This window comes from Pogona vitticeps, chromosome 9 (assembly GCF_051106095.1).
Source record: "Pogona vitticeps strain Pit_001003342236 chromosome 9, PviZW2.1, whole genome shotgun sequence".
Classification (NCBI taxonomy): Eukaryota; Metazoa; Chordata; class Lepidosauria; order Squamata; family Agamidae; genus Pogona; species Pogona vitticeps.
In genome coordinates, this window is record NC_135791.1 from 8,670,302 (window position 1) to 8,958,659 (window position 288,358).

The 288,358-nt window shown below is 42.7% G+C and overlaps 9 protein-coding genes and 8 non-coding genes across 37 annotated transcripts in view; 3 read left to right on the plus strand and 14 right to left on the minus strand.

Annotated features, from left to right (window-relative positions):
• The first annotated feature begins 12,785 nt into the window (after nt 1-12,785).
• On the plus strand, nt 12,786-28,926 carry OPRD1 (opioid receptor delta 1). The gene is made up of 3 exons (XM_072979890.2): nt 12,786-13,307; nt 25,752-26,101; nt 27,746-28,926. The coding sequence occupies exons 1-3, from the start codon at nt 13,081-13,083 to the stop codon at nt 28,276-28,278; spliced, it is 1,110 nt and encodes a 369-aa protein (XP_072835991.1). The 5' UTR covers nt 12,786-13,080; the 3' UTR covers nt 28,279-28,926.
• A 13,105-nt stretch (nt 28,927-42,031) lies between these two features.
• On the minus strand, nt 42,032-69,298 carry RCC1 (regulator of chromosome condensation 1). Of its 6 annotated transcripts, none has more exons than XM_078380056.1 (12): nt 69,238-69,298; nt 67,025-67,088; nt 54,805-54,874; nt 54,008-54,127; nt 52,766-52,953; nt 50,628-50,807; nt 49,814-49,937; nt 48,391-48,513; nt 46,678-46,833; nt 45,417-45,536; nt 43,916-44,068; nt 42,032-42,672 (listed from the first exon to the last, which is right to left on the minus strand). In XM_078380056.1, exons 3-12 carry the CDS (start codon nt 54,860-54,862, stop codon nt 42,500-42,502), a joined length of 1,395 nt encoding a protein of 464 aa, XP_078236182.1. In that variant the 5' UTR covers nt 54,863-54,874; nt 67,025-67,088; nt 69,238-69,298; the 3' UTR covers nt 42,032-42,499. The 6 variants fall into 6 exon arrangements, with proteins under 6 accessions (XP_078236182.1, XP_078236181.1, XP_078236184.1 ...); XM_078380055.1 differs by having other exon boundaries at nt 67,025-67,095; nt 69,238-69,292; XM_078380058.1 differs by lacking the exon at nt 54,008-54,127 and having other exon boundaries at nt 67,025-67,095; nt 69,238-69,292.
• PHACTR4 (phosphatase and actin regulator 4) lies at nt 63,237-194,433 on the minus strand. Of its 9 annotated transcripts, none has more exons than XM_078380054.1 (18): nt 194,395-194,433; nt 151,187-151,226; nt 114,577-114,753; nt 112,978-113,058; nt 110,863-111,030; nt 107,918-108,289; nt 106,325-106,886; nt 103,691-103,905; nt 102,471-102,627; nt 100,593-100,648; nt 98,481-98,542; nt 96,874-97,011; nt 96,327-96,403; nt 90,398-94,324; nt 84,795-88,420; nt 80,656-80,735; nt 79,549-79,612; nt 75,913-77,870 (listed from the first exon to the last, which is right to left on the minus strand). In XM_078380054.1, exons 2-14 carry the CDS (start codon nt 151,212-151,214, stop codon nt 94,309-94,311), a joined length of 2,109 nt encoding a protein of 702 aa, XP_078236180.1. In that variant the 5' UTR covers nt 151,215-151,226; nt 194,395-194,433; the 3' UTR covers nt 75,913-77,870; nt 79,549-79,612; nt 80,656-80,735; nt 84,795-88,420; nt 90,398-94,308. The 9 variants fall into 9 exon arrangements, with proteins under 9 accessions (XP_078236174.1, XP_078236175.1, XP_078236180.1 ...); XM_072979796.2 differs by lacking the exon at nt 194,395-194,433 and adding an exon at nt 168,985-169,201; XM_078380048.1 differs by lacking the exons at nt 75,913-77,870; nt 79,549-79,612; nt 151,187-151,226; nt 194,395-194,433 and adding exons at nt 63,237-65,878; nt 67,025-67,095; nt 132,256-132,623.
• Nucleotides 66,634-66,840, minus strand: LOC140702117 (small nucleolar RNA SNORA73 family). The gene has a single exon (XR_012081169.2). It is a non-coding gene; the product is annotated as a small nucleolar RNA SNORA73 family (small nucleolar RNA).
• LOC140702121 (small nucleolar RNA SNORA73 family) lies at nt 67,550-67,756 on the minus strand. The gene has a single exon (XR_012081173.2). It is a non-coding gene; the product is annotated as a small nucleolar RNA SNORA73 family (small nucleolar RNA).
• LOC140702119 (small nucleolar RNA SNORA73 family) lies at nt 69,767-69,973 on the minus strand. Its single transcript, XR_012081171.2, has one exon. It is a non-coding gene; the product is annotated as a small nucleolar RNA SNORA73 family (small nucleolar RNA).
• On the minus strand, nt 70,693-70,899 carry LOC144584343 (small nucleolar RNA SNORA73 family). The gene has a single exon (XR_013538535.1). It is a non-coding gene; the product is annotated as a small nucleolar RNA SNORA73 family (small nucleolar RNA).
• Nucleotides 79,146-79,352, minus strand: LOC140702122 (small nucleolar RNA SNORA73 family). Its single transcript, XR_012081174.2, has one exon. It is a non-coding gene; the product is annotated as a small nucleolar RNA SNORA73 family (small nucleolar RNA).
• LOC140702120 (small nucleolar RNA SNORA73 family) lies at nt 80,071-80,277 on the minus strand. The gene has a single exon (XR_012081172.2). It is a non-coding gene; the product is annotated as a small nucleolar RNA SNORA73 family (small nucleolar RNA).
• On the minus strand, nt 81,903-82,104 carry LOC140702123 (small nucleolar RNA SNORA73 family). The gene has a single exon (XR_012081175.1). It is a non-coding gene; the product is annotated as a small nucleolar RNA SNORA73 family (small nucleolar RNA).
• LOC140702125 (small nucleolar RNA SNORA73 family) lies at nt 89,496-89,701 on the minus strand. Its single transcript, XR_012081177.2, has one exon. It is a non-coding gene; the product is annotated as a small nucleolar RNA SNORA73 family (small nucleolar RNA).
• Nucleotides 180,255-184,036, plus strand: LOC144584247 (uncharacterized). The gene is made up of 7 exons (XM_078379959.1): nt 180,255-180,292; nt 180,469-180,535; nt 180,919-181,001; nt 181,257-181,305; nt 181,508-181,548; nt 182,113-182,335; nt 183,375-184,036. Exons 1-7 carry the CDS (start codon nt 180,255-180,257, stop codon nt 183,447-183,449), a joined length of 576 nt encoding a protein of 191 aa, XP_078236085.1. The 3' UTR covers nt 183,450-184,036.
• MED18 (mediator complex subunit 18) lies at nt 191,730-195,966 on the minus strand. Of its 2 annotated transcripts, none has more exons than XM_020813270.3 (3): nt 195,822-195,966; nt 194,395-194,481; nt 191,730-193,130 (listed from the first exon to the last, which is right to left on the minus strand). In XM_020813270.3, the coding sequence occupies exons 2-3, from the start codon at nt 194,465-194,467 to the stop codon at nt 192,577-192,579; spliced, it is 627 nt and encodes a 208-aa protein (XP_020668929.1). In that variant the 5' UTR covers nt 194,468-194,481; nt 195,822-195,966; the 3' UTR covers nt 191,730-192,576. The 2 variants fall into 2 exon arrangements, with proteins under 2 accessions (XP_020668929.1, XP_020668930.1); XM_020813271.3 differs by lacking the exon at nt 195,822-195,966 and adding an exon at nt 195,250-195,607.
• A 9,615-nt stretch (nt 195,967-205,581) lies between these two features.
• On the minus strand, nt 205,582-243,134 carry SESN2 (sestrin 2). 6 transcript variants are annotated; one of them, XM_020813259.3, is made up of 10 exons: nt 242,666-243,134; nt 222,279-222,332; nt 217,724-217,921; nt 215,807-215,989; nt 214,762-214,974; nt 214,211-214,361; nt 212,767-212,882; nt 212,033-212,223; nt 210,330-210,474; nt 205,582-209,590 (listed from the first exon to the last, which is right to left on the minus strand). In XM_020813259.3, exons 1-10 carry the CDS (start codon nt 242,753-242,755, stop codon nt 209,504-209,506), a joined length of 1,428 nt encoding a protein of 475 aa, XP_020668918.3. In that variant the 5' UTR covers nt 242,756-243,134; the 3' UTR covers nt 205,582-209,503. The 6 variants fall into 6 exon arrangements, with proteins under 6 accessions (XP_020668918.3, XP_072836157.1, XP_072836156.2 ...); XM_072980056.2 differs by lacking the exon at nt 242,666-243,134 and adding an exon at nt 232,012-232,433; XM_072980055.2 differs by lacking the exon at nt 242,666-243,134 and adding an exon at nt 228,452-228,481.
• Nucleotides 243,135-248,941: 5,807 nt separating this feature from the next.
• On the minus strand, nt 248,942-266,841 carry FAM76A (family with sequence similarity 76 member A). Of its 2 annotated transcripts, XM_020813263.3 has the most exons (10): nt 266,683-266,841; nt 265,304-265,368; nt 264,585-264,639; nt 263,228-263,380; nt 262,618-262,775; nt 262,205-262,291; nt 261,508-261,639; nt 254,587-254,722; nt 251,732-251,833; nt 248,942-250,785 (listed from the first exon to the last, which is right to left on the minus strand). In XM_020813263.3, exons 1-10 carry the CDS (start codon nt 266,761-266,763, stop codon nt 250,699-250,701), a joined length of 1,056 nt encoding a protein of 351 aa, XP_020668922.2. In that variant the 5' UTR covers nt 266,764-266,841; the 3' UTR covers nt 248,942-250,698. The 2 variants fall into 2 exon arrangements, with proteins under 2 accessions (XP_020668922.2, XP_072836158.1); XM_072980057.2 differs by lacking the exon at nt 261,508-261,639.
• A 1,070-nt stretch (nt 266,842-267,911) lies between these two features.
• Nucleotides 267,912-278,923, minus strand: LOC110089886 (digestive cysteine proteinase 2). Its single transcript, XM_072979888.2, has 11 exons — nt 278,787-278,923; nt 277,128-277,199; nt 275,990-276,082; nt 273,811-273,983; nt 272,411-272,639; nt 270,989-271,190; nt 270,632-270,825; nt 270,013-270,104; nt 269,718-269,879; nt 269,185-269,374; nt 267,912-268,486 (listed from the first exon to the last, which is right to left on the minus strand). The coding sequence occupies exons 1-11, from the start codon at nt 278,824-278,826 to the stop codon at nt 268,299-268,301; spliced, it is 1,635 nt and encodes a 544-aa protein (XP_072835989.2). The 5' UTR covers nt 278,827-278,923; the 3' UTR covers nt 267,912-268,298.
• Nucleotides 278,924-284,113: 5,190 nt separating this feature from the next.
• The window catches only part of LOC110089891 (cathepsin L-like peptidase), a 20,730-nt gene continuing 16,485 nt past the window's right edge, over nt 284,114-288,358 (plus strand). The window contains exons 1-2 of the mRNA XM_020813266.3: nt 284,114-284,245; nt 286,524-286,583. Of these exons, the coding sequence (XP_020668925.3) occupies nt 284,188-284,245; nt 286,524-286,583 (118 nt within the window). The 5' untranslated portion in view covers nt 284,114-284,187. The remainder of the gene's footprint in view (nt 284,246-286,523; nt 286,584-288,358) is intronic.

Genomic DNA, 288,358 nt, shown 5'->3' on the forward strand with positions numbered 1-288,358 from the left:
TAAACCAATGAATTACCATATGGCATTACCACACTTGCACACTTGGGTATGTGGCTCATGGATCACAGGTCGCTCACCTTGTCTTCAAGCAAAACCAAACTGCTCAGAATTATCTCGATCTGGTGTATGAGCCCCTCTTGTCTTCCTCTCATTCTTCCCACATGTAAAATCACTGGTGGAGAAAAGGGTCTTATTTCCACTATGATACATTTATCCTAATATTCTGTCGGAAGGGAATTGTAACATAAACAGTTCTGTTTAATATAATGTAAAGAGTTATATGGTGCTGGAGGAGACTCTTGAGAGTCTCCTGAACTGCAAAGAGAACAAACCTATCCATTCTGAAGGAAATCAACCCTGAGTGCTCACTGGAAGGACAGATCCTGAAGCTGAGGCTCCACTCCTTTGGCCATCTCATGAGAACAGAAGACTCCCTGGAAAAGACTCTGATGTTGGGAAAGTGTGAAGGCAAGAGGAGAAGGGGATGACAGAGGATGAGATGGTTGGACAGTGTCATCGAAGCTGCCAACATGAATTTAACCCAACTCCAGGAGGCAGTGGAAGACAGGAGGGACTGGCATGCTCTGATCCATGGGGTCACGAAGAGTCGGACATGACTTAACTACAACAACAAAGAGTTATGTTAAATGACTAGCAGTGGTCTCTGTCTCTCTTCTGTGAGGTGCTCCCCTCCCCCCTTTGCCCTATCACTGTGTACATGGAGATGAAGTATTACTTTCAGCATTTTCAGGATCATTATAATGCCTTGCAGTTCAGTTCCTTTCACAGCCCCTCTATTGCTTTTGTTTACCGCATTTCTACTGTCTAATGAGTGAGTCCACTGGCTACATGTCCCCATTGGTTTTATGATTTCTGTATAAATGTTCACCAGTAATATAAAATTATCGATAGTAAGTACACTTCCACATTGCACAAAACTGATTTTGATTTAAATTGGATGTTTTTCCTTCAAAGAACTAAAAGTGGAAAAGTATAACTAGGGGGCTGCCCAAAAATTGTGTATGCACAGTGAGTACAAAAAATTTGGAGGGGGGGACAGCCTCTTGTCTCCGGGCTGATGGTGAGGTTGTGTCCTTTAAACAGGTGACAGCTTCTGACAAAGAATCTACAAGCTATTGCATTTATTTGACTGTGCCTGAAATACAGGCAATTCATTCAAACCACAAATGTTACTGCATAAACACATTTCAGCTGTGCATTAACTTCCACAGAGTCAAACCCTAGCAAAAAGCAATAAAACAGAAATACACAAACTGTTCTGCAGGTTAACTGGACTACACAGCTTCTGAGGAACCTATTCATGCTCACCTTTATCATTGTTAACAATGGCGACGAAGAAATTGCAAGGGAAATACTATTGTTACTTCATACTGCATACTATTAGGCCCAGCTGTCCCCCTGCAAAACAACAACAACAACAAAAAAAACTAGCCTCTGTCCTTCTCTGGGTATGAAACCCTTACAAAATCCAATGGAATTTAATGGTATTTGGTTGTTTAGATTAAGCAGACACAGAATGTACTCCAACATTCATCTGTTAGGTAGCAAAAACTCTGATAGAAGCATTCATGACAAACAAAGGCTAAAATCGCCTCCCTCTTCAAGAATATTTGAAGGTTGAAGCTGCATACTAAAGAACTATATATGGAGATAAAAGGTTGGAAAACTCTTTGAAGAGGAACCCTATAATGAACCTGAAAATTAAAAGTTGCTCTTAAAGCCCTAGGAAGAAATAAATCACCAGGGGTCCATCAAAATCCTAACAAGAATATGCCATGAAATGTGGAGAACAAGACCATGATTGACAACACTCAGTAATTCACAGGAAAGGAGATGCAGTAATGATAGGATTCTAATTTCCCATGCAAGCAAAGTGATGCTCAAGGAGATGCAACAAACGTGTTTTCTTTATATGGAGCAAGAACTGCCTGATGCACAAGCTAAGTTTCAAAAAGAAAGAAGGCACACAAGATCATCTTACAAAGCTATTAAATCATAAGGGGGATTTAGTTTTTCACACATGACTTCTCCATTTTGGCTTTATTTTTGTAAAATAAATAATGACACGGTGTAATAAGCCATGTGTTATTGTTCATCTGAGGTTGTATTTACCTAATTTTCAGAGCTGCTAAGGACTAGATGATTTTTATTATGTCCTGATACATAAAACTACAGAATTCAAAGAGGGTGTGCTTTGTATTCTCAAAGGCCATAACAAAAAACGCCCTGATCATCATATTCACCCAATCTCCTGAAAAGGACAAAAAGCTGGTCCCATAGCTACAAATACTCAACTATCCCACATACTACACCAGAACACAAGCAGAGTTCTAACTCCTGTCCTCTGAAGATGTCAGCCATGGAGACTGGCAAAACGTTAGGGAGAAGACCACTCAGAACACAGCCAAACAGCCCGAAAAACCTGCTACAACAAGGGTGTGTTTTCTTTTTCACATGTCTCCCCAAAGGTTCGATTTGAACTGATAAGCTGATGTCTACTGCTACTTCATTCCAGTGTATGAATTCATGGTCCTTGTGTCCTAGACAACCCAGACGTTATGTTATTTTCTTTGCTTTGCTTCCAAAGTTACTTTATCTTCATCTGGCTTTTTTTCCTGTACCCTCAATAAAACAGAAAAGCTTCAGCATACTTTCTGTGTTTTTTTGGCTATTTGATCTTAGAGTCAAAGTTGTGACCAGTAACGGTTTAGTTGCTTTAGCGATTCTACCATTTTATTTCTGCAGTTTTTGTTCCTGAAGGTTCCTGAATCCCTTTGTACTAACCAGTTAAACAAGGTGAGACAGAAAAGCTGAGACAAAAAGCAGCAGGAACTTATTTTCAGCATACATGTAAAACATTCTGTACACCAGTCTTCATTATGAGCTCAGCAATTTCCCATCCACAGGAGGATTATATGAATAAAACAAATTAGAATCTGTCCTATCTCTTGCCCCCGCCCCCACCAGCAGCCCAAAAGTACCATTCACTCTGTGTTCACTGGAAACACACTGTCATGTAGGCACAATTTTATTATATCCCATCATAGCCATCAGCAGCATTACATTGAAGCATGTAATGGGCACAAGAGAGAACACAACAGGCCTGTCTCACAAATTAATGAGGACTAGGGGACATGGTGGTCCTGTGGGTTAAACTGCAGAAGCCTCTGTGCTGCAAGGTCAGAAGACCTGCAGTCATAAGATTGAATCCACGCAATGGATTGAGCTCCCGTTGCTCGTTCCAGCTCCCGCCAACCTAGCAGTTCGAAAGCATGCAAAATGCAAAAAATGTGAGTAGATAAATAGGTACCATCATGGTGGGAAGGTAACGGTATTCCGTGTCTAGTCACACTGGCCATGTGACCATGGAAGGTTGTCTTCAGACAAACGCTAGCTCTATGGGTTGGAAATGGGGATGAGCACCGCCCCCTAGAGTCAAGCACAACTGGACAAAAATTGTCAAGGGGAACCTTTACCTTTACCTTAGGGGAGTTTGGTCGGTAAGCACAATCCCCTGTCAGTCTCTGGATCTGGCTGCCTCACTGCAAACAGAAAGTCCCATTGTTATCATGACAGGCTGTTCCTCTTCTTCACGGCCCAGATAAGAAACACTACCCACCACAAAATGAAAAATACACATCCAATACCTTGGTATGCTTGAGATTCATTGGGCTTACCTAGGCTCATAGAGTTCACGTGAGGTTCTTTTCTTATTTCATCAATTCAGCCATCCTGAAATAATGTGCATGATCTGCAGGTGAGCACAGACCAGAAGTCTCCACTTCCTGCTAGTTTCCTGTGGCAACAAAATAAGCAGTTTCCTCAAAGACAGTGGAAAAGGCAGAAATATATTTTTTCCCTAGCAAAATGAGATAACTTATTTACCTTCTAAATGGTAGTGCCCAATGTGGTTCAGACTTAATCTTAGAACAACTTGGTAAAGAGGGGAAAAAATTCTTTGACATGGTTACAACCACCTTGAATTTATGCCCCAGTGCCTTCAGTGGGTTGCCTTAATTTCAAAAGTTGTTGAATCAACAATGTTAGGGCTTGGAAAGGTATCTAAATAGGTAATGATTCCAGGCTTTGAATACTGCCATTGTAGCAAAAGACACTCACAGGGCCATTAATTATTCAAAAGACACCATTCTTGAACTTTTGAATGACAGGAAAGGCCATCAGGAGCCGTGTAGGGTGTATGATTTCCCCAAAGTGCCTCCAGAGGAAGTGGCCCCTATCTTGACCTTTGCAAACATTCAGTGGATGAAAACACACACCATCATAAGGCCACTCAGGAGCTGTTCCCTAGTTGTATCAGTTGACTTTTAACTATATCTTTATGACTTGGTGGCGCTGTGGGCTAAACCGCAGAAGCCTCTGTGCTGCAGGGTCAGAAGACCAGCAGTCGTAAGATCGAGTCAATGCAATGGAGTGAGCTCCCGTCGCTTTGTCCCAGCTCCTTGCCAACCTAGCAGTTCGACAGCATGCAAATGCGAGTAGATAAATAGGTACCACCTCGGTGGGAAGGTAAAATGGCGTTCCCTAGTCATGCTGGCCACGTAGCACTGGAAACTGTCTTCGGACAAGCGCTGGCTCTATGGCTTGAAAACGGGATGAGCACCGCCCCCTAGAGTCGGACATGGCTGGACTGAAAATGTCAAGGGGAACCTTTACCTCTAGGACTCTAGAGAACAGGGTTCAAATCCTCTCTCAGTCTTCAAAACGGATGGAGGGAGTGGACCTAGTAAAAGGTAAAGTTTCCCCTTGACAGTTTTTGTCCAGTCGTGTCCGACTCTAGGGGGCGGCACTCATCCCGCTCTTCAAGCCATAGAGCCAGCGTCTGTCCGAAGACAATCTTTCCGTGGTCACATGGCCAGTGTGATTTAGACACGGAACGCTGTTTACCTTCCCACCGAGGTGGTCCCTATTTATCTACTCGCATTTGCATGCTTTCGAACCGCTAGGTTGGCGGGAGCTGGGACAGGCGACGGGTGCTCATTCCGTCACGTGGATATCTTACGACTGCTTGGTCTTCTGACCCTGCAGCACAGGCTTCTGTGGTTTAGCCCACAGCGCCACCACGTCCCTCTAAGGACCTAGTAAAACCATGCCTTAAATATCTCATCTTGAAAGCCCTGTTCGGGTTGATACGAATCAGTTCCAACTTGGCATCCCAAAAAAAGTCTCTAAACACTAGGATTCATGAAGATGAATCGCCTTTTGATTGTCTCATTCCTCTCCCCTTCAATTAAAAAAAAAAAAGCATCATAGCAAATATTGCTACTTTTTGTAGTAAAGATTCTTTTGGTCAACATTGGGTTGCAAGTTTTCTTTCCAAACTGAAGTGTTTTTAGCTTTTTGCCACAGCAAACACATTCAAACACATTTCTTATACATATTTTCATTTATGTACACTTAAGCACATTTGCATACTTGAATACATTAATATCCTTAAGTACATTTCACAAATGTATACTTCTGAATTTTTGTCCCAGTGCAAGGTTCCTTTTCTCCTGTATCCTCTTGCAAGTATTAGAAGACATTGATATTATTATTTATTATTATTTTTCCATCCGGAGAGTGATAGTGCCTTGTGACTCACCAGATTCTTCATTTGTTTGCCCCTGTTACCTAGCTTTGGAGAGTCAATGCATCTTGATATTCCCCGGTGCGGATTTTGTGAGAGCATATCAACATGACAAGCTATACAGTATTTTTAGCATGTCACATTTTATATATCATTTGCTGGATTCATGCTGTCATATTCAGTTTTTACCCTGAAGAACAATGACTCACACTGCTACACTATGAAGATGACAGCCTGATTTCGGATGGCTGCTAATTATTTTTGTTTCCGCAGTCTTTGGATATGGTAGGGAAACAGGCAGTGAAACGGATGCAAACATGCCTTTTTCTTAATGTGTGCATAGAAATGTATGGGCAATTAAGAGTTAAAGAGACAACATATGTTTCTTGGTTTTGCGATTGGTCTTAAGGAAGCTTTGTTTTCTGCTTGGACTCCAGCAGCAAAGCATTTATAATCTGATTTTTAAAATGAAAACGGCTTGGGTTCTCAAATCTGAACATGCCTTCAGCACTAATATCTTTTTATAGAACTTTATATAACTGCAAAATATTTCTTCAATAGGCGCTACATTCATTTTCTTTTTCAGTCGCTAGGTCATCAAAAGGGGGGGGCGGGGGGGAATCTCTACTTTGGAAAGACTAGCTAAAGCTGAGATCAGTGACACTCCTCAGCTTCCCACTAATGAAACTGAAGTTAAAAGAAAATGCCAGAGTCGTAACAATGAGACTAAATGACAGGAGGAAATCAACATCCATTATTATAACAGCAAAAAATGAACTCAATGTAGTAGGCATCCTTCAGTCTCGAGAGATTATGGTATCGTGCTCTGTATGGAGGTCATGGAACAGTGTCTTGTGTGGCTGAGAAGGCCAATTCGAGAGTGACAATTCCTTCCACACTGAAGACAAATCCAATCTGTCCCCTGTCCAGCTCCCTGGTTTTGCTTGTTTCGGGACTGCCTCTTTGCCTGGGTCTGCTGTACAAGTGTCTCTTCAAATTGGGAGAGGCCATGATGCACCGCCTGCCTCCAGGCTGAACGCTCAGACGTCAAGGTTTCCCATCTGTTGAGGTCCATTCCTAAGGCCTTCAGATCCCGCTTGAAGATGTCCTTGGATCGCAGCTGTGGTCTCCCTCGGGGGCGACTTCCCTGCACTAATTCTCCATACAGGAGATCTTTTGGAATCCGACCATCAGCCATTCTCACGACATGCCCAAGCCAACGTAGATGGCGCTGTTTCAATATTGTATACATGTTGAAAATTCCAGCTCGTTCTAGGACTGCTCTGTTTGGAACTTTGTCCTGCCAGGTGATACCAAAGATGCGTCGGAGACAATGCATATGGAAGGTGTTCAGCTTCCTCTCCTGCCATGAACTCAATTATGTGAAAAAATATTTCATAAAAAAATATGGGAAACGTATGACATTGCAGTCACTTTTTGAAATGATAATGGCTATAGATGGCAAAAGGAATAAATGTGATAAAGGATAAGCAACATAGTAAAATGGTTGTAGGAGGAAAGGAGTAAATGAATGTGCAGTAGATATTGCAGTTTTAGAGGGAACTGATTTTGCTGAACAGGATTCCCATATAGGCCACATTCGTGACATACTGTGAGGTATGCAGTGCATCACAGCATGTAATGCTGTGTTTCAAGATAGCTAATATTGGAATTTCTTTAGGTAATCTGACTCTGATCTTGATCCAAAATTGGAACACATTTAGATTTAGGAGAAGGAAGAATACAAGGTGTGTCTGACTGTATGAATAACGGTTCTAACAGGATGCCTATTGTTAGGAATTCAGTGGCAAGATGCTTATCCAAAAAAAGCAGTCTTGGATGTGGCACTAAATGGCAGAATGTACACATGCTGAGAGGCTAGATGACTCAGAAAGTAGTTCTACTGCATTTATTTCTTGCAATATTGCAGGGTGATTCAATAATATGATGTATAACCACTTTACAGAACAATAAACAATTCCGCACTATTTCTGAAGGTTTTCTCCCTTGATTTTGACTTAATTTGTTTAATGTCTACATTCTGCCTAAAGGCTTAGTGGATGGTGACAGAAATAGCTGGGCTTTTTTACATTCCAAGTGAGAGAAAATGACAGAGAAATACACTCAAATATCAGGCAAAAGCTGTGATTCCCCCCTGAGCATTGGAATTATTTGACTCTCCAGTCCAAGACAATGGAATGAACAGAGGCTGAACTGAAGACTCAACCAAGAACAGCAGACCAGGCCCCATGGACCCTCAATGTGTTAAGATGTGGGCATTTGTTGTTCACTGAGGGGGACAGTAAATTCTGTTTTATTTCCATTGTTTAAATTGTGCATCTATCTTGAATGTTAAAATTAGGATGTTCAAAAAAAAGGGGCATACTTGTGATATATGGGTGGAGCAATAATAACTGTGTGCCATCAAATCAATTCTGGCATATGGCGACCCTTTCAGAATGTTCTAGGTAGAGAGTATTCAGAAGTGGTTTATCATCCCCTTTTTCTAGGAACATCCTGGGACTGTGCAGCTTGCCCAAAACCACAGGCTGGGATACGCAGTAGGGAAATCTCAGTCTCTAAAATGTTACCATATTAACTTCTAAAATGGTGTTCTAACCCTGTTTCTTGGCAATTTAGGTATGTATTGACAACACATATATCCCTAGCTTCCTGTATTTGATTAAATTTGTGGGTCTTATTCAGTTAAAACATATTTGACATTCTGAGATATCTGATGGGCTATAATATTTTATTCAATGCAGTATAGACAATCCAGCTTGTGGCTAGTCCATATTGTACACAATTTCTAAATCTTAACGTTCTCCCATTCCCTTCTAAAAAACCTTCCCAAAATGTTTTACCACAATTTTATTAGGGTTACATTTGTTTGTAAAAGCATATTGTAAATACATAAAAATAGTTTTTGGTAATATATGTGTTTTACTATCACAAGCCTACCTAATAATTATAAATTTAAACTAGTTCATTTCTCCATGTTCTCCTTTATGGTCAGATTCCTCAGGATCTAAAACTAGATTAACAAATGTCTAGGCTGGACATTGTCTCAATTTCTTTTTGTTCTGCTAAAGCAATATTTATACACAGCAGTTCGAATCAATCTATAGCCCATTGTGTGATCACATATTGGAAATAACATAGATTCAAATGGCAGCCTTGATCGTGTTAACTTCACCTGCAGATGCAACAAAGTATGACTTGCTGTTGGAAGTAAGTTCTTAGAATAATATTCTAGTTATAGATGCTTTGTTTTGAAGCTTTGCCCCCTTGAAGAACATTCTTCTTTAGATGAAACAGAAAATGTATTGCTATTCTTTTTTATGAAATCTAAGACACTCTAAAATATAAGACAAATCTTTATAATCCTTATTCTTTTGTTCTGATTAAGCTTTTATCATTAGAGAAAATAAGTGTGTGTAGATTAAATACTGTACAGTGGTAGAGTAAGCCCATTTTTAAATAGCTACATAGAGTTTTTGAAGGAGAAAGGACTCTCCTCAGAGTCTTTAAATGAGTAGATTCACAACCAGACTGTGCAGTTCTGAATTTACAGTTCAAACTTCTCATCCATTTCAAACTGGATCCAGAGTACTTTGAATTCAAGGTGCCAAACTGTTTCATTCTTACCCAACCTTTCTCGTATACTTCTATGCAGATTCCACGTCTCATTGCCTTCCCATGCTTGTCCATGGGAACAAAAGCCTTCTCTATTCTCAGGGTGTGAAATGCCCTCTTCAGGAGGCCAAACCGGGCTACCTTCTTCAACTTCTTAAAAAAGTCACTTAATAATTAATTTCTTATGTGAGCTGGGTATTAATATTTTATGCATCTTTTAAATGTGTTTTAAAGGTGTTTTGAACAGTTAAATGTTTTAATACCCGGTATAATTTTTTAATTTCACATATTGCATTTTTAGAAAGTTTGTTGGGTGATTGCCTCGTTCACTCCAGAGTCAATTTTCCAATACTGTAAAGTGGCTTAATTAGGAAACCACTTCCAGATATTGGTCGATTATTGTAAAAATTATTAACAATATTTTCTTTTCCCCAACCTTCAGGTGTGTCAACCTTCCTCAATACTAACAGATCAGTACTGATTCCCGAGAAGTCACAGGTTGTACAGAGACAGGCTGAGTTTTTTCAAAATACAATGAATAGACCCAAATGAAACTAAGAAAGCTGTCAAAGGTAACAATCCACAGTTCCATGGACCTAACACATTTCCAGTGTGGTATGGTGTGAGACAGACCAGGATTTCGGAGTGACAGACCAGGATTCTGGAGAACAGGGTTTGAATCCCCACTTGGCCATGGAAATTCACTGGGAGAGTCAAAGTGGCTAAACCACTTCTTCACAGGGATGGGGACTTGAGTTGGAGGACTTGCTGTCAAGTCAGACTGAAGTCCCACTGGTGAATCTACTCAGTTTTTTCTTTCTTTCAATGACTCAGATTCAATTCACAACTCAGAAGCCATTCACCCCTCCTTTTCTGGGGAAAAATGCTTGTTTTTCATAGGGACATGGTGGTGCTGCGGGTTAAACCGCAGAAGCCTTTGTGCTGCAAGGTCGGAAGACCAGCCGTCATAAGATCGAATCCACGTGACGGAGGGAGCCAACCTAGCAGTTCAAAAGCATGTAAATGCGAGTAGATAAATAGGTACCACCTCAGTGGGAAGGTAACAGCGTTCCCTGTCTAGTCGCATTGGCCACGTGACCCTGGAAACTGTCTACGGACAAATGCTGGCTCTACAGCTTGGAGATGTGGATGAGCACTGCCCCCTAGAGTCAGACACGAGTGGATTAAATTAAAGGGGATTAAAGGGGAACCTTTACCTAGACTTTGGGTTTAGACTCAGGACTTGCTACCAGAGATTGGGGCTTGGGATTTGGACCAGCATCCCTGTTCCTTAAATATCTTGTTTACCTTGAAAGCCCAATTAGCTCTGCTATAAATCGGTTCAGACTTGATGGCACATAATACACACATACACATACCACGTCTGTGGGAGAAGCAGCTATATACCATTCCAAAGAAAATATCCAGGGACAGATACAATTCAAGCGGATAGTTATTTTAAAATATGACAATAATCTTCTCCAGCATTTGACACACCAATTTCAAGTAATGTAGACACAAGGCAAAATCTTGGACTTTACAAAAATGCAATAATTGTCTGCTTTTACAAGAGGAAAGGCAACCGCAAACTGCTGCAAAATCCTAAACTCAGCCATGAATTCCTCGTCTCCTGTAGTTTAAGTTGCAGCTTGCAATGTTTTCTTCAAATAAGCCTTTATTGGTAAGTGATTTGGTGAATGTATATACTTTGTTTAGATTATGTAGATTCCCAGTGTGGTGTAGTAGATTGAAGGACTTTGATTCTGGACAACAGGGTTCGAATGAATTCCTGCTCAGCCATTGAAACTCACTGGGGGAGTGAAACTGGTAAAACCACTCCATAAATATCTCACTTACCTTGAAAACCCTATTAGGGTCACTACTAGTTGATTCCAAATTCATGGCACTTTAACTCACAAACATAGAGTACTGTATGTGTGCTTTTTCAAGAAATTTCCTCATCATTTGCATTAAACCAATCCTGATTAACATTTTTGTTAATCCAAAAATTTTAAAAGCAGTGGTGTGTCTATTCCCATGCAGAGTTTTTCATTGATCATCATTTCTTCTGCCTACCCCTGGAATTTGATCACATCCCCTATAGCTGATCTAAAGACTCTTTCCTAGTCAAAACAGTCTCCTTTTACCAATCAGGTCAGTCTGGGTATTCACAAGACATAACATTTTGAGAGCTAGGGTGCCTGTTCAGGGCTGGCACAGATGTGTTCAAATAAGAAGCTATTTATTATCTTCCAGTCCAGTGTCCAGATTGAGTCATTCCACATGATTCTTTGGCTGAGAAGATGGCTATTTGCAGATCCGTGGGTCACCATACGGGATAGCCATGTATAGATTCTTCTTTGGACAAGAATCACCTTCTTGACAAGGAGCATCTTAATTGCCAAACTTACTCTCATGAAAGCTAGCAGACTGCACAAATTTTAAGTGGTTGTGTTATGTTGAAGCATGGTATTGAGGGGGTCACCTATCCTGCTAATTCTCTTCAATTTCAACTGAACAATGAAGACACAAGGAATAACTACTGTTCCCCAGCTCCACCACACCAACAAGGCATCAGCTGACCAGGATGGCAAACTGAAGGAAATGCCTGCTTCTATTTCATTTATTTTACTTTAATTTGACTCCAGTTGACTCTATCCAGTGGGTTTAATACATTTTCACTCCAATTTACAGATGAAGGGTGTTTTTTTGCTGTTGTTGTTCCCTTGTTCCTCAGCTGCATAGAAACCTGTTGTTTCAAAGGAAGGCCATGTGGAAAGGTAGATGCCAAAGAAGAAGAAAAAGCAGCTGCTACACTGCTTATACAGTGGTGCCTCGCTAGACAGTTAACCTGCATGACAGTTTTTTCGCTAGACATTGACTTTTTGCGATTGCTATAGCGCTTCGCAAAACAGTGATTCCTAGGGGGGAATTTCGCTGGACAATGTTTGGTCCCTGCTTCGCAAACCGATTTTTGCTAGACGACAATTTTGACAGCTCCCTCCGCGCTTGCAAAACGGGTGTTTTTGGGACCTAAGCTTCGCAGGACAGCTATTTAAACAGCTGATCGGCGGTTCGCAAAGCAGCTTTCCCATGGCTGATCTTCGCTAGACAATGACAATTCTTCCACATTGGAATGCATTAAACAGGTTTCAATGCATTCCAATAGGGAAATACTTTTCGCTAAGCAATGGTTTCGCTAAACAGCGATTTCAGTGGAATGGATTATCATCGTCTAGCGATGCACCACTGTATTTTCTGCAGTTAATCGAATGGATACCTTTCCTCTGCGCTCCCTCTACCACTGCTCATATATATTGTCTCCATTGCTCGTGGAGTGAGAGAGTTTCGTGTGGTAGAATCAACAGCTCCTTAAGAACCTATTAACTAAAGCAGCTGGAAGGAAAATGTAGAATAAATTTTCTTAAGGGGTTTGACTCATCCCCTACCTTTAATCTGCAGCCTCTACTCCGTTTCTGACGTTCTGTGAGAAAGCCTCCCCCACCCCATTTAAAAACAAGACATCGCAACCAGTAGGGGAGCCTGCAAATCCAGTTTCCTGTGCTCAGATGCTCAGCACCAAGTAGCCAAGGGACTGCAGTGTTGTCTCTGTAGCACTGGATGCAGAAGGTTTGGCATCAATGCCAGATGCAGCTCTGGAAATACAGCTGCTACTGAAAATTCCTGCTAGACAATTCCCTGTCTCCTTTCAGTTTTATTTGGGCTTATTTGGTGACAGAAAGAGAAAGACTTAATTTTGCTCAGCACCATCTTCGAAGCCTAATCGGGTGGGGGTTGTCAGACCTCGGGGTGGAATCAAGAAGCTCCTTATCACGATGGAGCTGTCCACCCACCCAGGTGCTGAAACCTTCCCCAATTTTTTCTCTAACAGCACCTTGCAAGACTTCAGTTTGAGTTTTTTCACGCTGTCCAACACCACGAATCAATCTCCAATGAAGAACACCACTTCAATCATCATAGCCATTGCAATCACTGCCCTGTATTCTGTAGTCTGCGTAGTGGGACTGTTGGGGAATATCCTGGTAATGTATGGGATTGTCAGGTAAGGACACTGATTCCTTCTTATCTAGATGTAGGAGAATTCTATGCATGCCTCCCTTGCTGAATGCCACAAGGACTGTGAGCATCAATTTGTGCTTACAATGCACTCTTACAAACTCTGTGTGTGTGTGTGTGTGTGTGTGTGTGTGTGTGTGTGTGTGTGTACACACACACAAGATCACACACATGTCAGCTTTATTATTATAGCAACACAATAATCAGAGTGTTTGGATACAAAATTCCAAAAAAAATCTTTTTTGTTAAAGACAGAATATACACTGAGCAGGCAAGTGTCTGATGTGAAGCATTGTGTTTTTTAAAAGACTGGTAATTTTGGAGAGTAAGGTAATTTTTTTTTACTTTGTATGTGAATTGAGCAGTGCATTGGTATTTGAAAGGGAACATAGCATAAGTCTATTAAAATGTTCAAATATGTTTCTGCCTCCTGAAAATGTGTGCAGTTGGAATTGCAAAATAATGGTGGTGTTGAAGATGGTTGCTACTACTGCTACTATCATTATTATAGTATTATTGTTACAGTATTGCATGTATGGGTTCCTGGTTCTGCAGTTCTATCTGTTATGTAGATACTACATGTAGCTGTATATGAGTTTTTTAAAAAATTATCTTCTTAGTGATGTGGTTTCTATGAGAGAGGCCAGCTGGATAATGAGAATTAGATATATTCATTTCTGTGTTCACAAAGAATGAAAAGAATTCTGTTTAAATCCATCTTCTATAACAGTCGTAAAGGGAAGAGTGACTCATAGAAGACACATATTTTTATACAGGCAAGTGAGAGTCAGTGTGCAAAATAGACAAGAATTCAGTATGAAAGCATACGCATGAGTATGATCTGTTCCTTTATTAACTGTTGGACTTCTTTTGTTCAATATAATTATTGGTGCCTCGGTGGGCACCAATATATTGTGCTGACAACACCCATGGCAGCAGTCAAGATGGTCTACAGGGTAACCTCTTCTGTTCACTGCCGTTCACACTTGTTGAAAAACAGCCCTGACCATTGCTTTGTATTTGGGTGGGAAGTGGTGAACTGATGAAAAAAAGCATCCGCTTCTGGGATTTTCCCTTGCGTAGTGTCACAATCCTGTAGATCATCTTGACAGCTGCCATTGGTGTTGTCAACATCCAGGCTGCCCTTTGCTATATAATGTTTAACATCCTTTTTCCTGTTGCCAACATGAGCCCAATATCATTGCAGCAATATTGGGCCATTTCCTGGGTTTTTGAATCATGAAGCTTAATATCTCACATTCCTAAACCAGAGGGTTTTTTTTTAAAGAACTGAATATAATTTAATGCTTCCTGTGTTCCCCTTTGTAGGTTCTGAAGTTCCTAAGGACCCCCCCCCCCTTTTGCCCTGGGGAAGCCTTTGGGAACCTCAGTATATACCATAACATATAACTTTTAAATACCATAACATATAGCTGCCCAGAGACCTTTGGGTAGTGTGGGCGGCATATAAATTAAATAAATAAATATCTATATGGCTGGAGAGCTACTGCTGGGATCAGGACCACCTGCAGCGATCGTATGGTAGCTGTTGGCTATCAAAAGCTCCTCCTAAAACTTCGAATGTCTTCCTCAGGTCTTTCCTCAGCCAAAAGCTGCCCACATTTGCTTTTGGTTTCTATCAGATATTTTGAAAACACAACTTGTACAGAACCCTGTGTTATGCACATCACTTGGAGGCTTTGAATCGCCGATCACACATTTATATGAAAAAGAAAACATATAAAGAATACTGTTGAGATCAGAACTTTTGTTGTCACAGTGTAAAACATCTAAGTTTGTGGGCAAAAAACTGCGAAGTACACTCAGAAAGTCACAATCAAATTCAAATCTTATTTGTGTTTGCTCTGGTGAGATCAGAATTTTGCATAACCATGTAAATTCTGTGTTTGGAAATGCCAAATTCTTCTTTTGGAATAAAATATACAGTGCATGTAATTAACCATTTTCTCTGCATAATATATGAGGACTGCTTCCAAAAACTGATCGGTGGATGGATGGATGGATGGATAGATAGAGAGAGAGAGAGAGAGAGAGAGAGAGAGAGAGAGAGATCACTTCAGGGAATGGTGTTGTAGCCCAAACCAGTTAAGGTGCTACACAAACCCATTTTCTTAATGTCAATACAGTGCCAGAAGTTGATTGGTTTGAAATGTAGCCATAGGATGCTTGTAGGAACAAAATAATCACAACATTTCTCACCTATCTCATCCTAATTAAGTGAAGAACGAATGTATGAATTAAGTTCAAATTGCTAGTTTGAACAAAGGACATGGAAAACTTCTGTGTTGTGCTTGTGAGTAAATGAGTAGCTTCCCTGGAAAAGAACCTGATGTTGGGAAAGAGTGAAGGCAAGAGGAGAAGGGGGGCGGCAGAGCATGAGATGGATGGACAGTGTCAGCGAAGCGACCAACATGACTTTGATCCAACTCTCCAGGAAGCAGTGGAAGACAGGAGGGCCTGGCATGCTCTGGTCCATGGGACCACGAGGAGTCGGACACGACTAGACGACTAAACAACAACAACAAAAATGAGTAGCTAGAAAATTAAAAAATGAATAGGAGTCAAGCAGCCACTAGCCAACTTCCCCCACAACTGAGGGAAGTAGTAGCAGGATTCCAAATAAGTAGCAGGGTTGAAGAGTGAATAAATGGGATAGGAGTGAGAACTGAATGTACAGCTGTCTGCCTCTGCGTGTTCTGCTTTTACACGTAGCTCTGCTCATCACTCCTGGCTAAGCTGCTGTGCCTTTTGTGCTGTGAACCAATATTTTTCAGGGGAGGGTAAGTCTCATTCAATCTTTCCCTGCACTGATTACAGAATTTTTCAGGAGAATGCTAGCATACTATAGAGCATTATCTGGGCACATAGCATGCGCTACTACAACATGGTAAGTATACATTGGAATAATAAGTATATTAAGAGCTCCATATCCATGGGGGATTGGTTTCAAGTCCCACCACCACCATGGATTCTGAAAAAAGTGGATAATAGCAAACACTATTGTGCTAGCAAAGGCTTTACATAGCTTGGTCTCTTTCTCACTCTAGTGGCCAGTTCTGGTAGTTATATCATGGAAATATATATATACTGGTTTTTTTTCTTTTAATATTTTTAATATTTTCATCCCATGGATAAGTGAATCAGTGGATAGCGATCCCGTGGATACTGGGGTCCTAGTGTATTGTGATCCTATATTTCTTCTCTACCAGGGAAGGCTAGGACATGCATTCTAGAGGCCTATAACTGGAAAACTGAGGGTCTATAGACGCAGACTCCCAGAATCTGTGCCACATCTACCTGATACAGAATCTTCATACTGACTGCCAGTCAATGGGACCAACACACGACATCTCAAGAAACCAAGGCCCAGGGTTGGTTTTGTGCTGTTTCCCCTGTAAGTGTCTAAATTCAGTGTCTAAATTCCTCCAAGGGGTCTTATTATCAGGCCAGCTTGGCCAAAGTTACATCTGTTCTAGAGACTTTGGCTCATTATTACAATACAGCATAATGGGTTCCCTTGCACGCAGCTCAGATGCTGCAGCTGACTTTAAATACAGCTGCTGATCCCTTATCTCTTTAGCTACAACAAATCAGAAATGGCTGCAGATTAACCCAGATGCTGTGAGATCAACGATTCCAAAAAAATATTCAGTTTTGCTTTCTTGTATTTTTTTAAAATATCGTTTCCATTTGGTTACAAAGAAAATGAAAGAAAAAGATTGCAAAATTCAAGTAAATAGAAAGAACTACAGTTAGTCTCCTCGTGAGGACTCAGTGAATGTATCACCTAGTAGGGAGGAGAGAGATAATTCATATTTGAGTGTTTTGGTTTTGTGGGGGAGGCTTTGATTTTTTACTTTTATGTCTATTTGCTTGCTTGCTTTTCTGGATTTTGTGGAAGAATGAGCTGTGTTTCTTTCCTCGTTTTGCTTCAGTTCCTTGTATGGGTGTTTGGCTACTTCTTCGATGGGTTTTTTTAAAGATTTATTCTGAATTTATTCTGTTAAAGGTGTATATTTTGCTGCCTTTTGTCCAAACTATTTTGTTTGTTTCTGTGAGAAGGGGTCTGGACCAGGAAATAGACTTTGTTACTGTGTGCCAATGGTGATGGTGGTTTTTTTGCCCTGTCAAAATGGCATGACGATTACATTCTGCTGATCCTTACAACTCTTCAGCACCTGTTGGAAAAGTAGAATGTGTTTCTTCAACTGGATGAGACAGATCCATTTCATAAGTAGAGAAACCGGCATGTAAGGTAGATTTACCATTCTGGATTAAAGGAGATACACATATTGTGTTTATATCAGGTTGGAAGCATTTTATCTAACATGTCTTTTAGAAGAAAGATTCATAATCAAGAGAGAAGCACAAAAAGGTTAATATATTCTCAATTTTCTCCAACCTACCGTTTATCTCATTCTGTTAAGTTCTTAACAAAGTTCTGTACGATTTGTTTTAGGCAGATCTACCAGCTGTTTGTCAACTCTTGTTGTGGGAAAATGAATCTGCATTTTGTTCTACATTTGATTTGGGTTTCTGACTGCACCCATGGTTTATTAAGTTCTTGTTGAACTTAACATGTATCATCAAGTTGGAACTGGCTTATAGCAACCCTAACAGGACTTTCAAAGTAAATACAGTATTTATGGTTTTATCAGTTTTCATAACCCCAATGAGTTTTAATGGTTGCATGGTGATTTTGTCCCTAGTCTGTCACCACTCCACCACACTGGATGGTTTATTAAGAGGAGCATTCAGTACCAAGAGATTTTTTGTTAATTTGTTGTTCAGTTCCAGAAGATTTGTTGTTAATCATGGGATTTATAACATGCAAAAGAAGTCCTGAATTGATTAATGTTAGGTCAAAACATGTACATCCTGTTAACTAAGCAGGGCTGCTCTGTCTGGAATTAGTTATTGGACCCTTGCCTATTAAAACTATTGAATTAAAACACTAAAAAAACAATTTTAAAGGATATTGAAGAAAGACAAGAGTAAAAAAAAAAAACCTTCCTTAGCAGACAAATATTTAATAAAATTCTGCCTGAAAGACAAAGGCCACTGCCTTCGAGTGGAATGGCAGTAGGCAGAGGACCAGCCTGACCACCGATGGAAGGTAGTTCCAAAATTTGAAAGAAGCTACCAAGAAGGAACTTCTCATCCATAGGAGTGCCTATTAGAGTTTCTACTACCAAAGATTTTAAAAGAGAGGCTCAAACAGGGAGATACCGTGGTGCCTCGCAAGACGAATGTAATTCGTTCCATGAGAAGTGCTGTCTTGCGAAAAAAATCGTCTTGCGAAAAGCAGTTTCCCATAGGAATGCATTGCAATGTATTTCTATGGGAAACTCGCAAGATGAATGAAATTTTTTTCGTCTTGCGAGGCATCAATCTCGGGGGGGGAGGGGAACGTCTTGCGAAGCACAGCCATAGAAGAAGCCGTCTTGCAAAGCACCGTAGTAGCTTGGAGCCAGCAATGAACCAGTAGCTGGTGTTACCAGGTTCAGTCAGTAATCTAACTCCAGCATCTCAAACCTGCTAATGTTTCAAGGATGCATCTACTACCCCAAGCAGAGATTTGTACCAAGGTCTGAGTCCTAATACACAACACTGCCTCTGCCATGGTTCATAGTAAATTGGTACAGCTCCACTCCATGTACGAGGATGTTCAGGACCTCCCAAGTTCACTGCCTGACTCCATTTCCCCGTTCCAGAAGTTGACTGGGACTTCTGCCAATGTGACAAAAACCTCCTCAAAAGCCATCAGGAAGTCATTTAGATCCATCAGACTCCTAGGGTGGATCATCTTAATCATCCTCCCACCCTGCATAAGCTTCTAATGAGTTATGATTATTCGATGACAATGAAACTGTAACAAGTTCTTCTGCATCCAGATGACACTCACCTTGCTTAACATACAAGGGGAAGGGAGAGAGAGTTTTGGAATGTGCCCTGCAGCATAAATAGAGCCATATGTCATTTTGTCACACCCATTGTTGTCATGGAGAACGTGGTCTCATCAATGTTGAAGTTCCTCAGTACAGCAAATGGTGGGAACTTTATTGCTACCCTCAAAGCCATGTTGGTTAGCTTTGCAAGGGAAGCTGTTGAGTAGTGCACCAACAGAATCTTTATTTTGTCCTAGGCCACACTATCAGATAGAGAAACTCAGGGAAATTATCGGATGTGGTATCTGGTGAGGGGGCTGGAATCATAATAGGCAACTACAGCTTTCCTCATCTTCCATTCTCAAAGTCTCTCATACCTTTTTTTTTTTCTTCTGACCACACCAGGAACACTACTAAACATTTTAACAGATTGTAAGGATGATTCATAATCACAGTCTTCCTGGTTATTGTGCCACTTCTTTCCCAGCAAAAAATAAATAATAAAATAAAGGACAGAGTTGTCATTGGTGTGGGCTTTGTTATGTAAAGCTTGTAATTTCTTTCCAGAGAACTGCACAACTTCAAACAATTATTGCTAATCATGAAATTTCGGAAGATCAGCTCGCCATGGTAACCAGAGAGATTTCTGAAAGCAAACCTGACAGAAAATAACCAAAAGATAATCATTATGTTACAATGGGAAATTAGATTTAAAAGAGAAGAAAAAGAAAGGAAAAAGAAAGGGGAAAAAAAGAAAGAAAAGAACCGTGTATTTTAAATAGATAATCGACTGGTTCTGTAACGTCAGACGGAATTTTTGCCAAGAGACAATGAGGCAAGGATAGCAGATAGGGAGCAGGTCGGAAGTCCTCTGAACAAATAATTGCCTTTTGTCTCAATTTATCTGGAGAGGATGGTGTTAATGCCACAATATGGTAACAGGGAGTTATTTGCCTGGGTGCTCAACTATAATCATGCTACCTGTCTTTGGATAAAACTGAGGAAAAAATTGATTTCACAGTTATTTAAAATGTAGCTTCCAGTTATGAGTTTAAAGGAAAGCGTAGTTTTGAGGTAGGCTCGTTTTGGGATTCAGCTCTCATCGTTTCTCAACAATATCGATGAATCCTGGGATTCTGCTGTCTGACAGTTTTAGAAAGAAAGGACACATTTTATTTATTTTATTATAACATTATTGCTAGCCCCAGGTTAAAGGAATTCATAACCTCACTGTATGACAGAGCACTTAAAAGAGACCCAACACCCTCATATGGAGCCCAAGAAGACATTTTGATTCTGGCTACCATTTTTCCCCTCTCTGGATTTGTTGTACAGTATATTGTTGTATGAGTAGACATTGTCTAGAGGGGCGGGGTAAAAATTGGATAAATAAATAAAATAAAGTATATGGTACTGGAGTGATTGTTGTTATGTACGATCGGATCTGACTTATATCAACCTAATAGGGTTTTCAGGATAAGTGAGGTATTTAAGGAGTGATTTTGCCAATTCCATTCCCTCAACCTCTCCCAGGAGTTTCCACAGCAGAGCAGAGGAACTGAATCCAGATCTCCTAGCACTCTATCAACTACACCACACTGGTGTGTACAGTTGCATTTGGGTTTTAGCAAGTACCTCAAGCTTGAAGTTTTATTTAGAAATGGAAAAAAAAAATCAGGCAGTTTCACTTGTGTCATGAAGAAATTCGTGAATATTGATAAAATCGTTCAAAAACAGAATATTTATTCACCCGAACATGTATCCATATTACTATATTTAGATTCTAAACCATATCCTAAAGAAGAGTCTTTTCTAAAAATATTTTTAATTGCTCTGTGTTGCACCTTCTCTTGGTTGTTCACTATAACCTTAGCCTTAGGCATCCTTCAGTCTTGAGAGACTATGGTAACATGCTCTGTATGGAGGATTTGGAGATGTCCTCTCCAGAGCACGAAGCCTGGGTAAAATAATATGGAGGATAGGCTGTTACCCAAGCAACAAATCCCCCCTCTCCACGTCGCGGAAATAGTCCAATGGAAAGGCAAGAGCCAATACAAGTGGTTCCAGCGGACGTTGCAGGAGTTGGTATGTTGAAGAGATTAAGTCTCCATGCTTAAGTCTGAACCCCTGAAAGCCTCAGCTAGGACTGAATAGTCAAATCTGAGAGTCCAGTCTAAGGTCATTACCCTTATTCTGTACGGTACGTAGAAAGAAATGTTCTGGTAGATATCAGAACATTTCATTGTAAATGTACTCCCAGCTATGCATCTTGCTTTTTTCACAGCTTTGTTTTAGCCATGTGATTGTGTCATCTTGCACTTCAGTGTCTCGTTGTAGAGTGAAACAACAGTGTCAGATAACACTAGCATATCTGTAGAAGCTTCCGCACTCATGGCTGTGTTTTAAGCCATGTGCTGTGATTGCCTTGGTCAGTCCTTTGGCGCCATTGAAGGGACGTTTAGTCGACTTCAATGATGATACAAGGATGGTTCAGTGTGGGTCTGATGGCTTTCTGCTCACACGAGTAAGGAACTACAATGCATTTCGGAACTATGTTTCTGATGTGTGCTAATTTTGGAATTGCTTAAGGCTATTAGTTATATTACTTTGAAATAATGACTTTTGGCATTGTAACAAGATTTTTTTTGTTTGTGTGTAGATTTTTCTACTGTTTTGATTCTTTATTGATTGATTGATTGATTGATTGATTGATTGATTCATTTATTCTTTTATTCATTTATTCATTTATTCATTCATTCATTCATTTAAATTTTTTTTACCCTGCCTTTCTCCTTGAAAGGACCCAAGTAAACTTACCTCACTAAAAGGACAATATTTAAAAGCTAAAAACAGTAACTATACAAACATTTTAAAAGAATTGAACAAGTATTATATTAAAAAGGGTAAACAAAACAATACTAAAAGCCCATTTAAAAGAGCACAACAATCCATTCTAAAAAATTGCTGCCAATCACTCAGGAAAAGCCTTCCTGAAGAGAAAGGTCTTTGGCTGCTTGCAGAAGGAAAGCAAAGATGGGGCCAGCCTAGCTTCTTGTGGGAGGGAGTTCCAGAGTCTGGGAGCGGCCACAGAGAAGGCTCTCTCCTGTGTCCCCATCAAGTGCCAATGTGAGGGTGGTGAGATTGAGTCAAAGTCCTCCCCTGATGATCTGAATGCCTGGTCAGGCTCACAGGGGGAGATGCGTCTACTTGATTCATTTTTTTCCCTCCTCAGAAATGGGAATAAAAGTACATGAGTAAGAGAGAATGATTCCATCAGGAGCTTTAAGTAACCCAATTTTCTGCCCAGAGATGGGCTAGAACACGTATTCAAAGACATCTAGACGTTTCACTATTTTTAGGTGCTGTACAAAGGCTGAATTCCATGCAGATCAAGCGCTTCCATGTGCACTAAGACTTTTCCAAACAAGGTCTGCTCTGTTACACGAGGGGGCAGGATTTGAGGAAGTATGAAGTGTTAGAAGTTACCTCTGAACACAACTGAAAAGAAAGGATTTGAAAACTGATGAAAGAGGCAACTGATAATGGTGTATTTCAAGTGTCCTTGTAGGGACACTTGAAATGCATCTTCTGAGGATAATTAAAATTGTATGGTAACAGCAATTTAAATGCCAGGATGCATTAGAGAGAGGTTGAGAGCAACCAAGGACATTCTTCTGTGTGGTCATGCCTAAACTCCCAGAATCCACAGGTACAGTGTTGGCTATACTGGCTGTGGATTCTGGCTGTTGTAGCCCCAAAATTAACTTTTTCAGCACGTTCTCTTCCAGCTTCCATTCCCCTGTTTGATTAATATATAGATTGACTTCCATCATATGGCAGAGGGGCAAATGTCACATCCCATACATCTTACTTAGTTTACCCATCACTGCAACTGAAGTGATTAATCTAAGTTGGCAAGCAGAAAAATCTATAGCTTTATGTTGCAGGTCCTTTGTTTTAAAATATGGTTCTGAGTCAAAGAGGCAAAGATAAGAGAGGGCCGTAATCAGCCTCGAATAGCAATGATCATAGTTTAGCAGCCATAAATGTTATTTCCACTCTTCTTACATTCTTAGCTTGAAGGCCTGTCAATGAACTTTGAAATGTGACGATCCTGGATGGTAGTTTGGCAGTTACAGTACAAAAAAAGTAACATTTCCAAGATGTAGCCAAGTTAGTCTCTGCTGTCATATCAGGCAAAAAGAAAAGAAAAAATTAAAAAATAAAGGAGTCCAAAATGTTGTGGTACCTTAAAGACTAACTGCTATATTTTAATGTGAGCTTTCATGGACAGTTTGTCTGAGGAAGTGGGGTTTTTAAAGGGTTTTTAAAAAGATTTTTGATGTGGTGTAGTGAATACAATTATGGACTAAAGTGCAAGCGTTCTGGGTTGGAATCCCCACTGGAGAGTGGAACTGTCAAAACTGCTCTTTAAATTTCTAATTTACCTGTTAGTTCCAATGTGATGGCACCTAACATACCAACAGAACAAGGGTGGCGTATTAAAGCTCAGAAAATTGTTAGAATCTGGATTTTTGATCTCTCAAGCCAGAATATCCTTTCTGGATACTGAGGAAGCATAGAGTAGTCCTAGAATGAGCTGGAAATTTTAGCATGTGTACATTAATGAAACAGCAATGACTGTGTTGGCTCGGGCATGTCGTGAGAATGGCTGACGGTCGGATTCCAAAAGATTTTCTGTATGGAGAATTAAGACATAAGACATAAGAAATTTATTTGTCATTGCACTCACAAGTGGGTGCAACGAAATGAGGTGCTCTTCCCCAAGGTAAAACTGGACAACACCACTACAACAAAAAAAGTTAAAAATATACACAACACTCACCATACAAATATAGATACCCCGTTTCTCCCAGCAATTAAAATTCCACCAAAAACTTATGACCCCGCATTTAAACTCAATACTGCACTTGGGTAAAAGCTGTTCTTGAATCTGCTTGTCCTTGCTTTCAATACCCTGAATCTCCTTCCTGATGGTAATAATTTAAAGAGCTGATGTCCCGGATGAGAGGAGTCTTTCAGTATGTTAGATATCTTCCTCTTACATCTGTTCTTATACAATTCTTCCAAAGAGAGGAGTGAACAGCCAATGATGTTTTGGGCCGTCTTAATCACCCTTTGAATTGCCTTTTTCTCTGCCACTGTGCAGCTTGTGAACCATACACAGAGACAGTAGGATAATATGCTCTCAATCGCACTCCGATAGAAGGTGGTTAACAAACTCTCAGTCAATTGTTGCTTTCTAAGAGTCCTTAGGAAATACAACCGTTGTTGTGCCTTCCTGATTAACGCAGCGGTGTTTGCACTCCAAGTCAGGTCATTTGTTATGATAGTCCCAAGAAACTTACATTCAACCATCTGTTCCACACAAACTCCATCTATATACAGTGGCTGAATGTCTGCTCTTTTTTTCCTATAGTCCACTATAAATTCCTTGGTTTTTTGGATGTTAAATAGAAGATTGTTTTTTTTTTTTTGCACCAGCGGGATAGCTGTAATACCTCATCCCGATACGCAGACTCATCATCCCCAGAAATAAGTCCTACTAGTGTAGTGTCGTCTGCAAATTTGATAATTCTATTACTTGGATGGTTATTGGTGCAATCCGATGAATAAATGGAGAACAGTAGTGGACTGAGGACACAACCTTGTGGAGTGCCAGTGCTGAGTATCTTGTCAGTAGAGATGTAATCATTCAGTTTAACCCTTTGTGGACAATTTGTTAAAAAAATCCAAAATCCACAGACAGATAGAATCTGGAAAATCTAGATCTTTCAGTTTGACTATTAATCTGTGGGCTATAATGGTATTAAAAGCAGAGCTAAAGTCCGCAAACAGCATTCTTACATAATTCCCTTGTGTTTCCAAGTGGGATAAAGCCATATAAAGCACAGTATTAATCGCATCCTCAGTTGATCTATTTTCTTTATAAGCAAACTGAAGCCCATCAAAAGAATCAGGAAGGCAGGAGATGATATATTTCCGAACTAACTGCTCAAAGCACTTCATTAAGATTGAGCACTTCATTAAGCACTTCATTAAGATTAGTGCAGGGAAACTGCCCCAGAGGGAGACCACAGCTGCAATACAAGGAGATCTGCAAGCGGGATCTGAAGGCCTTAGGAATGAACCTCAACAGATGGGAAATGTTGACCTCTGAGCATTCAGCCTGGAGGCAGGCGGTGCATCATGGCCTCTCCCAATTTGAAGAGACTCTTGTCCAGCAGGCCGAGGCAGAGAGGCAGTCCCGGAAGCAGCAAAATCAGGGAGCTGGACAGGGGACAGATTGTATTTGTCTTCAGTGTGGAAGGGATTGTCACTCTCAAATTGGCCTTCTCGGCCACACTAGAGGCTGTTCCACATCCTCCATTCAGAGCACGTGACCCTAGTCTCTCGAGACTGAAGGATGCCATTGCATTACATCTCTTTCCATCTGTGTCTTTTTCCTGTACAGTTCAAGCTGCCTTTCACATTCCTCTCTCTTTTTCTCATCCTTCCAGATACACCAAAATGAAAACAGCTACCAATATCTACATCTTTAACCTGGCCCTGGCTGATGCTTTGGCCACCAGTACATTGCCTTTCCAGAGTGCAAAGTATCTGATGGAGACCTGGCCTTTTGGGGAGCTCCTCTGCAAGGCTGTTCTCTCCATCGACTACTACAACATGTTCACAAGCATCTTTACGCTCACCATGATGAGTGTGGATCGGTACATAGCTGTCTGCCATCCAGTTAAAGCCCTAGATTTCCGAACTCCAGCAAAAGCAAAACTAATCAACATTTGCATCTGGCTTCTTTCCTCTGCCATTGGAGTGCCAATCATGATCATGGCAGTCACCAGATCTCATGGTAAGTACGTATGGTTTGGAAATGTTTATTTATTATATTTATTTTTTAAAAAAAATTATTCTGCCTTTCTTCTTAAAAAGGACCCAAAGTGGCTCACATCATTAAAAAGCAGTCTTTAAAGCTAACAATAGCAAGTATACAAATACTAAAAAGGATCAGATACAACACTAAAAAAATGGTAAACCAAAGCAACACCAAAATACATCCAAAGCAGTGAAGTACAACAATCTATTTAAAAAACCCACTCAGGTAAAGGTAAAGGTTCCCCTTGACAATTTTTGTCCAGTCGTGTTCGACTCTAGAGGGCGGTGCTCATCCCCGTTTCCAAGCCACAGAGCCAGCGTTTTTGTCCGAAGACAATCTTCCGTGGTCACATGGCCAGTGTGACTTAGACACGGAACACTGTTACCTTCCCACCGAGGTGGTCCCTATTTATCTACTTGCATTTGCATGCTTTCGAACCGCTAGGTTGGCGGGAGCTGGGACAAGCGATGGGAGCTCACTCCATTGCGTGGATTCGATCTTACGACTGCTTGGTCTTCTGACCCTGCAGCACAGGCTTCTGCGGTTTAGCCCGCAGCGCCACCACGTCCCTTAAAAAACCCACTCAGGCTGCCAGTAACTCAGGGAAAACTTGCCTGATTCCAACACTTCCCAGCTGCATTGACCCATCAGATTCTGGATGCTGCCCCTTCCATTTTATTATTAAACAATTACATCCAAAAATTAGAGGAGTGAAGAATATATTTTGATTTGATTTTTAAATAAGAATGTTAACTCACATACTTTTATATAAGAATGTTAATTAATGTATTTCTTAAAGCATGCTGTTTGGTTTGTTTGTTAAAATGGAAGCAGGATGCCATACATTGAAAGAATTGATCAATAGACAGATAGATTCTTTCAATGTATTACATTCTGCTTCTATTTTTATATACTCTACAGTATATACATGGAGGCAGGAATCAGAAGTGACAGATCTGTCACTTATACTCAGAGTTTCTAGTGTCTCACTTTCAGATCTCTGACCAATGGACTTTCAGCTGTGTAAAGATGTTTGTGTTTATCTAGGATCACAATCTCTGTTTTCTTCAGCTTTCAAAATCCAGACAGGGTTGATACCTTTACTGGGTTGAAAAAAGGGGGTTTGAAAGAATGTGCAAACTTTCACGATGACTATCCTTTTTCATCATGGAATCCTGGATGTAATGAAAGAGGCAGGCTACAGACCAAAATATTGTTGCCATGAGGTACTAGATTTCACATGAGCTAACCCTGAGCTATTCCATCTCCTTTTGTTGTCTGCAGCCTTGCTCCTCAAATACATCCTCAAAACCTCAATGCATTTAACAACCTATGGGCTATGAATGTCATCACAATGTAAAGAGGATTCAAGCTTCTACCGATTGCATGTTTGGGACAGAAAGAACGTGACATGGAAAGATGTCGAAACAAAATAAAACTAATTAGATTTTCCCAAAGATTCCACTGCTTTACCATGGGCATTTTATATGTGAAGCACATGCTCTGCTATTGATTTATAACCCCTCCTCAAGAGAATTGCTATCTTCTTGACAATTTGGCTCTCTCTCTCTCTCTCTCCATTTATTCTCTCCTGACACTCTTCCTCTGTTTTCCATTCAGATGACATGGTGATGTGTCTCCTCCAGTTTCCAGAACCTCAGATTTACTGGGACACAGTGACCAAGATCTGTGTTTTCATCTTTGCCTTCTTGATACCCATCTTGGTCATCACCATCTGCTATGGGCTGATGATTCTCCGCCTGAAGAGTGTCCGCCTCCTCTCGGGCTCCAAGGAGAAAGACCGCAACCTGCGCCGTATCACACACATGGTGCTGGTGGTGGTGGCTGCTTTCATCATCTGTTGGACACCCATCCATATTTTTGTCATTGTTTGGACCCTGGTGGGCATTGACAAGAAGAATCCCTATGTGGTGGCCAGCCTTCATTTCTGCATTGCCTTGGGGTACACCAACAGCAGCCTCAATCCAATACTCTATGCTTTCCTGGATGAAAATTTCAAGAGGTGTTTCCGAGAATTCTGCCTCCCGTTTCAGTCCAAGATGGAACATAACAGCTTCAGCAGGGCCCGTAATACCACCCGAGAACGTATCTCTACATGCACGCCTTCAGAAGTCCTCAATAAGTCAGCCTGACTGGACACTGACAGCCCCCAAAAGAGCCTCTTGAGGATGCAATGAAGATTGATCATTTATTTATTTCATGTATATACCACCCCATGAGTACAATGCACTATTCTGGGCGGCTGACTAACATCAGCAACAAATAATAAAAGATGAAGAAGTAAAATAAACATTTTATGACCTACATTCAGAAATAGCCCAGCTCACCATGAAGAATTTTATGAGGGCCCATAGGAAGAGGCATGTGAAAGAAAAGCCTGATCACAAATATTTTGTACTTCTTAAGAGTGTGAATGCCACAATGATAGGAGATTCCTGCAGGCTTTCAAGAGAAAACTGGGCAATCATCTATCAGCTCTACTTTGATTTGGATTCCTGCATTGAGCAGGGGGTTGGACTAGATGACCTTATAGGCCCCTTCCAGTTCCATTGTGATTCTATGATATATTGCAAATCTTAATATTAAGAAGGAAATGCCAGCTGCAAACCCCTTTCAGTGCTTGTGCTTTTTAAAATAACTAGAACTTTTTTATTTTTAATTAAATTATCAAAAATGTCCTTAGTTGATTGTTCTGTTTAAATGATCTTTTTTGCTTTTTGCATATATTGTAATTACCCTTAAATTATATTATAAATTAAATATCTGAGTGTTCACTGGAACCACTTATATAAATTTATAATTTATAAGTTAAATACCTGTGTGCTCACTGGAAGGACAGATCCTGAAGCTGAGGCTCCAATCCTTTGGCCATCTCATGAGAAGAGAAGACTCCCTGGAAAAGATCCTGATGTTGGGAAAGTATGAAGGCAGGAGGAGAAGGGGACGACAGAGGATGAGATGGTTGGACAGTGTCATCGAAGCGACCAACATGAATTTGACCCAACTCCGGGAGGTAGTGGAAGACAGGAGGGTGTGCTCTGGTCCATGGGGTCACAAAGAGTCGGACACGACTAAATGACTAAACAACAACAACCCTTAAAGAAATGTAGGTATATTAAATGGCCAAGATAAGCATACTGATAACTAGATACCATTCGTTGCATAAAAAACATGAAGTTCTTTTAAAATGAACTTTCTAAAGGCTACAAAATTAAATTCACTTCAGCTGGAGAAACAAATATTAGAATTCAGTTTGTAACTATGGAATTTCAGTTCTACGGGACATAAACAAACAGAAGCTGTCGTCCTAAGTGGAGCCCAGGTCAACCACTTTATAACATTTTAATCAAAGTGTATTACAATAGGGGCAGGAATCTTGTGGTTTTCTGTGCCTGCCTCAGTTGTGTTATAACTAGACATGGGGACGAATACCAGAACGAATTGGGATATTCAGTGAATAACCCTGATTCATCAGATGTTTGTTGCTTCGTACCCTTGAGGTCCAGAAACTCAGATGAAGACAAAGCAACGAATATGACCCTTTTATATTAGTCCCTTCGTCTATCCCTATCTGCTTATGCCCTCACAGATCAACTGTTCCTCAGCGGCATAAACAGAGAGGGGTTTTTCCTTTGGGTAACTTTCTAATGCCTGCCCAAAGGGAATCCCACCCCCCTGTTTACAAAGACAGGGGGTATCACTTTGCTCAGTTTTCCCCTGTCTTTTTATGCACCTGCAGCATAGACAGGGTAAACCTGACCAAAGGGTGGGGAATTGCTTGGGTCCCACTTCATTTGTCTTTCTATGCCCGCTGGGGCACAGAAGGATGAGGGAAGCCTGACTGAAGCAAACCCCCACCCCTGCTGTTTGTGGAACTACAGCGGGGGGGGGGAATCGCCTCAGTCAGGCTTGCTGGAAGGGAAGCCCTCCCCGCTCCTCCTTGCGAAAGCTAGGCTGCTGGAACTGAAACCACAGTTCCAGAAGTCTAGCTTCTGTTTCCGTGGAAGTCGCCACGGAGCAGGAGGAGGCACCTGGGAAGGTAAGTGGCAGTGGGAAGAGGGTTGGGGGCAGACTGTGGAGGCCGTGGCTTCTTCTTTTTTAAGATTCGTGCTTCGTCATGCCACCAGGGGGTCATTCATGGATTGTGGGTCATCACGTTTGATGACCCATGAACCAAGACGGTCCCCATCTCTAGTTATAATTTGTGCTTTATAAGAAAACAGGTAAAAGTCAACTGAAGATAACATGTCCTTCCAGCTACTAGATAATAAAGGTAAAGGTTCCCCTTGACAATTTTTGTCCAGTCGTGTTCGACTCTAGGGGGTGGTGCTCATCCCCGTTTCCAAGCCATAGAGCCAGCATTTGTCCAAAGCCAGTTTCCATGGTCACGTGGCCAGTGCGACTTAGACACGGAACGCCGTTACCTTCCCACCAAGGTGGTCCCTATTTATCTACTCACATTTTTCCATGCTTTCGAACCGCTAGGTTGGCGGGAGCTGGGACAAGCGATGGGAGCTCACTCCGTCACGTGAATTCGATCTTACGACTGCTTGGTCTTCTGACCCTGCAGCACAGGCTTCTGCGGTTTAGCCCGCAGCGCCACCATGTCCCTAATAATACATGGCTTCAATTGACATCACCTAGTGATTAGATTCCCAGTGTGGTGTCGTGGATAGAGTGACAGACTAGAACTCTGGAGAGCAGAGTTTGAATCCCTTGTTCAGCCATGAAAACTCACTGAGTGAGCGGAACTGGTAAAACCACTCCTTAAATATCTCATTTACCTTGAAAGCTTATTAGGGTCGCTATAAGTTGGCTCTGATTTGACAGCACAGAACACACAGTGGGTAGATTAAATTTTATTCCCAGTTCTCTGATGGGGGTTTGCCACATTTCTGTATTACCTTCCCCCACACTCCCATCAAATAAAAACTTTTGAGTTTCAAAATAAGGCATTTGGGGAAGTAAATGCAGATCAATTGCAGCCCTTCGTTTTAGGAGTTGGGAAGGAAAATCCTACCAATGTCTATTGGGGTGGCATTTGAAAACTATACCCCCAAGTGGTATCTATAGCTTGCATTTTTAACTCATTTAAGAAACGTATCATCGGAGACATTTTAGGGACTTTCATATATATAGATATATATTCTGCAATATTTGCAATATATTGTTGTACAACAGCCTGATGAATATTGGTTTAGAAGTGAACCCAAACTATTTCTTTAATTTTTTTAGTGCCCTTATCTTTGTACAGTCTTTTTTTTTTACTTCTACAATGAGTTGCCTTTCTAACTCTGAGTAAGCACCCTATGTATTCCAGAGTCAGAAGCAAGGAGCAGGAAATGAACACATATATATTTGTTCGCTGTAACAAAACTACATATATTCTGGAGCCTGGTTATCTGATTACAATTCAAGGCCTTGTAAATGAGAATACTCCTGTGGAGAAATGAATGAATGAACCTTGATGTGATTTTGATTCTTTGTACAAATGTTGTGTCTTTGTTAGCTTAGTTCCCATGGGAAAAGAAATCAGAAAAAAAAATTATCTGCCAAAAGGAGTACAGGCAGGCTGTCTGGGAAATAAGACCCGTGATATGTGAACTGGGACATGCCAAATGGCCAGGAGGACCATTGGAAATGATAAGCAGGTTATAATGGGAAAACATTTGGCACCTGAGTAATTCAAAGAAGGTATCTCAGAATCGTGTCTCTAGAACTGACATCCTGAAGGCCTTTGAAGTACAGAATGAAAAGCTTTAGAAAAAACACTAAGATGAATCTCAGAAGACAAAGAGGACCACCACAGAGAGAGAGACAGCGACTAAAGATATTTATAAGAAAAGGGCAGTCGAACTAACTATGCTCACAATCAGAACGGATTTGGGAGAGAGAACTAAAGAAGCAGCCAAGCCGTCTTGGGACGGAGGAAAGAGAAACAGAGGACCTCCATCTCCATTGCAGAAGAGTGATGTCTTGTTTTCTGGTGTGCTGAAATTTACCTGTGTGTATTGCCTGTTATCCTTCTGCCCAAGACCTAACGTTTGTTTTTCGTTTTACATTAACCTTGCTCGTTTTTATCAGAAGTTTTTATTTTGTGTTTTATCTATCTATCTATCTATCTATCTATCTATCTATCTATCTATCTATCTATCTATCTATCTATCTATCTATCTGTCTGTCTGTCTGTCTGTCTGTCTGTCTGTCTGTCTTTGCTTTTGGTAACTTTTTTTCATAATCCTGCCACCATTCTACTTCTGGCTGATTGCCAGGTTCCATTTTGTTTTTAACTTTCCTTTTTAACTATTTCTTTTTAAAATAACACTTCTAACAGCCCCCCCCCCAAAAAAATCTGGAGATGCTTTTAAGAGAAACTCAGGTTAACTCAGTTTTGTGCCTAGCATAGGAACGACTGTGACCACTGGGAAGGCTTTTTGACCTTCTGATTTCTGGGATTATGGTGGCAGGGTTTTTACCAAAACCAGCAACCTCTCCTCTGGAGCCAAGGTTGGGTTACGTTCAAGTCCAGGTCTCTTTTGAAGGGCTCGCCCCACCTTGAAAGGTAAGCCCTGGGCTCTGAAGATTCCATGGGGAAAAAGGCTCAGAGTAAGAGATCCTGGGGATCCTGCAGAATCTACCATTCCATTTTTTTTCTTTCCCTTGCCATTCCGACACCGGACGTCTGGAGAATTCAAATACAGTCTCAAAAACTCTGGGAATGAAGGCTTCCCAAGGATCACTAAGTCCAATTGCCTTCCAAGGAAGGTACTCCACAGCTAAAACATCCCTGATAGGGGACTATCTAGCTGCCATTTGCAAACCTGAAATGCAGGTGAGCCCAACACCTACCAAGGCAGGCCATTTCAATATCAAACATGTCAAATATGTTCTTCCCAATAAAGATGATATCTCCTTTCTTTGTAGTTTGAATCATTTACTTTCAGTCTTTACATTCTGGATCTATTGAAAACAACCCTGCTTCATCTTCCATGCAAAAGCCCTCCAGATCCTTTAAGTTGTCTCTCAGACTTGTCTTCTGTAGACAAAACATACCCAGATTGGGACTGATGACTACTATACTTTTATTCAATTCTGTTTTAACATTATCGTTCCTTTGTGCTTTTAAAATCTGATATTTTTGGAGTTTTATCTATACTGTACTCTAAGGTCTCAGGCCAATTCACTTAGTATATCATGTTGTGTTTTCCTGGCTATCCATATATTTTTTTAATTCCCAGTGTGGGATAGTGGATAGAATGATGGGCTAGGACTCTGGAAAACAGGGTTCAAATCCCCACACGGCCACAGAAACTCACCAGGGGAGTGAAACTGGTAAAACCACTTACTTCTTAAACAGCTCACTTTGAAGCCCTATTTGGGTTCTTATAAGTCGGTTCCAACTTGACACACACACACATCCACATTTTAAATTCATTTCAGAGACAGTGGGAGAGGATGGGCAATTCATTCGTCCTCATAAAAGCCCTGCCAAAATTCACAGACAACGGTTGGGATCCTGTTGCTTAGTGTAAGTTTCAACTAGAGTAAGACTGGTGAATCACAGGATCTCACCAAATCCCTCCTGATTCAATGGGCCTACTGTAGTTGTGATTCAGCATGCTAAGCAACAGGATTGTAGTCAATATTTAAATATACCTGGCTGCACAACAGTGAATTAATCTGTACAAGAAGATTCTTAATGCTGTACTCCCTACTAGTAAGACTGACTAAATTCCACAGAGTTGAGCAAAGATAGGACTGGCTTTATATGTTTATATCTGTTTGTGGCATGCCACAATTTCCTCATATTAGTACTGTACATAAGAACATAAGAAGAGCCCTGCTGGATCAGGCCAAGGGTCCATCTAGTCCAGCGTCCTGTATCTCACAGTGGCCCCACCAGAGGCCTCTGGTAACACACAAGACAACTAGATAGCTGTCTCCAAATACCCCTCCCCTGCATCTTTTTGGTACTTTTTGAGGTACCTTCCTTCTAAGTCTGGAGATTGTTCATCCCCATCATGGCTTGTAAATTGCGATGGACTTTTCCTCCAGAAATCTGTCCAATCCCCTTTTAAAAGTGTCTAAGTCAGATGAGATCACCACATCCTGTGGCAAGGAGTTCCATAGGCTAACAACCTGCTGGGTAAAGAAATCTTTTCTTTGGTCTGTTCTCACTCTCCCAACATTCAATTGGAGTGGATGTCCCCTGGTTCTAGTATTGCCTGAGACGGGAAAGAGCTTCCCTCTATCCACTTTATCCACCCCCTGCATAATTTTATAGGTCTCAGTCATGTCCCCTCTCAGGCACCTTTTCTCTAGACTAAAGAGCCCCAAACCCTGTAGCCTTTCCTCATAAGGGAGGTGTCCCAGCCCAGTAATCATTTTAGTTGTTTTAGTTTTAATCATTTTATGAATGGGTTGGAAAGCACCGGTCCCAGGACAGATCCCTGGGGCCCACCGCTTTTCACCTCTCTCCATTGTGAAAATTGCCCATTGACACCTGCTCTGTTTCCTGGATCTCAACCAATTTTCAGTCCATAAGAGGACCTGCCGTCTTATCCCCCATCTGTGGAATTTTCTCAGCAGCCTTTGGCGAGCGACCGTGTCAAACACCTTCTGAAAATCCAGATAGACCATAGCCACTGGTTCACCCACTTCCACGAGCCTGTTGACCTTTTCAAAGAATTCTAAAAGGTTTGTGAGGCAAGACTTATCCTTACAGAAGTCATGCTGGTTTTCCCTCAGCAAGGCTTGTTATTATTTTTTTAAATGTGTTTTATGATTTTATCTTGGATGGGGCTTTCCACCACCTTCCCTGGAACAGACATTAGGTTAACCGACCTGCAGTTTCCTGGGTCCCCCTTCTTTCCCTTTTTAAAGATTGGCATGACATGAGCTATCCTCCAATCCTCTGGCACGGAGGCCGTTTTAAGGGATAAATTGTCTATTTTGATTAAGAGATCAGCAACTTCATTCCTCAGTTCCTTAACAATCCTTGGGGGATGCCATCTGGGCCTGGAGACTTATTGATCTTCAATTTATCGATTAGGTCTAAAGCATCCTCTCTTTTAACGTGTAACTGATTTAATTCATTAGCCAGGAGGGGCCATTCGGGCAGCAGAATCTGCCCAAGGTCTTTTGTCGTGAAGACAGATGCGAAGAATTCATTGAATTTCTCTGCATTCTCCAAGCCCTCCTTTACCTCCCTCACCAGTAGAGCAGATGAACACACTCTTCATGACGATGCCTTTAACTAGGGCAGAAAATGGGCAGAAAATATTATGTGACAGGTTGAGGGTAAAATTTAAATAATGCAAAACCTTCTAAAGGTTTGCGCTAATGAAAAATTGAGCACACTTTACAGATAGCTGTTGAAAAAATATTATCACGTAAGTGCGGCAGGCCAGATTGAGTGGCTCTCTTGCAATTCTTCTCTTTAGATGTGGATTTCCCATTCACAAATGTTCATATAGATCAAACGATGAACAATTTGCTGTTAACATAATACTTCTAGCACAATTTCAATTGCTTTGATCAGTGGCAGTTCTTAATGGTCCAGGACATTCTATCTTGACCCCGTGTTTGGGAGTCAGGGAGAAGATGGTTGTGAACTTGTCCAGCGACGTATGTGTACGTTGAATGTCAGAGGTAAATCCACAGAGGAACCTGATGTTCTCATAGGACCTATTCAACTATTTTGTTTCTATCAGAAACTCCGGTTGATGTTAGTTGTGGGTCAGTTCAATCAGACGCACAAAACCAAATTTGCTGTATAACATCTGCTCAACCTCAGAGAATTTTAGTTTCTTCCTCTGGGAAGATTAGAAATAGTCTTATGTTTCTGATACTGGAGCCAGCCATGGGAACCCAGACATGCTCTATTTCCCCAGAATATGGCACATCTCCTTAAGAGACTCCTGTTGGTAGGACAGATTACTTATACATAACTGTTGTTGAGTGGTCATCTGTGAATGGCAAACATTTTAGACTTTTAAAAGGTTATTAAAACACTCCTCCCCTTCCACTGTGTATGTCTGCATATCTAAAGGCCATCCTTCTCAGTTCCCCCAGTGAAAAGAAGATGGTGTGACAGACTGGGGGGAAGATGGTCCCAAAACAGGCATGTATATTTTTTTCAAAAGAGTATGTGAATGATTCGATATCTAACCTGTGGTTTTGAATTACACTGGTGCCTCACTTGACGAGGATAGTCTGTTCCAGCGAAATCCTCGTCAATGGGCGAAATGCCTCAGCGTCCAGCGAAGATCCTCCATAGGGTGGCCATCTTCCGATGCCTGTGCAGCGAAAAATCCGTCCTGAACACAGTGGGGAGCCATTTTGCACAGCTGGTGGCCATTTTGAAAACCTGACGATCAGCTGTTTTGATCGTCGTAATGCGGATTTTGCCCATTAAAACATTGTTTTGTGATAGCAATAGCGATCGCAAAAACATCATCGTGAAGCAGATTCGTCGTGAAGCAGGGTAATCATTAAGTGGGGCACCACTGTATGCTTAGCTCCTGAAGAAGGCTTTGCCGAAATGCATTGAGCCAGAGCTTTTTAACTACCTATTCAAAGAAAACAAACTAAAGATCTTGATTCTATTTTCTACATCCTGAGACTTTGGCTCTCTGTTATTTTCAGAGCCAGAACAGTCTGTGGAGTGGTCTCCGAGACAAAAATTTGACCGTCATGCCTCCTTCCAGAGAGAGAAGTTTCACAAGTCTTTAAGAACGGCTCTTCTGCTGCTATGCACTCTGTAAAACGTCATGGCACTGTAGGCAGACTAAATGGTCTATTGAATTAAAACATGCTATTTTATCACAAATCTTGGAAACCTACCATGTTGAAAGACTTTGGCGATGTGAAAACACACGTTCCTCAAGTCTATTTCTGCCTAACAGTCTCCCTGACAAAGCAGAAGGATGGATGACTGCATGAAAATTCTTCACTCTTGTTGACCCTCCAACGTCAACAAGAAGTCAACCCACTCCTTTTGTCTTTGGCACCATGAAACAACATTGACATTGTCAAGGATGATCACTCATGTGCCCTCGCAACCAGAGACGGCTACCCGAAGATGACAGCAGTGGCATTTGTTCTAGAGAACTCAAAGGATCTGGAGAATTGTGAAAATGAAATACAGTATTCAGAAGCAAAGGAAATACATTTTTCCCCAGAGGCAGAAGAATGAGATTGCATTGCAAGGCTGAATGTCGATTTGTTGGTTTAACTAGAATGTTTTGGAAGTGGCAGTTGAGAGAGGATCAGTCTGAGATATCTAGAGAGGCAGAACACTCACACTTTAAATTTTAATGATGTAAGCCACCCTGGGTCCTTTGTAAGGAGAAAGGTGGGATAAAAATATTTTAAATAAATTTAATTTTATGAGTACATAAGAGCCCTGCTGGATCAAGCCAAGGGTCCATCTAGTCCAGCTTCCTGTATCTCACAGTGGCCCCACCAGAGGCTCTGGGAGCACATGAGACTGACGCCTGATACCCCTCCCCTGCACCTGGCATTTTGAGGTCCCTTCTTTTTAAGGCTGGAGACTGTACATCCCCATCATGGATTGTTACCCGTGATGGACTTTTCCTCCAGGAATCGGTCCAATCCCCTTTTAAAGTCATCTAGGCCAGTTGCCATCACCACACCCTGTGGCAAGGAGTTCCACAGACTAATATGCTGGGTAAAAGAAATATCTTCTTTTGTCTGTTCTCATTCTTCCAACACTCAGTTCGAGTGCAATTTGAGTAACTTGCGACATTAAGCCGTCTACAATAAGAAAGCATCACACCCATGTCACACAAGGCTACCTAATACAGTACCAGAGAGAACAGAAAAGATTTAACGAAATGCGAGAAAACGTATTTGAATATAAATAGACACCAGAACTTGGGGTAAAAAAGGAGACTCTGGCTAGGGCACAGTAAAAAGGGCAAACCGAACACTTGATAGCAATTTGGGGGCAGCGCCGGTCCTTTTAGGCGACCTGTACTAGTGGCACTAAGAAGTGTTGGCACAATTAAAGTGGAGTTGCACGTATTAGGGTAAAGATCAGTAAGAAGGGAAGTGACCCCTGGGATAAATGCCCCATTAACCCTAGCGGCTAAGGGGACGGTAGAATAAAAGCAATGGCCTATGAGGATTTAGCTTCTTTCCGTCTTTGTCAATAGGAATAGAATGGAACTTGGGCTTTCTTTATTTTTCAGTATTTCTAATGGATATGGGTGTTGGAATAAGACCGTCTCCTCCTGGTTTGGATAGAGGTATATCCTTTGCAATCCAGGTAGCACAGCCCAGTCCACAACTGCTGGGCCAAATATGCCGGAAATGAAAACAGTAACAAAAGCTGATGTTGAGATTCTGCCCGATTTAAAAAACATTTCATGGACCTGCTCCAAATAAGTATGAACATATATATTCCCAAATTGGGTTAGCAGTGTCAAGGTTGGTACCAATATAAATGAACACATAAAAACCCAATAAAATACTGTAGGAAATTTATAAAGGAATATAAATCAGTTAAAAGTTTTTGGGTTGCATTTTATCCAGCTTAAAAGGAGACGAGCATTGATGGTTATATCTATGGACTGACATTATGGGCTGTAATCAAGGTTGACTAGTGCACTGAGTTTCAGGTTGTGTCAATTATGATGTTCATTACTCTCTTGATATTGGAGATCTAAAAGCTGGTGACATATGTCTTGAGGAATGACTGCTGCTCTTCCTGGAAGGAAAATAGCAACAACGTAGCTGGACTGTGTTATTTGCCACAGGATGTGCTACTACAGTATCCAGAATCTTTTTACAACAGGGACCTAGAAACACTCCGAATTTCCTGAGTAACTAAATAATGTGTTGGGTCTGAAACCATAGAATAGCAGTATTGACAAGAGGTTCTGCCAATGTTATCCATGTGTTATCAATGTCCCTGCCAATATAAGACTGGGGTTTTGGTGGAATACTGTACTTAGAATCCTACACTGGAATCCTACGCTCTGGGAAGTGTTCTATCTGACAGAATTCGTATTTCACCAAACTACAAATCTCAAGATACCATACATATACCATATGAAGTATCAAACTGTCATGTATACTGTACCAAAGATGAATTCAAATATGAACCAGCTCACATAACATTTTTAGATACACCTAGAAAAATTACCTAGTTTGATATCTCAGTGAGTTAGGTATCTGATGGTGGAGCCAAACATCTAAAATGCATTTGTAAGAATATTCCAAGACACAAGATTAGCTTTAACTCCTACTGGAAGCAAAAATTAATATAAGACCCTGTCTTATTTTCAGGGAAACATGGTATTAGAAAAGTGCATGCAAAATAAAGTGAATTATCAGTTTGTGTGTGATTTAAAAAAAAAACTCTTAATACCTAGGTGTTATTTGTTGCCATCTCCCTAAACTGATCTTGATGGAGAAAGTTATCCCATAATCTGACTCATCATTAAGTATTCCACTTTTGCATCATTTGTAAACTGCAAAAAAGTAACAAGAACACTTTAGAGTGTGAAGTTGTTTAGCTTGCATCATTAAGGAGTGCTTTAAGCTTTAAAGAACAGTATATAAATGAACATGTTGCTTTCTGATTTGCTTTGTGGCTATGGCAAGCTCTGACTCCCATCCATTCTGGTAGTCAGTGAAGGGAGATGTGATCAACATCTGGAAGCCCATAATCCCTGGTTTAGCTAATGAAGGCAATGTACAGTTGTGCCTCGCTTTACGATTGCCCTGTATAACGAATACGCTTAACGATGCCTTTTTTGCAATCACAAAATGATGCTTCCTATGGGCAAAATCTGCTCTGCGATGATCGGTTCCCTGCTTCGGGAACCGATTTTTCGCATTACGACGATCAACAAACAGCTGATCGTCGGGTTTCAAAATGGCCACCGGCTGAAGAAAATGGCCCCCCGCTGTTTTCTAGGACAGAGTCCTCACTAGACAGGCACCGAAAATGGCCGCCGTATGGAGGATCTTCGCTGGACGGTGAGTTTTTAGCCCATTGGAACGCATTAACCGGGTTTTAATGCTTTTCAATGGGTTTTTAATTTTCGCTTTACGATGTTTTTGCTCTACAGTGGACCCTCGACTTACAGACGGCTCGACTTACAGACTTTTCGAGTTACAGACTTCTCTGGCCGCAAAATTTAGATTCGACTTGCAGCCGGAGAATCGACCTACAGACCAGAAAAAAACCAAAATGGAACAAAAATAGAATAAAAACTGCCAGTTATGGGATTAATCGGTTTTCACTGCATTGTAGGTCAATGGAGATTCGACCTACAGACTTTTCGACTTACAGCCACCGTTCCAATACGGATTAATTCCTTAAGTAGAGGGTCCACTGTACAGCAATTTTGCTGGAATGAATCAACATTGTTAAGAGAGGCACCACTGTAAATTGTTATCAAAGAGATAGTCTAATTCAGCACATATAACAAAATAGAATGTTGTATGACTAGCAGTCTTTAGTCTGAGCTTTTGTGGATTCCAATCCTCTTCTTCAGAAGCAGACACTGAGCTAACAAAATTAAATTTATTTCAAAACACCAGACGTTGACAGAGGTATCTATACGGGAAAAAGAGTCCACCACTCCCCAGAAAGCTGACAACCCAGCCTTTTGTTGACCCGTCCAGATTTCCAGAAAATGACTGCAAGAGATGACACAAAGAGTGGGCAGAATTGATGGAACACATAAGAAGGGAAACAAGCCTTTTTTCTCAACCAGGTCACAGTACCCAGTTTTCGGAGGGAATTTGGCTTTCCTGCTTTCAACAGGACAACGTATTTTTCAGTCATGATAAGGCCAAATCTTTAAAAAACAGGAAGAGCAGCAAGTGCAGAACTGAACTAAGTTACCTAATGTATTTCCTCAAATTATATATATTATATACACATACACTGGTTGGTTGGGTTCTCTAGATCTTTATTTGTTGACTCTCATCTACATCTAGTTAAGAAAGCTGAACAGATAAAGATGGAGAAGACCCAACCAACCAGTAATATGGCGTTCTGTAAAATCAGGATGTTATATAAAGTGTTCCTAGTTCCACTCGGATCCAGTAGAGCCTCACTGATATGCGGTCACTCAGATTTTAAAGTCTGCAGATGTCTACCAGAACACAGAAGCTCAAGAGGTCTGCTAGAGGCCAAGAAGCTCATTTTCCCATCCAATATACCTTTCAGAAACTGTAAACAGGTTCAAAGGACAATGCGAGAGCAACAGTAAGTTAAGAGTTGGAGTTTGCATTTACCCTAGCCTATTCTCTCCATAGCTGATAGATTCAAATTATGAATCAGATCCTGGAGATCGTAAAGAGTCTTAGGAATAGGACCCATTTTTAAAAAAATCACTATACTACTCTTTAAAAGAGAAGTCGTCCTGCATACTTCTCTCAAAAATTCTGAAAGTCAACGGAAGTGGTTTTCCCCAACCACCTCTGTAGCATCAGATCAGGAAAGCTGTGCTTGAGGTATTCCAGGTTTTTCAAACGGCAGAAATAGCACCCCTTTTCCAAATATCTGCCCTATCCACTTGAATTTTCCCTCTATATGGACACTGCAAAAATCACTTCCCTGTTCGGCCACAAGCAGAGGTTACATCCCACACCATCATTTTTCCAAGCTCTCAGTCAGACTTTAAGGTGTCTCCATCAGCACGGACCCATGCAAACGTTTGCATCTTACTCAAGAAGCCATCGGGTCCAACTCCCTAATGGTTCTGCGTCAATGTTGCGTTAGCTCCTTACATTATTTGATCAGACCCAAGAGAAGTGAACACAGCCTAAAATATACCTAAATTAGAATGGTGAAGGAGTCCCATGGTTACTCTCTCAGCAAGAAGAAATAGACAACAAATATTAAAACCACAGAAATGGTAACTTTCTGTATTTGGGGGGGGGACACAATTATTTAAAATAAGGAAAGAACGAAGGAAGGAAAAATCTAGTAGGCAAACAAGAAAACCAAAACAGGTTCTGGAGATTTTTAAATACATGGCAAGGAGATGCACGAAAAATGACAGAATGGAAAAGTGTGTATTCCTAGAGGAGAAATTAGTCTCTTAAATTTGTTTACAAAATATATCTATCTATAGAAGGCTATGTTCCAACCGCTAGTACTTCAGGAGTGATGACAAAAGCCATTTTATATTTGAACAAATCGCAGCATCTCAGATGTTTTATATCAGCTAATATTCTCCTCCACAGAAATATCCGTGGCCTTTTTCTGCCCGTAGGAGGCCAGGAAAGCCAGTTTTCTGAGACCCTTATCCCTGAAGACCCGCAGCCGGTATCCCTTGGATGGTGCTCGGTGGGACTGCATGTTCGTCAACTTTGCTGGTCCTTGACAAGCAAGACCGTGTGCTGTCCTCCGCCGGTCACAGAGAGGACGGTACGATTCTCCAGCTGCTGGCCAGACATCTGGACGGGGCTCCAGGCATCCTCTTCATCCCCTGTGGCAAGTTGGAGGTTAGACCCCATGCCCCACGCAAAGGCTCGGCCTTCAGAGGGAGGAAGGACAGAAACAGGATGACAATTAGAAAGGTCTCTTCACTGCTTTGAATTTGGTTTTATTGTTGATTTTTTGTTTTCATATCATGATTCTTAAGGAAGTGATATTTACTACCACCGATAAAGTAATAATTGCTGCTTTTCTTGCAGAGGGTCCCTGGATTAAGCCCTGACATCTCAGAGTGAAGCTGGGGGGAAAAAAAAAAACCTCCTGTCTCAGATTTTGCATATCCAGCGCCTGAATCAGTATTTATTTTTTTAAAAAAAGTAAGACAGGTGTCTACGTTTTTATTCCCACACCCCTCTTTTAATCTGCATAAATACACTGGGGATTGTACTGTAGGACTGTGGTATCCTCGGGGTATCTGTTTTAAGCCCCTCCCTGCAGATGCTGAAAAACACAGAAGTATCTAATTTAAATTTTACATGGTCTCTGGCTCCCTCTGTTGGCCAAGTTCTGGTAACTACACCCTGGAAATGCATATAAACACATATTTCTGGGGGGATTTACTGTGGTGCCTCGCTTAACGAGGAAATCGCTGTACAATTAGGTTTTTGCAATCGCTTTTGCAATCACAAAATGATGGTTTAAATGGGGTTCTTCCACTTTACAACGATCAGCAAACAGCTGATTGTCGGGTTTCAAAATGGCCGACGCTGTACAAAATGCCTCCCCGCTGTTTTTAGGAAGGCTTTTTCGCTTAACAGGCACCAGAAAATGTCCACCATATGGAAGATCTTCGCTGGACGAGCAGGTATTCAGTCCACTGGAACACACTGAACGGTTTTCAATGCGTTTCAATGGATTTTTGGTTTCGTTTGACGTTTTCGCTCTACAGTGATTTCGTTGGAACAAATTAACGTCGTCAAGCGAGGCACCACTGTATTTAGTATTTGCAGGCAGTGGATACTGATCCCATGGATGGGGAGGTTCCTAGTGTATTGACGCTGAGGATTCTAATCAATATCAGATGGAAACCACATTAACATTTCACATATTCACAGTCTTCATTTATCTTCTACCTCCTTTCCAATGAGCTCAAGGTGGTGCACACGGCTTCTTGCCTTCCTACTTTTATTCTTACAACAGCCTAGCGAGGAAGCTCATGTTGAAGGAGGAAGAATGCGACTGGCCAGAGATGACCAGGAATACTAAGAACCTAGATTTCCCAAGTCCCAGTCTAGCACTCTAACCAACATGCCCAAACAACCCAATGCTTGTTTCAGACTCACCGTCTTCGGTGACCGCATAGCCGACTCGTTCTCCGCAGGCTACAGAAGAGGATTTTGGCAGTCCTGGGATGATGGTCGGGGTGCTCTTCTCCGAAACTCCCTCTCCCAGGCCTAACATGCCATAATCTGCCCTGCCCAAACTATATACTGTTCCTGTTCAAAGGCAGAAGAAAAAGAGACAACCCGCAGATCACTCCATTAGGAGAAGGACAGTAAGGTCTGATGGAAAATCAGAAACAGCAGGAATACAGCAGAAGCCAGTGCATGGGATTTTCTGATTCCTCCCCCCCGCTCCCCCAACTCATTATATAACTGCCAGAATTGAGCAGGAATTTCCCCAGTTAGAATTCTAGCAATTTTACTTTTTTAAAAAATGAAAGTTCTCAGAGGAAGTTCAAAATCCTCACTGGTGATTCATTAGGTCCTGTAGAGGGCGCCACTCTAAAAACTACCAGCGCTCTAATCATGTTTAGCTGTCCCCATGGAGTTTCGAAAACTCTAGCCACATCCGTGCTTTAATGGCTGTCTGAAGAAAGACAGCAAGGAACAACCGAGGCCTCTGAAATTGCTTTGAGAACTTTGCTTTTCTGGCTTAAACTTCCAGAATTTTAAACTTTAGGTACTCCTGCTGAATCCTGCTAGTTGTAGTGAACCCCCGCCATGCCTAAAAGCCACTGGAGATTGGGAAAGTCACATTTTTGGACTATAGCTTCCAGAATCCCTCCAGATAGTTATGTTCTGAGAAAGCAACTTTTCTGAACTCTGTTTGAGATCGTAAAGAAATAATCCCGTTCCCCACGATGAGATCATAATCACAACCTTAGAACTGCAAAGCTGGAAAGGACCCCTATGGATCATCAAGTCTAGCACAGTGGGGAGCTGATCTCGCAACCTCTGGCTTCAAGGCCAGATACATAAACCACTGAACTATACAGATGAGAAGCCCATACTTCAAAACCCCAATTCCACCAAGGCAAAACATGGTGTTTTTTTTTAAGTCTCTCATCTCCACTCATTTTTACCAGCTATCTTACAGCCCCGTTTCTCCAGAATGTAGGGATTTTTGTAACCTCCCAGGTTTCCTCTAGTTGGCGTGGCTGGGAGGGACCTTTCTAGGTTGGGGTGACAATCACCAACAGCAGTAATCAATAGTTTCTTCCCTGCCTCTGAATTCAAGGAGAGCCCTATCTCTCTGCTCTGAGTTCTTTCCCGTTCTAGCGTCTGTTGAAAGCAGTGAGTCTGTTGAGATCTTTTTGCTTTAGCTTGCTGTTATCTGTTCAATGTACATAGATGAGACATTTTTACTCTTTCTCCTAATAATGCCCCAGAGGGGGTTATTGGGACTGTAAGTGCCAGTTGATGAAAAGGGTGGACTACTCTGGGGAAAAGCTGCTCTCTGAATCCCTGCACGTCTGCTGTGCAGCTGGAGGAATTTAACCACAAATTCAAAACCCTGCAACAAATATTGCCAAATGCCACCAAAGCCCTTTGAGCACCTTACCTTCAGAATCAAGGCACACCGTGTGATGTTGCCCAGCTGAGAACCCAACCCAGGATTTGGTGGAGTTCTTGAATGCTGTCAGAATCTTCGGGGAATAAAAGGTGTCAATTCCTTGAGAACCTGAGATTAGCAAGGAAATATAGAAAGATTAATGCTGAATGAGAAAGAAACTAGTACAGATGAAGCACTTGGCCACCAAAGGAGAGAGAGAATTCTACACAAGGGAAGAGCGGGCCGGCTAAGAGCGATGTCTGGAGAGATCCATCAATGTACAGTCGTGCCTCGCTTGATGATGTTAATTTGTTCCAGTGAAATTGCTGTAGAGCGAAAACATCAAACAAAATTTTAAAAAACCCATTGAAACGCATTAAAAACTGGTTAATGCGTTCCAATGAGCGAAATACCTGCTCGTCCAGTGAAGATCCTCCATACGGCGGCCATTTTGGGGCGCTTGTCTTGTGAAAAATGGGTCCTAAAAACAGCGGGGAGCCATTTTGAGCAGCTGGCGGCCATTTTGAAAACCCAATGATCAGCTGTTTTGATCATCGTAATGCAAAGAATCGGTTCCCGAAGCAGGGAACCGATCATCACAAAGCAAAAAAATCCCATTAAATCCCGCAAAAACATGGTCGTGAAGCGAATTCATCGTTATATGGGGTAATCGTTAAGCAGGGCACAACTGTATTCAGAACAGGTAAGGGAAGAATAATCTTCCTCTGCCAGCCCCAAACAAGTCAGCAGTGGTGGAGGAATGTGTGTATGTGGGGACGATCTTAGGTAAGTAAATTTTGTGGGTTGATGCACAAGGCTGAAGTCCCATTTTTACAATGCTTTCAAGTGTTCAAAATACTTCACCACAATTTGTACACTTGAACTTTAAGAAACGAAGGATGGTCCCACAATGCCGCAGAGCCTGACAAAAGCTGTCATTCAACCACCTGGCGGGGACCAAGTTAGGAAAGGCTGGGCTGGGTCTTTTTTTTCCCCACTGTTGGAACGGCTGTTGGGGAAAGGCTGTTGCATTTCTATTCTCCGTCACAGTCTAGGGGTAAAAATTGGTTTGGCTGACGGGTGCCCGAATCACACAGCCAGCAGGGCCAAGCTCTGTCTGTGGGGCATCTCCCCAGGGCAAGAGCAACCAAGACCACCCACCAATCTCGCCTTCCTGTTGCACAGATCTGGGATTGTTAAGGGACCAGATCTGATGTTAGATCACTCAGTGCACCCCAAGTCTCACCCGCTGGCTCCAGAAGCAACTCACCCAGCTGGTAGTAATTGGAAAGGCCAAACCCAATGACGTGGCCCTCTTCAGTGATGGCAATTGTTGAATAGGAACCACAGAAGACGTCCCGAATGTGTCCCTTCGTCTTGTAGCCTCTCTGTTTGATGGTGACGGCTTGTGGGAGCAGCAGCCGCTCTGGGACACGTTGGGAAGAGGTTTAGAAGGGGATCAAGTCAATAGGAGGTGGGAATAAAGGTTTTCACACACACATACACATACACATACACACACACACACAGAGAGAGAGAGAGAGAGTCTCTGTCTGTCTCTGTCTCTGTCTCCACGAATAGCTGTGTCTTCCAGAAAGCTTCTTCCACCTGAATTCCTTCCAAGGAAGCAACCCTATGATCTAGGCCTTGTCAAGGCTGAGCAAGCGTGAGGGGGAAATTTATTTATTTATTTGTTTTATACCCCACCCATCCGGCCTATAAGACCACTCTAGGTGGCTTCAAATATACTATAAAAAAGAGTCTTCAACAGAATGTAGACAACCACACCTGTTTGACAGTGCCACAAGAGGAAAGGGGGCCAGGGGGTGGGTTCCTCACAATCTTATCCCCTGCAACTTGCTTTCCTATTTTTTCACCCCACAGCACGACACGAATACTGTACCTGTTCAGTCACTTCTCTTTTGTAGGGTAAGCCCACCCTTTGGGGATTTTAAAAACTTTTGAAAAAATAAATAATAATATTGAAAAATTCAGGGGTCGCTCTTGAAAGCTGCTGACAAGCTAGGAAAAAGAGCCTCCAAATGTATACTTCAGCTACCCTTGGACCCCACCTTTGACAATGCTGGAAATGAACCATGTGACCCCTTGAACTGATATGGCAAAGCTCTTTTTTGTTTTGTTAAGAACAACAGATGCGTGGCCCTGAGAACCAATAAAAGAATGAATGTAGCAAAGCCAATTCCGTCTTTTCTTGGGCCATCATCCTGTCTCATTCAATCCTACCAACTGTTTCAGCCAGGTTGTAAACAACAGATGGGAACCCTAAATGCCCACCCTCTACTTACATGGACTCGGAGACCTCATGTCTTCCCACATTCATTCATACATGCAGATAATATGTATGGTTATTAAACCTGAACTTCTGGGTCAGCTTTCATTGAAGCTTATGCCTGGGTTTTGCCTCTGAGGATTTGTTGTGTGTCTTTCTGTTGGTTGGTTTGTGGACACCTGGATCTTATTTGTTCCTTTCTACGTGCATCGTAAGTACAATAAAAGATAAATAAATCTTTCTCCTCAATGCAAGGAACAAGAGGCAAGTATTTCTTCTGAAAAGAGTCAGAGAAAATCCGTATCTATTGCAAGTGTTACTGTAAAATGTACCCTACTGGAAAATGCATTGATTGTTGCATGAGCTAGTAAAAGCAATAGCACTAGACAGGTTGATGATGTCTTTGTAATCCATTGCTCATCTTGTTGTGCTGGCTCTCTGTGCATGCTTTGTTTTAAAAAAACAAACTAGTTTTGTGCAGAGACAGGAGCATTAGAAAAACTATATTTTATGCAAACTGCAAAAACCAAGTACACATTTGGTCTTTGAGAGTCAAGATCTCTCAGGGGAGTTGAGAATCCTTGAAAACCCGCTGCCAAGAGCCACTGTCTGAGCTACACACTCAGCAAAAGCAAGGTTTCTTCCTATTCCTATCTCAAAGCAACACTGCAAAGCTCAAGGCAAGCAACTTACCCAAACCTCTTCTTCCCCCTCGCAAGGCAAAGATTTGCGGCACTCGGCCAAGCTGGCCATTGTCTCCACAACCGCACGTGTACAAGTTCCCTGTCGTGGACACTAATGCCAAATGATGGCTTCCTGGAAAAGGAAAGAAAAAAGGAGTGGAGGTAGAAAGCCGGGCTCCCCTTTCTGGAGGGTTTATTCTCCAGATCCATCCGCAACATTCTATTAGATTCAATGCTGTGGTAAACGTGACTGCTGGTAATTTTAGTTGGAGCACTTAAGCTCTCTCAAGAGTTATTTGCGCTTCAAAGACAGCCAGAAGCTTACAAGAGAGACATCTATAATTCTATACTTGGCACATGAAATACTGTATTTGGTATATGGAATATACCATTCTGAGTGTTCTTATATAGAAGAACCGCATATAAAATAAGACATAAATAATGTTAATAAGGGCAAAGAAGAACAGATTTCCCCTTATTTCAAGACTTATGTATTTAAGCCATTTGGATGCTTCTTATGAAGGTTGTCCATGTACTACGTGGATACTACGAGTGAGAAAGATCTTGGAATTACTGTGGATCAAAAGCTGAATATGATCCAACAGTGTGATATGGTTGCAAATAAAGACAAATGCTATTTTGGGATGCATTAACAGAAGCATGGCCTCCAAGCTACACGAGGTATTAGTTCCCCTCTGTTCAGCACTGGTTAGGCCTCATCTAGACCAATTCTGGACACCACACTTCAAGACGGATGCTGACAAATTGGAACAAGTTCAGAGGAGGGCAACAAGGATAACCAGAGGACTGGAAACCAAGCTCTGTGAGGAAAGACTGAAAGAACTGGGCAGGTTTAGCCTTGAGAAAAGAAGACTGAGGGGAGATAGGATAGTACTTTTCAAATGCTTGAAAGGCTGTCCTACAGAGAAGGGGCAGGATCTGTTATCCCAGAGTGCAGGACACATGATAATGGGATCAAGCTACAGGAAGCCAGATGTACGCTGAATATCAGGAAAAACTTCTCAACTGTCAGAGCAGTATGACAGTGGAACCAAATACCTTGGGATGTGGTGAGTGCTCCAACGCTGGAGACATTTAAGAGAAAATTAGACAACCATCTGCCAGGTTAGTTTATTGGGTTCCTGCACTGAGCAAGGGATTGGATTCAACAGCCTGATAGCCCCTTTCCAACTCAGTTATTCTCTAAGAAAGATGGCCAGTCAACGTGCCTGCATGATAGTAAAATGCAAGTCCCACCAATTTTCTTACCAATATTATGCTGGGTAAGGCTGAGGGGAGATGCAGTTTGACAACAGCCCTGGCCTAAAGAGAGTGAAAGCAAATGAAGAGCCAAGCTTTCTCTGGCTGCTATTTATGGGAAGCCAAGCACGGTGAATGGCACATGTCGCTATGCATCACTTCCTATCACAAACCTGAGGCTATTCTAACAATAGGGACCTCCAGCTGCAGCTCCACAGGAATAGGGCTACCAGTTGCCGACTCTATATCCTCTTCCCCCTTCAGGGGAGCCAGTAAGCCAATGACTCCATTCTCATCCTGAAAGAGAAGAATGCGGAAAAGAGAAGATTAGTAATCTGCTCCTCAGCAGCATGGGTCACTTCTGAGATAGTTTTGTTGTTGTTTAGTCGTTAAGTCGTGTCCGACTCTTCATGACCCCATGGACCAGAGCACACCAGGCCCTCCGGTCTTCCACTGCCTCCCGGAGTTGGGTCAAATTCATGTTGGTAGCTTTGATGACACAGTCCAGCCATCTCGTCCTCTGCCGTCCCCTTCTCCTCTTGCCTTCACACTTTCCCAACATCAGAGTCTTTTCCAGGGAGTCTTCTCTTCTCATGAGATGGCCAAAGGACTGGAACCTCAGCTTCAGGATCTGTCCTTCCAGTGAGCACTCAGGGTTGATTTCCTTCAAAATTGATAGGTTTGTTCTCCTTGCAGTCCAGGGGACTCTCAAGAGCCTCCTCCAGCGCCACAATTCAAAAGCATCAATTCTTTGGCGGTCAGCCTTCTTTATGGTCCAGCTCTCACTTCCATACCTCACTATCTGAGATACTACCAATCTGGAAATCTTACTCTGGAGGGCGAAAACCTCCACAGTACTCCATTTTAAGGTCTGTTAACTACCATTCCTATTGACAACAGTCAAGGCTGATGACAAAGGGAGTCTAATAATTGGGGGGGGGGGGGCAGATTACCCAACCTAGTTCAAAACTCAAATGGGTAACATACCCGGAAAGCACCCCAGATGAAAACACGGCCATCTTCTGTCAACGCTGCCGTATGGCTGTCCCCCGCAGACACCTGCACCACCTTCTCCTTCAAATCAACCAGCCCCGGGACGGAGTCAGAACCTTCCTCTGAAGTGTCTCTGCCCAAGGCACCCTCATCGTTGCAGCCAAAGGTGTAAATCTGTGAACAAAAATGGCTATGAAGCGAAGGAGAAAGCCAGAGAATATATTGCCACTTTTTCAATAACTGAAAAACTACTCAGAAACCCACAGCCAGCACAGCCCCTGTAAAATAAAAACATAGCTTTGCTAAACTCCACAGAACTGAGACAGGACGGCAACCCGAGAAGAGTTTTGAAAAAGAAGAGGGAACTCTTCCACATCTTCGAACTACAGTATAGGACCTTCTTATCTGCAGGGTATCAATTCCAAGCCCCCCATCACAGATGCTAAAAAACCCAAATTAGAGAACACACTGTTTAATAGCAAATGCAATACGTACAGAGCATGGTCTCTGGCTACCTCTAGTGGCTAGTTCAGGTAACTTCACCTTTAGACATACATATTTCTAGGATTTTTCTTTTAATATTTTTAATATTTCCAAAACTGTGGATAAGTGAATCAGCAGATAGTGATCCTGCAGATAAGGGGGTTCTCCTGTAGCTTAAGCCACTGGCCTTCAGCTGGTGAACTCGGGTCCACCCATGCGTGGCACCTCTATTATCATTGCAAAATGTTCAAAGGGATGGTGAAGACCATGTGCTGATGGATGGCAGCTCCCACCCACCCGCTCATCACAAACAACAAACTGCCTTCTCCACTTCAGAGCTTTTCTTCTCTATTCTTCCTTTTCCATTCCAACAATATCCAAAAAAACATTCCCTACCTTTGTTTAAACCAGTAATGGGTTTAAACAAAGGATACATGAAAAAACGGTGATTCAATTAAATAAGTGTTCTGAGCTACTAGCAGATGCAAAGAAAGATATATATGCACATCACACTCAGTGTGTATGTAAAATGGAGTGCAGTGTGCATACGTAGAAATACAAAAGAAGGAGCAGGTTAGCAGCAGCCACTTTCAGAGGGAAGGACAACGTATGTGGAGGAATCTGACAAGAACTGTGTTGCACCAGTAAAAAGCCGGAAGAAAGCAATCAGGAGAATGAGACGGCAGTGTACTTATTGCTTATTTGTGCTATTAATTACATCTGTATCATCTGTTTTATGAATGAGCTCAAGGTATGGACATTATGCATAACTCATATGGTCTAGTCTAGCTTGGCAACAACGGTATAAGTTAGGTCAACATAGGAGAAAGAGATTAGCTCTAGTGGCAAGTTCTGGTAATGCATCTGAAAATAATTTTTCTGGTGTTTTCTTTCTCTTCTACCACACTATAATTCACTATTATCCATTGTTTCCAGTATCCACAGGTGGCTTGGAACCATTCCCCAGCAAATACAGTCGTGCCCCGCTGGACAATTACCCCGCTCTACGTTGATGTTTTTGCGATCGCTTTTGCAATCGCAAAACAATGTTTTAAATGGTTTTTTTTTCACTGTACGATGATCGGTTCCCTGCTTCGGGAACTGATTTTCGCTTTACGACGATCAGCAAACAGCTGACTGTCGAGTTTCAAAATGGCGTTGGCTGAAGAAAATGGGCCCCTGCTGTTTTCTAGGACGGATTCCTTGCTTTACAGGCACCAAAAATGGCTCCCATATGGAGGATCTTCGCTGGACGAGCAGGTATTCAACCCATTGGAACACACTGAACGGTTTTCAATGCGTTTCAATGGTTTTTTTAATTTCGTTTGATGACGTTTTCTATCTACAGCGATTTCGCTGGAACGAATTAACATCATCAAGCGAGGCACCACTGTCTTACTGTATCCATCTGTCTTATTTTACAGGCTATTTGAGATTCCCATTGCAATTCTTTTCTAAAGCACGGGGTACAGCTTTGTGTGTCTGCTTTATTTAAAAGCAGAGCAAATTGCAAGGGAATGTGGGCCAAATTAGCCCATGCACCCAAGGAAGTTACTGGCTCCCATACTAGAGCAGCTGGCCATCTAAACACACACTACCAAAGCCACGAATGATCTGAAAGTGGATGGAGAAAGTTGTTTCAGATTCACCTTGCCTGTCTCGCTGAGGCACACGGTGTGAACACCTCCTGCTTCGGCCTGGATGATTTTCTCAGGGAGCTTCACCACGGCGGGCCTCTTCCGGGCAAGCACATCTGGTCCAAGGCCGAGCTGTCCAAGGTCCCCTTGTCCCAAGGTCAGTACCAGCCCAGGCTTTGATTGGTGTGATGGGTGACTGACTAGATAAGGGGAATAAGGCACAAGTGAAAGAAAGAAAAGGCAATCTTCAATATATATTGCAGAAAAAAAGCAGAAGAGCAGTTGTTGCAAACCCAAGTCAGAATCGGAGAATAACTGAGTTGAAAGGGGGCTATAAGGCCATCAAGCCCAATCTCCTGCTCAAGGCAGGAATTCAAATCAAAGCTGTCCTGACAGAGAGTGGTCCAATTTTCTACTGACTGCCTCCAGCACTAAAGCTCACCACCTCCTGAGGTAATTGGTTCCATTGTTGTACTGCCTAACGGTCAACTGGCTTCCTCTAGCTTGAGCCCATTATTACATATCCTCCACTCTGGGATGATTGAGAACAGATCCTGCCTCTACTCCATATGACTACCTTTCAAGTCTCTGAAAAGTGCTATCATCTCTCCTCTCAGTATTCTTTTCTTAAAGCTAAACATGGCCAGTTCTTCCAGTCTTTCCTCATGGGGCTGGGTTCCCAGTCCCATGATCCTCCGAGGGCAACAAGAACTTGCTCCAGTTTGTTGGCATCCTTCTTGAAGTGCGGTGTCCAGAAGTAGGCACAGTAGCTCCCTCTTTACCTAAATGACTCAAGTGGCCCTTAAATGCTTCCTGTAGGGAAGTCAATCCTTATGTTATTAAGAAAAGACACTCTTTATTTCCACACACTTTTATCAAGAAACATCAGAATTCCCTGTGTGATGTTTGCCTCTGCTGCTAAAAGTTCACTCTGTGCTGTTGCGCTTGCGCTCACTGCATCAGAGATGAGAGGGCCCTCACTTGCAACAGCTTGCTCTATAACCTACCACATTTCACAACCAATCCAGTGTTATTCAGCGTCCTTCCCCAAAGTCTAAAGCTCAGTTTAATGACATCTGTCTCTCTGGTGCAACACCAGAGGAAGTAGAAGAGGACAGAGTGAATGGAATGGAGAAAAGGAACAAGTCGGCCAGTGATGGAAGGAGGAAGTGCTGGAGTCCCATATTCCACGTATCACCTCTTAGCACCCATCCAGCCCAGAGGACCCCCAAGAGGAATTTGAGAGTAGGCAACCCAGAGACTTGTCTGTCCTTTTGACGCCCAGACTTCTACTTCCTCCTACATCCATTTTCATCATTTCAGACAGCAGATAAGTGAAACTGTGGATGCCGATCCCATGGATACAGGGTCCTACTGTATTACAGGAAAGAAAGATTTGGTGTGGACAGCTTTAAAGGAGGGCACACAAAGGGTGCCATTCCCCTGTCATGAACTGCATGGTCAGAAGTAAAATAATAAAGACTGAACTATTGCACACCCTAGGATGATTAAATACAGTGGACCCTCGACTTACGGAATTAATCCTTATTGGAACGGTGGCTGTAGATCGAAAAGTTTGTAGGTTGAGTCTCCATTGACCTACAATGCATTGAAAACCGATTAATCCCGTAACTGGCCCTTTTTTGTTCCATTCTGGTTCTTTTTCCGGTCTGTAGGTGGATTCTCTGGCTGCAAGTCGAACCTACATTTTGCGGCTAGAGAAGTCTGTAACTCGAAAAGTCTGTAAGCCGAGGGTCCACTATAAGCAACAAATATAAACTTCCCAGCTTTTTCTAAATAAAATTTTATATAACAAGATGTTTGAAAAAATGTTTTTTCCAAACTACACACACCTTTACTAAAACCCTAACATACTTAGGAGACAAACCCCAGTGATTAGTGATTATCTCTTCAAGCCAGTGATAGACAAATGCATGCTGGTTGGGACACTCTGAGAACTGGAATCTGAAAAAGGACTGAATGAACAAAGAAATGGAGAAAGTTCTTGCGTTGGAAGAGATTTACATGAAGGACTGAGAGCAACATCTCACCTTTAGTCCGCTTCACTTTGAGAGCATCTTCTTTTTCCAAAACCCGTTTTCTTGGCATGTTTCTTTTAAGCTGGGGGTGGGGGGAAGGAAGAGGAAGAAAGCAATAGATGAGTATGTCCCCTTTAAAAACACTTGCTCTGGTTAAAACATAGGACAGAGGCCCTCAGATGAAACTATATATACCCATACTAGAGATGCACCCGAACCTCACAACCAATGGTTTGTGGCTATCCATGAACCGTTGCAAATTCCCTAAAAATTGGACTGGTTCAACTGTTCCTTTTTCAGGTTTGTGCCAGGCAGAATCACCCACCAGCCCCCTTCCCGCTGCCCCCCCCCCCGTTGCATCCCTACCTGGTCCTGCCACCTTCTCTACCATCACTGGTCAGAGACAGTGGGGCCAGCTTCCCTTCCATGGCAATGCAGGCAGAAGGAGGTAGGCTGACATCTGTTTTGCCAAAACAAGATGAAGCAATGACATGGGGAAAGTGGGTGGAGAAAGACGTTCACCGCTTCATTTTGCTTCAGCAAAACAGGATCTCCAAACTGGGTTGCAAACCAAACCAGCCTGATTTGATGGTTTCTCTGGTTCGTGGTTTGGTTACCCGTAGCATCTGAGAGTTGATTTCTAACATTTGACTGGAGAAAGATTCCCCATCACTTACTTAGGGAGCAAGGAGCAACTGTTGGGGACAACTTAGCCCCTCATGCTTCAAATATAAATCCAAATTTTGGGCTAGAAGGACTCTGGGCATTGTTAGCCTCTTTGAATACCTCTTTGAATTTTCAATGGAAACACAATAATAATTACATGATGTCAATTCAATTCTGACTTATGGTGGCCCCTCCCAAAGTTTTCTAGGTAAAAAGTGCTCAGAAACTGTTTATTCCGGGGGAGTATTCCGAGACTGTATAGCTTGCCCAAGGCTACACTGACTAGTTCTTCTCCATGAAGACACAAGTGAGAGCACTATTTCAAAGTGTGTACCTCGAGAGATTCTCTACCGAGCCAGAGAATCAAACTCCCAACCTTGGCCTCCACAACCAGGAGCCTATTTAATTAAATGAAATGCAGTTTATTTTTCTTATGTTCTTCTGAGGCCCCCAGGCTCTAAGAAGGTATGTTAAGTGCTTGACCATGGTAGGAACAGATGATAATGATGAACACAAAAGCTGAGCAGAAGCTTCTGCTCACTTCTCCAGGCTTGATACAAGCATTTCGGCTACTTACTGGAACAGCCTAAGTCTCCACTGCTGAAGAATTTGGCCAAAGGACAGTTGACACTAACCAACTGACTGACAGTTGGTTTTACATGAATGCAAATCTTTGTGACCCTGCATTTGTTAAAGTACATTAAATAAAATTCTTACTCCCCAAGTGTTGAGCAAACTTGAGCCTAAGTCAGAAGTGGAATCTCTGGTCTGGTAGGGTGAGTTTGAATTTGTAAATATTAAAAATCATATTTTTTTGCAATTTAAATGTAAATACATCTTTTTAAAAAATTGAAATTGTAATTTAAATCATTTTGAGTTTTAAAAAACATTGCATTTTATCCACTCTGTGCTCCAGTGTTTTCAGACTGAAGTCCCTATAATTTCTCGCTGCTATCTATCCTGGGAGATACCGTGCAACATCTGGAGAACAGTTACCACCTCTGGTTTAACTGAGGACATTTCAAAAAGCAAAGCACTCCCTTTGTTCATGTTTGCCCAGGACCGTTTGACATGGTTCCTGGCCAGAAAGAACATGAACAATAGTGTACACAGTACACTGCTAACCACAGGGCCACCTGTTCAGTAACTCAAACCCTGAGAAGTATCAGACACAATCCAAGAAGACAACTGCAATTTTCTTAAGGAGTATGAGAACAGGATTGGACACATCACACAGAGTTGCTTGAACTAATTTCGGTTTCAAACCTACTGATCAGGAACACCGCACAAATAACTGGATTAGAGGAAGCAAGATCAACACTACTAGACCATTTACAGTGCAGGCACTTTACAGCATTGCCATTTGAACAGCTGTCAACAAAACCAAGGTTTAACCACCTGCTGAATGCTTTTTTTCCCTTTTAACAAACAGAACACTGCAGGGAGAAAAGGTATTTCAACAGATCTTTTTTTGCTAATCTTTTGTCCCAGTCAATGTAAAAAAAGATATACAGTACTCCACACCATTCGGATGCAGAGGGGCAGAAGCACCTTTACAGGGCTGACAGTAGCTAGTTTTCATTCAATAAATAATGTGACTCATTGTGTCACCAAAAAATTCAGTAAATTGCTGTGAAGGTCCAGCAATATCAGGCCTCTGTGACAAAGACACAACTGTGCGATGTTCTGCACCTGTTGAAAGCATAAGAACTCTGTTAGGAAACAAAGAGGGGACTGTACAGAAGTTGATTATGGAAGAGGGCAAGGCTGTCTCTAAGTGGCTAAGCCTCCTGCCCACTTCCTAATTCAAATTTCTTTCTGTTAGAGAATGAACAGAGTGTCAGACTAGGATTTGGGAGATCTGGGTTCAAATCCCCCCTCAGCCACGGAAACTCACTGTGGTGGGGCAATGAAAACCCCCTCCTTGAATATCTCACATAATTACATGAAAACACTCCTAGGGTGATAATAAGTTGTCACATAAAAGCAATAGAATTAAAAGGTCCAGGCATTCTCCACTTTACTCTTACCGTAAGAGCCCTCCTTTTGTAAAATAATCCTTATTCTTAATGATCATGAGGCAGAGATGTAGAGCTAAGCAATATGCCAAGATGATTTAGGCAAAATAGCAGAAAATCAAAATTAATAATGGTATGCTGTCAATCTGAGTAAGACTCACAGTGACCCTGTCCAGACTTTGCTAGGAATTGAATACTGAGAAATGGTTAACCATTCCCTGGGACATTTAATGAGGGACAAACTCAATAACTTAGACCAATCACCCACATACCCTTTATGGCCAAGGTGATCCAATGGGTGGTTACCTGGAGAACTGCCTTGACCCATTCCAGTCTGGATTCAGGCCGTGGTGAGATATTGAAACAGCACTGATTATGCTGTACAATGACCAAAAGGGAGGCCAACAGAGGAAGATCTATGTATCCTCTTAGTGCCCCTGGATCTCTCAGCGGCTTTTAATATCATCAACCATAATATCCTGCTAGGCTGGATCTCGGATATGGGGATTGGTGGTGAGCTGGCTCTGATCCTTCCTTAACGGCCAGGTTGAGACAGTTCAGCTTGGGGATGAATTGCTGGTCCCTTGGACCCTCAATGGTGGGGTGACCTGGGGTCATCTATACCCCCAATGCTCTTTAACATCCATGCAAAGCTGCTGGGAGAGATCATCATGAATAAGGCGTCATCAGTTCCCTGATGATACACAACTCTCTACTCTACCACCTCGGCAGTGAATGCTATCCAGACACTTGAGCGATATCTGGTGTTGGTCTTGCAATGGACAAGCAGGCTCGAACATGAACCTAGACAAGACAGAGATTTTGCTCCTGGAGAGGCCATCAGATAGGTGTGTTTGTGTGGAATTAACCCTAGACTGGATGGTATGGGCCTCCTGTTTAGGGATCAAATCTGTAACCTGGGTGTGCTTCTGGTCTGTGCTGGGACTCCCAAACTGCAGCTGCATCCACAGCAGCCTTTAAGCAGCTAAGGCTCATCACCCAGTTCCACCCCTATCTAAACGAGGAAGCCCTCAGGATGTTGGTGCCCGCACGGGTCATTTCCCAGATCAACGACTCCAGTCCTCTCTAGGTGGGATTTCCATTGAGGCTAATCTGGAGATTACAGTAGATCCAGAATGCAGTGGCCAGACTGATGGCTGGCGCCAGCAAGTTTGATCCTATCTTCCCAGTTCTTGCTCACCCGCACTGGCTATCCACAGTGTTCCGAGTCAGGATTTTAATTCTCACTTATAAAGCCCTCCATGGTTTGGGACTGTGGTACTTGTTGGACCGTTTTCCCATAAGGTCATCTACCCACTCCACCAGTTACTCCCTGGCCATGCTCCTCCGTCTGGCTACTCAAGCCGGAAAATGATGCACAAGTTGGGCCTCCTTCACTATCATTCTTGTTTGGTTTTATTTATCATGTTCTGTAAACAGAATAGCGCCTTACACTAATAGGGTGGCATACTTGTTAAAAACAAAGAAATAAATAGACCAGTGGTTCTCAACCTTTGGTAACCTGGGTGTTCCTGGACTGCAATTCCCATAAGGTTTCGCCACCAGCTGTGCTTGCTGGGGTTTCTGGGAGTTGCAGTTCAAAAAACACCTCGGTGACTTAAAGTTGAGAACCAGTGGTCTCTAGATCCTAAGTGGCAAGCCTTCGGATCTCCATGTTTTAGAAGGCAATCTCTACAATTCCTTAACATTGGCCAAGCCTGCTGATAGCGCTTTTAAAATTTTCCTCCCAGCTTCAGTTTTCAAAGGATTTCTTAGGAGGAAAAATCTCACCCTGTGAGAAACAAACCGGCTCCAGTTCTTCACTGAATCAAATCCAAAATCTCTAGATTCGGGGCTAAAATGACCTCCTTTAAAAACCGGGGCCTCCCACCGGCTACCCTTCAAGCATACCAAGACAACCCCCCCCCCGCAAGAGCTCCCACCCTCTCACAACTGGGGCAGGATTTAAAAACGGAAACACAAACCCAAGGCCGCCAGCTCTCTCTCTCCACAAGATCCCGCTTCCAAACACGGGATCTTCCTGTCCCGACAACGAACCCCCCCTCTCCCCCCCCCCCCAGTTTGCTCCTGGCTTCCCGGCTGGGCAGGAAGGGAGGCCGGGTTTGAATTTCCCGCGCCGCCTTCCTTTGCCTTGCCTTCCCCCCCCTTTCCCTCCTCAGAAGAAGACCTCCCTCGACCCACGGCCGCGGCTGTCGGGGGGGGGGGCCGCCCCGCGCCTTCCAGGCCCCACGTGGAGCCCCGGCCGGGCTCTCCCGCCACTTCCACCTCCCGGGAAGTTGAGGGCTGCCCGCGGCGGGCCGGACACGCCGGGGCGCCCCTTCTTGAGGGGGCACCTTCTCCCTTCCCCCCCCCGGCCGGCTATGCGCGTCGGGCTGGTTCCCCCCCACCCCCCTCGCCGCCTCAGACACTCACCTCCAAACTCGCCTCTTCGCTGACCCGGGAAAGGCTTTCTCGCGCTCTCTCTTTTGCAATACCGGCCCCCCACCCTCGCCGAGCATGCGCCCTGAGGCTCCCTGGCCCTGAGACGAGGGAAGAAGACCCCGGCGTCCTATAGGTGGCGCTGCCGAGCCCTTTCCCCCTCCCTCGCTTGCCGGCGGGACGCTCCGGCTCCCAATGATGGCGTCATCAGCGGGCGCCGCGGGAGGGGGAGCCCTGCTGCGCTCGGCCTGGCGCCTGTTGGCGGTGCCACCGCAGACCAGTTCCCTGGCGGGGGTGGGGCGCGCGCCTCTTTCCGCTCTCTCTCAGCGAACGCGCGGGAATTTATGCCGGAGGGAACGTGAGGAAGAGGAGGACGCCAGCGGTCTGGAAGGCGCCGCGCCAGCCTTTGGGGTTTGCAGTTTGCAACGTTTCTGCCGGGAAGGAAAGCCCGCTGACGCCCTTTGGGGATATTCCGAGGCAACTGAATGTTTATTTTATTAAATTTATCCCTCGCCCATCTAGACCGAAGGCTAATACTACAGGTTTGCTTACCCTCGGGGTGTTGCTTCTTGCTGGACCGCAAGGCGAAGTGCCCCCTTTTGTGTATGGTTGGGTTCTGTGCCGTCACGGCGGAACTGACTTCGAGCCACCCGAAGAGGGCTTTCGAGGTAAAGGAGATATTTAAATTTAAGGAGTGGCTTTACCAGCTCTGTTCCCCCAGGGAGTTTCCCTGGCCAAGTGGGGATTCGAACCCTTGTTCTCCACCCTCTAGCCACTCCCACTACACCACACTAATGCAGTGGTAGGAAAATTGCAGGAACTTCTCTTAGTGAGTTCAAGGCCATGCAAAAGTAACCTGCCAGCATTCCTCATCTTTGGGGGCCTGTCCAGACAGTCTTCGTTCCTCCCATCTTTGTCCCAGTTAGTGATACTTCAGCTGTGACCAGACTGCCCGAAGTGGAAAGGGCTGGATGAGGCCAAACAGTTGCTCAGCTGACACTTCCAGGCTGAAAAGGTTCTTTTCTGTTCCAAAATAATAGAAACACCAAAACTTGTCCTGGGCCACTTTCCACTGGAAATCGCCCACTGCAGAAACTCTGCCTTGCTGCTGTTCCAGAGAAACTGACATGGAAAAGCAGACAAATCTTTTCTATTGTATTATCTTGATAATGGAACTGGTAAAACCACACCTTCAGTATCTTACTTACCACGAAAGTTGTATTAGGGTTGCTGTCAGTCTGTTTGGCACAGAACACACAAAAGGCATCTCCATGCAACTCCACATATTGCCACACCACACATACCAGGGAGTGTCAAGCGTCATGTAACCACAGCAAAGGACATGGATTCTTCTGATTCAAACTGGCTTGGTTTGCAGACAGGAGGGGTGGGGATTGCTTGGGTCCCCCTTCCTATGCCTGGGCCAGATAAAAAGGCAAAGCAGGCTGGATGTGGCCCCAGGGGCAGTAGTTTGGAGATCCCTGATCTAGATCAATTTCAATCTGGCTTCAAGCCTTTCTCAGTTCCACCACCATCACAAGTGCGTTTGGTGGGGACACAGGAGAGGGACTTCTCTGTTGCTCCTCCCAGACTCTGGAACTCCCTCCCACAGGAAGCTAAGCTGTCCTTCTGCAAACAAGCACACCCTTCTTTTCAGGCAGGCTGCCTATCAGTGACTGGCTGGGATTTTAGATTGACTGTTATGCATTACCGCTTTGACTGTTTTTAGTATTGCTTCTTTACCATTTCGGAGTGTTATTTGTTCCTTTTTAATATTTCTATACTTAAGTGTTTTTTCTTAAATAACTCAACCTTTGGTCTACTATGCTCTTCATCTGTTTGAACTATGATGCAATGCGACCAATCATCTCCATGCTGCCAGAAAGAACAGAGGGTAGAAGAAATCCTAAGAGACAAAATCAACCATAATAAAAATGGAACGGAGGAGAAAAAAAAACATTTCCTCCCTTATCCAGCAGTACAAAGGTCCATTGAGCAGGAAGAATGTATCTCCTCTCAGTACATAATATATGCTTATTGCAGCAAATACCAATGGTCTTTTGTAGCAGAAGCAACAGTGAGACATACCAAAATTACTCTCAAGTGGGCCTGTGCTGCTCATTCCTATCAAAACAAAATCAACCATTTGTGAAAAAATGTTGTCACAGTTCTGATACCACCTGCAAAACCCTCCTGTCAAAATGCTTTGATAGAAGCAAAATCATGTACTTGGTAATGCCTGAAGGAGGGGAACTTTGAGGCACCAGCCCTGCAAATCTCAGGGCGTGTTCTCTGATTTCGAAGGCAGCTGAACCTGTTTTCTGGGTATAAAGAACCACACCTTAGGGGCAGTGTTTAAATTGATCTCTCATAACACAAGACAATGCATGGTATCCCATCATTCCTAGTTCTGGCGCATGAAGGAGTTAAGCCCTCTCTTTGGCAATATAGAAAGAAGGCCCTCTAGGAAAGTTGAGTGCTACTACAGTAGTGAACTCCCTACAGGAGTCCAAGATGTTGTCAGTAACTTTGCTGGGAAAACCATGTTGTACACTTAAAAAATTACAATTTCAGTTAGTGACCTGTCAGATGCCAGAATGGTACTGAACTTCAGACTTGACTGCCACATATCTCGAAAAGATCTCCCAGGTTTGTTTGTAAGCCATCAGATGGTGTCAGAAATGAGGTGAAAACCTTGGGCTACTCCACTTCCCACTGAGGAGCAGGAAGGCACTAGCCATCTTACCCTGGCCATCAGGAATGCTAATGACCCCTTCCAGTCCCTTCATCAAGTTCCGCTAGTGCAAACAGTCATGCTAAATACTCATGCCCACTACTACCACAAAGTGTAAAGCTTTGCTGACAAGCGACATACTCTAGCTTCTCCCTCTGATAGCGGTGCTTCTCATGTGTCAGTAAGTCAACAGAGAGGCGTAGAAGAACTATATTAATAGGAAATCATAATGGAGTTTTTCTATTAGGGAAGCAAGAGTACATGCTTCTATGTGCATTGTAGAAACCAAGAGTCCCGCTTCTTCTCCAGTGGGACCACAACACAAGGAGGGCTGTAATGATGTTTCTTCACAAATCCCCTGCCACCAGACTTGTGTGGGTACTGTTTAACCACTGCTCAGGAGTACTATTCACTTTTGGCACCACAGAAATTGCATTATAATCAAAAGAAGTGCATTTAAGGAAGCATGGCATCAACATTTCTAAGCAGCCACTGAAGTGTGAGCAGGGACTGATGTTCCCCAATATTCCATGTATCCGAGGATGTGATTTCTTTTATCTACCACAACTGACAAAGACATCTGCTACTTTTTTAGGGTATCACAACATTTTGCTGTTTATTTCTCCCCCACAATATTAAATTTGGTCAACACAATGGAACAGACTAATGGCACTAGATCTTTGAAGCAATTTCCTGATCAACTTTTAGGCTGGCCACTGCTTGGTTACCAAAGAAATTATTTACTCAAAAAAGTCTGCATTAAGTTTGTATATCCAGTACTAATTTACATTAATATATGAAACTATCATTGTAATTATATTATAATTATCATTTAAATTGAAATACAGTATAATTGCCGGAGAGAACAAGTTAGTTTAGCATCAGTATGATACACTTTAGAACGGAGTCAGTATGCTGCCAGGCCAGTTGGCATCGCGTATCTGAGGTTGTTGATATTTCTTCTGGCAATATTAATTTTTCCTTGGGATTCCTCCAGTCCAGCCTTTTGCATGATGTATTCTGCATATAAATTTAATAAATCAGGAGACAATATACAGCCTTGTTGTACTCCTTTCCCAGTTTTGAACCAATCAGCTGTTCCATATCCAGTTCTAACTGTTGCTTCCTCTCCCACATATAGATTTCTCAGGAGATAGATAAGGTGACCAGGCACTCCCATTTCTTTAAGGACTTGCCATAGTTTGCTATGGTCCACACAGTCAAAGGCTTTTGCATAGTCAATGAAGCAGAAGTAGATATTTTTTCTGAAACTCGCTGGCTTTTTGCATAATCCAGTGCATGTTAGCAATTTGGTCTCTAGTTCCTCTGCCCCTTCGAAATCCAGCTTGTACTTGTGGGAGTTCTCGGCCCACATACTGTTGAAGCCTACCTTGGAGGATTTTGAGCATAACCTTGCTAGTGTGTGAAATGAGTGAAATTGTACGATAGTTGGAGCATTCTTTGGCATTGCCCTTCTTTTGGATTGGTATGTAGACTGCTTTTCCAATCCTTTGGACACTTCTGAGTTTTCCAAAGTTGCTGGCATATTGAGTGTAGAGCCTAAACAGCATAATCTTTTAAGATTTAAATAATTCACCTGGAATGCCATCACCTCCACTGGCCTTGTTAGCCGTGTTTTCTAAGGCCCACTTCATTCTCCAGGATGTCTGGCTCAAGGTCAGCAACCATACTATCTGGGTTGTCTGGGACATCCACATCTTTCTGGTATAATTGTTTATTTCTGCCACCTCTTCTTGATGTCTTCTGCTTCTGTTAGGTTCCTACTATTTTGTCCTTTATCATGTCCATCTCTGCATAAAATATTCCTTTAATATCTCAAATTTTCTTGAATTTTATTTATTTGATTTATATCCCGCCCAACTGGTCTATACAAACACTCTCTGGTTTTTCCCTTTATATTCTTTTCCTCTATTTCTTTGCACTGTTCATTTAAGAAGGCCCTCTTGTCTCTCCTTGCGATTCTTTGGAAGTCTGCATTCAATTTTCTGAAACCTTCCCTATCTCCCTTGCCTTTAGCTTCCCTTCTCTTCTCTGCTATTTTTAAGGCCTCATTGGACAGCCACTCTGCTTTCTTGCATTTCCTTTTCTTTGGGATGGTTTTTGTTGCTGCCTCCTGTACGTTACGAGCCTCCATCCATAGTTCTTCAGGCACTCTGTCGACCAAATTGAGTTCTTTAAATTTGTTCTTCACTTCCATTGTGCATGCATGGGAGATTTGGTTTAGATGGTACCTGACTGGCCCAGTGGCTTTCCCCATTTTCTTCAGTTTAAGCTTGAATTTTGCTATAAGGAGGTTATGATCAGAGCCACAGTCAGCTCCAGGTCTTGTTTTTGCTGTCCGTATAGAACTTCTCCATCTTTGGCTACAGAGAACATAATCAATCTGATTTCGGTGTTGCCCATCTGGTGATTTCCATGTGTAGAGTCGCCTCTTGTGTTGTTCGAAAAGAGTGTTTGCAATAACCAGCTTGTTCTCTTGACAAAACCGTATTAGCCTTTGCCCTGCTTCGTTTTGAATTCCAAGGCCAAACTTGCCTGTTGTTCCTTTTATCTCTTGACTCCCTACTATAGCATTCCAGTCTCCTATAATGAGAGGAACATCTTTCTTTGGTGTCAGTTCTAGAAGGTGTTGCAAGTCTTCATAGAATTGGTCAATTTCACCCTCTTCAGCATCAGAGGTTGGTGCATAAACTTGGATTACTGTGATGTTCAAAGGTCTGCCTTGGATTCGTATTGAAATCATTCTATCATTTTTGAGATTGTGTCCCACTACTGCTTTTCCCACTCTTTTGTTGACTATGAGGGCTACTCCATTTCTTCTATGGGATTCTTGTCCACAATAGTAGATATTATAATCATCTGAATTGATTTTTCCCATTCCCGTCCAGTTTAGTTCACTGATGCCCAGGATGTCAATGTTTATTCTTGCCATCTCCTGTTTGACCACCTCCAGCTTACTAGGGTTCATAGATCTTACATTCCAGGTTCCTATGCAGTATATTTCTTTGCAGCATCGGATTTTTGTTTCACTTCCATGCATGTCCACAGCTGAGATTTCTTTTCTCTTGGGCCCAACCACTTCATTAGCTCTGCAGCTACTTGTCCTCCACTTTTTCTCAGTAGCATGTTGGACGCCTTCCAACCTGAGGGGTTCATCTTCCAGCAAATCCTTTAGCCTTTTGTTTCTGTCCATGGCGTTTTCTTGTATCTAATGTTAGTCAAAAATAAATATGTGATAAGAATTTAGTTTCAAATCTAAGACAACGAGGAGACAAGTAATTAGAATTTCACTGTTGCTGCATGTCCAGAAATTTCTCTGTAATAAAGGCTTGAGTCAGGTGGTGAGCTTTGTTTATGATAAAGAAATGGCAGCAATTAATGAAGGATAAATAAAACTGAAGCAGCTAGTTAGCTTAAACAGCAATTATATTACTTGACAAGCATCATTAGAGGGGAGAAAAGCATGCTGGACAGGGCAAAAATTGTAATATTTTATTAACATGCTTTAGATTAAAGTTAATGCTTTTTGTTAATGTAGATTTTATTAAGGTGTTTTGTACATGTCACTTACTTGTAGCCTAATAGTTATGTTTCTCTGGATCATATTCAAAAGTTAGAACATTTTAAGTTGTGTTATTCATATTCACATTTCTTGCATCCAAATCCAAAACTATACTAACTTAAAGCTCTTAGCAAAGCCTTAAAGAGACATTTCAGAATGGAAAAATGAAAACAAAAGCTTTAAAGTGACCCAGCAGTAGTATCACAAGGAAGGAGACACAGCAGTCTGGGGAAGCCTAGCAGGCTGTATTAAGAGCTCCAGAGAACTGAGACTCTCCACCCCTGGACAACATAAAGTTTAGCTGTGGTCTATATGGGATACTATGACAGCAACAACTACCAACTGAGATCAGTTTGAAAAGTGTACGCAACAACGTGCCAGTAAAAGAGCTCTTAGCTGAATAGTGTCTCCTGCATGGTTTATCTCCTCCATCACAGCCCAAGGACTTGGAGAAGAATTAGGAATATGCAGGCTGCAGACCTCAGGGCCCGGCTTTCTCTCCAATGGTGTGGAAGGGGACTATATGTCACAGAGCACAAAGGCCTACACTCCCAGACGCCACACGGACAGAGCTGAGAGAGCGCAACCTCTCCAGGTATCCCCATTGGATGAATCTACACTGGGCAGCTGTCACACTTTCAAAAAACACTGTCAGTATGTTTTACAGTTTTAATGTATTTCCTTCTAAATGTCAACAGATAAACCCACTCAACAAGCAGTTCTTAAAGGCAAAAACAAATGAACAGCGCACACAACGCAAGCAGAAGAAAAAGGAATTACTTTTGTGAATACCTTTTATTCTCAGAATGTTGCTCTTGCTCGTGTCAGGAATAAATGGTCACTTCAACCAAATGTTCTGGGATCTGGACGATGCGAAAAAGAGAGCAAAAACAGAATTACAAGCTGAATTACTGAAGCACTTTTCAAATGGGAGGTCCGTGTGGGCACGCGTGCATGCACATGTGCATGGTTGGGCTACACAATGAACCCAGGCTTTTCTTTCGTAAGGCCAGGAACATAAAACTGTTGTGTTACAAAGGAATGTTCATCATCTTCCCTCTTTAAGTCATACTTAAATCCTTTCCAAATATCTACACCCACCCACCGGCGCCTGTAAACATTAAGCAAAATAAAACACACTTATTTACAACCAACTAAATTTATTTCTTCGTTTTTTGTTTAGCAGTAAAGAATGCAAAAAGATAAATTTGAAAAGCCCTAAGATGAATATTAAAATGCTTGATCAACAGTGGAGTCATATATAAACTTTTAGTGTACGACCAGTAATGCACACAATATAGAATATTCTCAATGAAGTAATGTCTCCTGCATGGTTTATCTCCTCCATCACAGCCCAAAGACTTGGAGAAGAATTAGGAATATGCAGGCTGCAGACCTCAGGGCCCGGCTTTCTCTCCAATGGTGTGGAAGGGGACTATATGTCACAGAGCGCAAAGGCCTACACTCCCACATGCCACATGGACAGAGCTGAGAGAGCGCAACCTCTCCAGGTATCCCCATTGGGTGAATCAACACTGGGCAGCTGTCACACTTTCAGAAAAACTATATTGTCAGTATATTTTACAGTTTTAATGTATTTCCTTCTAAAGGTCAACAGATAAACCCACTCAACGGGCAGTTCTTAAGGCCAACAACACATGAAAAGAGCAGACAATACGAGGGGGTGCTGATAAGTATTGAGCCTTTCCTCAGGGAAAAAAATTGAGCTAGGAAGCTGTAACTGCCACACTATTCTACATAGGCCCCCAGGAAGTCAATGCACTTGCGATATCTGTCCTGCAGCTTCTTATGTCCCTGCAAATAAAATTCTTCCGACTGCTGGTGTAGCCACTCATTTGCAGCATTAGTTGCCTCCAGAACACTCCGAAATTGTTGCCCCTTTAGGTGTTTTTTGAGTTTGGGGAACAGATAATAGTCAGATGGAGCCAGTTCAGGAGAATAGGGCATCACGTGAAAGTCTAAGGATGTCAGTTTTGTCATTGTTTCACCTGCAATGTGTGACAAGGTGTTGTCATACAACAGGATGACACCTTTGGAGAGCTTTCCTCGACATTTTTCTTTGATGTTTTTCCTCAACTTTGTCAATAAAGCACAGTAATATTTTGCATTGATGGTTGGACCCTGTTGGAGGTACAGTAGTCCACCAGCAGAACTCCCTTCTTATCCTGAAAAAAGTTGCCATTTGCTTCTGCACCAACCTTTGCACTCGGAACTTCTTTGGCCTGGGGGAACCACTGTGCCTCCATTCCTTAAACTGTTCCTTTGTCTCAGGATCATAACAGTAGATCCATGTCTCATCACCAGTTACCAGTTTGCCCAGGAAATCTAACTCATTTCTTGCAAAATGTTCCAGAACAGCCACTGATTACTGCACACATTTCCTCTTTTGTTCAGTTGTCAAAAGTTTGGGGATCCACTTTGCTGCCAGCTTTCTCATTTCCAAATCATTGTGAATAATGGCAACAACTCTCTCATGTGATATTCTCAGATATATAGCAATACTTTTGGCTGATATTTGGCAGTCCTCCACGATCATGTCATGGATGGCTTTCACATTTGCAGGCATAGAGACAGAAACAGGTCTTCCATTAGGTTTCTCACTGTCAACAATGAAATGGCCAGTTTAAAAATTGACAACCCAGCATTTAACTGTTGCATATGAAGGGCCACTGTCACCCATAGTTTGTGACATTTCATCATGGATCTGCTTTTCACCTTTCCCATGGAGGAACAGGAACTTATTTATGGTCCTATGCTCTTCCACATTGAACTTTTCGGGAGGTGCCGCCATGCTCACTTTGGAGCTGAACATGAAAGATAAGTTAAAATCATAGGTGGTTGATTTTTGCAACACTGAATACAAATTGGCCAATACACCCTGCAATTTATAGCTTCCTAACTCAATTTTTTCTGAGAAAGGCTCAATACTTACCAGCACCCCCTCGTACAAGCACAAGAAGAAGAAAAAATATTTTTGTCAATACCTTTTATTCTTAAAAAGTTACTCTTCTGAGTAGCAAGAATAAATGGTCACTTCAACCAAATGTTTCGGGCTTTCAAGGCTGCAAAGAGAGAGAGCAAAAACAGAATTACACACTGAATTGCTGAAGCACTTCGCAAACGCTGTGTGTGTGTGTGTGTGTGTGTTCTTGGTTTGGATACACAATGAATCCAACCCTTCACAGGCTTTTCTTTCATCAAGTCAGAAATATAAAATAATTGTTACACAGGAATGTTCATCATCTCCCTTCTGTAAGTAATGCTTAAATCCTTTCCAAGTATCTACGCACACATAAACCTGTGTTAACATTAACAATGAGAAATAAAACAGACACTTGTCTAGAGCCAACTACTGTATTAGTATATTCCTTGATTTTCTGTTTTATAGTAGTGAAGTATAATGCAAGAAGATAAAATCTGAAACTCCTTAAAAAGGCTTGATAGACATTGTAGTCACATAACCTTTTAGTGTACGACCAGTAATGCACACAATAAAGAATACTCTCAATGAAGTAATGTCTCCTGCATGGTTTATCTCCTCCATCACAGCCCAAAGACTTGGAGAAGAATTAGGAATATGCAGGCTGCAGACCTCAGGGCCCGGCTTTCTCTCCAATGGTGTGGAAGGGGACTATATGTCACAGAGCGCAAAGGCCTACACTCCCACATGCCACATGGACAGAGCTGAGAGAGCGCAACCTCTCCAGGTATCCCCATTGGGTGAATCTACACTGGGCAGCTGTCATGCTTTCAAAAAACTATATTGTCAGTTTTTACACTTTTAACACTTTTACTGTGGTTCATTCTAAATGTAAACAGATAGACCCACTCAACGGGCAATGCATAAGGCCAACAACACATGAAAAGAGCAGACAATGCAAGCAGGAAAAGAAAAAGGAATTATTTTTGTGAATACCTTTTATTCTCAGAATGTTGCTCTTGCTCGTGTCAGGAATAAATGGTCACTTCAACCAAATGTTCTGGGATTTGGAAGATGCAAAAAGAAAGAGAGCAAAAACAGAATTACAAACTGAATTACTGAAGCACTTCTCAAATGGGAGGTCTGTGTGGGCACGTGTGCATTCACATGCACATGGTTGGGATACACAATGAACCCAGGCTTTTCTTTCATAAGGCCAGGAACATAAAACTGTTGTGTTACAAAGGAATGTTCATCATCTTCCTTCTTTAAGTCATGCTTAAATCCTTTCCAAATATCTATAAACACCCACCCACACCTGTAAACATTAAGCAAAATAAAACACACTTCTTCACAACCAACTAAATTTATTTCTTCATTTTGTTTTATAGTAGTGAGGAAGAATTCAAAAAGTTAATTCAAAACTCCATAAATAAAATGCTTGATCAACAGTGGAGTCATATATAACCTTTTAGTGTACGACCAGCAATGCATACAATAAAGAATACTCTCAATGAAGTAATGTCTCCTGCATGGTTTATCTCCTCCATCACAGCCCAAAGACTTGGAGAAGAATTAGGAATATGCAGGCTGCAGACCTCAGGGCCCGGCTTTCTCTCCAATGGTGTGGAAGGGGACTATATGTCACAGAGCGCAAAGGCCTACACTCCCACATGCCACATGGACAGAGCTGAGAGAGCGCAACCTCTCCAGGTATCCCCATTGGGTGAATTTATGTTGATCAGCCATCACTATATGTAAAGCAAAAAAAGAGGAAAAGGAAGAAGTAATAGTAGAAGAATAAAAACTTTAAACTTTTAAATGTTTTATTCACTCGTGTCAATAACAATCAATCCAACCATGCATCAGACACTTTCAAAACTTTAGGAATGCAGGAACCCAGCTGGCATTGTGACATTCATCAACTATTCACAGAATGAAGATTAATTAGTTAAAAAAACACACACACTCCCATGGCTTATCTGTTCAGCTGCAATCCAAAGTTCTAAAGATCTTTGGAAGGGATCAGTGTGGAAGGGATCTATACAGCATAGACCCCCAAAAAGCCAACACTGCCATAAGCAGAGCTTCAATAATGGATAGATCTATTTTTGTTGTTAAGTCGTGTCGAACTCATGGATAGATAATAATAATAATAATAATAATAATAATTTATTGTCATTGTAAGTATATACACATACAACGAAATTTAGATCTATGCTAAATAACAATACTGATTCTATAATATCCTGTCTAGTTAAACTAATTCTTCCTACTCCTGATGCCCTTTGAATATTTTAGACTACAATTAAATCCGCATTAATGCACAACATTTCAAGAACCTTTCCAGCCACAGAGGAATTGAGAATAGTGGCCCCTATTGACTGTGGTCATAAGAGTACTAATGTATTTTGTTGCCAGGAAAGCATTCACTAAATGTCTGCATATAAAACTAAAGGTAACCGAAGTCCACAATGTACATTAATGTATTGTTCTCGGCAGATACAGTAGTAGATTCCTGAAACCTGACAAATACTAGACTCATGTTCGAAATGGAGGTAAAAAGCACATGGCAACTGCCAACCAGTAAGATAACAGGGAAGGTATCAGAACAGATCACTCCTTTCTATTATTACAGTGGTGCCTCACTTAACGGGCGCCCCGTTTAATGGCGAATCCGCATAGCGATTAAGTTTTTGCGATCGCAAAAGCGAATATCGCTTTGCGATGATTGGTCGCTTACCAATTTTCGCATGTTTTCCCAACAGCTGATCGGCGGTCCCAAAATGGCTGCCGGGTAAAAAATGGCTGCCCGCTGTGTTTTCGCACCCTTTCCTCACTTACAGGGCAGCGAAAATGGCGGCCGCATGGAGGATTTCTGCTTAAAGGTGAGTTTTTTGTCCACAGGAACGCATTAAACGGGTTTTAATGCATTCCTATGGGCTTTTTCTTTTCGCATAACGACAAATCCGCATAGAAACTATTTTTCTGGAACGGATTAACGTCGCTATGCGGGGCACCACTGTAATTAGCTCCAAATTCTCCATAAAGAGAACACTGCCCTTTAATAGCATGAACCAAAGAAATTAATGACAATTCCCTGAGGAGCCAGGAGTTTGATCCCGTACTATGCCTTGTGGAAGAGTTAGGCTGTTTAGCCTTAGGCAAGCAACTACCTCTTGATGCTTTACAGGTTCAGCTTAAAAAGTTCCAATCCTGGGGGTTACCTAACTCTTAATGTCTATTGCTGCCCAGGATTTCTGGGAGTAGCTGAACATCTGGGGACCCAAGGTTGGGGACTGCTGCTATAAATGCTTATAAAGGAAACACTGCCCTAGATGCAAGACCCATTCATGGGCAGGTACCAAAATCCAAATAAATTCTTAGCAAGCGCATTCCTCCCAGGGATCAAGAGTTTGATCCCCTACTTTGCCCCACAGGAGAAGAGCCAGGCAGTGTGGCCTCTGGGGACCAAGCCACGTGGTCCCAGAGGGGCACCAAAAGAATTGTAAAAAAACAATTCAGTACTATACACCTAAAAAAAGCTTGGCATACATCAGAATCCACCCAACTGCTCATCACCATTATCATTATACAGATTTAAAACTATTCCAAGGATCTGCTTTCTATCGAATTTCTACCAATCACAACAGATTTAAAAAAGAAAGAAAAGAAAGACATTTGCAATTCTTCTTTAAGAAAACACTAGCTTTTAATGTAAGAAATTCAACATGCCTTTGCCAAGCCTGCTGATAGCTCTTTTTAAACTTTCCTCCGCTTTACTTTTCAAAGCATTTCTTAGGAGAAAAAAACCTCGCTACTTGAGAAACCAACCAGCTTCAGTTCTACACTGAATCAGATCCAAGCCTTCGAGATTCGGGGCTGTAGTGACTTACCTTAAAACCGGAGCCTCCCACCGGCTGCCCTTCAAACATGCCAAGACACCCCCCCAGAGCTCCCACCCTCTGTCAGCAAAGCAGGGCCAAACTGAGGCAGTATTTTAAAACAGAAACAATACAAACCCAAGCCCACCAGCTCTCGCTCCATAAGATCCCGCTTCCAAACAGGGCATCTTCCTGTCCCGACAATGAACCCCCCCTTTTCCCACCCGCCCAGTTTGCTCCTGGCTTCCCGGCTGGGCAGGAAGGGAGGCCGAGTTTGAATTTCCCTCGCCGCCTTGCTTTGCCTGCCCCCCCCTTCCCTTCTCGGAAGAAATCTCCCTCGACTCACGCCTGCGGCTTCTCCGAGGAGAAAAGCGGACGGCCCCCCCGCCCCCTCGTGGGGCCCCAGCCAGGCTCTCCCGCCACTTCCAGCCCTCGGAAAGTGGGCCGGACACGCCGGGGCGCCCCTTGTTCTACGCATTATAGATCCGACGTCCCGAAGGTGGCGCTGCCAAGCCCATTTCCCCCGACGGCCTTGCCGGCGGGACGCGGGGAGGGAACGCTCCGGCTCCCAATGATGGCGTCATCCCCGAGCGCCGCGGTAGCGGGAGGGGGAGCCCTGCTCCTCTCGGCCTGGCGCCTGCCGGCGATGCAAGCGCAGACGGGTTGCCTGGCCCGGGGGTGGGGTGGGGACTCTCGATCTCTTCCTTTGCGACTCTTTTTTAGGAAAAAAAAAACTCTAGCTATTTAACATAAAACACTCAACGCGCAAAATCGAACATCACTTACGTGCCTCTTTTAATTTCTCACGACTATATTTAAGAGAAAAAAGCCCGCGAAGAGAAAAAGGCCATCATTTGATTTCTTTATGGTTTTAGAGATGGAAAAGAGGGAACAGACGATGCTTTAAAGCTGCCATGAAGAAATGGAATTCCTACCCCGGCCATGGTCGGCCCAGCTTTTTTTATAAAACAAATTATAAAATTACAAGTAAAATAAAGTTTAGCAACAATAACTAAATTCCAACTTTTATGGGTAACGTGAAGCTCTCACCCTATTCTTCGCACAGCTTTAAAAAGGACGGCTGGACGACGACACCGTTTGCAAACGCCAGGAACGCAAGCTCGCCAACCGACGTCCCACGCCGCGAAAAGAAAACACCCGCCGTCGCGCGAAAATTTATAGCACGCAGAGGACGACGGGAAAAAACTCGTTTTGAGGGAAGGCGCATGCGCCAAAACGCCCCGCCCCCTATCCGTATTCAAACTATTGCCATTAAGCTTTTCCTTCGGGCAGGGGTGGCGGTTTTAGACTGACATGAGAACTAATGAATATCCAGAGGAAGGAGACTAGCCTAGCATCTTTTTGACTTGCTCTGAGTCCGTCATGGCCGTTTAAAACAAAGAGTTCACCGCTGTTTAAAACGTGTTATGCGCTTTTCCGCTGACAGGGAAGATACCATTAGAGAATACACCCTCGCTGAAGGAAAGGGAGACTGGTGCGCATGCGTAAAGAGACAGAGGCGCCCCCCCCCCAGGTCTCGAGATTTGAAGAATCGGGCGGGGTCTTGGAATGCCGTTGGCGCATGCGCAGGAGGGAAGTTTGGCAGACGTTGTGTACAGTGCATTTAGCTGACGTTAATGTTCTGTCCTAATCTGGAGCTGTTTTTCCCCATTCTTGGAGAATACATGCCCTTTACATTTATGCACATCCCCATGGTAGTGAGGCTACAAATAACAGACCATAGAGAGGAGCGGTGGAAATTGAGTATATGAATAACTTCCAAGAATGCCCAGGGACGGATTGTTCCTGGGTAGGACCAAATCAAACTACATTACAGGTTCAAGGCTCCGAAAGAAACGGATGGGAGGTTATGGCGTGGGTAAAAGGAGATAGATAAAAGGCTTTGGTTGACACGGGATGTGGGAAAACCCTGGTGAAAAATATAAGGGGTGGTGCTGGAAGAGAAACTGCAAGTAAAGTGCATTCACGGGGATTTGAAGTTGTATGGAATGGCATGGGCAGATACAGAAATTGAAGGGGAACACAGGAGTTTAAAAGTGGGAGTAGTACCTGGGCTAACTAGAGATATGTTACTGGGCAGAGATTGGGTAGGAGCCCACGAATTATTGCGTTTAAAAGGAGGTTTACAAGGGGAATGTAGAGAAGAAGATACAGACAACCTCTTTAATGCTACCTCAAGAGAGCAAACCTATTTATGGCAGCAAGACGATCCCACATTGCAAGAACTACTGAAAGAAGCTCAAAAGAAGGAGACTATTAGATTGGGTGACACAGGGTTTGAAATGCAGGGAGGCTTGTTATACCATATAGACAAAGAAGGCAACAGACAATTAGTGATTCCTCAAAAATGGAGGAAAACAATATTACAACTGGCACAAGACATACCCATAGCAGGCCAGCTTGCAACACAGAAAATGATACCTAGAATAAAACAAGATTTTGATGGTCAAGTATGAATAAGTATGAGATAGAGGAATATAGTCAAAAGTGTTGTTGTTTAGTCATGACAGACTCTTCATGACGCCATTGACCAGCGCACAACAGGCCCTCCTGTCTTCCACTGCCTCCCGGAGCCGAGTCGAATTCAAGTTGGTTGCTTTGATGACACTGTCCAACCATCTCGTCCTCTGTCGTCCACTTCTCCTCTTGCCTTCACACTTTCCTAACACCAGGGTCTTTTCCAGGGATGTGGAACGTGTAGAGAATGTCAAATAACGCAGGTAAAACCCAAATCAGAAGCTCCTCTAATTCCCAGACTGATGTTCCCCAATATTCCATGTATCTAAGGATGTGATTTGTTTTGATCCACTACAACTCACAAAGATATCTGCTGCTTTTTTAGGGTATCACAACATTTTGCTGTTTATTTCTCCCCCACAATATTAAATTTGTTCAACACAATGGAACAGACTAATTGCACTAGATCTTTGCAAACAATTTACTGATCAACTCCTAGACTGGCCACTGCTCGGTTACCAAAGAAATTATTTACACAAAAAAGTCTGCATTAAGTTTGCATATACTAATTTAAATTAATGCATGCAACTATCATTGTAATTAGATATTATTATCATTTAAGTTGAAATACAGTATAATTGAAATACAGTATATTATTATAAATAATAATCTCTCTCCTTGCTATTCTTCGGAAGTTTGCATTCAGTTTTCTGTATCTTTCCCTATCTCCCTTGCATTTTGTTTCCCTTCTCTCTCCAGTGGTACCTCGACTTGCGAACGTCCCTACGAACAATTCAAGTTACAAACGGCTCCGTTTGCAAAAAGTTGCTTCGACCTGCAAACGGAGCCTCAACTTAAGAACCAAAAAAGAGAAAAAAACATTTCCTGCTCTTTTTTAACTTAAGTTCACCTTAGGCCAAAAGAAAAAAAACTTTAAAAAAATTTACCCCTTAGTGGTAGAGTACGGATTAACCAGCTTTGCATTAGTTCCTATGGGAACTAATGCCTCTATCTACGAACGGCGCCTCGACATAGGAACAGAAAACAGCAGATACGGATTAAAAGGTTTTCAATGTATTCCAATGGAAAAGTTTGACTCGATTTACAAACTTTTCAACGTGCGAACTTAATTCCAATACGGATTACGTTCGTAAGTTGAGGTACCACTGTATTTGTAAGGCCTCATTGGATAGCCACTTTGCTTCCTTGCATTTCCTTTTCTTTGGGATGGTTTTTGTTGCTGCCTCCTGTAGTTAGGCTCCATCCATACATCTTGAGGCACTCTGTGCACTAAACTGAGTTCCTTAGATCTGTTCACTTCCATTGTATATTCATAAGGGTTTAGATTGTTCCTGACTGGCCCAGTGGCTTTCCCCATTTTCTTCAGTTTGAGCTTGAATTTTGCTATAAGAAGCTTATGATCAGAGCCACAGTCAGCTCCAGGTCTTGTTTTTGCTGACTGTATAGAACTTCTCCATCTTTGGCTACAGAGGACATAATCAATCTGATGGTGTTGCCCATCTGGTGACTTCCATGTGGAGAGTCGCCTCTTGTGTTGTTCGAAAAGAGTGTTTGCAATAACCAGCTTGTTCGCTTGACAAAACCGTATTAGCCTTTGCCCTGCTTCGTTTTGAACTCCAAGGCCAAACTTGCCTGTTGTTCCTTTTATCTCTTGACTTCCGACTATAGCATTCCAATCCCCTATAATGAGCGGAACGTCTTTCTTTGGTGTCAATTCTAGAAGGTGTTGTAAGTCTTCATAGAATTGATCAATTTCAGTCTCCTCGGCATCCATGGCTGGTGCATAAACCTGGATTACTGTGACGTTAAAAGGTCTGCCTTGGATTCGTATTGAAATCATTCTATCATTTTTAAGATTGTATCCAACTACAGCTTTTCCCACTCTTTCGTTGACTATGACGGCTACTCCATTTCTTCTATGGGATTCTTGCCCACAATAGTAGATATGATAATCATCTGAACTGAATTCGTCCTTTCCCCTCCAGTTTAGTTCACTGATGCCCAGGATGTCAATGTTTATTTTTGCCATCTCCTCTTTGACCACATTCAGCTTAACAGGGTTCATAGATCTTACATTCCAGGTTCCTATGCAGTATATTTCTTTGCAGCATCGGATTTCTGTTTCACTTCCAGGCACGTTCACAGCTGAGTGTCCTTTCGGCTTTGGTCCAACCACATCATTAACTCTGGAGCTACTTGGCCTTGCCCTCCACTCTTGCTCAGCAGAATGTTGGAAGCCTTCCAACCTGAGGGGTTCATCTTCCGGAATCATATATTTTATCCTTTTGTTTCTGTGAATGGAGTATTCTTGCATCTAAGGACAGTCAAATATAAATATGTGATAAGAATTCAGTTTCAAATCCAAGACAATGAGACAATTAATTAGAATTTCACTGGTGCTGCATGTCCAGAAATTTCTCTGTAATAAAGGATTGAGTCAGGTGGTGAGCTTTGTTTATGATAAAGAAGAACTGGAAGCAATTAATGAAGGATAAATACATCTGAAACAGCTTAGGTTTAAGCAGCAAATATGATATTTGGCAAGCATCATTAGAGGGGAGATAAGCCTGCTGGGTTGGGCAACAATTTTAATGATGTGATTTTTTTTAACTTGCTTATGCTTCAGGTTAAAGTTAATACTTTTTGTTAAAGTAGATTTTATTAAGGTGTTTTATAGATGTCACTTATTGAGTTTATAACCTAGATATTTTTCTAACTTAGAAAACACTATTTTATATCATGGAAATATTTAATATTTTTCACCTAATAGTTATGTTTCTCTGTATCATATTCAAATGTGTGAAGGAGAGAAGGGACATAGTGAGCCGTCCCCACAGATAGACATTTGAAAATGAGAAGGGAATAAAACAGGGAGAGATAACTGAGCAAAAAGATATACTGGTGGAGGAAAAGAAAGGGACAGAAAAAGAAAAGGGGAAAGTAGAATTTTGTCTACTAAAAGAAAGAGAAAAGGAGGAAGTGCTAAAAGTATCAGTGTGGGAAGAGGAGATAAAAGATCAAGGGGAAAAGAGATTTGGTAGAGAATAGAGAGAGAGAGTATGGTAATGAAGGAAGAGAGAAACAATGGGAGAGGAATAGAATCTATGAGAAAACGTGTGGCCTTTTGAAAGATTTCCCCAACCTAATGATTGCTGGACTGCTACCTGACCCAGAGTGGAAGAGAGAGGGAGAAACCACATTTGAGACGTTAGAATGGACAGTGGTGGTTTTCCCGCAGAAACAAGGACAAATACACTCACCCCTGCACAGCCCGTTTGTGCCTGTGCAAGCGCCACACTGCTGTTTGTGCATGCGCAAGAGCACCCAGACAAGCGCTGTGCCGCTGTTTGCGCATGAGCCTTTCCGTGATCGTAAGAGAGAACAGGGGGTGCCCCACCTTCTCCAGTCAGTCCACGGATCAAAAAAAAGGTTGGGGACCTCTGCTCTTGAGAACTGAGACTCTCCACTCCTGGACTACATAAAATTTAGCTGTGGTCTATATGGGATACTATGACAGCAACAACTACCAACTGAGATCAGTTTGAAAAGTGTACGCAACAACGTGCCAGTAAAAGAGCTCTTAGCTGAATAGTGTCTCCTGCATGGTTTATCTCCTCCATCATAGCCCAAGGACTTGGAGAAGAATTAGGAATATGCAGGCTGCAGACCTCAGGGCCCGGCTTTCTCTCCAATGGTGTGGAAAGGGTCTATATGTCACAGAGCGCAAAGGCCTACACTCCCACACGCCACATGGACAGAGCTGAGAGAGCGCAACCTCTCCAGGTATCCCCATTGGGTGAATCTACACTGGGCAGCTGTCATGCTTTCAAAAAACTATATTGTCAGTTTTTACACTTTTAACACTTTTACTGTGGTTCATTCTAAATGTAAACAGATAGACCCACTCAACGGGCAATGCATAAGGCCAACAACACATGAAAAGAGCAGACAATGCAAGCAGGAAAAGAAAAAGGAATTATTTTTGTGAATACCTTTTATTCTCAGAATGTTGCTCTTGCTCGTGTCAGGAATAAATGGTCACTTCAACCAAATGTTCTGGGATTTGGAAGATGCAAAAAAGAGAAGCAAAAACAGAATTACAAACTGAATTACTGAAGCACTTTTCAAATGGGAGGTCTGTGTGGGCACGCATGCATTCACATGCACATGGTTGGGCTACACAATGAACCCAGGCTTTTCTTTCGTAAGGCCAGGAACATAAAACTGTTGTGTTACAAAGGAATGTTCATCATCTTCCCTCTTCAAGTCATGCTTAAATCCTTTCCAAATATCTATAAATACCCACCCACACATGTAAACATTAAGCAAAATAAAACACACTTCTTTACAACCAACTAAATTTGTTTCTTCATTTTGTTTTATAGTACTGAGGAAGAATGCAAAAAGATAAATTCTAAACTCTATAAATAAAATGCTTGATCAACAGTGGAGTCATATATAAACTTTTAGTGTACGACCAGCAATGCACACAATAAAGAATACTCTCAATGAAGTAATGTCTCCTGCATGGTTTATCTCCTCCATCATAGCCCAAGGACTTGGAGAAGAATTAGGAATATGCAGGCTGCAGACCTCAGGGCCCGGCTTTCTCTCCAATGGTGTGGAAGGGGACTATATGTCACAGAGCGCAAAGGCCTACACTCCCACATGCCACATGGACAGAGCTGAGAGAGCGCAACCTCTCCAGGTATCCCCATTGGGTGAATCAACACTGGGCAGCTGTCACACTTTCAGAAAAACTATATTGTCAGTATATTTTACAGTTTTAATGTATTTCCTTCTAAAGGTCAACAGATAAACCCACTCAACGGGCAGTTCTTAAGGCCAACAACACATGAAAAGAGCAGACAATACGAGGGGGTGCTGATAAGTATTGAGCCTTTCCTCAGGGAAAAAAAGTGAGCTAGGAAGCTGTAACTGCCACACTATTCTACATAGGCCCCCAGGAAGTCAATGCACTTGCGATATCTGTCCTGCAGCTTCTTATGTCCCTGCAAATAAAATTCTTCCAACTGCTGGTTGCAGCATTTGCAGACAATACAAGCAAGAGAAGAAAAAGGAATTATTTTTGTGAATACCTTTTATTCTTAGAATGTTGCTCTTCCGAGTATCAGGAATAAATGGTCACTTTGACCAAATGTTTCTGGCTTTCAAGGCTCTAAAAAAAGAGAGAGCAAAAACAGAATTACACACTGAATTACTGAAGCACTTTGCAAACGGTGTGAGTGTGTTCTTGGCTGGGCTCCACAATGAATCCAACACTTCACAGGCTTTTCTTTAATCAAGTCAGAAATATAAAATAATTGTTACTCAGGAATGTTCATCATCTCCCTTCTTTAAGTCACGCTTAAATCCTTTCCAAGTACAGTGGAACCTCTACTTACAAACATCCCTACCTACGAACGATCCAACTTACGAATAGATCTGGTCGCAAAATTTTGCTTCGACTTCCGAACGGAGCTTCAAGACACGAACGAAAAAAGCCAGGGGAAAAGGGTAGGAAATGTAAATTTGCTAATCGTTGGTGGCGAAGAGGCTTTCGCCCCAACGGTTAGGAAAAGGGAGGCTCAGCCTCCCAGGGATCCCCTGCCGCCTTCGGAGGCCTCCCAGGGCTTCCGCACCCGATGCAGGCTATCCCTGGTAGCCCAGTCCACCTGGGCTTCCCCTGGCAGGCCAGGTCTACCCCAGGAAAGCCTGCGTTGGGCTGGGGAAGCCCTGGAAGGCCTCCGAAGGCAGCAATCGCAGTGGCGGGGGATCCCCGGGAGGTCTCCGATGGCGGCGTTCGCGGCGGTGGGAGACCCCCAGGAGGCTTCAGACGAGTAAGGTGCTCCTTTTATAAAAAAGTTGTTCTTGGTGGGTAGGTTTGGGCTGGGGGGGGTTATGTTTCTATGTTGTTTTGTTGCGTTGGTCTGTGCGTGCGTTTTGCAGTCCCAGCGTGGAACTTGCTATTTTTATTTTTTTTTCCCCCCTTCGGCCAGAACAAATTAATCGGTTTTAAATGCATTCCTATGGGAAATGGAGCTTCTACTTATGAACGTTTCAACTAACAAACATCATCTCAGATGGATTAAGTTCGTAAGTAGAGATTCCACTGTATCTACACAAACATAAATCTGTGTTAACATTAACAATGAGAAATAAAACAGACACTTGTCTACAGCCAACTATTAATATAGTCCTTCATTTTCTGTTTTATAGTAGTGAAGTATAATGCAAAAAGATAAATGTGAAACTCCATATATAAAAAGCTTGATAGACACTGTAGTCACATAACCTTTTAGTGTTTGACCAGTAATGAATACAATAAAGAATACTCTCAATGAAGTAATGTCTCCTGCATGGTTTATCTGCTCCATCACAGCCCAAGGACTTGGAGAATTAGGAATATGCAGGCTGCAGACCTCAGGGCCCGGCTTTCTCGCCAACGGTGTGGAAGGGGACTATATGTCACAGAGCACAAAGGCCTACACTCCCACACGCCACATGGACAGAGCTGAGAGTGCAACCTCTCCAGGTATCCCCATTGGGTGAATTTATGTTGACCAGCCATCACTATAAAGCAAAAAAGGAGGAAAAGGAAGAAGTAATAGTAGAAGAATAAAAACTTTAAACTTTTAAATGTATTCTTCACTCATGTCAGTAACAACTAATCCAACCATGCACCAGACACTTTCAAAACTTTAGGAATGCAGGAACACAGCTGGCATTGTAATATTAATCAACTATTCACAGAATGAAGACTATCATATTATAATCCTGATAAGGTCCAAGAATGTGAACAAATCTTTCAGAAAAATTAGTCAGTTAAAAAAAACACAAACATCCCCCCCCCCCCGCATGAACTTATCTGTTCAGTTCTAATCGAAAAAATGTAATGATCTTGCAGGCTCACCCCACACACTCCAATCAGTGTGGAAGGGATCTATACAGCATAGACACCAAAAAGCCAACACTGCCATAGGCAGAGCTTCAAGTATGGATAGATCTATGCTAAATACCAATTGTGATTTCATAAGATCCTGTCTAGTTAAACTAATTCTCAGAATAGTGGCCCCTATTGAACATGGTCATAAGTATACTAATGTATTTTGTTGCCAGGAAAGCATTCATTAAACTTCTTAAAAGTAACACAAGTCTACAGTGTACTACATAAATGAATTGTTCTTGTCAGATAGGAGATCCCTGAAACCCGACAAATCTAGTCTCATGTTCAAAATGGAGATAAAAAAATCACATGGCAACTGCCAAACAGTAAGATAACAGGAAAGGTATCATAATAGATCACTCTTTTCTATTATTTTTCAGTTACAAATTCTCTATATAGAGAACACAGCCCTTTAATAGCACACAACAAAGAAATTGGTAATAATTCCCTGAGGAGCCAGGAGTCCTACTATGTCTTGTGGAAGAGTTAGGGTGTTTAACCTTAGGCAAGCGACTTATCTCCTGACGCTTTACAGCAGACGTGGGCAAAGTGCGGCCCGAGGGCCACATACAGCCCGTGAGCTGCTCCTGTCCAGCCTGTGGACAGTTTTGAACAGCAAAACCATTTATAGCTTTTTGTCTAAAGTTAATCAGTTGCTTATCTTTAACATACCACAAAAAAAACTGTTTAGTACTTGTGAAGATTAACAAGTTTAAAATAAAAATAAACCACAACATCACTGTTTCATTTTATTTTTAAGTAAAGTTGGTTCGGCCCCTGAACACAGTTCAGATTTTTCATGTGCCCCCCCTACAGAAATTAATTGCCCACCCCTGCTTTAAAGGTTCAGATGGAGCTTAAAATGTTCAAATCCTGGGGATTACCTAACTCTTAAAGTCTATTTGCTGCAGACCTTGTCAGCTTATTGAGGAGCAGATATACTAAACTCCTTTTAGATATTTTGACTAAAGCTTCCAGAATTCCAGCTGGCCAAGTTCCCAACACAGCACTCTATAGAGGTTTGCATGAAGACTCCCATAGTCCCCCAGACTGCCTCAGGCCTCTCCTAACTGTAGCCTCAAACATGAAAGAGGCATCAGGTTTCTTATCTGTGCTGTAGAGCCTCATGCAATATTACCAGCACTGGACAACATAGGGCACAACATGATTTCCCTACACAAACACAAGCCAAGAGGAACATGCGATGATATAAACGGGAGTCAAGAAATGCCATCAGCCATAGCAAGCCTAACAAATCCCGTGGGCTGTATTTTAACAATATGGGGAGGATCTCACGTCAACCTCAAGGAAGCAACATTTTCTCTGTAAGGCAATGGCTTCCACCCTTGGGTCCCCAGATGTTCTTGGACTGCAACTCCCAGAAACCTTCAACATTAGTTGTGCTGCCCAGGATTTCTGGGAGTAGCTGAACATCTGGGGACCCAAGGTTGGGGACTGCTGCTCTAAAGGAAACACTGATCTAAATGCAAGACTCATTCATGGGGAGGTAGCAAAAACCAAATAAATTCTTAGCAAGCGCATTCCTCCCAGGGGTCAAGGGTCTGATCCCTTACTGTGCCCCACAAGAGAAGAGCCAGGCTGTGTGGCCTCTGGTGGCCAAGCCACGTGGTCCCAGAGGGGCACCCAAAGAAAGGGTGAATTATTTTTCAGTACAATACACCTAAAAAAGCTTGCCGTAATTCAGAATCGACCCAACTGCTCATTATGATCATTATAGATTTAAAATCATCCCAAGGATCTGCTTCCTTTTGAATTTCTACCGATCACAATAAATTATGGGGGGGGGGGGGGGAAAACAAAGACATTTGTAACTCTTTTTCAAAGAAAACACTATGGCTATTTAATCTGGGCCGGACACGCCGGGGCGCCCTTTCTCCAGCCACACCGCCGCTTCCCCCCCCCCCCCCCGCTCCCCAGAGACTCGCCTCTTCGTTGGACTTGAGCAAGGCTTTCTCGCTCTTTCTCTTTTGCAATACCGCCCACGCAACCCCTCCGAGCATGCGCCCTGAGACGAGGGAAGAAGACCCCGGCGTCCCGTAGGTGGCGCTGCCGAGCCATTTCCCCCCTCGCTTGCCCGCGGGGAGGAAAAGCTCCGGCTCCCAATGATGGCGTCATCCCCGGACGCCGGGAAACCTGGAGAGGGCCCCTGCTCTGCTCGGAGGGGCGCCTGTCGGCGACGCAACCGCAGATGGGTTGCTTGCCGAGAAGGGGCCTCGCGCTCTCTCTTGAACACTCTGGCCATTAATTCAACGCGCAAAATAAATCACTTACGTGTCTCTTCCAATTTCTCACTATATTGAAGAGAATACGAACACCATTTGATTTGTTTCTGCTTTTAGAGGTGGAAAAGAGAGAACAGACGATACTTTTAAGCTGCTACGAAGAAAGGGAGCTCCGACCCCGACCAGGTCTGCCCAGCTTTGCACGCAAAGGACGACGGGAAAGTCATTTCGCAAGGCGCATGCGCCAAAACGCCCCGCCCCCAACCGTGGTCAAAAGACTGTATTGCCGTTGAGTTTTCCCTTTGGGCAAGGGTGCCGGTTTTAGACTGACATGAGAACTAATATCCAAATGAAGACTAGCCTTGCACCTTTTTGACTTGCTCGGAGTACGTCATGGCCCTTTAAAATAAAGACTCATCGGCTTCCACAGCCAGGAACCTATTAAATAAATAAAACGCAGTTTTTCTTATGTTCTTCTGAGGCCCCCAGACCCTAAGAAGGTATGTTAAGTGCTTGATCACGGTAAGAACAGATGATGATGAACACAAAAGCTGAGCAGAAGCTTCTGCTCACTTCTCCAGGCTTGATACAAGCATTTCGGCTACTTGCTGGAACAGCCTAAGTCCCCACTGCTGAAGAATGTGGCCAAAGGACAGTTGACACTAACCAACTGATTGACAGCTGGCTTTACATGAATGCAAAGCTTTGTGACACTGCATTTGGCACAGTACGTTAAATAAAGTTCTTGCTTCCCGAGTGTTGAGGAAACTTGAGCCTAAGTCAGAAGTCTACGTCTAGTCGCCTAGAGTGGTCATTTCGACCAGATAGAGGGGGTATAAATAGAATGAATAAATAAATAAGTGCAATCTGTGGTCTAATAGGGTGAGTTTGAATTTGTAAATATTAAAACCATACATGTAGAAAATTACAATTTCAGTTAGTGACCTGTCAGATGCCAGAATGGCAGTGAAACTTCAGACTTGACTGCCACACATCTTAAAACGATCTCCCAGGTTTGTTGGTAAGTCATCGGGTGGTGTCAGAAATGAGGTGAAAACCTTGGGCCATTCCACTTCCCACTGAGGAGTAGCAACGACTAGCCATCCTTTCCCTGGCCATCAGGTATGCTAAGGACCCCTTCCAGTCCCTTCATCAAGTTCCGCTAGTGCAAACAGTCATGCTAAATACTCATGCCCACTATTACCTTTAAGTGTAAAGCTTTGCAACATACTCTAGCTTCTCCCTCTGATAGCAGTGCTTCTCATGTGTCAGTGAGTCAACAGAGAGTCATGGAAAAACTATATGAATAGCAAATCGTAACGGAGTTTTTCTATTAGGGAATCAAGAGTACATGCTTCTCTGTGCATTGTAGAAACCAAGAGTCCCCCTTCTCCAGTGGGACCACAACACAAGGAGGGCTGTAATGTTTTTTCACAAATCCCCTGCCACCAGACTTGTGTGGGTACTGTTTAACCACTGCTCAGGAGTACTATTCACTTTTGGCACTACAGAAATTGCATTATAATAAAAAGAAGTGCATTAAGGAAGCATAGCATCAACATTTCTAAGCAGCCACTGAAGTGTGAGCAGGGACTGATGTTCCCCAATATTCCATGTATCCGAGGATGTGATTTCTTTCATCTACCACAACTCACAAAGACATCTGCTACTTTTTTAGGGTATCACAACATTTTGCTGTTTATTTCTCTTCCACAATGCTGAATTTGGTCAACACAATGGAACAGACCAATTGCACTAGATCTTTGCAAGCAATTCCCTGATCAACTATTAAGCTGGCCACTTCCCGATTACCAAAGAAATTATTTAAACAAAAAAGTGAGCAGTAAGTTTGCATACACTAATTTAAATTAATATATGCAACTATCATTGTAATTAAATGTTATCATTTAAGTTGAAATACAGTATAATTGCCTGGGAGAACAAGTTAGTTTAGCATCAGTATGATACACTTTAGAATGGAGTCAGGATACTGCCACGCCAGTGGGCCCTCGCTCAGTTCACTTTCCTCCCAAGAAGCAGGCATCTTTTAATTTTGTGGCTGTTGTCTACCATCAGCAGTGATCATGGAGCCCAAGAAAGTCAAATCTGTCACTGCCTCCATATTTCCCCCCTATTCGACAGGTGGTGATGGGACTAGTCGCCTTGATCTTAGTTTTTTTGATGTTGAGCTTATATCAGATCTTTCTGGCATATTTGTGTATTCTTGTCACCTCTTCTTGATGTCTTCTGCTTCTCTTAGGTCCCTGCCATTTTTGTCCTTTATCATGTCCATCTTTGCACAAAATGTTCCATTAACAGCTCCAACTTTGTTGAACAGATCTCTGGTTTTTCCCTTTCTGCTCTTTTCCTCTATATCTTTGTTCATTTAAGAAGGCCCTCTTGTCTCTCCTTGCTATTATTTGGAAGTCTGCATTCAATTTTCTGTAACTTTCCCTATCTCCCTTGCATTTTGTTTCCCATCTCTTTTCTGCTATTTGTAAGGCCCTGTTGGACAGTCACTTTGCTTTCTTGCATTTCCTCTTCTTTGAGATGTTTTTCATTCCTGTCTCCTATACAGTTACGAGCTTCCAGCCATAGTCCTTCAGGCACTCTGTCCACCAAATTGAGTTCCTTAAATCTGTTCTTAACTTCCATTGTATATTCATAAGGGATTTGGTTTAGATGGTACCTGACTGGCCCAGTGGCTTCCCCTATTTTCTCCAGTTTAAGGTTGAATTTTGCTATAAGGAGGTTATGATCAGAGCCACAGTCAGCTCCAGGTCTTGTTTTTGCTGTCCGTATAGAACTTCTCCATCTTTGGCTATAGAGAATATAGTCAATCTGATGTCGCTGTTGCCCATCTGGTGATTTCCATGTGTAGAGTCGCCTCTTGTGTTGCTGAAAAAGAGTATTTGCAATGACCAGCTTGTTCTCTTGACAAAACTTTATTAGCCTTTGCCCTGCTTCGTTTTGAACTCCAGTGCCGAACTTCCCTGTTGTTCCTTCTATCTCTTGACTCCCTACTATAGCATTCCAGTCCCCTATAATGAGACGAACATCATTCTTTGGTGTCAGTTCTAGAAGGTGTTGTAAGTCTTCATAGAATTGGTCAAGTTCAGTCTTCTCAGCTTCGGTGGCTGGTGCATAAACCTGGATTACTGTGATGTTGAAAGGTCTGCCTTGGATTTGTATTGAAATCATTCTGTCATTTTTGAGATTGTATCCCAATACAGCTTTTCCCACTCTTTTGTTGACTATGAGGGCTACTCCATTTCTTCTATGGGATTCTTGCCCACAGTAGTAGATATGATAATCATCTGAACTGAATTCGCCCATTCCTGTCCAGTTTAGTTCACTGATGCCCAGGATATCAATGTTTATTTTTGCCATCTCCTGTTTGACCACATCCAGCTTACCAGGGTTCATAGATCTTACATTCCAGGTTCCTATACAGTATACTTGTGTGAAGCATCGGATTTCTGTTTCACTTCCAGGCACGTCCAGAGCTGAGCATCCTTTTGGCTTTGACCCAATCTCTTGATTAGGTCTGGAGCTCCTTGTCCTTGTCCTCCACTTTTTCTCAGTAACATGTGGGACGCCTTCCGACCTGAGAGATTCATCTCCCAGCGCCATATCTTTTAGCCTTTTGTTTCTGTCCATGGCGTTTTCTTGCATCTAATGTTAGTCAAAAATAAATATGTGATGAGAATTTCGTTTCAAATCCAAGACAATGAGGAGACAATTAGAATTTCACTGTTGTAAAAGCTTGAGTCAGGTGGTGAGCTTTGTTTATGATAAAGAAAAAATGGTAGCAATTAATGAAGGAATAATACAACTGAAACACCTGGTTAGTTTAAGCAGCAAATGATACTTGCCAAGCATTAGCAGGGGGGAAGCATTCTGGGTAGGGCAATAATTTTAATGATGTGATTTTATTAACTTATGCTTTCAATTAAACTTACTTTTTGTTAAAGTAGATTTTATTAAGGTGTTTTATAGATGTCACTTATTGAGTTTATAACCTAGGTATTTTTCTAACTTAGAAAACAGTTTTATATCATGAAAATGTTTAATATTTTATAACGTAATAGTTATATTTCTCCGTATCATATTCAAATGTTAGAACATTATAAGTTGTGTTATTCATAATCAGATTTGTTCCATTTATTTTTAAGTTTTACAGTGCAACTTTCTAGATCCCTTTATACTTGATATTCCCTTATGTTTTACTTGCTTTTGTTTATTAAATACAGTAAATAGAATAATACGCTTGTGGACATACAGTATACAGTATTTAATTTGGGACTAGAAAGGATAACCAGTGGATTAAGGGTACAAAGTATCTTTCTGGGTCACGTTGAAATTAGACTTTATACTTGAGGGCAGCCGCAAGATTCTGGTTTTTCCTTTGAGGCCTAATATTCTGGAGAACTTTTAGAGGGAGTCCGAGCCCTTCTGCCTCATATGTTGGAAGCCATATTCCAGAGACACAGGCAAAATGGCCAGCACCAAATCCGAAGCTATACTAACTTAAAACTCTTAACAAAGTATTAAAGAGACATTTCAGAATGGAAAAATGAAAACAAAAGCATTAAAGTGATCCAGCAGTGGTATCACAAGGAAAGGGGCCCAGCAGTCAGGCTGTATTAAGAGCTCCAGAGAACTGTGACTCGCAACGCCTGGACTACATAAATTTTAGCTGTTATCTATAAGGAATACCATGATAGCAACAACTACCAACTTTGCTGAATAGTGCCTCCTGCATGGTTTATCTCCTCCATCACAGCCCAAAGACTTGGAGAAGAATTAGGAATATGCAGGCTGCAAACGTCAGGACCCGGGTTTCTCTCCAATGGTGTGGAAGGGACTATATGTCACAGAGCGCAAAGGCCTACACTCCCACACGCCACATGGACAGAGCTAGGAGAGCACAAACTCTCAAGGTATCCCCATTGAATGAATATAAAGAAGAATAAAGAAATCCCATCAGCCATAGCAAGCCTAACAAATCCTGTGGGCTGTACTTTAATAATATGGGAAGGATCTCACATCAACCTCAACGAAGCAACATTTTTTCCTGTAAGGCAATGGCTTCCACCCTTGGGTCCCCAACTCCCAGAAACCTTCACCATTAGGTGTGCTGCCCAGTATTTTTGGAAGTTGCTGAACATCTGGGGACCCGAGGTTGGGGACTGCTGCTCTAAAGGAAACACTGCTCTAGATACAAGACCCATTCATGGGCAGGTAACCAAGGATCTTCTTTCTTTTGAATTTCTACCAATAACAACAGATTTTGAAAAAAAAAAGAAAAGGAAGACATTTGCAATTTTTGTTTAAAGAAAACACTCTGGCTTTTTAATGTAAGAAATGCAGCATGCGTTGGCCAGGCCTGCTGATAACGATTTTTAAACTCCCCCCCCCTCCAGCTTTACCGCGCCGCCTTCCTTTGCCTTGCCTTCCCCCCCCTTTTTTTTTTCCCTCCTCAGGAGAAGATCTCCCTCAACCGACAGGCAATACTTTAAAGCTGCTACGAAGAAAGGGAGTTCCTGCCCCGGCCAGGTCTGCCCAGCTTTTTTAATAAAACAAAATATTATATAAAGTTTAGCAACACTAACTAAATTCCAACTTTAATGGGTAACGTGAAGCTCTCACCCTGTTCTTCGCACAGCTGGACGACTACACCGTTTGCGAACGGCAACGCCGCAAACTCACCAACCGACGTCTCAGGACGCGAAAACAAAAAAACCGCCGTCGCGCGAAAATTTATAGCACGCAGAGGACGACGGGAAAAAGTCGTTTTGAGGGAAGGCGCATGCGCCAAACCCACCCACCCGCCCATGCCGTTTGAGCTTTTCCTTTGGGCAGGGGTGGCGGTTTTAGAGTGACATCAGAACTAATGAATATCCAAATGAAGGAGACTAGCCTAGTATATTTTTGACTTGCTCTGAGTACGTCATGGCCGTTTAAAACAAAGAGTTCACCGCTATTTAAAACGTGTTACGCGCTTTTCCGCTGACATGGAAGATTCCATTAGAGAATACACCCTCGCTGAAGGAAAGGGAGACTGGTGCGCATGCGTAAAGCGGCAGAGGCCTCCCCGGGCCTTCGCGATGGGATTTGACGTATATCGGGTGGCTTCTTGGAAGGCCGTTGGCGCATGCGCAGGGGTGAAAGTTTGCAGACGAGGTTGTATACAAGGGTCACGTGGGGTCTTTCCCCTTTTTTTTCGTGCAGTTAGCTAACATTTATGTTCGGTCCGAATGTTCAGCTGTTTTTTTTTTTTCTTTCTTGGAGAACAAATACATGCCCTCTACATTTATGCACATCCCCATGGTAGTGAGGATACAAATAACAGACCATAGAGGGAGGCTGTGGAAACTGAGCACATGAACAACTTCTAGGGCGTCTTGAAGTCCTAAGTAGAGATCAAGGCTTCTTAGTCCACAACATGTAAGCCTGGATTTATTCCAGTGGGACTACTCTGTATCAAATGAGGATGGAGTTTGTGGAGACCGTATTCTTCAGCTGCTCCTGTTGCAGTTCACATCCCTGAGTTACTTTCCTTTAGGATAAGGCTGAGTATATAGGCATTTAGCCTGCTGTTTGGTTCATTACAAACAGTGAAGCAAACAAATTTTTAGCTGGTTTGATGCTAAAAATTGGGAGCAGACAATGCCTTTGCTGGAGCAAACGAGCCCATTCCTGGAGTGGACCTACCTGTTCCTTTCTGGCTCCTGTCAGGGGCTTCAATTTTTCTGTGTCGGGTAGAATTGCTCTTTTTTGGTCTGTTTTCAGCATGTGTGATTCTTGGTAACAAACCCAAAGCCTTCCCTTTTTGATTTGGCCACATTGTGCAGTGGCTTAATATCTATATCATAATATTAGATCTGCAAGGAAGGGAACAGTATGGATCATCAAGTCCCACCCCTGTCAGGGAGGCCCAGTGGGGAATCAAACCCCCAGCGTCTAGCTCTGCTGCCAGACACTTAAACCTCTGAGCTATCCAGCACTTAATACGTCAGGTATAAGCAAGGAGCAAAATAGATTCTGGAACTGTCTGCTTTTCCTTTCCTTTTTTCTTTTAAATCACAGGACGCCTGACAAGACATTTGTGAAGCTAGAAAAACTTTTTTTTTCTAAAAAAGAAAATACTGCCTAAGATGTAACTCATGAAAGATGCACTACAGCTAGAAGTAGTAAATAAATAAATTATGAGCAACCTTTTTTCTAAAAAAAATTTATTCCATAAAATTTTGTTGATAGGCAGATATACAATCCAATGATTTCCTCTACAAAGATTTTATACACCACGCATAAATCATATCTAGCAATTCACATCCCGAGTACAGCAGCACCCACCACAGTCAACCATGGCCGCTTCTTTTCTTGCATCCTTATTAAAAATTGCTAGTAGAAGACAATGGTGAAATTCCTCTTCTTCATCCTATGGAAAAATATTATGACTAAATCACAGCTCATGTACATAAAGGGTCAGAGACTGAAATGTTCCTTTTTTGGACTGCAGCTCTCAGAACATCCCTGAAGTACTGGCTGAGGTATTCTGGGAGCTGTAATCCAAAAAAAGTAACTTTTCCCATCTCCGTGAAGGGGGCAGAGGGAGAAAGAAAACAAAAGGCCAACAGTGATGGGAAAGGAATGTAAAGGCAGCCGTTAATATTGTGATGTCTCAGCTCCCTAAGCTCCAAAGTAAGATGGCCAGAAGCAACAACAGTATTCTAGCCGTCAACATGTTTTTGTTCTAGTCTTATGTGGAAACAGCAGGGGATTGGATCAAGATGAAGTGAATCACCTTCTGTCCCAATGAGACAATGGTCAGAAAGTCCCATTGATTGCAGTGGGTACAAATCTATTTCAGCCAAAGGAGGAAGAATCTGGCATTCCACATGTTCTGGCCTGCCAATTCCCGGTTGCATGGCTGAACCTATGGGATTCTGGGAGTCAACATCCAAAACATCTGAAGGGCCAAAGATTTTGCACCCTTGAATTAGTCAGATCCAACCTAATGCTTACTGAAAATCCATCCTCCATTCCAGTGATTTTCAGCATTTGGCCCCTCCAGGGGCTTTGGAATTCAGTTCCTGGAGTTCCTGATCCTTGGCCACACAGGTTATGTTTGTTGGGTGACGAAACCTTTAATATCTGAAGACCAAAGTTTGAGAACCCTTGTATGCAGCAACTAAAAGATATACCCTTCCCTTCCATCTGGTCACTAGACGGTTGGACAGCTGGGTAGGCAGGGAGTGCATAAATATGTAAAGATCTGTTCTCAAAATTAAGAGGCACTGAATTGAATGGGGTATCTTCTTCGTCCTTGCTTGTATCCGCTAGCCACTGATATGGTGTCACATTCTACAAATGTGATTCACTGAAGTGAGATGTGACATATAGGCAAATTGGTGATGAAACAGAGCCACCTATTCAAACACACACAACATTTTTCTCATATTCCATTTACATCTTAGACTAATGACACACACCTTACATCCGACTGGCAGCTCAAAGCACCATCCTGAACCATTCTATAAAATCTAACAGAAGTTGAATAGAATATTTGCTCGTTTTCTTCTCCTTTTTTAAAAGCCAGTTTTAAACCTTTTTCAAGCATACTGAATTTAGAAATGTCTATGAGTTTTGCTACATAATTCAGAAAAGGCAAGTTCCATTCTCATTTCAGAATGTTTTGTTTGTTTTAAAAAGAGGAAGACATGTTTTTTTTTTAAAAAAACAGACAACATATTCCATGCTGCTGCTTCATCTCAGCCTCTTGTTACACAGACCGAACGTTTGAAAAAAAAGAGCATTGGAAGTTTTTTTTTGCTTTTACAGAGGTGGAGAGGTTGTTATCTATTGTAAAATGATAAAAATGTGTGGGGTTTTTTCCGCTTAAAAGACAGGACAGGCTATTTCAGAATTCCTTCACAGAATGACATAAAATTGATCAGTAGTGATTCTGCATATTAAGTACATCAGAAAGACATAAAAGAAAAACAAAAAGCTTCCAGTAATATGTCAGTTTCCTGCTAGTACAGCATGTCGACATATTGTTTGTACAGAATACATACAGGCACAGGAGCACATACTTCCCTCTTGCTGATCAGCTCCCAAAACCTATTCCAAAGTCTTGTCTTCCTTGAGAGCAATGAAAGGATAGGAAACGGATCAGAACATACTATTTACAGCAGAACAGGGCAAAAGGGAGCATTCTCAATTCACGTGCTGGAGCTACGTATGGCCGATACGAGCTGGGGCACTCAGTGACAAGCAAACTGAGGATATTGCTATATGATCGGAGGCATAGCATGCGTGGCTGCTTGTTTTTAGCCCAGCGTAATTTGATGGCACCTGAGACAAACTCCGTTCAACAAAATGCTACTTCCTCACCCTTCTCCATTCCCAGGAGAACAGAGGGAGCATTTCCTGGATATGTTACGAAGGCAAATCTTGGAGAAGCCTCAGAGATCCTCTTCAGCACAGGAGAAGGGCTTGGAAAAGACCTCTCGTCCTCTAGCATGCTGCTTGTGCTTTTTTGAAAAAGGAAAGGCTCATGGTCGGTGATACCTAGAAGAGAAATTATATGGTATTATATGATATTTGAGGGATGACAGAAAGGTAGGAGCTGTAGTATAAAGTAGTACCATTGGTTCATCCAGAATTGTCAACCCTAATTTGTCAGGGCATTTGACAGGATCCCCAGAGATTACTGCTGTTCACCAGTGGATGACCTGCTCTCCAAGTAGTAACTAGGCCTTAGTCTACAGTGGTGCCTCGCTTAGCAACGTTAATTCATTCCAGGAAAAATGTCGCTAAGGGATTTCGTCACTAAGCGATTTTAAAAAGCCCATAGAACCACATTAAAACGTGTTTTAATGCGTTCCTATGGGCTTCAAAACTGACCTTATGCGAAGATCCTCCACTGCGGTGGCCATTTTGGGTGCCTCTAAAGCGAGGCAAAACAGCAGTCACCATTTTGTTCTTCTGACGGCCATTTTGGAACCGCTGACCAGCTGGCCAAAAACGGGGACTTTGCGATGATTGCTTCTGCGCGATCATCGCAAAGCGATTTTTCCCCATAGGAAACATCACAAAGCAATTTCATCGCTCAACGCAGAGATCAGTAAGCAAGGCACCACTGTACTTCGCTTCCAAAATCAGGTGGGATCCATAAGTTCAGAGCAAAAGTGTGACAATTGCCCTTTGAAGCATAGGTGAGAAAAGTTATCTTTTATTAAAATGAGCTCATGTCACAAACAAGCCTAATTTAATATTTATTTATTTATTTATTTATTTGATTTATACCCCGCCCATCTGGCCTAAAAGGCCACCCTAGTCAGCTAGATAATAAGCTTTGTGATGGAAAATTCTACAAAATAGATTTGGGCTGTTCTCTCAGATGCTGGGAGCTGTCTTTCAAAACTGTTACTTCTCCAACATAATCGTCAACTTAGATCAAATGACCCTTGGATCATCGAGTCCAGCCCGTCAAGGAGGCCCAGTGGGCAGAATTGAACTACCAACCTCTGGATCGGCAAGTAGATGTATCTGTGCAACACTTAAGTCGATAACTTTGTGTATTGTATTGCTAGGCAAGACTCACCTCCTGTTAAAGAGTTTTTTTAAAAAAACTAAATTCAGAAATGAATACAAATGCTGGAGCAGGGGATACTGTACCTTTATTAGACCAATAAAAAGAAAAAAACTTAAGCAAACAACAGACAACAAGCTTTCGATGATAATTCCTCTTCCTCAGGCTGTGCACCAAGTTCTTATGGGTAGTACAGAAAATGATATACTTTTATTACAGTCCCAAAGTCTCCTGGCAGTTGTTGTTGGGGCCAGACAAGCTTCTTTAGATGGACTACAGATGCAGTCTGCAAAAGGCTTGTCCAGGGAGAGTGTGATTTCAAATTAGAGATTTCAGATTCCGAACAACTCAGCCAGTAGCCTGGAATTTATCACCAGCTCTTTAAACAAAGGACCGCCAAGCACTCCAACTGGCAGCAACTTTACGGGATTTCAATTTTTTAGCCCTGACTGGAGAGCCTTCACAAGCACTAACCATGCCTGAGACTGCTAAGCTTTTGACACCAGATGAGAATGGGTGTCTTTAGAGAAACAAGGAATCCACAATGGGAGGCTTTGTGTCCACATCCTAGTACATGAGGAAGGACCCAATGCCTGTAATTTAAGAGGAGATAGCAAGTGAAGCGTGCTGCTTATCGATCACCCCATAGTGCGTAAAGCTGGGTACTCAATTTACTGCCCTCAGAAGGACAGAAGGCTGAGTGAACCTTGAGCCAGCCACCTGAGTCTGTTGCGATCGAACTCGGTCATATGAAGATTCTTAACTGCAGTTTAGCCACTGTCCCATGGCACAGAAACAAAAGAAAGGAGTAGAAACGCAACAAACCACCTATAATCTTATGGTATCCGAGATGCTGAATGATCCTTCTCATCTCTACCTATTGGCCCTGCTGGCTAGGGCTGGCAGGATCTGGACGATCACAGATCCCTCAACCCCATGCTGTGTCTAAGGACAGGCAGATATCCCCCTTGTACCTACCGTGTGAACTGCTTGCTTTCTTCATGGACTTCCATTTCGGAACTTTTGAATTCGTTCAGTTCCTTTCGAATGGCAGCCTGTGCGGGGAGAAGGCAGACAGTGCTCAGCAAACTCATCTCTCAGTATCCTCATCCTCTTTCTCTCTATATATATGGTGATTTCCAGCCTTGACTGCCGTTGTAGAAGGTGTTCCTATAGCTTAATGTTTTTGCTTTGCTTCCACCTTCCAATCACAAATAACCCTCTTTAAGCCATTGTGCAACCCTTCCTCTTGAACACTTTGGGTGTTCTCTGATCAATAAGGCGCAAGGAAAGAAAAGAACCCAGGCTGGAGACTCGAGGGAGCCCATGGAAGGAAGGAGGAAACGCCTGGCAGGAAAGACTGGATCTCTGGCGGCTCCATTATTTTATGGTGGGGTTCTAAGCGGGGGTGTCAACGGCTGCAGAAAAACTGGACAGGAACATCAAATAGTACAGTGGTGCCTCACTAGACAGTTAGCCCGCATGACAGTTTTTTCGCTAATGCCAACAACATTTTCCCTTTTACCTTATCAGCAGGGGTCAGTTTTGTCCACGGCTTGTCTGCTCGTCTGTCATAGTCCTGAGCATCCGTTACTTCAACATATTCATTAAACCTCAGGATCTTCCTTGCCTGAAGTTCAGCGACGGTAGGCCTCTGACTAAGCTGAAAGGGAGAGACAGAAATTCGATATGATGCACGTCACTAACAGAGCCTGCTATGCTAGGGAAAAATGGATCCTGATAGGAAACCTGAAAGGTTACTTTTTTTTAACTTCAGCACCCAGAAATCCCTGACAGCATAACCTGGTTGTCTGGTATAGGCAGGATCGCTCTGGGTTTGGATCAGTTCCAGCGTGTGGGATTCCAGGAACGGATCCCAAAGAAGCCTTCCTCTTTTAATTTGCAAATTTGGTGAAGTGGCTTAATGAGCAAGCCACTTCAGGATATAGGCAAATTAATCACTTCCCTTGCTTGGTAGAGGACAGGGGAGGTGAGGGGAGGTGAATTTTTTAATTATTATTATTCTAGATTATTGCTGATGTGCTTCATCAGTTATAATTAAAGTAATTTTTTCTTTGCTTCACCTTAAAGGGCCAGCCAAAAACCCACCCACAGTTAAATCTGCGGAAGTGGCTTTGGTTGCAGGAAGTTTCTCAACTGGCCACACTACTACAGTATATAGCCAGAGCAAAACAGGTTAAATTAATTGATTTATCTCAACTTGGTACAGTTTGGTATTTTCTATTATATACTGTATATAAACAGTGGTGCCCCGCATAACGAGCGATTCGTTTAACGACGAATCCGCATAGCAATGTGTTTTCTGTGATTGCAAAAGCAATCACATAACAATGTTTTTAATGGCAAAACATTGCATTGCGCATTGCCATTTTCGCATTGCGATGTTTTTTCTAACAGCTGATCGGCGGTTCCAAAATGGCCGCCGGGTTAAAAAAATGGCTGCCCGCTGTATTTTTGCGCCCTTTCCTCGCTTACCGGGCAGTGAAAATGGTGGCTGCATGGAGGATCTTCGCATAACAGTGAGGTTTTTGCCCATAGGAACGAATTAAACGTGTTTTAATGCATTCCTATGGGCTTTTTTGCCCTGCATAGCGAGGAATCTGTATAGTGATGATTTTTTGGGAACGGATTATCGTCACTATGAGGGGCACCACTGTATTTTTAAGCATGGAATTTGATACCTTCCTTATCCATTCCACATCAGAAACACCAAAGACATTGCCACTGTAGTCTTGGCTAAAACCCCAAATAAATCTTAAAATACCTTACACTACGGATGGAGACATCGAGTCATGGGACTTGATGTCAAGTTGGACTGAAGCAGCACCAGTGACTTGACCCAGGGTTGTTGTTAGGTTTTTTTAATTACTTGGAGTTGACTCACAACTCAAACCACATCCACCCTTTTCCTTTTTTGGGGGCGAAAAAAATCTTGTTTTCCATATGGAGTCTGACTTGGGACTCGGGACTTGATACAAAAGATTGGGACTTGGGACTCAGACCCAAAGATTTGCTGACATCTCTGACCTACACACACATCGCCGGCTTCAATGGTCCACCACCCACAGAAATCTCTGACCAAGTGCAACAGCACACGTGATAGGCCAATACCTTTCTCGTAAGCCTTCGCTTTATTTCCCGCTTTTCCGCCTGCCGATCAGCCTCGTTTTTTTCTGCAAAGCCCCCACAGGAAAAGAAAAAAGAGAGAGACATGAAGTGATATCTGAAACGGTGCTTGGAAGAGTTCATTTTTTGGACCACAACCCCCAGAATCCTCCAGCCAACATGGCCTTCCAATTTTATTTTAGAGTCTTAATTCCCAGGTGGATCCTTCGTTACTGTTTTGAAGGGTCCAACTGATCATTAATGCTCTAATATAATAACTATATATAAAATAATATGCAGTGGTGCCTCGCTAGACGGTTACCCCGCATGACAGTTTTTTCGCTAGGCATTGGCTATAGCGATTCGCAAAACAGTGATTCCTAAAGGGGAATTTTGTTGGACAATGTTTGGTCCCTGCTTCGCAAACCTATTTTTGCTAGGCGACGATTCTGACAGCTCCCTCCGCGCTCACAAAACAGGTGTTTTCGGGACCTAAGCTTCGCAAGACAGCGATTTAAACAGCTGATCGGCGGTTCGCAAAGCAGCTTTCCTATGGCCGATCCTCACTAGACAACGACGATTCTTCCCCATTGGAATGCATTAAACAGGTTTCAATGCATTCCAATGGGGAAATGCTTTTTGCTAGACAATGATTTCACTAAACAGCGATTTCAGTGCAACGGATTATCATCATCTAGCGAGGCACCACTGTATATATATTAACTACAGAATATCTTTGAGAATAACTATATATTACATTGCTCCCAATAATCCCAATTAGTCAAGACTGTCTAGGCTTGGCTTCTGTCATATGTAGGACAGTATGATTCTCCCTTGAATTGCACGGGTAAGATCAGTCTGGTTTTGGTTATAGACAGATTTAGAAAGGTGGGTCCCAGACTTACCCAGGCCCTGTTGTTGTTGGCATGGGAGCCCCTGATTGGATGACAATGGCCCACTCGACCACCCCCCTGTCCTGGCATGGTGCTGAGGAGGGTGCCAGGAGGTGCTGAGCAGGGCGATGGAAGTTGAAGGAGCTTACAGCAGTGTCCTGCTCCATGGCAGGGGGAGGATTTGAGGGCATAGAAGTTAACATGGATTTTGAACTACACAGGCCAGGTCTAGCACTCTTAATCCTGAAGGGAGAAATGTACTTTTTTTTTTAACCAGGCTGTGCTTGAAGATAAACCAGAAAACCATATAAAATTTCAAGTGGTACGGAGTAAAGTCATCCAATTATTTTAGCTGGGAGTGAAGGAACGCCATTATTTGTACACGGAATGCTAAGAGTAGTCAATTGACTAGATGGGCGGGGTATAAATGTAGTAAGTAAGTAAGTAAGTAAGTAAGTAAGTAAGTAAGTAAGTAAGTAAGTAAGTAAGTAAGTAAGTAAGTAAATAAATAAATAAATAAATAAATAAATAAATAAATAAATAAATAAATAAATAAATAAATAATTTGAGCTTCCCCTTTAAAAGCTGTAAATGGCAGTGGGTTCTGTCGTCCCCTATACTAGGGGTACAGAACGTACGTCAGAAGATTCCCCCATCACTGGATATGTTAGATAATGCTGATTGATTGTGAACAGTTTTCCAACTGCAGCCACATACTTCATACTCCTGTCCTATACCTTTTCAGGACAAGCACCAACAGAGAAGTTCTTGGAGCAGGGGGTTACAATCCAGTGGTGGGCAGGACCACAGGCAAGGCCGAGACTCTCTTGTTCCCAAGAAACAGGCCTTAGGGAAGTCATTTAAAGTTTTCAGAATGGGGGAAAACATGTAAGCCAGGAAAATAGCACTATTATGAAGAAGGAGCTGTGATTCTCTGGAGAACACTAGAAGGCCCCACAAGGAGACCAAATTTGGCCCTGAAAGTCCGATGGGCCGCAACCTTGTACAATACTAACTTCCTCTTTGCTTTCTGGAAGAGCCTATGGTACATATTGAACTATATCTGGGTATGGGGGATTTGTAGAGGGCCTAATATGGCCAATGGAGGAGGTCGCAGGAGTGGAAGCTCAAATCCTCTGGAGGGCACAGATTTCGGGAAAGCTGCACTAGAATTTTAAGCAAAAAAAAAAAAGCATATGGAAAACTTCCAAGAGCTGTTACTTACGCTGAAGGATATTCCTTTGTTCCAGTTCTTCTGGTGTTGGTCTTTGACTTAATCGCCTGATTTAAAAGAAGCAAATATGCAAATGCATTATTGTGAGAACCAACACACAGTGGCCATAGGAAATGAGTCTAGAAGAGGGTTTTGAAATGAAAGATTTGCATTTAATCACACTGTAAAATAGAAGGAGGCAGACTTCAGGTTTTGCAGGACTTGCTCAAAACTCAAATAGTTAACTTTATAGGATTGTAACACTACAATGGCCATGCTGGTGGGTGGGTTCTAAGAATCCAGAAAGTAACTTTTATTAGCTCCTGATTGACTTCCTCCCCTCCAAATCTCAGGGCTTATCAAACTGCTGCCATGCAAAATGGTAGCAGCAAGAAATGGAGGGGGTGTGTGAAATAAAATTAGAATTACTGTATTTTTCGGTGTATAAGAGTATACTTTTGTCTAAAATTTTTAGACTAAAAATTGAGGGTCATCTTATACACGGAAGCTGAGGAGAGAACAAAAACAAGTGGAGGAGAAAGCAGGAATCAAAGCGATCCTGCAGCCCTTTGATCTCTTTCCCCCTACACTTGCTAAGCCCCACTTATTTTTCTTAATTTTGGATTAGAAAAGTAGGGGGCATCTTCTACATGGGGGCATCTTATACATGGAAAAAATACGGTAAGCATCTTGAGAATAAGTGAAAATCAGAATTAAACCATAAAGAATCTAGCACTTTAGCTGTCTGTGTTCGCCAGTTCAGCAGCTGACCAGTACACTTCCTTCAATAAGAAAAAGGGGCCTTACTTGCTACCTCAGAAAAATGTTAGAGCAGTACAACAATGAAATCAATTATCTTAGGAGGCGGACCAGCCCTCCCATCTGGAGGCATTCAAGAGATGTTTAGACAACCATCTTCCAGATTAACTTTGATCTGACTTCCTGCATTGAGCAGGGAGTTGGACTCAATGCCTTTCAACTCAGTTATTGTGTTCTATGATGGGACTTCAGCAATCAGCTGGGCCACCTTCTCCAGTCTAGAGAGGCCTTTAAAGAAGGGGCCATGCAAATCATGCCAGCCTCATTTTGTACATGAGGCTACTGAGTTGTGGTTTTGTTTTAAAGAAGTAATACTCAAATATTATTCGTGGGAGACTGGAGCCAGAATATATTTTCAGATATGTAGAGAATGATTTGAGGACAACAATAACCACTGAGTACGATCCTAGTAGTTACCTTGGATGAGGTAACAAGATCCGTGAGCCTAGTTTTGTCTCGACCTATACCTCTGGTATAACTTTCTTACAGTGTTATGCCAGAAAAATATAAGTGGGAGCAGCCAGTTTGTTCTTTATAAAGCAACGGTCTTCATCATGTGATTATTGATGGCTTTTCTTTCACCTTTTCAAATTATTATTCACATTTCAAATCAACACACAAAATGGAACAGAACGTTTCTCTAGGCACTGCATCACCCTGGGTATACTGACTATACTCTATTAACCGTATATTGTATTTTTATATAGATCATTTAATTTTAAAGAGTTTTAATGTATTATAAGTATATAACAGAATCCTTATAAATTTATGAATACACATTTTTAAATGTAGGATCCTATCCTAATATATCCTTCAAACAACTCATGCAGTCCAACACTTCATTCCAGGTATAGCTTAGGAAAATTATTTTTTTTATACTACAAATTCCTGCTTCACTGACAAGACTGCTCCAGTCCAGAGGGTGGGCAAAAACATAGTATTTGTGAAAACTGTAATAATATTTGGAGTCAAAAACATTTCACTTTCCTTAGGATATCATCTATGCTTCCAACGTATGTCACAATTCTTCCTGGATCCCAAAGCACACTTCCTCCCTCCCTCCCTTCCTACCTGATTAATGTTGTCCCAATCTGCTGCCGGATTTCATTCCACTCTTCCTTCGTCTTCCGGTGAAACATATTTTCTTCTGGCAGCTCTTGCTGAGGAGCCATACTGCCCAGTTTCATGGCTAGAGTATCTTTCCTCTTCACTTTGTTGGCTAGAGCCGCTTTGGAGACAGAAAAAAAGAATTAATCACAAAGCATGCAATGCTGGCTGTCTTCCGTCAACCAATACTTCACTTTCAGACCCCATGATCACGAAATGTTTCTAGAATGGCAAGTCACGAAACATGAATGCAGTAAGGGAGCATCCAAAACTAGATTAGGATATTCTTTTGCCTGAAGCAAAAAACCTTGCGCCCTCTCCTATTTGAGAGACAACAGCCAACTAGACTGGCTCCCCACCCACACAGTGGTTAAAATCCTATCACACAACTTTACACTGTCTAAGGTTGATGACATCATCAGTCACAGCCATTTCTCAAGAATTACAAATTCCCAGTTCTTTCCAACAAAGGATCCTTTTTCATTCTGGGAAAATCTGTGGGCTGATTTAATGTTCTAAAATTGCTGGCGCTGGGATGATTTTACCACAGGTGATGATTTTTAGACCTTCACGACTCCCACCGCCCTCCAAGTCTTCCGGGGACGAAAGGTCTCTCGAGGGAGCCTCACAACCTTTCAGGGGTGTGTATCAGGAAAATTTAATTCCTTAAAAAAACGGATGTGGCTGATGATGTCCTCAGCTTTATGCAGTGATGTTGTCATCAGATTCATCTGGCTTATATCTGTACAACAAGATTTCAGTCTGTGAATCTTTGTTCAACATTGGTAATTAGAGAGCATCTTCCTAAGCCCCCTAAAGGCAGCAGACTAGCTTACAGGCACAGGTCAAACTACATGTTACACAGCTGTCTCCTCCAACAGCTTGCTACCCAGTTTAGGAAAAATACACCACCCTGAGATTCCCAAATAACTTGGCCAGTGGCTATGTTGGGCGGAGGGATACTGGGAGCTGTAGTCCACAAAAGTAACTTTTCTGAGCGACTGCTTGCTGCCAATGCCCAGCTTCTGGCATTTGAAGCCACTGGCTTACTTTGCCCAATGGTAGGGCTAGCCTTTGGAGCATCTAACCCCACTGCAAGATGTACAAAGATATTAGCAAGCTTTAAAAAAACACTGTTCTTGTTCATTTATGATTCTGCATCTCATGATTTTAGAGAGGCTTACTATTATGGCTTTCATCTTCATCATCTTCCTCCTCTTCCTCCTTGTACAAAATGGGTCCCTCTGAGTCTGAATCACTTGGCCCTTCATCTTCATCTTGCACTGTCTGGAGCACAAGCCTGGGAATGACGGTGACAGCTGGGGTGTCTCCAATATAAACACGGGGATTGGAATGATGCACATCATCTTGAGCTCCTTCCTCTTCCTCTTCCTCTGGCCTAACAAAAGGGAACACAGGTTTTTTGTCCCCCCTTTTTAAAAAAAACTCTGTGGGTTAATTGCTCTTCATTTCTAGATGCTGGCAAGAGATCTCTGGATTGGAGAAGCAGTGACTGAAATAAGGCAAAGCAAAAGAACCTGCTAGGAGGTACAGTGGGGTCTCTACTTAAGAACTTAATCCGTATTGGAAGGTGGTTCTCAAGTTGAAAAGTTCTTATGTTGAATCTGCATTTCCCATAGGAATGCATTGAAAACCATTTAATCCGTATCTGCTCTTTTCCGTCCATAGAAACTACAGTGGAACCTCTACTTAAGAACTTAATCCGTTTTGGAATGGTGTTCTTAAGTTGAAACATTCTTAAGTTGAAGCAAAATTTCCCATAGGAATGGACTGAAAACCAATTAATCCGTTCTGGCTGTTTTTTTTGTTATGTAGAGGTGCGTTCGTACATTGAAGCATTAGTTCCCATAGGAACTAATGCAAAGCTGGTTAATACGTACTCTACCACTAGGGGGAGAACTTTTTTTTTAACCTAAGATGACCTAAGGTTAAAAAAAGAGCAGGAAAGGGTTTTTTTCCTGTTCTTATCTTGGATTTCTGTTCTCAAGTAGAAGCAAAATTTAGCAAATGGAGCTGTTCTTAAGTTGGATTGTTCTTAAGTAGAGACGTTCTTAAGTAGAGACCCCACTGTATGTTTTAAGAACCCAGTATGTGTATGATTGCAACTGCCAGAAGCATCAAGAGACTTTTAACTCCTTGTCTCGTGATTAAAATTTAATATCATATCATAGAGCCTCGTGGCGCAGTGGTTAAAACGCTGTACTGCAGCTGAAACTGTGCTCACGACCTGGGGTTCAAATCCCAGGTAGCCGGCTCAAGGTTGACTCAGCCTTCCATCCTTCCGAGGTCGGTAAAATGAGTACCCAGCTTGCTGGGGGGGCAATGTGTAGCCTGTATAATTAAATTGTAAACCGCCCGGAGAGTGCTTTTAGCGCTATGGGGCGGTATATAAGTCCAATAAATAAATAAATAAATAAATCATCTCTGTAACATTCTGCTATAATGCACACAATGGGGAGGATGGCAACCAAGGTTGCCAATAAAAGTGTGTGCTCTGTGTGTGTATGTGTGTAGACCACAAAGGGGAAACTGATGCACTACAAAGCATTTGTGGCCCCTAGTGGTCTCCCATCTACAGTGGTGCCTCACTTAACGGGCGCTCTGTTTGACGACGAAATCACTAGATGTCAATGTTTTTGAGATTGCTTTTGCATGTTCCCTATGGGGGAATTTTGCTTTGTGATGATCGGTTCCCTGCTTCAAGTGATGATTTTCGGCCAGCTGATCGGCGGTTTCAAAAATGGCCACCAGGTAAACAAAATGGCCGCCCGCTCTTTTCTGGCACGGATTCCTCGCGGCACAGGCAGCGAAAATGGCCGTGCTATGGAGGATCTTCACTGGACGGTGAGTTTCAAGCCCCTAGGAACGCATTAATCGGGTTTTAATGTGTTTCTATGGGCTTTTTAAAATCGCATTACGACGTTTTCGTTTTACAGCGATTTCGCTGGAATGAATTAATGTCGTAATGCGAGGCACCACTGTGTTTAGGAACAGCTTCGCTCCTCTGTGCCACTTCCCCCAAACTCACTGCTATCATGCTGGCTTTAAGAGGGTGAAACCGTCCTTCTTCCCCAGCAAGCGCAGAAGAGTAGCAAATTGTAGGCACCAAACCCCCAAGACATTATGATATCCTGGCATGGACCATAGAGAGCTTGAATCCTTTCCAAAATACACATATGGGTCTGGTTTCCATATTCTGTACCAAGCTGCCAAACTCCATTTCTCTGGGTTCAGAGGGTTGATGGAGGAAAACACACACTCCTGCTTAGAATTCATAATACCAAATATTTCTGCAGCGTAAATCACCTCTCAGGAATTCACTACTACCACAGTGACATCAATTGATAGAATAGAACAACGAGAAGAACACTGAACAAGCTGAGAAACAATTTCAGGGATGCTCCCATACAATTTGAAAAAAATCCAGGTGACATGTTAACAACATCCCCAACTCAGAAGAGGGATCAGCCTGTTTTAATCCACCTGTCACACGCACAGAGTTTTATCACTTTCTTCTTTGATTTAGCTTTCAATATCCAAAACCAAGGCAAGATCCAGCAGTGTTATTTCAGTATCCAGCACAAAAGGAATGGGAATTGTTCCCTCTTTCCTGCTGCTGCGGACCTTCATCATGACCAAAATCTGGTCGATAAGTTTTCCCAACCTTCTGATGCAGCTGTGTTGAGTAGATGGGGGGAGGGGGATCTAGAGGAGGAAGAAGGGAGTCTGATTTTGAGTGTGCAAATAGAACAGAGATGGAACGGAGCTGCACACGGCCGATTCCAAACACAACTTACACTTTCAGCAGCTCAATCGTCACAGGCAACGATCTTGTTCTGCCCAAGGTCCCATTATCTTCGTAGGAGCCTTCACTCTCAAAGAGCAGCGAGTGAGCCCAGTGTGAACCCTCGGGAGGGGGTGTTGCTGGTAGAGGGCTTGCAAGAGCTTGCTGGATACGGATGTGAAGGGGGAGTTGGGGCAGCCGGGTAGGTAAGCGAGGCTCTTCGAATCCTTGCTCCCCCATTCCCCTGGCTGGCGTTGGCAGCTCCTCCGGCTGGGCGTCCGTTTGCAGTTCTGTGTAAAGAGCAGGATCTGCCCCATGAAGGGAGGGAGGCAAGGGCATGTAGGGAGGCTCCAGGACAATGCCAGAAGGTCGAGGGAGTGAAGGGGAGGGGGGTGGGAGAGGGGGTGATATTGACGAAGGATACGATGAGGACAGGCTGTGATCACTCGGCGATTTGGGAGTGGCAGCCAGCTCAAGGGAAGAGGCCGTGTTCAGTGGGACGCCTCTCTTGGGGGGCAAAGGAGGAGAGGACTTTGAAAACACCGTGCCACTGGCGAGAGCTTGAGACAATTCAGCTGAAGGAAGAGAGAGAGAGAGAAAGAGAGAGTTGTTACTATTGAAAGAGCAAATTTTTCATCACCAAAAAGGTTTAAGAAAATAGCTAGATTGAAAAAAATGAACATTCATCCCCCCCCAACCCAAATCCAGATCATTTCAAAGTCTTAGACCAGTTTTAACCAACTTGCTACTCTTCAGATCTGCTGAGACTACAATTCTCAACTTCCCCAATCAGCACATTCTTCTTTCTGTGCCGGTTCTGAACCTAACAACCTTTGCAAGCATCTAAAAACATTCAATATGTATATTTGTCTGGGAAGAGATGTAGTTCGAGAACAGAGCAAAAGCTTTGGATGCAGAAGAAGCCAGCTGCATTGCCTTAGTACCTGAACGCAGGACTAAGAAGGACCCCATCTGAAACCCCAAAGAGTTAATGCCAATTCAGAATTTGGCTAGATGGACTAATGATCTGACTCCGTATGAAGCAGCTTGTGTTCTTACAAATACATTAGCGGGGAAGAGAAGTGACTGAGAGGCCTTAGTTTCCAGATCCTGATGGGACTTCTTACATACCAAGATCTAAGTCTAGAGTTTGAATCTAAGATCTTCCTCCTTTCTTGTAGAACACCTGTCAGACCCGTTGGTGACAGGAGAAAAGTTGCGGACTAATTTTATGGACATTGATTTCTTTGTTAAACGCACCATTAAACCTTTCACCTGTTTCAAAGTTTAAAAAGCCTCCTGGTTTTGTTGTGGAGATGAAAGATTCAAAGTCTGAACCATCACAATTTGCAGCACCATGTTATCAACAGCATGTTTGAAAAAACGGAAAATGGGAAAAATTTAAATCTTGCTAATTTCGGGCAACAGCCCTGACAACAAATGATATAAAGCGGAATATAAACATCCAAACAGATAAAATAAAACAAACACCTTTAGCTTTCTTCCCATCTGCACAGAACCAGTACCAATGAGGGAGAAAAATAAAATAAGGGAGGACCTGGAAATTAAGCAACAGGCGATGTGCACCAAAAAACGAGCCACTTACCTATTAAGGGATTGCTACTCCTATTCACTGGTTTGGGAGGTGGGACAGGAGGCTGCTTGGGTAATGTTACATTGGTTGTATTCACAACAGCAGTGGTGTGAGCGTTCACAACGGGAGACGGCACAGTTCTGGGGGCCGGGGAAGGAGCAGCGGGAAAACTGACTCCTTTCGCTGAACTGCTGATAGCCCCTGGTGTCGAGAGCGGGATAGTCCTTGCAGTGCTGTTAACAGGAGCAAGATCCTTCACCTGTGGATAACTTGTCTCCTGAGAAGAGGACGACAAAGGTCGCTTCGGAGGAAGCAACGGTTGTTTCGGCGCCTGAGACTCTTGGTGATGTTCTGCTTCTGAACCGGGATGGCTGCCGAGCGTTCCTGTTAAGAAACATCTTTTCAAATGACTCTTATAGCAATGTGTACAAATGCCCATCTTATATCTGTGTTCGCTTCTAGTAAACGTTTGCATTTTTAAAGGAAGACTTTACTATCGTCACTATGATTATCATTATCACTTATGCTTATTAGATTAGATTAGGCATCCTTCAGTCTCGAAAGACTACGGTAACGTGCTCTGTATGGAGGGCTTGGAACAGCGTCTAGTGTGGCTGAGAAGGCCAATTCGAGAGTGACAATCCCTTCCACACTGAAGACAAATACAATCTGTCCCCTGTCCAGCTCCCTGATTTTGCTGGTTTCGGGACTGCCTCTTTGCCTTGGCCTGCTGGACAAGGGTCTCTTCAAATTGGGAGAGACCGTGCTGTACCACCCGCCTCCAGGCTGAATGCTCAGATGTCAGGGTTTCTCATCTGTTGGGGTCCATTCCTAAGGCCTTCAGATCCCGCTTGCAGATGTCCTTGTATCGCAGCTGTGGTCTTCCTCTAGGGCAATTTCCTTGCACTAATTCTCCATACAGGAGATCTTTTGGAATCCGACCATCAGCCATTCTCACAACATGCTCAAGCCAATGTAGACATCGCTGTTTCAGTAATGTATACATGCTAAAAATTCCAACTTATATACGGCTAGTAATTCAAGGCACCACACAGAGCTCTCCTCTTTCTACTGTATCCTCAAATTAACGCTGTGAGGTAGGAACAGGCTGATAAAAAGCATGGCTTAAAGTGGCCCAGGGAGGCTCAGTGGAACCTGAACGTGAATCTCTCAAGTCCTAGGCCTAGCACACACTTACTTTGAAGACTTGAAGGAGATGTTCACACCATCTAAGAGTCTAGTCCATCTTCCTATTGCCTGTGAAGATTTATGCCACAACTCTCTATAACTTTATTTGCAGAGTCGACTTTCTGCCTCTGATGAAACAGGTAACTACCTATCTAGGCTTACACCACAAAAAACGACTCTTTAGGCACTTTGTTTGGAGAACCACAGACTAAAAGCATCTCCTACTGGTAGTTTTTGTGCTCTTGACTGGACAGTGTGGCCATGTCAGGGAAAGATCATTTCCCTCAGGATACCTCCTCAAAGAGGCTGGGGTGTAGCTCGCACCTCCCATGCTGGCCTCTACTCGCGATTATTACTGGTTAGCTATGTTTGTATCCCATGTCTGAACTCAGAGAGCAGTTCCAAATAATAGTGGATGTATTATTCGGGCCACTATTGCATGCAGTATCCTGGATAAGACAAAGCACAGAATCTTTTTCACTCTCCTTCAACAAGGACACCAAGGATTCATTGAGCATGGTTGCAGTGCCAGCCAAAGACCTTCTGCTGCCTAGAGTGGAGGACAAGATGGCAACTTCATCCATCCCATACACGAAGCCAACCAGGTTGACTGGTGACACAGCAATGACCTCTCTTGCACCAGAGAGGAACAGATTAGGGAGAGAGGCCATGTGACATATGTACATATCTGTCTCATTCTGCTTAGTGATGGGACCAAACGTATATTGCTGGATGAGAAGGACTTGATGCTGGTGCTTGTCAGTCTATGTCCAAAGTACTGAGCTAAACAGACCAAAGGTCTGACTATGATACTGCTTCCAATGTTATGATATCTTACCAGTATTATTAATTATTTGTTATATTAATATAATAATGAAATCAGAGTTCCCCTTTTTGCAATGTAAAGTAGGTCAGGCCGAGAGTGGCTCAAGGTCATCCAATGAGTTTCATGGCCAGGTTGAAATTGGAACTCAAGGTCAACCTGAATCCTAGTCTAACTCCAAGACACCAAAATGTCCCTTAAGCCTCTTTTAAATATCTCCTGATTTGCATTTGACTACTACCCACAGAAATGGAGAGGAGAGAGGGGCTAGGTGGAAGAATGTTTAAAGCTGTTTACTGCAAGAAAAAGCCACAACGATTGTTGGCAATTCCCAAACAAGAGGTCCATCATCAGCACAGTGTAAGCAGGAGAGAACAAGGAAAGATAAACTAGGTGGGACCAGGAAGCCAAGATGTAAGTAGCTTGTGTGAGACTGCCCGCTCCCGCATACTGCTATGTTCACAAGAAGAAGCTGATACAGTGGTGCCTTGCTTAACGATTGCCCTGCATTACGACGAATCCACTTTATGACAATCTTTTTGTGATCACAATTGCGATCGCAAAACGATGGTCTAAATGGGGGAATTTTGCTTTGCGATGATCGGTTCCCTGCTTCGGGAACTGATTCTTCACAAAATGATGTTTTTCTAACAGCTGATGGTCCGTTTCAAAATGGCCGCCGGGTAATTAAAATGGCTCCCCGCTGTGTTTAGGGACGGATTCCCTAAACACAGCGAAAATGGCTGCCGTATGGAAGATCTTCGCTGGACGGTGAGTTTTTACCCCATTGGAATGCATTGAACGGGTTTCAATGCATTTCAATGGGGTTTTTTATTTCGCTTTACAATGTTTTCCTTTAACGGCAATTTTCCTGGAATCGGATTATCGTCATTAAGCGAGGCACCACTGTATCTGAACAAATGCATTTCACAGACAATCTTCTCACCTGTCAAGTTCTTCAGCTCCTCTGTCAGAGCAGTTTTGTTAAGGCTTACACTGTTGTTCCCAGTCTCTTCCTCCAGGTGAGTGAGGCTGACAATCCCAGAACGGTCAACGGAGGTGGTGTGCCCGTTTTTCAAGGCAGTAAGGCTTAGTTTGCCTGGCTCCTCTCCATCTATTAGGATTGCATGTGCGGTGGAAGAAGGGGAGAATTAAACAAAATTGTGCCAAACAAAGCACAGCTCAAGTTAAAAAAAAACAGTCAGGAAAGGAGGCAGTAAGAATTACAGCTCATGTCAATAGCCTTATAACCAAGCATCTATAGTCTACAAACTGATATTAGTGGCTAAGGAAGAAAGAGACAATTCTGTGTTTATATGTGCACCCAGGTAAGGGACTAGCAGTGTACTTCCTGAAGAATGAGTGTACTGTATAGCTTTTTGAAGCTGGAAAAGTGCCAAATGTGATTTTTTTAATTATTTAGGACAAGTCCTACATAGGAAAGAAGAGTTAGTCTACAGTGGACACAGAGTATGTGTTTTAACTGGAAACCAGTCATCTACAATAAATCATAACAGTAGAGGGTGCAGAGATGGGAAGCAACTATTAATGTATGTTTGGTTAAAAAAAAAACATGGGGCCATAGCCAGCCCAAATGGGAGTACCATACACTGGTATGGCTGGGTGCCAAGGATAAAGCAAAGAAACAAGCAGCAATGAAGATGAATTCCAGTGCAAAAAATAGGCATCCCGGAGTGTCATAGTAGTAAACAAGTCTCTTTAGAGAAGGAGAGATAAAATGGATCTGAGAGACACTATCCTGAACTTTTTGGTGATAATGTAGTCCTTGATGTCCTGTGGGCCACCTTTTTGTTTTTGTTTTTTGAGCGCTCTAAAGTAACCGGAACAGATCCTGTTGGGGTTGTTGGTGTATCCCCTCATGTAAGTCTGTTAATTTCCTATATCAAATGGAAAGGCCATCAAGGCATAGAACGCATTCCTTCTTTTGTCCACGATAATCCTCATGTGTAGGTGCCATTTTATTAACTCTCCATTTATTTCTAATCAATCTTTTAATTAGCACTAACGTAAAATTGTTCTCTTTGCTGACAAGAGATGGGCATGAGCCACCACTTTGGCACTTTGTGTCAGTTCATTTATTGCCTTGACATGTGTTCGGCACCTCCGAGCCCTGCCTTCCTCCAGTGGGGACACACTCACAGGCTGCGCCCCAGCTTTCCTGCCCTACCTTCTCCAGGTGTTGTCTCTGAGTGGGTGCCCGTCAGAGGAGGCTAGTCTTGGAAGTGCTGAACACCGTTTGGGTGACAAACAAACCAGCGCGAACCGTCCTTTGATTGCCCTGCCTGTCTCCTTTGATTGCCCTGCCTGGAGAAGATGAACACAGAACCTGCAAACCTGCTCTTGAGCTACAGTGGTGCCTCGCAAGGCGAGGTTTATGTGATCGCAAAAGCGATCGCAAAACAACGTTTTGAATCAGGGAATTTCACTGCGCAAAGATCGGTTCCCTGTTTTGGGAACCGATTTTCGCTTCCCGACGATCAAAACAGCTGATCGTCAGGTTTTCAAAATGGCCGCCGGGTGCTCAAAATGGCTCCCCGCTATGTTTAGGAGCTATTTTTCACTGCACAGGCACCCGAAAATGGCCGCCCCTATGGAGGATCTTCGCTGGACGGTGAGTTCTTAGCCGATTGGAACACATTAACCAGGTTTTAATGCGTTTCAATGGCTTTTTTATTTTCGCTTTAAGACATTTTGTTCTACAGCGATTTCGCTGGAACGAATTAATGTCGTAATGCGAGGCACCACTGTACCTTGCTTACGCTCTGCCTTGTATGTGTGAAATCCAAGTTGAAAGCTCAGTTATGATGCTCACCAACACCAAGTGACCTTCTGCAAGTTATACCTTCTCAGCCTTATTTACCTCACAGACAATAGTTTAAAATGTTGCTCCAGGAGTGCGTCAGTACTAGAAAAGCATATGGGGGGAAGGAAATGGTGGAACAGGTGGTGAGTGCAGATGGGCACAGAACTGCAAAAGACAAGGATAACTAGAGAGTCAAAGTTGCCAGTGCAGAACAAGGAAAGTAAGGGGTGAACTTACCCTGTTCAGGGTCTTCAAGCAGAACCCCGCTTTTAATGAGCTCCTCTCTTGGTTTTCGCATTGAAATTTTTCTCTCTAGAACTGATATTAAATTAGGAGAAACACAACATTCAGAATACAGGGCAAGCTGGAGGTTTGGAAGAAAAATCCTTTAACAGACTCTAAGTGGGCCAAATGTTGCTGTTTTTTAAGGGTGAATTAATAAACACAGAGCCTGGCTCTTTGCTATTATTTAAACATTAATCCTTCTCCCAACATCTTTGCACTACAACTCACATCATGCCCAACTGGGATGACTGGGGATGATGGAGGTTATAGTTCAGCACCTGTGCAAGACCCCTTGTTGAGGGGAGGATACATATAAAGCATTCCCCCCACAACCTCCTATTTCAGTGGGGAAATAGAATACAAGCATCCCCATAAAACAGAAAGATGATCAAGACTCCCTCTCCCAGATTTTGTTTTTATTTTGCTAAAGCAGTAGTTCTCCGACTGCCATGGAATATATCTGCAATTCTATTTATGCCAAGCCTACGTGCATGGTTACAACCCTTAATGTGTGTCACCACATCCATTCAGTTCCATTCCTCCAACTTCCGCAACGCCTTGTAACAAGAACTGGTATGTTTCCAGTACCATGACGTGACCGGCATAATTTCAGAAAAAAGCAACTGCTGAAAGGAATCTGGAATCAGCTGTTCACATGTATAATTGCAGATTCATAGTGAAAAGGTTAAAAAAAATCTCTTTTGATCTGGTTTCCAGAGTTGCAAAACTACTAAGAACTCAGCTGATTGCTTAAGACTGACAAATAAGCTTTTGGGGACTCCAGCCGACCTCTCCATCTGAACAAGTTGTTCTGGGGGAAAAAAACTATTAGTCTTAATAGTGCTACAAAACTATCCCTGGGAGATTAACGGTAATGTCTAGATTTAAACAAGGTTCAGACGTGATGACTCAGAGGCATTTTGACAGCCTTTTTAGAGGGGTGTGGGGTGTGGTGGGGTTTTTTTGCCATTCTCTTCTCATTCCTCCCTCACCCAAAAGTAATGGAAAAGTAACAAGCAAAGTAACGCAGTGATTTTTAATGAAGAAAAATTAAGAAAATGACTTCCCAAATATAATAGTGACTAAAGGAATGAATTATTTTTAAAAAGTAAACTCCCAAACTCTACACTGAAGATGTAGCAATTCCAGTATTTTGAACATAGGAGATGAAAAGAGAGTCACACCAAGACTGCTGGATAGCTGAGTGGCTTGGACATCTGGCTGCAGAGCCAGAAGACAGAAGTTCAATTCCTCACTGTGCCTCTTGACAGAGGTTGGATTTGATAATCCACAGGGTCTCATCCGGCTCTACCATTTCATCATCATCATCATCATCATCATCATCATCATCATCATCATCATCATCATCATCATCATCATTATTATTATTATTATTATTATTATTATTATTATTATTATTATTATTATTATTATTATTATTATTATTATTATTATTATTATTATTATTATTATTATTTAGTTTCCATACCAAGAATCTCTGTGGTACTGGGAGGAAGAAAAATACAGTACCAGGGAACTTTAGTGTGTTACCTTCCGATGTCTCCTTAAATTTGCCACTGGCTTTCTTTTTCCTCCACTTCCAAGGTTTAAAGATCTTGCCGAAACCTGCAAATTTGCTTTTTCTTTTGGAGGGAGGCGTGGTGTCACCGGATTCCAGAACGTCTGTCCCCATTCCAGCATTGGGTGATGGCTGATCCAGGTCCTCAGCTATGCAGAAAAAGAAGGCAAGAACATTCAATCATGCAACATGTTATTTTGCTGCTCCCTTCTTTCTGTCCCCAAATAATGTGATTCCCTTGGGATAACGTCATAGTATATTACCAGGCGCAGTTCAAATTGCCGATTTTGATCTATGAAGCCTTACGACTCTTAGGTGCAGTCTATTTGAAGTATCACACCAAAGAACTTGACCAAAATTTGAATTTTTGAGGAAGAAGGGGAGAGAGAGGACCCTCTTTCAGTCCCACTACCTTAAAAGGCACATTTGTGAAATACACAGGGAAAAGATTTACAGGTGACGGCTCTCTTTTAAGGGAGACGAGGCCGCCCCACTGGCAAATAAAGGACCTTTTCATTCAGATGGGACTTCCTCAATGAAGCATGGCTGCCAGAGAATGGACGTTTGCCGAGATGCACGATTCTTTAATTGGCACAACTTCGGCTGTGTCTCTTTCATTCATTGCCATTTTTTAAAATTGGATTTTTATCACTGATCGCTCTCTTGGGAGAAAAACCAAGAAATAAGTCCAAGAAATAAATACATAAAATAGTCCTCCAACTGATGATGAGTATTAGGACTATAACTAAGTCGCAAAAAAAATACATACGCACCATGACAGATTCGCTGTTTCTAAAGTCTTCATGTAATTAGCCATCCCCTTGTGGACTTTTAGGAAGCAATTAAAGACACTGCTTTTCAGGGAGATTGTCCGCACTGACCCCAGCTGACCACCTTCCCCCTATTTTTTTTTCTTTCCCCCTCCTCTTCTTCCCTCCCCCTTTTCCTCCATCCGCTCTGAGATTAGTCGGTGCTATCTGTTTTTATTTTTAAAGGGTTGTTGCTATTGGTTTTAATATTTCTATTTTCATTTTCGTTTTCTGTTTTACCAGTTGTAAATCACCCAGAGTAGTGCTGTGACACTAATGGGAGCGGAATATAAATTGAATAAATGTAGTTAATCAATCAATCAATCAATCAATCAATCAATCAAACAATCAATCAATCAATCAATCAAGGTCTAACAGGAGCAGGTACAGAGACAAGACAAATATAACTGCCAACTGGTACATCCAACAGAAGTTATAAAGTGTAAGCAACTTTTTCCTCCCACCTCTGTCATACAAATATTTATTTTTATTTATTTATAATATTTTCACCCTGCCTTTCAAAAGGATCCAAGGTGGTTTGCATCATTAAAAGACAGTATTTAAAAGCAATAAAGGTAAAGGTAAAGGCTCCCCTTGACATTTGCAGTCCAGTCGTGTCCGACTCTAGGGGGCAGTGCTCATCCTGTTTTCAAGCCGTAGAGCCAGCGCTTGTCCGAAGACAGTTTCCGTTGTCACGTGGCCAGCGTGACTAGAGAATGCCGTTTTACCTTCCCACCGAGGTGGTACCTATTTATCTACTTGCATTTACATGCTTTGGAAAAGCAATAAAAATATACAAGTATTACAAAAAAAAAATCAAACAAATACCACACTAAAATGGTAAATCAAAATCGACACCCAAAGCAGATTCAAAGCAACAAGGCACAACACTCCATTTAAAAACCCCTCTCAGACTGCCACGGGTTCAATCCTAATGACAATAAGAAACACCGCTGAATTGTGTTTTGCTTTTTAAAAACAATGTGATATAAGGTGTCTCCATGGCATAAATGGAAACACGGATTACTTTGGAGGGGAAGCATGCTTTCTTGTTGGAAAGCAACATAAAATACTCATCCATCAGAGGGTTGGTTATTTCAGCATACATATGAAACCCTGATTTATTTCAATCGTTTCCTCATATCTAAACACCTTTATCGCTGCCAACTGTGTCTTTCGGTAACCAGCAGAGGCGGTGGGAGAGGCAGCGGCAGCAACAAGAGCCTTGTGGGGGGGGGGGGAGGAAGGAGGAATGGATGGGTGGAGGGAGCCTGAGAGGAAGAGGAGGACACGGACAGTCCTGTGGACGGGGTTGGAGGAGTGAAGCACTGTCTTCGGACACAAAAAATGGATCAGAGACACAGATCCTCATGGATCCACATGACTTTTATGTAGGATCATCCCCAAAATGATTTTAGTCATAGGTGCTGTCTCTGCCCACAGATTAATTTTCGTTGTTTAGTCATTGAGTCACGTCCGACTCTTCATGACCCCATGGACCAGAGCACACCAGGCCCTCCTGTCTTCCACTGCCTCCCAGAGCTGAGTCAAATTCATGTTGGTTGCTTCGATGACACCCTCCAACCATCTCGTCCTCGGTCGTCCCCTTCTCCTCTTGCCTTCGCACTTTCCCAACATCAGGGTCTTTTCCAGGGAGTCTTCTCTAATTAATTAGACAGTCCTTTGGGGATGATCCCATGTTAAAATCACGTGGATCCATGAAGATTCACACTTGGATCAGTGTTCTTGCACCACTGTAAAACCAGGCACCCTTCATTTCTGAGATGGGTACATACGGGGCCAGCAGCTGCTTCAGAAGCAGCCAGGGTTTCTCAAGGGACAAGCAGCTTCGCCCCCCCCCCAACCTCACGACAGCAGCAGGGGCTAGTGGCCAGAGGGCAGGCGGGCGCAGGAAATCATTCCTGAAATCCAACTATTTTAAAAGTCAGCGTAGCCCTCTCAACCCCAATTCAACACCGCTTAAAACGGATTAAAAGTTTCCCCAAGAGGAAATGCACAGCCTGACCCAAATATCATGCAAGTACCGCGTCATTTCTAAATCAATTCCATGTAGAACTGAGCTTATTCTGAAGCAAACATAAATGCAAACAAGCCCTAACGGGAAGGCCTGTCGGAAGACAAGAGGTCTTTATCTGCTTGCAGGACAGCAAAGATGGGGCCAGCCTGGCCTCCAGTGGGAGGCAGTTCCAGAGTCTGGGAGCAGCCACAGAGAAAGTCCTGTATCCCCATCAAATGCACCTGTAAACGTGGTGGGACCAAAAAAAAAGTCATGTTTCTTTCATTACTGTTCTCCACTATATATTTAGACAGATTTTTTCATGGAACAACCAGACATATTGTGTTATTTCTACAACAGCACCCGGGCGGGCTCATTAAGGGAAACACGGTCATTGAGAACAGCTTGGACAGAAGCCATTTAAGGCTTTGCAGGTTTAAAAAAACCAGCACTTTTAATTGTGCCCAGAACCAGATTGGCAGCCGAAGGAGCTGCTCCTGATTTGCAATATGACCCAGATACAGAAGCAGCTGATATTATTATTCAACCCCATCAGAAAATCTGTGTCGCTTTTGCTTGGCCTTTCCACTAAAAAAAAAAAAAAAAAGGAAAGTATTTTAGGCCTAGAGTAACAATCTCAGGAAAGCAACACAATAAAACAGCCTCCACCTACCGTGTGGCATTTTCCAAGCAGGAAAAAAAGTGCAGGAAGAGAACCGATGAACTGGTTTAAGATCCCTATCATTTAAAACATTACAACTGTGTTCTGTAAAGCAAATCAATAATATGCATGAATAAAATACCTAGAATGTGGTGTTTTCCATAGACTTTATAGGGTCTGTTCTACTACAGAACTGGGATGGGACCCCTCCTGGAAGTCAGGCTTGAAAAGGGTTACTATTGGAGGGACTGCCGTATTTTTCGCACCATAAGACGCACTTTTTCCCCACAAAGCAGGGGGGTGGAAAGTCTGCGCATCTTATGGAGCGAAGAAAACAGATTATATTTTCCTGTTTTCTTCTCCTAAAAATTGGTGCGTCTTATGGAAAGGTGCGTCTTATGGAGTGAAAAATACGGTAATTTAGGAGGGCTACTTATAGCATCTAATTTAAGGATTACTAGAATTTTTTGTTAATCAATAAGGCTGACACTTGGATACCAATTAAACATGGTTCCCTAAAAGGCACAGCTATAAAAGAAACAAACCAAATGTCTTTTTCCTCCCTCCATAACTCAGAAAAGGATTCACTGTTTAGTTGTCATTTTCTTCCATGAATTACATTTTTTAAAAAAAATCCATGCAGGTTCCTCAGTGGTATTTGTTTCATCACAGAGAAGGAATTTCCCTAGAAATTTTATGATAGTGGCTCAATATATCCAGCCCCGAAAACCCCACATATGCATTTCTTACCAGGGATTTTGGGGAAATATACTCCTCAAGGTGTTAAATTTTCCTCTCTATTGTGTGGTTTCAGACACTGAAAGGTCTCGTTTTTCTTTTTCCACTGTTACCATTGCCAATCGAAACTCTAAATAGCATAAAAGCAATAAAGGAAAATGTACGGTCATGTGAAAAAGAAAGTACACCCTCTCTGAACTGTATCATTTTATGTATCAGAATATAATAAAATAAAATAACACCCTCTCTGATTTTTGTTATGTCCTGATACATAAAACCATACAATTCAAAGAGGGTGTACTTTCTTTTTCACATGACTGTATATGTCTAAATAAAATAAATAAGGATCTTGAAATAGTACAGCAATCATGAATTCTTTGATAAACAGCCCTCTGGATTAGCAACTTGAAGATAACATTACAGTTAAAATGGTGTGAAGACCTAAAAAGATACTGCTATAACTCTCCCTTATTGTCGGACTTTGCACATTTTAAAAACAGCATTGATACTGGCTTAGTTATTTTATTTCGCCAAATGACAATTTCACTTATCTTGAACTTAATCAGCACAATTGTCAATGCCAAACCCTAAATGCTAAAATAGAAATACAAAAGAATTTTGTGAAAAGTGCTATCAGCAGTTTTACCCTGGTAAAATTATGCAGGTAACTCGAAGAGTTCAGCTAGCCAAATCTGCTAGGTTATTCAAGTGGCTATATGCACAAAATCTTCCAGCGTGTTCAAGTAACTGGTTTGCATAGAGCAAACAGTGTAGTAGTTATCATCATGGGCTTGTACAGTGCAACTCAAGATTCATCTGTCCGAATTTAATCTCACTGGCCAGAATCATATTATTTATATACACCAGCATACGTCAAATGTTGCAAATCACAGGAGCAAATTGCAGCTAGTGAAGAAGTCAACACTTATGTTCCTCATGGCACAGAAATCCCATGACTTGGCACACAATGACAAATACAAGGGTTGAATTCTTCTTATACCCTAATGAGTACCCAGCTCGCTGGGGGGGGGGGGGGGCAATGTGTAACCTGCATAATTAAATTGTAAACCGCCCAGAGAGTGCATGAAGCGCTATGGGGAGGTATATAAGAAGCACACTTTGCTTTTTTTGCTTTTTCACTAGCTCCAACTGCTTGTTTGGTTTTATTTATCATGCTCTGTAAACAGAATAGTGCTCCAGGAGCAAAGTCTCTGTCTTGTCTAGATTCAAGTTTGAGCCCATTGGCGCTTGTCCATTGCAAGACCAACTGCCCAGTGCAATTTTTACTTAAATATGATTGTATTTTATTTTGTTCTTCATAAAAACATTTCTTTGAACGTCTCCAAAACTAGTCTGAAAACAAAGATCCTGGAACCCTTGAATCGATCAACCGTCCAGCCTTTTCTCTCACCACTTTCATGAAATGCGTTTCTTGTAGAAATTCTTAAGCCTAACACCACGTGTTTTAGAAACATTCTTGATTTCTCATTTAAAACTCATATGATACAATCTCCTTATATCCTCTTGTTATACATCCCAGAGAATATCATCTCAAAGATTATTCTCCTCTAAAGAACTTCCTTCTGGGACCCCACGTATCTTTATACTTTCCCCCTGACCTCTATCTTCCAGATCTATCAGATTCTTACCAATCTCCATCAGTCTATTATCCTGCCTGCATAGCTTTGTTGTATTTGCTTTTGGCAATTACTCCATCTCTTGAACTCTTAAATCCAGTGCTTTCAATTCTTTCTCAATACCCGATAGCGATTTGTCCATATCAGCCTTTTCTGACATGGTTTTCCCCAGCTCTCCCCAGTGGCAGTGGTGCAGTGGCAGTGGTGCAGTGGCAGTGGTGCAGTGGCAGCAGCAACCCTAGAGGAGCAATAGCAACAAGTAGGCCCCTCCCCCACCAGGCACAAACCAAAAACCAAACTGGTTCACGATTTAGTTTTCCAGTTGTTTTGTGGTTCTTGGCTAACCATGTACAATGAACCATCACGAACCTACCATTTTTCAGGTTAATGCCTGTGTCTAACCCTGAGTATTATATTAAATCCATCTAAGAACCTCCAGTTTCTGTATCCATGATTCGAAACACCAGGAAATGGGCTGACATTATCTTGCAATATCAAGTTTGCACTGCTATCACTCACAAAGTAACACCAAACCTTTTTTTCCAGCAGATAACGACTTCTCAGCCAAATAGAAAGCAAGTGTTTCTTTTTCCTCGAGGTGTCTACTGTATCTATGTGGTGGCGCTGCAAGTTAAACACCAGAAGCCTCTGTGCTGCAAGGTCAGAAGACCAGCCGTCGTAAGACGAATCCACGTGATGGAGTGAGCTCCCGTTGCTTGTCCCAGCTCCTGCCAACCTAGCAGTTCGAAAGCATGCAAATGCGAGCAGATAAATAGGTACCACCACGGTGGGAAGGTAAATGGCATTCCATGTCTAGTCGTGCTGGCCACGTGACTACGGAAACTATCTACGGACAAACGCTGGTGCTATGGCTTGGAGACGGTGATGAGCACTGCGCCCTAGAGTCGGACACGTATAGACTAAATTTCAAGGGGAACATTTACCTTTACCTATCTACTGCTTGGAGCATAAAGCAATCTGCTGTGCCACCACGTCCCTAAAGAAGAGTTATATAACCTAAATTTCACTATGAAAAAGTTGAAATTGCTAAGAGGTTACAGTACCTTGTTTCAATCATCAGTCCAAATGTAAATTGCAGCCCAAAGAATCAAAAGACTGAGACTTGGAAGGGCAGCTATGAAGGAGCTAGGAAAGTTTTTCAAACATATTGAGGTGCCACTACTAGAGATCAAGGCGTGGATCATCCACACTATTTCTTACTTAGTCTTTTGTTTATATTTTCCCATCTTGATTAATACTTTATTGTTGATTTAATTGTTGTCTTAACTGTTTTATACTGTCTAGAACGGCGAGATAAAAATCTAATAAATAAATAAATAAATAAATAAATAAATAAATAAATAAATAAATAAATAAATAAATAAATATAGTATTCTCAGCTACTGTGTATAAATATGAAAGCGAAGAATGCTGGCAGAATAATAACATCAGCTCATTAAAAATATGATAGTGAAAAATAACTTTAGGGGCAACATGGACCACCAGAAAGACAAGGAAGTAAGTGGCTTCTAAATCCAATGAATTCTAAACTTTCATCAGGAATTAAAATGCATAAACAAAGGCTATTGTTCTTTGGCCACATCATGAGAAGACAAAACTCTCTGGAAAAGGCAGTACAGTGGTGCCTCGCTAGACGATGATAATCCGTTCCACTTAAATCGCTGTTTAGCAAAATCATTGTCTAGCAAAAAGCATTTCCCTATTGGAATGCATTGAAACCTGTTTAATGCGTTCCGATGGGAAAGAATCGTCGTTGTCTAGCGAAGATCGGCCATAGGAAAGCCGCTTTGTGAACCGCCGATCAGCTGTTTAAATAGCTGTCTTGCGAAGCTTAGGTCCTGAAAACATCAGTTTTGCGAGCAGTTTTGCGCCTCGTGGTGCAGTGGTTAAAATGCTGTACTGCAGCTAAAACTGTGCTCACGACCTGGGGTTCAAATCCCAGGTAGCCAGCTCAAGGTTGACTCAGCCTTCCATCCTTCCGAGGTCGGTAAAATGAGTACCCAGCTTGCTGGGGGGGGGCAATGTGTAGCCTGTATAATTAAAAATTGTAAACCGCCCGGAGAGTGCTTGTAGTGCTATGGGGCGGTATATAAGTCCAATAAATAAATAAATAAACTGTCAAAATCGTTGTCTAGTGAAAATTGGTTTGCGAAGCAGGGACCAAACATTGTCCAGCAAAATTCCCCCACAGGAATCACTGTTTTGCGAAGCGCTATAGCGATTGCAAAAAGTCAATGTCTAGCGAAAAAACTGTCATGCGGGGTAACTGTCTAGCGAGGCACCACTGTAATGTAATGTTAGGGGAAGTTAAAGGCAGCGGGAAAAGAGGAGGGATGAATTTGAGATGTGTTGACTGAAGTTATCTTGTGCAATTTTATGCCACACATGCCAAATGACCCCATCACCAGGCCAAGAGAAATATTTAAAATCAATTTAAAGCTTCCTATTCCTCCACCCTGTCAGGTTACAAGGCTCCACCCGGATGTTCAAATGCTCCTCCAGGGCAAAAGGGGAGCTCTAGCGAGTCTTGGGACCTGAAAGAGGGGGAAAGGATGCTTTAATTAATTTAAATTAATTCTTTTCCTTCATGGAATGGTAATGTGGTCTTAACCGACCAGATAGGCGGTATAATAAATAAATAAATAAATAAATAAATAAATAAATAAATAAATAAATAAATAAATAAATAAATAAATAAATAAATAAATAAATAAATAAATAAATAAATAAATAAATAAATGTCATCTGGCTTGCATGGCAGAAGCAATTTGACGGTCTACCCTACAACCGCAGCATCATTGTACAAAATAAAGCTCTAGCATGAATTATTTTGTTTGCGGGTTAACAGAAAAACTTTCTAAAACTAGAGACTTATTCTAATTTTTTGTAAGCTGCACGGTCTGCAATCACATAATGCACCAATTCTACGGAAGCAGGAGAATATGGGTCTGAACAGAAAACTCTGTACACTGCCTTGAACTCCATAATAGAGTTCACTGTAACAAAACAAAACAGTGCATGTTCTGACAGTGTTCGTTAAGACACCCATTAATATTTTATTGAACAAAATGCTGACACTCCCTGAAATTTCATTCACCCATTGCTAGACACCCAGACAACAGCAACACAAATCTCCTCCTCTTTAAAAGAATGCCCAGTGAACTTTGCTCTCAGGTATCATATAATGCCTTGAACATCTACTGCTGCTGAGCTTGGGGACATCATTCCAAACTGTTTACTGCTTCTCAAAATGACAGCAGTCTCTTTGCTTCAACTGGTCGGCAAAAGGGGGAGTGAGGACAGGGAGCACATTCTACTGATTAATGCCTCACTGGAAATGCAGAGTAATCATTCCAAAGTATGTCGTGGGATGAGGCTAGGGTGACATCATGCCACTCAATTTACTAGGAACGGAAATATTATTCCAGTGGTTGTTGAACACAGTATCCAAATGAGCTAAATGTTCCAGATCAGGTGGAAATTAATGGTTTCAATTCATTCCTTTCATAAGGAAATTAAAGTTTCAATCTAAATGGCCAGATAACAAGAAGGTGCTATGGGCTGTAGGCTTACAATCTTGCATCCACACATGCATTAGTTGACTAATTCCTACTTTACAGCTTCTAAAACGAAAGGTCTGGCTGGTGTTGCTGGACTGCAGTTCTCATCATCCTTCACCACTGGCTATGCTGGCTGGGGTGATGAGATCTGCAATTCAGTAACTTCTGGAGGGACATACATTTCTCGGTCCTGTTAAAAACTTTCAGTGAAAGGAACACTTATCTGATTATCCTCTCCCTCACCCTGACTCAATTTCTTGAGCTAAGAGGAGAAGAGTGCTACTGCAACTATCAAAGAAAGGAGTCCTGTGCTGCATCATAGACCACTAGATTAAACCTCTGTGAGGCAGAGGCCTCCATCAGATATGCAAAACTCAGATACCATCAAGCTACAGTTGTGCCCCGCTTTATGATTGCCCCACATTACGTCGAATCCGCTTCACGACGAAGTTTTTGCAATCGCTTTTGCGATTACAAAACGATGTTTGGGGTTTTTTTTGCTTAGCGATGATCAGTTCCCTGCTTCGGGAACCAATTTTTCGCTAAACGATGTTTTTAACAGCTGATCGGCAGCTTTCAAAATGGCCGCCGGCTCTCAAAATGGCCCCTTGCTGTTTTTAGGAGGCATTTTCCGCAAGTCAGGCACCCGAAAATGGCCACCATATGGAGGATCTTCACTTTACGATGAGGTATTTCGCCCATTAGAACGCATTAGCTGGATTCTAATGCACTCTAATGGGCTTTTTAATTTCACTTGTCGAGGATTTCGCTTAACAGCGATTTCAACGGCACAGATTATCCTCATCAAGCGAGGCACCACTGTAGTTTCTAGATAGGTAAAGAAACAGATAAAACACATACATGTGCATGCGTGTTGTTTTAGTGCAATTCTAGTTTGCAAATGTGCACCAATCTGTCAAGGGTACATGATATTTCTTGCACTGGATGAGATGAATGAAATCCTGCACTACTACAAATGCAAGAAATCTTCTGCTACAATAAATCAGACAGTCTTTTAAAATGCCCCAGGGACCCATTGTGGTTCTAGGTTCCCAAGTCACTTTTTAAAGATGCAGATCTAAATGCAGAAATAAAATAATTCCACCACAGCTAGTAGATTTCGTACAAGGCGCAATACTGTAAAATTTCATGTAAAGTCCAAATCTATTGCTTTGTGACAACCCTGGAGTAGATAGGTGGCTGATGGCAGTATGCCAAGAAAAACCCATAAGACCAGACACACCAGTGAAAATCTTTTATGTAGCACAGTAATCCAATAGGTCCTTGAGCAGGGAAAAAGACTGCTTGCTGCAATTCACTGCCAAGCCAACCCTATTTTGACTCTTAAATGAGAGCAGCAGCAATTCTTTCAAGACAAACAGCTCACCAACGATGCAGACATGCAACTGATGGGACAAGAACAGACCAGTGTGCTATACTGCTTGTACAAGCCAGATCCAAGTTCTATTCCTGACTGAGCCATGAAATGCACTGGGTAACCTTGAGGCACACAGCCTGTGTGTTTGCCAGCCTATGTGATGTTATGATTTTGAGTATAAAGTGCTGGGGCAAACAGCGTAGAGCAGTGGTTCTTAACCTTTGTTACTCAGGTGTTTTTGAACTGCAACTCCCAGAAACCCCAGCCAGCAGAGTTGATGGTGAAGGCTTCTGGGAGTTGCAGTCCAAAAACATCTGAGTAACAAAGGTTAAGAACCAGTGGCGTAAAGGGTACAGAAGAACAGGTGGAATACAGTCTTACCTCGGTTTCCAACCACCTCACTTAACGTAATTTTCAGTTATGAAACAAAATCTATTGAAAATAATACCTCGGTTTACGTTTTCTTTTCTTTTCTGCAGTACGAAGAAAGTTTCCCCAGGATGCATTGTACCTGGAGGTTTATAGCACTGCCCCAGTTCTTATGGCAATCTGCATTTCGTTTTACAAATTTTTCCCATTACGTAATATCCCATAGAACGCATTAAATTTGTAAACTAAGGTACTACTGTACAAACTTAACTAATGAATACAGAACCATCTATCATAACCATGTATTTCTCAATCTATTTGACTGTTAAAACACTTAAAATACAAACTAGACTGAAATGCATTGGTGTAAGTGTGAATCATGCCATCTAATAGTACAGTAACACTAGTTACTCATTCATAAACTGACACCCCGGAACGATTAAAGGAAATCCTCCAGTTTTGGGACAGTTGTTTTATTCATAACTCCTCAATAATTCATAAGGAGCACTGCTTCCATTGCTTGCATTTATATCCTGTCCTCCTAGTGAAGGAGGAGGTTAGCTATCCTCCTTCCCACTTCACCTTCATAACTATCCTGATAAATGCAAAGGTCTTGTCCAAGATCAATCAATGAGTCTCATGGCTCAGTGAAGGTTTGTACCCGGACTTCCCAGATCCAATGGCAAAATCTTAATCAATGCACCATACTTTAGATCAGTGGTTCTTAACCTTGGGTTACTCAGGTGTTTTTGGACTGCAACTCCCAGAAGCCTTCACCACCAGCTGTCCTGACTGGGGTTTCTGGGAGTTGCAGTTCAAAAGCATCCGAGTAACAAAGGTTAAGAACCACTGCTTTAGATCAGTGGTTCCCAACATTGCGTCTCCAGATGTTCTTGGACTACAACTCCCAGAAGCCTTCACCACCACCTGGGCTGGCCAGGATTTCTGGGAGTTGAAGTCCAATTACACCTGGAGACCCAAGGTTTGTTTGTTTGTTTGTTTGTTTGTTTGTTTGTTTATTTAATATCCCGCCTATCTAGTCAATTAAGACCACTCTAGGTTGGGGACCACTGCTTTAGATAGATACTGCCAACTACATGCTCATGACCTTCTTCTGACCATGAAAATTATACTTCAAAAATGTGTCAGTTCAACCTGAGTCTTTCGAACTCTGCTAACACCATTTCACAAGGACAGGATGTGATCATCCTTAAGATATCAACATGTCACTGGAATATTTATAAGTGTTTTGTTCTCTATTTCACCAATGACACAAATAATGGGGGGGGGGGGGGAATCATGGAAGCCAGGCAATTTGGAAGTCAATGGCCATGAGGCCACTGGGAGTTGTAATGCAAAAAGTAAAATTTCCAAGTTTTGTCAATCAATTATATAGCAAGTGAATAAGAGCCAGAACTACCCACAGTTCTGCCATCTTATAATTGCAGTACTGAAAATATTCATTCAAATTTTAAAACAGAACATCTCTGTAGTCTCATACAAATATGAGATGAAATGATCACGTCTTATAGTATTGTGTATGTATAACTGACAAACCAATGAAATGTTCCTTCAACAGTGAAAAGAACATAAGTCATCAACTTTCTAACTCTTCTTTCATATCACTTACCAAGCAGCTCCTGAGTAGGAGGGCGAAACAACTGATTTTGTCCATAGCTGCTAATTGAGGTTTGAAGCTCAAGTTCAAAGAATGAATTTGGATGGCACTTCCTTTTACAGGGAACATGGGAAAATACCAAGTCAAGGAAGTGGATGGCCAGATGTTCTCTTATCCAGTGAATGAAGATTCTCTTTTAAAACCCATCTACTTATGCTAATTTCCAAGTTTCCCTGCATCGCATATGCCCAAAGATTACACCTGCCCCCATGCCCTGAGTGTGAAGAGAATGACCCTCCCCCTTACAATGGAGAACTGCCTTACATTCAGAGCTGGCCCCGATTATTTTTCAAACACTGATGGCACCCCTCTCATCAGTTCCATGTGCAAGGGCTGATAAGACTGACAGATGAAAAGTACGAAGTTGACTATACAAGATGTCTAGCCCACAGTTTTGAGCGCTGCACGATGGACTGGTACACTCTGAAAGAAGGAAAGCAGACCAAACCTTCGCCAGAGTGCAGCAGCCTGCCCCCCCCCCAGAGCTTTCCTACCTGCACTCTTCCAATCCCTTATCAAAGACCTTCCACTTTTCTGGTGCAAGTAGGATTGCTCTCCTTTGGAGAGATTCCAGCACATGTCACTGCTAGAACCAAACCGAAACAAGCCATCTTCTTTCAATTTGCCAATACAGTGGTGCCCTGCAAGATGACGTTAATTCGTTCTGTGAAAATCGCTGTTTAGTGAAAACATCATCTTGCGAAATGCGGTTCCCCATTGGAATGCACTGAAATCCGTTTAATGCATTCCAACGGGGACAAATCGTCACAGTTTTGCGAAAATCGGCCATAGAGAAACCGTTTTGCGAAGCGCCGATCAGCTGTTAAAATCGCTGTCTTGCGAAAAACGGTCCCGAAAACACCCATTTTGCGAGTCGCGGACCTAGCTGTCAAAATGGTTCTCTTGCAAAAATCAATCCCGAAAAAAAAACATCTTGCGAAGCACGGTCTGAAACATCATATAGCGAAAATTGCCCATAGGAAACACTGTTTTGCAAAGCACTATAGCGATCACAAAAACTCATCATCATGCGGATTCGTCATTTTGAGAGGTAATCGTCTAGCGGGGCACTATTGTATTGTGAAGTGGCTTAATAAGCAAACTACATTGGATACTGGCAAATTAACTATTTCCCTTGTTCAGCAAAGGGCAGGGGAAGTGCAAAAAAATAGGTATTTTGACTTCATGTAGACTAATGCTGATGCGCTGTACTTTTAATAATTTTTTAATAATTTTTTTTAAATTTCTTTCCCTTGCCTTAAAGGGGCAGTCAAGAGACGAACCGCAGTCAATCCATGACAGCGCTCGAACGAACGAACGAACGAACGAACGAACGAACGAACGAACGAACACATACATACATACATACATACATACATACATACATACATACATACATACATACATACATACATACATACATACATACATACATACATACCATACCATACCATACCATACCATACCATACCATACCATACCATACCATAATACAATATAATACAATATGATGTTGGCAGGAGCTGTTTCTGTGTGAACAGTCAGGCTTGACTAGATCATTCTAATCAAACCTGACAATTCCCAAGTGGCTTGCACTGGCTCCTTCCCTGCTGGTAGTGTAGCCATACCCTATAGTGTAGCCATGCCCTTAGTTCCACACTGAGAAGGGGACAGATTCTTTTACCACACCTCAAGGCAACAAGCTAGTTCTGTGGAGGTCCGGATATTCAAGACAAATGTCAGGATGAGGAGACTTCCATGGCCAACAACAACATTGGCTGCCTGAGGTGTATCCCCCCACTTTTATTAATAGTGGGGCTCACCCAACCTCTGTTTTGCCTAAGTGATACTAAAGAGCACTTAGCAACTCCTGAAATCAAGGAAAGGGATGTTATTAAATTATCCAACATCAAAAAAGCTACATTTACTGTGTTTCCCTGAAAATAAGACAGGGTCTTCTTATATTATTTTTTGCTCTAAAAATGCATTAGGGCTTATTTTCAGGGGATTTTTTTTTCATGTACAACAATCTACATTTATTCAAATACAGTTATGTTGTCTTCTTCTAGTTGCTGCACAAGGGTGGAGGGCAGAGTGTCCCTTAACTGGGGCTTATTTTTGGGGTATGGCTTATACTACGAGCATCCTGAAAACATGTTAGGGTATATTTTCAGGTCAGGTCTTATTTACAGGAAAACAGGGTATAAGTATTTTAAAAAGGAAAAAGGAAGCTGGCATGTTGATTCCTGGGGGTTGTAGCTAGAGATGGGGAAGTCATCTTCATAGACAATGACTGGCACAGGTGGCCGGCCTGATTTACACCCACCCCCAGAACTGGCCAGTCCATTTATCGTGTAGCATGCAGAATTCCCCATCTCTAGTAGCAATTCATATATAGCCTATAGGAGAGAAAGACTATGACCCCCAGGAAACACCACAGCTTCCTATTGTGTACATTACCAACAAGACATAAGCCCAAAAAACAGCCGTCCAGCCTCCAAGGGAATAAAATGCAGGTGTCTGTATTTATGGCATGCTCTGGTCCATGGGGTCACGAAGAGTCGGACATGACTAAACGAATGAACAACCAAAAAAGGCAGGAATTCCCAGAACTTTGCCTGGACAATTCTTGGAGAATTGTGGGAGTTGGCATTCAAATAACCAAAAAAAAAAAAATGACACATCTCTAGTATCAACCACACCAAGATATGCCATATAATCATATTGCACAAGGATCAAGGACATATTCTATTGCTCATGAAAATCAAAAACAATTATAGGTGTTAGTCTGTTACAACCAAAGCAAACACAAGCAGAAACAAAGAGGGTCTTGTAACATTTGAAAGATTCATAAATTAAGCCTTTCAAGTTGCATATGATTCCACCTCATTATATTTATTAGTGTACAACTTTAGCGTCCATTGGAAATCCGGTAGTGCAAACGATGGAGAAACAACTACCTTCCACTTTTACAAATAAAGTAGTTACCATTAAAACGGCACACAGCACACTATGGACTATACAGGGCACTCCCGCCAAAGCAAAAGCAAAACAAAATTTTAAAAAAAGGAAAGACAGGAAATTAAGGAAATAGTTTGCAACAAAAGCCACATCGCTCACACAAAACAATCTACAGAAACAATCTACAAAAATATGTCAGCCAGGTCAAAGTTAAGGAATAGCCTTAACAATAAAAGGGAAAATTATGGAAAAGGTAGTGAAAGATACAGAACTGTAAAAGCTAGTCTCCAAAACCTATCCCAATTATCCAAATGGTATAGTAATTATTGCCTAGGGGAAATAGGCAAGCAATAAATAAATAAAAGCATGACACCCACCACTCCATCTTGGTAATATGGATACATTGGTTCTCAAACTGTCAAATAAGCCTAGCTGGAGATGACAACAACATATCTGACAACGTCAAAGAGTTATTTTTTTTTCTTTTGGACTGTCTCTCAAAACCCTCAATCAACATGGCCATGCTGACTGAGTGATTCTTGGATTTTTAGTCCGCTGTCGTTGTTTGTCCAGGCTCTGCAACATCCCATTGGAAAAATGTTGGAAAGTCACTGAATGGGGCTAACTGCCTCCCTTCTTAAAGGAGCACACAGTCCTGAATTCCACACTGGTCTTGCTAGTCACTGGAGAGGACGACTGGAAGAACTTGCTCCAAAATCTGCAAAGAAACAGGTTTCCCGTCTCGGCTCCCATGTCTTCTTCTGCCTCCTGCCCAACTGCTCGCTTGTTGTTGTTCAGTCATGTCCGACTCTTCGTGACCCCATGGACCAGAGCATGCCAGGCCCTCCTGCCTTCCACTGCCTCCCGGAGTTGGGTCAAATTCATGTTGGTCACTTCGATGACGCTGTCCAACCATCTCATCCTCTGTCGTTCCCCTTCTCCTCTTTCCTACACACTTTCCCAACATCAGGGTCTTTTCCAGGAAGTCTTCTCTTCTTATGAGATGGCCAAAGTCTTCCTCTGTCTCCTGCTGAACTGCTCACTAGAGCCCCTCATATATAGGTCCTTGTAGGGAGGAGCCACTGCATCCCAATATTACACCTCTTCTAGGCCTTATAAAACATTATAATAATAATCTTAGAACTGCAGAGTTGGAAGGGACCCTATGGATCATCCAGTCCACCTCTGTCAAGGAGGCAAGCACTGTGGGGAATTGAACTTCCAACCTCTCTGACTCCGCAGCTAGAGACCTAAACGACTGAGCTATCCCAGCAGTTCTTTTGAACAGCCCTGTTGGAAAGTACTGTCATGAATGAATATCTTCTCTTCCATCCACTCCCACATCTCTCAAGTCAACTCTCGTATTTCACTGCCAAAATGTAAGATCAGTGAATCAACTATATAGTACTTTTAAAACCTCAAATAAAGAGTGCGCCAAAAATATAATAGTCTCCTGTTAAATATCAGCCACACAAAGAGCCAGTGGGCACGTACGGTTCATCATGTAATGTTTACTTCATCCAAATGTTTAACACCTCTTGGTGAGCTACCAAAGTTAAAAAAGAACTAGTTCTTACAAATACAGCACTGAAACAACCCCAAATGCAATAAAGTACGCACACGAAGTATTCCAACAGAACATAAGGATTTTTTTCCAAAAAAGATCAAGAATACACTCCATTCCGAGAACCTACAGAAGTAGAAGCCCCCCTCTGAACTTAGCACAAGTCACAATCTTGGAATTCTCTCTCGTGTTTGCTGCACGACTTCCCCTGTAGTTTTCACCCAACCCTCAGCCGCAACTAGACTCTCCATTACTCACTTAAGGGAGCTGGATTTACCGGTCTTGAGTAGCGTGTCTGCCCCATTGTGCGTCTCTTCAAGGGAGGTGCAGGAAAAGAAACCAGAGAAGGGGAGCGTTTATCCTGGAAGCATTCATGAGTCTCAGCGCCAGATGACAAGTGAAACTCCTTAGGATGGAAAAAGTTCTTGGCAATCCAGATAAGCAACGGCCGGGACTCCGGAAAGTGACCTGGGGAATCAAGTCAATGCAGTGCCTTCTCTTGCATTCCCCTGGACTGCTTCCCCCGCCCTAGCCTGGGTAGTCGGTGTAATCCTTAGAAATAAGCTCCCCGTGCCAGCTCACTCTAAGGAGGAATGCCTGTCATTCCACAGGGTGTACTCTGTTTAGAGCCGAATCTCAGGAAGGAGGTGGAGTCTTTAACCCACAGGAGCTCAATCATCAACACTCCCTCGCATTTTTAAAAGCAGGAGGGTCTAAAGTCTCTAAGAAGAGGGGAAAAGAAGGGGCAAGGAAGCTTGGAAGAAATTCAAACCCATCTTCTAGTTTTGATCTCTATGCCTTCCCACCATTCTTTTAACCATCATGATTAAAGTAGTTTGGTTCTGTCCCTTGACCATCTTTGACAAAAAAATAAAAAAAACAAAAACAATATGAGCTTCAATCGAATAAAAGCTACTTTTCAGACACAAAGCGATATTTGTTTGTTTATTTTATTAGCTTTATACCCCACCCAGCTAGACCAATGGTAGATAGGCTGAAGCTTTGTTGTTATTTAGTCGTCTAGTCCAGAGGTCCCCAAACTTGGGCCTCCACATGTTGCTGGACTTCAACTCCCAGAAATCCTGGTCAGCAGAGGTGGTGGTGAAGGCTTCTGGGAGTTGTAGTCCAAGAACATCTGGAGGCCTGCAGTCGGGGACCACTAGTTTAGTCGTGTCTGACTCTTCGTGACCCCATGAACCAGAGCACGCCAGGCCCTCGTGTCCTCCACTGCCTCCCAGAATTGGGTCAAATTCATGTTGGTCGCTTCGATGACACTGTCCGACCATCTCATCCTCTGTCGTCCCCTTCTCCTCTTGCCTTCACATTTTCCCAACATCAGCGTCTTTTCCAGCTGAAGTTACATACCCAGTAAAAAAACAGCTGGGATTCTGGTTGCTTCCTGTGAAACAAGCCCTACTGTGATCTAAAATGGTGCACTATTTGAAACTACAGGGGGGCTTCCTCTGTAATCCACTGGAGTGAAAGACCCCTTTCTCCTCCACAGAGCTTGCTTCTCCAGCAAGACGATGGGAGCCAGAGAGCAGCAGTGGGGCCAAATCATTAACAACTGGGGAGACCCTTCCCGTTGCTCCTGCTGCCAACATGCTATCCAACAGTGGTGGCTGCTGCTACCACTGCCACCACCCAGCCACTTGCTGGAGAAGCAAGCCATGCAGAAGAGGAAGGGCTCTGTTGCAGGAGGGGTCCATCACCAGCCGGTCCATGCTAGGAATGGCACGGTCAGTAGCCAGGAAGCCTCACAGCACGGGCAGAAGGGAGGCTCTCCCACATGTCCTGCTTTAATGCGAGGAACTGCATTAAAACAGGATGTGTGCTTCCTGCAATGTCATGCTTGTTTGCAGATAACCCACCATAAAAAAAAAACTTAACAGTGGATTATCTGCAAGCATGTCACTTCTACTGTAGGCAATCCAATGATCGGTGGATTTGCAGAGCAAAAAGTTCTGTTTTGGAACTTATAAGCAATTAGCCACCAACTGGCTTCCTTTCTGGCTACCTGGCAAACCAGAGTTACCTCCTTGGGACAAAGACAGGGGACTACCTGGAAAGGACTACAGTCATGCCCCGCTTAACGATTTCACCATATAATGACGAATCTGCTTCACGACAATGTTTTTGCGATCACAACGATGTTTTAATGGTTTTTGTTTTATTTTGCGACGATCAGTTCCCTGCTTCGGGAACCGATTCTTCGCATTACGACGATCAGAACAACTGATTGTCGGGTTTTCAAAATGGCCACCGGCTGCTCAAAATGGCTTCCCGCTGTTTTTAGGAGGCATTTTTCGCTTAACAGGCACCCAAAAATGGCCACCGTATGGAGGATCTTCGCTGGACAAGCAGGTATTCACCCCATTGGACCGCATTGAACGGTTTTCAGTGCATTTCAATGGGCTTTTTATTTCGCTTTACGTACAACGTTTTCGCTCTACAGCGATTTCGCTAGAACAAATTAACGTCGTCAAGCAAGGCACCACTGTAGTTATTACTTTATGTCTGAAAAAGTGGATTTTAATTTACAAAAGTTTAAGCGATTAACATTTCTCTTAAGGGTGACAATTCTGGTTTTTTTGCTTTCATTCTTGTAATTAGCTATCCCTCAACAGTTTTTGATTATCTCCTGGTAGGGGCAGACAGAGAGCTGCGAGTGCACAGTTGGCATATGATAATGAACTGTTCTCATTAACTGTTCTCTACGTGGGGCTGCCTTTGAAGATGGTCCGGCGATTGCAACTGGTCCAGAATCGAGCTGCACAGCTGGTGAGTGGTGAGGCCGCTAGGGGACACATCAAGCCGATTCTGTTTAAGTTACATTGGCTACCAGTCACTGCCCGGGCACAATTCAAAGTGCTTGTTTTGACATATAAAGCCTTAAATGGCTTGGACCCTGGATACCTGAAGGACCGCCTCCTTCCATATGAAACTACCTGGCAGTTAAGATCTAGCCAGGGGGCCCTTTTGAAAGAGGAGGTAAGAGGGATGGCTTAACGACAAAGGGCCTATTTTAAAAGTGAAGTGTTGAACTTGGGAGGCTTCAGTAATAAAGGACTACAACCTCAACTATTCCAGATTCCAAGACAGAATCATTTGTAACACTTTCCCAAGATTCTGAAATGCATATTACTGACAACCAAAATGCTACATTTCCTCAGGAAGCTCCATTTAAAGCCCCAATTGTCTTATCTGAAACATTCAAAAAACTGTCTAACACAAAATCACTCAGAAGATCTCAAAAGTCCAAAGGTGGCAGAGGTCAACAGATAACGGCCCTTTCTGAGCCCAAAGACATACCAGATTCAGACTGGAAAATGTGTTAAGCATGTGCTGTTTTTTGTTTTAACAAAAACTAGTGTCATCGAAGCAACCAAGATGAATTTGACCCAACTCCGGGAGGCAGTGGAAGATAGGAGGGCCTGGCGTGTTCTGGTCCATGGGGTCACGAAGAGTTGGACACGACTAAACGACGAATAATGATTATTATTATTTATTATTATTTCCATTTGGAAAAAAAGCAAGCCCCAAATACCCATCTGTGTAATATATTTAGATGATTGAATGCAAAGCATGTCTTCAGACTTAGGTACGGTTAATCTTAGATAGGTGGAGGCAGTACATTTTATATAGCTGGTTCCTAACTGTTTAGGGCTTCATAAGTGAAAAACTGTACTTTACACTGGGAACAAAAAGGCAACCAAGGTAATGGATACAGAATTATGTAAGATGTTTTCTTTGCATGGCTCTTAGAAGTATCCTTGCCGAACATTCTGCTCCAATTTCAAAAACTGTTTAGAGAAGCAGTCCTATGTACAATGTGTAGTACTAAGATATTCAGCCTGGATGTGATCAGACACAGAGACAAAGTCAATATTCTCCAGCTAGGGCCAAAACTGATCAACTAATAAAACACTGATTAAAAACTTCGAGTGTACACCTGTATCTCACCGGACAACACTGCGCTCAAACTATATGTACCAAGCTCTTTTGAATGACCACAAGCAAAATATGTGCCTCTGCTTTATGATTTCCAGCTCCAGCTGTATGTGTTGCATAGCATCAGATTTTCCTTTCACCTCTGTGCACATCAGCCACTAGACATCTTTTCTCCTTTAGTCTAGGTGTTTCATTAGAGAAAGCACAATTCATACCTGTCCTTTGCTCTTCCCTACAGCTGACTGAATGGTGTCCAACCTGTGAGCCTCACCTTCCAGCACTGTCTCTTGTTTCATTTTGGAATGGTTACCCATTGCTTTCTTCTGCACAATACTAACAAAGGTTATCTTGAATGTAACTGCCGTTGAAACTGCTAGCAGTCCAGGCTTGTAATGGAGTCTAGTCTCCTGACAGCATTGCTCTCAACTCCTCTGACACACTAAATCCGTACTCGACACCACGTTAAGGTGAGCATCTAAGAAGAGATCATTTAGATTCCAACCCTCAAAATACCTCAGCAAAAACAAAAAGGTAGCTCCATCTCAGATTTCAGAACTAAGCCACAGATTTATACTATACATTTCACAAGCAGAATTCTTATTTTCTCAGCATCACATTCGAGAAAGTGAGTGGGGATGACAAAAATCTTCTTCAAAAATGATAATTTAGGAGATGGAGATATGAAATTTTTCCCACCTTCCTGAAACCTGAAGAAAAGGATACCTTTAAAACCGTGATAAAACTACTTTAGTGTAAATAAAAGTTACCTTGAGTATACTGGGATCTAAAGCTGAACACGTTATTATAACTACTCAAGGGACTGCACTTGAATACTGCTCCAGAGAGTAAACTAAACAAAGAATAAGGCTGGATTTCATATGGTTGTACCATCACTAACACTTCATGGTGATATTCTAGTCTACCTGATTCATTCCATCGGTTCCATAATCTGTGACCACTGGATAAGATAGTTCTGCTAATGGGAGTTGCTTTCTATCAACATCTGGAGGACCACACGTTTCCTGCTCTCATTCCATTGCTTTCTCTACATGCTGGGTTTCAGCATGCATATCAAATATCTTTCCAGTAAAGGTGAGTCAATGTGGGATCTATCAGTCATCATCAGGTCTGACTGAAACACACATTCATTCCCTGTTAAAGCAGCTCCACTGGCTGCCAATTCATTTTTGGGCACAATTCCAAATACTGGTTTCAACCTATAAAGACCTAAATGGCTGGAGTGCAAGCTACTGTACCTAAAAGACTACCTCTCCCTTCGTACCTAAAAGACTACCTCTCCCTTCATGACAATACCTGGGTGCCAAGATCATCAGGATTAGAAAAAATATCATAGTTTACTTAAGACTCCATAAATATGATCCTGTAATCCTAAATTACCAGTTTTTCTCACCAAGAAAGATATTCTTCTCCCACCTAGAATTGTGGGAAAATTAATCAAGAAATGGAAGTTCTGATAGGTGTTCTCAAGTTCCTACTGGTGGTTATTTTAAGCTTCTGGCAGCCATTTTTGTTCTGTGGAGGAGACAGGGAAAATTGATGTGTGGGTCTAAGCTCCTTGGGAACTGTAAGGAGCCTGTTTTTTTATTATTTTAATTGAGAGGCATGTCATGCAGAGCTTTTTACGGTATTTGAGTATACAATATTTCCACACAACAAAAGTTACTACACAGGAGTTGGAAAAGCTGTGAGAAGGAAATTGGAGGGTTTTAATTATGGAAAGTGACATCATCACTCTTTTACACAGGCCTAATTATGTAACAGAGTTTCAACCTGTGATTCATTAGCCTTTCTGGTATACAATGGTGCCTCACAGGACAATTTTAATTCGTTCCACAAAAATCGTCGTCTTGTGAAAAAATCGTCTTGTGAGGTTCCCTATGCATCGGTCTCAAAAAAAACCCAAACCCGTCTTGCGAAGCATCGGACTAAAAAAAAAAGTCTTGCGAAGCACAGTCATAGAAAAATACGTCTGGCGAGGCACCATAGTGATCGCAAAAAACAATCATTTTGCGGGTTTTTCATCTCGCGAGGCAATTGTCTAGTGAGGCACCACTGTACAAATCACAACAAGAGCAGCATATAAGGGTGTCTGATGCCCCAAATGGCATTGAGACCGAAGTGCATTGATCCACTGGCTCTGTACTCATTGCCTTCTCACTCCTGGTTTTATGATGTACCCATTTTGGCATCCAGAGGAAGGCAGGAAGTAGAGACTCCACACTATGACTCTTGGGCCTTCTTGATGCGTAAGTGCTGCCAGCCCTCTTAGCTATCCCACCACCCTGACCTCACAAGGACCCCACGGATAGGGTTACTGCTGACCAGGTAACCCAACACTTCACACAAGGTTTAATAAACTGTCAGTATTCAATCCATGGCCGTGTCAATATGTTTATCACATAAACCAAAAAATCCAAATGTCTACAACCACTGATTTCAGTGTGAAGATGAAGTAGACACTCACTTGCTCACTCAGATACAATGTTCATGTTTGTCCACATCCTAAACAGCTCTGACAGTCAACAACAGACAATAGTTCTTGGTCTCATTAAATGTCTGACCTTTGTATACAGCTGGAATGCCAGTCTTGTATATTGTCTTCTATGGCCCCTGTATCAATGCATCCCAGTAAACATTTTGATAGCATTTATGACTTTAAGAACATCAAGAATGCCATACTGCGAGGTTGGTATTTCTCTTTCTGTCTCTTACCAGTAGCTTGGCTAGGAAAACATTATGGTTGAGCTAAATTTAAAAAGGGGGGGAGTCCAGAGAAGCAGGAGGAATAAAGAAAGCAAGCTGGGGGGGGGGAGCCCTTCAAAAAAGACTATAGAAAATTACATATGGTTAAAACAAAAAAATGTATGACACAGTATTTTTCCGTGTATAAGATGCCCCCATGTATAAGACGTGCCCCCCACTTTTCTAATCCAAAATTAAGACATCTAAGTGGGGCTTAGCAAGTGTAGGGGGAAAGGGATCAAAATGCTGCAGGATCGCTTTGATCCCTGCTTTCCCCTCCACTTGTTTTTGTTCTCTCCTCAGCTTACATCCATGTATAAGACGGCCCTCAATTTTTATTCTAAAGATTTTAGACAAAAGTATAGTCTTATACATGAAAAAATAGGGTATGTTCAGGCCACAGAATGAATGTACCCAGAACAATCAGTCAAACCAACCTGAAAATATACAGTATCTTATGGACAAACATGCAATCAAACTACAGGCACACAATGAGCAAATTTCCAGTCTCGGCTGCAACCGTGAGGGGATGCAGACGTGAACCCCTAGAGAACTGTCTGACCCCCCCCCCCCCATGTAAGTAGCAGGCAACTAAGGGTAAATTTTCTCAGGATCAGGCCAACGCAGCTGAAGAAAAGAGAGTTCCTTTCTTTCTCCAAAGAAGAGAATATGTGGGAAAATGCAACTGAGGACAACTTTGAAACTGATTACTCGCATCGGGTTTGCTTGCTTTTTCTGCTTCCCAGAACCTGGATTCCAGGAACTTCCAATGACTTTATCTGGGCCCTCACGTTGGCAACTGATACCTAAAGGTTTCGAAACTATCATTTGGATTTTTTGGTTATTTAATTTTTTTTTAATGTGACGGAAATTTGAGTGAAAACAAATAATTGATTTTTATCTGTCCTGTATGTGTGCGAGAGCTGTACACTTTATGAAGACACAAAAAGCAGTTGCAAGCCTGAAGGGAAGAACCTTGAACTGAAAATCTCTGTGTCTCAAGGCCAAATAGAAGTAACACTTGTGAAATGTTGTGAAATGTGTATGAAAATAGCCTTTTTTCGGTCCAATGGACATAAACCAATTTCCCCCTGAAATAGTAACAAGTAAGGATGGGTTGTTGTTGTTTTTTGGACTACAAATCCCATAATTCTCCATTCTGTGCGTTCTATCTCGCAGTCACCTTACAAGGACCTAGATGTGGCTCACCTAGAAGAAAGGCCTCAACAGGAAGGCTTTGAGATCAAGCTAAGTCTAGTTCTGCTCAACACACCTGGTCCTGTCCCAAAGCTAGCTGAGAGCTTTCTTGGGTAGGATACTACCTAACTACCAGACAGAACTCCCAAAATGGAGAATTATGGGATTTGCAGTCTTAAGAAGTAAAAAAAAATCTCTAGAGGCAACAATGCCAACACAGCAATCATGCAAAACTTGTTTGAATAAAATCAGTTTGTTGACTTCGTACAAATTGATTGGGTCCATACTACCATTGTGCTTCTGGACCCTGAAATACTTCAAGAACTTTGTGCACTAGCAATGGCAAAGTGTAATCTCTACAGCATTCTTGTATAACAGCATAAGACACAATCTTAGACAAGGCCAGCTTCCCGTATGGTAGCATTAAAGGTTCCACTTGACATTTAGACCAGTCGGGTCCGACTCTAGGGGGTGGTGCTCATCCCCATTTCCAAGCCGTAGAGCCAGCATTTGTCCAAAGACAGTTTCCGTGGTCACGTGGCCAGCGTGACTAGACACGGAACACCATTACCTTCCCGCCGTGGTGCTACCTATTTATCTACTCGCATTTTTACATGCTTTTGAACTGCTAGGTTGGCAGGAGCTGGGACAAGCGACGGGAGCTCACTCCGTTGCGTGGCTTCGATCTTACGACTGCTGGTCTTCTGACATTGCAGCACAGAGGCTTCTGTGGTTTAACCCGCAGCGCCACCACGTCCCCTATGGTAGCACTGGAAACCATTAAAACGGGTTCATTCCCACTGCCCTGTTGCTCTTTGTGGAAGATATTTCAACTTTTCTCCCCCATAGAGTTTCATCTAGTCAGAACCTGGATCTTTTATACAAATAATCCAGTTTGCACTGACAAGATATATTTTGCACTGAAGGGTTAATGAGGTCCCTTATGTTTAACTAAAGCATTTAGGATTGACTACATGGGTGTTTGGTCTGCTGTCGGGATGGGCTCGTTTGGTCCTAAAGGCGGTGATCAGGCAATGACTTTGCTGAAATGTACTGCCCCCCACTCCCAAGCAGTCCTATTTGTACCCCTCTGGTACTGCCAGGGGCTTTTACGTTTTTGGTTTGGATAGGATCACTTGGTTTGATCCATTTCCAACAAACGGGATCACTGGAAATGGATGAAAGTGGGCCACCTTCTTTTAATTTGCCAATATCAGGAAGTGAGCCACTTCATGATGTTGCCAAATTAAACCCTTACTCAGCTCCATGAACTGACCCTGGAAGTGGTGGAATTTTTTAAAAAAAAAAATGGATATGGAACAACAAAATGTAAAAACAGCGCTAGTTATGTGTAATAGGTAGGTACAGAAACTTGTAAAATACATGTGTAAGGCTATTTTGAAAGTGATGCAGCATATATTTGCTGCTCCGATACACACTTAGATTTTTTTCCCCACTTCCCTGGTCTTTTCATGGAGCCAAGGAAGTGTTTAATTTGCCAACATTGTAAAGTGGCTCTCTACTAAAGCCACATCTTGATACTGGCCAATTGACAGCAGGCTGCAGGGGACCAAATAGGGACCCTTGAGGTCCATATACCAGCCATTCGGATGGTGAGGACTGCACCAAATGGCATAGCGAATATCCTTTGTTTAGTTGTTTAGTCATGTCCGACTCTTCATGACCCCATGGACCAGAGCATGCCAGGCCCTCCTGTCTTTCACTGCCTCCCGGAGTTTGGTTAAATTCATGTTGGTAGCTTCGATGACACTGTCCAACCATCTCGTCCTGTCGTCCCCTTCTCCTCTTGCCTTCACACTTTCCCAACATTAGTGTCTTTTCCAGGGAGTCTTCTCTTCTCATGAGATGGCCAAAGTCTTGGAGCTTCAGGATCTGTCCTTCCAGTGAGCACTCAGGGTTGATTTCCTTTAGAATGGATAGGTTTGTTCTCCTTGCAGTCCAGGGGACTCTCAAGAGACTCCTCCAGCAACACAATTCAAAAGCATCAATTCTTTGGCGGTCAGCCTTCTTTATGATCCTCCATACAGAGCATCCTAGTGAACCTATTACAATACTAGTGAACCTCCATACCGAATATCCTAGTGAACCTATTTTTTAGCACAATCACGCCTGCTCCAATTGACAGGTGTACATGTGCTCTAAACAGAATATCCAACCAGAACTGAACTATCATCCAAATTGCTTCATCTGCTTTTCTCTGACTGAATTTCTAATTCATAATAAAGAATGAGCCAATGGGTAACCATCCGTTGTCCTGCAGAAACAAAGCCAAATCTCCACCAGTAATGTTCCTCTTATCGTTTGCAACAGAGTGGATGCAAGATGATACAGCATCTGAGGCTAATGAGATTTTTTTTAAAAAAAAGACCCTTTACACACATCCATCTTACATAAAGCTTGACCAGTCAGCTGGGCAAAAAGCTTTTTTTTTTTTTGCCACTTGTTCACACACAAACCCCTTTGGGAAGGGACTACACTTCAGTACGACACCTTCCATTAGAGCGCTCAACAACAGCTTGGTATGAACAAGAAGCTTTCAACAGGCAGGAAGCTCCACGTAATGCGTGCCATCTGCCATTCTGAGAGCAGAACAGCCGAAATACATCATCATGCATGCATGAGAGAGAACTCTGCCTAACTGGAGTGAGCAGCAAAACTAAGCAAGAACACCACGTTGGGGCTTGTCGAGCAAGCAAGTCCAACAGGAACAACTGCATTCTGGTTGCAGAGAGAAACGTCACACATAACCTGAAATAATTCAGTATGAAGTATAGCCAGTAGTATTTTTGCTTCTGATGGCCACAAATAAGGTCAGTGCTAAAAGCTGCTGTTCAGACTTCACGTGACTCTTATTTATATTATTCAAGTTTTTATTTTACTAAGTACCCATAACACCTTTTGCCATTATTGGCACCTAAGGTAGATTAATGTGTATATTCTATATGCCATCAAGTCAGAACCAACTTATAATGATCCTGATAGGGTTTTCAATGTAAGTGAGATATTTAAGGAATAATTTTCCCAGTTACACTCCCCCCCCCCCGTGAGTTTCCTTGGCTGAGCAGGGATTTGAACCGTGTTCTCCAGAGTCCTAGTACATCGCTCTATCCACTATACCACACTAGAAATAACTGGGATTAATAAAACTGTATAAAACTCTAAATCTACCCCACTTGTATATGAACAGTCTTCATGAAAACGGGAATTTCACTATTCTTTCATAAGGTTGGACGGCCCAATTTTAAGGATATCAAGTTTCATTTGACTTTCCTTTCACTCTGCTATACCCTAGATTATTTTTTTCTCTCTGAGAGAGGATATTTCTAGAAGAATTTGGTTCTGAATAAGTTTTAAGGGGTCTGAATGTGTTTTAAGTCCAGTGGGTGGACAGTGTCATCGAAACTACCAACATGAATTTGACCCAACTCCAGGAGGCAGTGGAAGGCAGGAGGACCTGGCGTGCTCTGGTCCATGGGGTCATGAAGAGTCGGACATGATTTAACAACTATACAACAACAAAACCAACCAACAAAACAACCAACCAGCTTATGTGGCTTATCTATCTACAAGACGATTTTGGTCAGTATCTGTTTTAAAACCATGATCACTGATTTGTAAATAATGTTAAGCAAGGAACAGACCACAGCAAATATTTTTGACCAAATGAACCGCAAAGTGGAGACTGAACACTATCAAACTATACTAGGAAGGTGAGAAGGCACATAGATTAATGTACGAGGCTGCTGTGTGATTGAGAAATCTTTGCCTAAGAAAGAATGGGAGGAACATTCTGACCTACATCCTAGAGACTGCTTTTCTTTGGACGAGAAGGAAAAAATTTGAATTCTGAATCCCTCCAACCTTTGCAAGCTGCCAGTTTCCTTTAAGGAGGTGGCAAAATCCATCCTAGGAATGACATCCAAAACCTGGCATTTCTCAACTGATGACACCTTCCATTTTGGAACTTGCCTTAAACAGAGTAACCTGACATGTGCATCTAGCCATGATTTCTGAACTTCTATATTTCCTCCACACCGCCCATATCTCTGTAATTCCCAGCCTGATTAAGAGTCCAGCTGAGCTTCCCAAATATCTGCAGATTATTGGTAGCAAATAAGATTACTGACAAAATGTTGCAGTGTGGGGTGTTTGCATGCCACATCACCAGCTATGTGCTTCCCAAGATACTCCATTAACCGTGGTTCCTGATCTTGGGTCACCCAAGTGTTCTCAGACTGCCATTCCCAGAAACCCCGCCCAGCACAGCTGCTGGAGAAGGCTTCTGGGAACTGCAGTTCAAAAATACCTGGGTTACCCAAGATTGGAAACTACTGCTCTATTACTCCCCCAGTATTTTCTGCTCCACTTTCTGTTCCCTGTACCAATGAACCAGCAGTCCTCTCTGGTCTATTGAAGAGGGAGCTCAGAGAATCTCTTCTAAACATGTTGATTTGTTATTTTTCTCTGTCCCTGGGAAGCCTCTACTTTTTCAAGCTGGAATGATTCAAACAGACTTTCCCCTCATATGGTTAGTTGTGATATGTTCTTTAAAGGTGTGTGTGTGTGCGTGCGCATGTGCGCTCGTAGGTGGCATCTCAGTGATGTAGGCAGTCGAGGTGTGGAGTTCAGGACTGGGGAAAACACACCCCTCCCTTGTTTCCTCTCCCCTGACCGTCCTCCAAATTAAAAAATAAAAATAAATCTTGCATATATGTCATTAATGCTAGATCACCTTATCTGGGTCATCATCATTATTATTCCCCATGTTTATGCCCCATAAAAGGATTGGCAGAGACAGGATTACAGGAAGGAAGGAAGGAAGAAAAGAAGGGGGGCTGCGGGCTAGAATGCAAATCGCATTGTATCCAAAATGAACGGTGAATTCCCAAATTAATCGGTAGTCCCCATGCGGACACGGATTATGATTTCAAACACAATACAGGCTGCAAATCAAATTGCAACAAGTTTAGGCTCACCCCGAGGCAGGATTCTGCCATAGCTGCACATCTGCCATAGTTTGTTTCCAAACATCTACAGAACAGACAAGACCTCACAAAGGCCTAGTAGAGATGTAAGGGAAATTATTTTCCATACTACCTTGAAGGTTAAGTGGCAAGACAAATTCAAAATTGAGTGATACTGGTACAGGATATTAGCAGACCACCAGAATTAGACTATGACAATGTAACTGTGGTCATGGTGGAAGTCCTATGAGATTGGGCAAGTTAGTGAACCAGTTATACCTGGATTTATTATCCTTTGGGGACTATGCAAAAGCCAAAAATGAACTGAAACAATAATAATTGATACCAAAATTAGGAGTACGGGATGGGCACAGAACATATTGTAGAAATCAAAGCCATCAAATATTACTCTTTGTTTTAACAGCTTCATGCCCCTAAACCAGCCAGAACAGAACACAATGGCCCAGAATGGAAACATCTAGGTGAGCTAAACAAACCATATTCACCAGTTCATAACTGGTGAATAGTTGGGTTCAATAACTGGTGAATAGTTTGCTGTTACATCAGTAGCAAAGATGTAACAACCCCCTGCAAAAGGGTCAGCAGTACCTTTCCAGATGAAATTTCCTTATTGCAGAAAAAAGCCAAGGTTGGTGACCTCCGAGTAGGACAATGGCCAAATTTACTAAGTCTATGTGACTAGAAAGGACTGATACAACAATCCCAAAAATATCAATAGGGAGTACATTTTGGCATCCGTTCCAGGCCAATCATCCACGTTCCAATCATCCACAGTACAGAACAGCAAAGCGCAAGTAGGACAACCCAGCCAGATTTACCCATCATAAATGATTATAGGGAATCCATACACAAGTCACAAAACATCAATTCCAGTACAGTGGTGCCTCGCTTAACGGACACTCCGTTTAGCGATGAAACCGCATAGCGATTAACTTTTCGCGATCGCAAAAGCAATGTTTCCTATGGGTTTTTTTTTGCTTTGCGATGATCGGTTCCCTGCTTCGCTTACTGATCATTTTAACAGCTGATCGGCGATTCCAAAATGGCTGCCGGGTAAAAAAAATGGCCGCCCGCTGTGTTTAGGGATGGATTCCTCGCTTAAGAGGCAGCGAAAATGGCCGCCGTATGGAGGATCTTCGCTTTAAGGTGAGTTTAAGCCCATAGGAATGCATTTTAAAATCACATAACAACGAAATCGCTTAGCAGCGATTTTTGCTGCACGGATTAACGTCACTATGCGAGGCACCACTGTATCTATTCCAGGCCAGAAATCCATATTCTGGAAAACAGCCTAGAATGGCAACTTCTTGTACAGGACTGATGTAACAAGCTACAAAATGTCCACAAGCACTACATTCCAGTATCTATAATTCCAGGCCAAAGATGCACAGACCAGAAAACAGCCCCAAATGGCAACTTCCAATAAGTCCAAGCCAAACAAATACGTCAGTCTTGGCTGCTTTTCAGAATACCAATGTTTTGGCCAGGAACAGGTATTAAAACGTGACTTTTTCCAGTGTTTTGGAACTTTCTGCATCAATACCTTCTAGTCATGTGTAACTAGGGAATCTGGTTGGATCACTATACTCAGAAGTTTCCATTCCAGACTGTTTTCGGGAAGACAGAAGTTCCTTTGGGAATGGTACCAGAATGTGGTTCCTCTGGAGGTTTTACCTTTATTGGAGCATTTACAAAACTGAACGAACAGCAAATTTTTAAGGATAAAATTCACTTCTTCGGGTTTATACATCAATATTTTATAGATAGTATAGAAAAATTGGAAATAAGAGTCCTCAACGTTTACAACTTTTTTTGCATTATCAATAAAATACTGGTGCCTGAAGAAGTGGATTTTGCCCTCAAAAACTTGCTCTTTGTTCAATTTTTTAGTACAGTGGTGCCCCGCATGATGACGACCCCGCAGAATGACGAAATCACATGATGATGACTTTTTTGTGATCACTATAGCGATTGCGAAACCATGTTTCCTATGGGGGATTTTAGTTTGATGATGATTAGGTCCTTGCTTCGCGAACCGTTTCTTCGCAAAACAACGATTTTTCCGGCTCCACAAAATGGCTGCCCTGTCTCTTCTGGACCCATGCTTCGCAGGGCAGCCATTTTAACAGCTGATCGGCGCTCGAAAAATGGCTTCCCCTATGGGCAATCTTTGCTGGACGACGAGGTAATTTCCCCATTGGAACACATTAAATGGGTTTCAGTGCATTCCAATGGGGAATTTTTTTTGCATGACAACGATTTCGCTTAACAGTGATTTCCCTGGAACGGATTATTGTCGTCATGCGGGGCAACACTGTACTCTAATAAAGGAATTGCCTACTCTTGCATTTGTCTAATCTTAAGGACCAGATGGTCTTCTCCTAATTTTTTTCTAAGGTTTTGCGGCTTACTGCATCTCTCTCATCAAGCCGTGCATTACCAGTAAATATGTTAGGACATTATTCTGGGACATTGTGCTGATACAGCTGGTTTGGGGGAGCATTAAACAGTTAATAAAGGATAATAGTTGGATGAATTCTGTTTCTAAAATATTGTTCTGATGTGTGTCTATCACACCCCAATAGTTTTCGCACTAATTTTTATTATCTGATGCCCATTCTGGCCTATTCCATTCCATCCTGGCTTTTCCTTAGTCATCATGCTTTGAAAGATGATCTACAAGTGACGTGCTGGGAACTAATAAAAGTATTTGCTTTTTTTCCCTACAAAACATTGGGGGGATGTTCTAATCGGAAACTCGTAGATAAGAGGCACGCTCTCCCCAACCCACCCAGCAAAATATGCAATAATCTAGATAAGTGATGGGACCACCGTTTTTGACTCAAGACATAAAGGAAGTAGAGATCTGTAAATATCTTCAAGTACCAGCTCTGGTTTGAGAGCAGTACACTTGGGCTGTCTGGGAGCGTGCTTAAGCTCTGCTTCCACCTATGGTTCAGCTGTATATTTGCAAATATAAGTCAGAGATTACAGAGTGGGAGTGACAGACTTTCTTCCCAAGGAAATCAAAGCCAGGTGATTATTGTACCTGTGGAATGTCTCATTGCTCAAAGGAGCAAGTTGTGGATAACGATCATTTTCACAGAAAGAGAGGGCCTGCTTCTGGTGGACCATCCGCTGCTTTGTAGATAATAAATAACAGCGTTCTTTTGGGGAGAAAGACTTCCTAGCCCCACCTCCTCCGGTGGGCATCCCCTCAGAGGCAGTACCTGGAGGACGCACGGCACGGAAGCCAGGCACTACTTCTGAGTAGGTGGCCTAGGAAGCACCAAACACCTGTTTGGCCGGTAAACGAACTGGCATGAACTGCAGAAATTAACAATTAGCTTCATTGACCACGTTTGCCTACCACATTAAACTAGGGATCATGACTTCTGAAAACTCGGCACGCCCACACTGCAGCTGCTTGCTCTTTTATCTCTCACCTGCGTATGCAGCAGAGCTTGGAAAAATTACTGTCATAAACTACAACTTCCAGAATCCCCCAATCAGCAAATCATTGCTTCCAAAATGTTTCCTCAGAATTCTGCTAAGTAGAACTGCAAGCAAGGTTTGGATCGCTTCGCATCACATCCAATACCAGAAGAACGATTCATTGCACCTGAAAACTAAGACTCATAAATCAAAAATACTCTGAAGTTATCTTATGAATACTGGGTTTATCAGATGCAACAAATCATAATCTCAGCTTTAGATGTAACTCTAAGCTATCGATGCCTTACTTATAAGGGTCTTATATTAATTTTTGCACCAAAAATGCATTAGGGCTTATTTTCAGGGGATGTTTTTTTTTCATGTACGACAATCTACATTTATTCAAATATGGTCATGTCATCTTCTAATGGCTGCTGCACAAGGATGGAGGGTGGGCTTTCACTTAACTGGGGCTTATTTTGGGGGGTAGGACTTATATTACGAGTATCCTGAAAAATCATACTAGGGCTTATTTTCAGGTTAGGTCTTAGGGAAGTTAATGCATATTATAATTTAATAATTCATGATTTCTAGCTTAAGTGGCAAACCCTAGAACCTAGACTTTACAACGAAGGATGGGACATTTATATTTTTCAAACTACAGCACCCAAAGTTCTGCTGAATTTGCCCCAGCCAGAATCCTCAGGGCTTGGCCGTCCCTCTTAGGTCTACAAAACTCTTCCCCTTTGGAGGTACAATTGGCCCATTTCCTCCTTTCTTTTCATCAGCAACTAAAAATACACCTCTTTAGACAGGCTTTTCGGGAATCGAGAGGCAACTGAGATAGGGAAGTCCTTTAAAATTCAGATTTATAATTTTTAAATACTGTTTTAAATATCTCTATATTAGGGTTTCACATTTTAACTGGTCTGGTTTTAATTATTTGCAGATCTTAAATATGTCTGCATACTGCCTTGGGTACCCACGAGGGAGGGAGGGAGATTGCCATTAGGAAATGCAACTTCATATTGACAGCTGATCTGAGCATCAAGGAAGGGGGTAGCCTTTTTTTAAAGAAGCTGCATAAATTTTTGCTTCAGCTGTGATTGCTCAGGATTTGCAGGGATAGTCAACACACTATAAATCCACTAAAAACAGATAAAAGGAGAGGAAGATCTTAGATACATCAGGGCATGGGACCCGTTCCATTATTCAGCTTGTACTAGGATCACGCCATGGTATTTGTTGCCCCCGTTATGAAGTGGAAAAAGTAAGTGCAACCAATTAAACGTGCAATTAAAATACCAACTGCAGCACATAATAGCAACTCTGCTATGATTGGGTGTACTGACATGAAAACATTTCAGTGCATGGAGTCCAACACAGACAGGAAGCTGCAGCCATGCGAGTCAAGTCACTTGTGTCTTGGCCACCGATTTCTGCCAGATCCCAAACCAGCCTTCCTCAGAACATCATCCTGTTAGAGCAGACGCTTGGAGAATGCAACACAGAACAGCGCCTTTTGATTCCCAAACCAGGTAAAAGCCCTCAATTGCAACACGAAAATGGCCATTATCCAAAGTTCTGCTCACAAAGTTTGCTTTCCAGTTTTTCAGTCTCCATCTCTTTACTGTGTCATTTAATAAAATGACCCTTTAAAAAAAAAAGACGGGCATCATGGGCAGTCCATATTATTTACCCATTTAGACGTGCGTGTGTTTTAAATCATCATCTCAAATAAATGAGACAAAGTTGGAATGACAGATGCAACAGAGCTGCATCCTGATCCATCATGCCAAAGAGGCAGATGGACACTTGCAAAAGTCACTTCTGCTGTGCAGTAAAGCTGCTGTAAAAGCTGTACTGTAAATCCGCAGAAAAATAACGAGTGCCCCTTTCTAGCAGCTCGGCACCAAATTTGAAACTGACATCATTTATTGAGTAAATAACCAGAGTATAAGCCCATCTAACCTGGGCAGGTCACTTGGAATTGATGCAATCATTTTTTAATTCAATGGTTAATACTAATTTCTTCTTTGACACAAAGTATTTAACTAGGAAGAGAACAAAAACATTGTTTTTTAATTCTAATCAGTCGTCTCCCATCCTCGGCAACATGCAGGAAGCTGCCTTCTACTATGCAAGATCATTGGTCCATGTACTTCATATTGCCTACACTGATTGGCAGGGGATCCGATCAGAGCCATTCCCAGATTTACCCAGAGATCCCAGGAATTTAGCCTTTTACCTGTAGACCATGTCCTTCTGCCACTTAGCTGTTGCCTTACATTCACAGTGTAATCACAATAACATTTTTTCTCAAATCACTGGTGCTTTTAATACAGGGTTTGGAAAAAGTCAGTTCCAGTATGTGAAGATGAGTTCACATACTTTCAACCAAGGAACGTTATTCCTAATCTAAGTAATAATTATGATTACTATGTGTGTCAAGTCAATTGCGACTTTTGGCAACTCCTTCCTAACGGCAATCCATTCTATTAGATAAGATTTCAACAACCAAATTCATTCAAAACAGTTTTGATATGAAATTAAGCCATAACACCAGGCAACAGAAACTTTAAAAAAAAAATTTTTTTGCAGTAGTATAATTCTGTGAAACAGACAATAAATTCAAGCATAACAGCACAGCTTGATAGAGGCTTTAAAAATAAAAAACAGCCGACTGACATTACCTACCACACCACTGACCAACATGATCTCATTGACATCACATAAAACAACTTTAAAATGCACTGGAGTATTCCCACTTCAAATTTAAGCTGATCAATCGGGAGAGAGAACAAATAGAGAACACGGACAACTAAAGGAATGCCTACCGGTGCTGTCCTCCGTTTCCTGCAACATCCTGAGTGAATCCTGCAAAGAGAAGAGAAAAAAGATTCTAAAATTATACCATGGCTATGCTGAACATCAGAATCTTTAATATCCAAACAAAAATCAATGTTCTTAATCATAAAAATCAGTGAAATGGAGTCCCAAGAAGGTTACTGTTTTTTGCTGTCAAGGTAAGTATTCCCATACTCTCTGGCATGGGTAAAAAAAAAGAGTTTATTTCCTGCTTGGAGGCATAAAGCGATAAGAATCACAAGGAGTAAAACTTTGTTATTTATGGTACGTACCAAACCTATGAAGAGCTTTATGGTCTGTCCCCTCCACTACATATTTTTCACTAGCTGGCTTTTCCTAAAATGGCCTAAACACCTAAAGGGGCAACAATTTGGGAGCGTTCTGGAGGCAACTAATGCTGCAAATGAGTGGTTACACCAGCAGTCGGAAGAATTTTATTTGCAGGGACATGGTGGCGCTGTGGGTTAAACCGCTGAAGCCTCCGTGCTACAAGGTCAGAAGACCTACAGTCGTAAGATCGAAGCCACGCAATGGAGTGAGCCCCCATCGCTTGTCCCAGCTCCTGCCAACCTAGCGGTTCGAAAGCATGCAAAAATGCGAGTAGATAAATAGGTACCACCTCAGTAGGAAGGTAACGGTGTTCTGGTTCTAGTCGCGCTGGCCACGCGACCACGGAAACTGTCTTCAGACAAATGCTGGCTCTACAGCTTGGAAACGGGGATGAGCACCGCCGCCTAGAGTCGGACATGACTGGACAGGTTGTCGAGGGAAACCTTTACCTTTACCTAAGAAATGGCAGGACAGATGTTGCAAGTGTGTTGACTTCCTGGGGGACTATGTAGAACAGTGTGGCAGTTACAGCTTCCTAGCTCAATTTTTTCTGGGAAAGGCTCAATACTTATCAGCACCTCCTCATATAATTTGTATGTCTACCACCCCATATTCATCAAATTTGGAGGGACTGCAGACGAGAGTCAGCAGAAGCTTTTCTGTAATTTTAGTGTCTCTAGGTGCCGGGGGGGGGACTTTACCGGGGGAGGCCTCCTTGTGGGTATATAACCTGGACAGCCAATACCCAAACTTCACCAAATTTGTAGGGCTTGTAGAGGAGAGTCAGGAAAAGCTTCCCTGAAAGTTTGGTGTCTGTAACTGCTTCGGGGACATTTTATAGGGTTTTAAGGTCAAAAATGAATTGACAAATCAATTCATCAGGAAAAACATTGCAAATTCACAATTTGTGATTTGTCAGCCTTGACACATCATGAATCCAAATGAATCACCATTTTTCTGATTCGTACGCATCTCTAGTTGTGACTCTTTATAATACCACAATGGAAATGTTACCAATTCCAAATTACTTTGGCTGGCTGGAACGTTCTAATTGTTGTAGTTTTTAAAAAAAACTTTCCCACACATTGCTCTTAAACCTCTAAATGGTTTGGATCTAAAACAACTTCCAAGACTACCTCAATTCTTCCTACATCTGCCAAGATTATATGATCTTTAGTACACGTGGTTCTGTAAATCCTCTGCCACTTGAGTCTAGCTTGACAAAGTGAGGGGTGAGAGAAAAGGGTCTCCCTGCAGAAGCCTCTCCATAAGTTTAACTATTGGCACAAAGAGCTTTAAGTTAAATATGCCGATATATTCAGTCCCACCCCTTGTCCTATCGCCCTTCCAAAGAACTTCCTCGCCTACAAAACATTATACATGTCAGCATTTCCAAAGAGAAAACTCTCAAAGCAACAAGCCCATGACTTGAAACAACTGTTGAAAGATTCCAGGTCAGGGAAGCAGAAGTATCAGAGAATAACACATTTGGATCAAAATATTTGCACTTACTTCTGGAGCGAGATTAAAATCCCTTATCAGAATTTAAAAAAATGAAGTCATGCCTGAACATTACAAAACATGCTGCGGCAAAAAAGGGCTCCACCCTCTAAGTAAAGTTTCTGTTCCTACAGATACTGTTTGTGCTGTACAACAAGCGAGTTACCTGTACAAGGCATATTCTGGGATGAGGAAGTAGTTAAAGAGCGGTAACGGCCAGAAAAATTCTTCCAGGAAGAAGGCCCCCCCCTTCATCATTAGCACCAAAGCTGTGTCATGGAAGAGGAATTCCATTCATGCAGACAGGAAAATATTCCTTGATGCTCTTTGTACTAAAAAAATAATACTGTAATTCATAAAAGACAACTGACAGGTCTGCCGTCGTATTGGCATTCGGTCTTCGAAATTTTTTGGGCCAACTCCCAGAAGTTCCATTTAGAACTTCCAGAAGTGCCACTCAAGGTCCAGATTTCTGAGGGCTGAAATCCAAAAGAAATTCAAAAGATTTTGAAGGTTGAAAACCATTGTTCTACAGCAATGGCAGGTAACACTCAAGCTTCCGGCATCTACTGCCTAGAAAAACCTGAACTTGAAAAAATATCATTATTTTGGCTAATATACTGGCTGGGAATTCTGGTTGGGTATTCTGGGAGCCGTGGGCCAAAATGTTTCTTGGCTACACTCTGTCCTACGCAGATTGCATGGAGGGAAACGAGCTGCATCTTTATCTAATGGGAAAAAAAATTGTTCAGTTATTTTGTTTACAGCTGTGTGGATAGCTAGGCATCTGGCGGTGGAGCTGGAGGTTAGCAGCTCAGTTCTGCACTGTGATTCCTAGAAAGGCCAGCCTGTATAGCCTTGGGCAAGCTGCACAGTCTTAGGATGCCCCCAGAAGAAGGGAACAGTAAACCACTTCTCTGAATTCTCTACCTTAAAAACTTTGGAAAGAGTTTTGCTGTAAGTCAGAATGGACCTTTCGGTACACAATTGTTACTATTGTTTTATATATATTTGTTAAAGCACTAGATATTAATTTTAATATTCTGTGATTGCAATTTTATCTACAGTACTCCATATTAAATCTGGAAAATATCCAGTATAAGACGCAAAGCAAAGAGTCAATATTTAAAGTCAGATTCATGAACGGTGATCAAGCTCCTCACAAGACATGGATCCTGTACAGTGGTACCTCGCGGGATGAAAAACCCGCAAGACAAATGTTTTTTTGCGATCACTGTGGTGCCTCACAAGACAGCTTCTTCTATGGCCGTGCTTCACAAGATGATTTCCCCCCCGCAAGACTGATGCCTCGCAAGACGAAAATAATTCATTTGTCTTGCGAGGTTCCCATAGGAATGCATTGCAATGCATTCTTATGGGAAAGGGAAACCACTTTTCGCAAGATGAACATTTCGCAAAACAGCGCTACTCACGGAACGAATTACTTATGTCTTGCGAAGCACCACTGTACTTTGGTGTCCCAACAAACTCCTTTGCATTTATTGGACTACTATAAATGTGTATATAGTACAGCACTGACCACAACCTAGCATTGGGTTGTTTTCATACCACCTTACACAGAAGATGTGCAGGTTAAATGATTTTGGATCAACCACAGGGAGGGACAGCTTCCTAGTTTCAGTTCCTAACGCAGGATCAGCGATAGGAAGGAACAGCTTCCGAGTTTCATTTCCTCTAATATTGCTGTCATTTATATTTTCAATACTCTCTGTATTTGAAGTAAACAAACTTTAGATTTATAAGACCTACTTTATTTTTCACTACGGATCCAAGGTGAACTATGGTTGCCGGATTCCAGTTCTTGAAATCCAGGTGGCCTTATTAGCACATCAAGCTAATTAAAACATTGTGCAAATTAAGAACCTTAATATTTGCACTGTTTTTCTAGCAATATGTCTTGGCTTTGGTGTCAATGATATAGTAAACCCCAATCCGAGTAAGCCAATATGCCATACTGGTTAGGATTCTAGACATGAAACGAGGAGACTTAAATTCAAATCCCTGCTTAGTTGCAAAGCTTGCTTGGTATCCCTGGGCTAATGACGACCTCTCAGCCAACCTGAGGTTACAAGGTTCTTTGCAAGAGAAAATGGGGAAATGGGGACCATGTCAAGCAGGCATGTGTGTCCCTATTTTAGAGAAATAAAGAAACGGCCAGGAACCCCCTACTGATATTTTCACTGAATAGCTGTTACATTTTGTCATCATTTTTTACTTATGGCAAAAAGAATGTACAGATCCCTCAAAAGTAACATGTTGTCATCTGTTGTGCAGAACAACATGCAATGGAAAGTGAAGACAAGCTTTATAAATAAGGAGAGGAAACAATGTGACTGAATACTTAATTATAATAACCATCCTCAACTTTCTTTGAACTTTTTATCATTATAGTATCAAGAATCACTCACTAGAATACCGTATTTTTCCATGTATAAGACGTCCCCATGTATAAGACATCCCCCACTTTTCTAATCCAAAATTAAGAAATCTAAGGGGGGCTTAGCAAGTGTAGGGGGGAAGGGATCAAAGCGCTGCAGGATCGCTTTGATCCCTGCTTTCCCCTCCACTTGTTTTTGTTCTCTCCTCAGCTTACTTCCATGTATAAGACGGCCCTCAATTTTTAGTCTAAAGATTTTAGACAAAAGTATAGTCTTATACACGGAAAAATATGGTAGTCACTGGTCATACTCACGAGGGTTTTCTGGGAGTTGTAGTGCAAGAAAAAAACTTTAGCCATCTCTCCCTAGTAAGTACTGGTATATCTATCTGTCGTGCATATTTATTGATGTGTGCTGACTTGAATAGCTTAGTGAGTGAGGTATCTGGACACAGAGCAGAAGGCTGGGAATCCAAAGCATCCCGGATGAAGAGCCAGCCTGTGTCGCCCTGAGCAAGCCAAGCAGTCCCAAAGCACTTGGTAAACCATTTCTGAGTCCTCTATACCTAGCAAACCCTGAAAAGGTGAGATTGACTTAAGGGGGAGAAAAAGGGAAAAGAAGAACCACCCCCCACAACAAACCCCCAGGAGGGGAACACAAATGGTCTTCTGCAGGGGGTGGAAGGAAAGAAATTAGTGGAAAAGCATTTAGACCAGCTTTCATGTCATTAAAAAAAGACTCACAGTCTCTATCCTCAATCCTTTTATAAAAAGGCCATGACACAAGAGAAAAAAACAGTTTTCTTGTTATCATTCGCATGTAAAAGATTTTATGCACTTAAGGCTAACTTTGTGTGAATTTAAGATTGTAGGTAGAGTGAGAGGTCAAAACGATATATTGAATTTTACCAGGTGAAATATGAGGGATTGACTGGGCATGAGTTAATATTTATGCACCTAATGAGAATCACGGAATTTTACAAAACGGGATTAAAAAATTTTAACAGAAATAAAGAAGGGGTGCATTATAATGGCAGGAGATTTTAATATTGTGATGGATAAGGAAATGGATAAATTTAACACCTTCAAAGGAGAAAGAGGAATTATATTACAATACTAAATGATATGACGAGTAAATGGACTAATAGAGGCAGAGTCGGTGGCAGAGGCACGGAGGGGGCGCGACAAACACGGCCATTTTGCACAAATGTGGTGGGGTGGTCGCAGGTCAATTTGCCTGTTATAGAAAAAGGGTGCAAATTGAAAAAGGCCGGGTACCCCTACTTTAGGGGATATGTTTTCAGTTTGCACATCTGTGAGATCCTGTGGGACGTTGGCTGGCTTCTCTCATGAGGCAACCAGGCATAAAGGCTTGTCCTCGCAAAATAACTGCTCAAAAGAGTGACTACACATCTTTTGCCCTATTACAGACACAGGGTGGGCTAGGCCCAACTCTCCTCACACTATTGGCTGTGTGGGCTAGGAATTATGGGAGTCGCAGTTCAGCAACATCTGGAGGGCCGCATTTTGCCCACCCCTGCCCTATTATATACTATTAACTCTGGGTTTGTAGAGCTCTGTAAGGGTTAGAGATTGGCATTTTTTTCAAAATGTCTGCTTGGGTTTTTCAGCCAGCGGATGGGCCAACGTGGTCCATGTAAAACTTAACCAACCAGGCAGTATCGCAACCCTAATATCCAGCAAGGAAAAAAAGAATGACTCCAGAAGGTGGACATAAAACTGATGAACTAAGTGCCTCAGAATGAGCTGTTTATTTTCTATGCCACAATAAAGTAGGATCCCCATAGCCAGTGGGGATTGGTTCCAAGCCCCACTGTGAGTACTGAAAACCACGGATAATAGTGAACTCTCTCTCTCTCTCTCTCTCTCTCTCTCTCTCTCTCTGTGTGTGTGTGTGTGTGTGTGTGTGTGTGTGTGTGTGTGTGTGTGTGTGTGTGGAGAGAGGGAGGGAGAGAGAATGCTAAAAAACACACAGAAAGAAAATATTTTGACATATACTGTATACCAGATTATGCTACCTAGTTTTCACTAACAGGCATTCCTAGCATGGTCTCTGGTTCCCTCTACTGATTAGCTCTGGTAAAACACATAAAAAAATTTTTCCTGAATTTTTTTCTTTTATAATTTTTAATACAGTGGTGCCTCGCATAGCGAGGTTAATCCGTTCCGGATTAACCTTCGCTATAGCGAAACATCGCTGAACGGGACAGGGAAAGCCATTGGAACGCATTAAACATCGTTTAATGCGTTCCAAAAGGCTCCTTTACTCACCGTTCAGCGAGGTTTCCTATGGCCGGCAGCCATTTTCGCGCCCTCATTAAGCGAGGGGAGGGCACGAAAACGCTGTGCGCGGCCATTACGGAGCTTCCGGTGGCCATTTTGTCCGCCGAACAGCTGATCGTCGGGCTTCATTTTGCGAAGATCGGTAAGCGAAACGCTTACCGATTCATAAAGCGATTTTCGCCCTATCTAAACGACGTTGAGCGATCGCATTAGCGATCCAAAAAACGGATCGCTATGCGATTTCGTCATTATATGGTGCGCTCGTTAAGTGAGGCACCACTGTATTTTCAGACCATGGATAAGTGAAACTGCAGATACTGATCCCATGGATATTGGGCTCCTACTGTACTGGAAGCCTAAAACTTTGCAAATCTATTGCATATCCATAATTAATAAACCTTTTTTCAATAAAGGATAAATAAGTGACATTATGACTTTAACTTGTGAGGAGATATCTCTACTTATTTGTGATGTGATTAACTTTTTGATTGCTTTTATAATTATGAAATATGGTCTTGCTAATATCACATGATTTGAGTGCTATGGATGCTTAAGCAACACTGATCTGAAAAGAAGATACCACCCATAGCGCTTAAAGTACTCTCTGGGCGGTTTACAATTTAATTATGCAGGCTACACATTGGTCCCCCTCTCCAGCAAACTGGGTACTCAGTTAACCAACCCTGGAAGGATGGAAAGCTGAATGAACCTCAAGCCAGCTGTACTTGGGAACCAAGACACGAACAGAGTTTTGGCTGCAGGACTGCACTTTAACCACTGTACCATGAGCCTGACTATCATGTGTGGATATGAAAGCTAGATCGTGAAGAACGGTAACAGGAAAAAGATCCGTTCAGTCGAAACACTGAGCTGGAGGAGAGCTTTCCAGATACAGTGGTGCCTCGCTTGATGACTACCTCGTTAGACGAGGAAATCACTTGACGATTAGTTTTTTGTGATCGCTATTGCGATTGCTAAACGATGACTGAATGGGCATTTTTCGCTTAATGTTGATCTGTTCCCTGCTTCGGGAACCGATTTTTCACTTAACGAGGATCAAAAACAGCTGATTGTCAGGTTTCAAAATGGCTGCCCGCTGTGCAAAATGGCTCCCCGCTGTGCTTTAGGACGGATTCCTCGCATTACAGGCACCGGAAAATGGCTGCCCTATGGAGGATCTTCACTGGACGCTGAGGTATTTCGCCTATTGGAACTCAATGAACCGGTTTTCAATGCATTTCAATGGGCTTTTTCATTTCGCCTGACGAGGATTTTGCTTAACAGCGATTTGAATGGAACGAATTATCCTCATCAAGCGAGGCACCACTGTATTGTTAACTACCAGAAAGACCAGAATGAAATCAAGCCTAAACCTTCTCTAGAGGTTTAACATGAAAAAAAAAAACCTGAGGCTGTCATACTTTGGGCACATGAGAAAACAACAATACTGGGAAAAGACGAAGGGAAGCAGAGATGAGGAAGGTAAAAAACTGGATGGATTGACTCAGTAAAGGAAACCACAGCCTTGAGTTTGCAAGACTCAGCCTATCCAGGAGGAGAAGCATTGTTATTTGTCCTGGGGGAATGGAGTGTGTACCTGCTGCCCGCTCTTTCTCTGGCGTACTCCTGCCTGTGGTGACTCCATCCCAAAGGGCTGCAGGACCGGATCCCTTTTGCCCTACCTGACACTACTTTGGGGGACAGCGATAAGAGCTGGGCTGCCGAGGTGGCAGGGCCATTATTTGTAGAGTTGCAGCCAAAGGTGGGGAGGGGGGAGCTAAATAGGAGATAAGGAGGGCAAAGGCTAGTCCACCTGTTTAAGATAGCTGAAAGGGGAGCGTTTAACATCACTATTGTGCAAAGAATCCAGGAAGATTTATTTAGGGCTAACGTTCCCAACCTTGGGTCCCCAGATGTTCTTGGACTACAGCTCCCCAAAATCCTGGCCAGCACAGCTGGTGGCGAAGGCTTCTGGGTTAAATCCCTCCAGCTGCACAGCAGAAGTGATTCACAGACCAGAATAGCTTCAAGTCTCCAGCGCCATCCATCCCTTATCTCAAGTACTGGCATTTACAATCTCAATAACTCATTCTGAGATTAGCAAGAAAAAGAATCAGTTTCTTTAGTTACAGTTGTGAACAGATCAAACTGCAAACTGACCAAGAGACTGACTTTCAGCAACAGACAACGGACTCAAGAGAGGGGAAAAAGCCCCAAGCAGAAAGGCAGGGCTCTCTTCGAATTTAGAGGCAGGGAATGAACAATGGCTCAGACCTGGAGAGACTGACAGCCAGAAAGGTCCCTCCCAGCCACAACATCTCCAGGCAGCGTGAGAGGTTGTAAAATCACCAACATTTCTGGATCTCAAACTTCTGCCTGGAGGAAATTGAGATCTGAAGGTGGAGAGGCTACATCTGATTTCATCGCTGTGGACAGATCACAATCTGGTTAGCTTCAGATTGGCAGCGGGTATGATCCTTGCAAGGGTGGTGTGAACTGATTAAGAAGTCAGCGCCAAGACCCCGATGGATCCGAATGGTTTCTGGAATGTGGCCGGCAGCTTCCTTGTTCTTTGGTCGTACTGCCAAAGCCCTTACCGATGGATGGAATATGGAAACAGCCCGGGGGGGGGGGGCTGACTCTACCACTCTTAGGTGACCCTTCCCACCTGTGTGACTGTGTCCCCAACCCTGGGTTTAACAGGGAGCTACAACAATGAAACAAAAGGGGCCGAGGCCAGTATCACTGGACGCCAATTCAAGATGAATCAGATCATAAACTTGTTGCAACCCATCTGGAAAGGTATGCGGCAGAGACAAAGGCTGCTAAAAAGTCCTTATGCGTCTGCTGCTATCGCCTCAACACACAGCACACCAGCGATGCTTTTCCAAACAGTGCAAAGCCTCCTTTAATTTCATTGGGGAATGGAGTGCCAGAGCAGTCTGCGATGCGCTTTGCAGACAAGGCTTATCAGATTTACTTTGATTTGGACTCTGATCTTGGGGCAGGCCGCGGTGTTGCAACGTTGGCAACTGCTCATCCTTTCAGCTGGGATTCTTTTCAGCTTGAAGATCTCAAGGATGCCGACACAGTGCTCGGAATGATGAGGGATACCACCCGCTTGCTCAGCCTTGCCCCTCCTGCCAAGGTAGCACTCAGGCCATGATGCTTCCTTAAAGGAAGGGTCTCTCATTAAACCAAAAGTTCTCAATTTTGGCCCCCCAGATGTTCCTGGACTCAAAGTCCCAGAAGCCTTCACCACCAGCTGTGCTGGCCAAGAACCTCTGGGAGGTGTCGTCCAAGAACATCTGGGGACCCAAGGTTGGGAACTACTGCACTGAACCTTTTTTTAAAAAAATCCAAATGTTTTCCGTGGCCAAAATCTTATAGTAGTTGGTCCAATGACTCAGTGATTCAATGGACCTACTCTAGTGTCGTTTACAACACAAAACAACAGTTTTTTGTCATTAACTGCATGTCAGTTCCAAATTAACCATTTCTAACTAAGGTGGTTGGGAAGGGGGCGGCCCTGCAAATCCAGGTACTCTTGGATGGTGCAGATTATCTGGACCCATTTCAACCAGGATAAGGGAATGAGAATGCTTTGATCTCTTTAGTGGATGACCTGCACCAGGAGATGGACAAAGGGAGTTCAACTCAATTAGTTTTCCTGGACTTTTTAGCAGCACCCTGTTAGATCACCTGGTAGGGGTGAGTATTAGGGGTTCAGTGGTTCTGATCCTTTCCCTCTGGACATGTACAAAAAAAATGGGGAATTAATTTTTTAGCTCCCAGAACCTATGAAATCCAACCTCATCTGGTGGAACCTCTTCTTTCTGGCAGTGTTTGTACCCCCTCACAGATCAAACTGGCCTATTACCTGAAAGGTGGGGTACATAGGCAATTGCTCATATCTATATATAAGATAAAATGTGTGTGTGTGTTTGTGAGAGAGAAAGAGAGAAGATCCTGTAAATTTTTATCCAATCAGCTTGCTGTGTATAACAAGTAAGCTGTAAGCTAAGCAGCTCCATAATAAACTAATTGATTGGATTCAAGATGAAGATATTATAGCAGTAGACCAAGTACGATTTAGCCACTGGTGATCTATTCTCGGTCACTGATTTGTATTAACCAATTTTATTGATAAATATATACAAAAGGAAAGAGGTGTTCTGTAGGCAGCACTTACTGATCTGAAAACTGTATCGGATTCCATATTTTGTACATGAATTTGGGAACAATTATTCTTTACAACTATGGACAAGATGTCTTTTTCAAATTAAATGTTTTTATAGTACAGTGGTGCCTCACAAGACGGGCGCTCCGTTTAACAACGAATCCGCATTAGGACGAGGTTTTTGCGATCGCAAAAGCGATCGCAAAATGACATTTTGAATGGGGGAATTTCGCTGCGCAATGATCAGTTCCCTGTTTCGGGAACCGATTTTCGCTTCCCGACGATCAAAACAGCTGATTGTCGGGTTTTCAAAATGGCCACCGGGTGCTCAAAATGGCTCCCCACTGTGTTTAGGAGCCATTTTTCGCTGCACAGGCACCTGAAAATGGCCGATCTTTGCTGGACAGTGAGTTCTTAGCCAATTGGAATGCATTAACCAGGTTTTAATGCGTTTCAATGGCTTTTTTATTTTTGCTTTATGACGTTGATCCTGTGTCATCTGCAAAAAGGGGTTAAGCAATTCTGTACTTTAGCTCTAATCTTATTCAATTTATATGTGAATGTTGTTGAGCATTTGACGTCCCCAGCCTTTCATGCCCCCAAACTGGCTGCTAAATCCATTTCAGTTCTATTTATTATATGCAGATGATGCAGTCCTGTTATCCCAAACTAAGGTAGATCAAAGAAGACAACGAAGAGCATTTTTTAGATTACTACCAGGAGGAGAATCTACAGGTAAATTACAAGAAAAAGTAACAGCATTCTCAAAACATTGCAGACTCTCTAAATGGCCCTTCGATGGGCAACCAGTTGAATTCCTCAGTTCTGAAGTAATTAGGCTTGATTTGTCATGTATCAGGCACGTGGACAAGCCCCATAAAAATATGTTGCAGAAAAGTCTTTAGAAAGCAAGAAAATCTTGAGGATATTTTCCCACACTATTGGTCACAGTTTTATACTTATCAATGCTGAAAGTCTATACAGCCATGCCACCAGCTCTGTTGCTGCACGGGACTGAAATCTGGGCCAATACAAACTTAGAAGCAAACTACTAGAGACCATGCATTTACGTTTCTTACACAAATATTTGCTGTACCCAGCTATGGTCCAAATTCTTCTTTGAGGTTGGAAGGTGATCTTCCTTCAGTTCCTACATAGGCTAGGGCTGAATTTAGCTCCTTTTGCTTTGCTTTCTTTTGTTGAGCAGGACCATATGAGAGCAAATGGATGAAATACATTAAGTCCAAATATGTACTTTTTGGTTGTCTTCTCAACACCTATAGACCATTTAGTGATAGATTTACTAAAGCTGTGCTTGTATGATATTGAACATCAACATAATGTTCTGCCACCCAAAACAATCATATCTGTGGTATGACCATTTTTTTTAAACATTCAAATACACCATTTCTGCAAGTGCTAACAGTTCCTAAATACAGAAGGGCTTCTTCACTTAACGTCGACTCCAGCACTCCTGTAATTGTATGTGCGCCTGTGCTGTGCATTACTATCCTGCTCTTTTTACAGAGGTGCACACGTAGTTAATTTGACCTTTGTGAGATAACAAGCCAGCCAGTTATCAGATCTGTATGTATCTTTCTCTTCTTGCAGACTGAGATAAGCAGGTAATGGTAGCAGCACCAATTAAAATTAGTTTAAATGTGGTTTCAAAGCAGCAATTCTTTGCAAAATTAAACTTATATATTTTTTCAGATGCATTTTTGATGATTATGTATTTCGCTTCCTGATTTTAGTATATTGGTTTCATATCACAGGAACTTTTTATGTGTTACTTGCAAATGCATATGTTAATGCAAATAAAAATACTCTCTACTCTACAAGGCTTCAGTAATGGCAATTTTCCTATAAAACAATCCACAGGAATTCTCACGCTTTGTCTTACCCTCCAACACGCTCAAAAAGGATTCCACTTCTAGCTTTGTTTGGGGCTTTGGGGGTCCAAAATGGTTCCAAAAGTGAATTTTTTTCCTTCTACCCTCTATGACCTGGCTGTTCTCAGACTGCAGAACATCTTAGCAAAGGGGAAGAAGTCTGCCCCTGTTGTCCTGTCAGCACACAAAGATTTTTCATTCACACAGGCTTTCAGTTGCTGAGAACGGAGCTATACTTTATTTTAATGTTTTAAAGTAAACAGCATTTTAAAAGTGGTCACTGGAAGGACAGATCCTGAAGCTGAGGCTCCAATACTTTGGCCATCTCATGAGAAGAAAAGACTCCCTGGAAAAGACCCTGATGTTGGGAAAGTGTGAAGGCAAGAGGAGAAGAGGACGACAGAGGACGAGATGGCTGGACAGTGTCTGCGAAGCTACCAACATGAATTTGACCCAACTCCGGGAGGCAGTGGAAGACAGGAGGGCCTGGCGTGCTCTGGTCCATGGGGTCATGAAGAGTCAGACATGACTTAACGACTAAACAACAACAGCATTTTAACACCCTCTCTTCAGATAAAGGGAGGAGAGAAGTCAAATAAACAAATATTTCATAGACTTAAATGCCACCTCCTATTCCAAGAATTAGCCACCTAGCATGCTAATTTTGGCCGAAGAAGTGTAAGTTACCCAAAGTTTCCTGAAGAAGCTGCGCGTGAATCCAAGTTAGCTGGTCCGAGACCTACTTGCAATCCGGGATGGGGACTCACTGCCAAGTCGGACTCAAGTTGCACTGGCAACTCAACTTGGACTTGCCTTTTTTTTTAATGACTCACTTGTATATCACCGAAACCGTGCTAGAAAAACAAGTGCAATTCAAGGGAGAACTGTATTATAGTACCACAACATCAACTACAATGACCCGAGATCAGAATGGGAATCTAAAAGAGGCATACGTACATGACGACGACACAAATTATTCAGGCCAGCAAACGTAACTGGCCTCCCAAAATGGTCAGATTAAGCCAAGATTAATTTATGTGGTGATGGCATGACGCAGAGTGTCTATGTAACCACAGATTACTAAACCAAAAGAACATAAGCAAACAGAGGGTCAGAATTTATTTAGGCTGATGCAGCACTTCTGCAACAATCCATACTGCTGCTCTGCTGTTCCTCCAAGGTAGTACCCATAAAGCAGGATGTGGGGCTTACAGGCTGGCCAGCGCTTGGAGGGTTCCACCAGTTCCTGACGGTGCTGGGGTTGGAGCAGCCTTGCCCACTTGCAAAACATGGGCAAAGACGAGCCACAAAAACAAGCCTCTGAGGTTGCAAACGAAAACAACATCGTATTCGCGAAGGCTTTCACGGCCGGGATCTAATGGTGGTTGTGGGTTTTTCGGGCTCTTTGGCCAGATTCTGAAGGTTGTTCTTCCTAACGTTTTGCTAGTCTCTGTGGCCGGCGTCTTCTGAAGATGCCGGCCACAGAGACTGGCAAAACATTAGGAAGAACCACCTTCAGAACCTGGCCAAAGAGCCCGAAAAACCCACAACAACCAGAAAACGACATCACCCGCTGGCCAGGACCAAGGTGAGCAGGAACCGTCCCCGCTGGTGGGTGCAGTGACCCCGTTCTTCCCTGAGGCTCAGCTCCACTGGGTCCATTTTTTAAGCAGCTCAAGCTTCAACCTGGCACAGGTTGCCTCCCAGCACTGCCTAGACAAGATAGAAGCCTTGGTGCGGTATAAAAATGGCACCAATGCACACCTGTAAAAACTGCACCGATGCTTGTGTCACGGGAAACTGAAACTTAATCCGGACAAGACAGAGGGGCTCCTGGTCAGTCAAAAGGCAGATCATGGGACAGCGATGCAGCCTGTACTGGATGCGGTGACCCTCCCCTTGAAAATTCAGGTGTGCAGCCCGGGGGAACTCCTGGGTTTGTCTCCAAGTCTGGAGGTCTCGGCTGTCGCCAGCAGGGCACTTGCACATTCAAAACTAGGGCGCAAGCTGCGCCCCGTCCTGCAGGACTTTGCTACAGTCAGACATGCCACAGTTATATCCTGGCTGGATGACTATAACACACTCTGTGTGGGGCTGCCTATGGAAAGGGTCAGGAAACTACACCGGGTCCAAACCACAGTAACTGGGGCTGATCATGGGGATCACACAACCCCCGTTACAGCAGCTCCACTGGATCACTGATCAGTTTTTGTCAGAGTTCAAAGGGATGGTTCTAAACGATGAAGCTCTAAATGGCTTTGTCCCAGGCTATCTCAAGGACCGCCTCTTCCTTCATTGTGGTCTCAACACCTTCACAGGTGCATCTGGTGGGGACACTCTGTTGCCCCTCCCAGACTCTGGAACTCCCTCCCACAAGAGGCCAGCCTGGCCCCATCTTTGTGGTCCTTCTGCAAGCAGGCGAAGACTTTTCTCTTCAGGCAAGCTTCCCCTGAGTGACTAGCTGCTGACTGGGGTTTTTTAAATGAATTGCTGTACCTTACTGCACTGCATGTGTTCTGGTGTTACTTATATTTTGGGTTTTTTTTAAATTCATTAATCCTTCTAGTATTGCATACTCATTGTTACTAACTTAAATACTGTCTTTTAATTGTACACACCTTCGGGTCCTTTTTAAGGAAACAGGTGGGTTAAACGGACTTAATAAATAAATAAATAAATAAATAAATAAATAAATAAATAAATAAATAAATAAATAAATAAATAAATAAATAAATAAATAAATAAATAAATAAATAAATAAATAAATAAATAAATAAATAAAGTTGCTGCAAACCACTTTTGGTCCTTTCTGAAAGTGTAGCTGCAGCCACTATCTAGGGAAAAACAGTGACGATTCCTTTAAGTCCTACTTTTTCAGATCACAGTAGCTGCCTGTGTACTCTACCTGACCTATTTCACAAGAATTCTCTTAATTTTATTCAAAAAGCACGGCTTCTTCATCCACAAAGCTACACAAGTAAATATTGCAAGTATCAGCCCACTTTTGACTTATTCCCCCCCATATTAGGCAACACACTGAAAGAAGGATGATCAGAACAGCGAAAGATTGAATTGCTGTGCTCTGAAAGAGGCTCTGATTTTCAGGGCTATTTTCATTTTTCACAAGGCCAGCCTTTCCGTACCTCTTCACAGCAGAGACATACCACCATCAAGTCCAGCTCACAGGTAATATCCAAAAACAACCCTAGGTATCTCTGGGAGCTCAAGAAGTCCACTAGAAGAAAACAGAGAAGGAGGTGGCGAAACAAAAGTTCAGCAAATGAAATGTGCAGTACAGAGAGAAATGAGAATTAACTACACCAATATGAGCACATACAACAGACCTGGGCAAAGTGCGGCCCGAGGGCCACGATACGGCCCACGAGCCGCTCCTATCCAGCCTGCCGGTCGTCGCTCCAGTCCGGTGTTCAAGCACTTGTTCAAGCCGAAGACAGACTGGATTTCTCTCATTGAACAAATTGAACATCAAAACCATTTATAGCTTTTTTGTCTAAAGTTGATCAGTCGCTTATCTTTAACATACCGCAAAAAACCTCTTTAGTATCTGTGAAGATTATCAAGTTTAAATTAAAAACAATCATAACATCACTGTTTCATTTTATTTTTAAGTAAAGTTGGTTCGGCCCCCGTACACAGTTCAGATTTTTCATGTGGCCACCCTGTAGAAATTAATTGCTCACCCTTGACATACTACAACAAAAAGCCTGGATTGAAAATGTACTGCATTACATCAAAGACCAAGTTTTATATCCATCAATAAATCCACATTGTGGAGTCTAAATTCATGACCCTGTTTTTTAGAAATGTGGAATTCTCCTTGCTCAATGCAGCCGTTTAAGAATGAGGACATTTCCTTAAGCAGAGAGGAAGGTGTACGCATCTAATCTTAGAGACTCATGCCCGTCAGGTGCACATCTTCCACACTGCCTTTTAGTGTACAAATTCCGTATTGCAGATTAGAATCTGTTAGCCTCTAGATTGAGGAGAACTAGACAAAAAGACAGATCAAACATGGCAAAATAGTGTAAAAAAAGTATAAAATGATGTATAAAATGCAAAATAATGTAACAAAAAAAAGGATAGCTCTGCAAGCTGTTATGACCTAAATGCTTTCAAAAAGCAATAAAGTAAATAAATACCTGACACATCAGGCCGTGACAAATTGCATAGCTGTCTTGATCTGTTTAAGAACCAACTTTCTCAACTGGGAGATCACTTTCAGCACTTCTTTGGATCATTATTCTAAGTATCCTTGTACCGCCCCTTCCCAAGGTCTCAAGTACGGGGGGGGGGGGGAATCTACCCCTTTCTTACTAGGAGGAGAGAAAAGGAAGAGTAGGAGGAGCTGTACTCCTGTCATTCACAAGTTCCTTTACATAAATTGAGATGAACTCAATTGCTCTCTTCTTACCCTTTGCTTGCAACTCAATTGCAATCTTCTTACCCTTTCCTTGCAACAAACATAAACAATGATCAAATTAGTTCAGGAACAAAAACACAAGGCAGAAACTGTTGTTTCTAAAAGGGCAACAGATCAACACCCTGCAATGCAATTCACCTGAGGACACGACACAATTTTGCAGCTTGCTTCTCCTCTCCAAGGGGCAGATGCAAAGAGTTAAGACACAGAAAATGAGCAGTAAACCAAGAACACCACCTCCTTTACCTGCTTTTTAAATAAGAGTTCTCTCCAGGGAGGACTCACTCTTGAGGGGGCTGGGGAGTGAAGAGAGCCCACCTCACTGCAAAAAAAATAATAAAAGGGGCAAAGTTGGGGTTGCCCAAGCAAGAAGGCAAGCAAGACAAGCGGAAAGGGGGAAAGCCGAGGTCGGAGATGCTTCCCCGAGGAAGGAGGAAAGGAAAGCAAAAAAGAAAGAGAGCTGTCCTCTGCCCATCATGGGAAGCGCGGAAAAAAGTAATTTCAGGGAATCTGGGAGGGAAGGAAGGATCTGATGGGGAAGAAGGTTAATTCAGAAGAAGGTGCAAGGGAAAGTGAGGGTCAGAAGAGGAAGGATAAAAGGCAGGCAAGAGGATGCAAAAGGGAAGCCGCGACTCCCGACCGGGAAGGCAAGAGGAGGGAAGTTGGAGAGGAGAAACTCTCGGCGACCCAACTTGGTCCCCGGAACAAACCAGAGGACGCACCTGGGGCGCCGCCGAGCAGGGACCCCCGTCGCACCGCCCGTCCGTCTGCCTGTCCGTCCGGCTGGCTGAATGGCCGGCCAGCCGCCCTGCCCTGCTTGCCGTGCCCCGGGCTCCCCTTGGCGGCGGCGGCGGCGGCGCCCGCGAGAGCCTCCTGCAAGCGGCGATGATGCTTCCCGTTGGGGCTGAAAGTCCTCCCCGCCGTCACGGCCGGAAGCCCCGCTCGGGCCGCGGGGGAAGGCGGCGCCGGGGGCCGCGCAGCATGCCGGGACTTGTAGTGCCCCGGGGGGGAGAAAGGCGAGGTTGGAGAAGGGATCGCATTTTTTTGGTGGGCTGTGTTGACCACCGCAGATTGTGTGTGTTTGTGTGTGTTGACCACCGTGAATAAAAGGTGTGTGTGTGTGTGTGTGTGTGTGTAGACGGGCTTTGGAAACAAGAAAAAGTCCTCTTTAGTCCCACACCCCAAACTGCTTCGGATTATTGGTTGTTTCCCCCCCCCCCAATGAAATAAAATCATTTTAAAATCATTAAAACAAACAAGAGGCTTTTTGGAAAACTTGTCGAAAGCCACTCCTCATTATTTTTAAAAAAACTGGCAAAATTAGTGGGGTGTTGACTTCCAGTCTCCACAAAAGTTGGTGTTAACCAACTTTTAACGTCTCCACAAAAGTTGGTGTCAACCTTTACTATGTAGTCTTCAAGGTGTCACAGCGATGATGATCTTCGTGACCGTCGTGGCTTTGCTCCCACAATGTGCAGTCCAAACTGAGAGTCTGGGTGGATGGTCCACTTCATTCCTCGGAGGTTTTTGTCTCTGAAAGCTCCCACTCTAGAAAACGGAGCCAGAATTCTGTTTTGGGTAATAATGTTTGTTTGGTGAGCTTTTAGGTATAAACTTAAAGATGTAACGTGGAAAACTGGAGACTTGAAACAAGCCTGGAAGCAAGATCAGGTGGAACGTTGCAGATTCTGTACCAGACATATCAATTTATAGTGTCTGTCCTTGGTCCCTTGTAATTTGGTCTGTTGCCTTAAGGTGAAATTTGTAGTCCTCTTAGAAAAGAAAAACAGCCCTTGTTGTTGTTTAGTCCGTAAGTTGTGTCCGACTCTTCATGACCCCATGGACCAGAGCACGCCAGATCCTGAAGCTGAGGCTCCAATCCTTTGGCCATCTCATGAGAAGAGAAGACTCCCTGGAAAAGACCCTGATGTTAGGAAAGTGTGAAGGCAAGAGGAGAAGGGGACGACAGAGGAAGAGATGGACGGACAGTGTCATTGAAGTGACCAACATGAATGACAACTCCGGGAGGCAGTGGAAGACAGGAAGGCCTGGCGTGATCTGGTCCATGAGGTCACGAAGAGTAAGACACGACTTAACAACAACAAGAAGAAGGGCCATAGAGTGGAGTCATGGTGGCCGAAAGTGGCGTCAAACTGCTACGATTGTGTAGTGTGGCTACCCCCCCTACACCTGTAGATATTTGCCTTGGGGAAATGACCCTTCTTGTATCTAATGAGATGGACTGTTAGGGTTGTGCTCTTTTGCCTTTTTTGGGCATCGGCTCCCCGGAATTCTCCAAGGTTTCCCCAGGCAGAATTCTGAGATTTTCACCCCACAACTATATCCCTAAATACACATATGTTTTCCTCACCGGAGAGGGACCTGCCTCCAAGATGGCATGGTCTTCTCTGGCCTTGTTTCCTGTTCTCGATGCGAAAGCGGGGAGGCGCCAATGTGCTCCCTGGGAACCAGAGTCTCACTGCACTGTAAGCTCTGTACACGGCAACTCCTGAAGAACTACAATTCCCATGAAGTACTATGGCATAGTTTTTACACGAATAACAGGAAGCAAGGCCAAGACTAGGCTCTTCTCCAGGTGAGCAAAATGCATGTGTCTTTAGATATCATTTGTGGGATGAAATCACCCAGAGATTTTTAGGGATTCTTGCCCCCTGAGGGAGTAAGTGGCCTTCAAGAGTGCTCTTGGGCTGAGAGGCAGTAACTCCTGCCTTTAGTGCCTCTACCTTCTTGAGCATCAGGATCTGACTCTCCCGTGGAAGCTCTTTGAACCCATCAGTGGCCTCATTAGGCAAAGCCTCACTCTGCCTGCTTTTGGTGCTTAGCAAAGATGTGTGTCAGCCTCATCATCATCCAAACAAAGCTGGAGATGGGTCCAGTTGGGTCCAGAGTGCTGAACACTCACACAGGGGGTGGGAGTTGCAGGGAGTGCCGGAATGGAGGGGAGAGAGAGGGAGGAGGTGACACCCATGGGGTGGCCTGGAGGCCCACTGCGTTGTCTTCTTACTCGACTTGAACAAGATCCAGCTCTGGGGAAACTGGAACCCGAAGAGAAACAGCCCCCCCCAGCAGGAGAAAAGGGCGGTGGGGGTTGGAGCCTCACCCTCGGCTTCTGATGGCAGGAAGGAGAGGTGCCCCCCCATCACCCTTTCTACCCCCCTGCCCCCGGTGCACCAGGAGATTGGCCCCAGAGCTCTAAGACCCCAAAGAGGGGAAAAAGAAAAGGAAAACCGATCAGTGCCCCCCCCCCCTTTGGACCGGAATCCCTCTGCTGACCAGGGGGGCTTCCCCTCCCCACAGCCGGAGGAAGGCGTCTGTGCCAAGGAGACAGTTGTGCGCTGTCTTAACTCTAAGAAACCAAAGGGCATATTTTCAAAAACAGGACACTTCCTCCATGAAATGGAGGTCCAGAAATGTGCGAGATCAAGTTATTGGAAATGTCGCTCTCAGAAAACGGGGGCCCAAAGGTCTCCAGGCCCCCAAGAGGTGGGGAACTGGCAGAGCGGATGTTTCCAGCGCCCCTGCCTCCCCCAAATCGTCCTGGCCAGTTCCAAGCTTACCTCATCCATGACCGGGGAGGGGGAGGGAAGCGCCCTTCAGGCATGTCCAAAAGCCTCCGGACCCCCACCCCACCCCCCACCCTGGGGATGCTGGAGGTCCACTTTCAAAGGCGGAAGGGGGAAAGCCCAGAAAGAGGAGCAGTGCATGTGTGTCACGTGTAGGAGGGATGATGATCATTCACTGGCAACTTTGCCTCTGCAACCAAGTGCACACTTTCTAGCTGCCCGAAGCTTGCTGCTACAAAGCACAGGAGCCAGGCCGGAGAGGCAGTCGGCAACCAGCCTGACCAGGCCTGGCCCCTGCAAGGGCTTTGGCCCCTGCAGAGATGCAAACCCGAGCGATGGCTGCTCTGGATTCCGGAGCCCTGGGTGTGGACGTGGCCGCCACGGCAACCAGGTTCCGAGCTGGTTCCCACTTGTCCATTTCCCTCAATCGCCTACGCGAACGGTGGTTGGTTTTGCTTGTTGGTGCTTTTGGCATTGCTTTTGGGCTTCCCCAACAATGGGGCGGTTTCTCCGTTGGCTCCGGGTAAGTGCTGAAGGCTTACCTGGGTGAGGGGGACATGATGGTGCTGGGAGGGGGGGGGAAGAGGAGGGAAATGGGCCCTGGGGGGGGGGACTGGGCAAGAGGCAGGTAAGGCGGAACCAGCGGAGGGCCGGGAGGCTAGAGCAGGTTGGGCTTCTGGCCGCTCGCCCCCGGCCACGTGGAGCCAGCACAGCGCCGGGAGGCTTCGGACCGGTAAGTCCTTTTTAAAAAAACTTTTCTGTGTGGGTTTTGGAGGGTGGGTTTGGACTGGGGGGGTTATGTTTCTGTGGATTTTCTCTGTGTGTGTGTTTTCGCGGCGGGCGCTTCGGAGCGGCCGCGGGGGAGAGCTCCCCCGCCGCTGTTCCGAAGCGCTTCGGTCGGCTGTGTGAAAATGGAGGCTTTGGTCCTCCCAAAGGTCCCATTTTCACACAGCTGATTGGCGGTTCCAATATGGCCGCCACAACCATTTTCACGCACTGATCTCGCTTACCGAGGCGGCTAAAATGGCGGCTGGATGGAGGATTCACGCTTACTGGTAAGTTTCCCCCCCCATAGGAATGCATTAAACGAAGTTTAATGTGTTCCTATGGTGTTTTTCCATCTGTATAGTGATGTTTCCAGATAGCGACGATTAATCCGGAACGGATTAATGTCGCTATGCGGGGCACCACTCTACATCTTTGCCTTATCTATGTTATCAGGTATAATACTCAATAAAAACAGCTCTGGGGTTAGTGAAACTTTACAAAGCAATATTTGTTGCAGCATAGCATGTACTCTTTTCCAATACTGTTTCACTACTCTACATGACCACCACATATAATAGCTTCCCACATGTACTTCACATTTGCAACACACATTTGATATACTGTATCTGTATACATTTTGACAATTTTTCTGGAGTCATATGCCACCTGTAAAACATCTTATATATATTCTCTTTAAAATTAACAGATCTTGTAAGCTTTATATTATTTTGCCATATTTTCAACCATTGATCAATATCAATATTATGCTCTATGTTTTGTGCCCAGTTAATCATACATTCTTTGACCATTTCATCTTGTATTTTGATTTCTAACAGATAATTATACATTTTCTTAACTATTTTATCTTTTGAACCTAATAAAAGCTTATCAAATGTCGTTTGTTCTGAATAAAAACCTTCTATTTTGTCTTTTAAATATCAGTCTATGTAAATATTCTGTGTCTCTAGCTCTTCTTTAGAACTTAATTCACAATCCTCTTTTAATAAATCTTGATATCTTAAAAGTTTTGCTTTCGTCATAAGATTAGGTTGTGTAAAGGCCTCTATAGGTGATACCCATACTGGCGTTTTTTGATAAATTTGTTGTATAATCTTTTTCTAAGTTCCCAATAAAGCTTTTCTTATCAAATGTAAATTAAAATGCTTTTGCTCTTTATCCTTTTTATACCATAAGTAAGTGTGCCAGCCTAGCTGCAAATCATGTCCTTCCAAATTGAGTAAGCTATCATTTTCCAAAGTTATCCATTCTTTTATCCAATCTAAAATACAAGATCGATAATACAGAACCCAATCTGGAAGGCCAAAACCAGCCCTCTGTTTGGCATTTTGCATTGCTTTAATTTTAATTCTTGTTTTTTTACCTTGCCATACAAATCTCATGATTATCTTATTGAGTTCTTGGAAAAAAGTCTGTTTTAATATGATAGGGATTGTCTGAAATAAGAATAGAATTTTTGGCAAGACACTCATTTTAATCGTTGCAATTTTTCCCAACAACGATAATTGTAGTTTATCCCATTTCTCCAAATTGTTCTGTATCTCTTTAATCAATTTCATATAATTATCTTTAAATAATGTACTTGTCTTCTTTGTAATTTGGATCCCTTCCAAGTTTAAGTTTGTTGTATTAGCTAAAAGCCATCACAATTGTTTAAAATACAAATATAATCGAATAAAATCAGAATAAAATCACGGAGATATAAAATAATAAGAGACCGTTCATATCTGGGAGTCTCCAGCACAATTGCTTGCAATGGCTCTCAGGGAATTAGCGCGAATGTTTCTGGCCACTTTTGCTAACAGTGCTGTTCTGTAAGTGATAAATGGGTCACAATCCAAAAGCAACCTGACCACCTTTGTCTGGGGGCTTTCGTCCTGTAGAGCAGCCAAAATGTTACCCAGGAATTTTTCTCTGGGGTTTTGATAGAACTGGCAGTTAAGTAAATAGTGGACAACATCCTCTATCTCACCTGCTCCGCAAATACACAGCCTCAGATGCTTAGGTACGTTCATGTACCTGCCGTCTAAGACAGCAGTTGGCATGGTTTGATAACGGAGTTCTGTGAATGCGGTTCTCAAGGAGGGAAAAGTAAGTGTTTATAAATATTGGGACCTTGAGTGGTTTGTTTTCAGCAGATGGTACCACTGAGGGAAATTTGAAGAGTGGATTGAGGATAAGTCCTGGTCGTTATCCAATTTGTAGAGCCAGTCCCTCAATATTCTTTTAACACCAGAAAAAAAACACAAAAATATCTGTAGAGAGGGATCTAGATTTTAGTAGGGGTTGAACTGGGGTTGCCCAGCCGCCACATGCAACGTTTGGGTAGACGCTGGTCGGGCATATCCATCACCCTCTTATCATAACAGAGTATAGCTAGCGTTGCCCTGGCTTTAATGGACACCATACCTGTCTCTGTTCTGAGAAAATATGCTGGGGTCCCCTGGGGTATCGCGAGGATGTGTCTCAGAAATTTGTTCTGTCCTACTTCAAGATGGTGTAGGTTGTTCTGATTTACACCCCAGATCTCAATTCCATAAAGCATTTGTGAGATGACCCTCCCTGAAAAAACTTTTAAAGCTAGTGTTACAAGTTTACCACCTTTGAGATGGGAAAATTTGACCAGAGCATGGCTAGATTTCTTAGCCCATATTTTCGTGCTCTGTATCTGGGATTTCCAGCAGTTTTTCTCATCAAAATGCACTCCTAGGTACTTAAAGGTCTGGACTTGTTCTATTTTGTTTTCACCTATAGTCCAGCTAAATTTGGGGTGGTGGTGTGCTTTCCAAAAATCATCACTTTAGATTTTGTGTAATTTATTTTTAGTTGCTCTAGGTGGCTGAACTCTTGGAGCTTATTTAAGCTTCTCTTCAGTCCCTTTTTGTTCATAGATAATAATACAATGCCATCAGCATATATAAGGCTTGCAATCTTATAATTCCCAATTGGGGGGGGGAGTGATCTGGATGGTTTGAAACTGTTACAATGTTGTTAATATAGAAGTTAAAAAGTAGGTGTGGGAGTAAGCACCTTTGTTAGTATGAATTTCCTCTGTCAGCCTGCCATCTGGGCTAATCCTTACCCTCAATGTCGTGCTGGAGTATAGTTCTTGTATTAGGGTTAGGAGTCTCTTATCGATGTTGGTTTCTGTGAGCTTGTCCCACAGGCGGTTTCTGGTGATTGTGTCAAACGCAGAGGAGAAGTCAATAAAAGCTGTGAATAGCCATTTGAATGGCCTGGTGGTGTATTTGCATACCAGATGATGTAGCACGTAGATTTGATCTCCTGTGCTATATGGCCCTTCCTAAAACCTGGTTGTTCCTGGTGAAGGATGTTATTTTCCTCCATCCATTTAGCCAGCTTCTGATGAAGAAGACCGGTACAGAGCTTGGAGCTGATACCCAGTAAGCTGATTGGGCGGTAGTTCTGGGGGATGGATTTATCGCCTGTTTTGTAGATTGGGAAAATTATGCTCTGCCTCCACCCCTCGGGAAAGATTCCTGTAGCATTAATGTAGGAGAAGAGCTGTGCTAGGACTGGGGCCCACCATTCCGGGTTGTTCTTATACACCTCTGGCGGGATCATGTCCTCGGCAGGTGCTTTGTCTGTTGCTAAGGCATTGATAAGTTTATGCACTTCCTGTTCTGATACTGGGGGCCATTCAGGTACGGGATTTAATAGGGTTTGAGAGGTTCTTGCTTTTTGTGGCGCAGTGTCTGCATCACTGTTGAAGATAGTTTGAAAGTAATGGCACCAGGCATTTGCCGTGATGCAGGCGTTTGGTCTGGGATTAGGTCCTATATCCACAGCTGAGACCATGCTCCAGAATTTTCGCTCTTTCTTTTCCAGCACAGCCTGCCCTAGTTCCTTCCACTGAGCTGACATAAATGCCCATTTCTTTTCTTTTAAAAGTTCCTTATATTTTGAGCGGTAGCAAGCCATCGCCTCCAGGTTCGAGTTTGAATGCATCTTCCTCGTCTTCCTTGTTACATGAGCTAGATGCTTTTTAGCTAGTCTACATTCTTGGTCATACCATCCCCCTCTATGAGGGGCCGGGGAAGACTCCTGTGGCTTTTTGGTTTTAGAGGTCTTAAGTTAGAATTGATATAGTTGATGCCCTCTATTGAATCCCTATGTCCGATTGCAATATCCCTATGTACACTCAGCAGATGTGAGTTGTTTAACTGTTTCCGAATTGTTTGGTCAACAAGGAGGGGGACCATTTTAAGCGTTTCCCTACAACCGTAGTTCTCTCTGCCCAATCACCTGGAGGTGGGGGCAACTGTGGAGTCGTTAGGGGAATGGAGAGACAGACGGGTAGGTGGTCGCTTTCAGGTCGGTCTATTATATTATATTTTGTCTCCTGGAGCACCAGCCTAGGGGAACAAAATGTATAATCGATGACACTCCCTGCCCAACTATTAAGGAAGGTGAAGTATCCTTTTGAATCATCCCGAGAGCTGCCATGAAGGCAAATTAGTTGTAGGCCGGACATTGTCTCGGCTAGCTTCCTGCCTTGTTTATTGAGGACTTTATCCAAAGAAAGACGGTCAGATAGGAAGGGTTCGTTGTACTCTAGATCTGAGTCAAATACCGTCTCAGTTAAGCCAGAGCCAATTCTGGCATTAAAGTCGCCACACAAAACTATAGCTGCTCTCGGATGCAGGGACTCGCAGCGGTTGATGGCTTCTTCCAGTTCATTCCAGAAACAGCTGGGATTTTCTGTTTTATCAGGTGGACAATAGGCATTGATACATATTAGTGTCTTCAGCCCATTGCCCCATGTTTCCGTTACCAAAATTGACAGAATGAAATTTCTTTCAGACTGGTAAATGACTTCCAACTTCACGTCCAATTTGACGGAGACTAAAATAGCTAAACCTCCTCTAGCTCTCCCTTTCCTAGATGTTTTAAGAGCAGGAAGCAGGAATGGGGTATATCCATGTAACACCAGGGGAGTGGAATCAATTAGCCAGGTTTCCTGCAAACAAAGGATGTGAAACATTGAAAGAAATTTCCCAAACTCCAGGTCCACCAACTTATTTTGCCATCCAGCGATGTTCCATGATAAAACTGAAAGTGAGCACTGGGAGTTGGAGCTGTTCTGTGAGTCAAGGCAGTTCTGTCATAAAAGGGTTGGAGCATCAGCAGGGGGTGTCGGTTCTGGATGTACTTCAGCCTAAATTGTGATGTTGGGCCGATGGGTTTCAAGGAGGGTCTCCAGCTCCTGCCTTACTGCCTCTACCTTTTTAAATGTCAGTACCTGCTTTTCCCATGGGAGAGAGATGAAACTGTCCAAAGCCTCTTTCGATAAAGCTTCGTCTTCAATATCAAGCTGTAATTGCGAATCCCTTGGAGTTTGATTGGTGATAGGGCTAAATCTTATGGATGCCGGTACAGTAGGGGTTATTGCCACCTTAGGTTTGATGGGCGATTTCAGTGTGTGGCTGGTGGTTGAATTGTCCTTGGGGTCTTCTGGGTCTAGAAGAATCAGGTCCATAGGATGACAGTCCATCAACTGTGTGGAGATATTTGCCCACTTCTGTTGACTCATCATCCTAGAAGCTTGACCATGGGTTTCATGTTTGAGTGGGGTAAGAATGAGTGGCATCACAGTATGATCTCTCAAGGATTCAGCTGATATTTGCAGAGAGGCCAAACTGTTTTTGGTTTCCTCCCAGTTGGTACTGAGTTCAGTGAGAGTAGCCAAGGCCTCTTTATCAGAGGGTGGAGCTTCAGACTGAGTGAGGGCAGTCTCCTAAAACGTCCTTTTCTTAGGTTTAAGTGCTTGATCCCTTGGTTGCAGAGTTGATGGAGATGCTGGGACCATGAGGTTACTTTTTGGGTCTTCTGACTTGGTTTCCCAGCTGATATCTGATTCTTTTTTCCTCTCGGAAGTTCGTCTTCTCTACTAACTTCTGTCAATCTTGTTCTCTTATATTTTTAATAAGTATTTTTGTTTTCTTTTGGTTTATTCTCATTCCTGCCATATCGCCAAAGTTTTTCAACGTCATCATCAGGTCCTCTATTGAATGCAATGGATCTTCCAGTATAATGACTATATTGTCTGCAAAAGCTTGAAGTTTATAAATTTGACCTTTTACTTTCAATCCTTTCAATTCCTTTTTATCTCTGATTTGCTTGGTTAATATTTCTAAAGTCAGAATGAATAATAGTGGCGAAAGTGTGGGCGAGGGTGACACGATGGGTGCTGGGGGGGGAAGAGGAGGGAGATGGACCCGGGGGGGGAACTGGGCAAGAGGCAGGTAGGGCGAATGGGACGTCCTTTCTTACCCGACCTCTACAATAACCCAGGTCCCAGAAATAAGAACCTCCACCGCAAGAGCCGTGAGAAAAAGGTGGAGGCGGGGGGTTTGGAGCATCACGTTTGGTTCTCCGGGGGCAGGACCAAAGGGTAACGAAGCAGAGGGAGCCGGTGCATGCACTGGTGGCGAAAGCAACAACGGGAGACCGAGTCTCTCCCAACGGATAAAAATGTGGGCAATGTAGATCCCATTCTTCTCTGAAAAGCGCAGGCTCAAGGCGGTTTGGTGGTGGCCTCCTTCAGCAGCTAAGGATAGGGCCGGCTTGGGACAATCAGGGCTCTTTTTTCTTATCTCTGCAGTTAACAAATCACAGTATTAAGAACTATTAAGAGCCTCGTGGCGCAGTGGTTAAAACGCTGTACTGCAACTAAAACTGTGCTCACGACCTGGGGTTCAAATCCCAGGTAGCCGGCTCAAGGTTGACTCAGCCTTCCATCCTTCCGAGGTCGGTAAAATGAGTACCCAGCTTGCTGGGGGGGCAATGTGTAGCCTGTATAATTAAAATTGTAAACCGCCCGGAGAGTGCTTGTAGCGCTATGGGGCGGTATATAAGTCCAATAAATAAATAAATAAATAAATAAATAGGCACATCCCTATCTACAACTTCCTGCAAGCGCTGGAAGGGGTGGATGGAGGTCTGAGAAGTAGGACCACTGTAAATGGTTGGATGGGGACCACTCCGACCATGACTTGACACGTACAGACAAACAGACCCACCCACCCCTCCGGCCATCCTTGCTTCCTCCTGACATGTCCTCTTTGGCTCTCCTTTGCAGAAAGTCAAGTGGAGGCAACTCTTATGTTGCTGCTGCGGGGCAAATGATCTCCCCAGGGCTACCCCTCCAAGGTAAGACAACAAATCCCATGCCCCTGGCTGGGCCTGAGGGGCTTCCCCAGGGGAAAGCGAGGGAGGACAGACAGAGGGAAGGGTAGGAAAGGATGGGCGGGAGGGGCCATCGGGGAGAGGGGCCCTTGGCTCACCCTCAAACCTGGAGCTTTGCTCATGCAAAGAAACCCCACGGGCTTCATTTCCACTTCTTACGTGAACTGGTTTCTTCCTTTTTCAGCTCTGAAACATTTGGCAGCACCGTAGAAGGAGGAGTCCAAGCCTCTCCTCCTGCGGCACTGGTAAGGACCCAAAGGCTCTCCCCACCTGAAAGATCCACCTGATTTCCCTCCCTTGGCATCTAACCCCTGGGAGAGAAGGAAAGGGCCGACCCCGAGATCACACAGTGGGGTGTGGGAGTGACACCTTCTTGAACCTTTACTTCATTTCATTTGCAGGAATCCAGTGTGATGAGGGAGCTGGAGAGCAAGATCTGTGGCTTTCCATGGTATATTTCCCTGGTGTGGGAAGGAAGGAGGGGGCAGGGGAGGGCTTTCCGGGTTCTCCGTCTGGGGCTGCCCACTGACCTCCCCCTTTGGAGGGGGTGGCTGGAGACCTGTTAGCCTGATACACCAGGCAGGCCTCCCCTTTTGGATTCTTACTCCTTCCAACGTTTTCTTACAGCTCAGCCATTCTAGCAGATTCCCTCCTCGATGCTGCTGACATCGTCCAGGGGGCCGTCGTCGCCCGGGTAAGCCAGGACTGTGGATCCTTTTGATGGGCATCTGTTGAGGGTGGGAGAGGGTGGCCTTCCTTTCAACTGAAGGAAGTTGAAAGACTGATTCCCTTCGCAATCAGTCATTTTCTCCTCTCTCTCTCTCTCTCTCTCTTTCTCTCTCTCTCTCTCTTTTGACTTGGTGTTGGGAGTCCCAGGTAGGTCCTTGAAGGGGAGAAACCCAACCCGTTTCCCCCTGCTCAGCCTAGAGTTTCCCATTTTTTTCCCAATCCAACCCCTTCCCACGCCTTTGCTTTAATTTCATTGAGAAATTCCCAGTTCTGCAAATAGAGTGTGGGTGAGTTCAGGAGAGGGAAGGTTTTGGCTTTCAAGGAACTGACAGCTGACTCTGATTGCAGGACGTCCCCAGTGAAAGCGACTCCCCTCTGGACGATGACAGCAGCACCGGGTCAGAGGACTCTGTCGAAGCACTTCTGAAGAGGTACCCCCTTTCTCTAGGTTTGGGTCCCTGTGGTTGAGGTAAACGGACAAGGCAGGAGGGCTGGCTTCTGGCCTCTGGGCAGCGTGTTCGGCTCCTCCCTGCTCAGGGTTGGGCTCCCTGGTTGGGGCATCCCAGTGGGAACTGAGGTCCCTGGGAGGCCAAGGAAGCAGCCCTGAGAAAAAGAGCCGAGAGGGTTGGGACTCCTGCCTTCCAAGCATCGCCTGTCACTTCATGTTGGCTTCTTTTGTCTTCTAGTGTGGTCAAGCGACTGGAGGAAATCTATGGAAAATCCCCCTCTTCAATGGTAAGCAAGGAAAGGCCCGGATCCCCCTACCTCCCAAGGCATCTTATATCTTTCATCCAGGTCCTGACCTCACCCTCTCCTGGCGGGGATGGCCCTGCCTGGCCTCTGCTTGCCTTAGGCTAGGCTAACCCTGTTCCCTGGCCTCAGGTATGCTTTGGGGAGCGAGGCCGCCTTAGGCTGAAAACCTCTCTCTCATTCACAGGAGTCATCAGAGGCAGGAGAAAAACAGGAACATGTTGAAAGGTACGGTGTGCTTAGCTAAAGGACCCCTGAAGCCCCTCCCCCCAGGGATTGCAGCACCCTCCCAAAGAGGAAGGGCTGAGGTGGAGCAGGGCGGGCAGCCTTCAGCCCCCTGACTCCCTCCTGGCTTCTTCCTTGTTCTGGAGTGTGGAATCCTGCTCGCGGAAAGCCACTCTCTTGGGCTGCCTTCGTTGAAAAACACAAAAAAAGAAGGGGGTGTGTAAAAATCAACTGGAAGATTCTCCCTGAATAATCCTTGAAAAGCACATTAGAATACGACTGCAAACATCTTTTGAAAACATGACATTTATGGCCTACATGGCTTTCCTAATTCACATAGGCAGTGGTCCGTGGACTTAAATTCCTGCTCACTAAGGGGAGATCCCTCAGGTTGCTTTTATGAATCACTTTTCATTTTACCCTTTGCAAATCATCTCAAATTATTGATGAAATCAATTGTCGGGCCACCTATCTCATCCATTCGTTTTTTGTTTTAGTCCTGAAATATTTTTCTTCGTATATTCCCCTGCACCATTGATCCTCTTGCTGTCACTCTCCCACACCCAGGCCAGAGGGTCCTCCGATCCAGAGGAGAGACTCACCTTCACCACCTCCAGAGAGGTCGTCACTTTCTCCCCAGCTAGTCCCTCGCTCTCCACTACCAAGAGAAAGCAGCTCTCCACCTGCAAAGAGTTCGTCAATATCTTCTGAGCATGGGAAAGGAGGTTCCTCGTGGTCATCCCCTGCGCTCTCTCTGTCTCCCGCTACCCGGAGTCCATTCCAAGTAAGGGTGAGTGTCTTCTAATATAACGTAGCAGCTACCTCGCCGTTTATGCACTAGATTTCATCAACCTTTCTGCTCTTCTGAACTGGACTGGAAAGGGAAATAGGAAATAAACCTGAAAGAAGCCTCTGGCCCATGCGCTCCTTGACCATGTGACCAAAGCTAGAGTATTTTCTAACCTTTCTGATGTGCCCTTAAATGTAAAAATAATAGATGCAATCTATGCATTCACAATGGTCAAGGAGCAGGAGAAAGGACCCTGTGAGGAAGATGTACACCATTGGGGTTTATTGTTGTTGTTTATCCATAAGTTCTTAATTTGGAAACTGTTTAATTTTTTTAATGTTTTACTAATTTATAGTTGACCTGGGGCTCTAACATGGGGAGGGAGACCTTCCTCAGCCCCCACCTGCTTTCCCTGCACCAAGCAGAGTTTTCTGCATAGGAGTTCCTGCAGAGGCTAAGGCGTGAGTCCCATCCCATTCCCATCCCGGCTGCGGGCTTCCCTCAGGCATCTCGTTGGTCTCTTTGTCAAGTGGGGAGATCCAGCAGGATGTCTTGAAGAGGTCTAAAATGCTGGTCACCACAACTGGAGAAAGGACTCCGTTGGTTCCTCCCACCAGGCAAAGTATAGTGTGTCTCTCAGAACTGAAGAATGAGGTGTATCCTCCTTGGTGGTGGCCACAAAACGGAGGAAGCCTCCCTAAAGAGGAGTCCTGGCCGGATCCCAGAATGTGCAATTGGATTCTCTCCTGTGAGACTGGAGGATTTAGGCAAGGATAGTTTGGTTTTGAAAGCCCTTGCTCCAATATTATAGCTGTCAAATTCTGGTGTAAGAGGAACATAGAATCTATGTAAAATACTGTATCGAGTTGCAATTGATCCTGTATTTTAATATCTTGGGAAAAACATTCTTTATGCTAGGAATTTTAGCAGGTTTCTTATATCATTAGACAATTTATTTTATAGAAGTTTCTGATGTGTGGCCAGGTTCATATTTTGTGACTATAAAAGTAATTGTTAATATTTTTTTTTGTGCATGAAGGAGATTGAAAGCGAAGCAGAGGAATTCCTGAAAGAGCTCGATGAACGATGGCCGTACTTAGACGCAGATCGCTAATGTGAGGGCGAGGGGTGGAGCAATCAGCAGCGAGAACAGGGGAATCCTCAGGGCTCTGAGAACCCCTGGTTTTTACTCCATCTATCTCAAACAATCAAAATTTGAACGTGACCATCAGAGATTCCCAAAGAAATGATGTGGCTGAAGACCCTTTTGCTTACTTGATTGGCAGTTGGTCAGTGGACCCAGGATTGCAGGAAAGGTCATCAATTTTATCAACGGACCTGCCTGAGAAAAATCCAAATTTATCAGACACCGAGCCAAGGAATGTATCCATAGAAGAACAGATAGACAAATCTTGTGGGCTTGAGAATGAGGACATCAAAATTATCTACAATCAATTGCGGGACCAGTGCTTCTTATCTGCAAAATCAACTCAGAGCATCTTCGATAAACTACAAGCACTGCATCAAGAAATATTTGACCTGAAAGCAACTCTCCAACTCATAGCCACCCTGATAGAAACGGGGATTTTGACAGCAGCACCCCCCTGGACATTCCCTAACCCAGATTCAGACTTCCACCACTCAAGAAGTGGGACTCATATACTAGAAATAAACAAGAATAATCCCTGCCTAACTCAAAAAGAAGAGCATCTTATTCAGAGGTTGGTGGACACAGAGTTGGCCGCAAACTCTGAAAAGGTTCCAGAGACTCAGGCTGAGAATTGCAATGCAAGCAAAGCTACTGAGGACCTGAATTTAACTGTTTCAAATGCAGACTTCATAGTAATTGATGAATGGCAAGATGCTACCCCAGATGTAAATGGCCCACAGACTCATTTATAGCCCCTACAGATAGGAACAACATACAGCTGGACAATACCTATCTATGACTTCTTATGAAAGTAGACTCTGGAACAGAGAAGCCACAGACTACAGTCTCACCAACTAACACTGTGAGTCATATTACTATATACAACTGGCCTCTAAAAAGGTCCAATAATATGTGAAAAACTAACACCGATGTAACACGGGACATCTTGGACATTTTGGGTAAAAATCGGGGTCCCTTAATGTATATGCATTGTTCATGTATATATCCTACAAAGCCTAAGATGTGGAGGGGGAGGGTGCATCTGTCATTTAAAGAAAATGGACATGCTTATCATTTTTGGAGCTTAATATGTCAGTTTGAAGACATACCTATATCTTTCAAATGGGGAACGCATATAATACACCGTAGGCCAAATTTTAAGTCAACTGCGAAACAAAACTTGCAAAGACCATTCAAAACAAACAGACAGCTGGATGATGAGAATCACAGGGGTACTTTTGATGGGAGGGTAATGGTTGATGAATCTGGACTCAATGTAAATTTTAAAAGGATTCCAACACCTCATGGAAAATCAGAAAGAACTGTTGAGCCCTCTTCTAATTATGAGTACTCCAGGCACAGGAGAAATGCCCCCACCCATGCCGGTGTTACACCCCCTGAGCCTAACTTAAACTACAGAGGGAAAGAAGTATGTCCACCTGTTGTATCTGCCCCCAATAATATCTTGATTAATCAACCCCGTGGTTTCATAAACATATGTAACAGCCAGAGAATACAAAAAAGAGAGACTCCAAGGATTGGTGTCAATAAGTCTTCCAGCAGTCACAGAATGTATCAAACCTCCAAGGGGAAGAGCCACCTACCCAGTCACTTCAGAACTTCCAGTAGGTCTAACTCTGAATGGCACCTGGACAACAGATATGCCCCTCTAGCAGTCCTCGCCCAAGATTGACTAACATCAGATAAGATACACTGTCAGACTCTGAATCTTCTATCTTGGAATATTGCAGGATGGAAGAATAAATTGGCTGACTCAGATTTCATACAGTACCTCCAGACATTTGACATAATTTCCTGCAAGAGACTTGGCTTCTGGAGAAAGACTCTTTAAATTTACAGGGATATAGGACATGGGAATTCCCAGCTCAAAAAACTTCAGCTTCAGGCCGAGGAAGTGGGGGCCTGGCTATTTCAATTTCCTCCACTACTGGCTTGAAAGCAACAGAGATAGTTGAACTGAACTCTAGCTACTGGCAAGTTTTAACAATACATGGCTGCAAACCATGTCCCTTGATCTGTGTCAACGTCTATCTCCCACCGAGAATAATTGGTACTGCTTCAGAGGCTTGGGCTAAATTGGAGGACATTCTTGATACATTACTTTCTGAAGGCTTTCTACTTGGAGAACTGGAAATCTTTGGGCCAGGCCCTCATCGAGGGTAATGACCCCAAATTCTGGAAGCAGATAGAAAGAGGCTTCTCACAGAAAGCCTTCGAGATTGCCAACTCCATCACGCCAGAGGTATGGGTCTCCCACTTCAGTCGCATTTTTGGGGTAGTATTCATAGAAATATTACACATGAGACCCTCTCTAATTCTCCTGAATGGCCACCTGTTTCCCCCAAAGAAGTTGGGGACCTGATTCAAACTCTCCGGAATGGCAAGGCGCCTGGTGAAGATATGATCCCCGCTGAGGTCTTTGCTATTGACATTCAGTGGTGGTCTCCCATTCTAGCCAGTCTATTCACCTACATCAATAGTACAGGCAACCTTCCTGCAGGTTGGCAAACTAGCATTGCTGTGCCAATTTTTAAGAAAGGCGATCCTCTAGACCCTTGTAACTTTAGACCCATCAGTCTCCTAAATGTGGTCTCTAAGCTTTATGCTAGATACCTCTTGAATAGGCTTCTAGATTGGGACAACAAACATTCTATCATCTTCGAAGAACAGGCAGGCTTCAGAAAAGGCAGAAGCACAATAGATCAAGCCTTTGTTCTCTGAGAAATGGGTCGGTTTGGGGTGACGCAGCATCTCTTTGGGCGGGATCACAAATGCACTGCAGAAAGTCAGCTGCTCCTCTTTCTCCCTGAACCCTGAGGATCCATTCAGTGAAGGCGAAAAGGGTAGCATGTGAGTGGCTTAAGTATACCAGTTTGTTTCAAGAAGGGTGTGACGGCCGCGCTCCACATGGTTTGGACTACAACTCCCACAATCCCCTGCCCTGGGCCTTGCTGGCTGGAGTTTCTGGGATTTGGAGGCCAAAACATCTGAAGGGCCAATGTTTTCCTTCTGCAATTTAAAGACTTCCCAATCCTTTAATACTGAAGCTATTCCCGCCCATTGCAAGGGAAGCCCAGAGAGAAATGGGTCAGTTTGGGGTGGCGCGCCATTTCTCTTTGAAGTGTTCAGCAATGGAGTTGTTTATTGTTCTGTTGGGTACTGTACTTGGAAAGTTGTTTTTAAAGGTATGTAATTCATTATTGATGTTGTTGTAACCCTCCTCCCCCAAAGTAATGTGTGTGTGTGTGTGTGTGTGTGTGTGTGTGTGTGTGTGTGTGTGTGTGTGTGTGTGTGTGTGTGTGTGTGTGTGTGTGTGTGTGTGTGTGTGTGTGTGTGTGTGTGTGTGTGTGTGTGTGTGTGTGTGTGTGTTTAGTCTCTCTGAGCCTGAAAAATTCACAACCATTCTGAGTTTTGTTGCTTTCCTTCTGTAAAAAATTTCTTTGTGTCTTTTGAACCCTTTTTACAGTGTGCATGAATATATATTTTCCTCCAATCTTAATTTAGTTTCAGAGTTTTCATCTATTTTTATTTCCTGCATTGTGGTTTGTTGTTATGCCCTTTTATATATTTCTTTTTGCGCCTTAAAATTCACTTGTAACTAAATCATTAAATGTTACTTTTCATTTTCTTGCAATTGAATTTTATTTTCAGGGGTCATTCGATTTAAGTGTCATAAATAAATAAATAAATAAATAAATAAATAAATAAATAAATAAATAAATAAATAAATAAATAAGATATCGCCGCGGGGAGGGGGACGATGATAACTTCCTCAATGGCTCAAGGAGGCGTTTCTTTCAAAAAGGTTAAGAACCACTGTTTTACACCATGTAATTAGTAAATACACCAAACCTCCAAACAAATATCTTTACGCTGCCTTTGTGGATTTTTCATCAGCCTTTGACCTGATAGATAGAGAACGCCTTTGGTATAAATTGGATAAGAGACTCCTGTGGCTCATACAGCTACTACATAAAGAAAATATGATGCAAGTGCGTATAGGCTTACAGGGAACTCTATCACAACAGGTCCGCATTACCTGAGGGGTGAAACAAGGTTGTATTTTAGCACCTTTTCAACTTTTATATAAACAGCCTTATCCCTTAAATGGCTTCCCTCACATTCTTCCCTCCAGCCATTGGCTGTAGGAAGATCTCAATACTGCTTTATGCTGATGACCTGGTTCTGCTATCTTTGAATAAAATTGGTCTTAAAAGAATGCTGGCCAAATTTGGGCAGCTCTGTAAAGAGGAACAGCTAACAATCAATTATACCAAAAACAAAAATTATGGTCTGTGAGAAGAGAGCCCCTAAGCATAACTGGTCTCTGGATGGGCATGATATTGAGCAGGTACACTCATTTAAATACTTGGGCCTTCAATTTTGTGAGAAACTCTCCTGGAGACAGCATTTAAATGCTACCATCTTACTGAGTACCAGATCAATAGGGCAATTAAAAAGATTTTTCTACAGCAGAGGAGGCCAGCTGGTAAATCCCGTTCTCAAGGTGTTCGTTGTTAAAATTATAGCACAGATGCTCTACGGGACAGAAGTATGGGGAGAGGCAGCCAAGCCCAAACTAGAAATCCTACAGAACAAATTTATGAGGCTGATACTGGGTCTCCCCTCAGGAACTCCCTCAGCTTACCTCAGAGCTGAGTTAGGCCTACCCTCAATTGCCGCTAGAATTGATCTGGCCTATCTTAGATATTGGCATAGACTGAACAGTTTGGAGGACTCCTCCCTGACAAAATGCTGTTGGTTAGAACAACTAAAGTCTGGTGGATGGGCACAACAATGTCACCAAAAATTAAAGGTCCACAACCTTTTGATGGAAAAGTTCCTTAGTTTAAGCTCTCGCGACCTTAGGAACTGGATCTTTGATCTTGATGCTAGCCAGGATAGGGCAGCTATTGTTGGGTCCCGTTTTTCTACCTGGTATCCTCAACTTCAGGTGAATTATGCAAAACCAAAATATTTTGAGTCATTGACTTTTCCCCAGATTCGCAGAGCTTTCACAGAACTTAGATTTGGACAGATGGCCTCAGCATACCTCGAAGGGAGATATAAAGGAATCCCAGTCGAGGAACGGAAATGTGTCTTTGGCTGCAACCAGACTGAGGATCTAACTCATTATCTACTGTTCTGTCCTCTCTATAAAAATCCTAGGGAAAGATTTCTGTCATTCATCATTCAGATGTAGTATTTTAACTGTAATACCACTGAAATAGTAGTAGGATTGCTTGCTGATGCACAGTTGTACATTACATATGCAGCAGCACAATTTGCATTAGCAGCTAAGAAGCTGAGGCTTCGATTTGTCAGGGATCATAATGCCACATAAATGCTGTATACAGTGGATTGACGTTTTCCATTATGACAATATTTTTAGACCGGGTTTTATTGGTTTTAATGGTTTTAAGGTAATTAATGGTTTTAATGGTTTTAAGGTAATTACCTGCTTTATTTGGATTTTATATGCTACAGTAGTCACAATATTGTAAAGGTCTATGGCCAGAAACAATAATGTTTATATGTATGTATCACTGTACTCAGAGGTCAATAAGAGATCAGGGGACAGTCCAAGAGTGTGTACTTTGGACTTGAGATCTCCCATCCGTGTCCTCCCATGAGAGTCCTCCATTAAGAAGGGAGAGCAGACGGGCAGGCATGAAATTCAGCCTTAATCAAAACTTCAATGTCCTGAGCCAGTCCTGTGTGTGCCCTAAGTCAGGGGTCCCCAACCCCCGGTCTGCGGCCTCGTGCCTGGCCGCGAGGAGCCATCCACTGGGCCGCAGGGACACAGTGGCAGCCGTTACAAAAAATGGCGGGAAGGCCATTTGAATTTCCCCAGCTCCTGCCTTCCACTGCTGGGTCCGTCCGTACTGCTGGCTTTCCAAGCGGGCTCCAGGAGGCAGAGCCCGGCTGGAAAGCCAGCAGCACGGACGGACCATGCACGAGGGGGGGGGAATGTAAGGACCCACCGGCTCATAATTGAGGCTCCTCGCCGAGCCTTCCAGGTGCCCCACGTTTTTTCTCTTTGTGGCTGTGTTCCTCGGGGTTGCGCCTGAGGCCCTGACTGACCCACCTGTGCCCCCCTTCTAAAACGCCACCTGGGAAAGCGAGCCTTCCCCCCCCCCCCCCGAGAGCCATGTTGGCCTCTTTCGGCACACTCAAAAACAGGGTGGGGATGTGAAGGAGAAAAGTCCGGCCACACTTTGGGGGCAAACCCGTGCGTGTGCGTGTGCGTGTGTGTCAGGGCTCCCTGCCCTGGACACACCAGCTCATAATCCAGACTATCGCTGCCTCTCCCTCCCCATCCCTTTCAAAGGCATATGGTGAACTCTTGTCCCTTCTTAGAGCACGCTGCAAGCCAGAGGCTCTTCCCCCTCTGCCCCTGCAGGCAGAGCCCGTTGGGGAGGCCATTTGAATTTCCCCGGCTCCTGCCTCCAACCGTTCCGTCCGTTCGCGGTGCTCTCTTTCCATGGGATTTCCAAGCGGGCTCCGGGAGGCAGAGTCCGGCTGGAAAGCCAGCAGCACAGACAGACCCATTGGGGTCCAGGGGCAGAGGGGGAAGAGCCTCCGGCTCGCAGCATGCTCTAAGAAGGGATAGGATAGGGATGCTGCCCGTCCTCGCTCTCCTGCCCCCTCCCCCAAAGGGAGGGTCCAGGTTACCAGTAAAGGTATCATTTACTTGGCCACAGATGGTGAACAGAGGTTCCCTGTCACAGAGGTTCATCACTGCCCTCCAGGGGACTGAGTTCCTGGCACCAGTCTCCTGGAAACGGTCAGTTTGGTCCTGGCCTAATTTCTTTTCCTTGGGGCCACTGGAGTCTCAGTGCTTCAAGGCTGCAGGAACCAGTCCGGGGCTGGGCTTGGAGACCTTTAAAGTAGGCCAGGAGAGGTTGTTGGCAGTGAGTGGGGGGCTGCTCCCTGGCTCTGTGACGATCCTCCTTCCCCTTTCACACTAGCATTGGCACTGCCAGGGTCTCCGCTGGGATGGGGTAGATGCCAGAGGACCTTCTGAATGCCTTGGTCACCAAGGAGCTGCTGGCGACTGAGCTTTCCCTGAGGCTGGTAGGGTGGAGGTCCCTCTTCCCTGGTCTCAGCCCCTCACCTTGTTGATTTCCGTCAGGGTCGTTCTCCAAGTCCCATGCCACTTCACTCATCGCACAGAACAAGGGGTCCACCTCTTCTGTGGTCAAGTGTCTCCGTCCTCCATTGTCCCCTCAGAAGGAGTCATGGGCCTAGAAGACTGTTCCTCCTCTCGCTTTCCCTACCTGCCTTTAATCCATTCACAAAGTGACACCACGCAAGGGAAAATCCCAGAAACTGGTGCCTTTTTTCACCAATTCACTGCTTCTCACCCAAACACAAAGCCACGGTCAGGACTGTTTTTCAATAAGTGTGAATGGGAGTGAACAGAAGAGGGGATCCTATAGACCATCTTGACTGCTGCCATTGGTGTTGCCCACAATCAGGCTGCCCATTGCTATGTAAAGCTTGGAATCCTTTTTCCTGCTGGCAACATGGGCATACTATTGTGGAACCATCATGGGCCATTTCCTGGCTTCAGCCACACAGTGGCCTTACTGGCTGCAGAACTCTGAGACTTATAATACAAAATAATAATAATAACAACAACTTTTCCACTGTCTGGTATGTATGTATACTGACAATATATTGAAAAGACTTCCTTTGCATCCTCATGAGAGGCAATGCACAAATATTTTACTCTTGTTTGATAACACAAAAGTGGCTCTATCAGGTAGCAGAGGCAGAATTTTGTTGTGTACTTTGACATGACAGCTCACCACACACATGGCTGGATCTACCCGAGCATGTGTGATGAATGCAAATACAATGAAAACTAGTTGACCAATTATGACCAACTCTGAAAAGATCCAGTGCAGACAGGATGAGACTAAACTGCAATTCCATAACAAACAGGACAGCATAATTATTCTGTCAAAGTACAAAGGATGCTGTATGTAAAGTTACATTCTATTCCTGTGAAATAATTAAGCGCCAGTAAATATCCTATCTGGAATGTTGGAATCTCCTTGGATAAAAACAGCAGGAGTCATTTACCACTGAAAAGACTGTTTAAAAATTCTTACAACAATTCTAATGTTGAAATGATCCATTCCTTGCAGGCTACCAAGCAGTGAATTTTCTAATAGTGCAGAACAAGTTCACATCGAAACAAGTTTCACTCTCGTCTTATTTTTGTAATTTTATGTATTTAATTCATACTCCACCTTTCTCTGCAAGAATCTGATTACCTATGGCAAGTGCATCCCCAGCTGGTCCCAGGAGTAGCTGACAGTTCTTTACAGCTGGTAAATTCCACAGCTGTTGGCACAACAAACCTTTACACAGACTGTAATCTGGCTAAACTGGGTGAGAATATTTTGTACTGATTTTTTGTTTGTGTTAACAACATGCTTAGAGGCTTAAAAATACTTTTCATTTTATATTTTCTTAGTATAAAAACTTGTAAAATCTCATGCATTTTTATAAACAGATAAGCATGAAATACTGGGGGGGGGGGAGAGAACCACTTTTGGTAATCCCAAAAGATGACAAAAAATGGGTATAGTTAGCCAGGCCTATAAAAAATTTCCAAATATGGTTCTCAAATTATATGCCCAATTCCAATTCCTTGGGTCCCATTTTTGGGAGAAATGTGACATACAAATAAAACTAATAATAATAATAATAATAACTGCTGGTCCAAGTTAGAGGATGACCTGTCTCAACTGTTGAACACTTAAATAAATTCCACTGATTTGAAGGGTTTATCTGGTTTGGAATAGGAACTAAATCAGCAATTATTTGGACTACATGAACTAATTATTTGGACACTGCAAATATCAACAGCTTGGAATCACTTGAAGTACATCCATCTCTGAATTAATATGAAGCCAAGCAAAATATCTTATGATTTTGATTTTTCTAAGGAAATAAGAGTCAGATTTATTGGTCAAAACTTTCTGAAATTCCAGTCTTTGTGAAAGAATCTCTCGGTTTAGCTGCAAATTATCTCATCCGCATCCAGCGATCTCATTCACATCAGTCTTTTAGGGTCAATTTTTTCTAAGTGAACTAAAGGCTTGAGCTGCTCGGCAAAACTCCTCATGTCATCAGAAACCATGTCCTGTCCGGCTGGCGCAACAATGCTGAGCTCCACAAGGTAGGAGAGAGACAAAGGCTCAATGTTATCAGTATTTCCTGGGATCAAGATGCGAAAGATCTTGTATACCACAATCTTCATAATGCCCTTACGGAACACGTGCCCCTTGGCTACAAATTCATGGTCCATGCGGAAGCCCATTTCCACTAAGAAGTCTGTCAGGTTCTCAGAGGTAGCAATGTCGACGCAGTTGCGTACCAAGGCATGACGGTTTTTGTCTCCCATTTCCGGCTGCCCAAGATAGCGTAAATGCCAAGGGGCACCGGGTTTGTCCACTGACCGCCGTGTGCGGAGGACAAACGGGCTGGCCTGCTGCCCCTTCAGGAGGAACACCATCTCATGATCTACAAAAGTCTCAGGTTCCATGTTATCACAAAGGCCACGAAGCCGATGTAGAAGGCTCTCCAAACTTTGATCCAAAACACTCCCTGGAAGAGAAAGAGGGACTGGTGATCCCATCTGAACAAGTAACTACTGTACTGTATTTCCAATAATAGCTTGAACAGTCCAGTAATATTCTTGGTAGCTAGTTCGTGCAATGCGAACTCCTAAGAAGAGTGATCAAAGAATCACAAAACTCTTTACTAAACCTTTACTAAAACTCATGATAAAACTCTTTACTAAACCTCATTCCATAGGTGCTGGGACACTGTCAAAGACCTTCTTTGTACTAATCAATCTGAAATGCGCACTGAAAAAGTACTAAGAGAATTTTAATCAGAAGTTTGCTAACAAATTCCTTACACAGGTACATTCCAAAAAACAGGATTGGTTGAGAATGTGTTCTTTTTTTTTTTTTTTTTTTTGTTATTTAAAACTATTTAATGGTGAAAGCTCTCCCAAGGATGTGTACAGAAACAATGCAAAATAGTATCACTATAACACAATACCCAACAAAATGGTTTATTAGAGTAAGACCAGCAGCCAAATGTTAAGACAAAGCCGGATAAGACAACAGGAACTTTAGAGTTTTTCTGAAGACTCGTGAAGAAAGAGAAGGATGAAAACTCATTCCATAGGTGCTGGGACACTGTCAAAGACCTTCTTTGTACTTATCAATCTAACCATGCTTGGCAATAGGTTCACAGGATCTCTACTGGTAACCTCATATACTGGCTTATCAGTTTTGTAATACAAAAACAGACCTAAGATTTCTAACTCACATCCTACGTAAATTAAACTGTCTTTTTAAGAGTCATACAGAGGAAAGGCACCTGCAGTAGAAAAGAACCAGAGGAAAGCACCTATAACAATAAAGAACCCGATACTCTTCCACTAGAATGTCATGTAACCGGATGTTAGCGATTCATGATTAGAGATGGGGGTATTGGTATATGTATACCCCCACACAGGTGGAGATAGCTAGGGTCTGGCCCCCTGGGGCCAGACCAACCACTCACTGTTCCACCACTGCCACGGACTCCGCACTCCCTTCCTGTCACTCCGGAGCTCACGGTGGATTAGCTACTCCTGGCGGGAGGCTGGATGATGAGCCTCTCCACCAGGTCGAAGAGTGGTTAATCTACTGCAAGCTCCAGAGCAATAGGAAGGGAGCATGGAGATAGTGGCAGAAGGGTGCATGGTAGGTCTGCCCCAGGGGGCCGGACCCTCCTTATCACCTGTGTGGGGGTATTAATATTCGTATATGAATGCCCCCATCTCTATTCATGATAATTCTTGCTGATGACTCACCTTGAAGTAAATATTCCATCATGTTAATTGTTCCACCAGTGACAGGCATCATAGTGACAGGAGGGGCTTCCATGGTTTTATTTTTTCCTACAAGAAAAGCAGGATCACTAAAGAAATCCGGTCTTTTGGGGAAAGCTTATGTGAAATAAATATTATTTCTTCTCTTTGATTTCTCTGCAATCCTTTTTATTGCTTTAATAACTTGGGTTAGGATATGGGTTACAGAAGGTAAAAGGGGGAGTGAGGGAAGAATTGTTGGGGTTGAGGGGGAGAGAAGGAACAAAATATGCTGCCATCCATTCTATTCATACTGCAGTATTAAAATTAAAATTCCGCTTTTCTACTATTTTTTGCCTCCGAGATTTTAGTTCACATTTTGCTCCGTTATTTTTTTCTATGTCCTTCAAATCTGGAGGATTACCTGTTGCCCATCCTTATAGGCAGGAACAACATTCCCAACATATATATATAGTAATATTTGGCTTTCCCCATGTTGCCGACTACAATTCTCAGAGGACTGAGGCAGCGCAGCTAATGCTGATAGGAGGAAAGCTGCAATCCAAATCACCTGGAGGCCCACATGTTCCCCATCCCTGGAGTAAAGAAGCTTTCCAGTTGCATAGAAAAACACGTAACACCAGCAGTTTGAACTTGTGTGTTCTGTGCTGTCAAGTTGGAACCAACTCATAGCACCCCTAAGATGGTTTTCAAGGAAGTGAGATAGTTTTACCAGTTCCACTCCCCCAGTGAGCTTCCAGGGCCAAGTGGGGATTTGAACCCTGGTCTCCAGAGAGTCCCCGTCCTTCGCTCTATCCACTAGGCCACCCTGGGAATCGAACTTACGGAGTTACTCACAAATCATGCTCACTGGTTTCCCAAAAGGGTTGCCCTTTCCTTCACTCATCAGCATGCAGGGGGCTGTTAAACCCTCTTCCGGACCCCAATATGGGCCATCCCCGTTTTTGCTGGGCTGCAGTGCCCATCATCCTTCTCCACCGGCCATGGATTAACCGGAGCAGCCCAGAAACATCCAGAGGGCCAGGACGAGATAAGCACCCGATTCAAGGCAGACTGGGGTCGAAGGAAGTGCTGGAGAGCCCCATGTTTCTGACTGTGGAGCCAGAGGTTGCGAGTTCGAGTCCTCCCCTCGGGGGCTCCCTTGGCAGGGGGTGGGCTCGATGACCCAGGGGGTCCCTTTCCACAACAAAAGGTCCAGCCGGACTGGGAGCTGAGGGGGAATATTATGGGATTGTGAGACTCAGCCCCCCCCCCCCCAAGCGCTGTGGCAGAAAACCTGGGCTCGGTGACTGTAAATTAAGATAAGGCAAACTTCCCCCGCATCTCTGGGTCACTTCGGGAGGGGGTGGTCGCGGCCTGCGCAGAGAATGCCAGCGCTTAAACCCCAAGAGAAAAACCTCCAGCGTTACCTGCCACCCGCTTCGCCTCCCCGGTGTGGAAAAACCACGTTGTCGGCCGCCCACCCAAGGGGAGACGAAGCACGCATGCGCGCCGTCGTTTCCGGGGTTGGCTTGTTGGTTTTTGACCCGCGTCGCCATCTTTTTTTCCTGACGTCATCGTACGGAATGTTCCCATCTTTCGCCGAAAGGGGCGGGAGGAAAAGAGCACTGAGCAGTAAAGGGCGGTCGCCTTAGTACGCGACGTCATCACTTTGCGCCAAACCCCCCCAATATAGCAGGTGCGTGAAAACTGGATGTCTCTTCATATCTATTACCTTAGACAGTGTCTAAGACAATAGATCTGAAGGACATCCAGACTTCGTGCACTTGCTATATATATATATTTTTTTTGGGGGGGGGCTTAAGATAAATGTTTCAGGGCGACTGGCTAGTGAATGAAACCTTGGCCAGAGGCCACAGAGTTGTGGTGATGCTAAAGTCGTTATGCAAAATGTGCGTTTGGATGATGAGGAAGGAAAATGTACCTTGAACGTAGTGTTGTCCTGAAGAATGGCGCTATTAGTCATGATCATATAATCCCTCCAGTATCAGGGGCAGTATATCTTTGTACAGCAGCTGCTGGGATACAGGAATAGGAGGATACTGTTGCACTCAGTTCTGCTTGTGGGGTCCCCCCCCCGCCTGAAGGAAAAGGCAAAATGGTGCCCTCCTCCATCCCATATACAGAAGCCAAACGGGCTGGGAGGCGAATATTATGTCACATAGGCAATGGGATAGCATCCAGGAAAGCAGTGAAGGGTCGGGCAGACAGTGTGGTATGCAATCGCTTCTCTCCAACACCTCCTAGCATGAGCTGCCAGAAGCCATTGCCTTGCTCTGCTCAAGGGCAGGTTGGCCCTGTTTCCATGTTTAGTTGCCTGCAGTGTGAACAGGATGCTAGAGTAGAAAAGCCTCCAGTCTGATCTAGCACAGTTGTGATTGATTGACTAATTTCGGACAGACAACTGCGGTATGGCTGATTCCCACTGATAGCTGCATAGCCGACCCACTTTAAGCCACTGGGACAGCCGTCTTCAAAAAGCCCTCCAGACTTTGTCCCTGGGGAGCGCTGTCTGTCCCCTTTTGACCCAAGAAGACAAATTATCTCCAGGAGCACCAGTGGATCAACAGAGGAGCGAGTGTTCTTATCAGCTGCCCAGATTTCTAAATGCCTCACGTCTGCAGAAACAGGAAGAATGGTGAGACTTTGGTCAGAGCCAATCTAAGGGCTGTGCTAATTACATCTTTAAATGGACTGATTTATCTGAATTATTCTTTTTTATAACATCAAGGCTGACCCAAGGCTTTGGGCAAATGGCAGCAGCCAACCACCTCTGTAAGGTTCACAGTTCATAGAATCATAGAAGCATGGAGTTGGAAGGGGGCCTCTTAAGGCCATTGAGTCCAACCCCCTCCCCTCCGCTCAAGGCAAGAATCCAAATCAAAGCAGATCAGACAGAGGGTTGTCCAATTTTCTCTTGAATGCTTCCAGCATCGGGCCACTCACCACCTCCCAAGTTAATTCCTGAGGTAATTGGTCCCATTGTTTTTAGAATGAATTATAGGGCCTGTCCACACTATGAAATGTGGTGCGATTCTGCTGGTGCTTAAAAGATCCTTATCTTCAGTGCAATCTGTTTTAACTCTCGATACCCATTCATGAAGGCAGAACAAAGAGTTATTTTGTATCTCAGTGAATCCTCCCAAAAAGATTGCATGCCCTAGCCCTGTATCAAATGGATATGGATCAGTTCTTAAAGGGGAAGGATGGATTATTTTAAGTAGAAACTCAAGTCGACAAGGTCTTTTCCCCCAAACCAAACAATGCTATCAGGGAACCACATATCTAACTATATGACAGTCTGGACAGACTCATTGTTTGATTTAGCCTGGATTTTGCCAATGTTACAATTACCCTATTTTCAGTTTTTTTTTTTTTTTGCACTGGAGTGAATTTCCCAGCAGATTTGTATACAGTATGTGCTCCATATAATATAATTTAAAAAACTCAAGCCCATTTCAGGTGGCTGTCAGGAGAAAAGTGATGGTTCCTCATTACAAAGCCACACATTCTGCCACATGAAAATGTATCAATCATGGAAATTAAAAGGGGCTTTTTAGTTATCAGATGAAGCCCATGAGTGTCTATGGCCAAATGGGGATTTCTTACAAGGTTCTCCTGTGTCCAAGCCCAACACTCTAGCCCCTACACCATCATGTTTCTTGTTATGTTCTAGTGGAAGAGGTCTTATATGACTTGTGGTTCAAGGGGAATACTAGCATTTTTAGAACAAATTATAGAGCATGTCCAACTATAGATAAGAACTCTACAAATAACAGCTGAAGGCATTAAAAAGCTGGGGAGATAACACCCACCTATTGTTTGGCTCTTGCTGTAGCTCCCAAATTACAGATTGGCAACATCATTTAGGAGACAGCAGTGAAGCCACCAGAAGTCCTCTGCTTGTGTACCCAATGACACCACTAGCTGACAGCCCAGATATGTCTCAACAACACAATTAAACATGCATGGAGATGTTTGAACAAGTTTGATATGTGTGATAAGCGGAGGGTCAATCCACCCACATACTATCTTGACCAACGTGGGGACCTCTTCCTTTCTTTCTCTTAAATCCCTAGATGCCCACAGAGACATCCCAATTCAAAAAACCCTATGTTGTACTTGCTGGCTGAGTGAATAGACTCAGCAAGTCTTTTTAACCAAACTAGTATGAATCAATCATAGGTGTATCATTCATTCATTCATTCATTCGTTCATTCATTCATTCATTCATTCATTCATTCATTCATTCATTCATTCATTCATTCATTCATTCATTCATTCATTCACAGTTTGTTATCCTGCCTTTGTCCTTTAAAAAGGACCCAAGGCAGCTTACATATTTAATAGACAGCATTTAAGGTGAACAATGGTGAGTATACAAATACTAAAAAGAATAAAACAAATACCATTTGTCATCACCAAAACACATGCAAAGCAGTAATGCACAGCAATCTATCTAAAAATCCCACACAGATAGCTAGTTACTGAGGGAAGGCTTGTCTCGCTCGTCTTTGCCTGCTTGCGGAAAGTCAGCAAAGACGGGGCCAGCCTGGCCTCCTGTGGGACGGAGTTCTGAGGTCTGGGAGCAGCCGCAGAGAAGGCCCTCTCCTGTGTCCCCACCAAATGTACGTGTAAAGGTGATGGGACCAAGAGAAAGGCCTGATGATCTCTACTATAAACTGAACAGGAGATTTTCTGCATATACAGTATGTCCTCAGCTATTGAGATGTGATCCTCACAAGGCATTTCAGTGATTTAAAATATTATTTCCCCTTTAATTAATAACTGGTTATTAAATATCCATCTTATCCCACTACTGTCCATTTATTTATTTATTTTTGAACATCTGGCCTCTTGCTTTGAGGGGGCTCTCCCTGAGGAGTTGATGAATTACCTCTCACAGGAGATAATTCTTGACAAACAGTCATTCAGAGCTGTTTTATCATCCCTCCCAACAGGGAGGCCAAGAAAATAAAGCTACCCAGGTTGCCTTGAGCTCTCTTGCATAGAACAAACAAGATATACACTCCCTACATTTGACAGAGGAAACAATCAGTCTCCTGTTTGTCCTCATAACATAAACACCCTTCTCTGAAACAACTTGGCTCTAGCAACAAGGGCTAGAGTAATTTTGCGGCTGGCAGTATCACCACACAGGGAGCCTCAGGTACTGGTAGTTCAGTACATTCCAAAGTGATAGCTAAGCTATGCCACCCTCCATTCTTCAGACTGAATTACCAGCGGTCTTGGAATCACATCTGCTTGTCCACTAAGGGCTGACCCTTAACATGAGGCAGAATCTCAGTCAGCAGAATTTGGGTGTCATCACCGGGCAGGAAACTGCTAGTTAATGAGTGTGCTGTTGCTGTGGAAGATGAAGAAGGGTGTTTGAGGGATTTTCTGCTTCCTGTAGCAAAATAACCTGGCTGTATTTGGGTTCTGCACATCTTGACATGGACGGGTACATGGTGCCATTTGCATTTCTGCCCTAGACAGCAAAAAGTCAGCCAGAGGTGGCCACCCCTGTTGTCAAAAGAAAGGGGGATATGGCAACAACGACCATGTTGTAGCACTTTAAACACTAACACATTTATTTCAGTGTCAGATGTCTTGGGTTAAAGTGGAGTTTGGTCCATAAAAGATCACACTGAAATAAAATGGTTTGCCATTAAAGTGCTATCATATTTTGGAATTTTTCCCCTTTATTTTAATTTTCCTTTGCCAATATGTTGAGACTAACACGGCTGCTTCTTTGGAAATTGACCAGCCGGATGTCTGACGAACTGTTGCAAAGCAGGGCTGGCTTAGGACAAGATGGCATCCTTCATACAGAAGCTGACTAGACTGCCAGTTTCATCTTACTTCAACCAAACCTTGGAGATTTATTTTTTTTAACAATTTGCTGTTCTAAAAAGAAAGGGTACTAATTCCAACATAATTCCAAGATAAACTGTGTGGGATAGACATCGCTGACCTTCAACAAAGAGGAACAGAAAGGGCTTATCAGAGACTGAAAAAGGAAGAGATCTGTATCTATTTTATTAAACTACAATCTATGTTGCAGACATCCTTTCTCAGCCTTGACATGCATGGTTTTGAGCAACTCACTGTCCCACAGCCTAAGCTACCCTGAAGAATTGTTTTGGGGTTGAAATTGGGTGGAAATTTCTTGGAAAGGAATTGACCCAAAATAAAACACAAGAAAACAAGAAATCAAGAAGAAGACATCTGAGAGGTGATCAGGTAAGGCAAGGTATTATCCTTGACCACACCTTCCCCTCCTGTTCATACAACAGTCATTCACCTAATTTACTTGTCATGATGATCATGCCAGGTTCCACACGTACAGAAATCTGTAGGTGCAAACACAGTGCGATTATTTTCTCTTGTCTCTCAATCCCTTTGCAAACAAGCCTGATTGCTTAGTTTGCAATTAGGCCATAGGTGGGCTCCAAAGAGTGCACTCCTCTTGCAACAGAAGCACTGGAGCAACACTGATTATGTTGCAGTCTGTTGGTCAAAGCAATCACATGGTCCCCTAGTCCTATTTGAGCCTTCCAACACATATTGGCTCTGTCAACAGTAATCTTTTGAACATATGCAAACACAAGTTGTTAACAGGTGACAAGGCTGCCCTCATTGAACTATCACTGCAGAAACGAAGGTTCTGCTCCTCTCAGATCACCTATTCAGGATCCTAGAGAGACGGTCCACTTCTCCAATCAAGGGAAGCTTTATGACAGATGCTTCCCGTTTCCAAATGCAACATAACTACAGTATATCCAAAGACAGAATGGGACAAGGGGAGGAGGAAGCTTTAAACCCCACCCCGACAAACCTTAGGAATACCCAAGGTTTATTTTTGAACTCCTATAACATTTTGAGTGCCATAATACAAAAAAGTAATTTATTTCTAAGTCTTACCTAAAAAAGACCAAGATGTCAGTCAAGATGTTGCTAGGAGCCTTTTTTTGGGAAATACCAATAACATGTGCATAAAGACCTTGTTATTTCATGACAGTATTGCTTAGGACGTAACTTAAAATGATGCCTTTCTTAGTTCTTTGGATATCGGTTTAGAGCTTTGTATGTTCTATTCCTAGGACCAGAAAGTAACATAACAGTGTTTGTGACTTGATTTGCTTGTAACAGGGAAAATACAGAGCCAGGGTTTTTGACTGTGTCTTTTGCTTTTTTCATGCACTTATAGGTTTCCAGCAAGACATTGGTTCTACATTGATACACTGTCTATATTCCTTAGTTTAATACTGGTTATGTTAAGGAGATTAAATAAGGATAAACTGTTCAATATCTTTAGGCACACATTTCTCATATAAATCAAAGCATGCTTGGGTTTTCTCTTTATTTTTTTATCAATATTTCCAAGGGGCAAAAATCAGAATTGGACACAAAAGGGAAACGAGAGAGTATTTCCTTGAGCTTTTAGGCAAGGCGAGGCAGTATTAAACAAACAACACAATGGGTAGCTTGAACTATCCACGATGGGCAAGTTTGAGCTTTTAATGAAATGAAGAGACTTGCTGATACTACAAAGGATGCTGCAGAGCAGACTTGATGACCAAGGATCTCAAGTGTCTCTGATCTTCTCCATCCACAAAAAGAGTTCTAGATTTTCTACTTCAGCTTAGTTTGTGTGGGAGAAGATGAGCTTTTAGCTCAACTGCTCTTCTTACAGTCAGATAGGTAACACTTGTAGCCTGGCAGCTGTGATATGTAGAATCATGAACACTGCAATTTGAGTCCTTAAATAGATGTCAATCATTGGGCTGTCTAGGCCACTACAACACTGATTTGTTAGGGTTCCAGATAGAAGTCCTACCCAGATATATCATGACCTGGACAGGGGGCAGGCTTTTAGATGCAGGGATAGAGAATTTTATTAGACTTGTATTCCCCTGCGTTCGCTGTTTTAAACCTCAAGTTTTTGCCAGAAAGTTTTGGATTACAATTTCCGGATTACCCTGGAATATTACCCTTGAATATTAATCCGGCAAAGCTGCCAATATTTGTAAAAACAGACCTAAATAAAAACCCCTCTGCATTTTTGCAGACAAATTCAAATGAAGGCTGTCATTTCTGTCATGTAACCTATGTGACAGAGGTATCAAAGAACTTTTTAGGAAAAATAAAATAGCCGACAGCTCTAATTCAGCACAAACATGCAGAGTGAATCTCAACCCATATTTATTGGATCTAAAAACTCAAAACCCCCTGGCCGGAATGGATGGATTTGTTCGTTTATATTTTCCCTTAACTGGCAATGTTAACATAACTTATTTATCTAATTTTTTAAATCCTACCTTTCTTCTTGAAAAGGATCCAAGGTGGTTTACCAACACTAAAAAGAGCCAACATTTAAGCCAACAGCAGTGAGTATACAATGCTAAAAAGATAAAATAAACACAATACGAAAAAATAGAAGCATTACAATCTGAAGGTGTGTTTTTTTTCTCTCCAACTCACCTCAAGGTGGGGTTTCTCTGCCCTAAGGCAGCGTAGCTGTGAAGCTCCAAGGCAGCGTATCTGCCACCACCCCAAATTCCCGGAAGAAGAAGTAGGGACTGAGAAACCTTATCTAAATATGTACTTCTTAGCAGAGTGACCAAGAGTCTCAGATTAGACTCAGAAGAACTTCTCTCTCTAGTAGCCAGTAAACCAGACTTGCCAGTTTTATGGAAAAAAATGTGAATGAAAGCATATAAAAACAAATGACAGAAAGAAGCCAACTGTTGCCAATAGAAAATAATTAATTTCCCAGTTACAAAAAATGAGGATACAAATAACCAGATTGGGGAAAAACACCAATAAATGTCCCGTTATCCTAATTTACAGAAAGTAATCTACCAATTGCTTAGTAAACTAGCTGGCTGGACTCTACTTTCAGTTTACCTCTTCCAACCTTCAGGGCAAGACCAGGAGAAAGTACCCATCTCTTAGCTCTAAATAGGATACTTGTCCCTAATAGCTTCCAATCTGCTTTTGAACCCAGCAGGAAGCCTGTATTGTTTGAACCAAAAGTTAACTTTCACAGGTATGCATGAGGATACAGAAACAGGCTGGCATCTCAATGACATCACAGGATGTCCAAAATAAGGGAAATGGAACCTCATGGCAGTAGCAACTTACCAGAATCCCTGTTGTCCATTTAGTTCAGAGCAATGAAAGTATAGTTAATTAATCCTGCTCAATAGTTAAGATTAAATAGCACCACACAAGATAGTAGTTGAAATAATTTCCATTCTAAAGTTGAAAATCGTTTAATTTGGCTAATTTTTTTAACTGAAAAATAAAACGAAGCACAAATTTTCTCATGAACATGCCAAATTTCTTCCTTGTTTATGTGCAAGGCATGAATACTGTGAGCTGTATCCTTTATCTGAATATTATATTGGGGTGACATGCATTTTATGTCACCCAAATGAGGATTACTTTTTAAATAGAGACTCTCCATGCGCTTTAGACTCTAGAGGATTCTGGAGAGAAAAGTAACACTTCCAGGCTGTTAATATAATTGGGAGTGTGCCTTCCAGTTTTGGCAGTGCTACAAGATAATACTACAATTGAGGGATGTTGGAAGGCGTCAGCGTTAGTGCAGTCAAGGCAAGTGGGCTCAGCACCTCAGCCAGACCTGATGGCTGCTCAGTTACTGGATGACAACCTCAACCCTGAAACAGCCCATGAGCAACAGAGCAACAAGCTATTTTAGGAATACAGGACATGATATTCCCTAGAAATTACTTACACTGAGTACAAACTAACATTAGCTGATTCAAGTACCATAAAGAATGCATGGCCTTTGCTGTTATCTACAGCTCGCCAGCTGCATTTTCACTCCTGGCATGGAACGTTTTCTGTGTCTTTCCCTCTGCTGTCCACCAGTGATAAACATTTGTTATCCTAAATGTGCTTACAACATTTATAATATCTCCCGCAACCAAGAAACCTTTTGCCATAAAGTCCGTGAATGCTGGCTGGTTCATGAACTGTACAAAAATTGTGAGCATCCATTTATGATGGGTGGGAAGAAGATTCCTAAATAATGGATTTCATGGGGCAATGACCATTCTTCCTGTGTCTACTATGCCAACATGGCATTGGAAGGAACTTCTGCTGGTGTTCAGTACCTAGTGCTGAGGCCACTTCGCATGATATGGTCTATGTCACTGGTTCTTAACCTTGGGTTACTCAGGAGTTTTGGACTACAACTCCCAGAAGCCTTCACCACCAGCTGTCCTGACTGGGGTTTCTGGGAGTGGCAGTTCAAAAGCATCCAAGTAACAAAGGTTAAGAACCACTGGTCTATGTCATTAGCTTCCTGCCCCTACCCTGAGGAATGGAGGCTTAGTTGCATGACCAATGTATGCAAAGCAAGTCTAACGTTTATTGATTTTAAAGTGTATGCACAATGGACGACTCAGCCCACACCTTGTGCTACGGCCAGTACAGCCCACACGAAGGTTTGTGCTTCTAAACCAGGGAACAACACATGCCCCTGTTGGTGATATTGGCCTCTAACTTGCATAACTCATAACCTGCATGGCTAATTGAGAGAGAGTATTGAACTTGCACTCCAACAGCACACAGAGGTGGGAAACTGCCCACCCTTGTTTCAGGCATACTTTAAGCCAAAGGGCATGCCCAGTGTGGTATAGTGCAGTGGTCCCCAACCTTGGGCCTCCAGATGTTCTTGGACTGCATCCCCCAGAAGCCTTCACCACCACCTCTGCTGGCCAGGATTTCTGAGAGTTAAAGTCCAAGAACATCTGGAGGCCCAAGGTTGGGGACCACTGGTATCGTGGATAGAGTAATGGACTCAGGAGATCGGTCATGGAAACTCACTGGAATGTAAGAATGGTAAAACCACTCTTTAAATACCTCACTTACATTGAAAACACTATCAGGGTTGCTACGAGTAAATTCTGACTTGATGGCTGACTCCAATACATTGTCTGCCTCTCCTCCTCTGTCTAGGGCTCCAGGGAAATGTTGCTGCAGTTCAAACAGAAAACTGAACTTGTCAAACACTGATTTGTTTAGGATTTGCATTTTATAAGGTGTGCTTTCTTGTGGCAGTCGTCTAGTTTCTTTTTACCAAAACAGTTTGATATGTAGCTGATAAATAGTCCAGAATAAAGCGCAAAACAGTTCTTTATAAAACAAAAAGGCAACTTTATTTTTCAACCCACCCCCCACCAACAAGAATGGGTAGCAAATCACAACATTGGTACAGTCAAGAGTAAATACAGTTTTTTAAAAACAATAACTTATATGGAGCAAAAATTCAGGCAAGATGGCTGGACCATCTTGGTTTAGCCATCTTTATTCCATGGGATGTCAGAGGATTGCAGGGGAGGAAATAATGGGAGTGAGGACATAGGAGGGAGCAAAGTCCTGGAGAAAAAGGGCCAGCAAGCAATAAGAGATCAAGCAAAGAAGGGTAATTTCACAGAGGCTGGTATAAATCGGAAAGGGTAGGCGGCAAAAGCAACAGATAAACATTCTGCTCTCTTTGCTGTCTCCCCTCCCTCATCACACTGCACCAACCAGAACAGAGAAGTGGAGAAAGCTTCACTATCTTCCCTTCTAAAGAACCATCAGAAATAGACACATTATTAAAAAGAACAGAAGAGTGTTTGGCGAACTCATATACTGTACGTGGTCTGGGTTCCATGCTATTGAAGAAGAAAATGGACAATGCATTGCAGTTTTGCAAAGCCAAAGGAAAGACGCCACGGGGGGAAGGAGGAGGAAAGGAATCAAAACCAGCTGAAGAAAAGAGCTGAGGCCAGCTCAGCTCAGTACAATCATGAGGCAAGCTAGAATTTGAATTTCACAGTGCATTTGCTGCCTGCATGTGCAAACACTGCCATGGGCAAACAGAATAAGCAATTATGCTTGGCTGAGGCAGGAGAGGGGCGTCAGGTCAATTTCTGCAAAAAGGTAAATGATACTTCTCCTCTTTCAAATTGACTTCAGATGCTGTCCCTTGAAGAAGAAGAAAAAAACCTGTGTGGGAGGAATCCACCTTAAGATGTTTAGGTGGCAGCCTAGACATTTAGATTCGCAAGAGTCCATTGTACCCCATTACGGACACATGTAAGAATCTTCACAGTGCAAGATTCAGAGTTTGGAAATACTCATTTTTGGACAAACGCTTCCAGAATCCATGTCCCACCATGGACATGATGATTTAAGATTGCAGGAATTATAGTCCAAGAAGTAAATTTTCCAGTCCCTGAACAGTATGTGTACATAACTTTTAAATACATAGCTATCATACATTGTCTATAAGCAGGTAAATCAAATAATCAAAGAAACCCCAATCTGTCTGTGGGGGTTTCTTCTTTCTAGAACGCAGCAGTTTCAATCAAACAAAAACCAGTCTACCTTTGAAATTGTCAAGGAATTTACTGAGAGGATCAAGCAAGTAATCAATTTAGCGATCTTGAGAGTTTGAGGAAACAGAAAACGGAGGAAAACACAAAAATAATTATTTATTTTACATTCCGCTGCCATTCCCCAAAAAGAAAGTCTACGCTTTGTGCCAAAGGCTGTCAGTTTCATTTTTTGTGTGTGACATTCGGAAGAGAAACCAGTTTCCATGCCGAGAAAAAAAAAGCTATTTCCAGATCCTCCTTCTGTGGGTGGTTGCTGAGGATCAGCCATAAAAGTTTGTGTGGAATTCTTTGCTTGTTTTCCTTACTTTCAATACTTAGAACTTATCTAAGAATCAGATTTTAGTTCACAGATTAAAAAAGAAGAAGAAAGGACCCAGTATGTACACAGAGTCCAATCAATAACAACAATAATAATACTCCAGAAATACAGCATTAACTGCCACTCATAAACATTCAAGAAGATCTGTGATTGTGAACAGGGCAAGAAGTCTGCAACCATTTCACACAGATCTACACCACCTAAGGACACGTTGGGCAACTTGTGATTCTCCAGAAACTGAGAGACCACAACTCTCCTCAGCCTAGCCAGCTTAACCCTGCTAAGGGATGATGGGAATCCGGACACATCACCAGGAACGTCACACCTTCCCTAACTGTACTAGAGAAATTAACTTTTTGAAATGATGGACACTCAGTTGCTATTTGAAGTCGAAAAAGAAGTAGAGAGGAAATAAGACTATACGGATAAAGAGTACAGTTAGACCTTTTTAAAGAAGCCATGTTTTTCCCCCCTCACACTTAGAGTTCTACCACTGTCTTGCCAAAACATGCAGAACCAAACAATAAAAACTGTTATGGCAGATAAGGCTGTGGATTTGCAAAGGCATCGTGCGCACATATGCCAATCTACCAAAGCAAACTTGAATCAGGACAACTCCTCTTTCTTATGAGAACCTCAGGGTCTACGTGGAAGAGGGACTGAGCATTATGTGGGGAAAGCTCCAGAACTTGAGACTGAACTGTGAATGCAGGAGGAAGCATTAAACCTTCCTTAATACCTTATTTAACTTATCTCCAGTCTTGGAATTGCTGAGAAGGATGTCCACATAGCAATGTTCTAAGGCCAAGGCAAGGACGAACCTCCACATGGCTGGGTTTGAGCTCCTATCCTGGCCATACTGGATGGGGTGTCTGGAAACTGTAGTCCATTTATAGGGTCAAAAGAGGGAAAGCAGGCATAGCTCGACATCTCATTACCCCATTTTAACAAGTTAGGCACTTACCCATTCTAAATAAAGACCAGTGAACTACGGATGTGCCATTTGGCTTGTTTGGACTTCAACGGCCAGAATTCTCCATTCTGTGAGTTTCACCTGACGGTCTTAGTGGACTAACTTCCTGTTAAAAAAGGGAAGCTGTCCAGAGTTTCCCTTTTTAATAGGACGATAAGCCAGGTGGGTGTGGGACTGTCAAATGGAACTCCTAGAATGGAGAATTCTGGAATCTGAAGTCCAAAAAAAAAAAATCCAAAGGGCACATCATTCATGGGCACCCTCTAGAGCAATTTGTCCAACTGCACCAAAAACAACCTTTTATTCTAGGGAACATATGGCCCTTCATATCTTGGGAGACTACAACTCCCATCATTCATCACCTTTTGTTATGCTGGCTAGAGCTGTTGGGAATTGTAGCCCAACAACATTCAGAAGGTCACCGTTCCCTGCAATGTCAATTCTTTATCTACTACGAATGGTTTAAAGCAGCTGCCATTTTCTCATGTCCGTCTGTGAAATAATACAATCAGCTGAGGTTCAGTCCTTCCAAATGTGAAGCTCAGAAACGAGAAACGTTTTTTTCATCCATCGCCATGGCCTGCAGGTTGTCTTCGATTCATTTAATCACGCCTCCCAACAATTATCTTGCCAAGTCATCGTAACTTCAACAAAAGAGAGAGACCGAAAACATTCAAAGTCCCATAGCATTTGGGAGCCAGAGAAGAAGGCCAGTTGTTGCCTCACTGTTGAGCAATCTCTTTGGTTGCGATTCACATCTTCACCTCGGCTGGTCCAGTGGTGCCTTCATCACAAGCGATGGAGCCAAACCTACTGGTGTCCATTGCACTAACACCAGTTTTGGAGGAAGGAGAGCAGGGAGGTAGCTGGGAGGTAGCTACAGCAAAATAAGATGCTGCCACTGCTGGTTCTCACGGACATGCCAGGCTAAAGAAAGGCATGTGAGTACATTAGGAGTCTCCCAAGTATCCAGGCATGAGCTGGTAGCCCTTGACTGTTTTACTCACCAGTGGCAGAGCCAACAATCCACATAGCAAACCAAGGATGGTTCTACAATATCAATGGTGGACGTCAGGCATGAGCAAAGTCTCTTTTTTTTAAGCCACACATGTTGCTGAACACGTCTCTCCTCCATATCCACTGACAAACAATCCACCTCTTGGTTTATCTCTTGGAAGGAGGTGCTCAAGACTCCTTTCAAAATACAAATGTATCTTTCACACAAAAAAAGCCACAAGTAAGAGTGAGGTAACAAAAGGTTTTTTTTTTTCTCTCTCTCTCTTCACAATGCAATCCAGAAACAATTTATTTGAAATCGAAGCTCCCCTGTCCGTCAGCCAGTCTGCCTGTCGCAGGACGAGGGGGAGCGCTGTCCTGTCAGGTCATATAACGGGTAATGGCCCGCAAGGCGTACAGCAGGGCAGCTTGCATGCGGGCCTCTGACAGGAGTAGATTGACATGCACCTGGAAGACGAGGAAGAAGTAATTAGAAAGGAAAAGGAGCACAGAAAGAGACATACTTAACAGTTTCAGATGTCACTGGATGCTAATTTTCAACCCCCATGCCAGCATAAGGTAAAGGTAAAGGTTCTCCTTGACATTTAGTCCAGTCGTGTCCGACTCTAGGGGGCGGTACTCATCCCTGTCTCCAAGGCGTAGAGCCAGCATTTGTCTGTAGACAGTTTCCGTGGTCACGTGGCCAGCGTGACTAGACCTGGACTGCCATTATCTTCCCACCGTGGTGGTACCTATTTATCTACTTGCATTTTTACATGCTTTCAAACGGCTAGGTTGGCAGGAGCTGGGACAAGCGACGGGAGCTCACTCCATTGCGTGGATTCGATCTTACAATGGCTGGTCTTCTGACCTTGCAGCCCAGAGGCTTCTGTGGTTTAACCTGCAGGGCCATCATGTCCCATGCCAGCATAGCTTATGGCAAAAGTTTGATGAGAGCTGGAATCCATCAGTCTTTGGAAGACCACAACCTGGAAGGCCTAATGTGCTCAAATCCCACTCAAGCAGCCATCAAGGTACCAGAAGGAGGGAGGGGGAAAGCCAGCGCGTTGCAAATTTCAAGTAGGATTACAATTCTAACAGAAGTCCTTCGCCAGCATGACCACTGAAAGTTGCAGTTTGAAGAGGTCAATTTTCCAAACTTTAAGAGGAACGTCTTGACCAATTAATACAAGTGTGCATGCTTTACCTTCTCAGAATGTTTGAAGTGTTTCCAGAAGTGGGTGTACATTCTCTTGGTGGTCTTCTCTGGGTAGCAGGCCACGGTCTTGATGTAGATTTTCAAACTCCGCTCCAAAAGCTGGTTCACCTCTCTGTAATCATAGTCATCATACCTGGAAATGGTTCAGAAACAAACATATTTAAGGGTCAGACCTCTAAACCAGGAAGCTACCATTTCCCAGTTTGGTGCCCTCCCGTTGCTTGGGATTACCATTGCAATTCTGCCTGCTTACTGGCCATGCTAGCTAGGCCAGTCATTGGAGTTGCATTCCTGAACATCTGAAGGGCATCTATTTGGGGAAGGCAGCAGCCCTGTCCAATCTGATGGGCACAACAGACTAAGGCAGGGTGGACATACTTTGGACTACAACTCTCATCAGGCTGACCACACCGCCCATGGCCAACAGCAAGTGATGGAAGGAGCTACAGTCCAAAACCTGTGAGCTGAGGAGACTTGTGAGCTGAGGAGACCTTTTCTGACACAATGGCTGAAGACCTTTGAAATAGAGATGCCAGAATGGAACATGTATACTTCTGGGTTCAGTGGACATATCCTGTCACTAAGCCATGACCCTTCCTAGGAGAAACAGCTATTTTAGAACCACAACACCCTTCCTCTTCAAGCAAATCCTTCTGTTCACACAACAACCCTAACAGAGGCAGTGACTGGAGAAGTCCTCCCACGTGTTGAGCATGCCAAACATTTTACCTCTCTATCAATTGAATGAGTCAGCCTGGAGTCACCCAAGTTTGACCAGTTACGTGCAAGGCTATCCACGTGGAAAGGACACTCACCCCAAAAAATCTTGCCACCTCCCAAAAGAACACTACACAACAGGACTCAACACAAGCCAAATTCTATAATCAACGCCAACAGCTGGACAATGGTTCTTCATAAATCAATTCATTCCCAAACTCTAGCATCACACAATTGGGTTCTGAAAGCACCTTCTCTCTCCTCTCCTTACATGTGCTGTTTGCTGGTTTGATGTACCGTATTTTTCACTCCATATGACCCACCTTTCCATAAGACACACCAATTTTTAGAAGAAAACAGGAAAATATAATCTGTTTTCTTCGCTCCATAAGACGTACAGACTTTCCACCCCCGTTTTGTAGGAAAAAAGTGCGTCTTATGGTGCGAAAAATACGGTAAATCATGGTTTATAGTTGCTCCCAGTTCACATGCAAACCGCAACTTAGCCATTACCACCAAACTAGGCTTATTGCCAACCAGGAAGCAACTAATTAAGGAGTTTTTGCCACCGAAGGAGACCTAGGCAAGTATAAGCCTCATCCCCCATGGCCTCAAATCATAGCTTGGCACAATACATGGATAACCCCTAGTGTCCTGATTTCTGAGAAAGAATGATCTAGTTAAGTAAAGGTCTAGAAATCAGAAGACAGAAGCTAATTCATAAAGAAAAAAGCCTGGTGTAGTTTACTGAAAATCTGTGATTCTGGAGAAGCAACAAAATAAAACAAAAATGAGATTTAGGAGGAAGCAAACCCCCCGCCCAACAACAACAATTTAGAAAAGAGTGACATCATAGCAGTTAACTGGCAAAAAAAGAGAGAGAGAAAAATACCAATGTAATTCCAATAGAACAGCACACTATGAGGGTCTGCCTTGACGGGCATAACATACTGATTGGTGGATAATTGACCTACCGAATTCCGAAGACACAATGAACGTAATTCCAAATTGCTCTCCGAAGCATGGACGTGTCCACTCCACTATGCATAGCAATGGTATTATACGTTAGGTTGTACACCACCTGGAATTTCTCATCCAGCAACTGGCCCACATCAGGATACAAGCGGTTGATAAGAGAGTATCCGTGGTCTTCCCAGGTGTAGTCCTAGAAAGAATGGACTCGTTTCAGTGGTACAGTTGCGCTGGACCTCAGTCCTCATCAGCTCTAATAAAGACAGCAGATCAGAATGAGGGAGAACTAGACCTATTGGTACCTGTCAGTTGCTGAAAGGACTCAACTCATCTACCTAAGCAGAGTTTTGGGTTTGCTTTTTAAAGAGTAACTACCATGCCAATATATATTTTATTTAAACCATGCCCATCTCAAAGGGACTATCAGGCAAGATATGTGCCTTCCAATATGTCCACATTTGTAAAGAAAATCTACTGTGCATCTCTTACAGGTCACAAATCCAGTATTTCTATATACCATTTTTGCAAGTAATTCTGACTTTGATAAGTTCGCTTATAGCAGAAACAGCAGTACACATCTACACAAAATAGTGATTAACATATAACTCCCCTGCTCAAAAAAGCAAAGAGAAAGAACTGCAAGATTGTCAGCCTAAAATTCAGATTTGGAGGAGGTCCCTAGGGGCCACATATATGTATGCAATGAATATATCTTAAATGAACACAGAAGAGGTACCTGGGCTCGAAACGTTGGAGGTGTCTGTTCTCCTCTCCTAGTGAAATCCTTGTATCCAAACTCTGGATCCTCTACAAAACACAGCACGTTGGGAGGTAGGGAGTGTTCAACCACATCTGTTAAAAATGGGAAAATATGCTTAATGTTTCCATATTTCCACTGAAAACTGGCTTTCCACCATCAATCAATCAATCAATCAATCAATCAATCAATCAATCAATCAATCAATCAATCAATCAATCAATCAATCAATCAATCAATCAATCATATTTTTATCCCTCCCAACTACTGGCAAGGCTACTGCTCTGGACTACATACAAGCTACATAATATATACATATAAGACTAATAAAAAATTGACATAAGATGCCATACAAAAACATAATCTCTAAAATTAGGAACACTAATACCAGAAAAACAAGACTAAGAGAAATAGATATATATGTATAAATACAAAACAGAGTAGGTGGCAGGCAACAGCAAGTTTAAAGGCACAAGAGAAAAAAGAAAAAAAACCCAATTACTTGAGACAAAATTAGTTTGGGGCAAGCCCATGCAAGACTTGTGGAAACAGTCAGGTTTTAATCATTCTTATCTTCCTCTGCAGGAAATACTTTATTAAACTAGAGAAGACAGCTAAACTATTTGTCCAGAAAAGAAAAGATCTTATATGAAACCCCTTACCAAATTTCCACTTGCTCTACCAGAACATAAACAAACCCACTTATTTTTATTGTGTATATCACAGGACGCATGACCTGAACGCTTGAGGAGGCACAAATCAAGCCCACAAAAAGCCATTTTAGAAAGGGGGGAAATCATCAGGGAGGGTCTAGAGAGGTGGGTTCCAGTGTGTGCCCAGACAAAGTCTTGAGGGACCTCCCATGGCAGAGAAAAGGATTGCTCCTGGCACCTTGCTGGAGGGCAACATAGGCCATTTTTGGTCTTTAAATATTTCTGAGAGGCTCTGATGGAGCCACAAGGCAGCTCACGTGCTCACTAGTGGCACAGGCCTTTACCAACCTGGTGGCCTCCAGCAATATGGGACAAGCGGTCTGGGACGATAATATAAGACACAATCCAGCAATTCTGGAGAGCGTGGAGTTGAGTCCTGATGTGCCTACAATCTGGTTTCATGTGATGCGGAAAAAGGTCAGCGTGATTTGGAGCCCAAGTGAACTGTGCGATACATATGCCCTGGTTTTTAACTTTTGGCTCTTCACATGATTCAGACTTCATTTCCCAGAATCATTGACCTCTGCCCATGCTGGCTGGGACTTCACTTGATGGTGTGAAGTCTAGAGGGCCAAAGTCTGAAAATACAACAGGTCTGCCATCATCAATAAAAGATGTTGAATATTCCATATTTTCTCCAAGCCCTTTCCAAACTTCTAGGAAATGCTCTGCTTGCAGCACGGCCTTCTCCCAGCCAATCCCTTGCTTACCTGAGGGAGTAACAAGTAGGCTCTCTCGCTTTTCCATCTCAAAATGAGTCTCCATCTCCTCTTGGGTGACTCCTTCCTCTTCCAGCTGGTATTCTTGAAGCAGCTTCATTCTCTCCATCAGGACCTCTACCTCCTCCATGGCATCTGCGCTCTGAGAACGATGGCACAGGGTTAGTTTAAGTTAACCCAGCCCATGCCCACCCAGAGTCTCGCTTTTCTTCATGCATAGCTGGATCACGGCTGCCCTGCAATTCTACGACTGCACGGATTCTGCACTGCTCTCCTACGACTGTAAAGATTCCTCCATGATACCCTACATTCTTCAAGAATTATCCCGCAATGCCATCTACCATGAAGAAAGAAAAGCAGGGAGGCAAAAAATAGAAGAAAATGTACAGAAATCTAAAAGGTTAATTGTTATCCAAACGTTCCAGATGAAACTGGTCTTTCATCGGGAACATTCACTGTGCCCTGGGACCTCTATCTTTCCCTGGGCTTTTAAAGCTCTCAAACGCCTAGCGAGCAAAAATGGACATCTCCCCTCAACTTACACTGGAGCTGTTCGTCCCATCGTCAGAGCCTGGGCTGCTGTCACAACTGCACGGTGAAGGTGGCTGGAAAGCATGGCCTCCATCTTGGTCAATCTCCAGATTGATCCCACAGCCGAATACAAAGGAAGCCAGAGAATGGTAGTGTGTCAAGAGCACCAAAGCCTGGATGAGTTCCGCCAGAGACCAGCTGTTTTCCCCTGTTTTCAGAAGCGCCTTGAAAAAAGCAGAACAAAACAAAGCAAAAAAGAAGTCCACTTTAATTCCATATGCTAAAGAGAACTACCCATGTCTAAAGTAGAAATAGTTTAGACGTTCCAGCTATAACACCATACAAGCTATGTTCACAGATAACAATAAGCCAGGTTGTAGTTTGATGAATGCTGGCTTACTGTCATGCTGAAATCCCACTATGTTCACCTTCCAGAATAGTATTGTGCACTAATAAGGTGGTATAATAAGTAAGTAAGTAAGTAAGTAAGTAAGTAAGTAAGTAAGTAAGTAAGTAAGTAGGTAAGCAAGCAAGCAAGCAAGCAAGCAAGCAAGCAAGTAAATAAATAAATTAAATTAAATAAATCTGAACAAACCACAGTTTGTCACCCAGTTGCACATAACAATGATGACTTTTAATTATGGCTTGTAACTATAACAGTTATAACTGCTATAATAATTATAAACAGCTAGAGGACAGCTTGCTGTTGACTTAGAAACTCTGGCTTTTTAAAACTGTGGATCTTTATTATATCTAAACCTAGAAGCAAGGTGTCTCCATGGTTTGTCTCTTGAGCTATCTGCTGTGAAACAGGAGCTGATAAATGAGGCAGGAGAGAAACAGACCAGAAATGGATGAGGAAATTGTGGTGGTTTGTGAAGGAATTTGTGGGTAATGCAATAAACCATGGCTGACATAAACCCGGACTCTGTATGATAAACAAATGACCCTTTTTTTCTCTCTCAAGCTGGTTACTTCCTTCCCAACCCTATGGAACAGAAAGTGCAGCTGAAGGTCTGGACTTCAGTCTCCCTTTCCCTGATTCCCTGTACTCACCTCAATGTGTTCCTTAGTAATTAGCCAGGGCCGGTGGGCCAGGATCTTGTTGATTTCATTCAAGTTCCTCAGTTTCTGTGGGGCATACCGCAAGCCGCGCAGCCACTCTGGATCACCACCCACCTGCAGGAACTCGCCCATGTGGAAGCCCACCAGGTATGAACACTGATGTCTAGCAGCAGCCTGAGAACGAGCAAAATAAGTAAACGACCGGTCCATGAGAAACCCGAGAGTTACAGAGGTTCTGAGGGATTTTCAGTCAGTGCAGTGCAGTAGTTCCAAATGTACACAATTCTTTGACAGGCTTGGATCTTGCCAGGGGAAAAGTGGAATATTTTCCGCCTCAAATAATGGGCACATCTGTGTATGTTTTGTGTTGTCAAGTGAGAACCAACTTATAGTGACCCTAACAGGGCCTTCAATTGAGATATTTAAGGAGTGGTTTTACCAGTTCCACTCCCGCAGTCAGTTTCTACGGCTGAGTGGAGATTTGCACCACATTCTCCAGAGTCCTAGACTATCCCCACCACAATGGGAATCTAGGGAAAGTCTAATTTTTGAAAATACACAGGAAACTGCCTTGCTGAACTCTCCAGAGCTCGAAGCAACATTGTTAAAAAGTAATGTTATTATCTTCGCTCATCAGTTTTCTGAATAACAGGGAGTAATGACCTCACTTTTCTATATTGACATCATTAAATCCCAGATCAGTAGTTCTACACTGCAAAGAGTGTCGTTACTGTTCTTGCGTACCTCTTTAAGGTGACAAGAGAGCCTCATGGCACAGTGGTTAAACTGTAATACTGCAGCCAAAACTCCGCTCACAAGCCAGGTTCAATCCGAGGTAGCCGGCTCAAGGTTCACTCAGCCTTCCATCCTTCCAAGGTTGGTAAATTGAGTACCTGGCTTGCTCTAGTGGGTGCAGAATTGTTTTCCTCGGCTCTAGAGCTGCAGGCCCCAACCTTTTTGGGACCACGGACCAGTTGGGGGGGGTGCGGGCTCTGTGCACCGGGGGGCACGGACACCTCCGCGTTCACAGGTGGGCGTGTTGTGCTTGCGGAGGGGTGTGTTGTCTGTGGGCATGCGAGTGAGCACGACACACCCCTCCGCAAGCAGAACACACCCACCGTGCAGGCGGCTGGGCAGAGATCCGTCTCCATGGCCTAGTTCTAGGAAGCCCACAGACTGGGCCAAAGAACGGGGGTTGGGGACCCCTGCTCTAGAGAGTAATGTTAAAACCAATGGCTGGGATCTCCTTCACTGGAAGTCAAGGAGAGACTGGAGGCTGTTGATGCTGCATATGGTGGTTGGCCATATGACATCTCAAGTAATTTTCTTTCTGACTCTAAAATCCTCAGAGTCTATGAACATTTAACTGCCTTTGCTGAGCAGCTGAGATGGGTTCCTCTTCTCTGCACCTTCACGCTGTAAAATGGTTGAGAAAAAGGGACTACCAGCCAGGTGGGGGATCCTGGGAACCATAATCCCCAAAAGTAATTTTTTTCTGAACTCTGGAGACCCAGCAAAGTAAGATGGGACAAAAGGGCAACATCGTCGTAAGCAGTCCTTGGACTCAATGATCCACTGAATCAACAAGACTTCATAAATCAACACTTGCTGAAGTCCTACCGATGCAATGAATCTGCTCTGGCTGGAATTAAAACTGGGTTTAGCTTGTGTGCATCAGAGGCAAACAGCCGTACCTCCAGAAAAATTAACTGCAATACAGGGGAAAGAGAATTGTATCATGGGAGCAATGCTATGAATGAGTGAAAACGAAGTAGAACTTATTTAAAGAAAAGAAAGGAAATCAGAATTGCTGAGAGACAGCACAGCAGGTAACATTTTCAAATGCAAAAAAATATCTTGAATTCTACACCCAGCCAAACCATCTTCCCTTTCTTCTCCTTCACTCACCATGATTGCAATGTAGTGTCGCTTGTGATAAGGCAAAGGACCATCCATCCGCAGCAGGAGGTACTGGGTCTTCCAGAAGCTGGTCAGGTACTCAGGATGTAGCCCCATGACCATAGTAATGTTATCCACCTTGCCTGTTGAAACAAAGGCCTCAATGAAGAGGTGGTGCCGGGCGCTCTCTGCTCCTTCTTGTAAGATCTGTAACACAAATAAGGATACCGGAGAATATGTCAGGGTGTGTAAAGTACTTTTTGAATGCCTAAAGCACTTCACATATATGATGTTGGTACTTTTTGCAAAATCAACCCTGCAAAATAGACCACTGTTATTTTTTTTCCTATACTGCAGATGGAAGCAGGGAATGAAAATGGTGAAATTGGGGGAAGAGATAAAATCAATTCCTGCTTGCCCAGGAAACCTGGATGACCTTATGTTTGATTTGAGGTTGCCAGATTGAAGAGATGGCGGCATATATAAGGTGCATCTAGGATAGAAATTTCTCCAAGTGCCAGTTTGCAAGAGGGTATAACAAGCATTTAACTTAAAATAACTTTTCCTTAAGAATTCTGAACGCGGAAATTTTGTTAAAAGAATCAGTAATGTTTGGGAAGACAGAATGAGACAGAAAGACCTTCCAAACACACTTCAATATTTTGAGTCTCCTGGGGAAAGATAAGAGATAAAAAATGCTACTGTCCCCTTCGAAAACAGAAGTGCCTTTCTCTTACTTCCCTAACAGTTGGGCAAGCCCTGGCAGATTTTAGGGCTCTGCTAGTCACCTTTGTTTTTCGTACTAGACCAATGAGATCTTTCAAACAACCACAGAAGCAAAGAATCTGGAGGCCAGGACTTAAAAAAAATAAATATGAAAATCCAGAGGCTGGAAAACATACTTTTTTTGGATTCTCTGTGTGCGTATTTTGTGCCGCCAAATCAGAACCAACCCGTGACAACCCTTATAGGGCTTTTAAAGTAAATTAAATATTTAAGGAGTGCTGTTACCAGTTCCATCCCCCAGTGAGAGTGTCAATGGCCAAATGGGATTTAAACACAGATCTTCCGAGTCTTAGTCCGCCACTCTATCCAGTATACCTCACAACCCCTGAATTCCCCACTGGGAAAGCTGAGAGAGAGAGAGAGAGAGCCACTCAAGCCTTCTCCATTTCAAGGGAATCATCCACTGGCAAATCAACCAGAGATTTACTAGTTAGTAGACTTGTTGACCTGCTTCAGGGCACGAGAGAGAAACTGCAAATATTATACAAAGCAAATAAAAGACAAAAAAACCTCAAGACACAGCTGCAGAAGTGTATGCTCATTTGATGCAATCTAGATTTTTGTTCAGTTCCAAGGTCCACAAATAACAGTAATTGTAATATGGTAGGAATGAAACATAGCAATAGCAGTAACAATAACAATTCCTTCTCTCATACCAGTCCACGACACCACTCCTCTGCCCTTTCAGCTCAACAGAGGAGTTCCACAACACAGACTTCTCTGCTCCTGGAGTTCAAAAACCCTGGCAAGTGAATTTTCTGGAAGCAGACACTGCCCATCCAGCTGCCACCACAGAGCTGTCCAAGAACACACCAAAAGGTAAGAGCCTCCCCAGTCCCTAGATGGCCAACAGCTCAGCTCTGGAAAAGGAGAGAGATGCGGGCATCAGTCCAGCAGAAGTGAAAGCTGCCAACTTGAAAGAAACTGCAGGGCGCAAGCAGCAGCAACAGCAGCCAGCGGGAAGGAGCTCTCCCACAGCAGGAGAGCAAACGGTGCAATCGTGGCCTGGAGAGATACAGTATGTTGTTTGTGCGAGCGGGGAGGGAAGGTCATTCAATAAATAAGAAGATGACGACACCAACAGGCAATGCTAATGCATGTGTCACTCCCATCACCTAAGCAGAGGAGGAAAAAAAAGGGGAAACCAAGGACTCGGTTGATGCAATAAACAAACAACCTCCCACAACAATGTCAGGAGAAGCTTGTTGGAAACTGCTTGTTTGATTTCTCCTCAAAATGGGGCTGCGACGTGGTGAATTCACACGTGAAATGCCTTACAATCTTCTGACAGCTGCATCTATTGCCACACAGGCAGAGGTGTGTATGTGACTGGCCGAAGGAACTATGTTTGTCATGCAAGACAAGAAAAAGCTTCTTCAAGGTCCAGATGAAAAAACTGGAAATTACAAGATTATATGTACAAGAATTGGGTAAAAGCATTCTTCCATTTGGAACCTTTAAAGCAGGAGGATGAAGCAATGCTTTGAAAACACACATACTATTTGTTTAAAACATTTCTGCCCTGCCTTTCTCCTTAAAAAAGGACCCGAGGCAGCTTATATTATTTAGACAACATTTAAAGCTAAAAACAGTTAAGTATACAAATACTAAAAAAGATCAAACAAATACCACAGTAAAAGGTGGCAAACAGAATCAACATCAAAAACACATTCAAAGCAGTCAGGCACAAGAATCTGTTTTGAGATACAATCAAGAAATATTCAGAAAGCAGGAAAAGGTCCATGGAATACATGCTGAACGGAATTTTATTTATACATGGGTGGCCAGGTTCAACCCTTCCTATTATCTGTTGAGAGATCATTTTCCAAGTGCCAATCCTTATGCAGGCAAAATGAAACCTCCCAGTATTAGCAGACTCAAATCTGATGGTCTGCAAAAGTACAAAATTATAGAAAGGGGGTGGAACAGGGGTAGATGACACTGAACACCTTGATGAGGATTGAACATGCAGAGTCAGTCCAGTGTTCAAGGACTGCTGGGTAACAGGAGGTCGGGATGAGGATGGACACTGAGAACACGATCTCTCAATAAATAATAGGAAGGGTTGAACATTGAAATCAACCTGCACACACATATATAAATAAAATTCCGTTCAGCATGTTTTCCGTGGACGTTTTCCTGCTCTCCGGATATTTCTTGATTGTACCTCAAACAGACTCTTGTGCCTGACTGCTTTGAATGCAGTTTTGGTGTTGCTTCCGTTCCATCTTTTACTGTGGCATCTGTTTTGATCTTTTTTAGTATTTGTCTACTTATTGTTTTGCAAGAATATCCTAGAAAATGGCCCACTGGAAACCTGAAACATACCATTCCCATGTGGCAGCACATGGAAAGTCCCGCTCTGCTTCACCTACAGAATTATTTAGTATTCATACAGAAATTTTTAAGTGCAACACCTCCCTGGGAACTTTAATTTTATGGTGGGGTTGAGAAGTTGGTTTGGGCACTTCTGCTTCTCCTTAAAACAGGGGTGGGCAATTAATTTCTATAGGGGGGGCCACATGAAAAATCTGAAGTGTGTTTGGGGGCCGAACCAACTTTAATTAAAAATAAAATGAAACAGTGGTGTTATGATCGTTTTTATTTTAAACGTGTTCATCTTCACAAATACTAAAGAGTTTTTTTGCGTTATGTTAAAGATAAGCAACTGTTAACTGTTAACTGTTAACTGTATGTTATCTGTATGTTAACTGTATGTTAACTGTATCTGTATGTTAACTGTATGTTAACTCTTAACTGTATGTTAACTGTATGTTAACTGTTAACTGTATGTTAAAGATAAGCAACTGATCAACTTTAGACAAAAAGCTATACATGGTTTTGATGTTCAAAACTCTCCGCGGGCTGGACAGGAGCGGCTCGCGGGCCGTATGTGGCCCCCGGGCCGCACTTTGCCCACGTCTGCCTTAAAATAACACAGCCTCTAGAGTTAAGTGAAGGGCACATTGTGGCAGTTAAGACTAGTGTAAGCTTGTAACTCAGGTAAAGCTATGAATAATACTACATTGCTAAATCAGCCAGAATGAGATAAGAGTTGCAAAAGGATCCTTCTAGTTGTTTTCATTGTCGTTACTACATGCTGTCAAGTCATCTATGATTTATGGTGAAGAAGTGACCTCCTGTTGTGTTCCCATCCAAGGCAGCTATTCCATTTCTGTATCTTTCAGAACTTGCAAGTTTGATTAGAAGTTTAATTTATTTTATATTGTACCTGGTTGAGTTTATCTGCAAAGGCCTACGTGCTATGCGATAAACTGAATTTGTTCATTCATTTCTGAATGACCACACTCTCTGATAGCAATGCCAGCAAGGCTGAAGTTGAAACACGGTGACTGAGAAGATGATAGGTTATCTGCGCACTCAGCAAAACTCTCAGATTTTTTTTACAAGTACAAAATCTGAAGGGAGCAAACAAAAGCCTGAGCAAATCTACGTGCAGTAAGGACCGAGCATGTACGGCAAACACAGAATATTGAAAGTCCTAAAATAAAAAAAGGAAAACTGAGGAACGAGATAGAGCACCATCTTCAAGCTTTGTGCAGCTTATAGGGTTCTGGCTGTTTTCTTATCTCTGATACGCAGTGTGGTGCAGCCTATCACATGGTAGACTAGGACTCAAGAGGCCTGGGTTCAAATCCCAGCCATAGAAACCCACTGGGGTGTGGAACTGGTAAAACCACTCCTTAAATATCTCACTTACCTTGAAAGTCCTGTCAGGGTCACTATAAGTCACTTCCTAAATTGATGTGAATCTTACCTCTTCCACCGGGATGAAAGAACTTGGGCTTCGTCCTAGTTTTATCCCCCTCTCCTGAAACGAAAAACAAATGGACATAAGACACTCCTCCTTGGCACACATGCACATCACTGTCTGGACCTGAAAGGCAAGAAAGAGTTGTTGTTTAGTTGTTAAGTTGTGTCCGACTCTTCGTGACCCCATGGACCGGAGCACGCCAGGCCCTCCTGTCTTCCACTGCCTTCCGGAGTCTGGCTAAATTCATCTTGGTTGCTTCGATGACACTGTCCATCCATCTTGTCCTCTGTCATCCCCTTCTCCTCTTGCCTTCACACTTTCCCAACAGATAAATAACCCACTGCCTAGAGCAGTTGTTCTTAACCTTTTTTGAGCCATTACTCCCTTTTATAACCTCCGAGTAATCTGTGACCCTATCATATTTGCATAAAAAAGCATTTTAATGGGGTAAAGAAAACACATACAAATAGTTCCCCCCCCAAATATAATTCCAACCTAATATATTAATATTAATACGTAATTGTGGGAGGACTTTAAATCTGCCTCTACTAGATAAAATTTTAGAAGAAAAAATAGAGTCAATACACTTTGAGTTTAATTTACTTTTTGTGGGTGTGGAAATGACCCTCCCTTTCATGTCTCCTCTTCCAGAAAAAGCCCCCTCAGTAAAGAGCCCCTTTCCCACAAGTCCAAATAAGCGTCTCTCCCATGCCACCCCATACCTCTCCCTGGTTCTCCTCCCTCACCTTTCTGCCCCCCTTGCCTTCCTCCCCCATGGCCCCGGCAGGGCCCAGAGGCATCTCTCCACCCAGGTCCCCTCTCCCTTCCCTATGCCGCCATTGCTATATCAGGAAGAGTGGGAGAGTCGGGCGGAGTGAAAGTTGCCACTGCTGCAGAGGCCACATCTTTTCAATCCTGCCGCCATCTTGGGCTAAGCATTCCCAGCTTGTACCATGCGCTCGCCTCATTCAAGCTTCTTTTGAGCTGGGCTAATGCTCAGGTCCAAAGGGCTGGATGCAGAGGAGCAGGGAGAAATGAGCGAGAGGGGCTCTTTTGGAAGGGGTACGAGTCAAGTGGATGTATAAAAGGGCAATCCACCCAAAGGGGTACAGAAATAACTAGGAACTCTTAAGTTAGCTGCAATTCCAGTTCAAATTAAATTGATCTATCTATAAGCCAAGAGGATTAAAATAAAGCAGCCCTGTATGTACCATATTTAATATAACAAATACAAAATTAATTGCAACTAAAAATAACTGTGGTGACCCCCCCTCCCCAGGAAAACACATCACGATCCCCTTGCAGATCATGACCCCCCTGACTGGGAACCCATGGGCCCTAGAGGAAAAGCTGCTAGATTCTCAGAGACGCTCTGTTATTCAGGTGTCTTTCCGCAGCAACACCCCTGGAGATGTTTCATCAGGTATATCTGGCTGGAACTGGATGGTCTAACATGAAGTTCACACATTTAACACCCACTCAACTTTGCCCCATATGATCCTTGCAAGCAGGATGCCTCGTGGAGGAAGCCAAAAGACAGATTCCTATCTCCTCTCCAGGATGAGCTGTTTACCCCCTGCACAGGACTCTCTATGCCTGACGAAACAGGGAGTCAGCTGCAAGCATCGATCTCTCTGGACAGCATAGTATAGGCTTACATCAGCAGAAAGTTTGGTACATTTCATTCCCCCCACCACCTCTGGAAGGGTCACTCCTATAATCGTGTTTCTTTTTCTTCTTTAGCAAACTGGCTGCGCTAAAAGTAAAGAGCCTCAGGCCACCAGGCTATCCAACAAAGTTGATCTAGGGGGAAACACTTGCTGAACAACCAGGTAGCAAAACAACAGGTTAAACAAAGACAGTTTGCAAATGTCAAAATTAAAGAGGAAAGGTGGGAGGGTGGCACTTTAAAGATTAACTGATTTATTTCATTGCGAGCTTTTCTGGATCAAATCTGAAGAAGTAACTTTGCCCTTTTCTTTGGGCACTACACACCTTTGTCTTTAACTTTGACAACATACCCAGATAAACCACCATGGCTTATCCTAGAAAGCCAGCTCAGAATTTTTGAATCCACCCAGCTGGGAACATCGTGAGGTCTTTAGACTACAAGTCCCACTGCCTGCAGCTCCCACAAAGGCTGGACTAGCAGTTCAACATCATAGGAGGGCAATGAGCAAGAGCTGCAGAAAATAATTGTTTTGAATTGCAAATCTCAGCATCTGTCATGCTGGATGTGAGATTACAGGAACTGCAGTCTAAAAATGTAACTTTTCTCATCTCAGCCACAGATTCTTCGCACCGCTATAGTGCGCTCCAGGTTAACTGGCTCCATGTTATTTCACAGAGCTACTGCTGCAACCTCATCACATGAACGGGGAGTTTTGGTGCTCCTAGAAAGAATCTGAAAGCAAATCACAGGCTCAGGGCTATATTCCAACACTGTGCTTCTGGCTGCTCTCTGGCACACGGTGCAGACCCATCCCTACCAATAGGCAAAAAGTCAGGCAACTGCCTTGTGCATCAAGTGGTGGAAAGTAGCAGTGGCTAGTTTGGCCATTTACGAGAGAAGAGGTATCTTATGCCACAAAAGCTTATGTGGTCCCTTCAGCTAATCTCCTGCCCTTCAGTGTTGGGAGGACACCCTCCCATTGCCACAAAAGTTGGCTTTTGAACTGAAGACAAGGGGAAAGGCCGCCATCTTGTTCTTTGCCTCATACAGCAAAGTTGCCTCAGCCTATCTGAGTATAGCAGAGAAAAACCTGTGGTGGAATTGTGAGCAGAAATGGAAATGGCTCACAAGAGGTTTTCTACTTTCTGGGTCACAGGCCCCTGTCATATGAAAATATTTCCCCACACACAAAGCAGTTCCAAAAAGGACATTACTCTCATGCACTCACAAACTGTAATTTCTCATTTCTTCACTGTGTGGACCTTTCCAGAAGTTAATCATTTCCAACAATAAATAGGCAAGCTTTTGGGGATGTGAAGCATTTCTGATGTGGCTCTCACAGCAGCAAAGCAGCACCTCACCAAGGAATTAAGCGATATAGTTATAACTCAAAGACATCCTTGATACTTTTTAAAAACTAGATTACCAAGTATTAGAGGTGAAATCAGTAAAAATGCTATGGAAAATACCACATTCACCAGTGGAGCAAAAAGCCGTAATATCTGGCAATATTTTCTTGAACAGAACTGGACAAACTCTGGCCCTCTTTTTGCTGAGCTATGATTTCTATTGTGTTTATTTGTTTATTAATTTTCTCCTTGCTCTCAGAACTAGGAGGCTCACAGCAGCACTAAAACAAATACAGTACCAATAAAAATAGATTAAAGACAGATACAAAGGAGTGCAAAATATTAACGTGTTAAAACGTAATAAAAATAACCATAATATTGAATGAGAAAAGACTGCTCACTCGGTTACATCATGTAACAAAATACAGTGACATGCACAAACAACAAATATGGCAGTCCTCCTGAAATCTGAATGATCTGGCAATGGAAGCTTGCAAAAGTACAGTCACGATTTTGCAGGGATTGGAACCTTCTGTCTCAAAGCCTTCTGACAGACATCATCATCCTTCTTGTGCAATACAAAACACACCTCTGGATACAACTACAGTGATCTATCCCATCTCTTGTCAACAATGCCCCTCTGCACTCTACATAGGACACAGAAGAATATCTCTACACAAAAGAATTAATGGACATGAATCAGACATCAGAAACTGCAATACACAGAAACCTCTCTCAAACCACTTCAATCTACCAGGACACTTCAAAGGATATGAAAGCTGCTATACTGGAAAAGAAACGCTACAAAACAACAATAGAGAGGAGAACAGCTGAGATAAAATGTATTCACACGATGGACACTCATATAAATGGATTGAATATCAGTTAAGGTTTCTTCAGCCAAGACCAAATGTAATACGGTAATTATGCTGTTATCTAGCGCTATTTTCCTTCACAACGGCCAGATCCATCTTTCAGAACAAGGCTCAATGGTATAGCCTGTCCTTCTCTATATTAACACACATTGTTCCTGTTGTTTCCTTTAATCATATCATTGCTTACAGCTGGTCTTTAAAGTCACTGTATTTCTCTCTCTCTCTCTCCTTTTGTCTGGTTTTGTATCTCTTGCTGGAATGTTTACAGAACTGAATACCAAACAGAAGTCATAAATTATGGCACGTGTGAAATGCAACCAGACACTATTGACTCTTAAAAAGAGTCCAGCATGAATGTTTCATAGTGTTAATCTCTGTTTTCCATCTCATGTTTCTGAGGAAGTGGGCTAAGAAGCTCCATGAAAGCTTACATTAAAATATAATAGTTAGTCTTTAAGGTGCCACAATATGCTTGTCTTGTTGTTTTTATTTTCTTTTTGCTAGATAAATGTACTGAAAGTGTCCTATTTCGCCTTAACCCCTTTTAAAGCATATACAGTACTAAAAAAAAAAACTGGACATGTGGAAACAACAGAACCACTTTGAAAACACATAATCAATATTGACGACAGCTCTCAGATGATAATCTGCTCAAGGGTGAAAAACCTTTGTCATGACAGGTGTTGCACAGGTACCTTGGATTCCCATCCTATCCTGCAAGCATCCGGTGGGGCAGGGAAACTTGGGGTGCTGCGTCTTAGTGGGCACCCGTGGGAGCTGGTGAGGTGGGGCACCCATGCAACACCTGTGGGCCTGATTTGTCAAACCGCACCAAAGTGGTGAACCATGGCTCATGCCCATCTCTAGTAGCTACCATATTTTTCCGTGTATAAGACTATACTTTTGTCTACAATCTTTAGACAAAAAATTGAGGGTCGTCTTATACATGGAAGTAAGCTGAGGAGAAAAACAAGTGGAGGGGAAAGCAGGGATCAAAGTGATCCTGCAGGGCTTTGATCTCTGCTTTCCCCTCCACTTGCTAAGCCTTAGCAAAAGGAAAGCTGGGATCAAAGTGCTGCAGGATCACTTCGATCCCTGCTTTCCCCTCTGCTTGCTAAGTCCCATGGGGCTTAGCTAAAGGAGGGGGAAAGGATCAAAGCAATCCTGTGGCTATCTAAGGGGGAAAGGGATCAGAATGATTGTGCAGTCATGGAATTGCTTTGATCCCTTTCCCCCTCCTTTTGCTAAGCCACACGGGGCTCAGCACAAGGGGAGAAAGCAGGGATCAAAGCCATCCTGCAGCACTTTGGTCCTTTTTACCCTACATTTACTAAGCCCCACTTACATTTCTTAATTTTGGGTTAGAAAAGTGGGGGGCGTCTTATACACGAAAAATATGATATATTGCATTGTTACTGCAGCTTGATATACTTGAACCGTCATGGTTGAACCTTCCTGACATGATTCTGGGCTCCGTAACTGAGTGAAACAATTTCTCTGCTCTCATTTGAGGATACTGCCCTAGTGTTTTCTAAAGGGGAAGTCTAGGTACTGCAGCTCTCTCAGGATACAACATTATATCATTAAAATCCAATACAAAATATTAAAATTGATATCGAATGTCTGTAACCTGTAATGCAGAAACAAAGTTCTGGATTAAGCAACACTTTCAATGCTTCATTAAAAAGTTAGAAATAAAATGAGCTTTTGCATTCTCTTCATCAGGAAAAGATGATATAAAGTTTGGGAAGGATTAGTCAACCCAGAATTTTCTTCCTATATATGGACCATAGAGTGCAGATAGACTCCCAAGTGCTCCCAAGTAAATTACAAAAAGTTCCAAAATATATCCAAGCAGGAGGGACAGTAGTAGTTAAGAATGCTGGACTGGGACTTGGGGGGATCCAGATTCAAATGCCCTGCCAGCCACGGATCTCACGGGCTGATCCCTGGTCGGTCATCTGTCTCAAAGCCTGACTTGACTCTCAAGGCTAATGGGAAGATAAAATAGACAGGAGGACAGTCACGTAGCCTGCATTAAACCTACTGGAGTAAAGCCACATAGATAGGTAATGAACAAACAAAAGACACACGTCATGATCAAAAGGTCTCCTACCAGAACTTTTATGGGCTTCCTCATTCTACCAGCCCCAAAACTGGAGGTTCTTGGTTGACCCCTCCTACTCCCCCCTTTTCTTACTGATAAAGGGACACAAGCCAAAAGCTCACATTCGGAGGCAAGATACCATGTTCTGGCAGACTGATCTTTGCCGTCCTCACCCCTGTCCACAGCATGCACGTGGCCTCGTCAGGCAAGTCCGACTCAGCTGGAAAATAAAGCTCTCCAAAACCAGCTGACGCGGCAGGCTTCTCTCCAGCTCCAGCACGGGGTGGGTGAAGGGAAGCAGAGCGTTGATAAGAGCAAAGTGTGAAAGAAGGTGGAGAGCAGGCAGAAAAAAAACGGAAGGTCAGGTTTTGCAAGACTGGAGCCCTCCGCAGCTCACGTTGCCAAACAGCCAATTACGGTAAGTTGTGCATCTAGTTAAACGGTATTCTTTTGTCACCAGATTCTAAAGAGTGCCAATCACAGAAAAGAACAGACTTAGGCTTTGCAATACCTTAAGCTTCTCCAATAGTAGTGGCAGACGCTGGAACTCCAACATAAAATCACCAAAAGTTATTACAGCTTAATTTATTTATTTATTTATTGGACTTATATACCGCCCCATAGCGCTACAAGCACTCTCCGGGCGGTTTACAATTTTAATTATAAAGGCTACACATTGCCCCCCCAGCAAGCTGGGTACTCATTTTACCGACCTCGGAAGGATGGAAGGCTGAGTCAACCTTGAGCCGGCTACCGGCAGTACAGCGTTTTAACCACTGCGCCACGAAGTATTACACACTATTATATTTTATATTTAAGGGGCTCGCACTGTCTTATTTTGAAACGCGGGGTTCTTATTTGGCCAGGGATTGAAATTACACAAAGGTGTCCAGGCTCCCTTATGAGACAATTAGGAATATAGTTTAGTCTAAAATTTAGGTCTAACCACTAGGTGAGGCCAATTGCAGCCGAACTAACACTATCTAGGTACGTACCGGTAAGTAGTAGCTGGCTGGATTGGACAGTGGTTTAGGTATGTGACAGAGGAGGCAGAAGCTGGCAGTTCGATTCCCACTGGGCCTCCTGGGAGAACAGCCATGCAAACTGCATCATCCCAAAGGGCCCCCAGAACAACAGGACAGCTGAACCACTTCTGTGTATTCTCTACCTAGAAAGGCCTGGAACGGGTGGTCATAAGTCAGAACTGACTTGACAGGCACACAAAAGGTTAGACACAGACATCTGCTTCAGTCCAATGCCCTGTTTAGCTGATGTTAAGTGCCCATGTGTTCTTGTAGATGGTGCTCTGGATAGCTTATTCAGGGACTATCCTCCACAGTCCCAAAAAAAAAAAAAAAAAAGCCATCAAATTCATGTGCTCCTTAAAAAATCCAAAAGCAGGAGCAGGTGGTATCTTTATTCAACCACTAACAAAATTAAAAATTGTGCAATATTTTTATTGCAGTGGTCTAATCAAGGTATTGCTAGTCCTTGCTTTGGGACTGTGTAATCACCAAATGTCTTTGTTTGCTTTATAATAATTAGGGACTTAGGAGTTAAGATAAGGCAGTCTGTAGCATTATCTGTTTGTGACCCTTGACCACTGGCAAAAAACCACCCTCACAAACCGAAGGAAATAAGCCTTAGGCTCATAACACATCAACATATGCCGCTTGCTAATAAAAGTTACAGTAAACTTAGGAAAGAACATCCAGCTCCATTTATGAAACATTTTGCTACTCATTTGCTTTGCCAATGAGATGAAAACGATAGCTTGAGTCAGAAATGTATTCCCACCGGCTAGAAGAAAAACAAATCTTCTAGCTATTCCATCCAAAACTTCTGCCCAAAGTTCTCATCTAGTGAGAGAGACAAAATGCAGAGTTCTACAACTCTCTGCCTCCCACTGATACACATATGGGTATTAAAAGATGTCTCCTTTTGCTCCTTTTGCTCCAGACAAACACTGAGTATAGAAATATTCCTTTGCTGGACTCTCATAATCTTCATCCAGCATGGCCAGGCCTTTGCTATCTGTCTTTAAAGGGGGGAGAATAATATTGGGGAATTCTGAAAAACTGAAGTCCAAAAAAAAGAACTTCTTGAAACTCTTGCCTTTTCTACCATCAAAGGAGCTGCTGGCATGACCCATGATCATCAACTACTGTTACCTCTTCCAACTTGCTGGCTTCCCTCTGGGTTAACCAAACACCAGTCGGTGTCTCTTCCTTGGCTAGACCTGGCCTTTGGGGTCACACATGCTGATCTTTGGTGTAGCTGTTGTTCTCTTCACAACAGTCTCCGAGATAACAGGGCTATTGGTCTGCATAATGTTTAGAACTCATTTACAGTGGTGCCTCGCTAGACGATGATAATCTGTTCCACTGAAATCGCTGTTTAGCGAAATCATTGTCTAGCGAAAAGCATTTCCCCATTGGAATGCACTGAAACCTGTTTAATGCGTTCCAATGGGGAAGAATCATTGTTGTCTAGCGAAGATCGGCCATAGGAAAGCCGCTTTGCGAACCGCCAATCAGCTGTTTAAATCGCTGTCTTGCGAAGCTTAGGTCCCGAAAACACCTGTTTTGTGAGTGCGGAGGAAGCTGTCAAAATCGTTGTCTAGCGAAAATCAGTTTGCGAAGCAGGGACCAAACATTGTCCAGCTAAATTCCCCCACAGGAATCACTGTTTTGCGAATCGCTATAGCGATCACAAAAAGTCAATGTCTAGCAAAAAAACTGTCATGCGGGGTAACTGTCCCAAAGCCTTCATTTTTCCAGTTTCTTTTTTTAGACCAGATTATTTCATACAAGATGAACAGGTAGGAAATACGTTGTATAAAAAGTGATGCCAGCCCTCCTCAACCTGGGGCTCCCAGATGTGCTGGATTATATCTGCCATCATCCCAAGCCACCATATCTACTGACACACATGCAAGTAAGCCGCCTTGTTTCTGTATGTCTGCTTCGTCAGTATATGTGAGCATGCCAACTACCCAAAGACCTACTGAAAAGGTTATCAAACCACTCAACCTGCGGATGTCAAGAGAGTAACTCAATTGTCTGTCATCCACAGCAAGGGCAGGAATTGTTTAGCCCATAAGCTCTATTCAGCCTCGATGCTCTTTCTGCCCTCCATACATGACCTACCAAGCCAATACCTGCACATGGGTGTAGGTATATGGATATAGGTATTGGCACATGGGTGTAGATATTTGCCAGTTTCCCCCTAAAACAAAGTAATTCCACATCCATGGGGATGCAACGGTCTACTCAAATATGAACCCTCCACAACTTTATTTAAGTAAACATTATTGGAAAGTCTAGATCTCAGTCACACAGAGAACTGGGTTACTTGGAAGTCCTTTAATCGGCTACAAAGTGAAGTTGGCAGAATCAAAGTGAACCTAAATTTTTTTTTAAAAAGTATATACCATATGTTGGGGCCAAAATTATCCATCCCAACTTGGACAAGGACGAGGATTTCCATTCTACAGAGCTAAAAATTTGCTGCCCTTCTGTCCTATCAGATGGAGCCTACTATTCATAACACAAATAACCTGTTTTACTTGGCGAGTATTCCTGTTCAACTCAAAAAACCAGCTTCAAGCAGTCTAAATAACCCACAACCAACAGGCTTCTCTTTCTCTCTCTCTCTAACTTGGATCTCCTACTCAGAGCAGCCAAGCGACATTTCTTTACTACCACAGAAAACCAGTCTCACACACACCTACCTTGATGTTAAGCCTTATCTTTTAGGAAAAGGAGACCCTTCTCCTTGCCGTTCTGTCATACAGCCTCAAACGACCTGGCTTGAGCGGTTTCCCATCCTTAGTGGCTGCTGTTCATCCTGTACTAAAGCTCTTTGTCATATAATAAGTCCCACGTCTGCCCACAGACACGTTATGTCACAAATAAATTCTCAGTGATGCAATCTGTTTCCGCCAGGAGAAAACTGTTGAAATACCAATGGGGTTTGACTCCAGAAAACAAGCTTGTCAGCAGAACCAGATAGCTCTCCAGAAAAAGAACACTGAAATAGCAGGACAACCACTATATATACAGTTGTGCCCCGCTTAACAATTACCCCGTATAACAACAAATCTGCTTCACGACGATGTTTTAATGTTTTTTTTCACTTTGCAATGATCGATTCCCTGCTTCAGGAACCGATTCTTCACCTTTGCCATTAACTTGATTTGTAAAGTTCTTTTCCTGTACCTAGTAATTTGAGGCAATCCCCCTTTTTGTTTGTTTGCTTCCATTGTTTTTGTTGATAGCATTTTCCCCTCTGACCTTCCCCCAACCAGCAAGCATGGAGGGTTTTCCACATGCTGGAGATTCCATTTTCCTATTTTTCCTTCTAATTGTAACTACAAATGGTAACTGTAAGTAAAGATGTCCATACTGTGTCTATCTTATATGTTTCTAGATTGATTTTTATCATACAAAGTGCTAATTTTTGTGCAAAAAGAACCAAGAAGGGGGGGGTTTGAGAAGACTGCGCTAATCTCCCCCTGTTTCTGTGTCATTGTTTAGCTCATACTCTGCTAACCAAAAGGAATAACCAACATTCCCCAATAGTTATAACCATTCAATACATAAAACCAACAGAACTGCTTCCCACAATTTCAGTAAAGATACAGGTAGGCAACTGTGGCTTCCAGATGCTGTTGGAGTTCCTATCATTCTTTCTCCTGGCTGACTGGCACTCCAGTTCAACAGTATCGTGAAGGTAATCATTCCCAACCCCAATTTATGCCTTTTTACAAGCATTCCACTATAACAGTTTCTCAGAAGTACATAAAATTAGTCTTCTAAAGTCAAATACAATTTCCGACTTCTCCCTCACTACAAATCTTTTTTTTTTTCAGGGCAGGGGGGTTTGATTCTTGATCCAAAGCTCTTGGCCATGGCTGGTAGAGTGGGGTTTTTTTTGGAAGCTGTAGTCCAAAAAAGGAACTTCTACAGATCAGGCTTGGATACATCAAAAGCCAACTGTAGTCCTCTGCCTGTACCCACAAATATAAAAAAACCAAATGGCAAAGCACCCTGGTGTTATCATTAAGTTACAAGAAATACATCGTCAGTGATAACTAAAGCTTAATAAAACTAATTAACTTGCACATCATCTTATTTTGGTTACACAATCTATATTGAAGTAGAAAACTATTGTTTCACAATTCATGTGACCCTACAAGGCGCCCTCAGGCAATATCTAGATTTTAGAAAGGAAAAAAAGATACCCTATACCCGAAAGAGCTGGAGTTCTATATTAGGCACTCAAAGCTGGTGACTACAAGACCCAGAGTGTGCTGACTCAGTACGGTGATGCTGCAGAACCACAAGCCTGGCCCATGCTTAGTCAAGAACTGGCAAGAGCGTACTTGATAAGCAAGTCAGGAGAGGTTAAGCAAATTACAACCCAGGCTACAAAACAGGGTTATTACAACGTCATAAACATAGGAGGCCAAGAGGCTGTTCTCAATCTGCTGTAGCCTTGTAAAGTCCAAAGTGAAACAGCTGCTCCGGTTCTTTGATGTCTCCCATGGGCCCTGTTTTTTATTGATTCCAATAGTCATTGCTTATCTTTCTGTTCAAAACTTAAGAAACCGTAAAGGTGTATCCGAAGCTGAAAGTCAGACACAATGCACAACTCAATCTCTGCAACAGTTCTTCTCTTAACACGGCATCCACCCAATGAGTTCCTTGATAGAAATTTATGAAAGTACCATATTTTTCCATGTATATGACTATATTTTTGTCTAAAATCTTTAGACTAAAAATTGAGGGTTGTCTTATACACGGAAGTAAGCTGAGGAGAGAACAAAAACAAGTGGAGGGGAAAGCAGGGATCAAAGCGATCCTGCAGGGCTTTGATCTTTTTCCCCCTACACTTGCTAAGCCTCACTTAGATTTCTTAATTTTGGATTAGAAAAGGGGGGGCGTCTTATACACTGAAAAATAGGGGTATTTGTAATCTTTCCTGACCCCTCATCAGAATGGCAGAAAAATGCAATTTTAAAAATTCTGTAAGAACATAGAGCAGTCGATAAGAATTGCACCCCAGCTCATCTGGCTGTTACTCATAGACACAGCAATTAACAGTGACATCACAGATGTTTTACTGGTGCAAAAGCATACCAAACCTAACAGTCTTAAGCCAGGCACTTTATTAGAGAGCTGGATCAGGCAAGAAGTCCATTTAGTTCAGCATCCTGTTTCCCAAAGTGTCAACCAAATACTTTCAGGAATACTCACAACCAAGACATGAACCGATACTGATTCTCCACCAGAGGTTTATTCTAGACACCATGACTAATAGGGATTGACAGACCTCACAAGTGACTAGAGAGTGGAACCTGTGATATTCTGTTACCTAACATTAACAAAATTGGATTTTCCTTCCCTTTTGTCGGAGACCTCCATGGCATCACAAACTTGCATTGTGAATCCTGATTGGGGAAACGTGGCCTTCTAGCTTCCTCAGACTGGTTATTGGTGGGGGTGGGCACCATACGAAGAAAAGATGATCAAAAATTCTAGCTGAAACAGAGGAGGTACAATACCGGATGGGCTTAAATTCCCTCCCGTTGAGTTTCAGCCAACCGCATCGCAAATACTACACAACATTGCATGTTAGATGAATATTTTTTTCCACCAGAGAGTCTACCTTCTGAAAAACAAGTTTTTAAAACCATTTAATCATTAACAGATACTTCACCACTGGAAGATAAGCCCTTGGCTTCTGCAGTCTTAAATGCAATTTTCTGGCTCTCGCCAGAATCCAAGGATAAGTATGTTAATGTTGCCAAAACAGGTGGGACTGGCTAGATGAACCCCAGAAAAGTACAACAGCAACAAATCGGCAAAGAGAGCAAACATAACACACACACTTATAACACAAACCTGAACTTTGAACATTTGCCTTTTCCTGGAAATCCTGTTTAAGGCATTCTGGGAGTTGTTACAAAGAAGACGACAACATTTTTCTAAACGCTAACAGAAATGTAATGCAAATACTCACAGATGCAGAGAAACAGACATAAAAGAGCCCAAGTAAGATCTCATTTGCTTAATACCACAGAATGCTGAAAGATTGCTGAAGACATGGAAGAGACCAGAAAAGCAGAAGGCAATGGACCAGAGCATCTTGGAAAAGGGCTTGAACAAAAAGGTTGTCTACCGCTATGTCACTTGTTCTATAGCCATTTAGCTACGAGATATAGAAAATGAAGCTCAGAGCTGCACCCTCTGCTGGAAGATAAGAGAACTGACTGCTGCCCTCCATGCAAGAGGTGTAGCAGAGTCAGCATTTTTAGGGCTGAGACGTCCTGAAGATTATCTGGCGCTGGCACCATCACCCTTATTAGACTTCCCTCTGACCTTAGGTACAATTCTCAAAGTAGGTGGGAGAGAAATGTCAGGAACAATGTATTGCTAACAAGCTTTTCCTGCTGCAATGCTAACTAGAACTGCTGGATAGCTCAGTGGCTTTAGGTCTTTGGCTGCAGGGCCAGAGGTTGGCAGTTCAATTCCCCCACTATGCCTCCTTGGTGGGAACTGGACTCGATGCTCTATTGGGTCCCTTCCAGCTCAGCAGTTCTAAGATTATGATGATTTTATTATTATTCAAAAATACCAGACACAGTAAATCAAAATTATAAACAGATACAAGTTTTAACCAAAAACCTAAATATCTGATAAGTATCAGTGCAGTAGGTATGCTGTTCCTAATACTGCTGTTTTTTTTTCTCTAGGTCTGATGGTTTGATTTCTGAAATCTTCAACTGTTTATAGTACTGTGTAAAATTTCTTGATATTGTTCCCAAAGCCCCAATAACCATGAGGATCACTGAAGTGTGTTTCATCCACAAGCGAGATGTTTTAATTGCCTGGTCTCTGTATTTTGTTAGTTTTTCCACTTTATTTTAAACTCTGGCATCCCCTGGAATTGTAATGTAAGTGATCCAGACATTTCTTCATTCTATTAGTACTATGTCTGGTGTGTTATGCTCAAGGTATCTATTGGTTTGGATCCAGAAATCCCACAAATATCTTGACTTTGTCATTTCCTGACACCTTCTCTACCTGATGTTCCTCTGGGTTTTTGGAGACTGGCAAGTTATATTTTTTCATAATGACCAGTGCACTAATTTTGCCACTCTATAGTGTCTAATTTTGTAATCTGTTTGTGCAATCTTTGGACATTCGCAGATCAGCTGCGACACAGTTTCATCTTTTCCTTGTCACGGTTGACATTTGCTGTTAGCACTAATTCCTTGATCATGTTGGTTTGGAGTGCTTATTCCTGTGTAGCAAAAATCAAGCCTTCGGTTTCTTTAATGATCCCCAGTTTTAGCCATGCCTATGTTGAATTATTATTATGCTTTCCAGCAATATTTCTCAGGTGTTGTTTATGTAGTGTTTTTCCCTCTCAAATTTTTAATTTATTTTCAAACCACTGTTTCTTATATTGAGCCTTTCTGTTTTCAAAATTTTCTCCATTTTCACTGCTTTAAGTAATTTTTCTCTACTTGTACTAACAAAATCATTTAAGTTTCTTTTTTCCTCCTCTACTCCTTGCTGTATTTGCAGTAGTCTGCGGCCTCTTGATTTTTCATGGTAAATATAATCTGTCCACATCACATTTTGGATGTAGTGTGTGATGCACATTCATTAGTTTCTGTGTTTTTTGATCCAATTCTCCTAATTTGCTTTGGGTCCAATATGTTATTCCAGCTGGGTACCAAATTACTGGAACTGCACATGTGTGTATGGCTTTGATTGTATTTCCACCATTTAAATTTGATTGTAAGGTTTTCTGAAGTCTTTTGATATATTCCCTTTCTGTCATTACTTTAACATTTGTGTGCAAAAAGTTCTTCTTCCTCCTCCTCCTTCTCCTCCTCTTCTTCTTCTTCTTCATCATCATCACAATAGACTGTGGTTCAGTCTTCAAATGACATTTAAAAGATACTGTCTGAAATCCTTTTCCTTAGCAGGGATGTTGTCAAGTTTTCCAGTCGAAGTCTGAAGTCTGTCCCACACCTTGAGTCTGAGTGCAGATATGGAAGGGAAGCAGGGCCGGTACATGCAGAGACAGTGGGCCGACTTCCCTTCTTGCAGCCAGGCCCTGCCTCTGCACATGTGTTGGCCTATCAGTTGTGTGGTATGTGTGTATGTAGAGGCAGCAGCCAGCTCTTGGAAGGGAAGCCAGGCCCACTGCCTCTGCGGATGGCGGCAGCAGTGGCAGGAGCAGGGATGGAGGCCCATCCTTAACAGGGAATAAACAACGTGACTTGGAAAAATTGGTCTGAATCGCAACTCAGCTCCGAATCTTTAAAATAAAAAGCCCACAAAAACCCAGGTCAAGTTGCCAGTGCAACTTAAGTTGGACTCTACATTCCTCTTTCTTAGTGCACTAAGTTGCACTAGAGTAGGTCCACTGAATAAGTAGGGGCATTGTGAGTCAATTCTTTCATAAACTCAACTGATTCAAAGAAGTTTATTCTAGTTGGGACACAACTTCAATGAAGAAACTGGAATGGTGAAAGCTTTTGTATACCTTGGTTCAATCATTAATCAGCCAGTAATCCAAATGATGACTGCAGTCAAGAAATCACAGGAAGACTGAGACTTAAAAGGGCAGCAGTGAAGGAATTAGAAAAGATCATCAAGTGTCAAGATATGTCAACAGAGACCAAGTTTAAGATTACACACACACTTGTATTTCCAACAGGGTGGATTTGATTTAAATCACAATATACAATTAAAAATTCAGATTGTAATTTAAACCATGATTTATATTGTGACTTAAATTAACTTGATTTTTTAAAAAAAATTATTTTTACCCACCCTGGCTTCCAGTCACTGTGTAATGTACGGGTGCAAAACCAAGACAGTAAAGAGAGGTTACAAGAAAACAAAACTGATCTGTTTGAAATACAGCACTGCATGAGAGCTTTGCTGATACACTGGACTGCCAGAAAAACAAACAAGTGCATCCTAGAGCTAATCAAGCCTCAACTATCTCTGGAAGCAAAACAAAAAACAAAAAAACATAAAAAATAAAAATTAAATTGAGATCATCCTACTTTGGGCACATTATGAGAAGGCAAGATTTTCTGGAAAAGAGAATAATGTCAGGAAAGGTTGAAGGCAGTAGGAGAAAGGGAAGATTGAATACAAGATGAATTTGCTCCCTAAAGTAAGCTACAGCCTTTAGTTTACAACAGGACGTTTAGGAAATGGCTCACCACAAGTCGGAGGTGACTCGACAGCAAATAACAACAGTGTCTTAATGATTACATTGGTCCCAAAGGCATGCCGATAACCAGTTCAAGGGGATAACTTTGATCAAACAAACATCTCAGATAAAAAAAAAGTCTATTGGAAAACCAACAGTTCAACCTTTTAACAAACAACTGGTTGAAATATGAGGAGGGTCAGATATCCATCCTTGCACAGCAGAGATTCCAAAACTTGAGTCCGTAGATGTTCTTGGACAAGTCCTAGAATCCTAGAGCTTTGGCCACAGTGGCTTCTACCATCTGACATCCAAGAATCTCTGGGGACTCAAGGTTGACAACCACTGCTACCCAATAAGTCACCTGTAGACACATTCAAGAAGTAAACACTGCTCAGGAAGCACTGACAGGCTAATCTCTTTAAACCACAAGTTCCTCATTCTTTCTGAAATAGGGAACATTTCATGTCCACTTACTCATTAGGGTGGTTTAACATAGTGATGAGTCCACCGCTGAACCATGGCTACCCATGTGCCTCATTTCAGGCCTATCGGGGGGGGGGAAGGAGGGGAAAATACTGAGCCCACACCAAAATGTTAATCTTATGACAAAGTGTTTCTTTGGGAGGATCTCTCCCCCCGTTTTGCCAGCATATGAAGACAGATGAACATGGCTACTCTTTGGGAAGATGTACCGGAGGAATTCCAGTTTTAAGTGGCCCAGACAGTGGGCTGTGCTAGGCAGGCAGCAAGTTTGGGAGCGTGCAGGATGAATGAGGATTCCCTGGCTTCCGTTATTTAGGAGGCCAAGATCATGACATTCTAAGTAGTGCTATTCCTCACTGGCCAATGTCCTTGAGCTGCTGGCTGGCGAGGTGAAAGCCATGGCCCGACACAACTCAAGAACCCTCATTTCAGGAATTATTGAGTTGTGTCAAACCACGGCCATACCAAGGGCTGAAAGTGAACTTGGACCTGGATCAAGAACCGAAACAGTGGTTCTCAACCTTTAATCTTCCAGATTTTGGACGTAAACATCTAGAAAGGCGAGTGATCAGAACCACTGGCCTACCACATCAACGAGGTTCAGTGTGATCACAGCACCTCCAAGGTAAACAGAGATAAAGGAAGACGACAATGCCAATCTCTCTCTGGCACCATTAATACTAGTGCTTATCGTGTAAAGCTACTGAGCCTTACAAGTACAATACAGAGATATAACAGAATTAGGAGCCAACAGAGTTTGCTGCCTCTGTGGGGGTGTGAGCCATCTGTCTTCTGTCTTTAGACGGCACACACAAAACTGCTTCTACAGAAACATGGATCTCCTCATTACTGGCTTCCATCCTCCACTCATCTCTTCACGTAGTTTGTGCCTCCCTGTATTGACTGAATTATGTATATGTTTACACACCCACCTATGACACTTGCCAGCTTCACCCCATCTTTTGTTTATGAGTTAGAAAAACTTTTCCTGATGGCACATATACTCAGCCAATACCCTCTTCTTACTGTTACAACTCCCCATTTTAAGAGACTGAACTGCATGCAATCAGGCAATTATACTATGTTTAGAACAGAGGGGTGTTTGTTCGTTTTTTTTTTCCTATTTTTTTCTTCTTCAACATGGGACTTTGGTGATATGCTGAATCAGAGTCCCTGTCATCCCCACTGATGCCGTCTCAGGGCAATGGGAGTTGTAGTCTGGCACACTTAGAGGGCACCAAGCTGGGGGAAAGCTGCATGAGACATTGCCCGCTGTGCCATTTCAACTAGTAAAAAAAAAAAAATGCAGAAACTCAGATCCTATGCAGCTCTCTGTAGGATACAAAGGAAAACAAAAAGGGAACACCACAGTTCAGGAATGAAGAAAATAAGAAGCTGTGATGATATTTTATTCCACTCAAGCAAGACAGAGGATTTATTCGCCTATATGCACTCAAATGTGCACTGGTGATATTTTTCCCTGAAACAGTTGTGTTACTCCTTCCTCTTGTGACTCTGTACTCTCCTCGGGGCTAAAAACCTGTTCTCTTATACTCTACAAAATATCCCACATACCGACAGCAGTAATTAAAAACGTACTTTCCTTCCCTGTTCTATAAAAATAGGAGTTCCCTCACCCCTCTCCCTGAGTGGGGATGATGGGGAGACCCTCTTCTGCAGTCGCTTCCGTGAACTCAAGACACCTTGAGCTGTTGGAACTGGATTTTATTAATGTAAGAGAATACAGAACAATAATGGGTTGAGGGCTGGTGGCTTCCCTCTTCTCCCTCTCCCTCCCTTATACCTGGCTTTTGCCAGCTGGACTCCATCCATGCCTTCTTGCCTAGGGGTAGCCTGTTGACCCCAGCTCCTCTCATCTACCTGGTGCCTCCCTCGCCCTTTCTGCTCCCACGTGGGGTTCAGGTGCTGGGGTTTTATCAGGACCACAAGAGGTTATGGGAGAAGGGTAGATGACTTCCCGGGACTATCCTCCTCATAGCATATGCGGCCATTAAGTGGAGTTCTGGTTCTCTGGGTGTTTTTTGACTAACAATTTACCGAGGCTGTAGCCAATATAGCCAGTGGTGAAGGATTACAGGAACTGCAGTCATATCTGGAAGTTGCCAAAACCTGCCACAGAGGGATCTTTAAAAGGACATCAACCACCCATCCTGAAATAATTGCCCCGGCCCCTAATTTGCTTCACAATGAGGTTTAGCTCTGAAGTCCTAACAGTGTGAATCCAGGATACCACCAGGAACATTTTCTTAGTACACCCTGAAACTAATGCAGAATATCAGCAGAATATCAGAAGAGGCAATCTCCAAGCAGGGATGAAAGACAGGCCATCCTCAATAGAGAAGGTGGACGTGGCGGTGGCATCTTAGATGGCCAGCAACCTTGAGCCGGCTACCTGAGACTAGGATTAAACTCAGATCCTGAGCAAAGTCTTCACTGCAGTGCTGCAGACAAAGAAGTTCATGCATTCTCCCCTAAACTAATGACAACAAGTTTATTTGTTTATCTAAAGTATTTATCAACTGCCTTGTTGGCCTCCAGGGTCTCCATAATAAGACATATTTTGAAACATTCTTTTAAGAGTGTACTAAAAACCGTTTTAAACACTTTTTTTTAAAAAAAACAAAAAACCCAAAGGCCACTCAGAATACAAATTTTGGCTGATCACCATAAACAAACTCAGGAGAGGGTTGCAGCCAGCCTGATTTGCCTGGGGCAGGAGTCCCACAAGGCAAGGGCTATACAGAGCAGAGCCTAATGAGAGGATAATGGAAAGTGTAGTCAAACACTTGGGGAGGAGCGCTAACCTGAGGGGAAAGGCTGAGCGGCGAGGACATGCCTGGACCTGTTAGTGAAAACAAGGAGAGATGCCCGCAGGAACTTCGGAGGTTCCCCTAACGAGTCGCTGCCGCCTCCCTGCCTGCTCCGAGTCACCCGCAATCGAGTCGATGCGAAGCCAGGCTGTCGCAACCAGAAACTGCCCTTTACTCGAAACTTTTAAGGACGGGGAGTGCGAGCAACCCGCATAAATTGCTTCGCCGTGACCCCTCTTGTGAGGCTCTCTCGCCCGAGGACGACCCGACGGAGCGAGATCTCCGGCGCCCCAAGATGTCAAGGGACCGCAACAGTTGAGCGAGGGGTGTGTGTGTGTGCGTGTGTGCGTGTGTGCGTAGAGCTCTCCCTCCTCGTCTGAGCGTCTCCTTCCTTCCCCTCCGCAGCGCCCGGCTTGCTTGCTTGCGCCCAGGGCAGGAGGCACCGCCGCCCCGCTCCTCCCCAGCCCAGATTTTGTTTTTCAGACCCAACAGGCGCGCCTTTCTGCCCCCCCTCCCTCCGGCTGATGCAACGAGATTCCAATATATAACCTCTTCGAAGGGTCATCATCAAAACAACCTCCCTTTGCGCAACTCGGCAACAACTGTGCCCCCTCCCCCCGGTAAAAACAGCAGCAAATAAAAAAAAAAACCCACACACACAAACCACAAGCAGGCAGCGACCCCCCTTTGCAATAAGGCGCTCTCAAAAGCAAACTCGATCCTCCCCACTTAATAATAATAATAATAATAATAATAATAATAATAATAATAATAATAATAATAATAATAATACGGGTTCTCTTTCCCTTTCACGCTACCGACCTCTTTACTCCGCAACCGTCTGCAGTTCTCGCCGTGTAAATAGCCCCGGACTTCGGCGGCTTCACAACTCTCCGGGTCTGCGACGATCATGGTGGTGTCGAGTTAAGGCGGACAACCGCACAGAGATCGAAGAGTTTCAGCGCGGCCCGACGGGACCCACACGGAAGGGGCCAAAGAGTCCCAAGATATTAGAGCAAGTCCGGCGCAGAACGTTCGAGGATTCCAGCGCAGAACGTTCGAAACCCGCAGCGTTCTAGAACGTCCCGGGGCATCAGGGTTCTAGAACCCTCAAGCGCGCAGCAGGCGAACTGCCCCCGGCAGCCCCTCTCGGGAGCATTTCCGAACAGCGAAGGTCCAACCTTCTCAACAGCTGCTGATGACATACGACGAGCAAGGAGGTGGGACGGTGACAAGAGCACGCAAAGGTATCAACCTCCCCCCCCCCCCAACTCGAAAGCCAATGTCTTCTGAGGAGGAGGGCCTTTCTCTGCATTTAGGCTTCCCCGTCTGACTTCTGCACCAATAGAGAGCGGGGAAAACAGGCACGGGATCCTGGGAAATGGAGTTTTCGCCTCGCTTGTTTGTCTCGAAATCCCCCGGAAAGGGGGCGGAACATTTGGTTGGGTGTTATTTGTCTGGGTCGTTCCGAATGCGGCTAGTCCTTGCAATGCCTTGGAGGAATTCCAAAGCAAATAACATATTTACACACAGACACAGTCCCAGTAGTACCGTGCTATGAATGCCACTTTCTTCAGCAGACAAACTGGGATTCCGGAGAGTGCAGCTCAAATTCTGCCTTAGCCATGAGCACTGGCTAAGAAGGGGCAATGATACATTAACCTTTGAACATCACAGATATATCAAAAACCCTGTTAGGGTCACCATAAGAAACATCATAAAACTATAGACCTGGAGGTGACCCCAATGACCATTGAGTCCAGACCCTTTCTGCGTAAAAATCTCCAGTGAAGAGTCCACCACCCTCTGAAACCGTCAATTCTACTGTGAAATGGCTCTTAAGTTAATCATAGCACAATAAGAGTTGGAAGGTACCTGTAAGACCATCAACCATCTTCTCAATGCAGGGATTGAAATCCAAATACTGTATATCTGACAGATGGTTGTCCAATTTTCTAATGCCTCCAGAGCTGGAGAGCTCACCAGTTCCCGAGGTAATTCATTCTATTCTCATACTACTCAAACAGTAAGTTTTTTTTTCCTGACATTCAACTGAAATCTGGCTTCCTAGAATGTGAGCCCTACACTCTGGAATGATTGAGAACAGTTCCTGCCTCTCCTTTTCCGGGTATTTAAACACTGCTATATTACTCCTCAGTCATCTTTTCTCAAGGCTAAATGTACCTAGTTCTTTCAGTCTTTCCTCACAGGGTTTGGTTTCCAGTCCCCTGATCAAGGGGGATTTATTGCCCTTCTCTAAACTCATTCCCGTTTGTTGGCATCCTTGTTCAAGTGCAATGTCCAGAGCTGGACACAGTACTCGAGAGGAGCCCTAACCAGTGCTGAACAGATGGCAACTGGTACCTGATAGGATTTGAAGACTATACTTCTGTTAATGCAGCCTAGAATAGCCCTGGCCTTTTTTGCAGCCATACCACACTGCTGGCTCATATTCAGCTTGTGACCTACTGAACTAAAAAACATGTAACTGTGTGTTTGTTTTCCCCCTCCAATGAGTGCAGAATATTGGACTTATCTCTGTTAAATTTCATTGTTGTTTTCAACCCAGTGTTCAAGCCCATCAAGATCTTTTCAAATTTCGTTTCTGTCTTCCAGGGTACAAGCTATTCCACCCAATTTTGTGCCATCTGCAAATTTTGATTAGCATTTCCTGCATCTCCTCATCCAAGTCATTAATAAAAGTGCACTGGGCTCAGGACTGAGTCTTGTGGTACCCCACTTGTTACCCCCTCCCAGTTTGTGAAGGAGCACTCTCTTGAGTATGATTCTGTAATCAACGGTGTATCTACCTACTGTTTGTTCTATTGTAGCGCTATGGGGCGGTATATAAGTCCAATAAATAATAATAATAATAATAATAATAATAATAATAATAATAATAATAATAATAATAATAATAATAATAATAATAATAATAATAATAATAATAATAATAATAATAATAATAATAATAATAATAATAATAATAATAATAATCCAACCCACACCAGTATACCGATCAGAATATCATGAGGCACTTTGTTCAAAAGCTTTGCTGAAGTCAGGATATATTATGTCTACAGCATTCCCACCATCTACCAGGGAGGTTATTTAATCGAAATATGAGATAAGATTAGTTTGGCAGGATTTTTCTTAACAAGTCTATGATGGCTTCTACTTATTACTGCATTGTTTTCAAGGTGGTTGCAGAGTGACCACTTCATAATCTGCTCCAGTATTTTTCCTGGGATTGATGTCAGGCTGACTGGTCTGTAGTTTCCAGGTTCCCCCTGGGAACCTGCTGTCATCCAGCATAAATACAATTACAGTTAACACCATAGCTGTAAACATTTAAATGTTCTTCTCAGATAAAAGTGAGCTTTTTGTTCCTTTTTGTGATTGAGTTCGTTAGGAGACTGAAGCAGTTCCTCTTTTTTCGCGGGAAATAACCACGGAGATCTGTTTGCATGGTTAACAATTTATTTGTACTAACATTCGGTGATTCAACAATGACTTCAACAGGATCAAAACAACTAAGGTCTGGTAATTGTTCACAGGGAGAAGGTACAAATCCAAACTGCAACTTAGGAGTTTATTGAGAGGCTTGTCCAAACCGTTCTATGTCTGTGGGCTTCATCAGCAGAGCGCTCCTCACTGCACATATCCTGCTGCAACAAGGATGCCTGGCCCAGTCTCCCTCGCAGGGTGGCTGACTGAAGGTCGAATCTGGTCTGATCACCCTCCTCCAATGACTTTGCCCCCGAGGGCAAAACCACCACTGTCCATTCTTGAGTTTCTGTTACAGTAACCCTCTTTTCTTTTTTATCCAGATCCGGTAAGAATCTCCCTACACATAAGTTGGGAAAGTCTTCTAATAATCCGCCCGTTCTTCCATATCCAAGCCCGTTCTCTTTTTCCCTTCTTTCATCTTCTTTCATCTGGTATACTGAAAACTCCCCCTCTCCTCTGATCTTTGATATCCTCCTCCCACCCTGGTAGAGTCAACTCCTCCTCCTCTTTCCCTTTTCCTTCCTCTACCAAACAGACTTTTACTTCTTTCTCCTTCAATTCCTCCCCATCAATTTCTTTTACAACCAATCCTTCCTTTTCTTTTCTCTCTCCTTCTTTCTTTCGACGCTTCTATTTCAGGGAACGGCTCCCTCTCATCTTCCTCTCTCTTTCCTATTCCTCTTTCACACTATTATTGTAGGCTCTTTGACACAGTAAGGACTAGCATAAGTAACATTGAAAACGATTGGTTTAGAAAATGTGTGAGAAGATCTTTTATTTCCTCTTGCTATTTTTGCTGCCTTTAAACGTGTCCTCATTCTGCTTAACCTGGAACTTTACTTGGGTAGCTCACAGTAGTTGTGAGAATTCTTCAAATGCCAGTTTCTGGAGATCCTCAGCAGCAATGCTAGCATCTGGTGGAGCTTGAAGATTTTTTGCTTTGCTTTGTGTTTTCCAACGATGGCTGTCTATTTTTGGTAAAAGGATGGGCACTGGTTGTTCCTGAATTAAATGCAATGCTCTCCCGCCTCTGAAAACTTGAAGGTCTTGGAAGTTTCACAATTACTTCTTATAAGAAGTACAAGCCCAGTACTAGCAAACACATCCCTGTTTCTAGAAGACAACTCCCCAAACTGGTATTAATATGAGTGCACACATGTACTTGCCATGGCTTTTGTTACCAGCCCCCATGGAAAAGAGATCCTTAGCTGTTTATTTCTGCAGTGGGAGAAAACAGAATCAGTACTGCATGCTGTGAAAGGTAAAGGAGTCCATAGCTTGGATTGAGGAGTCCTGTTACATTCTAGGAGTTTTTGTTTTCTTTACCCAGATGGGAAGTTGTGGCATGAAAATCTCGTTGGAGACAAGATGCAAGTGTTCCTCAAAGGTCTGCCGCTGTGATACATGATTACAGCAAATAACATGCACACATGCAAGCAGAAATACATAATTCCATGTCTCCTTAAACCCATGTACTGCAGTAAAAGAAATTAGATGATAAAGCAAGCCAATGTGGCATGGTGGGTAAAGTGTGGGATGAGGAACTGGAAGATCCAAGTTCCTCAGTAAACCGCAGAAGGCCTTCAGAGACTTTGGCAAAGTATCTCAGCCAGACCTGTATCACAGGGCTGTTGTGGGGATGAAATGGGAGAAAGTGAGCTGTATGCGTTTGCTGCCTTAAACACTGGAAAAACATACAACGAGGAGTAAAACTAATACATTTTAAAATAAATTCTGGGTCATATTTAGGACTAACACATATGCACAAGTGGTAGCCCAGCAAACTTGATTTACAATGCATTTTTAGTCCAGGGGCAGGAAAACCCTTTTTCTCCCCAGATGTTTTTAACCTGCTATTTAAATGGCAAAGTTACATTTCAGAAGTAGTCTAGGATCAAAGTTCTTAATTGGTGCAATGAGTTATATTTTCTAATTACTTCTAAAATTACTTTTAAATTGCACCGTGACAGGATTTGTTCCATTTTTATGCTATTTCCTTATTATTCCTAAAGTTTGATTTTAGTAACCGAAAGTAACAAGTAGAACTACTAATGCATTAATTTATATTTTCAGCATTGCAACATGTAACAATGGCTTATTGTTTAAACCCATTGCACTGCGCCTGTTTGTTTACTGTTTACAGAAGGGACCCAAGGTGGGGAGGAAGAAGCTAGAAAGTTGCTTTCTGTTGTACAACACTTACTTTAAGAAAGCAACTTTCTAACTTCTGACTGCCCCCCTCCCCTGGAATACTTAATACCATGCTGGATGTGGTTGAAATTTTTTAGCACCAGATGGGCACCACCTACTGCATTAGGAACTGGGTGAATGGTAGATCACGTGGATGGTCTGATCTGGATCCTTGTACATGAGGACAGTGATTTAAACACCCTGTCCCCCACTCTGGTATCATTTGTGATAAATTGCCTCAAAACTTTCTATTTTTCTTAGGACTTTCTTCGACTCAATTCCTATTTAAGAACAGGTATCCTATGGGGGGGGGGGAAAATCAAGACACTCAAATTCTCAGCTTCAAAATATTTACACTATACAGATTATTCTGGTTTAGACAGATCTCATCTGGAATATTACGTCCAGTTTTGGTGCCAGTTTGAGAAGATTATCAAATCAGAGGAGGATGACCAAGATGCTCAAACATCTGGAGAAGACTGAGAAGTGATACAATCACCATCTTGAAAAATGTGAAGAAGTTTCATACACAAGGCAAAGAAGCTTATTTTCTGTGGTTCCAGAAAGTAGGACCCAAAGTGACAGATAAGAAAACAAAGTATGTAAGAGGTTAGATTGCTGTTTGTCAACAATGCTTTAGGAAAATTGGAAAAGCTGGTTATATCTCCAAATGGTTCTGGTGGAGAGGGGCATAGTTTGAATAATTAATTGTATTGTTTTGTGTTATTAGATGATTTTAGGTTTGCATATTTTTGTTTCATGTTTTTTAAAAGAATAAATAAAAAAGCAATGCTTTAGCAGTCAATTTCTTGCTTCAGAGTATTATGATTCAGTGACCCCACAATTCTATCATTCCAAATGTTATTCAGACAATATACTCTCTAGGATGTTGCTCTGCTGTAATCTAGATTTGTTTTTTTGCAAGATTCTGAGTGATATCAAAACTGAATGTCCAAAATATTCACAAGCAAATGTTGGCTGAGATGTCTGGATATATTTAGGTGACTCTCACTTATTCATGTACCTCAACATTTTCAGGTGTTCAAAAAAGTTTCATTAAGGTTGCCAATTCTCCTATTTCAAACATCTAATATAATTGAAGAGAATAACACATAATTAACAGACAATATGGTTGGGCACTTTGAACACCAAACCCCACTAATCATTAGTGTCAACTTAATGTTCATTTACCATTTTATAATTCACAGAGAATGAGAAAGGAGTGTCTTTCACTTCATGTTTTTGTAAGCCTCTGAAACACTTCAGTAAAATTGTAACTAGTTACTATTTAGTAGCACAAAATCCTCAGGGAGATTTTTTTTGGTAAACAAGCAATTCAAGAGCAATAACAGTTGAAGTTATCTGGTAAGACTGAAGGAGACACATTTTAAAAAAGGCTTCATTACAGAAAATACCATTTAATCCTCTACATACATCAAATTCCACAGTAGCACCAAAAGCAATTTTTGCTTCATGCCAAAGGACTGTGCTAGGATAAGGCCGAGCCAAGGAAAAATGGATTCTTTTTGCTGACTCAAATCAAGAAAGGCATACACAAAATATCAAAAGATGATCCCACTCAAAGATCTCACCCTCCCCAAAACATTATTTTTACAATTCATTTGTACAAAGCAATGCATCTGTTTAAACACCATGTTACAAATGTAGAAGAAAAACAGCATCACTATAAATAATCCACTTTAATGCATGATCAAATTGTAATAAAATTAAGAAAAAGCTCTAGTTACAACGAAATAATTTCCCTTACCTTTACTTTTTTGTCACCTGAAGAAGCTAAAAACCAATTTCAGTTAAATTTCTATGAATATCTTTTCCCTAAAAATATTTTAAGTATAAAAATTAGGCTTCTTCTGTTACATGTTTTCCAGTGTGATGAATCCTTAACAAGTCTTTGTTTTTTTAAAAAAAGCAAAAGCAAGGTTAAAAAATTAACAACCCACAGCAAGTAATTGCAGATTTTTTTTCTTCCACATTTTAAGATCTTCAAAGTGCAATTGAAGAAGATACGACTTAATAAAGTTTAAAAATATATAAAAATTAAGTGGCAGCAGTTGTCCCTTATCTTATAAAAAGTTCAGTTTTATATATCCATTTGCAATATTAAATATGAGTCTGCAGTTGGCCTTCTCTGTCTTTTAAGCCAGGGCAAGGCTCAAAAGCTGCAGAGTTGCTATTTTTTAAAACTTTCAATTAATTAAGACAAGGTCAGGGGCTTAGATTCTCTGTTCTGATGTGGTTCAACCACTTGCCTTTTCCTATTCTATTTCAGACAATATCCATCCACCCTTTCCTACCCTCCAAAAAGTTTTTTTACTGTTGTATAATAAGTTTATAATTCAAGGAAAATCATAGCGCTTGCTCATTAAAATGTTGCACTCACATCTTTTTGCAAATGAATGTATCCTACATTTAAGAGCGATGCTCATACATTCTCTTTTCTCCCATCATCCTAAAAAGAGCAAAAAGATCCAAGATGGCTGTTTTAGTGATCAAGATAAATAAACCAGATTAAGTAAAATCAGTTAGTGATCCTTACTTTCTTCCAAACTGTCCTGCCAAGAGACCTTTAAACTTCTAAAATTCTGGCAGATGTTAATTTAAACCCTATCCCATTTCTACAGGCCTTGGAGAAATACTCGACAAATGGTCTCATGGTGTTCCAAATAACACAGAAACACATAAAATTATTTTCAGTAAGGAAAGTAAAAGATTTCCTTTTAAAACGGTAAACACAGAGAATCATGATTTGTTCCCACCACTATATGACTATTTAGAAAGCCACATAGTCTGGGGAGGATCCGATTCCAACCCTGTCCTCCTGTCTCAACCAACTACAGCTAGATAATAAACTTAAGTAAGACTATCTTACCACTGAAAGTGTTTGTTCATGGGCTTGGAAGGATGAGAAGTGGTGGAAGAGATGCCTCTTCCCACCTCGTCATTTTATGATGACAGGAGAACAAGGTATTAAAACCCAACACTCTATCATGCTATTGAGTGGTCACATACAGAGGTTTCCCTTGTGTCCATAACAATACCAATCATAGTGAGGTCCCAGAAAGATTCCAAGAGGTTAGCAGCCAAAAGTTTCTGCGGGGGGGGGGGGCAGGATAGAAGAAGTTCCCATACTGTGTTTAAGGGGAAGTTATTGCCCCTGGCTTCTCTGTCTTTTTGCCTTTTGATAAGGTTGCAGCTTGTTTCAGAAGCTCTCTGTTCTTGGCCTGTTAGAAAAACAAAACAGAGAAGATGTGCACTGTAGTCACACCGTATATGTTGGTGACTACACAGAATCCAGAACATGGAAAGAAAGAATATACTGTAGGCAATGACCTGTGTACTCTGCTGCAAAATATAAATAAAAATCTACTTAGAGAAAAAACACTATGTTCTGTGCTGTATGTAAATTGCACAGGCCAATTCATCCTGTGATATTATGGTTTTGCCAAATTCCAGTTATGCCATTGGTAATGGGGAAAGCAATGAATTCTTACCCCTAGTGACTATGGATCATATTTAAACCCCTTTTTGCCTCCTGATACTTCCAACAGACATTGCCCATATGCTTTCTAGCAGAGTTCTGCAGCCAAACAAGGAAAGCACATACGATCAGGAAGGTGATTTCTTCAGATCACGTGCTTCAGGTTCTTTGCACACATAGTTCCACGGCGGAAAGGCTACAGAGCTCTGTGATGGCTAAGCGCATGCTTTGAGTGCTCAAGGTCTAGGACTGGTTCTCTGGAATCTCCAAATGAGATCCTAGAACCTATTACTAGTCCCTAGTCTACCAGTTGACTACTAAGAACTTTTTTATGCTTTTTATTCTAGTGTAGCAGCTCCCTCAAATGACAATGCACATTTATTTAGAGAAGCATGAACATTTTTCCATTGGCATAGCTTGAGATTACAGGTAAACTCCATGGGATGTATTCACACATGAATATGCTGCTCACCATGATGTTCCTGGAATAAAATTTCCTTTGAATACTGCCAAAGAAGTAACTCTCAAAAGACCAATAGATTAGGATAAATCAACAGTCTGCCTCAGTAGAAAGCAATCTGGTATATCCAAAGGATATTATTACTAGATGTAACAAGTAAAGCTTATGGACTTGTCCCAATATATAAGAACCACCTAGTTTCATGAATACTGTAGTTAAATAAAATCACCTGCAATTGTTCTGTGACCTCCTTGTGAGTCTTCTCCATCTGATTCATTTTAACCCTCATCTGGGACTCCTGATACTGCAGATCAGCCTTTAGTTCAGTTATCTGTAGAACACATAAATAGGAAATGGAAGATGTTTATATTTTCTTACACTGAGTATGTATCCTATAATGGAAGACACCATAGTAGAAATTTAGTGCAGTTCAGTCAGTTACAGGGCCTCCCTAGAAAAAAATATACAGTGGTGCCTCGCTTAACGAGCGCACTGTTTGACGAATCCGCATAGCGACGCGTTTTTTGCGATCGAAAAACCGATCGCATTGCGATGTTCTGAATAGGGTAAACATCGCATTGCAATGATCAGTAAGCATTTCACTTACCGATCTTCGCATTGCAATGTTTTGGAACAGCTGATCAGCTGTTCCAAAATGGCCGCCGGAAGAAGAAAATGGCTGCCTGCAGCATTTTCGTGCCGATTCTCCGCTTACCGAGGTGGCGAAAATGGCGGCCGGATTGAGGATTCCCGCTTAACGGTGAGTTTTGTCCCCATAGGAATGCATTAAACTCTGCTGGGTTCCCCCCCCGCATAGCGATGTTTCTGGATAGTGACGTTTTTCCTGGAACAGATTAACATCGCTATGCGGGGCACCACTGTACAATGTATTATTTGCTTCTTATGCATTTTCCTTGATAACTAAAGCAGGAAATTAGTTGATGCTGGCCAATTCTCTTATGCCCTCAACATCCAGACCTGCTGAACCATCATTCCACAACATCTGGCAACAATAGCATTAAAAATTAACTATCCCATAATTTGAAGTCTTGGGTAAAATAATTTTTTGAGCAAGACAAAAATATATGAATGATAGAAAAAAATCAGAACAACTGAACCACAAAGTTCCAAGAGTGTGTCTAATTAAAGCGAAGTAGAATAAGCCAAAATCTTCTCCTACTCTTTATCCTCCTCCTCTTTCATTAACTCTGTCCAATTAGATGCATATTTACTTCAGGACTATATACAGTCCACTGTTACTCATTGAAATTACAAAAAATACCAGGAGTATCTTGCATGAGCACTTGTATTAGCTGTGTTTTATTACCACTGTTTTATTGTAGATCAGATTCTTGTGGGTTGCTAAGAATTTCTTGGTCTTTCTTTATTCACTTTTCTACTACTTAGTTGACTCAGTAAACCAAGTAGTCATGAAATGAGAAATGAAAAACGCAGATTCTAAAGTTGATCACTCAAGGTCAAATAAATGGGCAAACTACTGGAAAGATGATAAATCACTGGCTAAAGAACCTTGGAGGCTGGCATAGATACAACACAACATTGGTTAAACTTTGCAGCTGTTGTTATATGTTGAATCACCTCCAACTGATGGTGACTATGAATTAAGAACATCTAGAAAGGAGTGTCACTAACAGCCCTGCTCTGGTGCTGCAAACTATAAGCTGTACTAAATCAATCCATCTTATGGATTGATTTGGTCTTCCACTTTTCCTACTGTCTTCAGCGTTTCCTAGTTTACTGCCTTTTCCAGGAAGTCCTATTTTCTCAAAATATGTCCAGAGCACCATAACCTCAAACTGAGTCATTTCAGCTCCTAGCTGGCGTAAGCCTTTCATATTTTTTGCAATGCAACTCCAGAATTCTCTTGAGACTTCCCCCAGCCAGAATTCTGAGAATTGTAAGCAAGAAAACCAATGAGTGTGTGTGTTTTTCTTTTTAAGCACTTACATGTGGGTCTTGACAGGAGCATTGACTTGCCTGTGAAGCAAGAACTAACTAAGCTCCAGGGATGGCACAAGGGGTTACAGGACTGGCAGTCTATCTGACAACTAGGTTCTGTAAAGCAGGGGTCCCCAACCCCGGTCCATGAGCCGGCAGCAGTCCGCGGCCTAGGCAGGATTGGGCCACGGACACAGATCTCCTGCCTCCCCCCTGCGAGCACACAATGCGCATGTGTCCAGATGGGCCATGCCCCCGCAAGGATGCCACGCCCTGTGTTTGGGAAAAGGTTTGGGCCCCTGTTGTTGAGGGTCCATCTCAAAATGCTACCAGTCCCATGATCCCTTGCAGCACTCCTGCAGCTTAGCCACACCCCTTGTGTATGACACAGATCGTCTGCCCTTTCACTAGTGCTTCTTCCTCGATGAAATTATAAATTTTCTTCTGCCGATGTAACTGTGAATTCTGAAGAGGAAGCATGCACCTTAGCCTCGGGTCTCAGTTTTGCCCATTGCTCCTTGGGTGACTGTACAAAGGCTGTACAGCCTTCTCTCATACTCAAGGCCCTTCTCCATATTAAAGCGTGCATCCAAAGATGGGAATGTTTATATCCGCTGTATCCAAAATGAAAGTCAAAATAGCCATGGTGTTATTTGAGGCAGAATATGAATGTATTCATAATACTCATCTCAAGGAGCTTTCCTCCCCATGCCATGAGTGTGAAACAGAATGCAACATAGTTGTCCCTCCCCTCAATTCTGCTACACGGAGCTGGTGAGGAGGGCCATGAGCTTCTTCCCATACTTTCATAGTCTCCTATATCAGTGGTTCCTAACCTTTGTTACTCAGGTGTTTTTGAACTGCAACTCCCAGACACCCCAGCCAGCAGAGCTGATGGTGAAGGCTTCTGGGAGTTGCAGTCCAAAAACACCTGAGTAACAAAGGTTAAGAACCACTGTCCTATACCTTCAGAGGAACAAGACGTTAAGAAAGTATGGGAAGGAGCAGAGTCCCTGTCTAACCCTTCCTAGTCTGTTGAAACAATCCCTGTTTGAAAGAGAATCCATGAAACTATGTGGATTAAGTCGCCTTGAGTTAAAACGCCCCTGCTCCAAAAAGCACCACCTTCTTCTCTTTCTCCAGTATCATTTGGTCCTTCTGGTGCAGCATTTTCTTTAGAGTTGCCACTTCCTCCTTCAGCTGGGCTATGATGACAAAATGATCAGTGCCCGGAGAATCCAATGCCAAATCTGGAGAAAAACTAAAGGAGAGAACATGATACACAAATGTTGGCAGGCCCCCTATGTCATACATACAACATGCTATTAACCAAAAACTATCCCACAGACTATTAGGCTTGTGGGGGGAAACCCCCCCCAATCATCTAGCTATCTTCATTCACATAGCTATTTTACACCTCAGCAATCCATTGATGTCTAGGCAGTTCACACAAATTAGAATAATAATGCACATTTGACAACTTCGAACAAAAATTTAAATTGTACTTAACTCACCCTTTTTAAATTTCCCTATTAAAACAACTGCTGCTAAGTAGATAATCCCCAGCCTTAGTTATTAGCGTTGCAAAATATTTGGCTTTTCTGCAACATAAATCCACATTATCTGGAAGGTGAGTCCTGGCAACGGGACTTCTTATTTGGTTGAAACATTTTGCTGTTCATCCAAGTAGCTTCTTCAGTCGGAGACCCCCCCTCCGTGTTGGTTCCACTTCCCTTTGGTCCTTTGCCCATCTAATAAGCCTATTCAGAACAGGGGTTGCCTAACAACTCTCCTCAGACTGAAGAAGTTCCTTGAATGAGTAACTAAACATTTCAATCTAATAAGAAAGAAGTCCAGTTGCCATAGCTCAACTTCCAGATAACCTCACCTAGATGGCCAAGAATCTTCACAGATAAATCCGCATTCTTAGTAGCAACACAGAAAACAAAAACAAAGCACCCCACAGTGGCTGAAATCTTGACAACCCATGGTTGCAATCCTAAGCAAATGCACTGGAGCACTAATACTGCTAAACTCAATAAAACCTATTTCTGAACATACGTATACGAAAGAATGAGCTACAGGCATATTTAAAGGACACTGAATATTCTGCGAAGAGGGGAGAAAATTAATAATGAACCAACTCTTCTAAACCTCTGTCATCTTTCTTCTTTGCAACAGCATTAAGAAAGGAACATTTTTCACAACCAAAGAGAGGTAACTGCAAATCCTGGCAGTCCAAGAGGTACCGCATTTTTCCCGTGTATAAGACACCCCCATGTATACGACACCTCCCACTTTTCTAATTCAAAATTAGGAAATCTAAGTGGGGCTTAGCAAGGCTGGGGGGAAAGGGATCAAAGCACTGCAGGATAGCATTGATCCCTGCTTTCGCCTCCACTTGTTTGTGTTCTCACCTCCGCTTACTTCCGTGTATAAGACAACCCTCAATTTTTAGTATAAAGATTTTAGACAAAAGTATAGTCTTAAACATGGAAAAAATACGGTAGCTATCTGTATGTGTCTTTCTTTACTGATGCAATACAAACTTTTGCCACCGTTTTACTTCTGAAATACGTTACTTTGTGTATTTCGAGATCAAGCAGACTATTCCCATTCTGAACCAAACTGGGCAATGGATTTATTTTGCATATTCCAAGTGAGAAAAATGATCCATATGCTTTTTGGCGAGGCTCAGCCTAGAATCCTACATGGAGAAATGTTTCTCTCATAGACACAGTACTGTATGATCCTTCCATTCAGAAAGGCAAAGGATCACTGCCATTCCTGACAAAGACCAATCCTAAACCATATCTAAGAGGCAGAGGAAGACAATGTGTTAGATCCAGACCACATTAGTGTTGCTTACTTGGACTGAAGGTAACTGTGGAAAGTTAATGATCAATAACTTCAGCCACATTCAGGATGAGACTGGTGCTACTAACGTGGTTCTGGATACAGCAACTCGTTAAATGCAATGTAAACATTAATGCTGAGAATGCAAACAACCGTTTAACTGGTAAGAGGTAAACCCCTAAATAATGTTAAAGGTTCATCTGAGGACAGACAAAAGAGGCTATATTCCAAATCGGCAGACAAAGGAAAATTAATACATACAAAGGAAAAAGAAGTTGCATAAAGAAGGGATCAGGTTGTTCTCAAACATTTTCTGCCATCAGAAACACACATATCTATTAACTCTCCAACTTTTTGGCCTCAGATTTAATTTTGTGCAAGCGTCCTCTTCTGAGCTTAATATGTATAAAACTATACGTGAACCCAGCTGTATGAAGACACAATTAGGCTGGCTGCACAGCTCAGTGAGTTAGCTATCTGGCTGTGGAGCCAGATGATGGGGGTTTGATTCCCCGCTGGGCCTCCTGGGAAGAGAACCTGCCTATGTAGCCTTGGTCAAGCTGTAGAGTCTCAAAGTGCTTTCAGAAGGGACTGGTAAACCACTTCTGTGTATATCTCTAGAAAAGGCTGAACTGAATTGAGAGCACATAAAAACAACAGCAGCAGCAGCAGCAACAGCAACAACAACAACAGGTACAAGCCAGACAGGGAAGAAACAGTATAATTTCAGGGTGATTAACAGTACAATTTTGGGGTGAATTTGTGGGCTAATTCAAAGCATTATAAGAAAAATGCAGCTTGGATCGCAGAACTATAGAATAATGGAGTTGTATGTTCAATTTCCACTGTACCACTGGGAGAAAAACCAGCCTGTGTAGTCTTGAGCAAGCTGCACAGTCCCGGGATGCTCCCAGAAGAAAAGGAATGGTAAACCATTATTTATTTTAATCTCAGTTACAAAGTTTTAACTGATTATCAACTGAAATCTGGCTTCCTGCAATTAAGTTGGCGATTATTTGTGATTTATTATGAACTGATCTAGCATTTAACACCAGGAGGAGCAGATTGGACTAACTGAACTGGTTACCTTGCACATGTTTGGAGGGGAGAAGAACGGCTAGAGCTCAGAATATGTACCAAATATCCCACCCAAGCTCTCCTGTAATGGCCAGCTATTTGGGCCATACTGTATCTGCCCCTGCCTGTTAGCAGGCAGGATCGTCATAGTCATGCTTTCTTCCATAGCTGTCAGTTTAGTTCCTCTCCCATACAATGGATTCAGCCAACACTCCCCTTCAGGGAAAATAAAAATGAATAAATAAGTAAATAAAGAAATAAAAAGAAAAAAATGTCAGCCACGTAAGTAGAAGAAACTACGGACCATCTTATCTGTGGCTGGCAGAAGACTTGCACAGACAAATTATTTTGAAAGGCATAATAAAGTTGTAGCAAAAAAGCATTAGCATATCTGTAAGAAAACTGGTGGGACCGAAAAAGATGTCAAAAATAGTAAAGTTAAAATATTATGGGATTTCTGGATTTAAAGTGATAAACATCTGGCTCACAATGCATCTGATATAGCTCTCTTCCTGTGGAGGTGCGACTGGCCCCCACCCTCCTGAGCTTCTACAAGCAAATTTAAACCTGGCTTTTTACCCTAACCCTTCCCAAGCACCACCCTTTCATAAAATTATGCTGGCCATTTGTCTGCCATCTTATGTCCCAGACAGGTGCTTTTATGGGTGGTGGTTAGGGTTTGTTTGTTTTCTTTTAATATGTTTTATATATTTTATATATGGTTTTAATAATATTTTGCAAGACGCCCAGAGTAGTGGTATGTTCACTAAATGGGTGGTGTATAAATCAAAATAAATACATGTTGAAAGAAAGCAGGTTTCAAAGCAGATGTGGAAATGGCTGAATTACAGAGAAGGAATTTGAGAAGATAGCTAAATACAAATACTTAAAAACTGAGATTGAGTGATGACAGCAAAAGAGAACTGACATTGTTCCGCTTGTAACTAGTGCACTGGATGTAACAATGAAAGATCTAGAAAACCAATTTTGTACTCTAGTTGTAAATGAGTTCATAATATACCAACAGCCATATCTTCTCTGCCAACATCTAGTTTTCTATAAAGTCGTCTGTTTGTACAGAGTCATGAAATTATGCAGCCCAGGCCCAAACTAACCATGTCAATGAGAACTATGTGGTTCAACAATTTTATGAGTCAGCAGAGCAGCAAAAGAATGACTTCCTCCGTCTTTAGAACTGACTCTTCAGGATCATGTGCACTACACTGGGAGTAAATCTAAACACCATCTACTACGGATGGAAACTGGAAGGATCATGGCTGACTATTCTGTTAAAATTATACCCCAAAAGTTCTGAGGCTTCTCTACCTGTATTGTGATGTTGCCTGCTGAATACAGCCCATTTATCTGTGCCAGGAGCTTACAAAATCAGGCTAAAAACTCTATTGCTTTTGCAAAGACCTTTGGCCAAAAGTAATAAAATACTGATCAGACTTGGCTTTAGTATTATAATATTCTCATTCACTGTAACTGTTACTAGGTATTTTGTATTCCATGTACTTATTTTAACTGAAAGGCTTACTTTGCTACAACAATAAACTTGCTTATAATAAAAGATTAGTGTTTTTAGTTCCAGCCAGCTTTCTCATAAACCATTCTTACTAACTATGAGCCTGTCTATTACATTAACTGGTTTATGCCTGCCCTCCAGTGGCATTGAATCGATGCTACAATAGAAGGCACTAGTAACAAGTGAATTCAATTCCAAATAACATCATCCAGAAATTCTACCCACAGACTGTCACATTCTGAAGGTTTAGACAGTGCACAAGGCTGAGATAGTGAAGTTAGCAGAAAACAGTTCACAGTTTAGTTCTTTCTAAACAAAATTCAAACAAGTTGGAGGTGAAATTTAAGTTATATTGATGTTATGTGCCATCAAGTCCATTCTGAAAAATCTCATCACAGAAATCAGAATTCTAACTCATATAGAGAGGATAAAAGACTATACTCAACAGATCATCTTAGTTAGGTCATAGACCCTGGAACTACAAGCATGGTTATCATTCTAGACAAGTGGTTCCCAACCTTGAGTAAGTCAGATGTTCTTGGACTCCAATTCCCAGAAGCCTTCACCACTGCGTTGGGTGGGGTTTCTGGGAAGAACACCTGTCCAAGAACACCTGTTCCAGGCCAAAGTATTTGCTGGCATCGGTTTTCTGTCTATAGTAAAAGCAGACTCAAGACCCACCTGATACTGTTATGTAGAATGACTGGCTGATTGGTAGCCTTAACAGGAAGACCGCCAGTTAGCCAGCTATTCCGAATTCAGAGAGAAAAAGACAATATTTAGTGTTCATCCAAAATCCGCACCGCCTTTCTCCATCTTTGGCGGATTGCTCAGCTGTGACCCTACCTTGACACGGGGGCGCTCACTACCTTGATGCATGTGCTCGTAATCTCAAGATTAGACCACTGTAACGCGCTCTATGTGGGGCTGCCTTTGAGGCTGATGCGGAAACTTCAGGTGGTGCAGAATGTGGTGGCCAGACTCCTTACTGGAGGGAGAAAATACCAACACATTTCTCCAACGCTGGCCGCATTGCATTGGCTGCCCATTTGTTTCCACGTCAACTTCAACATTTTAATGCTTACTTACAAGGCCCTAAACAGTTTAGGACCTCAATATTTGGCGGAACGCCTGCTTCCACCAAGGTCTACCTGGATCACCCGCGCAAGTCAGGAGGTGAGGCTGAGGAGCCTGATGCCGAGAGAGGCCCGGAAGGAGAAGACACAAAACCGGGCCTTCTCAGTGGTGGCTCCTCGCCTCTGGAACAATCTCCCTCCGGAGATTCGCATGGCCCCTATGCTGGGCATCTTCAAAACCCAATTAAAAACATGGTTATTCATCCAGGCCTTCCCTCCAGCCAACTCTTGTTTTTTCTTCTTACTTTTCCCTATTTTTTATTTCATTGTAACTGTTACTGAATTATCATGTTCTTGTCTGTGTTTTATTGTTTGATTTTGTATTGGAAGCCACCTAGAGTGGTCTGGTAGTCCAGATAGGCGGGGTATAAATTAAACAAACAAACAAACAAATCTCACAGTGCTAAACTATCAAGAAGAGTACAGTATGTCAAAAAAGTAGAACTGATTGCCTTGAGGGGTGGTGAGCTCCCTAACATTAGAGGCATTCAAGAGAAAGCTAGACAACCATCTATCAGTTATATTTTAACTTGGATTCTTGTGCTGAGCAGGGGATTTGACTCAATGGCCGAATAGGTTCCTTTAATCTCCTTTATTCTATGATTCTTTGATCAAGAACACAGTGGGAGATTTCATTTTCCATCACTTTTTCTGACTGAACCCACTTCCATCCCAGCTCTCTGGCATAAATATCCTCTTGCACAGCTGTTTACTTTAAGTGCAGACAACAACTTTTGGAGAAGTGATATTTTCTGGGGCTCCTGCAACCAACAAAACATCTTAACATTCCTTTCTGTAAAATATATGAGGTTTTTATGTATGAAAAGTATGGCAATCTGGTCCAAACAGTACCACGTGTCTTTGGAAGTTCACAGAGGACAGAAGTGACAGCCTTCTTCTATAATTTGGCTTCGACTATTCCATTTCCCACCCTGCCAAAGACTCAATCAATATCCGGAGCCCGGTGAACAATATCAGGCCTTGCTAGACTATTTTTGAGAAATTCCCCTCCCCAGTACACAGATACACATATACACACACATATACAGATTCCTCCCCCTAAAATTTATTTGCACTTCTGCAAAATGTGGAGTACCCCTAAACCTGCTGATACTGCCTTTTGTGCATGTACGGCATTGCTTTGGCTACATTACAGCCCACATTCAGAAACCACATTTGCTACCAGCAGCCAGCCTAACTTTACCTCTGAATACTGATATTTTTAAATTTGACACCACATACAACAATTAGAGGCAAACAGTTATGATGTGGAGTAAGTGCATGATTGGCAATCAGAGATGACAGACGTTCCAGCCTACAGCTTGGCCTATACTCTTGGCACAATAATGACCTCAAGGAGTAAACTCCAACAATATGGATTGCTTCCACAAATGAAACAATTCCTGAGGCTGGAAAGGAAATGGGGGATAAAATGATAGGTGATCTCACTTCAGGATGTCAGTGCCTTGAGAAACGGGACAATCATGGGCACCGAGAGACTGTTGGGAAGCAGCCCAATGCGCCAACAGAGACGGGGCACTCTGGACAGGGGGGCAAAGCATCTCAGGTGAGGAAGGAACGCTGAGAATTAGAGAGGAAAGGGAGCAGTGAAAATAGGCACATCAAGAGCATCAAATCAATCTCTCTCTCATTATTCCTTCGTAAGAAAAGGAGAGCCCTACCCTTCTACTCTAATTTGCCCTTCTAAGAGGGAAAATCTCAACACATTTGCACATAGCAACTGGAAAACAGAGAAAATGACCTTCAAAGATATGTGGGGTTTCCTTCTTTCATGATGAAAGGAGGGGGAAAAACCATTTTTATATGCTCTTGTCTCACAACAGCTTTTTTTTCTACTTATCTCTTCCTAACACCTATTTATTTATCTTGGAACTAAGACTGGAGCCTGGAATACTAAAGCTGTACTGTACAACCACACACATACACACAAAAACTACTTTCAAACATTTTCTGCATAACGATGAGATGGATCCACAAAAAGTCTTCAGTTCCAGAATCCAAACTTTCCTTTTTCAGCCTTAGAGACTTAATGCTTAGCGCATTTGGAGAACTGCACTATTTTTTTCCTTTTAAGGAAAGAAAAAATAGACCTCCTTCTTCAATTTCCAAAATGTAACTAACTCACCTGTCTCCATTGGCTGATATGGCATCAAACTTGGGCTTTTTCTTTGGGATTTCATTCTGAATAGAAGATGTAGATAATGTTTTCTGGCTGCAAAGGAAAACAAATACAGACATTGATAAGATGGTAGAAATTTGGGGATTTTAAGTTCCACATATAATGCTAATCTAGCTACAATTAAGACCTATTGTTGGTAGGAAGCATGCTCTTTTTCACAAAATGTATGTAGAAATTTATCAACAGGTTTCATTTTGCAACAGTATTTAGAACTGTGAAAAAGAGCTTAGGCATATTCCTAAAAATAATGTAAATATGATTCCGGAGGAAACAGGGTGATAGTGAATCCATCTTCTGTATTTCTTTAATCCAAAATGTATGTGAAAAGCAGAAAGACAGTAGCAGTAAGACAAAATTACCTGTTGTAGTGGCTGCTGCTACTAAGATGGCCATATTGTTCCTTCTCTAGCAAGCTTGTCCGGGAGGAGGTGCTTAAGTGTTTACGTTGCTCTTTGGTCTTCTGTAATACTCTTTTATAGGATAGTGTGCAAAGCCAGCAAAGTAGCTTTCCATCTACCTAAGATACAATAAGAACAAGTCAATGACAACAACAAAAAAGGCAGGATATCATTGACTAACCTCCACTAAACCAAGCAAAAAATTATAGAGTAGGACCTCCCTATCTGCAGGATCAGTATCCACCGATTCTTTTCTCTGCTGCCTTAAAATACTAAATAAAAAACCCTCAGAAATACTGTATGTATTTATATGTATTTCCAGGGTATATTTACCATAAATGGCCATTAAAGGGAGCCAGAGACCATGCAATATATAGCATTTGATACGTCTGTGTTTTTGCCATCTGCAGGGGGGTGTTGGAACTGATCCCCTGCAGATACCGCAGTCCTACTATATCATCTTAATTAGAAATGAAAAGCCAGAGAAACTCAAGGATTTTGTCTGAGCCAAATAAGTGAACAAATTAAGAGCTTTGTTCCCCGTGAGGGATATATATACAGGCATACTCACCTTTTTCCGATCATCTTTCCTGTCGAAGGCACACTGTTGCTTACACTGTTCACAGGAATGCGGCGGCCCATACTTCTTCTCAGAATTTGTACAACGCTGGCACTTGTTTCCAATAAATGCTGCAATTATGTTACAGTACTGGCAGGGTTTCGGCTTAGAAAGGGAAGAGCAAGGAGATTAACAATGTATTTTCAGTACACATGGATTCATTTCCATGGGTTCAAATGTCCCCATCATGTCCTTCATAACTTCTCCCAATTAGACAAGTTGCGAGAGTTACTGAGGAGTGTGACAGACTTTTAATTCCTTCAATATTTGTGTTGATCATTTGTGTAAAACAATCCTTTTATATGGGTTGGGCCAACTACAGTCTTATGTAGATTGTTCTTTTTTCTTAAAGGATCCTCATTTACTCCCAAAGTGTTTCAGATTTACAAAACAATTGTGCATAGGCACTATAGTGTAAATAATCAGTATTGAAGTATATTGAGTGGACAATCATCCTTAACAATAATGAAATACATTAGCTCAAAAACCATATAGTTTAGCAATGCAGAAGATTCTAATAAGCAGCAGGCACTGTGTGTGTAGGCATCCTTCAGTCTCGAAAGACTATGGTAACATGCTCTGAATAGAGATCTTGGAACAGTGTCCTCTCCAGAGCACAAAGCCTGGGTAAAATAATATGGAGGATAGGCTGTTACCCAAGCAGCAAATCCCCCCTCTGCACATCACTGAAACGCAAGACCCAATACAACTGGTTCCAGCAATGTCACAGGAGTTGCCAGAACATCACGAACTGCCTTCGGGACTCCAGCTCCGGATTTTGCCTTGAGGTAAACTCCTGAAGCCTTTTCCATCAGTGGATATAGCCACAAGGCAGTGGAGGTCTGAAATCGGAGTTTTCCTTCTCCTAGATGGGCTGCCTTCCAAGGCTGATGAGCCCCACCTACCCCCTGATAGTGCAGAAGTATGATCCTACCCATGACTTTATCGCATGCAATTATAGTAATTATAGTTATTGTTCTGGCCCAAGAGTAAGAGTAGAGGGGAAATGAATCTAACATTTGAGGGTCAGATGTGAAGATCTTAGGCCTGTTGCTTTTTGGAAGTGTGTTGCCCTCCAGAAGACCTACAATTTCTCAAATCCCTGATAATGCAGGATGAGACATGGGATTTTGAGTACAGAAATATCAGAAGACCCACAAATTTCCATGCACACTCTGTGGTCTACTAGAAATTGGCAAGAATGCCACTAATAGATCATTATCTTCTTTCAGCCTGTGCCTCCCTCAAACCACTAAAGAAATGTAGGTTCAGAAGGGGGATAAATTGCAATAAGTCCTCTGGTACATACCGTCCCATAAAGTTTCACATTCTGAGCACATTTCTTGCATATTGTGTTGGTTTTGCTAAGAGAACAAGAGAAAGGATTAGATTATAATGAAATATGATGCTGTGATCTTACAGATTACATAAACTGAACAGCAAGAAATGCAGTATATTTTTGTGGCTTTTATTGATTTAAATTCATTTATGCCTTACGGTACCACTATTACTTACTTATGTATTATGGACTTCAGCCACACTAGACTGCAACTGAGAATAACATCTGCTTGCAAATTTACCAAGTCAATCAAATCCAACATTAAATTGGAAATAAGTTGGCTTTGATTGGCTTTTACTGCCTGGTGAGTTAACCAAAAGTTACCCCTCACTTTATGATGGGGATGGCTTAGTTTCTGTGTAACCCTGCCCCACCACCCTAAGTCAAAAAGGAAGCTAGATTTCGAAAACGGGCGATAGGGGTGAGTGAAGGGAGGGGTACATTCTAGGACGAGAGCTAATTCTGTAGAACTGATAACATTTTGCTCTATCATTAATTCTATTTCTGTAATAACCTTAGACCAGAATATCTGGATCACAGGTATGTCCACCACATGTGCTAATAACAGCCTATGTTTTTACAGTTCCTCCAACAACTTGAACTCATTTCTTTATTAATGCAGCTGAAAAAGAGCAGCACAGGGTCCCATTTTTTCCTGAAAATCTAGTGTATGAACCAGGCATCTTTACCTTTCTTGCTGGAATTCAGTTCGACAATAAGTACATTTAACAATTGGGTGCGCAATCCGACATTCCTGAAAATGAAAGGAGATAAATATTTTAAAACTCCAGTAGAAAAAGAACAGTATCATGCACTTATGTATCATTTTGCAAACAGCTTTTTATGTTCCTAAAGACTGACAATGAAATGTATGCTCCCATTCTGGCTATTCTTCATAACTATGATCCACGCAGTCTGGGGTAAGCAACTACAGGTCTCTAGACATTGTGAGCAGCAACTGTCTTAACTCCCCACAACAGGCTTAATGGGGCTAAGGTTGATGTAAGGCAAAAATATCTGGGCCATAGTCACCCACTCCTGCTGTAAAAAAACAATCACTTATCATTACGATGCACAAGCATTGGAATAAAGGCCCACTTTCTTTTAGTTAGGTATGTTAGTGGGCAGTATTTAAATGCAAGAAATCACAAAGTAGAACATTCTAATAATTCTTTCCAATGCAACATAATTCCTGTGTCGCCTACAGAGCTTCTCAAACAGTTGCTCTCCCTCTAATCTTCAGAATTTTTTTCTCCTCAAGATGCCTACCACAATCCTAATTACCACCAATTTTAACTACTAGGAGCTGAACACCTTTACTCAACTCAGTACAGAACAATACTGTATATTTTACTGCTAAAAATATATACAACTACAAACCCCTATGACATACTGTATTAAAAAACCAATAGATTAATTTTAACACAATCTTCCAGGGATTACAGCCTGTTTCTCTGAAGATACAAGGCCTAATAAGCATACTCCACTCAAATCACTGGAATAAACGTGTCAAGACTTTACAGGACCACGATTTTTAATTTTTGCTGCACAGGGTCAAACAGCCTCACACACAGCTTTCCCTTGGAAAATGCCTCCAATAAATATATTTAGACCCAACCCAGGGTATGGATCGTATGGCTTAGGTTTTATTAATGCCTCCGATGGGGGTGGGTGCTTTGTGGTTGTGGGTGTTTTTTGTGCGAACCCTCCTGGGAACTGTTCGGCTGAAGGAGGGGAGGCAACGATGCGAGCTTCGGATCAGTATCTGCCACACACCAGAAGTCGATAGGATGAAATCAAGATGATAAAATGGGATTTTAGGAGGCTCAGCAGACGAGGCCCTGCAATGGGTTTGAACCAGCCAGATAAAGGGTCGGGGGGGGGGGGCAAGGATATGGGGATGATGGGATACCAAGTGTTCCCCACCCCGCCTCAAGAAGCTAGCTATGGGAGGAGGAGAACCCGGGTTCCCATTCCCACAACCTCCATGACACGACACGCTTCCGTCACGCAGCGCTCCCCACCCCCACCCTCCCGGCCCGCGCTCCTTCCCTCCCCCTCCCCTGACCTTGCAGAGCTGCTGCCCCTGGCTGAGGGCCTCGAAGGGGAAGCGCTGGTGGCACTTGGTACAAGCATAAAGCGCCGCCATCCCGCCGGCCTCGCTGACAGGCACGGCCCTGAGCCAACCCGATGGCGCGCCCCGGCCTCCTCGCTGGGGATTGGCTCGGGACGACGCCACTTGCCGCCTGGGGAGGGCGGGCTCTGCGGCGAAACCTTCCCCTTCATTGGTTCGTGGCGATGCCAGTCAGGCATTGAAGGCGGGTGGGTTTGGTGTGGCGGAGAAAAACAGGAAAAGGGGTAGCGGCGAGTCCCTCGTCCTCAGTGGAGCGGAAAGAGGGGGTTACGTAAACATAGAGCTATGAAGCAAAAGTAGTAGAGTGACGAAAGCCTTCCGGTAAAAACATGGAGGGGGGAATCTCTCTCTTTTTCTCTCTCCCCTCGCTGTGTACAAAGCTTGCAATTCGTGTGATTTCTTTTCACTGGTTCGATATCGCCTGACTCTTGCAAGCTTGGAAGGGTGTCGGTTCTTAATTGTTCCCCACAAGGCGGGCTGCTCAGCCTCCCTAAAAATATTCCCGCCACCCTTTGCATTTCAAGAACCATTTTTATTGTTTTTTTTTAAGACCTGCATCGGAAATGGAAATTATGAATTTCTCCAAAGTGGAAAATCTGTTTGGAAAATCTGACCATCCCAAAAATACCAGCAGATCTTTTGAAGAGCCAGATTTAACTGCTTCCATCTGCAGATGGGCGCTATTATGGTGTGCCATATGAAAATCAACTCTGTCCCTGTAATAATAAATTGAAACTTTAGAGCATGTCCTTTTTTGTATGAGTATGCCAGACTCCTTAACCCTGTAATGAGTGACTTTCCAGGTCAGCCTTTGGAATTGGTATTTAAAATATTTATATTCATAAGTCCAACACAGCTAATAGCTAAGTTCCTGAGCATGCAAGACAATCCTCGCCTCTGTTTTATAACGCTTGTTGTTTTAAATCATGTCCATGTGATCAATTTAACTGTTTTAAACCATTTTTCATAAGTTGTTATGCTATTCGTTGGGTCTGTGACATAAAATAAAGATTGATCGATTGAAGGCTAAAATATAGCATAGTCACACAGCCGCTGCTTGTTCTCTTAAGAGAAGTAGCCGTATGAATCAATTTCAGAATGCTGAAGGGAAAGATATGTAAAGAAAATACAGGAACTGAATTAACACAACACAGAATCCTATAGCACCTTAAAAACTTGCAAATTTATTATTTCAAAAGCTTTTGTTGAGAAAAAATCCTTCATCATCAGACTTCATTTCTAAGACTTCCCCTTTGTGATCTTGTGATGTGTGCGACATCAATATTTCTAAAAACCAGGAACAGAAAGTTTAGGGGGAAAAAATAATTTTTTGGATTACATCTTCCAGAATCCCCCAGGCAATACAGCTGGTGGCCCCGCTGCCAAGGGGATTCTTGGAATTGTACCTAAAAGCAATAAGTATTCTAAGATGTGTTCGAGTCACTGATTCCTCAACAAGATGCTTCAGCAAATTGCAGTTCAGCAGAACTCTTGACCATAGAAGGCTTATTGTGCATTGACTGATAGTCTCTTCTTGACTGCCTTCGCTATTAAGCAAGTACTGGATAGGTCGCAATAGTAGCCACTCCACAGTTGTTCTCCTTCATGGACATGAGGATGTAGCCATCATTTCCCCAATATGTTGACCAAGAGTTCTTGATGAGCCAGTAGTTTTCTCCCTGGAGCTCTCCATATCCTACCACTAGGACTGCATGGTCTAGTTCCATGGTCTTGTTTCCTATTAAAAATAGATTTAAAAGGAGTCAGTTGATTGTAAGGGCTGAGCTATTGAGTCTTGTTGAAGAGCCAGCATGCTGTAGTAGTTAGCTCCATATGCTACAAAAACAGCTCCTACGGCTGTTTTTGTGGCATATGGAGCCAACCCACCTTAAATTGACATTTATTTCATTTTCTTTCAAAAAGATGGAATGGAGTGGCATAATTAAAACAGAGTGTACAGGCACACCTTGTTTTAGGTAAAGGTTAAGGTTCCCCTTGACATTTAGTCCAGTCGTGTCCGATTCTAGGGGGCGGTGCTCATCCCTGTTTCCAAGCTGTAGAGCCAGCGTTTGTCCGAAAACAGTTTCCATGGTCACGTGGCCAGTGCGACTTAGACATGGAATGCCATTACCTTCCCACCGTGGTGGTACCTATTTATCTACTCACATTTTTACATGCTTTTGAACTGCTAGGTTAGCAGGAGCTGGGACAAGTGACGGGAGCTCACTCCGTCGCATGGATTCGATCTTTGGTTTTACTTTTGGGGGGCCTGAAGCATCTTCCTGGAGGGCCCCAGAGACTGTAAAATGGTCTCTGCCCCTCCAACCTGTTCATCTCTGGTTAGAGTCTGCACATCAAAATTTACCTCTACGTCAGTGCTGTCTTATCCAAGTTCTCATCACCAATGAGGTCTAAGGAAAGAAAACAGACACATACCACAGTTTGGTTCGTAGTAGATGCCACTGGAGTAGAAAGCAAAGGATTTATGGGAGGCATCAATGTTCACAGTCACTGGGCCATGCTTGTACAGAGCAGCCTTCAGGGCAGTGATGTTCTCAGAGGGCACGTTGATATAGCCAGAGAGTGCTGCCATCAGCTCAGATTGATTGTAGTGACAGTAGCCATTCTAGAAGACAGCAAACAGACACTCAAACTTCTGTGTAGAAAAGCTATGCCCTCTGAAATAAATCTGCAACGTATTATTGATTCTGTGTATGATGCTACCTTGCGAAGACCACGTGCTCTCACCTTGTACAAGTGTATGTGTATATGTGTGTGTGTGTATTCTGGGAGCTGAAATAACAAACAACTTATCCAAGTTCTGGATCAACAGTTAGTTTGGCCATAGATAGCAATGGGGAGGCAGAAGTAACTGGGTGAATGGGTTATGTAGCAAATTTAGTTTGTGTGTTATGATGCCAGCCCCAAGTGGAATTGCTATATCCCCTCCAAAGAAACCTCAGATTCACCTGACCCAGGTATGGCCCATAGGACTCTGTGCTGGGAATTCCACCATGCTTCATAATCCACTCATAGGCATGCGACTCCTGACCACCATCACAAGCATGATTTCCAAAACCCCAGGAACAATCGACTAAGGCTTGTTGAGACAGTGAAGTGAGCACTCCAGTCTACAAGGAAAAAAGGACCAGTGTTAAGTCAAAAATGTAAACTGTATCTAGACATAGGCTTTTGGGGACGTGTAGACAGGGTGAAATCCACCAAAGAAATCTGCTCAAGTGTGTTAGATATCTGAGCTTTCACCTTGAGAAACAGGGCACCTTCCAGAGTTCCTGTAGTAGCAAAACTCCAGCAAGAACCACAGATAGCCTGGTCTTTGACAGGGGTAACAGCACCTTCATGGGTGGGCAGAGAAAGTGAGGACAGGGATTACAGATATGCCGAGATTTTTTTAAAAAACAAACAAACAAACATTCCACTCATATACAGATACAAACATTATTGCTACACAACTGGCTATTTGGGAGAAGCTGTCCATTAAATGGGCATTTTCTGGGTGGAAATCTAAGCAATAATTTTTTTAAAAAAATTCTTAAGATGATGGACTATAGTCCAAAATGGGAATCTTGTTTTCTGTTTTCACTCAGAACGATGCTTTGTTTCTCAGGAATGTTCAGGACACCACCAAGCCTAGGCTAAAAGGTTGAAGAATCTGTGTGTAGTAGGGATTAGTGTGTTACACTGGGACTTGTAAAACCCAGGTTTGATCCTACTGAACCAGGAAGCTCACGGGGTGCCCTTGGCCAGCCCTTTGCTCTCAGATACATCTAGCCTACAGGGTTGTTGTGAAGAAAAATGGGGAAGCAGGAGAGCCACGAGTTCAAAAGAATAACTAATAAATGAATAAAATAAAAACAATCACCATAAAGCCTCCAATCCAGGCTTTCTGGCAGAGTGAGGTCATTGTAGTGTTGTGAGGGAAAGGGCCACCCCTTATTGGGTTCCCCTGTCTTTAACCTTCCCCTCATCATGGCCATCTCTTCATGGGTATGATCCGCCAAATGATTCACATCCAGCTTGTAGGGGAGATTGGCTCGGTTCTTGGAATGGATATATCTAGAAAGGAGTAGAGAAGTTTTAAAAACAGCTTGTTGGGCAGAAATGGACCTCCAAGATTTGAAGGTCATGAGACAGCAGCATTGTTGCCGGCTGATCCATCTCAGGCAGGATAAGGCCAAGTGGTAAGTCTTCCCATAATTCATCTCTTCTGCCACTCTACCTCATGTTGTGGATGAAAGTGTGTTTCCTGTGCTCCATCTCTTTTTCACTTGTGTATGTCTTTCGGAACTTCTTTTTGTAGCGATGGAACAAATGCTCGTGGTCTCTGCTCACATCGCCAGCTCCCCCAACAAATTCCTGTATGGGATTGGCCAAGATTGTATTCTCTGGTCCTGCTCCAGGCCAATGCGAACACGTTAGATCTATTAAACGAAAAACAGAAATGATAGCTATTACCAAGAACCAATCCATTACAGATTATTCCTCTTTAGCGCTATGTTGCTTGCTGCATGCATTACAGAGGAGCAAGACACTAACAATAAATTATTATAAAGATATTTTAATTGTTTGTAAGCCTTAAACACATCCATAGAACTCCAGTGAGGAATGAAGAAGAGCATACAGTTTAGTGAAAAGCAACTGAATACACAACAACTGATGGAAGTACAGTAGTTACATGTATTTTACTTAATAAAATCTGTACATAGTGGGGGAAATGTCCTTAAAGACTAATTATATGCTGCCAGGTCAATCTTCATTTATGGTGACTGTCACAGGGTGTTTTAGGTGTGGAGTGCTCAAAAGTGGTTTACCCGTTTTTCCTTCTGGTGATGCTATGAAACTGAGATAAAGGAAAGGAGACATCATAAAGAATTGCATCACCCACACATACTCTTCGAGATTTCAGCTGACCCTTCTCACTGACAGGCACAGTAGGCATTTGAACGCCTGACCCTTGGCTCCATGGCCTGGCAATTGAGCCATACAAGCTCTAAAACAGTCATAGATAAAGGTAAAGGTTCCCCTTGGCATTTAGTCCAAGTCGTATCCAACTCTAGGGGGCGGTGCTCATCCCCGTTTCCAAGCCGTAGAGTTAGCGTTTGTCCATAGACTGTTTCCGTGGTCACGTGGCCAGCGTGACTAGACATGGAACACCATGACCTTCCCACCGTGGTGGTACCTATTTATCTACTCGCATTTTTACATGCTTTCAAACGGCTAGGTTGGCAGGAGCTGGGACAAGCGACAGGAGCTCACTCCGTCACATGGATTCGATCTTATGACTGCAGGTCTTCTGACCTTGCAGCACAGAGGCTTCTGCGGTTTAACCCACAGCGCCACCACGTCCGACAGTCATAGCAGCTGGCAATTCAATCGGTGCCACTTTTGCAGGTATGGAACCTTTCCTTGTCACTTGCAATACGTGGCAAGGTGGCCCAACAATGTGATTCTGAAACTTTGGCCTTTCCGATGTTTTAGACTCCAATTGCCAAAAGCCCAACCAGCATGGCCAATGGTAAAGATTTCTGGAAGTTGAGGTCTAAGCACCTGGAAAAAACAAGAGGCTGGAATCCACTGCTTTAAATCACATCACCAAGATGGTAATACATATTATAAGAGACCAACACTGTTCCGCACATACCCTGAGGTAGATCAAAGACGTTGGCTGGGAAGCTGTGGGAAAAGCTGGTGTAGTCTATTTCATACTTGTCATAGTGGGACCCAAGCAGGGTATTGTACCCCCACATCTCATAATGCACAGGCACAGCATCAGCCATCCACAACTTATACGTGTTCTTCTTCTTTCCCCAATACGATGTACGCTCCAGAACTGTGCAATACTGTCCATTGTAGTATTCAAAGCCTACAGGCTGGAATTGGGAAAGCAGAGGAGAATGAAGGGTTGGTAGCTTTAGTAAGATCTTGAAGAGGGTAGGTTACAAATATCAACCGTGTGCAATAGTATCTCCCAGAATCTACAGCCCTGAAAAGATGATTTTCTGGGTTGCAACTCCCATAGTCCCACAGCCATCAAGGCTAGTGGCCACTAGCTCAGAGATTCTGGGACCTGTAGTTTAAAAAAAATATTTGCAAGCTCCGGTAGAAAGTCACCACCGTGTAGACCTTTTGAATGAGTGTTCAACAGCAATGTTGGTATCCCATGAAACGGCTGTTCTAAAGGCTGTGTTTTCTGCTGCCTCTCCGTTTTTAGAAATAGGCAGAAGCAGGCTATGTATGTGGCCTTCCAGATGTGGCAGGACTGCAGTTCTCATCTTCTCAGTCAATTGTGAGGGAGAACTGAAGTTGCACTTCACCACATCTGGATGGCCACACGTCAGTCACCCCAATATAGGGCAACGGGCATCAGGGTTTGACCTGAGCGTTGTCCATTTTTATCATTTATGAACTCTTAGCTACATTTACTCAAACTCATTGCTGATTAAAATTGCATTATTGGACTACATCTCCCAGAATCTAATAAGGCAACATGATCGTGGTCATGCTGGTTAGAGGATTATGGGTCTTTTAGTCATCCACACCAATCCCCAATTTAACCATTGTAAATGTTTTGAAGAAGAATAGGCATCTGACAGCATTATCAGTTAAAACAATAAAACAGCACTAAAAACAAAATCAACCACCACCAAACACCATACAAAACAAGACATTTGGCAAAAAGTAGGATAGCAAACAGTGAAATACCAGCTTCAGCATGTAATATATTTGATAACAAATATATAAATTGCATTTTTCTATACGACAGAAAATCCAAAAGGTAGTGAGACTCTAAACAGAGCTTGGAAATAAAACTAATTTGCATGGGAATCTTTACAGAAGCACTGCCTACAAATATATTTTCTTCATGCTGCTCCCCATTGTCCAAGTTGCAGACTTGTGCTGAACTACAGCCCTAAATCCTGACTTGGTGGTTTATCTGAATGAAGATAATCCATTATTTTTTTCCATCCAAAAAAAGGAAACTTTCTAAACTCTGGCCTGAATTTACAACAGATAAGGGAGGAAGGAGCTCAAGAGACTCACCTGGAAATCAGTCAAGTTTGGAAAGACACTCTGAGGTTTAATGGGTTTTTCCGATGTTCCATTGACCCGGAAGCACTCCCTGATGTTGACCTTGGTTTCTGTGGTTTCTGGTGTTATCTTGAAGTTGGCTCCAAAAGGCTTCATGAAACTAAACTGGTAAGTGATTACCTGGCCTGGAGCAAGAAGACAACCATGGTTACATCAAATATTTGAAAGTCTTGTAGCTGGTATTTTATTTGGTACACATGTGTGACTTTCCCCACATAAGAAACCCATTACAGTCATTCCATCTCCTCATCTAGCGCTGCTCTCCTCTTCTTCCAATGTTTTTGTTAAGGCTAAGCTTAGTGGTTAGGTATCTAGCTGGCAAGCCAGAGATTGGCAGTTTGATTCCCACTGTGCCTCTGGGAGAACAAGCTGCACAGTCCCAGGATGTCTCCAGAAGAAAGGGAATGGTAAACCACATCTATGTATTCTCTAGCTAGAAAACCCTGGAAAGGGACACCATAAATCAGAACTGATTTGATGGCATGCTGTTATTTAGCTAGTTATTTAAGTGGGAGAAAAGTTACTATCCATGCAAAACATTTCTTCTTCCAGTCCTTCTCAGTTCGGGAAGAGAGCTAAAAGTCACTGACTCACCGGGCCCACATGACCAGACATAACCCATCCATTTAATTATGTTTAGCCATTAAAAATATCCGTAAGGAAGTGAGAGCTGGACCATAAAGAAAGCTGACCACTGAAGAATTGATGCTTTTGAATTGTGGTGTTGGAGGAGACTCTTGAGAGTCCCCTGGACTGCAAGGAGAACAAACCTATTAATTCTAAAGGAAATCAAGCAGTGCTCACTGGAAGGACAGATCCTGAGGCTGAGGCTCCAATACTTTGGCCATCTCATGAGAAGAGAAGACTCCCTGGAAAAGACCCTGATGTTGGGAACATGTGAAGGCAAGAGGAGAAGGGGACGACAGAGGACGAGATGGTTGGACAGTGTCATTAAAGTGACCAACATGAATTTGACCCAACTCTGGGAGGCAGTGGAAGACAGGAGGGCCTGGCGTCCTCTGGTCCATGGGGTCACGAAGAGACGGACATGACTAAACTAATAAACAATTAAAAATATCCATCCAAAATTCTGTGTTTCTAGCTCTTTTTGTTTTGCATATATTTTCAGGTAAGATGAGTAAAATTCCCAGCATCTCCACAGTTAAATTCTTTTAACTTCAGTTACAGAATCCCCAAGACATGCCAATCATTTATGATCTATCCAATGTGTTCAGCTGGGAAATCAACTTGGTAGTGCTTGAGAGAGCACTTAAGGTTACAGAGAGGCCATGCGTTCTGCTTTAAAGAGAACAGTTGTCTCCCAAATGTAAGCAACAGCAACAACAAAAAACAACAAAGTAGGAGATGGGAAATAATTTTTTTTTTTTTTTGCTGAAGAATGTGGAGAGTAACTGATTGGTCTAGTTTCACCTGGATTTTAGGTATGCTTGCCCATTTATCTCACAAGTGTCCAGGCTTCGAAGCCTCCATTTCTAAAAAAATAAGTCTCTGGCCTTTATAGAACCAGAGATTCAAGGCACAACGTGCAGTCATTTTTTAAGCCAATAGTTTAGTGTGAAACATGCCTTTCCATGTCATCAACCATTGGCAAAGTCGATCTACAGAATCTTATAGAATTATAAACTCATCCTGTCATAACTGCAATGCAGGGACAGTTTGGTTCTACCTGGCTCACAAACATCTAAAACAGAAACAATGAACAATTACAGTAACAATACTGGTGGGTTTTTTTTTATGAGAGCGATAGTACAAGCAGGAACACTTCCAGACTCTGATATTACGCATTGTGCTGGTGTTCCAGAAAAATCAAATTCCATTTCATTTTCCATAACGTCTACCACAGATACAGCCTTAAGAAAAGGTCAACGTTGGGTAGAATGAATTGGGGGTGGAGAGTAAAATGTAAACATAATCATAACCAACATCATCATAAAACTTACTGCTGTGATTACTATGAATCTTAAATTTCTGAGAAGAGGTTTAACAGTGATAAATTATGTATTTTTCAAAGAACTTATCTCTATATGGATTTGACTTGGTATGGCCCTTGGAAATTAGAACAAACAGACGTTTGGATTCACTGGTCTATCACAAACACCTTGTTGCTTACCGTGATAATACTGGATCCGGCTTTTCCCTCCAGTTTCATTGAACCAGGCTTCAAAAGGTTCTTCTATTTCTGCATAAGGCAGTTTGAGAATCCCTGAAGGAAAAAATAAGATGGAGAGGGGCGCTTAGGTAGAGCAGAGGGGGCGAGAGAAAGCACCCCTCTGCTCCAGCAGTGCTGAGAACGAAGAAGAAAAAAGAGGAATCATCATAATCATCATCATTACAAAAAACAGCAATACTGTATTAGGAACAGCATATTTATGTATGTGCCGATATTTAACAGCGACTTAGGTTTTTGGTTAAACCTTGTATCTGTTATATAATAACAGTCAATGTTTTTTGATTTATTGTGTCTGGTATTTTTGGATGATGATGATGATCATCATGATGATACAGTTCTGGGAACACCCGATAAAAATGATTTCCATTAGATTCAGAATACTGTATATCGTATTTTTCTGTGTATAAGACTACATTTTGTCTAAAATCTTTAGACTAAAAATTGAGGGTCGTCTTATACACGGAAGTAAGCTGAGGAGAGAACAAAAACAAGTGGAGGGGAAAGCAGGGATCAAAGTGATCCTGCAGCACTTTTATCCCTTCCCCCCCCCCTCCAGCCTTGCTAAGCCCCACTTAGATTTCTTAATTTTGGGTTAGAAAAGTGAAGGGCTTTTTATACATGGTGGCGTCTTATATACGGAAAAATACGGTACCAGCGAAGCACTTTCTCACCCTGCATTCAAGTGAATATGACCTGTCTCTTACCACAAGGTGGGCTGAAAGCTACCAACTTGAGGCCAGTTCCCACTGCTGGAAAAAAAAACTGGCAGAGGGATCTCTCTCCCTTTCTCTCTTGGATTTGGGCTAAAGTCTCATGGACTTTAGCTTGAATCCAAACCTTCTGAGATGGTGTGTGCCTTCTCACCCTGCTGCTGCCGCCTCAGACTGCCTGCTGACTAGATACCCCACACATGCATTATGACATTTGAGGCACGAAGTGCTAAGAAAATATGAATGACTTTCTTCTTGAAGTGTCTAGCAAATTTCTCGCAGACCTCCCTCCGGAGAGGCACATATTGCCATCCCAATTTACTCTCTATAGTCACTGCCCCCTGACGTATCCAAGAAATCCGCTTTACCTGTGATATGATAGACATCCCCAAGCTTGGGAAGCCGCTGCAAATGTGTATGAAGATGGGTGCAGTCCACCACTGAAATGCAAGGAAAAAGAGACATTTAGATCTTTATGTCAACACAACTAACACTGCTTTTGTTTGTGACTGTCTGGGCACCTGGTTTAGTTGTTTGCTGGTGGAATCTACGGGAGGACATCATCAAGCAAAACAAGTAAAGATACAGTATATAAATTGACTGCATTGGCTTCCTTTACCTATCACTCCACTCCACTGTGGACAATGGAAAGGCTAGCTGGTAATTCTTTGCCTTTCACCCTCCTCCTTGGTTGAATGCAATTTTGAATTTGCTGTGAGAGAGACATATACTGTTTTAAATGGAGGACCCTAAAGTTTCCAGCGTCCAAGTTCTAAGTGAGCCTATGGGTTACCACCTGGGTGGAACCTAATGCCATTTCATCACTTGATAAGGCCTATTCCTTTGTCTGCCCCCCTTCCTTCTCCATTATGCCTTGGAGCAACACATACATAAGAAGGGCTTAAGGTTAGCCTCCCTGCCCTCATTCCACCTGCCCTCCCCTGATGAATGGAAGATGTTCCTGAAAGCTTGTATATTTTTATGTGCCTTCGCACATTTTTGTACAAGTTGTGCTGTGGCGCCAGAGGTTCGAAGTTCAATTCCCCCACTGTGCCTCCTGTGAGTAGAGCCAGCCTGTGTAGCTTTGGGCAAACCGCACAGGCTAAGGGTATGCCAAGAAGGAAGAGAATAGTGAACCACGTATAAATATCCTCTACCTGGAAAACCCTGAAAAGGTTTCCATAATTGAATTGACAGCACATGATTTTTAGTATACGTTGGTTGGCTCTTTTTCAAGGAGACAGAGTGAGGAACTGAACTCTATCCTTGAAAAAGAGCCAGCCTATGTAGTCATGGGCAAGCTGCACAGGCCCAGAGTTTCCCCAGAAGAAGGAAATGGTAAACCATTTCTGAGTACTCTGTACTTAGAAAACCCTGGAATGAATCACCATAAATCAGAGCTATTTCATGGCACATTATTATTATTATTATTATGTAGGCACCAGCTCATTATGGAGGTTGGATTTTATATTAAATCAACATACCTACCACTGTTTAAGATTACATTGGATGACTTTAATGTAAAGGATGCATTTCCCAAATAAATTGTTATTCAGAACAATAGTTATCCCACTATGAATCTATAGAGAAAGAACTTTACTAACGGTTCAATAATGGAAAAATAAAACACCACCACATAGTATTAAAGAGAAAAGGTCAGAGCGTAATTGTCACAGAAACGCTAAGTAAATAAAAATGAATGTGCTGTACACAGAGATTCCTCAGCACTTAATCACCCTGAATTCTCTGGCATGCACGATGAGCATCTTTTTGTACGCATAGCCAAAAGCTTTCCATATTCTTTTCTGGACTCACCTGTATTGCCACTGGCATCACCCTTTTTTGGCTTGACCGTTCTCAGATCCTGCAGCGTTATTCACTTTGAGATTAGAGGAAATATGGGTAAATGTCTATTGCTCTAGCAATTACAAAAGGAAAAAGCGGGCAGGAGAACCTCACACATTTGTTCAGGCAAAAATCTGAAAGATGGTCAAAGAGGAAAAAAAAAAAAGGCAGGCAGGACTTACCAAGGAAACATATCCCTGTTATTAAAATCAGAGCCCCCATCTCTAAAACAGTCACAGATCAGAGACACTAGTTCTCAGATGCAGCAAAAGCACGAGTTGTCCTATAGCCAGCTAGGCACTACCAGCAGAAATACTGTGCAATCGAAGGTCTAGAGGGGTTCCGAGTCTTATTGGCTGGTTAAAGCTCTCAGCCAGGAAGTAGCAAATCAGATGTTGGGAGGTTTCTCCTCCTCTTTGGCTTTCCTCCACGGCCCAACAAATCTGCCACAGAAGGATAACATAAGGCTAGCAAACTAAATATATGAAACTGAAGCTTCTGGAATTTCTTCCAACTGCATTATAGAAATACCTGCTACCTTCCCTGAATTGTTATCGAATATGCAGTGGCTTCCCGGAGAAGGCTGCCATGTCAGCGGCATTTCACCTCTCAAGATTTCCAGCTAAAACATGAAACAACCTCTTGTGATGTCACAGAGGCTAAATGAAAAAGGCAGGCAGGGGAACCAGAATAGCTTTTAGGCCAACTGATCATGGATGGGCATGAATACAAGGAGCTCAAGGTCTTGGTAAATCTGACTGATCCAGTAATCTGGCAATCCAGGCCACACGAGAGAATCCTTGTTTTGAGATGTGGATGGGTGTTAAAATGAGTTAAGGAGCTCCATCAATTACTGCCATTCTCAGGAGGATTCACATAGGTGTGGCTGTAGCCAACCATAGCATGGTGTTTTTCCAGACCCTACACTGCTGCTCCACCTTGTGAAGACTCATTGCAAGCCCAGAAGGGTCTTTCTCCACTTGTGCCAAGGAATGCTCACCCTGAGATTTGCCTTCCTACCTTGAGAACCAAAGACACCCTGCAGTTCCCTACTTCAACTAGCAGCCTGAGATCTGGCAACCTGATCAGCAGAATGCAAAGGGAGATAATCAGTGCAAAATGCATGTAAACAGAAGAACTATGACAGTCAAGTCAAGTATCCTGGCTGGACCCCTAAGAGCAGGAGTTGTGATGGAAGTACTTCTCTGTGCTTATGCAGACAGCACTTTGGCTGGGCAAATGCAAGACCAGGGAAAAGTTAGCGTTCTAGGGTGAAAAAGTTAACAAAAGAAATCAGCAGTAGCTGAACATGCCCTAAAACAAGCTGGATATGAAGTTCTATTTCAAAATACTGAAATACTGGACAACACCAGCAATCATTACATTAGATTGCACAGGGAAGCCATTGAAATCCACAAACACTAGCAGAGCTTCAACAAAAAAGAAGTTTAAAACTCAACAAAACTTGGCTCCCAGCACTGAAAAATACAGCCTGCAGAAGGTTAACAAACTCTACTCAGCCACAAGGACTGGTGATCACTACACACAAAAGACGAGCTAATGACATCCATCAGTCACAGTGACAGATAATCTCTCCTCCTTATCAAAACAATACACTCACAACAAAAACACACCAATCACCATAATCACCCATCTCCTGAAAAGGGCAAAAGCTGATCCCACAGCTATAAATACTCAACTCCCAACAAACTGCACCAGAGCACAGAGTGCTAGTCCTGTCCTCTGAAGATGCCAACCACAGAGACTGGCGAAACATGGGAAGAACAACCTTCAGAACACGGCCAAAGAGGCCGAAATACTCACAACAACCAAAAGAAAGATACATTGGAGAAAACACAGCATTGTAACTGTTATGGAGAAAAGCGGTTTTGTGGTTTGAGTCAACCACTATAGCCTGTGTGGCCCAGTGCGATCAGAAAGACAGATGCAATACACAAGGGGGGGTGTCAACAAATTTATGCAGGACTTTTAACAAATGGACAGAGAAGCAGGCAGCTAGATAACGAAGTGGAGAGAAGGTTAGAAAAGCAAAGTAAAGCTGCCTGCACATGTGTGCCAAGCTCTTGCATAGTTTTAAGTTATGGCTGCCCCAGTCATCACATTAGAAAGAGTTTTGTCCAGTCAAGAGAATACATGAAACCCAAATTACAAACCTGACCCAAAGCACGTAGCACTTTCAATGGTTCAAGAAGATAGGAAAAAGAGGTGTGGGGTGTTGGTTACATATTACAACACAACTTGCATTCTTAGGTGTTTTCTTGTTTGCTTGTGTCAAAACTTATCACTTATCTGACAGAAAAAGGATGCAAGCTCAGGTTGATGCCTCAAAGGAGCCTCAGCGTCATTCTGAGTGTTCTGCCTTTGCTTAAATTAAAACAAAAGCATTTAAGAATATAAAATTATAAGCAACTGCATAGGAAAATAAAGGTGGGGAGACAAACTTGTCCATAACAAGTGGGAAAATGAAAATTAGCTTTATTAAAATAATAATGAAGCTCTGGAAAACTCCAGAAAAGTGATTGCCAATAGATTAAGGGCAAATGAAAAGAAGTACATTTTCACAGAAACCATTGGCCTAAATCCAATGCTAGTTCCATATACTGTAGGGTAGACCCATTGAAATAAATGACACTTGTCAATTGTAATAGTATTATGTTAATTCTGTAAGTCTGGTCTTGTCTAGCTAGGACTAAAATTGAAGTTGGCTCATAGTTAACATATGGAATTTGTTCCCTAAGGGTGTAGTGAAAGTTAGCTTTAAAAGATGATCGACCAACTCACAGAGGAGACGTCTACTGTCAGCTTTAGCCAGGTTAGCTAAGGTGGCACAGTTTGTTCATCACCAGAAGTAGAGTTCATTTAAGAGGTAAAGTTATCTGATTATCCTAGGGCAAGTTGACGAAAACTCTCAGATTCATATTTTTTTTTAATGACAAGCAACAAAGTACAACCGTCAGCTAAAAAAGAAGAGGCTGTTAGATGCAGGGCCCCAAGGTCAGATAAGGGAAGGAAGACTAATCAGGCCAAGAGTGACGCTCACATCACCCCAAAGCAGTAGCCACCCAGTATCATGGCCTTGTCTCTTAGTCATAATACCAAAGCACTGGCAACAGATCTCCTAGGAAATGAGAAGAATGCAGAACAGAAGCTGGGCCGTTATCTATACCCTGTGTGAAAATTTTCCTGATTCTGCAAAATGTATGAAAAATGTTTTTTTTTATTTGGAGCAATATACTTTATGAAAACAATACCTTTCTTTTTTATTTTTTACAATTTGGTTGTTTCTGCTTGATTTCTGTTCGGGCAATATCACCCTTTTCTAAAGGTAGGCAAAGAGACAATGAAGATTTTGCCAAGCAACAGGGGTGGGGTGGGGGTTACTTGTGTGACAGACCTCTTGCCTCTTATTTCACTAGAGCTATTAGCAGATCAATGTGCTTGTGTAAGAAGCTCTTACTACTCTTCGGTAATAATGGTTTGTAAAGATAGTTATTGTTTTAACGTCTTCCAAATATGTTGAGCTGCCTTCAAGGACAAAGACCTTGCCAAACAGCTTCCGTTTCTTGGTTATGTGTCTGTCCTGCCTTTCCTCCAAAGTTTCTTTTTATTCAGATTTATTTATTACATTTATGTTCCGCCTTTCCTACAAAGAGCTCAACATGCTATACATTATTCTCCAGTCTCCCTCCATGTTTGTCCTCATAACAATCCTACAAAGTAAGTTAGAGTGAGGGTCAATCTAGACAATGTACTGAGCATACATTTAGAGCAGGTGCTCTGGGATTTCCACCAACATGTCTCAGCAATCAGACTTGCAAATGAAGCCTGTGTTTACCTTCCAGTGACCAAACACAATACAAAGCACATTAAATGTGAGATAGCTCAGTGGTTTAGGCGAAGCCAGGAGATTGAGAGTTCAATTCCCCAGGGTCTGGCTTGATGACCCATAGGGTCCCTTCCAGCTCAGCAGTTCTAAGATGATGGTGATGAAGATCAGGTAAAGCTCATGCTAGGAGGAACTGCAAGGTCTTTCTCTTAATGGAGCACTGTTTCTAAATAGAGTGGGGCCTCGCTAGACGATGATAATCCATTCCACTGAAATTACTGTTTAGTAAAATCAACATCTAGCGAAAAGCATTTCCCCATTGGAATGCATTGAAACCTGTTTAATGCGTTCCAATGGGGAAGAATCGTCGTTGTCTAGTGAAGATCGGCCATAGGAAAGCCACTTTGCGAACCGCTGATCAGCTGTTTAAATTGCTGTCTTGCAAAGCTTAAGTCCCAAAAACACCCGTTTTGTTAGCACGGAGGGAGGTGTCAAAATCATTATCTAGCGAAAATCGGTTTGCGAAGCAGGGACCAAACATTGTCCAGCGAAATTCCCCCATAGGAATCACTGTTTTGCGAATCGCTGTAGCGATCACAAAAAATCAATGTCTAGCGAAAAAACTGTCATACGGGGTAACTGTCCAGCGAGGCACCACTGTGCCAGTAAATGACCTTGAATACACTCAATCCGAGTTTGGAAGCAGGGTGAGGTGTAGTTAGAACTTGGTGTTTTGCCTGTGTGATTGTTTGTTTTATTTTACGAAAGGACCAGGGTGTGTGACTTTGGGTGATTTTCTGGTGACTTAGTAAGTTGGGGCATGATGTTTTGGGACAGTGTGAAGCCCAGCCACTGCTTGTCATTTTCCTGGTTGCCCCAAAGCGTTTTTGTTTATTTCTTAAAAACAAACCAACCATCAAGTCTAACACTAGATAGTCATATCCCTATATTGCTATATTAATTTAGCACTAGATTTTTTTTTAAAAAAAGATAAACATCAGTACAGAACCGAAACAACTCTGAGGAACTCTAGCAGACTACAGTATTTCCATGGTATGTGTTTGTATGTTTGTGGAGAACTTTGGAGAACTTTCTCGTTTTCCCTACTGCCATACAACTCTTTAAACAGTCCCAGTAGCTTGATGGCAGATCATATAATTAGAGCCGAGGATGAGGAAAGGTGGTATTAAAGGAAAGAGAGCTGTGGATGTGGGTCAAACTGTATCAGCTTGAGGGACAGTGTGGGCATTGGCCGTGAAATAATCCAGGGTCATGTGGACACCTAAACCACATGCAGTCACGAAACAGATTGCAAAGTCGATTCAGCTTTCCAGCGTAGTCACACCATCAGTCCCCCCCTCTCCCCCCCTCATACACTTTCTCAAGACAAGAAAACTCCGTTATCACTCCCACCACTTTGTGCTTTTCGTGTTACCATATAAGTGAAATAATCTTGAGGTCATTACTTTGCCCTCCTTGAAGCCATGCATATTTCGAATGCCTAAGGGTCTACACAAGTTGCCTAAGTAAACTAAACTTTAATCCACCCAAAGGTCAACTGAAAATGGGAGACCAGACCCTTCCCACCTTAACCCACAAAAATGATAGTACAACCCCTAAAACCTGGGGATTTTTATTGGCTATAGGTATCTCAGGCAGTTTTTTCTCCGTTATTGCTTGGGATTGCCCTCCGCTGTGTGGAAGAGGGGAAGCAGAGCATACAGGAGGGTGCAGAGATGGGGTCTCTCAAAGGGATGTTCGCAATCCTTTCCATTTTGTGCCCCCATTTTGCAGGTAAAACCAAATGTCGATTTTACTTCCCTTCTTAGATGCCAATTGATCTCAGGTTAGAAATGCAAATATTCTGTTTCCAAGTTTTATTTTCAAGATAACCACGCAACAAGAGTACAAGCGATAGGTACCAAAATGAACACATCCAATCTAACCCTTTCTAGCCTGCTTTACTTTTTTTTTTAATGAAAGAGCTACAAAGGGAGGTGGGATGCATTCTTATTAGGATTCAGACTGTTGTTGAAGTGCTTTATTTACCGCTTTACCTTTTTTCTTTTGGATATAATCATGTTTATTGTGGTTCTATAGCTCAGTTTGATTCTATCTGTTTGGGCAAGAATGGAGACGATGGGGTCTTGTCCAACTACAAATAATGGACTCTGGGATAATTAGCTGTGAATGGTCCACTATGCTTATTTTGCATATATTTAAACATGAACCAAATTGTGACAGGCTGTACCTTTCATGTTTCATTGCCATTTGTCTGTTCCTGCCCACATTTCTTTTCTCTGTTATGTATCCATATCTCTGCCAAGTGACACTGACCCTGCTTCTGATGAAATAGATTCTGGTCTATAAAGGTTCATTTCATAATCATTTCCCTTTCTTAATGGTGCCACCATGCTCTCTGATGCTTCTGCATTCATATTTTACGATTCCCCCTGGGCATATGGTGAACACAAGTGACATGGAAAATTAGCTGATGTTAACTAAGCCGTTTTTAGTCCTGGAAGGGAGACTTTCAACCAGGGGTTCGGTGGTAAATGTTGAAGTGTATGTGCTCATCATGAGAGTCCCCACAACCAAGCCCCAAAGAAGACTCCAAAATATAAGCGAACTTGTTAATCCAAAACAACAAGCTAATTCTAGAGGTTTTCAACTCCATTACCCTTTTGTAAGGCTAATGGGTCTTAATTTCTCACTGATGACCAAGCTATTGCCAAATACTTTCCATGACATGGGCATATCGTTGTAGTTAAAATCTGTGCCCCTTCTACTGTGAGGAATGCAGCTGAGCTCCGAAGGGGTGGGCAGATAACACTGTTAATCAGAAAGCCTCAAATCTTGTGTTTCAACTCTGAGTTCTAGTAAATCTCCCTACCCATGTCAACTTGAATTCCACGAGGAAAGAATTTGGGGGTATGTGTAATTCATAACAATATGCCCCCACATATTATCACTACGTTTGTTGTGATCTTTATCTTGTAGCCGCTGCAAGCAAAGTGTTGGACCCACCGTACAACAAAGCCTCATTGTGCAAATGTTGTTTTCCTGCATTTGGAAGTATATCCAGCCTAAGGAAAGAGAGGCAGCCTGCACTAGATGATTATTTAATATATTCTAAGCCAAAAAAGCAAGTGTAACTCTCTGTCACATACACAAGCAAAGCATGCTGCTTATATACCACTCTATAGGGCTTAAATAAATAAATAAATAAAAGACTCTCTGGGCAGTTTACAATATAATTATGCAGGCTACATATTGACACCCACCCCCAGCAAGCTGAATATTCAGTTTACCAACCTCAGAAAGATGTAAGGCTGAGTAAAGCTCGAGCCAGCTACCTGGAACTGAACCCAGGTCATGAACAGAATTTGGATTGTAGTACTACAGTTAAGCACTGCGTCACAAGGCCCCTTGAAATTAGGCTGGATAGAAATTAAGTTAATTGATCTTAAACCCCATTGAAATCAATGGGATGAGTTTGGGTAACTCATGGTTTGTGCCCCATCACATTAAAAGGGTACCAAGCACAACTGTAGCGGTGTCTGATTTTGTACACAAGGGATGGGGAAAACTGGATTCTCCAGACATTTTGATTACAGACTATAATGCCCAGAATCCCTCGCTGGCCATTCTAACTAGAGCTTCTGGGAGCTGAATTACAAAACTAGAGAGCAAAACTGCTGTTAGTTACATTTGTGCATGCATTTGTGTGTGCAAATAGTCTGACAACAATGTGCCTTTATTATGCAATGGTAATCTAGATTAAACTCGTTATTCTTTGAGTCCTTTAGAATTAAGCACAATCCTCCAGGTAATACAGTATTAGATTGCCACCTGCCATTCAGTGTTGAGGAATGCTGGAAGTTGCAATCCACGAGATGGTTTGCCCCTCCCCTCCCTGAAAGGATTCAAAGGATGTCAGGGTTTAATTTTGGTTCTTTAAAGAAAAATACATAAGTGCAGCTGTTACAGTATTTATCTCCCACCTTCAAGTTAATATTTTCCCCTCCAGCTAAAATAGTTTAGAATGATTTTTTATTTTTCTCCTTTTCAGAATCAGAAGATGATTATTTATGGAAGTTGCCTGAATTTGGAGATGTTTATCATGTCTCAGGTAAACATGGAACATTGCACATGCTATGCAGCATGGACAACAGAAGGATTATATTGATTTAAGTGCATTTATGCCACGCAGTTATAGCAGAATAACAGCAGATGAACTGGCATAGATTCCTGTTACCACTTCCTCAGATGCGTAGTTTGGTAAAGTACTATTGATTCTCTGCTAGAGAGCTCTGTTTTTATTTACATTTATTTTATTTATTTAAAATATTTTTATTCCGCCTTTCTCTTTAAAAAAGGGACCTAAGGCAGCTTACATCATTAAAAGACAATATTTAAAGCTAAAACCAAGTATACAAATATTAAAAAAAATAACAAACAAACACCACTCTGAGAAATGGTAAACAAAAGCAACACCAAAAAACACGTTCAAAGCGGTCAGGTACAACCATCCATTTAACAACTCCCACTCATGGAGTCTGTCACTCAGGGAAAGCCTGCCTGAAGGAAAAGGTCCTTTTCTGCTTGCAGAAGGACAGCAAAGATGGGGACCAGCCTGGCCTCCTGTGGGAGGGAGTTCCAAAGTCTGGGAGCAGTGACAGAGAAGGCCCTCTCTTGTGTCCCCCACCAGACGCCCATGTAGAATGTGTTACAGTAATCCAGTTGGGCTGTAAAGAAGGCATTTATCGTCGTGAGCAGATAAGACCTCTACAGGAATGGGCATTCTATTGCATTCCTATGAAATACTGCATCGGCTCTCTTTAGTACTTCTCTAGAATTCTAAGTACCTTGTGAAACTATAAATCTCAGGATTCCATAGGTCAGAACTACAACAATTAAAACATTATCCATTCACGATAACTGTGTAGTAAACACCTGCATGCATGGGTGCGTATGTGCGCGCGCACGCACACACAACTGTGGCAAATAGTCACAGTAAAAAAAAAACACCTCAGCTTAAGTTAGCTAAATGTAAAGCTAGAATATCCATTTTAATACATCCTGGCATGACTTTATTTCATATGCAAATGACCAGCATGTACAGCAGTATTTATCAAAGCTTGATTTCAGACTGTGGAAAAGAGATGAAGAAATAAATAATAATTATATATATTTGCAGATTGAACTAGTATATTTTTGATACCCTAGAATGGTAATGACATAGATGTCTTGTTTATTTTCTTTTTATCCCTCTTTTTCCCCCCTGTTCATTCCCCTTTCCATTGGTATTACTTTGAAATTCTTAAAGTTTCCAGTAGTTTAGTAAGACACAGATGCATGGAAGGGACACCTCATATACAGTGATGCCTCGCAAGACGAATACCTCACAAGACTTGCAAGGTGAAAGCGTTTTGTGATTTTCTTGGTGACTTGTAAGACAATTTTTTCCCCCTATGGCCGTGCTTCGCAAGACGAATTTCCCCCTTTTTTGTTTTGTTTTAAATCACATAACTATTAGTACCGCGCTTTGCAAGACAAATTTTTTGCAATGCGACACGACTCACAGAACAAATTAATTTTGTCTTGCGAGGCATCACTGTAACATGTAATTGCTCTGAGTCCATTAGACCGATCTTGTCTCTGTAGGCAGCTTCAGGCAGGGCAGAAACCAGACAATTAACATGATGCTCAAGTTCAACCTATCACATATCCCCCGGTTTGTAGGAAACCTACATCTTTGTTCCTCTGTTCCTGGCTCTGCATGAACGAGAGCCATGCAGTGGGGCCTGCTAATGTGTGTGGGAGGCAGTCTGCCTGTGTCCACCAAGCTGCACAACCAAACTGAAGTCTTCAAAAATGTGCCTCAGCTCCATGTTTCCATTTTGC

What these genes read in the sequence shown, in the direction of transcription:
- OPRD1 (XM_072979890.2), top strand. Translation starts at nt 13,081, where the DNA reads ATGGAGCTGTCCACCCACCCAGGTGCTGAAACCTTCCCCAATTTTTTC. An exon ending in GTAATGTATGGGATTGTCAG is followed by an intron (nt 13,308 to 25,751) that starts GTAAGGACACTG and finishes TCATCCTTCCAG; the next exon opens with ATACACCAAAATGAAAACAG. An exon ending in GGCAGTCACCAGATCTCATG is followed by an intron (nt 26,102 to 27,745) that starts GTAAGTACGTAT and finishes TTTTCCATTCAG; the next exon opens with ATGACATGGTGATGTGTCTC.
- RCC1 (XM_078380056.1), bottom strand. Translation starts at nt 54,862, where the DNA reads ATGCCAAGAAAACGGGTTTTGGAAAAAGAAGATGCTCTCAAAGTGAAG. An exon ending in AAGGACAGACAAGTCTCTGG is followed by an intron (nt 52,954 to 54,007) that starts GTTGCCTACTCT and finishes CCCCTTATCTAG; the next exon opens with TCAGTCACCCATCACACCAA. An exon ending in CTATGCGGTCACCGAAGACG is followed by an intron (nt 42,673 to 43,915) that starts GTGAGTCTGAAA and finishes CTCCCTCTGAAG; the next exon opens with GCCGAGCCTTTGCGTGGGGC.
- PHACTR4 (XM_078380049.1), bottom strand. Translation starts at nt 132,301, where the DNA reads ATGGGGCAGACACGCTACTCAAGACCGGTAAATCCAGCTCCCTTAA. An exon ending in TGAAGATGAAAGCCATAATA is followed by an intron (nt 102,628 to 103,690) that starts GTAAGCCTCTCT and finishes CTGTCTCCAAAG; the next exon opens with CGGCTCTAGCCAACAAAGTG. An exon ending in ACAAAGGAATATCCTTCAGC is followed by an intron (nt 98,543 to 100,592) that starts GTAAGTAACAGC and finishes GGGGCTTTGCAG; the next exon opens with AAAAAAACGAGGCTGATCGG.
- LOC144584247 (XM_078379959.1), top strand. Translation starts at nt 180,255, where the DNA reads ATGAGGGAGCTGGAGAGCAAGATCTGTGGCTTTCCATG. An exon ending in AAACAGGAACATGTTGAAAG is followed by an intron (nt 181,549 to 182,112) that starts GTACGGTGTGCT and finishes TCCCACACCCAG; the next exon opens with GCCAGAGGGTCCTCCGATCC. An exon ending in GGAGTCCATTCCAAGTAAGG is followed by an intron (nt 182,336 to 183,374) that starts GTGAGTGTCTTC and finishes TTGTGCATGAAG; the next exon opens with GAGATTGAAAGCGAAGCAGA.
- MED18 (XM_020813270.3), bottom strand. Translation starts at nt 194,467, where the DNA reads ATGGAAGCCCCTCCTGTCACTATGATGCCTGTCACTGGTGGAACAATT. An exon ending in GATGGAATATTTACTTCAAG is followed by an intron (nt 193,131 to 194,394) that starts GTGAGTCATCAG and finishes TTTCTCTTCCAG; the next exon opens with GGAGTGTTTTGGATCAAAGT.
- SESN2 (XM_020813259.3), bottom strand. Translation starts at nt 242,755, where the DNA reads ATGATCGTCGCAGACCCGGAGAGTTGTGAAGCCGCCGAAGTCCGGGGC. An exon ending in ATGGGACGAACAGCTCCAGT is followed by an intron (nt 214,362 to 214,761) that starts GTAAGTTGAGGG and finishes CATCGTTCTCAG; the next exon opens with AGCGCAGATGCCATGGAGGA. An exon ending in CTCCAACGTTTCGAGCCCAG is followed by an intron (nt 212,224 to 212,766) that starts GTACCTCTTCTG and finishes CATTCTTTCTAG; the next exon opens with GACTACACCTGGGAAGACCA.
- FAM76A (XM_020813263.3), bottom strand. Translation starts at nt 266,763, where the DNA reads ATGGCGGCGCTTTATGCTTGTACCAAGTGCCACCAGCGCTTCCCCTTC. An exon ending in AGGGGCAGCAGCTCTGCAAG is followed by an intron (nt 265,369 to 266,682) that starts GTCAGGGGAGGG and finishes TTTCATTTTCAG; the next exon opens with GAATGTCGGATTGCGCACCC. An exon ending in AGGTCACAGAACAATTGCAG is followed by an intron (nt 250,786 to 251,731) that starts GTGATTTTATTT and finishes TTTTTCTAACAG; the next exon opens with GCCAAGAACAGAGAGCTTCT.
- LOC110089886 (XM_072979888.2), bottom strand. Translation starts at nt 278,826, where the DNA reads ATGGGGGCTCTGATTTTAATAACAGGGATATGTTTCCTTG. An exon ending in CGTCTTTGATCTACCTCAGG is followed by an intron (nt 271,191 to 272,410) that starts GTATGTGCGGAA and finishes TTCGTTTAATAG; the next exon opens with ATCTAACGTGTTCGCATTGG. An exon ending in AAGGTGCCCTGTTTCTCAAG is followed by an intron (nt 269,880 to 270,012) that starts GTGAAAGCTCAG and finishes TTTTCCTTGTAG; the next exon opens with ACTGGAGTGCTCACTTCACT.